Here is a 247,695-nt window from a genome sequence, read left to right on the forward strand (position 1 = left end):
AAAAAAGTCAAGTTGGCAGCCACAACCAACTTGTATTGTTTTTTTCTAGACCTCTTTGAAGAATAATTTTTGTACTACGTTACTGAATACAACTTCCATACACTGTTGAATTGTTTACTCATAGCAGATGGTAACACATCTAGAGTTTGATGGCAGATCAAACTTTTCTTCCATCTTCTACAGTTCCACTGTTATACATTGACACCAGACTACATAGCCAGTTTGGTGTAATGGTTAAGGCACCAGGCTAGTTCTAGTTCTGCCTTAGGCACAAAGTCAGCTGGGTGACTTTAGACCAGTCACTCTCTCTCAGCCCTAGGAAGAAGGCAGTGACAAACCACTTCCAAAATCTTCCCAAGAAAACTACAGGAACTAGTCCAGAAATCCCAGGAGTCAAGAGTGACTCGAAGGAGTGTGCACACACACACGTGAGCACACACATATAACAGAGAATATTTAGCAAGTAAATCTTGGGTAAAAGATTCTGTACTAGTAGTGTTTCCAATGAAAGGAAATGAAAAGAACTTCCAACACAGATTCCATCCAGGTTGGAGATGGCTGCCTGGTGCTTGGCAAAATCTTGGGTCTTGTTTCATACATCAATTTCATATCCTTACCTAAAAGAGCTTATTTTCTGTGCCACTACTAGCTCAACTGAGGGGAATCAGGTAAAGTATTTATAATTAGCCATTTCTGATCTCTTCTGATCAATGACATGGTATTAAAGGGACCTAACCTTACAAAGACTTTTCCTTTCAATGGTTCTGCTCCAGGACTCAATGTTCTGAGGAAAATTCATCCAAGCTCTTGGTTTCTGCTTTGCTGGCTGTTATAACCCCAGCCCTAACCATTTTATTTAAATTGCTTGCTTCAGCAATATCTTCCTGGTAGAATTTGGAAGTCCCTGAAATGCCTGGAAGTATAACTGTGGTATTTGGAAGTGGAGGCAAGAGGATAGGCCGTTTGTATTTTACATGGATGAACTTTCAAATGAAAGCAGACTGGGAATGCCAGAGAAAGGTATTACCCAGCAAACAGATCGCTGAACTAATGAAACCCAGCAACTCATCCATAAAGGAAATTACATCAGCATGTTGCTTTGTTACCAGTGACAGAATGTTCATCAGGATCAGCTGAAAGGGAAGCATCCTCTCAGACAATTATTATATTAGCTTCCCATGGCATGTAGACAGCTCTGGCAGGTTTAGAGCTGTACTTCATATTCTAGGGACATGGTCCATCTAGTCTCAGGTAGAATGCTAATAGATCCATTGTTTTAAAAAAAAAAATCCTTCAGGGAGCCTGAGAGATACACTTGAGGAAAAGCTATTATGACAACAATGCAAACAACTCAATGCAAATAATCTTAAGTAACATCATTTACTTCTTTAGCATTACGAAACACAAAAGAGAAAAAGAGAGACTTTATTCATCTTATTGCTCCCGCTCAATCTCCCATATTTTATCTTGCTAAAAAAGTAGCTTGAAAACTTTGCCTCTTTATTCTAATAGCAAGGGAGAGATAGGAAGCACAGCCATTAGCCATTACTCTGTGGTGCAGTTGTGGTCATCATTTTGATTTTTTTCACTCACTCACTCACTAACACACCTACATTGGGGATGATTGGAAGACTAGCACAGCATAGTAAATTGCTTTTTGATGATTAAAAGGTTTTTTTTTTAAAGTGCAAAAAGTGAAATAGTTTCAATAGTTCCACATCATGGCCATACAGTTTATAGGCTTATGGCTAAAAAACTCAGCCATAAATAAACCAATCTCACAAGAGATAAACAAAATCAAACTATATTTTGAAAAGAAAAGAAAAGAAAAGAAGGAAAACATAAACCCCCAAATATTTAGCTTTAAATATTATTTATTTTAAATATTAATATTAAATATTATTGTGAATAAATATTATTGTGTGCATGCTAATACAAGTATGTTGTATCTTCAAAGTGATTTGGTTGCTTTAGGTGAGCCATGTTTTGGCTACAATGATATTAAAATACAAATAGTCAGTGCTATTCAGATCATGATGATCACTTGGGAACAGAAAATTACAGAAGAAAATGTAATGCCCCAGGCACATAATAAGATTATGCTCTTTGCTATAAATAGAGCAATCCCAGCTAGACATGTGGAAGAGATTTGGTGAACAGGTTCCAAATTAAAACCAACACCAGAATATTATAGTAAAAATAAGACCTTCATGGCCATTTTTGAGATATGATTAAAAGACTGAAGTACACACAATCCCTGAACCAGCAAGAGAAATAAAACTAATAAGTGCATATTACCTCTTTCTATTCAAATAGAATCATCTTGAAACAAAGACTCTCTGCTGCCTTTTACCTGGATCTGCCTTTTTCCTGAAAATTCCAGACTTTAATCTGAGGCTGTTGGGGAATAAGTTTAGCTCTGTGTTTCTCCCAATCTTGTTTCTCCAGTGGACTGCCTTGATTAAAATGACTGATTTTTTTTCTCCCTTCAGAGAAGGGAGGGATTGGGGTATCTGACTCTCTGCGTAGACAAAGCATATCTTTCCAACGGAGGGAATATGCATTAGGAATCTCTGCAGTTTACATGAGAGGATGCGGATGCTTTTTGAGATTTGCTGGCTGGCAAAGGAACAGTATTGAAACAGACACATCCCAATTCCTTGTGCCTGATTATACTTCAGTTTTTCAAATGCTGACATGGTTGGGGCACAAGCACCATCTCTCATTTTTTACATTTGTTAGGACACTTGGGGTGCAAACATTCCACACTGATTATTTACATTTATCTTAGCAACACCATAAACTTCCGTCAACAATAAATTCCATCTTTTCCTCCATTACTAATAAACCTGGCTGTAGCTAAGAGTTATTTCATGATCCAAATCTGGTAGAAATTGGTGACAAACTTTCAAGCTACTGTGTATGAGACAAAGAAACACACCAAGTAGCAGCCATCTGAAAACTAGCATTTTATTTATTTATTTATTTATTTATATTTATTTATTTATTTATTTATACATACTTCAAATTTATTCACCTCCCATCTCACTCAAGGAGCAACTAAATGTTCCTATTGTTGAACATTGTCTGTTCTTTCATAATGAAACTTTCAGCATATGTAGTTATAGTACATATAGTACTATACATATTTATTTATTTATTTTATTATTCACATTTCTATCACTGCCCATCTCCCCCTAAAAGGGGGACTCTGGGCAGTTTACAATAAAATTCACCTTAAAACCTAACATGATAAAATCACCAATATTAAAATAATAAAAATATAAATATAAAATCCAAGTGGGAGATTTCCATTCCGCCGGGAGAACTCTACATCACCAGCCACCTCCAGGAAGAGCTATTGCCCTTCCCATCCCAGGCGAGGCAGCAAAACCAGGTCTTCAAGCCCCTCCAGAAGGTCGGGAGTGAAGGGGCCTGCCTCACCTCGGGTGGTAGAATGTTCCACAGGGCGGGCGCCACTGCAGAGAAGGCCCGCCTCCTGGACCCCGCCAGATGGAATTCCCTTACAGACGGGGTCCGCAACATGCTCTCTCTGCATGATCGGGTGGGACGGGTTGATGTTATAGGGATGAGACAGTCCTTCAGGTAGCCTGGCCCCATGTCATGTAGGGCTTTAAAGGTGATAACCAACACCTTGAATTGGACCCGAGAGCAAACTGGAACCCAATGCAGCTCACGCAGTAGAGGTGTTACATGTGCTGATCTTGGAGCACTCATCACTGTTCGTGCAGCCGCATTTTGGACCAACTGAAGCTTCCGGATATTCTTCAAGGGTAGCCCCATGTAGAGCGCATTGCAGTAGTCTATATGGGAGATGACCAGGGCATGAGTGACTGTCCGGAGGGCGTCTCGATCCAGGAAAGGGCGTAACTGGCACACAACCTGAAGTTGTGCAAAGGCCCTCCTAGCCACAACTGCCACCTGCTCTTCGAGCAGGAGTTGTGAGTCCAGGAGGACCCCCAAGTTACGCACGGGTTCTGAATGGGGCAGTGCCACCCCATCCAGAACTAAAGATGACAACTTCCTGGATACCAAGGAACCATCAATCCACAGCCACTCCGTCTTACCAGGGTTCAGCTGAAGCCTGTTGCTCCCCATCCAGGTACATATAGTACATATAGTACATACATACAGTATATGTAGTGCTGCTGACCATGGTATCTCTGTCAAAGGATTCAGCAGTCTTTAAAGAAGGAGAGGATGCATACATCCATGTTTCATTTCCTTCTTTGTGTTAAAATGTGGCTAGGAAAATAAACAGTCTTCCTTTCACTTAGTTGTTTCAAGCTCTGGTGATATGAAAGACTACTTAACATAAATGCAATATTTCCCTTTTACTACTTCCAAATTGATTTCATTTTCAGAGGGAGCGGAGAGAAGAAAGGAAAAGAGGGAGTCTTCCTGGATCTTAACCTGCTTGAATTCTGCTCAGCTATGGAATCATCAGTGCTGTTTATGCAATGTGTAGTGTTCACAAAATCTGAAATCCTGAAAAATCAATGTTCCTGATTGCACAGATATCTGTCTGTCTATTTCAACCCTCACATGAACATGCAGAAGATAAAAGCTGGGGCAGCAGGTATAATTCTCCCACCTTCTTTTCATTCATGGGGAAAAAATTATTAAAAGGACTCATATGAACAATAATCAAATGTAGAAGAAGTCAGAGTTGTGCATGTATATCTGTGAATCAGGCCTAATCAGATTTCAGGCTTCAGTTTATGAATGCATACTAAATGCTAAAACCTGGATATCCAGTAGTTGGTAGCAAAAGGTTTTCAGTATTTTTTGCTGCCATCATGTAGTTGCTGGGGGATTTGCAATCCAGATATGGTACATCCAATTTATGGTATTCTCTATACATTAGAATTTTGGAGGTTGGACTGAATGACAGGAAATGAAGTACATCGGTTCTTTTGCACTTCCTCTGAAACTTTCAGGGCTTCTACGGAGCCACCTGATCAGACAGCTAGAATGGACCACCATTCCAGGCGGCAATGACTCAAATATGAAAAAGCATCTATACGGCCCCAATTATGCAAGCAAAATCAATAGGAAACGTTTCATAAAGCAGCTTTGTGACATAAGAATTTGGCTTTTACTAGAATTCAATACGAAAAGCACCAGTGTGTAAAACAAACAGAATAGCAGAGGCACATTATAGTAAAGAAAAATGGATTAATATCGTGTCAGGTTAATAAAGGCTCTGAATCAGACACAATATGACCTGTATGGGAAGATGAAGGAATTAAGGTGATTAAATTGAAATTATGCTAGAATGCTTCATGGCTGCATTATTAAACTGGAATGAAGCAGCTGGACCTACAACATGCATGGCTACATAGCAAAAGATGGAAGCAAATTATACCCAGGCAAATGGAAGGAGGAGGGAAGGATTCACATGCTGCCATCAACTCCTGTTTCACCTGAGGAAAACAAGGATGATTAGTTAAAAGATGCTTGGGCACCAGGACAGCAAGATGTTGGGGTAGAATCCTGCACATTATGTAGCATCAGAGTCCTCACTTTCAGCAAAAGGCTTGCCACCTTTTGAAGCAAGAAAAATTACCCTCAGGTCAACCATCCACCTCCCAAGTAATAAATAGATAAATAAACAAGTGAACTCAGAGTGTGAAATTACCTATGATTATTTCCCCACTAGCAGTTTGTTGTTTTTTCTAGAGTCATCCAAGCATTGTTGTGTCAGGAATGGGGATGTCCTGACTTAGAGCAAAAAACCACGCTGAGACAGGGACTTGGTCTCTAGTGTTTATTATCTGCTCTAGTAGGTAGAAAATCCTGCCAAACTGAAGGATCGTGGGAAACCCACACAGATAAATCCAAAATCCAAGGTGGGTCCGCTCTGAGTTTCTTTGAAGGACGGTTCAAAGCCTCTAAACTGCACATGCGTCCCCCCCCCCGGATAGGGGCCCCCTCCTGCTCACCATCCATACTCACGACAGGGGACTAGATATTCATGGGCTGAAGTTTCTCCAACCCTACCACAGAAGACATTTCTTTCTATCTATAACTGTATCTATAATTGATCTGTTTTCTTAATTATAAATACATACTGCTACTTGCTGTTAAGAATATGATAAGTTGTTAGTGGAGCTTGGTGCTTTCTGCACTTTATAAGCAAGTGAAAAAAAATTATGTCTGGGTAATGAAAATTCCGTTCCACAAACAGCTATGTTCCGTAGTATGCACAACTTGAACTGACATTGCATGATTACCAGCTTTGCAGAATTCATTTTGTTAAACCCAAACACAGCTGCTTTTATGGAAAGAAAAATATATTGGGAGCTCTAAAAAGAAAGCTTCGATGTAATCTGAGAGCTCAAGGGAAAAATGTATTCTACCTTTAGTAACTGCTGGTCTGTTCCTTGGGGAACCTGACTACACTGTTATGGGTTTGCACTCGGCTGCCCTGCAAAGAAGAATGGAAAAATTCTCTTGCTTGAGCATGATGCAACTCACGAGCTGAGAGAGACAATGAAAACTAGTGAGTGGAAATAAGCTCTGGAAAGCAATGACTACAATCTGACACAATTTTGTCTTCAAGAAACAAATGGAACAGTTGCACACAGAGAGTAAAGAGTTTGCCTGGGTGTCTACCTGGATGCAGGGACAGTGAAGAGACATCCAGACACTATATAGCAGAGAGCAGGCTGATCACAAACATAATGGAGGATGCTACCAAATCTTGAAAGAAGACTCCTGTACATGAAGGGGATTCTTTGCTTCCCCATAATCAGAAAAATGTCTTGGGGTTTCATTCTTTGGCAAGGTGCTAATAAATTGTCACTGATTTCTGTCAATATGGTGGCATCTGGGGTAAGTTGTTCCTGGGAAGCTGATTTAGATGGGGTTGCACACCTCCTTATGGAGCAGATGAGCAGCTTGGGGGGACTCTTGAATCCAAGTTGTCATTTGAGGTTCAAGGTTACTAGTTGCAGATTTTCCTGAATTGAGTTAACCTGCTAAAGCGATCTCCTTTCTGGCACTTTCCAGATCAGATTACTGTCATGCCATAAACATGGAGCCAACCTTAAAAATGGTTCAGAAGTTCCAATTACTACAGAATTCTAGTGCTAAAATTCTGGTGGAACTGTATCATTATTAAAGGAGCTCCACTGGCTCAAAACCATTCACTACAGATTCTAATTTCAAGGCTTTGGTAGGGTGAAATGTGCCCTTGAGTTCAGCTTGATTACTGATGACTGCAAGGACACAACCATGTAGTTTTCTTGGCAACACTATAGAAATGGTTTGCCGTTGCCATTTTCCAGGATGTTTTTCAACTTCCTAGTCTAGTCTTCTTCTTACCTTTAAAATTCCCAATAGCTTGAGAGTTGAAGGAGCACTTTTTCCATTAACAACATAGCCATACATTAAGTTCACCAGGGGAGGCCATTTTTTCTATTATTTCAATATTATAAGGACATTTGATATGTACAAAAAACAAACAAAAGAAAACATTTTTGGTTGTGGTGGGGAATTACTTTTCAGTTCTCTTTATTACAGCCATTGACCAGAATTATATATAATTTTATAAAGCAATTAGAATAACATGAACTAAATTATTGTATAAATAAAATTAGTTATTAGAGGCTATTTAAAAGACACAAAAGTAATTTACCAATTTACTAGAACTATGAGGCAAGTGACTACAGAATTGCTAAAATATGAAGGTACTAAAATACTTACCTTTTAACTCAATAATTGCCAGGAAATACACTGTCAGAGAGCAATTGCAATCAAGTTCACATGGAGGTAATCCCTGATGTATCCACTAAAAGGAGAAGAAACAGGATCACCATCACTTTTTCTGTGCCTGATATTTAAAAAGAGATGTAATTAAATCTTTGGGCCAATTGGATTAAAATGGGCAACAAAGGAGAATGTATGCCATTGATCTGATTTCTCCTGGTGGACATGGACATAGAGATTCTTGTTTTGATGTGCTGTTAAATCTCTCCTTCAGAAGAGCTTAAGGCAACATATCAAGTCCGGCTTTCTTGTCTGGGCATAGGATATTAGTGAGGCTACTGAGAATGATTTCCCTAACATGTCTAAACTGAATAGAGTTTAGATCCTTCGGTAGGTCTAGATTGTGAATATGCTGTTTTGCCTCTGACAGAACTGTGATCCAGTATTGTGTGACAAATCTGCAGAACCTTGGTTTGGAGTTTATTTCAATTAGCCATTAAGCTATCCTGCAGTGTTTAGGCTCCCAAAAAGCTTTAAAGAAACTAGTATGAATCAGTATTTCAAGCAATAAAGATGCAATTAGGCTTCTCATGAAGTCAGGCCTGCTTCTAGGAATTAGAAATACATCTGGAAAAGAAGAGCAAGGTCCTTAGGAATTTTGATTGAACAACTACTATGAGGAATACATTGCAATAACCACAGATCTGCACACCATAAATCAGATAAGTTAATACATTAACTCTGAAGATTTTGAATGTAGTCAGGATGTGCCTATTACCACTGTGGGTACTGAAGCAGAGGGTGGAGGTCATCATCAAATGTAGTACTTGCAGGGAGACAGATCTCAATTGTTTGGACCAGGACATCAAGGCTTAGATAGAGATTCTGAGACATTTAAATGGCCTGGTACGTTTGATGCTGATGTCATCAATTTTCCAAGGGTGATGGAACCTCTTGAAAATGACTTTGTTTTTTTTTCCATAATTGATGGTAAGATTATCTTAACTACAGTACAATGTGTGTTCTCAGAGGATCACCTTGTCCCCATTTGAGAAATAGAAAGTATGGCAGGTTTCCAGTGGGGAATGGCAGACTGAGCAGCTGTGCTTGGAGGCTTGGCGGGCAGAGCTGACAACACAGTAACTTTTTTCAGGCTCAGGCAAGTTTTCCTGAAGCCCAGAAAATGTTTTCTGGATAAAGAAAAACACCTGAAATCACCCCATCTGTCTTCCGCATGGCTGCTTGCAGCTAGAAAATTGCAAACAGCGTTTTGCATTCAACTGGTAAGAGGTGAAAGTGAGATAGCAGACAGTTCCCTAGGGAAAGTAGAAACAGAAGACTGAAATTTCAAAACAGCCAATTCAATGTGTAGGAAAATGCTAATATCTTCAAATTTAGTACAAAAATAATAACAGGGAGAAAATTACTTACTCTCAATCCTCCTTAATATTTGGAGGGAAAACAAAGTCCAAAACTTAAAAAGAATTCTTTTAAAAAAAAATGAATCCCCCAAATAACGATAAGCACCAACAGAGCCCACCTCTCCTTGCTGTAGAAAGCCTTTCTTAGAGTACACGTACTTAAAAGAAATATAAATTGGGTGATTTAGAAATGGGATGGCTGGTCTTAGTGTCCCTTTAAGGCTACAGCGCGGCTTGGGAAATGGTGACATCCCAGCCTCCCAGCTAGCTCTTCCCAGTCAAGTACGAACACTGTTTGCGATCTTCTGGCTGCAAGCAGCCATCCAGATGACAGATGGGGTGATTCCAGGTGTTTTCCTTTTTCTGGAAAAACACTCCTGGGCATCAGGAAAAACCTGCTTGAGCCCAAAAACTGCCACGTGTCAGTTCTGCCTGTGGAGCCTGCAGGCACAGCTGTTCACTCTGCCATGTCCCCACCAGAAGTCCAGAACTTTTTCATATCCTCAACTTTTGCTGGTTAAGATCCTAGGGAGCACCATAATCTACTGTGTGAGACATGGAGGATTTTTTCTTACTTCACCAAGATTTTAAACAGATTTCTTCTGACTTTTACCAAGCTTTTATGCAAGATATTCAGGACATCATGGAAAATATGAGATTTAAAATGTGCCCTCAGGTTGGAGATGTGGTGGATGAAACTGAGGAATTCAACAGAGATAGAAATGTTTTTTCTAAGAGTGAGATTGGGATTTTTATTGAGATGCTGGATGAAGATTGGATAGTGGACTTGGAGAAATTTAAGGGGGAGAGAGATCTGCAAGCCACAAGTGAAATTGACTTTCTGGTGGAAAGCCATGAAAAGAAGTTGAAATTTTTGAGGGGGGCAGTCAGGCTGATTCTTTTAAGAGAAAAGCTCTGTGCACATTGTGGGCATATGTAAATGCTCTGGTTTATTCTGAAGTGGGATAAGGGTTAAAGAATGTCTATCTGGTTTGCTTTAAGGGTTTGATTGATGTCATTTGCTTTTAAAGATTTGGATTAAGAATATTAAGGTTAAAAATGTGTTTGGATAGTTTAAAGAGTTTGATTTAAGGTCACTGTTCTGAGTTGTCTTTGTTTTTGGGGTTTATTAAGATTAAGATTATTAAAACTGTTGTATTATCAGGTATAATAGCAGATAATCTATGTGCTTTTTAATTTGATTCTCATTTTAGTAGACAGAAATGTATAGCATAGTGGTAGGAAGGGAATAATTAAATACATTTTATCTTTTGGAGGGTAGAAAGATGTTTAGGAGGTTTATATGATTTTTTTTTTATTTTAATATAAGGGAGGTTGGAGTAACTGTATTTAGTGATTTTTATTTGCCAAAGTGGAATGATTTATAGAAATAATGTGATGTTTTGGTTTAATATGGAGTAAGAGATTGATCATGGAAATTTTTGTATATCCTTGCTGTTTAAAGTCGGAAGCCACATCTTTTTGTAAATTTGAAAAAAAATTCTCTTGTGTTTTTGCACCTTTTTAGTTCTTTTTTCCTTCTTTGTAGTTTTTTGTTTTTTTGTAGTTTTTACTCTTCTCTTGAAGTTTAATAAAATTTATTTTAAAAAGAGAGAGAAATAGAAAGTATGGCAGCACTGTCTGCATACAAAAAGATTGAATGGTCTGTTGGCCATCATAAATGGGTGTTGTTGTTGTTTTTTAATACCAAGGAATAAATATAGAAATTTGAATAAAGTTGGGGCCATGATGCACCTTGTTCTACCCCCTTTGGGCCTGGTATTGGGGCAGGGAGTACAGAGTGCCTTGAAAGGGTGAACTGGCCTAGTAAGGTGTTGTCCTCATGCTGTTTCATTATCAACATAAGAAGCTGGTCAACAGATGAGGCAGTCGATTTCTTCCATAGCCTACATCTGAGAATTTAGCTGAATGCTGCCTTCAGATCTATGAAGAACACATTATGGCAATGACTAAAATGTTGGGAGATGTAGACAGAGCAGAATGACCAAAATTTGACCCTAGAGAAGAATGCATAGATGTACAGGAGTAAGCAACCTGAAAAAGTATGGAAGTCAACTCTGAAACAGCAACCTGAGGTAAGAAAGTTAATTGCTGGTTAACAGGTCAATGAAAAGACAGCTGAAGGACACTGACAGAATGCAGCTGGAAAAGGATAAAAAGGAAGACTCAGTGGTGGACTGGCCAGAAGACCCCCAATCTGTGCATACAACTGTCATATAACAAAGCATTCCTGTCTTCCCCAGTCCCTTGGCCGGGGTGCAGCACAGCAAGTGAGTATGTGTGTGCATGCACAATGTTTACGCAACTGCAGTTTCATAGCTTAACAGACTCTCTGTGTGCTATGTGTCCCTCTGAGCATTTAATTACTACGTGAGATTCCAAAGTTCAGATCTGGAACAACATAAAATTTGCTCCATGGATATGCGGTATACTTCTCAGCCAACTGAAAACCATAGAGCTAATTGGGAAATAGTGCAACACATTCTATGTGCATAAATGGGTTTGCCAGAACTGGGGCCACCAGTCAGCCTCTAGTAATCCTGAAGAGATTAAGTTTAACTGAGAAGTTTCACAGCCTCAGTGTGAGTTCAGAATTAGTGTATTCTTCCATGAACAGTATGATTGGCTTCACACTTGTTTTGGTGGCAGACTAAAGTCTTTCTCTTTGTCCTGGGATTTAAAATTTGAATTGGGGGTTGGGATTGGCTGGTTGAAATAGTGTTATGTCTCACAGCTATTACAGAAAGATATTTGGGGGTTTTGCTCTTTTTATTGTATATAATAATAGACAGATGTTGTGGTGGGGGGAGTAACACAGGGAAAAAAATCATTTCCTTTCCCAGTTGATGAGATTATTGCCTTTAGGATTCACTGAAACAAATAAGCCTCCTTGTTTTTCCTTTTGCTTCCTAACTTCGTTAGCTGCAAAATAAAGGATGTGTGCCATTTTTAGATATAATCAAATGGGCTTGGCCCTAGCAGCTGTGGCAGGCAACATATCCTATTCAGAGCAGTGGCATCTCTCTTTCCCACCATCCTGAGCCTCCTGGTGATTTTTCATGGTTGAAGGACAGTGCTAGATAAGCCATAGAGCCTGTCCTGTAACCTCAAACTCATTTACTACCCACAAGTAGCATGGATGATATTATTCCATCACCAGGGTCAAAGTAAAACTCAACCACCAATTGCTTCTGTGCATGGAATATGCTGGAGTGCCGAGTTCTAGCCCCACCTTGGGCATGAAAGCCGGCTGGGTGACCTTGGGCCAGTCACACTCTCTCAGCCCAACTCACCTCACAGAGTTGCTGTTGTGGGGAAAATAGGAGGAAGGAGTATTAGGGATGTTCCCTGCCTTATTTATAAAAATAATGAAGGTGGGATAGAAAAATCTAAAAATAAAAAATTCTGCTTATTTCTCCCCTCTTTTCTCAGTATTTTTGTTTAAATTCACGGCATTAAGAACTTGGAAGAAATGTCTAACTTCTAAAAGATTTGTAAAGCAAAACAATATAGATTCAGCTGAGCTGGTCTGGCAAAACACAGTGCTCTCCTGCATAATGTGCACACTTTTCAATGAGTGAAAATATTTTGCAATTAAATATTTGTACTGTTTTTACTATTTATGCACTTCACATATTTTAGGACCACACCTTTTTGAAAGAATAGTGTTTTTCTCCTGTGTCTGGCCACAGAGGCACCAAGAATGGCTTCAGTTCAATAAATCAACTTTGTCCTCAAGCACTGAGTGTGAACAAGATATCTAAAGGGCATTGTTGTTTATTCAGTGGCTTCTGACTCTTTGTGACTTCATGGACCAGCCCACGCCAGAGCTTCCTGTCAGTCGTCAACACCCCCAGCTCCCCCAGGGACGAGTCCGTCACCTCTAGAATATCATCCATCCATCTTGCCCTTGGTCGGCCTCTCTTCCTTTTGCCCTCCACTCTCCCTAGCATCAGCATCTTCTCCAGGGTGTCCTGTCTTCTCATTATGTGGCCAAAGTATTTCAGTTTTGCCTTCAATATCATTCCCTCACGTGAGCAGTCTGGCTTTATTTCCTGGAGTATGGACTGGTTTGATCTTCTTGCAGTCCAAGGCACTCAGAATTTTCCTGCAACACCACAGTTCCAAAGCATCTATCTTCCTTCTCTCAGCCTTCCTTATGGTCCAGCTCTCGCAGCCATATGTTACTACTGGGAATACCGTTGCTTTAACTATGCAGACCGGAAAAGGACGTAGGACTGTGCCTGTAACAGAACCTTCTGTAAACTCTCCATGCATTTAAATTTGTGTTATTAAGGCCACATTTGCTCACAGAATTTCATTTGAGTGCAGTGCTAATGGTGACAGAACACACATACACACTTTTCAGACCTTGAGGATTGAGGGAATGGGATTGTTATACCACACCATTCCTCTTTAATAGGTTCAAATGCTTTCTTTGGGTTTAATGCAGAAGTCAGGTTTTTAAAGTCACTCTCCTATATTTGCCACCTGGCACAGGTTTAACTGTGTTTTTCCAATCCATCATTTGATTAATTGCAGTTAGCCAAATGAAAGTCAATATCAGTGAAATGATTCCCACTTAAGTCTAAAGCTCATTGTGAGATTTAAATATGAAAGTATTATTGGGGCCTTATATCTCCTGTCTCTCAAGCCAAGTAAAGACTTTTTGCCTGATGGAGAAACATCCGATGGAAAATAAAGCATGACACTAGATATATTTGCTCACACTGTGAAAATGGCAGTGTGAAATCCACTGTATGGGTTGACCAACTGAGCCATCATCAATAACCCATGGGGACCAGCATCTAGAGAAAGGCATGAAACTGTGTCATGGTTTTATGCCAAGGAAATAAGAGTGATGAGTTAGCTTCCATCTACAGGAATACACTTTAGTTTTATGAGCCGAATAAATCGTATTTGCTCCTTGATCACTGAAGAAGAAAAATGGCTGCTTTGCTTTCAGTGCCTAAGAACTATAGATGGAATAAAAGTAAATGCAAGGATGTAAAAATTTTCCCCAATATGGGTCCAGTCATGTTTCATGTTGAACATCATTACCTTCCAAGTGGCATTTACTGTTCAAACTACTCTTACAATTCTCTTCATTAAGAAAAGAAGATAATGCCTTTCAAACATCGTGGCCAAAGTGCAGAAGCTACTTTCCTACAAGTTCACTTCCTGAGATGGCAATTGCATTTAATGGCTTACAGCCGTATGAGCAAGGTCATATGCACAGATCTTTACCTTCAAATTGTCAGTGAGTTAAGGACATAAGTAATTAGCTCTACCCATTTTGTTGCTCCCATTAAAGAACCTTGACAAGAATTTTTATGTCTCTCTTAATAGCAATAGGAAACTCTTGGCTCCTGGACTCCTGACTCTGAGATAAAGCTAATGTAATGCCTTTGGTAAGTCAGAATCCTTCCAGGCTGATCTTTATTATACAGCCATCCATCCTTATGCATAAAATTGTACAAGTGGTCCAGAGAGTAATGTGCTCCATGCACAGTTCTCATGTCTTTTCACACCATTTCCTCCATAAGAAAAAGCAATTCAGAAAAATTTCGTTGAGAAGGAAAACTGCTTCAAAATGCCTTTTGATCGACTGAGCTAGAACCAAGAAGGGCTACCTCAAGGGCTGGATGCCAGAGGCCCGCAGGATTAATTCCCCAAGGTGATGGGATTCCCAGTATTGAAAGACTGCCCTGCAATCCTTCTCTCTGGATGCCCTCTGCTTCCTTGCTTCCTTTTCATTTGCAAAGGAATTTCCTTCCTTCCTCCTGACTCTCCTCTGGGAGTCCCCTCTGGGATTCAAGGTGTGTTTTTCCTTCTATGGCCTCATTATGTGGGGGCTGCATTTTCTTCTCTCTCTCTCTCTCACACACACACACAAACACACACATACATCCAGTAGTAAAATTGTAAAAATCTTTTTTGTTATGGGAAATGCCTTTTTTGAGAAGCACGTGTTCCAGGTTTCCTGGGAAATGCAGGTATCCCGATAACGATCTTTCAAGATGGTAAATGTGGCAGGCTGTCTGTCTTGTGAGCTGCTTTTATTGTTTTTAATTCTTTTAGCTTACACTTTTGTTTTTAGTTATCCCATTCCAGACTGTTTTTTAGAGCAGATCTGTTTTTTCACCCCTTTGGAAAGGCGACTTCTTGCAGAAGTTTTATCTCAAATGCTGCTGATAATTTGACAGTGTTTATAGGCATCATCTTGCAGCCTTGAAGTCTGCTAAGCTGAACGCTGCAGCACGAGAATGTTTCATGAAGGGAGAGAATAAAAAGAAAACTCTTCTAAGACTTTAAAAGGAAGTGGTCAAGATGTTAAAAACCGAATGTGTATCTTGAAGACCTTGCATTTTGGAACATTGTTTGATAGTTGCAGCATCAACTTTAACAGAGAACATCAAATCATCACAGCCCATGATTAGAGAGAGTAGCAATGGCAATAGCTCTTGTGATTTGTAACTTTTAAAAGTATTGTTGAGGATAGAGATTGAAAGAGAAGGACCCTGAACAACTGGGAACTTTTGTGGCAGTCATGCAGATAGTAGTAGTTATGGTAAGGTTGAAACAAGCTGCAGGAGGAAGTCTAGTGTGAGAGATTGGCTTAAACTGGGCTCTCACCCAAAGATATGGCTCTGCTTCTGGTCAGGTTCCCTGCCAGGGAGCAACTTCTTTGTGATTGTCTTAAGGCTGTTTGATAAAAAAAATTCTCACCCAATCCATGCCAACAACTGGAGAGGATCCAAACAATCATTTTATTTTCCAAAGCTAGCAGGTTACAGCAAATAACAGTTAACAGGAAACCCCAATAGAGAAAGAGCTACTTTACAAGTGATAAGAATACAAGATGATTCTAAAGGAGAAATGGATATTATTCATGGTGTAAAGACATTACAGATGCATTCTTTGAAGGCAACATAACAGCTTTAATATAAGAGAGGTGTCATGGCTCTGTTATTGTGACAAGCTGATCCTGGGAGGAGGCAAAAATAAGGAAGCACAGCAATGTACATCCTTGAATCTACTGCTTCTACTCCAGGTGTAAATTGTATAAGCATTTAATCACTTACAGGCAACCTTCCATACTTAAAGGAGCTACCAGAAAAATACATATATGCAGTACTATATCTGTATATTGGAAGAAAAGAGAAGAAGAGAACAACCAGCAGCAAGATGGATGGTTACAATTATAGCAGCAATGGGGACAGATCATCATAATTTTTTTTTACCTATGTGGTGGCTAAGAGTCAACACCAACTTGATGGCACATAATCAATCAATCAGCCACTGTTTATAAAGAAATTATTATAAAATAGTATAATTAACCCAAGATGAATTATTATTCCAGTTCTCCCCACCTGCAAGACCCTTGTGCTTTCAATCCATTGGTCTTGCAGCCATGCAGCCAGTATATCCACCCAACAAATTGTAACACTGCTGTACATTAAACCAGTGTTTCTCAACCTTGGCAACTTTAAGATGTGTGGACTTCAACTCCCAGAATTCTGGGAGTTGGTCCACACATCTTAAGGTTGCCAAGGTTGAGAAACACTGCATTAAATTAGGTAGCACAGTATGGGAAATAATACTTATTCCCATTTCATGCATTGATGGTATGATATGACCTACATATACCACTTCCTTATCTTTATATCTAAGGATTTTTTTTAAAGCCAAGTGTGAAATATGAAAATCTCCATCAAATTATCACAAGGAGAATTTTAAAACTCTTAATTTGGAATCTGTGTATGTTTGTGACAGTGTCTGATAGTTCAACATAATTCCAAGAAAGATTGAAACACAGTGGAAAATTTTAAATTAGCTTCAATGATCAAATATTCTATTCCATGCTGAAATGATGAGCTGATGCTCATTTTACAGGAGCTATAAATAAAACTGAAGCACTTTAAACACACTGTGTCACATGGTTGAATCCGAGGCTGGATATTATATGTGCAAAGAAAGACAGCTGATCTGAGCTAGAAAAACATGAAGAACCAAATGCTTTCTGATATAAATACGAACTATACCCAAGTGTTGGGCTAGGATGAACCTGGAGCTGGAGAAGAGTGTTGTGGGTTTGCATCGGGGAATTTGGTAATGCTGTCAGGTTTTTCTGTTTTGGGTTTTCCTGTTTTTACTTTTTGTATGATATTGTTTTATCTTATGGTTGTGAGCTGCCTAGAGTTCTGGTTTTAAGAGGGGCAGCCCTATAAGTATTTTAAATAAATAAATAAACTACATTCAGAGTGGAAAGTGATGGAGTTTTCCCATTTCCATAGAAATAAATCTGTGTTTTTAAAATCATTAGAGCAGTGTTTCTCAACCTCGGCAACTTTAAGATGGGTGGACTTCAACTCCCAGAATTCCCCAGCCAGCATGATTGGCTGGGGAATTCTGGGAGTTGAAGTCCACCCATCTTAAAGTTGCCAAGGTTGAGAAACACTGCATTAGAGGCTTGGATCCAGTCCCTAAACCTTTGTCCCCCTAAATATTCTTCTTGATCTTAATGTCTCATCATTTCTCTTTGTTGATTTCCCATCTTTAAAAAGAGAGCATTATGGACCTATATGACAAGGCTGAATCCTTCTGACATCTTTCTCTTGCCCAGTCATCAATTGTGCCCACATTCAGTATTGCATAATCTGTCACTGTATTCAACCAGATTTGTTTCTCATAAATTGTTCTGAGCACAACATTGGAAAGGCTTTTTAAAAGATACACTGCAACATTTAAAAATTTTTTTCTGTAATTAGGCATTAATATTTTGTGGTTAAGGTATCTAGTCCTTCAGTTCACATGAGGCAGCTTGATTACTCTTTTCTCCTTGAGTCAGTGATATTAATTTGATCCAAGGAGCCTTCTTCTTCCAATCTTTTTAAATGTAAAAATTGTCCTCCCCAAGCATCAGCTTTTCCTGAGCATCTGCTACATTTCCATATTGTGGAGTCCTTGGTGCTTTCTGAGCCTGGTTGTTTTCTTGCAGACATTTTGTTACCCGACTAGGTAACATCTTCAGTGCGAGAAGGGAGTGGGGTTTGCTCTTTGTTTCTATACAGTAGCTTGCCCTGCCAGTTTTGTCGGGGGTGTGGTTTTCTCCTTGGTAGTTCCTTGATTAGGTTGTTGTTTACTGTTTTATTATTTGTCTGGTGTTAATCCTGGTGTTACCCTAATCATTCCCTAATCAAGGAACTACCAACTCAGATAAACAAGCAGTAAACATAGGCTGACCATACATCCCATTTTGAATGGGACAGTCCCATTTTTTTTAACATTTCCAGACAGTCCCATCGTTTTAATATAAATGTCCATTTTGTCCTGTTTTGTTAAAAACCTTACTTAAAAATTTGAAAGTTCCCGCAAACCTGTCAGAATGCAGTCTGACTTTGAGTGGAAGGAGGGGGAGCTCAGCAGAAATGGCATGAAAAAAGCCACAGAGCTCAACCTGGTGGGAAACCTAAAAAGAAAAGAGCAGGATCAGCTGATAGGCGGTGAGCAAAGGGTGAGCCAATTGGCTCCTGCCTTGAAACAGCAGGAAGAAAAGAACATAGAAGTACAGCCAAAGGAGGAATGGCTTGTCAGGGACAACTGTTCACTAGACTCTCCAGCCCAGCCTTGCCTCTCGCAAACAAAGGAATCCAAAGATTCCCAGCCTGAGAAAACTGGAGAAGTTCCTGCCTGCCGATCCAGCCTGTCACCAAGCCCTGCCCCATTTTGCCATCCCAATGTCCTGTTTTTAACCCCGTCCTGTTTTGCCATCCCAATGTCCCATTTTTGTCTCAAGGAAATATGGTCAGCCTAAGTAAACGACAGCCTAATCAAGGAACTACCAAACTGGCAGGGCAAGCTACTGTATAGAAACAAAGAGCAAACCCCACTCCCTTCTCGCACTGAAGATGTTACCTAGTCGGGTAACAAAACGTCTGCAAGCAAATGACCAGGCTGAGAGAACACCAAGGACTCCAACGCTAAGCTACAGATATTCTCTTCTATTGGTACATTTCCATATTTTCCATGCCTTGAGAGTCTCTTGTTGCTCAAAGTATTATTTTTTCAAACTAAAGTGATTTATTCCCTTTTGAACAAGCAAGTGAAGAGTATATGGTAGATGTTTATATTTAACAGTTCCCTTTTTGCACTTTCCTTTCATTATTATACCATTTCCTTATGCCATGGTTGATGCAGTTGCTCAGAAACAAAGGAACTGTTTTACAAAAAACAAAACAAATCAGTGGATTATTTCAGTGAAACACAAAATAAAAAGTAACTTTTCTTCAATCCCCATGGGAATTCTAACAGCAATATTTCAGCATTTGGAGAGTACCCTGTTGTAGGGCAGAGAAAGTCTGTTTTTATATAGTAGCTTGTCTTTGGTGTGAAGATATTGACAAGATACTGCTGGGGAAGATAATAATTGAATCCCCTGAGAGATTTTAAAAAATAAATACAATTTAATTGCAAGAACTTTTCTCAACCACCTTATTAAAAATTAATGGATTGGTTTCATCAGTTATGCTTATGGCTTCCATCCACCAAACAGTCATCATATCTCACAGGAAAGAGACAGGCATCTATGAGCTCCCTGATACTTGTAAACTACTCTGAGTTGTTCTTGCTGTTGTTTTAAGAAACTAATGGGAATGCCAAGTGTGAAGAGTAATGGCAAGCATTTTGTCAACCAGAAGCTCTTTGGAAGAGAGATGCTGAGAAAGTCTTGATACTAAAGAGACAGGACTTCTACCCCCATCACCATCCTCTAGAGCAGTGTTTCTCAACCTGGGCAACCTGAAGATGTGTGGACTTCAACTCCCAGAATTCCCTAGCCAGGATGGCTGGCTGGGGAATTCTGGGAGTTGAAATCCACACGTCTTCAAGTTGCCCAGGTTGAGAAACACTGCTCTAGAGAAACAGGGAGACGGCTTCTCTGCATAAGCCTACGTGCCCATTTTTTGCACGTCGCTTGGAGAACATTATGGAAAATGAAGCATGTGATGAGATGTATCTTCTCTCAGTGTGAACAGAATTACATAAACTCTCTGGAACAGAAATCTGTCTAAATCAGTAGCATATCCTGAGGTTAGGCTCAGAGGGGAAGATAGATTAATTTATAATGATTGTGCCAAATGAATAAAAATGCTGCAAGTGAGTTTCTATCAAAAGCATGAGAAAACACCTTTGTGAGCTGAACAACTTCTCTTTGAGTGGTGTGATCCAGCTCTCCAAAGAAACAGAATTGCTTATATATTTTTCAAGTAGACGAACAAGTGGCTGGGAGAAAAGTTAATGTGAAAATTTAGGTTTGTTTTGCCCAGATGATTCCACCCACCAGTTACTACTCTTGACAGTCAGCCCAACTCCCAGAGTTAACTTTATGGCAGAATTTAAGGTAATCCTAAACTTATTTTCAGAAATGGTCAGGGATTCCTCTTGCTTACTATTCATTTAAGAAAAATTGTAAGATCTTTTAGGGCTCTTTCATGCTGTTCAGTTAGTGCTTTCCTCTTGACTGTAAACCAGCTGAAAACTGACCAGATTTTGCTTTCCTTAGAGCCAATCCCAGTTGCTTGCACCCAGAGGATGGTGTTGGTATTTCTCGTTCGGAGAAGGCTTTCCTCTCCCCATCTTCCCAAAGTGGGAAACCATTCTCCAATCATAGCACTGCTCCAATTGGCAAAGCTTTAGACATCCCTCAGAACTTACCTCCCGCTTCTGCCGTGGGCTGCCAGGCTCAGAGAAGTGGCAGGCAAAGGAGGAGACTTGCAGGCCTCCGAGCTGATCCCCTGCTTTGAGACTTGGGTCAGCCCAAATCGCTGATCCAAACAACTGCCCAAACAGGTGTCAAGGGGGAGTTAAGTGAGCTGTCTCTCTCTCTCTCTCTCTCTCCCTCTCCCTCTCTCTCTCTGCTTCACAGCATGACCCTATCACTCCTCCCAGCTGCTTCTCAGGCTGCTTTGGACCACTAGTTTAGTGCCCTCTGCCAGTTTGTCCCACTTGTCAGCTGTGGATGGGGCTTCTTTTGAATATAGGTTTACTGCTCTTAGCAGCCCAAGAGGAAAAGCAGGCCAAACCACAGCAGACAGGCATGTGGGGATTTGCCCCATGAAGCCATCTCTCTCATTCTCTCTTCATTGTGCGGGATACCTTTCCTCCACCACCAATGACCTGCTGCTCTTCAAGGTGATCCAGATCTCAGAGCTGGGGATTCAGGAAGAGAGTCCAGTTCAAAAGAATGGCACTAGGGGACAGTGGCCAAGGGGCCAACAGGAGGCAGGTGGATTCCACCCCACAGCGGTCCCCTGACCACATCATTGACCAAATGGACATTAAAATATGCCAGGTTGTATTAACAGTAAAACTACCAGGCTTGTTGGCTGCTTCTGAGGAAAAACGCTACTTTAATACTGGAACAGCCAAGGACAATTTAAGGCAGTCTGGAGTATGGGCCAGGGGCAAATTGAAGGAAAAGTCATGGGGACATGGCAGATCAAGTGGTTACCAATGCATGTTCCATGCTTAAAGCCAGTGAGAAAAGTTGTTTAGCTTCATCCAATAAGCTGTGTTTTCTGAATTGTTTTATTTTTATTGATAATCCTTTGGTTATAAACATGATTTTAGATTTTTTTTTTTTTTTGAGCTTCCTTGAACTTTTTTGTTTCCTTTCAGCTTTCCTTGAGCTGGTCTTAATGGAAAATATATGTTGTTGTTGTTTATTCGTTTAGTCGCTTCCGACTCTTCGTGACTTCATGGACCAGCCCACGCCAGAGCTTCCTGTCGGTCGTCAACACCCCCAGCTCCCTCAGGGACGATTCCGTCACCTCTAGAATATCATCCATCCATCTTGCCCTTGGTCGGCCCCTCTTCCTTTTGCCTTCCACTCTCCCTAGCATCAGCATCTTCTCCAGGGTGTCCTGTCTTCTCATTATGTGGCCAAAGTATTTCAGTTTGGCCTTTAATATCATTCCCTCAAGTGAGCAGTCTGGCTTTATTTCCTGGAGGATGGACTGGTTTGATCTTCTTGCAGTCCAAGGCACTCTCAGAATTTTCCTCCAACACCACAGTTCAAAAGCATCGATCTTCCTTCGCTCAGCCTTCCTTATGGTCCAGCTCTCGCAGCCATATGTTACTACGGGGAACACCATTGCTTTAACTATGCGGACCTTTGTTGTCAGTGTGATGTCTCTGCTCTTAACTATTTTATCGAGATTTGTCATTGCTCTTCTTCCAAGGATTAAGCGTCTTCTGATTTCCTGACTGGAGTCAGCATCTGCAGTAATCTTCGCACCTAGGAATACAAAGTCTTTCACTGCTTCTACATTTTCTCCCTCTATTTGCCAGTTATCAATCAAGCTGGTTGCCATAATCTTGGTTTTTTTGAGGTTTAGCTGCAAACCAGCTTTTGCACTTTCTTCTTTCACCTTCATCATAAGGCTCCTCAGTTCCTCTTCGCTTTCAGCCATCAAAGTGGTATCATCTGCATATCTGAGATTGTTAATGTTTCTTCCAGAGATTTTAACTCCAGCCTTGGATTCCTCAAGGCCAGCTTGTCGCATGATGTGTTCTGCGTACAAGTTGAATAGGTAGGGTGAGAGGATACAGCCCTGCCGTACTCCTTTCCCAATCTTAAACCAGTCTGTTGTTCCATGGTCTGTTCTTACTGTTGCTACTTGGTCGTTATACAGATTCTTCAGGAGGCATACAAGATGACTTGGTATCCCCATACCACTAAGAACTTGCCACAATTTGTTATGGTCCACACAGTCAAAGGCTTTAGAATAGTCAATAAAACAGAAATAGATGTTTTTCTGAAACTCCCTGGCTTTTTCCATTATCCAGCGGATATTGGCAATTTGGCCTCTAGTTCCTCTGCCTTTTCTAAACCCAGCTTGTACATCTGGCAATTCTCGCTCCATGAACTGCTGAAGTCTACCTTGCAGGATCTTGAGCATTACCTTACTGGCATGTGAAATGAGTGCCACTGTTCGATAGTTTGAACATTCTTTAGTGTTTCCCTTTTTTGGTATGGGGATATAAGTTGATTTTTTCCAGTCTGATGGCCATTCTTGTGTTTTCCAAATTTGCTGGCATATAGCATGCATTACCTTGACAGCATCATCTTGCAAGATTTTGAACAGTTCAGCTGGGATGCCGTCGTCTCCTGCTGCCTTGTTATTAGCAATGCTTCTTAAGGCCCATTCAACCTCACTCTTCAGGATGTCTGGCTCTAGCTCACTGACCACACCGTCAAAGCTATCCCCGATATTGTTATCCTTCCTATACAGGTCTTCTGTATATTCTTGCCACCTTTTCTTGAGCTCTTCTTCTTCTGTTAGGTCCTTGCCATCTTTGTTTTTGATCATACCCATTTTTGCCTGGAATTTACCTCCGATGTTTCTAATTTTCTGGAAGAGGTCTCTTGTCCTTCCTATTCTATTGTCTTCTTCCACTTCCGCGCATTGCTTGTTTAAAAATAATTCCTTATCTCTTCTGGCTAACCTCTGGAATTTTGCATTTAATTGGGCATATCTCCCCCTATCACTGTTGCCTTTTGCTTTCCTTCTTTCTTGGGCTACTTCTAGTGTCTCAGCAGACAGCCATTTTGCCTTCTTGGTTTTCTCTTTCTTTGGGATGTATTTTGTTGCTGCCTCCTGAACAATGCTGCCAACTTCTGTCCAGAGTTCTTCCGGGACCCTATCTACTAAGTCCAGTCCCTTAAATCTACTCTTCACCTCCACTGCATATTCCTTAGGAATATTAGTGAGCTCATATCTAGCTGATCTGTGGGTCTTCCCTAATCTCTTTAGTCTGATCCTAAATTGTGCAAGAAGAAGTTCGTGATCTGAACTACAGTCAGCTCCAGGCCTTGTTTTTACCGACTGTACAGATGTCCGCCACCTTTGGCTGCAAAGGATGTAATCAATCTGATTTCGGTGTTGTCCATCTGGTGAAGTCCATGTATAAAGCCGTCTCTTAGGTTGTTGGAAGAGAGTGTTTGTTATGCAGAGTGAATTGTCTTGGCAAAATTCTATCAGCCTATGTCCTGCTTCATTTTGTTCTCCCAGGCCATACTTACCTGTAATTCGAGGTGTCATTTGACTGCCCACCTTAGCATTCCAGTCTCCTGTGATGAAAATAACATCTCTTTTAGGCGTGTTGTCCAGTAGGTGCTGCAGATCCTCATAGAACTGCTCTACTTCAGCTTCTTCAGCATTTGTGGTTGGGGCGTATATTTGGATCACTGTGATGTTAGATGGCTTGCCCTGAATTCGAATTGAGATCATTCTGTCGTTTTTTGGGTTGTATCCAAGCACTGCTTTAGCCACTTTACTATTAATTATGAAGGCTACTCCATTTCTTCTGTGGTCCTCTTGTCCGCAGTAGTAGATCTGGTGGTCATTTGATGTGAAGTGGCCCATTCCAGTCCATTTCAGTTCACTGACGCCCAGAATGTCTATCTTTAATCTTGACATCTCACCAATAACCACATCCAATTTGCCCTGGCTCATAGATCTTACATTCCAGGTTCCAATGGTGTGTTGATCCTTAGAACATCGGATTCGCCGTTCACCACCAGCACCATCGGCCGCTAGCCGTCCTTTCAGCTTTGAGCTAGCTGCGTCATCACGTCTGGGGCTAGTTGAGCTCATCCTCTGTTCCTCCCCAGTAGCATTTTGACCATCTTCCGACCTGGGGGTCTCACCTTCCAATGGTATACCGACATATCTCTGGTTGTACTGATCCATTTAGTTTTCACGGCAAGAATACTGGGGTGGGTTGCCATTACCTTCCCCAGGGATCGCATTTAGTCTGACCTCTCTGTCATGACCTTCCCGTCTTGGGTGGCCCTTCACGGTTTAGCTCATGGCATCATTGAGGTGCTCAAGCTCCAGCACCACGACAAGGTAACGATCCTTTGCTGAAGGGAAAATATATAGAAACATTTTTATGAATAAATGTAGTTTTTAAAATTGAGCTAGGATCCTTGATAACAAGAAGCAAGTTCTTCCACTGGATAATCATGTTCTGATATGTGGGGGTTTTGTTCTCTGACTTTGTGTTTTTGATTCATGATGCCAAATAATCAGTCATGTGGAACATGAGAGGGGTTATATTCTATTGTATTCCATTGAGATTTTACTGTTGGCTGGGGAATTCTGGGAGTTGAAGTCCACACATCTTAAAGTTGCTAAGGTTGAGAAACACTGCTCTACAATAACCATGCTTTCGGAGAACATCTATAGAAGAAAGCTTCTTTTGCATATATAAACCTTCCTTGTGATATAGAAGAGGAACTTATGCATATCAGATGTTGGTCCTAAAGACTGACGTGTAATGTTCTGGTAATTGAACAAAGCCAAATGGTGTAATTCAAGACAACCTAAATATTAATGGCTAGTGTTCAATTAAACTGTGGAATGTGCTTGCACAAGATATAATGCTGGATATCTAAAACAGCTTTGAAAGGGTTTAGACCAGTATTTTTCAAACTTGGCAACTTTAAGATGTGTGGACTTCAACTGGAATTCTGGGAACTGAAGTCCACCCATCTTAAAGTTGCCAAGTTTGAAAAACGCTGCTTTAGAAGAATTCATAAAGGATAAAGAATGGAAACTGATAGATTACCTCCAGGATCAAGGCAGAGCGGCTCCAATATAGTCACTATAGAAACAGAGAAGGAGAACCAGTTTGGTGTAGTGGCTAAGGCACCAGGCTAGAAACTGGGAGACTGTGAGTTCTAGTTCTGCCTTAGGCACAAAGCCAGCTGGGTGACCTTGGGTTGGTCACACTCTCTCAGCCCTAGGAAGCAGGCAAGGGCAAACCACTTCTGAAATCTTGCCAAGAAAACTGCAGGGACTAGTCCCGGAAGTTGCCAGGAGTCAAAAACTAACTTGGAGCGGGGAGGGGGGGAGGGAGGGAAGACCGGATTAGATAGCCCTACGGTCTGAACCAGCATAGGTCTTATGTTAGATTAAGCTAGAGATGTTTTCTTTGCTCTCTCTGCTTCAATGTTAAATAGCACCATTCACTGAAAGAACAAATAGAGAAGCTGGAGAAAAACATTTACAATGAACAAATAATTCTGTTGGTTCCCTCTACAACAGTTCACCCACTTTAACAGCCTCAAACTACAATTTGAATTATAGTAGGTGGAAAATCAACTGTCATGAGTAAGGATGGCGAGCAGGGGGCTCTCACCCAGACTGTCAAGCGCATGCGTAGCACTGAGGAACTGTTCAGCCATTCAAAGAGACACAGATCGGGACCGCCTTAACCTTTGGGGTTTATATGGCTGGGTTTTCCCACGCTTTCTCAGTTTGTTAGGATTCTTGTTAAGTACTACTAATAAATATTAGAGACCAAGTCCTCGCCTCAGTGTGTTTCCTGGTAATCAGGACATCAACAGACATTTGCACTAGAATAATTTTGATTTGCTCCTGATCAGGAGTTCCTTTAAAAAGTTGGCTTGAAGCAGTTAGCAACACTTCACTGGGACAAAGAACATTTTGTCCCAAACTGCTTCTGAAATGTTAACTACATATATTTGGTTATAGTTCTGAAATCTCATTCACATGTAAAACAGAGTGAGTACAAAATGGTGAAGAAGGACCTCTCAGGGCTCATCCCCCTGCAGGGTTTGATGGGACAATAATGTGGAAAGGAGCTGCCATTCTCAGATCTTGGACCAACATGTATAAAATTGCTCATTAACTTTCTGTTGAGAGCACTAAACTTGCATGAACCAGATAAATGTTCTGCTAAGAGGGCATCAATTCACTCAGGCATTTCCTGTCAAAAAATCAAGGAACAGGTGCTCTATGAGACCCCAGAGAGCCATTTTTAGTCAAAAAAAAAAAAAAGCCAACTCTGGCCTAATGAACAAATCAAATCAAATCTTTATTACAGTCAAAAACCACCATAAGGAGGGTGGGGTACAATCAATTAAAAAGCCCAGAAAATACATCAGAATCTAAAAGATATAATAATATAAAAAGCTAAAAGATATAAAACAGAAAGCATACATAAAAACCAAAAGCCTAAAAGGAATCTAAAAGGAGGGGTAGGAGCATTAGATGGATGTAGGGGAGCATAAAGGTTAGTATATGGCAGACCACATCTATCAAATTACAGAGCACTCTACTATGATGAACTAGATGCTCATTAAGACTAGTTTATGGCACAGGTTATTGGCCTGATTTTAAGCACTGCTGTGCAGAACCTGGCAATGTTATATGTTGTAGCAGGGCTCATAACTGACAGCAGCAGGGAGGTGTAGAATTGTCCTGTGTGCCCTAGGTCTTTATGTAGTAACGGTGAGATGAGGCTAGTACAAATGTCTCTGTAATACAGGCACTGGAGAAGCACTTGCGCTGTTGTTTCTGTGTGTCCAGAGTCACAGGCGCATTGTCTCTCCGGGTGAGGAATCTTCCTGTTTCAGCCTTCAAGGACAGCTGAGGGGACGGCATGACATTGTGCCAGAGTAAAGGCCCTCCTGTGGTTAGGGACGTCAAGTTTAGTTAAGCATGTCAGAGTGGAGGCAGAATACCTGTTGGATTCACTGCCAATAAAGGTTGGAGTCCTGGCTAGATCCAATTGGAACTCTGTGTCTGCTGCACACTGTTTACTATTTATTTATTTATTTATTTATTGTATTATTTAAATTTATATCACCGCCCATCTCCCCCAATGGGGGACTCCGGGCGGTTTACAATAAAAGTAATATTGTAAGTTTAGTAAGTGTTTTGGCCTGATCATATCCCATGCTGAGTAGAAGACCTGGAGAGAAGCGCAGGGATGAGATTTTAGTTGCCGCTGCCTGTTTCCATGTGGACTGAAAGTCATTCCTCATAGTTAATGGAGCAAGGTCAAGGGGAAAAAAGGATAGTCTGAGCCAATAGTTGCGTATGGTCACCCACACTCTAGCCTCCACTTTCATGAGGCCTGTCTCTAGTTGCAGGGTGGCATTAGAGACACATTTTGAGACCTGAAGGGCCGATCTTAGAAATTTGGACTGTGCAAGTTCTAATGGTGCAAAATTAGAGAAGGGGCCCAACTGGGCACAATAAAGAAGTTGTGCTATTGGCTTGGCTTCAAATAATTTGAGTGCTGCAGGTATATAGTGGCCACCTCTTGTCCTGAGGAATTTAAGGATGGCAGATGAGCTCCTCTGTGCATTTTCAGCAACATAGTCCCTGTGGGCTTTCCTACTGCCAGCAGAATGGAGAACTACCCCCAAGTATTTGAAAGAGGAGATCTGCTCAGACTTGTGGCCATCTATGCTCCAGGAGTGGTTCTTAGGCCCTTTGGCAAATGGTTTTAGTTTTTTGATAATTGAGTTCTAGCTGGTCGTCCCTGCAGTACTGTGTTAGTGCTCTCAAATGAACAAATTATTTCTGCAGTATAAGTTAACTTCCTGGGCTTTATATGAGCATTATTCTTTATGGAACAATCTCTCAGGTTCCAAAAGATAGCAATTTTATTTTATTGTATTAAGATGATGATGATGATGATGATGATGATGATGATGATGATGAACCATCAAGTTGTGTTAGACTCCTGGCCACCACGAAGATAGATTTGCTCGATGATGATCTATCCCTAAACTGTTCTTTCATGTCTCCCAACAGTGCACTTATCACCACTGTAACTGAATCCATCCACCTTGCTGATGGTTGTCCTCTTCTTCAATTTCCTTCCACCTTTTCCAGCATTACAGCCTTTTCCAGAGAGCTGGGTAACTTCACATTATGTGTCCAAAATAGGATAATTTGAACCTGGTCATTTGTGCCTCAAGTGAGAATTCCCAGTTGATCTGTTTGATGATCCATCAGTTTGCTTTCTTGGCTGTCCACGGTATTCTCAGGAGTCTTCTCCAACACCAAAGTTCAAAGGCACCAATACTCTTCCTATCCTGCGTCTCCAAAGACCAACTTTCGCTTCCATAGAGTGTCACAAGGAATAGCATGGCTTAGACAGTTCTGATCTTTGTTAAGTATAGACACATCATGGCATCTGAATATCTTTTCCAAGGCCTTCATGGCTGCTCTACCAAGTGCTAGGCTGCGTTGCATTTCTTGACCGCTTGTTCCTTTACCGTTTTCAGGATAGTTGATCCTAAAAGGCAGAAGCTATCCAACACTTCAATATCTTCATTGCCAATTCTTAGGTTGGTTGTTCCACCTGTTGTCATTAGTTTGGCCTTTACATTTAATTTTTGTCCCATTTTTTTCACTGTGCTCTTTGACTTGCAGTAACAGGATAGTATTAATATGCACAGAGGTAATTAAGCAGGAAAATAAAAGAGCCTATCCAGAAATTCTGTTGCACTTTTTGAAGTTTTTATGGATTTCTGTGTCAAAATTTGTGTCATGTATTTAGACAATTTCTCACTCCTCCTTGTTATAATATAATTATATTATTGCTTGTGTGTATGGATGTATTCATTAATGGAGTTCTTAATGAATGAGTACATATGAAGAACCTGATTATTTTTTTTAAAAAGACTTAAACTTTAATTCAAGTATATCTTAATATGAGCAAAAAAAATTCTAGTTGGAGACTGGCATTCTTCAGCAATATTTACAGTATTTTCAGATTTTGCAAGAGTGCTATGTTAAGCCTGATACAGGAAACATAATTAATTAAATCTCAATCTGTTCCATTGTGAGATAGTGTTATATAAAGTAGAGCCCATGATAATGTAGACTGTAAGTTTATTCCACAGCAAATTTGTAAGGTGCCACAACACACACTGTGCTTTCTACTATACTTTCAGTGGCTATGGAAGATTCCCAATTTCATACACTGACAAAACACCAAACTCCTCAGAATGAGGCAGCAATATGGCTTTTGTCTATTACTGCTAAGGATCAATAAAATAATTCTCTATGTAATTCTTAGTATCTAATATTCCAGTTTCTAATCGATACCCACAGAACTCTTTAGCACAAATTCTGTGCAGACATAACAAACATTAAATTCATAGAAGGGAGAACAGCCACCTTTGTTATTAGAAGCTGAAACCAAATGCCTTCTAGATAAGATTGCCAGAATACAATTTCTTTAGGTTTTATTTTGTTACATTTTAAAAGACAACCTTTGTTCACATATGAAGACGTTTTTTTTTTCTTGTTCTGGAGCAAGAAGTATCCTATCTTTTTGTGCCTTTGCCTGACAAATACATGTTCCTCAATGCTCTTCTGAGCATAATGTCCTGCAAAAGAAGCAGGCCTGCTATTACACAATATGCTACCTTTCTGAAGAGACTGCTAATTGCTAAATCAATTGACAAAAATTCAGCCATTGTTAATAAATTGGAGGGGGGGCAGCCAGTGAGACTGAAAGTTAAGGGCATAGAAGAAAGAAATGGGGCAGCTCAACAGTCACAGAATTACAGGAGATAGAGGCCTCCTCAGGAAGGAAAATCAGGAATAAGTAATCAATTTAACCACAATCAATTGGAACATTACAATATTTTGACTGTACAAGATTCAGTTTCATTAGAAAACCACTGGAGGCTGAAGGTATTTCTATGATATAATGTTTAGTTACAATCACATATGTATCAGCTGAGCATAAGTTGAGGAGGCACAATATTTTCATTCCAACAAATGTGTGACCCAACTATTAGATTTCCAGAAGAACCCATATTACCACTGAATCCCCTGCGCTCTAATTTATCCCCAGTCCTTTGTATTATGCTGGAATACAACTGAAGCTTGTAAAAGACACAGCTTTAGTATGCTTATCTTGATGCGATAAAATCACTCTTATGGTTATCCACTGAGTCATTATTTTCTGAGGGCTTCTGATAATTAAGCCATTATCTTGGAACAGCTCACATTTCAAAAGGAATAAGTTAAATCCTAAAGTTTCTCTCACCATGCCATCCTTCTTAAAAAGCACACAGCAATTTCAGCACAAAAATATACCAGCATCAAACAAGCAAGGTAAGAGATATGATCATTACTAAAAGGAAGAGAAAGCTTGTACTGAGAAGCCAAAGGAGATAAAAGAAGCTTTAAAATATGAAACATGACAAATCCAGTCTTTTTGCGTGAAGACTCTTCACATGACAGGATGATCTGTGGGATAAGGAACTTTCAGGGACAGATGTGATGCTGCTGCCAGTTGCAAATGATTATCCACAGGGGCTGCTTGATTTCGTCTTTAAGTTGAAAGCAATGAGACCATATACACATAACAGATGAAAAGCTGGCATTTTGTAGTTCAAGCATGGGGAGGTTGTCAAACTCTTCAACATACGGGGTGTGGAGCTGTGACTGATGCCCCATCCTTTCTTATGTGCGTGTAATACAGCCACACATACAAAAGGAGCAGGCTTTGAGTGCCACACCGCACCTGTCCTTTGCTCCCCTGCTGACATCACTGGTCCCCGGAAGTTGAGTAAATTCTGTAAAGTAAAGTAAAATCCCCAGAAGTCGAGTAAAGTCTGCAGCTCATGCAGAATTAGACTGCTATTGGCAGCAGCCTATATATATATCAGGTAACAGTGATTCAGGTAACAATAAAACACTGTGCTAGCTGCTCAAAGACTTCAGTCTACATTCAAAGAACTACTGTATGCTGAAACTCCTAACTCCTTGGGACCTGGACATTTGAAATGGCAAATACTCAAGTATTTATCCTTAAGGTCTCTTTAAGGGAATTTTTCCTATGTCTGAATTCTGGGAGAGCCAAAACTTATAACCCCACAACTATAGAAAGGCCCACTTATTTATTGTTCCAATTTTTATCAGCCCAATTGTGGAACTAATTATAGAATGTCCCCCGTTGCCGAGTATTGGCTTTCTTTCGATGCCAGCAACAGTTGGTTACTTATACAAGCACACCCAGGCCTTCTTTGAAAAAAGGAAAATCAGAAATATATCAGGATAAAAAACAAATGTTAAGAATTAGCAAATGAATGAAGCAGAAGAATCTGTAAGCTCTGTTGGGCTTTGCCAGCTTGGGAGGAAAGTAGGGGATGGATAGTGTCTTGCCCAGAAGTAAGAATGGGATCACCAACAGGGGCAGAAAACCGTCCAGAGTCGCTGGGAGTCGCTGCGAGTCGGGTGGCATATAAATTGTATTATTATATCACATTATTATTATTATTATTATTATTATTATTATTATTATTATTATTTTATTACTATAATATTGTATTGTGGTGATGATGACGACCACGCGGGGGGAGGAACTTTTCGGCCAACTCAAGGAGGGGTGGGGGGCGCTTTCACGCAGCAGGGGGCTCCCAGATACAGATGCGTGGCCTCCACGCGTCATCCGAGCGGAAAGCGGCTCTCCTCTTTCTTTCCAAGCCCCTGCATGCCCAGAAGGGAAGCTTTCAAGTCGGCTTCCCTCTCCGCTCAGGCAGGAGGCGACTTGCCATCCGTCCCGCGGCTTCTCTTCTTCCGTGGCTGCAGCGGGCCTGGAAGCCTCCAGAGGCCGCCCTCGAGCGCCCGAGAAGGCCAGGCCGGATCCCGCCGTTGTTGTCTGGCGGAAGTGGCTCGCTTCTCCCCTGAGGAGGCTGGTTGCGGGGACGTGGCTGCTGCGGGTGGCTCCCGGTCGGGCGCGATGAATCTGCCGCGTGGACCCGACAACTTGTGCTTCGATAAGGATGAGTTTATGAAAGTGAGAGGGGCGCTACAAGAGGAGGGGTCGGCGGAGGGCTGGGCTGAAGCTCCGCGGGAGGGGCGGTGGTTCCAGGGCGAGGGAGAGGATTTGGCCCGCAGGGGCGGGGGGCTGCGGAGGAGGCTGGAGGGCAGCGCAGGCCGAGTCCCCCGCGGGGCGCCCGTGCGGGCGCCTCTCCTCCCGCGGACCCCCTAAAAAATCAAAGGCCGCGAGCAGCTGCTCTTTCTCCTTCAGGGCAGAGAAGCGGCGTTGATCGTTTATATTTTGTGGGTGTGTCGGGGGAGGCATGAGCTCTGTACTCGGTCAAGGGAACCCCTGCGCTCCCGTGGGTTGCGCCCTGCCCACGCATTCACGTTTTTGCCAGGGATCGGCTTGGTGTGGGAAGACCCATGGGGCCCAGCTAGGTGGCAGCACCTGGCCGACTTTGATCTGGAAAGATTAAGCAGGGCCAGGCTTGGTTAATGTTTGGGTGGGAGACATCCAAGAAATACCCAGGCTGTTGGCTTGTTTTTTTGTTTGTTTTTGTTTTTGTTTATTCGTTTAGTCACTTCCGACTCTTCGTGTCTTCATGGACCAGCCCACGCCAGAACTTCCTGTCGGTGGTCAACACCCCCAGCTCCCCCAGGGACGAGTCCGTCACCTCTAGAATATCATCCATCCACCTTGCCCTTGGTCGGCCCCTCTTCCTTTTGCCCTCCACTGTCCCTAGCATCAGCATCTTCTCCAGGGTGTCCTGTCTTCTCATGATGTGGCCAAAGTATTTCAGTTTTGCCTTTAATATCATTCCCTCATGTGAGCAGTCTGGCTTTATTTCCTGGAGGATGGACTGGTTTGATCTCCTGGCAGTCCAAGTCACTCTCAGAATTTTCCTCCAACACCACAGTTCAAAAGCATCTATCTTCTTTCACTCAGTCTTCCTTATGGTCCAGCTCTCGCAGCCATATGTTACTACGGGGAACACCATTGCTTTAACTATGCGGACCTTTGTTGTCAGTGTGATGTCTCTGCTCTTAACTATTTTATCGAGATTTGTCATTGCTCTCCTCCCAAGGATTAAGCGTCTTCTGATTTCCTGACTGCAGTCAGCATCTGCAGTAATCTTTGCACCTAGAAATACAAAGTCTTTCACTGCTTCTACATTTTCTCCCTCTATTTGCCAGTTATCAATCAAGCTGGTTGCCATAATCTTGGCTTTTTTGAGGTTTAGCTGCAAGCCAGCTTTTGCACTTTCTTCTTTCACCTTCATCATAAGGCTCCTCAGTTCCTCTTCGCTTTCAGCCATCAAAGTGGTATCATCCGCATATCTGAGATTGTTAATGTTAAAAGCGATTTTAACTCCAGCCTTGGATTCCTCAAGCCCAGCATGTCTCATGATGTGTTCTGCGTGCAAGTTGAATAGGTAGGGTGAGAGTATACACCCCTGCCGTACTCTTTTCCCAATCTTAAACCAGTCCGTTGTTCTGTGGTCTGTTCTTACTGTTGCTACTTGGTTGTTATACAGATTCTTCAGGAGGCAGACAAGATGACTTGGTATCCCCATACTACTAAGAACTTGCCACAATTTGTTCTGGTCCACACAGTCAAAGGCTTTAGAATAGTCAATAAAACAGAAATAGATGTTTTTCTGAAACTCCCTGGCTTTTTCCATTATCCAGCGGATATTGGCAATTTGGTCCCTAGTTCCTCTGCCTTTTCTAAACCCAGCTTGTACATCTGGCAATTCTCGCTCCATGAACTGCTGAAGTCTACCTTGCAGGATCTTGAGCATTACCTTACTGGCATGTGAAATGAGTGCCACTGTTCGATAGTTTGAACATTCTTTAGTGTTTCCCTTTTTTGGTATGGGGATATAAGTTGATTTTTTCCAGTCTGATGGCCATTCTTGTGTTTTCCAAATTTGCTGGCATATAGCATGCATTACCTTGACAGCATCATCTTGCAAGATTTTGAACAGTTCAGCTGGGATGCCATCGTCTCCTGCTGCTTTGTTATTAGCAATGCTTCTTATGGCCCATTCAACCTCACTCTTCAGGATGTCTGGCTCTAGCTCACTGACTACACCATCAGAGCTATCCCCGATATTGTTATCCTTCCTATACAGGTCTTCTGCATATTCTTGCCACCTTTTCTTGAGCTCTTCTTCTTCTGTTAGGTCCTTGCCATCTTTGTTTTTGATCATGCCCATTTTTGCCTGGAATTTACCTCCGATGTTTCTAATTTTCTGGAAGAGGTCTCTTGTCCTTCCTATTCTATTGTCTTCTTCCACTTCCACACATTGTTTGTTTAAAAATAATTCCTTATCTCTTCTGGCTAACCTCTGGAATTTTGCATTTAATTGGGCATATCTCCCCCTATCGCTGTTGCCTTTTGCTTTCCTTCTTTCTTGGGCTATTTCCACTGTCTCAGCAGGCAGCCATTTTTGCTTTCTTGGTTTTCTCTTTCTTTGGGATGTATTTTGTTGCCGCCTCCTGAACAATGTTGCAAACTTCTGTCCAGAGTTCATCCGGGACCCTATCTACTAATTCCAGTCCCTTAAATCTATTCTTCACCTCCACTGCATATTCCTTAGGAATATTAGTGAGCTCATATCTAGCTGATCTGTGGGTCTTCCCTAATCTCTTTAGTCTGATCCTAAATTGTGCAATAAGAAGTTCGTGATCTGAACTACAGTCAGCTCCAGGTCTTGTTTTTACCGACTGTATAGATGTCCGCCACCTTTGGCTGCAAAGGATGTAGTCAATCTGATTTCGGTGTTGTCCATCTGGTGAAGTCCATGTATAAAGCCGTCTCTTAGGTTGTTGGAAGAGAGTGTTTGTTATGCAGAGTGAGTTGTCTTGGCAGAATTCTATCAGCCTATGTCCTGCTTCGTTTTGTTCTCCCAGGCCATGCTTACCTGTAATTCCAGGTGTCATTTGACTGCCCACCTTAGCATTCCAGTCTCCTGTGATGAAAATAACATCTCTTTTAGGCGTGTTGTCCAGTAGGTGCTGCAGATCCTCATAGAACTGCTCTACTTCAGCTTCTTCAGCATCTGTGGTTGGGGCGTATATTTGGATCACTGCGATGTTAGATGGCTTGCCCTGAATTCGAATTGAGATCATTCTATCATTTTTTGGATTGTATCGAAGCACTGCTTTAGCCACTTTACTATTAATTATGAAGGCTACTCCATTTCTTCTGTGATCCTCTTGTCCACAGTAGTAGATCTGGTGGTCATTTGATGTGAAGTGGCCCATTCCAGTCCATTTCAGTTCACTGACGCCCAAAATGTCTATCTTTAATCTTGACATCTCACCAATAACCACATCCAATTTGCCCTGGCTCATAGATCTTACATTCCAGGTTCCAATGGTGTGTTGATCCTTAGAACATTGGATTCGCTGTTCACCACCAGCACCATCGGCCGCCAGCCGTCCTTTTGGCTTTGAGCTAGCTGCGTCATCACATCTGGGGCTAGTTGAACTCATCCTCTGTTCCTCCCCAGTAGCATTTTGACCATCTTCAGCAAAGGATCGTTACCTTGTCGTGGTGCTGGAGCTTGAGCACCTCAATGATGCCATGAGCTAAACCGTGAAGGGCCACCCAAGATGGGAAGGTCATGACAGAGAGGTCAGACTAAATGCGATCCCTGGGGAAGGTAATGGCAACCCACCCCAGTATTCTTGCCGTGAAAACTAAATGGATCAGTTGGCTAGGTTGGGAAATCAAAAGAGTCCAGAAGGCAGGAGTTAACCACTTGTGCACTGCCAGAAAACATCCAGGAAATGGCTAGGAACCTCAAAAGGGACTTTATCTTTTTATGAAACCAAATAAATCAGCTTGTTAATGTGCTATAGTCTTGCTAATGTGTGATTTGATGTGTCTGTATGCTTTGCACAGGCAAGGTTGGCATATTATTTATTTGATTTGTGTGGCTTCTCATCTTATCTAAGAGACTCTGGGCAGCATAAGTTGGGTGCTGTCACATGATTTTTCACTTTACAACCCTGTTGCTTAGCAATGGGGTTGCCAGTCCCAACTGCATTCAGTAAATGAGGACTACCTGTAAAAATAAATTTAAAAACCAATTTACAAATATATAAAACCTTAAGTCACTTTGAAACAAAAATAACCATGATCAGCAGCAGAATCCACCCTTACATCAGCTCAATACAGCCATTGTAAAAGCTCCCCACTATTGCTGGGCCATTGTAAAACTTCATAAAAGTTTTTATGTGTGAAATTCCTACAGAAATCTAATTAGTAATATTATTGATCATTGTTTTTATCTTGATTATTTCTTGTAAGCTTTCCAAAATTGCATTGTTTGAGTTGGGCAGCCATATAAGTTCTTTAAATAAATATTTTAAAATTAACTATTGTGATATAGAAGAGTAGATTAACAATTTATATTCTGCCTGCATTCCAGAAGGTCAAGATAGCATATGTATAAATTTCTGTGTCCCCCCCCCCCCCATTTTTTTTTAATCATCACAACTTCCCTATGAGGTAAATTAGGCTAAGAGATAGTAAACAGTCCAAAGTTACCCAGTGAGTTTTATTTAGATGTGGGATTCCTGATAATTAATCACCCTAACCATTACACCACAGTTACTTTAGAAGTGCGTAGGCTTTTGGTCTGAATCAACACAAGTTTTATATTCCTTAATTTAGATGCTGGCATCAAGATACTTTTTATATAGAATGGATGGTCCTATAGTAAATGTTGTATGTATTTGGATGGAATATCCCACACAACTATCCCTTGGCTCCAAGACTTTTTGACTCCTAGTTACTTAACAATAAGACCAATCAGATGATTCTTCCTTTCCATATAGCCACTGCTGAACTGAAAAAAGCTGGAGCTGGATTTTTACATAGAATAATGCAATCGCAGTTCAATTTCAGTGTTCAGATTGTTGAGCAAAAAAATTAAGAGTATGCCTTTTGCTCCAGGCTCTGGTAGATGGATGTCATAAGCTCCAGTTAAAAAAAAAATCTCACAAACATTTGGCCTAAGTAAAATAAACTCAGGAGTCAGAAGTGTTATCTAAAAACACAGAGTTCCATGAACATATTAGGATACCACAAATTGACTTAAAATATACTGAGTTAAAATCAATGATGTGATGCAAGAAGTTCTTGATTACAAAATTTCTCTTGCCCAAGTAAAATGTTGATTTGTTACGTGATTTATCACAGCCCAGCACACTGTATATTCAGTTTTGGGGAAAAAGTGCCTCAGGAGTGAGAAAATTTTTAAGCTAGCTATGGGAAGTTGTTCTAATGACAAAACTTACTAATGATTTAACAATAATGGAGGAACATGATTATATGAATTAATGTCATGTTCACCGTTCCAATGTTGCCGGTACGTCGTAACGTTTCGCGTGTCATTTGGCTGATGCGTGTTTCGTCTGGGTGGGGAGGAGGATTCCATCTCGTGGGATTGTTATGTTAGCAGCTGGATTGGAATGTGTTTGGGTTATCTCGTGTGTTCAAGGTTCCTTTCCCAGGACATCAGCAGAAACGGTTACCAGCACCTGGGGGGGGGGAGTTTGCAACGGCAGGGCGAGGGGAGGGATTACGTTTGAGCTGAGGGTTTTTAGTTTGTCTTTGGCGCGCTTTTGCTCATTCTCAGCTTTCTCTGTATTTGCATACTATTCTTTAATAAATCAGATATCGTTAAGTTCCTGCTTGTGAGTCTGAGTCTTTTAGAGTAGGCAATCATTACAATTAATCATTTGGTTCTATTTATGTAAATTTAGTTCTAAATAGTAAAGAAAAATTGGGGAAAGATACAATGCCAGATTTTAGATTATTCCAATTTCTTTACATGTCCTTTATGCTCATTTTACAGAGGATCTGTACAGAGGATTTTACAAAGATCTCTTATATCTCCAATACTTACGAGGTTGTCTAGTTGTACTTACCAATTTTACACATCAATTTACTTTCTCATTGCAATCCTATTGCAATATAAATTGATAATGGGTTTTGTGCAGTAGTGTCTTGTCAAGTTCACTAGGAATACAGTGCTAGTAAGAATTAAAAACACCCAACAAAACCCGCAATTATATAGTTGAATTGCTATCTGTTTAGTTTTCTGCTCACCCTATTGCCTTTCCTTATTCTAGCCTATTAGCATAAAACAGTATTTTACCACTTTCGTTTTTATTCTGTTTATAAATAGTATTGCATAATATTTTATCATATTTTATTACTTTTATGATAACATATGGTTAGCTTTAATATATCACTCTATATGGATAATATATTAATATTGATTATAACTTACTTAGTAGTTCCTTGTAGGTTTTAGTCCTATAAGAATTTTACAATTCTGTGCTACAAATTTAATCTTTTAGTTATCTTTCTTACAGTCTGTATACTTAAATTACGATGCTGGGGAAGGGGGAAACATTGCTTTGGGCTTTACACTCCACTTTGCTTGCATGCACACAGAAAGTGGGGGTGCTGTCAGAACTCATTCCAGACTTTGCCCCCCTCTCCCCATTTATGTTGCTTTTGATTCCTTTAAGAGAACCCCTGCCCTAAACTGTATTAACTTTGCTTGATGGAAATGGATTGCAATTTCTTTGAGCAAAAGGAAGAGAAGACACAGTTACATTACAGACTTGGTGGATTATCATTAATACATTTTAATTCTGTAACTGGATTGAATGGTATAATTCAGTCAACAATTTTCAGGAATCTTTGGGGGAAGCCATGATTTGTTGTTTATTCGTTTAGTCGCTTCCGACTCTTCGTGACTTCATGGACCAGCCCACGCCAGAGCTTCCTGTCGGTCGTCAACACCCCCAGCTCCCCCAGGGACGAGTCCGTCACCTCTAGAATATCATCCATCCATCTTGCCCTTGGTCGACCCCTCTTCCTTTTGCCTTCCACTCTCCCTAGCATCAGCATCTTCTCCAGGGTGTCCTGTCTTCTCATTATGTGGCCAAAGTATTTCAGTTTTGCCTTTAATATCATTCCCTCAAGTGAGCAGTCTGGCTTTATTTCCTGGAGGATGGACTGGTTGGATCTTCTTGCAGTCCAAGGCACTCTCAGAATTTTCCTCCAACACCACAGTTCAAAAGCATCGATCTTCCTTCGCTCAGCCTTCCTTATGGTCCAGCTCTCGCAGCCATATGTTACTACAGGGAACACCATTGCTTTAACTATGCAGGCCTTTGTTGTCAGTGTGATGTCTCTGCTCTTAACTATTTTATCGAGATTTGTCATTGCTCTTCTCCCAAGGATTAAGCGTCTTCTGATTTCCTGACTGCAGTCAGCATCTGCAGTAATCTTTGCACCTAGGAATACAAAGTCTTTCACTGCTTCTACATTTTCTCCCTCTATTTGCCAGTTATCAATCAAGCTGGTTGCCATAATCTTGGTTTTTTTGAGGTTTAGCTGCAAACCAGCTTTTGCACTTTCTTCTTTCACCTTCATCATAAGGCTCCTCAGTTCCTCTTCACTTTCAGCCATCAAAGTGGTATCATCTGCATATCTGAGATTGTTAATGTTTCTTCCAGAGATTTTAACTCCAGCCTTGGATTCCTCAAGGCCAGCTTGTCGCATGATGTGTTCTGCATACAAGTTGAATAGGTAGGGTGAGAGTATACAGCCCTGCCGTACTCCTTTCCCAATCTTAAACCAGTCTATTGTTCCATGGTCTGTTCTTACTGTTGCTACTTGGTCGTTATACAGATTCTTCAGGAGGCATACAAGATGACTTGGTATCCCCATACCACTAAGAACTTGCCACAATTTGTTATGGTCCACACAGTCAAAGGCTTTAGAATAGTCAATAAAACAGAAATAGATGTTTTTCTGAAACTCCCTGGCTTTTTCCATTATCCAGCGGATATTGGCAATTTGGTCTCTAGTTCCTCTGCCTTTTCTAAACCCAGCTTGTACATCTGGCAATTCTCGCTCCATGAACTGCTGAAGTCTACCTTGCAGGATCTTGAGCATTACCTTACTGGCATGTGAAATGAGTGCCACTGTTCGATAGTTTGAACATTCTTTAGTGTTCCCCTTTTTTGGTATGGGGATATAAGTTGATTTTTTCCAGTCTGATGGCCATTCTTGTGTTTTCCAAATTTGCTGGCATATAGCATGCATTACCTTGACAGCATCATCTTGCAAGATTTTGAACAGTTCAGCTGGGATGCCGTCGTCTCCTGTTGCCTTGTTATTAGCAATGCTTCTTAAGGCCCACTCAACCTCACTCTTCAGGATGTCTGGCTCTAGCTCACCGACCACACCGTCAAAGCTATCCCCGATATTGTTATCCTTCCTATACAGGTTTTCTGTATATTCTTGCCACCTTTTCTTGATCTCTTCTTCTTCTGTTAGGTCCTTGCCATCTTTGTTTTTGATCATACCCATTTTTGCCTGGAATTTACCTCCAATGTTTCTAATTTTCTGGAAGAGGTCTCTTGTCCTTCCTATTCTATTGTCTTCTTCCACTTCCACGCATTGCTTGTTTAAAAATAATTCCTTATCTCTTCTGGCTAACCTCTGGAATTTTGCATTTAATTGGGCATATCTCCCCCTATCACTGTTGCCTTTTGCTTTCCTTCTTTCTTGGGCTACTTCTAGTGTCTCAGCAGACAGCCATTTTGCCTTCTTGGTTTTCTCTTTCTTTGGGATGTATTTTGTTGCCGCCTCCTGAACAATGCTGCCAACTTCTGTCCAGAGTTCTTCCGGGACCCTATCTACTAAGTCCAGTCCCTTAAATCGATTCTTCACCTCCACTGCATATTCCTTAGGAATATTAGTGAGCTCATATCTAGCTGATCTGTGGGTCTTCCCTAATCTCTTTAGTCTGATCCTAAATTGTGCAAGAAGAAGTTCGTGATCTGAACTACAGTCAGCTCCAGGCCTTGTTTTTACCGACTGTACAGATGTCCGCCACCTTTGGCTGCAAAGGATGTAATCAATCTGATTTCGGTGTTGTCCATCTGGTGAAGTCCATGTATAAAGCCGTCTCTTAGGTTGTTGGAAGAGAGTGTTTGTTATGCAGAGTGAATTGTCTTGGCAAAATTCTATCAGCCTGTGTCCTGCTTCGTTTTGTTCTCCGAGGCCATACTTACCTGTAGTTCGAGGTGTCATTTGACTGCCCACCTTAGCATTCCAGTCTCCTGTGATGAAAATAACATCTCTTTTAGGCGTGTTGTCCAGTAGGTGCTGCAGATCCTCATAGAACTGCTCTACTTCAGCTTCTTCAGCATTTGTGGTTGGGGCGTATATTTGGATCACTGTGATGTTAGATGGCTTGCCCTGAATTCGAATTGAGATCATTCTGTCATTTTTTGGGTTGTATCCAAGCACTGCTTTAGCCACTTTACTATTAATTATGAAGGCTACTCCATTTCTTCTGTGGTCCTCTTGTCCGCAGTAGTAGATCTGGTGGTCATTTGATGTGAAGTGGCCCATTCCAGTCCATTTCAGTTCACTGACGCCCAGAATGTCTATCTTTAATCTTGACATCTCACCAATAACCACATCCAATTTGCCCTGGCTCATAGATCTTACATTCCAGGTTCCGATGGTGTGTTGATCCTTAGAACATCGGATTCGCCGTTCACCACCAGCACCGTCGGCCGCTAGCCGTCCTTTCGGCTTTGAGCTAGCTGCGTCATCACGTCTGGGGCTAGTTGAGCTCATCCTCTGTTCCTCCCCAGTAGCATTTTGACCATCTTCCGACCTGGGGGTCTCACCTTCCAATGGTATACCGACATATCTCTGGTTGTACTGATCCATTTAGTTTTCACGGCAAGAATACTGAGGTGGGTTGCCATTACCTTCCCCAGGGATCGCATTTAGTCTGACCTCTCTGTCATGACCTTCCCGTCTTGGGTGGCCCTTCACGGTTTAGCTCATGGCATCATTGAGGTGCTCAAGCTCCAGCACCACGACAAGGTAACGATCCTTTGCTGAAGGCCATGATAGTTAGTTTGAAATTAATATAAGATTATAGTATATACATACTCAGAAAATGGAAGACAAATTGAGCTTGAATTTTATTTCAGCACCTAGCTATTCATCCAAATGTTTGGTTTACTAATTATTACATATAATTATGTATCTTTTTCTGGATCATTGGTGCACTTGTTTGTTTTACATGAACCTAATTGACTATACCCGATCCTGGGAACTTGGAATATAGAGTACGTTAGAAATATTTAAATAACTGAATATATGCAGCCCAAGTAGGATGTTGCAGAATTTGGTTACAGATGAATTTGGTCTGAAAAGAACAGTATAAATATAAGTAGAGCAATGCTGTACTAGACCTAAATCCTATATGATATTCCCACAGTAGCTAAGCAGATGTGGGTGCGAAGGTCAAATGGAGGACATTCTTGATACCCAGAATCATACTGACTCTGGTACTGGAGGTGTAGTCATAGTGATTCATACCCATTGATAGCTTATCTTCCATGAACTTGGGTAATTTTCTTTGAAGACTGCCCAGATTGGTGGCCATCATTATACACCGAGTTCTCTAGTTTATGAAGAAGTACTGATACCTAAAATTTCCTACCATTTAGCTTCACTTGTTGACTCTAGATTCTATTTTTTCCAATCATGCCAGATTTTATATACCTCATTCATGTTCCCAGCCTAGACCAAAATCTTAATTGTTACACTGTATTGGTATACTCAGTGTTGAAGCCCTTTCTGTACTTGCAGAAAGGTCAAGGGCATACCTTGATCTCTGAATCCAAAGCCCCTCTGTTGCCCTGCTGAGCATGAGAATCAAGGCCTTCCCTACACTCTTCCCAAATTGTCATATGTAATTTTTTCTCCTGTTAAAATGAACATAAAATAACATAGAGTAAACTCAAAACAAAACATTATATATCACTGACCCCTGTTCTTCAGCAGTACAAATTTGAAGGGGCACTAGAATTAGGAGTTCATTTTAAAAATTGTCCTATCTGTTCATGTCAGGAAGTTACATAAGCATATCAGTTAAACAACAGTTTGTTTAATGTTCACTGTCACCTGGTAGGATTCGGAAAGCAGGCCTTCTCTTCCATGGTGCCTGCCCTCTGGAATACAATTTCCCCAAGATTCGTATGGCCCCCACCTTGGCCCTATACAGATGAGCCCTTAAAACCTGCTTCTGTCCCCACAATCTGAGTCAGAGTGAATGATGGACCCTTGTGTGTTGATTTGGTTTTTAAATGATGGTTGATTTTTTCCTGGTTGATTTTCCCATTGATGGTTGATTTTTTCTCTTTTGATGATTTTTTTTTACCGTATTTAGTAATGTTGTATAATGCAAGCCACCCAGAGTCAAAGCAGATTGGGGTGGCCTATACATTTCATAAATAAGTAAATCCTGCTTTTTTAATATAAAGAATTAGAGTTTCTATGATAAACAGTTTTTCAACAATTATGCTTTTTATACTTTTCCCTTTTGCAGCCAGACTTTGATGTTGATCACTTTGTGTCTGAGTGCAGAAAACGTGTTCAGCTGGAAGAACTTCGTGATGATCTTGAACTATACTACAAGCTTCTTAAAACTGCCATGATTGAATTAATAAACAAGGATTATGCAGACTTTGTTAATCTCTCTACCAACCTGGTAAATTGACAGATTGCCTTATGTGTGCTTAGTGCATATTATACCATTTACATTATATATTCCCGAAGCGTCTAAGATTAAATATGCCAGTAGAAAGAAATGCCAGTGCAAAGAAAATTATTTATAATTAAGTCCAATATAAGTCAACAGTAGTTAAGTTAGTTGTGTGACTAGTTATCCCATTAATTTCAATGTGACTTTAAGACTTTCTGGCCTAGATCCAGGCTATTAGGCAGGCTGTCTGCAGTTTGATAAGGCACCCTGTTGAGAAGAGAGCGTGCTGTACGTAGTAGAGATAGGATGCACATTTTTGCACGTAGGGTCTCCAGAACAGGCAGTTGCCTGTGACTTAAAAAAGAATTAAAAAATAGTTAAAGTGATTTGCTACCAAGATGTATATTGCCTGTTTTTTGTCTGTCAGTAAGTATTTCATTTCAGAAGTAAGCACTGAAAGATCTGTAGCATACAATAGTTAAATATGTGTAATACCAAAGGAAACATGTAAGTGCTAATAGAAAATGAGAGACATACAGTAAAGCCAGAATGTCTCAAAGGACTAAAAATAAGCAGTCAAGAGGTACAAGCTCCCCAAAGGTAGAAGCATTCTCAGCTAGCCACAGTGACACCAAAATGACCAAAAATACGTTGTGATATCACAATGCAAACTCTGCCCTTTTATATTTTATGTAAGGGCCAGAGTTTACATCATGATTTGGGAATACATGTTTTTTACCACTTGCCCCTCATCACCCTTCTGTGAAAACTGGTAGTTTAATAAAGCTAGTGCTGGTGTTATGACTATAATGGGCAATCCCTAATAAAATAGAGTATACAAGAAAAATATGGTGATTGTAGATACATTTTTAAACATTGGTTCTCAGTGGAAAGAAAATATATTACAGAATCTGTTTTACATACACTGTGTTTATGTTTAGTTTTAACATAAATTAAATTTAGAAAACAGTAAAACAGCAACAACAGAATATATCAGTAAAGAAGTGACAAAAAAATGAAAATAGAAATATCTAAAAGCATTCCTTTGATTTTTTTTAACTGCTCATTAATAAAAATATGTTTTGGGAATTTCTTTAGGTTGGCATGGACAAAGCCCTTAATCAGCTTTCAGTGCCTTTGGGACAGTTGCGAGAGGAAGTTATGGTATGTTCTGAAATATTTTCTCATGTAAAGGCCATAGCTGCCTCAGGGATATTTCTTAATCTTGTAAATAAAGCTTTATGCACAAATTTTATTTGGAGGTTAGAATTTGAGAATTACGTGGAGAAAAAAAATACTTCTATTTGGAGCAAAGTGTTAAATATCATTTTAAGAACATTTCTGTATGGTAAGAAAAAAACTGAAAAAAATCACCAATGGAACAGAGAGTTTAATTATACTTATTCAGTCATTCATAAACAGCTAAATTTTCCAGAGTTATGTACCTGGACAAATAATTTATTTATTTTTCTTCTAGAAGAATAGACAGTTGGATCTATAAACCAGACTACTTAATTCAAGACATTGTATTAAACATACACATTTACTTATAATACTTTTGTGTATGTCTGCATGGAATTACATTTCCTTAGCCTGTTAAAATTACCTGTTTCTGCTGAGCTGGAATTTAAAAGTGCCTAACCCAAAACTTTGGCTTATGTTGAATAGCAAAGAAAAGCAAATAATGAATCAATATTGTGGGATGTTATGATAGGCATATATGATAGGATTTTTTCCAAGTTAAAATAGCTTGGTTGAGAGCTCAGCAAATGATTTCTGATACTACCTGGGTCTTACTCTGTATCTTTTCAATTTAGCGATTTTAACTATAGTCCCACTCATTGTACTTTTGTTTAACACTTCTTTACTGCAGGAGAAAGGCTGAAAAATCAGCTGAATTGGACTAACAAATATAAAGAGACTTTAGAGAAGAAATAACTGTTGGATGGAAGTTAGGTAGTAGCAAAGACAGAATCGTAGAGTCACAGAGTTGGAAGGGACCTTGGACGTCTTCTAGTCCGACTCCCTTGTCCATAGGGAGTCCTCATACCATTCTGGACAAATGGCTGTCCAGTCTTCTTTTTTTGAAAACCTTCAGTGATGGAGCACCCACAACTTCAGGAGGCAGGTTGTTCCATTACTTAATAACACTCTCAGTCAGAAAATTCCTCCTTAGTTCAAGGTTGGATCTCTCACTGTTAAGCTTCCACCCACTGGTTCTTGTCTTACCCTCAGGATCTTCGTTGCTCTTTGCTGTGCTCTTCAGTTCCTCAGCATCCTTTTTGTATTGTGGCCAGAATTAGACACAGCATTCCAGGTGTGATCTAACTAGTGCAGTATAGGGCGGTACTGTCATTTCCCGTGATCTTGACACTATGCCTCCATTGATGCTGCCCAAAATTGCACTGGCTTTTTTGGCAGCTGCAGGACATTGCTGGCTCATCCTTAATCTGTGGTTTACCAAGATCCCCAGATCTTTCTTACAAGTATTTTGATAAGTCAGGTACCACCTATCTTGTGCCTATGCATTTGTTTTTTCCTGCCAAAGTGCAGAACCTTATATATCCCAATACAGAACATTTTGTTGAATAGGGTCCAGTGTTCAAATTTATCAAGATCCTTACGAGTCTTGAGCCTGAGTGTATTAGCAATCCCTCCAGCTTTGTGTCATCTGGATATTTTATGAGCATGCCTTCTATTCCCTCATCTTAAGCCATTTATGAAGATGTTGAACAGTACTGGGCTCAGGACAGAACCCTGAGGCACCCCACTGCATATCTCCTTCCATGTGAACATAGACCCATAGACCCTACTGTTGTTCAGCCAACTGAATCCATCTGGTAATGGGACCATCCAGCCCACATTTTTCCAGTTTTTCAAGGAGACTGTAGTGTCTGTCCGCCTGTCCTTCCTTCCTTCTTTCAATTTATAAGGCTACCCAACTCCCCAAAATAATCACAAGAGGACTTAAAATGCCTATCAAATGATGTTTCGCTTTAGTTTCCTTTAGAGTGAATCTGAGCAGGTAAGTCTACTAAGGGAGCCAATGTGGATAATTGTGTCGACTTAGTGTTCCCTTACAGATATTCATGATCTGTATCATTAGACCAGGTTTTAGAAAGTGAAATACTCAAGTTTATTTTCTTTTGATTTATTTTATTCTCAGATGTGTAAGTTAAGACTTTTCTGTTTTGAGAATTCATTTATGCAGATAAAGAATGCTAGCAAAGTTGGTTAAAAATAAGTCTAAGAAAGACTCTGCTGCTTAATTACTTTTTAGTTTTAGTTTGTATGAAACTAAAAATAGGAATAATTATTAAGACCCAGGAGGTCATGCAAGAATAATTGGATAAATTGAAATGATAGAAATGAAATGAAATTGTTGGAATGAATATGAACCACCCATGCACAAAGATAACTGATGTAACTTATTGAAACCTGGACAATTCTTATTTTACAAGGTCTCATGGGATTATACAATTGAAGTACTGCTTGGATACTTTCTTTGCTGAAATTTCTTGCCTTTTTCTTAAGATGCCTGTTGCTCTCCATTTGCAAAATGGTTAATAGGTGCATTTTTTGCTGTTTTGTAAAACAAATGTTGTGAAGCTTACACTTTTGTTGATGTTCCATAGAGTCTTAAGTCATGTGTTAGTGAAGAAATACGTGCAATTGATGACCGATTAGCTAAACAAGAAGATATCAGGAGAAAAAAGGTATTTGGTTGCATTTGTACATCAAAAGAGCAACATAGAGAGATGGACATAAAATGTATTTCTCTGTTGAAACCTAATCATTAGACTGATCCCCACCATGTTGGTTTTTTGGAAACCCAGTGAAAGTTAGCTATTCCAGAGGGTCTTGAAAGCAAAATCACTATAAATGGAGATCCATTTTGTGATGGGCATGTGTTTGGTGTTTGATTATTTCTCTGGAACAAAGTTTTTTGGTAAATGCTTACGATTTATGATTTACTGCTTTTGATCTTACTGTAGACTAGTAGGTAACTGCTCAGGGTCTTTTCTGCTTGGAGCACAGTATACATGCTAGTTAATAAAGAAATTTTGTGCTATCCCTCAACAAAGCAAAATGAAAAGTTAGCTAATTCTAGTTCCAGATTTACCTTATTAGAAAACCAAAAGATTGTTATTTATAATACAGTTTCTATTTCCTATTTGTACTGTATAATATGCATTCAAATATGCTCTTTGGGGATCTCATACAGTATGTTTTGCTATGTTCAGAAATGCTGGTGTTTAGTAGACATTAGATTCAGAGAAAATTGGTGTAGCAGAGCAAGACTATTTTAGTTTAAAGGCAGATCAAAATCAACATTAATAACAATTATTTACTTTTTTTTTTAAATTAGATGTGTGTCTTGAGACTTATTCAAGTCATTAAATCAGTTGAGAAAATAGAGAAAATTCTACACTCCCAAAACTCAAAAGAAACATCATTAGAAGGAAGCAGGTATGGCACTGGAATTTTATTTTCATTCACCAGTTTGTTTTTCTTTGGATGTGTTTCCCATTAAAATATATTTGGTCTTGTGTAATTATATGATAAAACAGCAAGTGCCATTAAACATTTAGAAGAACATTTACATTGCTGCCCATAAGCCTGTTATGAGATAATATACTTATTTTCCCAGGGCTGTTCTAGAATAAACTAATTGAATATTGACACTATGGATCTCTTAAAACTGTTTTCAGAAAATGCAGCCATAGTCATAATGTTTTCCCTGAATTGCTATTACTGCTGTATGCATATCATCCAATTTAATGACTACGGATATGTATTTTTATATTCTTATATACTATACATGAGTTACAGTTAGCCCAGTCTTTCTGAAATATATATGAGTTCTTCGTGCGTGATGGTGCTGTGCATGCTTTCAAACTGTGATATCCATGTAAGAAACATCTGAAGGCTTTCTCTGAGAGAAAAATAGTGTTTAAAAAGGCAGTTGTTCTAAAACTAATTTAGATGCATATGATCAGCCGCAGGCACACTGTGTAATTCACATGATCCCTGATTCTCGAGACTGGCCCAAGTTTCAGTTCTCAAGGAATTATTTCCCTATGTAAATGAAAGGCTGAAAGGTGTGGCTTGGGCCACTGTAATGGTGTGATCTAGATCTGTTCCCTACTCTAATAATTTCAGCCATTAAAATTCAGAGCTGTTCCTTCCTAACTGCTGAGCCTTATTATTGGATCTATTTCTTGGTCGTGCTAAATTGTGAATCAGTGCTGGTAGTTCAGAACAGATTGGCTTTGTACATACTTACATGCATACAGAAACACAGGGGAAGAGAGAAACAGAGAAAATAAATTATGTGCTTTTTCTCTATTGAAGTTATATCTTTCTTTGTGCCAATTCAGTCGTCTTCTGACCGGACAGATATTAGAGAGAATTGCTACAGAATTCAACCAGTTGCAATTTCATGCAGTACAGAGTAAAGGAATGCCCCTTTTAGATAAGCTGAAACCAGTAAGTATGTTGTCTTATTTGCGCTGCCCCCCACAAAACACCCTATCTCAGCAACATCTATCTATCTATCTATCTATCTATCTATCTATCTATCTATCAAATTTTATCACCGCCCATCGCCCTCCCAAGGAGGGACTCTGGGCGGTTTACAATAAAATAGAATTAAAAAACCAAAACAGTTATAAATACAATAAATACAGTAAAAGTAAGAATGTAATAGAATCAAGATGGGCAAGAGTTCTTTATCAGACCATAAATATAGTAGGTCCATCAGAAGTCACTCTAGGGTGCTAGCCATCCCCACATATGACTGTTCCCCCTCCCATTCCAAGCCTGCTGACAAAACCAGGTCTTTAATCTTTTTCGAGAGTCCAGGAGAGAGATGGCCTGTCTCACTTCTGGGGGAAGGATGTTCCAACATTGCTTTCTATTTTGTTGTGACTCTTACCACTAATCAACTTTAAATAGGTTTGATTTAGATGATGCCATCAAAATTAATGCGCAGTCTCTGGTCCATATTTGAGACCAAAACAAAACTGAAAAACATGAAATATGTTGGTTATTAAACTCCTGATCGCCTAGGGAAAGTCAAGAGAATGTATATATTTAATTCAATTTACATTTAAATTTAACTTTAAATCAGTTAAAAGCAATAAATTGTTGTTTTAGTTATTAAATACAATTTATTTCAATAAGTATATGTTTCAGATACTGAAGGAATGCTATTTAAAAAGCAATTGCTTGAATTTATGGTAACCTTTAGAGGAGAATATTAATTGGATGGAATCTTAGTTTATCAGTCGCTGTATTTTTCTCTTGCTTGCAACAGAAACAGCAAAAAGTCTCACGACTCCTTAAAGACTAACAAATGCTTTGTCCCTTAAACCTCAATGGACTGTTAGCCAGCAAAACATGACTGCTAATCCCTTTGTTTAATCTGATACTAATTATATTATTCTTGAGAATAATATGCACCTCTTAAATTAACCATATTAATGAATCTCATTCATTCTTCCAATGCAGCTAACAATTATCCTCATTCTGTTTTGAAAATCATAGCGTATAGTTGGAATAACAGCAACGTTGCAGCAGTCTCTAGAAGGGCTGCTGTTAGAAGGACTTCAGACCTCTAACATCGACATAGTACGACACTGCCTACGTACCTATGCAACAATAGACAAAACGCGGGATGCCGAGGCATTAGTTGGTGAAGTCCTTGTGAAACCGTATATAGATGACGTAAGTGAAGCTAGAGGGAACTGATGGAAGAAAGGGCACTATCCATACCTGTTTTGTTTTCAAAAGTTATTCAGAGGGAGGAAAAGGATGGGCTCCTTTTTTATTCAAGTGTTCAAGCAGAGACTGAATTGACAGAAGTTGGAGATAGATATATGTTGGGAATACTTTAATTTGGATTCCTGCACTGAGCAGGGGGTTGGACTCAATGGCCCTTCCAACTCTATTTTTCCAAAAGTTAGAGCAGAAAGCAGTCACCTGATAGCATTGAAGTTACCAGTGATAAAAGAAGGCTGTTAATTGTGTTATGTGTATTAAAAATTGCACATACATATATTTAAGACTGAATTAACCACTGTCGTCCTCCTCTGAAATTAATATACTGAGACTGCTGTATGAATGCAGTAATACTGATTGAGTGCTGTCAGTTTTTTTTAAAAAACTGAACTTTTGTTTGATATCGATGCTTTTTTATAGGTGATTATAGAACAGTATGTTCAGTCCCATCCAAATGGTCTCCAGACTATGTATTCAAAATTGCTGGAGTTTGTTCCTCTCCATTGCCGTCTCTTACGTGAGGTAACAGGAGGAGGTATTTCAAGGTAATTCAAATCTCTTTTATTTGTTAAATCCTGTTAACAGATAATCTTACTTTGAATTGTGTGAACAGAACCTCTGATGGCCATGGAGAGATCTTTAGTATTCATTATCTTCAGTAATAAATAGATATGCTGTAACCTGCTGACTACATTTTACTGCAATTTATCTAATTTTAACAACTAAGAAAAAAATAGTGTTGATATTCTTTTCTCATCCAGTTTACCATGTCTTTGTATTTGTGGTTTATCATTCAAAAATCACATTAGTTATATCTCGTCTTGAAAGGCTAATTTTATCCTTACTTTACTTGGCTTGATGATTTTTTTTCAGTCCTAGATCCAGGTTTTTCACAAAGGATTCATTTCTAACTTTTAAGAAGTATTCTACAACCAATTTTTTTTACCAAGTTCTGAATATATCCCCAAAAATAATATTGCTGAGAGCTGTAGGCTTTTATTTAATATAGTTTCATTGTGGTTTGGATAGTTACTGTTTGATTTATATTTTAATTCCAATGAAGTATATATGTGTGTGAATGTGGCAGGAAATGTTGGTATTTATCAATAATTAGTTATTTATGTACACTTGCAAACACAGAGTTTTCTTCAGCAATTTCTATGGAATAGAATGTAAGGCAAGAGATATAATTCCTGCCTCACCCAACCCACAGTTTACAACAGTCATCTATCTCACAGATTTGAACAGAGAGTTACAAGTCAGCTAGAAGGTTTTAGTTGGTTAGATATTTTAGTAGATGTTAGGAATTTTAACACCCACATTTGGAACAATAATGCAAAACATAAGTTTAGCCCAAAACAACATTATTGTGGACAGCAAAAGTTACGGCATTCCTACGCAGGAACGTGAAAAGCTATGTGCTTCACTTGTTTCATGTTTTCAAGTTTGTTTATGAGGGTCAAAATCACATCAAGACATATAGCCAAGATGGTCAATTTCATTTATCACCTACTTCAGAAAATAGGTGATTACTACATTAGAAAATATATAGGGTGGAAGATCATCTGTTTCTTTCTATGTTTTGTTTATAAAATGAACTTTGAGTTTTCAAGGCAGGTTCTAACAGTTTTAAAGTGTTTTTTCAAATTTGCCTATACAATAACACGAATGGTTCTGAAATACAGTAAATCTCTAATTCATCTGTAAGTTTGATTTACGTATAAACTTGTACTGCAGTCTGATAAAATACATTTTTAATTCATACTGGAGTAAAATGAATTCAAGCCTCATAAATTCATTTGTTAACAGACTGTTAACACAGCAGTCAGTTGTAGTCATTGATGTGTAAGATTTACCTAAAGAGACTGCAGAAACATATTTCAAATTCTTTGGTGTCGTGTTCTTCATATGATTTTATCTTTTGCTAACATTTAAATATCTTAATACTTCCAGCAGTTTAATTTGTTTGTGTTCATTTAAAAATTGTTAATATTTATTGTGTGATAAGCTAGAACTACAGTGGGTTTATTTTCCTCATATTGCCTAGAGGTTACCAGCAACTATATAACGTATTTAAATACATTATTTGATGCTACTCATCTTTGGAAATTAGAATTCTGGGAGGAAGAAAAAGTTGCTTGTATCATTCTGTCTTCTCTTCATTATCAAGACTACACTAAATGTAACTGGAGAAGCCATGAGTCTGTTGAGATGTGTCCTGCATTTACACATAAAGTGCTGGAGGACCTTTATAACATGAACATTTAACATAAAAAGGGGTGCTTTTTAGAAGGAAGTTGGATCCCTCTTCCACCACCTGCTCTCATCCCAGTCTCCGTGGCTCGATTGTACAGACTGAGATAAAAATATTATGGAGGACAGAGCATGCCAGAAAGCCTCTGGATATGAATAGGATATGAGCACAGTCACAAAGCACAATGCCACTGGCCCTGCAGTAACTCAACCGCAGTCCCACATTTCGCTTTCATTGGAAGAGAATGAAAGGATAACTTTAAAAGCTGCCTATCTGGAAGTATTCTTTGTCTTCAGTTTGGGGTGATGTTGCTCATTATAGCTTTTATTCAGGTTCTAGAAATGTATTGGCATGCTTTTTTCTTTATGCATCTGGAACGAATTTCAGAAAAATAACTTATTATGTTCATTTACAATAAGAACAGTGTGGGCTACAATATAGTCTAGTTGCCACTGTGCTATATATTACTATATGGCATAAAATACCTGCCTATAATACCCAGGTTGTTCCTATGGTGCCTTTGCTCAAACGCCATCTCTTTGCAGAGGTATAATTTGGTAAAAAGTCACAAATATTATGTTAGAATCCAATGTATCTTACAACTGCTAGGAATCTGCAGTGTTCACAAGCTAGGCTGTGAAATCTGTTTCTATAAAATGTCTTGCAACTTACGCTCTAATCTTTGTAAATTCTGATTTTTTAATTAGAGATATTTATAGCAGGAATATTGATTTAATCTTGCAGTGCAAGAGGAAATACAGTTCCTGGATATGATTTCTTAGTAAATTCTGTATGGCCAGAAATTGTTCGTGGTTTAGAAATTAAGTTGCCATCGCTGTTTAATCCTGGAAACCCAGATTTATTTCATGAGGTAATTTTAAATTTATATATTCACCACAGTTTGTCATGATGAACCAAGGAATACAGACTGCTAGGCTTAATAAATATATATTTAATATAGTTTGTTCTATTGCAACTAACATATGTTCTTCATATTCTATATAGATGAGTACTACTATGAAGGAAAGCGTGTATTTTGTAATATGCACTGAACCTGAGGGGTGGTGGACAAAACATGTTGAATTCAAACTGTTCTGAATTTGAAATACCTCACTCCAAGTTCAAAATACTTATTTCATGTTTTGTGCAGGCTGTTTACTGTTTGAAATGAATTGTCTCAATCGTTTCACACTTTTTCGAGTTTTGAAACAATTGGGTTTATGTTTGGAATGCTCAGGTATAAAACACTTGGGTCTTAAGCTCAAACTCTTGTGAAATGATCAAGGCAGCCTTTGTCAAGTATGAATCAGTCGCTTCAAACTTAAAAAACTATTTCAGGCTAAAAAGGGTAATTCAAATTCAACATCTTCCGCATCCTGAACAAATACCAAGTTGTGTCCAGTAGTGTCATTTCAGAGACAGATGCCACTCTGCCAGTGATATAGATTCTTAATATTTTCACACCTTGCATATTCCCCAGATCTGATCCAGAAAATTCAGAGCAAATTTGTGCCATATGTAGCAAGTGGAAATAGGCTCACATAATTGCTGAGATAGCTCATTATTTGGTTTGTCTTAATTTCAAGTTTCTGACCCTGGCTAATAACTAAAAGTTCTATCTTGGCAGCTTGGAAGATATTACATCACATTCTTCCAAATCCAAACTAAAACACTTTACAATATTTAGAAAAGTTGTTCAAGATGGATGGGACGGGAGAATAGCTACCAAGGGAAGTAAGAGAGAAACCTCTATAGATCTATTATTGCGTTCAAAAATGTTCTCCCTTCACTGTAAACATCTCCATTGCTAATAGGACATTGTTTCTAGTTTCATAGTTTTTAAAATGAGATAAAGTGGTTTAGATAGAGAAATAAATGATGCCACTTCTCTTGTAAAGAAATTTGATACACAGCTTAATGTATGTTTTTCATCTTCAGAAATACAATATAAGTATGGATTTTGTAAGGAAGTTTGAACGGCAATGTGGTTCACAAGCCAGCGTAAAAAGACTGAGGTTACATCCTTCCTACCAGAGCTTTAATGATAAGTGGAATTTGCCAGTTTATTTTCAAATAAGGTCAGTATTTTGGTTTTATTCTTAGAGGATATGAAGAGCATTTTAAAATATGCAGGTGATAAGCACCATTAACAATGGGCCTCTCCCTTTTTGTCCTCCCAAATATAAAGGAATATCTCTTCTAAAATGATGCCTTCTGCAACACTCATCTGAAAATAAGAAATGCTTCTTATTTTAGAACACCTCTTACCCATGTTTATGCAATCTTTATTAACTAGTTTGATTCATTAAAAATTACATGATAAGGATTTTTGTAGTCTCTGACAACTCAATTTAGAAGTAAAATGAAGCTATATCTAAGAAAAAAAGCCTTTAAATGGTTTAGTCTAAACTGCAACACTATAACTGTAATACCACCTCTTGCTTAATTTTATTCAAACTTTTGGCTTCTGTGTGATTTTAGTGGGCCCCTTTGCAGTCTGTGGCATTTCTCCAGAAAAATTGGTAGTAATTACCTTGAGTTCTGTTAAACAGAAATCAGATTTCACACACTGCCAGCATATTTTCTGAAACGAGTTTGATTGTAAAAGTCCTCTTAAAAGTTTATCTTCCTTTTTAAACAAAAGTGTTCAAGGTATCAGAACTATTGATTTCTATCCCCTAGAATTATTTGCAGAACTTTGTGCCAGTGTCCTTTAACAAATAAGTGGAAAACTGATGGTGCTTTGGTCAGAAGACCTAGCTGTAGGTCATCTGAAATAAATCTAAGAGTTTCTATGCTCTATTTTTTCCTGATGTAGCATGAAGAGGGTATCTTTCTGAAGAAGAACACAGGATTGTAGGCATAACTAAGAAGTGATTGTTCTCCTTTCTTCTAAGATTCCTAATTCTAATTTAGCTCCTCTTGAATAATACTGAATTTGGTCTCAGATTACAAAGCCTCAGTTGTTAAGGTAGACTGAAAGTTACAATGAGAGTAAGAGGCTAGGAAAATCACCTGTTCAAAGCTTGTCAGGAGGCCTCAGAGGTTCAGAAATCCCCACTTTTCTATTAATCCCTTTCCCCTGTTATCTGGGCCTAGTCTTTCCATCTGCCAGACTTTCTTTTTGACTAACAGTCAAAAATTGACTAGCAGTCCCGATGTAAAATCAAGAGCTATGTTGGCTGCAATAAGGTGCTGGGCTAGAAACCAGGAGTCTATGAGTTCTAGTCCTGTCTTAGTCCTGAAAGCTGCCTGGGTGACCTTGGGCCAGTCACTCACTCTCAGCCCGACTCACCTCACAGGGTTGCTGTTGTGGGGAAAAGAGGAGGAGGAAGGAGTATTAGGTATGTTCCTGCCTTGAGTTATTTATAAAAATAATAAAGGCGGGATAGAAAATAATAATAAAAAATTCCCTTCTCACCCCTATGGGTGGTATGTGTCTTCCTCAACCTCGGGTCCTCTACTAGAAGCTTGCGAGTTTGAGGGTTCTGCGCAGTATCTTAGCTGTTCCTAGCACTGCACTCTTCTGGACAGAGAGCTCTGATGTTGTTCCTGGGTTCTGTTGGAGCTGCTGTCCCAGCTTGGGGGTCACAGCCCCAAGTGCCCCTACCACCACTGGGACCACTTTGGCCTTCACTTTCCACATCCTCTCTAGTTCCTCCTTCAGGCCCTGGTACTTCTCCAGCTTCTCATACTCCTTCCTGATGTTGCTGTCACTTGGCAGCACTACATCTATCACCACCACTGTCTTTTGGTCCTTGTCTATTACCACGATGTCTGGTTGATTGGCCAGTATCTGCCTGTCTGTCTGGATCTGGAAGTCCCACAGGATCTTAGCCCTGTCATTTTCCACAACCTTCTGTAGAATCTCCCATCTGGACTTGGGAGGGTCTAGCCGATACACTGTGCAGATGTTCCTGTACACAATGCCAACTACTTGGTTGTGCCGTTCAGTGTATGCTGTTCCTGCCTGCATCTTACACCCTGCCACTATGTGTTGGACTGTCTCTGAGGCCTCTCTGCACAGTCTGCACCTTGGGTCCTGTCTAGTGTGGTAGACCCCAGCTTCTATGGATCTGGTGCTTAATGCCTGTTCTTGGGCTGCTACGATCAGTGCCTCAGTGCTGTCTTTTAGTCCAGCCCTTTCCAGCCACTGGTAGGATTTCCCAATGTCAGCCACCTCAGCTATCTGTCGATGGTACATCCCATGCAGGGTCCTGTCTTGCCATGGCACTTTCTCTGCTTGATCTTCCTTCCATGTCTGCTGCTGCTTCAGGCATTCTCTCAATAGCTCATCTTTAGGTGCCATCTTACTGATGTACTCCTGGATGCTCTGGGTCTCATCCAGGACAGTGGCTTGGACACTCACCAGACCTTGCCCTCCCTCTTTCCACCTGGTATACAGTCTCTGGGTGTTGGACTTGGGGTGGAAGCCTCTGTACATTGTGAGGAGCTTCCGGGTCTTCACATCAGCAGCCTCCATGTCCTCCTTTGGCCAGCTCACTATACCTGCAAGGTATCTGATGACTTGCAGGGCATACATGTTGATGGCATGGATCTTGTTCTTCCCATTGAGCTGGCTGTTTAGGACCTGTCTTATCCTTTGGTGGTACTTGGATGTTGCTGCCTTCCTTGCCTCCTCATCGTGGTTCCCATGTGTCTGTGGGATACCAAGGTACTTGTAGCTGGTCTGTATGTCTGCTCTATGGACTGCTGGTAGTTCCACCCCATCAGTCTTAACTACCTTCCCGCTCTTTACTACCATCTGGCCACACTTCTCCAGTCCGAATAACATCCCAATGTCCTCACTGTAGATCCATGTCAGGTGGATCAGTGAGTCGATGTCTTGTTCACTCTTAGCATACAGCTTGATGTCATCCATGTAGAGGAGGTGGCTGATGGTAGTTCCACTCTTGAACTTGTATCCATATCCAGTTCTTGTGATAATCTGGCTGAGTGGGTTCAAGCCCATGCAGAACAGCAGTGGGGACAGTGCATCACCTTGGTATATGCCGCACGATGGCCACTTGTGCAAGCTGCCTTGAGTTGACTTCCAGTGTTGTCTTCCACAGTCCCACTGAATTCTTGAGGAAGGTCCTGAGTGTCCTGTTAACTTTGTATAGTGCCAGGCATTCGCAGATCCATGTCTGTGGCATTGAGTCATGGGCTTTCCTGTAGTCAATCCAGGCTGTGCTCAGATTGGTCTGTCTAGACATTGAGTCTCAGGTAACTGCTCTATCTATGAGCAACTGGTGTTTGGAGCCTCTGGTGTTGTGCCATATGTGTGTGTGTGTGTGTGTGTACACGCACACACACACACATATATATATATATATATATATATATACACATACATACATATATATATACATACACACACACACACATATACATACACATATACACCTACCTACCTGGATATCTATCTATCTATCAGCATATAGGCAGTGATGAGGCAAAAACCTGACATGAACTTCATACATCTTCTAATCTTTCCTGGTCACAGGATTTAGCAACAGACATCATGAGTGCTTTTGGTTGGTAGGTTCTACGAGGAATCTATCAAAGGAATCTCTTGTGCAGTTCATTTATTTAGGTTAATAGTGATTTTAGCTTTTTATTGGATTTTAATTGTTTCATACTTTATTTTGAGTATGCGATGAGTAAAAAACCAGGGTAATAATGAAAAGAAAATAAATAAATATATCACTAACATGTTCATTAAGTACAACTACCACGAGCAGAACATTTATATGATAAAGGTACTAAGAGTTCTTCAGATTAAAACTTCTGGAAAAGTGAACCAGTCTTCGGCTAGTACCGGAAGACCACAACAGAGGAACCAAGTGAGGTTATGTAGAGTGGGGATTCCACAGCTGGGGTGAAGTCACCAAAAATATCCTCTTACAACTTTTGTATGATACTCAGATTTGAGATATGATTGGCAGGATTAAATTGATGGCTTGCATCATTAAGCTGCCAGATGTTAAATTTCTAACCTTACTTTCACTGGGATCTCACAAAATATAATATTTTGTGGTTATTTTAGATTTAGAGAAATCGCAGGGGCTTTAGAAGCAGCTCTTTCTGATGGCTTAGAAGAGGCTCCAGGTAAAGTTCTCTCTATATAGCATGCATATCTCTTGCCTTTATATTTTGATAGCACAAGACAAACACTTATTTTCCATTGCCACGATTAAAAGATTTAAAAAATCTTCATATAAAAAAGTGCACAGGCTTTTCCTAAATGAGAAAGCTAAGGACTGATTATTTCTCTTTCTCAGAGATGTTTGTGGCTTTTAGCCAATAACCATAGAAGAAATTTCGCCTGTTCTGCTGATCAGAAATTTTGCAATAGTGATAAGCTCACATGATCATGATCCATGTAACGTTTGCATGGAACAAAACCAAATGAATTGAATCGAAAAGGAGAAACATAAGTCTAAATTTTGAAATAGAGTTCTTTCTATTAGTAGACTGAAGGCAGAATTGACTAGCAAGATTTCGCACAGACAAACAAGAAATATTTTTGGGTAGCACTGATGAAACAAAAGAGAAAATGTGCCCCCAGCTTCTACTTAGTAGCTCGCTGTCTGCCTCCATAGCTTTGTAATGTTGGACAGTTTTCTTTTTACAGAATAAACTGGTTGTTAAGGAAGCAACAGTTTCCCCCTTTTTCCCTCTCCTCTGACACTTAATTTCTAAAGACTGTGCTTACCTTTTATTTGCAACTACAAAGTTGATCAAAAGATGGCTAGTTGCTAGAATTGAGACTTGCTCCATCTAAACCACTGGGAGGCTTGCCATGGGATTCTTAAGGGAATTTCCACACAAGTCCCAACCTCACCTCTTTTATTCTGCGTAGCCACTTCCTGGCATTGGGCAAGTGCTCCCATTGCAGAGTTCCGTCCTCCCAGCTAATCATCTGTTTAGGTGGCCAGTAAGTAGATGCAAGCAACAATAGTCAACAGTAAGCCTTCCCCCCTCCTTCCTTGCTGTAGTTTATTTTATACTGGAAAAAATCAAGAACAAAGAGTGGCGAAACCATCTCCCCTTGCCACCAGTTGGAGAGAGGAAATTCTGGGTCACAGAATGAGGCACAGATTTTCCACCAATAGGACATCCCATAAACAACTTCAGAGGAAATGCTGTAAAACTATACTTGCAATGTTTCCTCTGGAGTAGGAACTGAGCCATGAGTGAAACCTGGAATTAGAAAATAAGAGCAGAGGACAATTTTTTAAATGTAACATTGATCCTAATTTAACTGCCTGTATTCTTTCTTGACAGCTGGAAGTTCATATTGCCTTTTGGCAACACACATGACATGGGCTAGCTTACAGAAGTGCTGGTCAGCTCAGATTTTTTTGCCATTGCTAACTGATCGACTGTGGAAGCTTTCACTGCAGATTCTAGCCCGCTACTCAGTCTTCATTAATGAGGTGAGAAAAGCAATGGGTCTCTTCCACCAGTCCTTATACTGGGAACATTAAGAAATTAAATTGATTTAAGATTAGCATCTGTCTTTAACAACTATCACATTGTTTTGACAAACTAAGATGAATGTTCATGAGTTTGTCTCTAATACAGCTCTTTGTCACTTTTTTTGAAAATGGAATAGCTTCTGCTCAGGCCTGTCTCTAATGAAACTATGAAAGAGCATAAAAAAACATGGACAAACAAGGAATCTCCACTGAGCCCTGTTGAAGATCAAGGAAATGAGTCTTGTCCAGATACTCAGCCCTTACCTTCTATATCTACCACTCAGCTTGTGTTTGTTGCTGCAGATTTGGATCAACTTCAGGAATGGGTTGGTAGATATTACTGATTTACGTGGCCTCTCTCTGACACAAACAACAGATGAATATGATGTGTCCTGAAGAAAATTATTCTTTAACATTTGTGGCTGCTGCTTTGGTTTTCAACTTTTACTTTGGGTTCTTGTCTTATTATTGGGGTAGAAGCGGTATGAGTGATATGTTCACTGCTTAGTCTTATCAGTTCAAAGAATTAGCTGTTAACATGCAGATTAGAACCTTTCCAGGTGTTCTAATCAAATTGTTTTAACTGTTTTCAACTTCTATTCTTTTTCCAAAGTTGGTTAAACAGCTCAGAGAATAGATACATTGTTTCAGGTACACCTGTTTAATTCTAGAAACTGTGGAAGGCTGGCGTGGGGCATGCACAGATTCTGAATGCAAAATCCTTTATTGTGAGATATAGCTGATGCCTTCTTTTTGGGGGGGGGGGTTGGGCAAAGAGAATTGCAGAAACATTACAGACTTGTACTCAAGAACTTTTTTTCAGTGTGTCAGACATCTGAAGGTTATGTACCCATAATGGCTTGCATATTTTTCATTCAGCTTCCTGAACTTTTGGAAATGATCAAGCCAAAACTTGATATGATTGGCTTCAAGAATACAGCTTGCATCTCAGGTAAAAATGTGTGTGTCTGTGTGTGTGTTTAGAATGTATTCAACTTTTGGTAAATATATTTTACCAGACACTATTTTTGCCAAGAGTTAAGGCAGGCAAACTGTTAAACTGAATGAGGAAAATTGGAACTGAGGACATTTCACTAATGTTTGAGGGAATGGATCTGAAGGTTTTGTAAAAGGCACTGAATTTTATGTGATTCCCGGTAGGTTTGCTTAGTCTTCTCTTTCCTCTCTTGTTTCTTTTGGGGGTAAAAGCATTACTGGTTCTTAAGTATATTTTTCCAGTAGTGTTTGCAAATCTACTTTCAATTACAGTTGTAAACTACTTGATTCTAAAATGAAATGGAAGAGGGAGTGAATGGGTGTGAGAGAAGGAGGGTTGAAGTGTTATGACCCTGTTGGACACATCTACAGTTAAGAGAGCAGGCAGCGTTTTAATACCTGCTCTTTTATATCTCTGTGAAATATAATATTGTAGCAGTTATATACTGCTGCATAATACAAAGTGCTAAGTAGCACAATACATGGCATCTCTCTGTTTGTTTTTAACTGTACTTCAGAGGAGTTGGAAAACATTCATACTCCTAAGGCTGGCTTGGGATGTTTAGATTTTACTGTGTATAAATGTATATATTTCTTCAATAGGTGCACTAGAAGACTCAAAGAATTCTTTACTGGGTTGCTGGCCAACCTTAAACAGTAAGATTATTCAGGACTTAAATGATTCTTGCTTTAGCTGCTTGAAAAGTGCCCTGGAAATCCCAAGGCTATATAGAAGAACTAACAAGGTATTTTTTTTTCCCAATTGAAAATATATGTGTGTGTGTGTATGTATGGAAAATATAGATGGCCATTAAATAAATAATAATTACAACGTAGTCCTTTGAGCTGGGCCGTTTATACATATTTATAAAGAAATAAACTCTCAAGTCTGCAAAACTGCCTGTATCCTACTTAACTGGCAAGAGTTAGTCTCCCAAAGGCTATTAAAAGAGAAGCTGCATGTAGTCATGAGTATCATGTTCATATGTTCACATTATCCATTCCAGTAATATTTTTCTCACTTCATCTTACTGACTTCATGAGCACCTAGGAAAGATATGGTGATGTAAAAACTAAAGTACCCTTCTGGGTCCTCTCTGCTCTGTCTCACCTCAGATTTTCTGAAGCAGAATCTGGCAGTGCATCACTGCCATTGCTTCTGTCAGTATGCATCTCTTTTTCAGATAAATGGTTATTAGTCCTTGCAGCTGACAAGGATCTATTTCAGAAGTATTAAATAGACAGACCCAACATCAGAGATCTCCTACTTCCGACTACATCCACCTAGAGGGGAAGAAAGCTAGTATTGCCATTTATGTGATAGAATGGCTCGATCTCTGTCATACTTACTTAATTCCAATTAACTGCTACTGAAACCATTAAGGTTTTTGATGGTACCCCTGATCGTTCAATGTTATAAAATCATTTGAGCATTTTATGTCTTTGCCAGTTATTTCTGTTCAGCCTACAGTTGTAATCGAAATTATTCAACCCCCACTGCAACTCAGGTTGATTGTCAAAATGTACAGACTTTCAGCTGTTTGCAGTGAACAAATCAAACAAAAGCAATTGAAGTAGCTCAACACAATGAATGCTTCAAGTGGTGTCCCCAAATTCAACTGAAAATGCAACTTATAATGACTTTTCCAGTCTCAAAATTACTCAACCCCCTGAATAGAATCCATCATGACAGCACACATACAGTATACAAAACAGGTGTTGTCTCAAGCACTTCATTATCAAGGGCTTCATTAGTTGCACCAGGTGTGCTTGAGCTGGAACACATGAAGTACCTGAACTGGCTAGGGGTTTGTTGAGTGTCACGTTTGACTGCATGTTAGAAATACAGTATGGCTAAGTCAAAAGAATGGTCCAAAAAGGTAAGAGAAGGGATCATCACCCTTCACAAACAAGGAACAGGATACAAAAAGATAGCGAAGGCACTGAATTTTCCTAGAGACACTGTTGGAAGCATAGTTCACAAGTTCAAAGTTAAAGGAACAGTGGTGACACCACCTGGACGGGGCAGGAAAAGGAAGCTGTCAATGGCTGCAACCAGATTTCTGAGAAGGCAGGTGGAGAGAAACCCTTGAGTGACTGCAAAAGACCTTCAGCAAGACTTGGTGGCAACAGGCACTGAGGTTTCAGTGAGCACAGGAAGGTTTCCATGCCAGAACTCCAAGATGTACACCACCACTGACCCAAAAGCACAAGAAAAGTCAGCTCCAATATGCTCAAAATCATATAAATAAGCCACAGAAGTTTTGGGATTCTGTTCTGTGGAGCAATGAAACAAAACCGGAACTTTTCGGCCCAATGGATCAGCGGTATGTCTGGGGGAAGAAGAATGGAGTATACACTGAAAAGAACACTCTGCCTGCAGTTGAAGATGGTGGTAGCTCGGTGATGCTCTGGGGCTGCTTTGCATCCTCTGGCACTGTAAACCTGCAGCATGTGGACGGCAAAATGGATCCATTGAAGTATCAGGAAATCCTAGGAGAAAACGTCATGCCGTTTGTAAGGAAGCTGAAGCTTGGGCGTCATTGGACCTTCCAACAGGACAATGATCCCAAGCATACCTCAAATTCCACTAAGGCTTGGATGCAGAAGAAGTCCTGGAAGATTCTACAGTGGCCATCACAGTCACCTGACTTGAACCCCATAGAAAATCTCTGGTAGGATTTGAAGAAGGCGGTTGCAGCACGCAAACCCAAGAATGTTACGGAACTGGAGGCCATTGCTCATGAGGAATGGGCTAAGATTCCTCAGGAACACTGCCAGAAGCTGGTGTCTGGCTATGCATCTCATTTGCATCAGGTCATAACAGCAGAAGGGTGCTCTACTAAGTCCTGAAGATGCTTGCCATGAAGGGGTTGAATAATTTTCAGACTGGAGAAGTCATTATAAGTTGCATTTTCAGTTGAATTTGGGGACACTTGAAGCATTCGTTGTGTTCAGCTATTTCAATGGCTTTTGTTTGATTTGTTCACTGCAAACAGCTGAAAGTCTGTATATTTTGACAATCAACCTGATTGGGGGTTGAATAATTTCGATTAAAACTGTATATGTGTGTTAATTGGTGTTGGAGGAAAATTCTGAGAGTGCCTTGGACTGCAAGAAGATCAAACCAGTCCATCCTCCAGGAAATAAAGCCAGACTGCTCACTTGAGGGAATGGTATTAAAGGCAAAACTGAAATACTTTGGCCACATAATGAGAAGACAGGACACCCTGGAGAAGATGCTGATGCTAGGGAGAGTGGAAGGCAAAAGGAAGAGGGGCCGACCAAGGGCAAGGTGGACGGATGATATTCTAGAGGTGACGGACTCGTCCCTGGGGGAGCTGGGGGTGTTGATGACCGACAGGAAGCTCTGGCATGGGCTGGTCCATGAAGTCACGAAGAGTCGGAAGCAACTAAACAAATAAACAACAACAATGTGTGTTAATGCTGATACAAATTGTGATAATTATGATTGGAGAAATGTGTTTACTTTGGAGATCGTATAAGTGAGGCATGCTATGCCATTTTTCTCTAGAAGTCAGAATTGCTTTAAATCTTACCACAAAGTATTCATCAGAATATTTTTCTGCTACTGCTGAATAGTTCTAAGACTGTTGTGCATGAGCAATTAATTGTTCACATTTCTAAGCTGTCATGTTCTGCTCACATGTTAAGGTTGCTGTAGACACTTAATAAGGTTTTCTCTTGTTTTCCTTTCATCTCGTACATCAATAATCAGGAGGTGCCAACCAAGGCATTGCCCTATGTTGATAGCGCTCTTAAACCTTTCCATCAACTGAAGAATGATTACAAAGATACATTAAAGCCAGCTGTGATTGAGGAATGGCTTGAAGGAGCTCTCAATACAAGCACTCAGAAGTAAGTCACATTTTAAGTAGAACTTTGCAAGACTACTTCAGTAGGAAGTTGTTGAAAATTCAGAGATTGTTACACAGCTCATTACTATGTACCAAAAAGCATTCCTGAAAAGCTCCATTAAAATGACATAAGCTTCCTTGGAATCTCCATTCATACAATATAGGCACCTGCAAAGTCAAAATCTTAACACATTTTACTTGTTTGTTTGTTTATCAATATTTATCTATCATATTTTATCGTGATTGTGTATGTGCCGCCATTTCCACAAGCAAGCCTTTGGTAGCACCCAGGGTTTTTTTGTGTGTATGTGTGCAGAAACCAAAATATTTACAGTTATGTGTGTGAAAGATTTCTCCCTGGAGAGGTCCACGTTGTATGCATGGACAAGCTAAGGAGGTTGGCATAATTTGATTCACTTTGGTAGGAATGGACTTACTGTCTGTGCTCATGTGGGGAATACTCCTTATTTCTGAGAAAAAATGTGATGACAGTCTCTTAATCCCCTGTAGTGATGGAAGAAGTGAAAAGGCCTGTTGCTGAACAATAACTCCTAACTTTACCCATCATTGGTCATAACAGTGGGGCTGTTGTAAGTGGAGTCTTTGGTGCTCTCTGAGCTTTATTGTTGACTTGCAGACGTTTCATTACCTGACTAGGTAAGATCATCAGTGCTAGTGAGTGTGGAGTTTGCTCCCTGTTTATGTACAGTGGCTTGCCCTGCCAGTGTTGATGGTGGGGGTATGGTTTTGTCCTTGGTAGTTCCTTGATTAGGGCATTGTTTTCTGCTTGACTGTTTGCCTGGTGTTAATCCCTGCTTATCTGGGTGTTGGCTGCTGGAGGGAATGTGTTCTGGTCTTTTTGTTTCCTTCTTAGCTTTTTTTATTGTCTCTTGAATGGTGTGCAAATGTGGTTTTATCTCTATGGGTCTATTGATGGCTGATGGCTAAATGTCTGCTGATGGCTGATGGCTTTATGTGTCTATTCAGCCATCAGTAGACCCATAGAGATAAACCACATTATAGCAAACAATCAAGCAGAAAACAATACCCTAATCAAGGAACTACCAAGGAGAAAACCACACCCCGACCAACACTGGCTGGGCAAGCTACTGTATATAAACAGGGAGCAAACCCCACACTCACTCACACTCATGATATTACCTAGTCAGGTAATGAAAAGTCTGCAAGCAAACAACCAACTCAGAGAGCACCAAGGACTCCGCAGTTCAACCCTGAGCTACAGATACTCTCTTCTATTGGCTGTTAGAAGTTCTAACTCAGCAACATCTGAAGGTGCTCAGGCCCTTCAGCCTGAGAAATGGGGAATTTTGATTTGGGATTTCCATATCAATAATACAACACATACTCTGCATTAAAAAAAATATAGCTTCAAACCTTGGAATCTGGTGGTAGGCCTGTGAAAGAGTTATTTCTGAAATATCAAAAAACTATTGTCAGTCAGCATAGACAGTAATTACTATGATGGACTGGTGGACTGTCTTGCTGTAAGGAGCTTCCTATATCCCTCATTGTAGCTATTTCATATATTTTGGTTTGTTTCTGGGATTTAAGTCTGTGTGTCTTTTGAAGTTCTGTAACACTGAAGTACAGGAGGAGTATTTTGTTGCTATTGTTTCCTTTATATTATGTACAAAGAAACCAGAATTTGTGGTGATTTTCTAGGATCTAAAGTCAGGAGAATAGATGACTTTAAGAGACATCTTCACAGGCTGCAGCCCCAACCCATTCTAAAAGTAAAGGCTATTAATTTGCTTCAAGATGTGAATATGTGGTTCCAATTCATCTTATTATGTAGATATAAACTAAAGTAAAAAAAAGTAAAGTTGGTAAAGTATAATTAAAATAGGACATGATCCAGGCTAAAATCAGCAGTTTTTGTTGCTGTTGAATTAAATGGGAGAGAAAGAGCATGTTTTTATTTCTGTTGGTTTATATATTCTGCTTCATCCTTTAGGCACAATGTAATTATTGCAGGACTTTTTTCTCCCTCTAAATGAAGTTCTGTCCTCAAGAACGCATAATCTAATCCACTGATTCCTGCTTATGTAGGTACTTGGATACAATATCAGATATTCTGAGTTCTGTAAGGAAAATGGAAGAGAGTCTGAAAAGGCTGAAACAAGCCAGAAAAACTGTGACTGCCAATAACCCCTCTCCTTATGGAGGCATGAGTGATGACAACAAAATCCGCCTACAGTTAGCCCTGGATGTGGAACATTTTGGAACGCAGGTAACCTCGATGCCAGCCACAGCAGGTTTTGCTGCATAAATATAGCTGTTAACGTATTGGATGTTGACCTCAGAAACCTCAGTTCAAGCCCCTACTCAGTCTCAGTCTAGGTGTCTTTTGGCCAGTCAACTCCCTCTTGCTCAAGTTTACTTTACAGCATGATTGGGAAGGTTTTTTGGGGGTGGGGGGGAGAGCCACTTCTTAAAATTCATTGCCCGTATTGTAGAACTTCTGATTATATAATGTTTGAAATATTTCTGATACTGCTGACAAAACAATAATTAGTGAATCTGATATTTCGTTTTAGATGGAGAAGATGGGGATGCAGTTGAGCAACATTAAAAGTTTTTCCGCTCTTTCGGAGCTTGTTCAAGCTGCTAAAGATCAGGTGGCCACCGAACAAACATAGCATAATTTCCAGCTTTATAATGAAGAGACCTAACGTCCCCCACCCAAAAAAAAGAGAGTTTATTTTTTATTTTTACTGTTCCTTTGCCAAATACTGTGTAGCAACAAAGTGCTTCCTAATGCAGCTTCAGCAGCAAATCAAATGTGTCTCAAAACAGAAAAACTTATTTCACTAAAATAAAGAAACATCCAGGAGAGAACATTTATTTTGGTTTTCCGTTATATGGAAGGCAGTTTATATATTTCTACATATTCTGCCATAGGATTATGGAAATCTTTTTATTTTTGTTGTAAATTATTATCATGCAGGAAAATGGATTTAATATAATTAAAATAAAAGGATTTTGTCTTTTTGTAAATTTTGTTAGAAACAAAAAATGATGTTAAATATGTTCCTATGACTTGTGTGTTTTTTGTCACTATTTTGTCACAAAATAGTAACAAAAAATTGAATAGTAATTTTGTGGCACCTCAGTGTAATTTGTATTGTATTACTTTGAGTTTATAAAGAACTATTCTTAAATCTTTAAAAAGAAAACAGTTTTGAACCTTTTCTTCAAATGGGTGGCATCTTTTATTCCAAGTCAAAAAAGTTTCCCTTATTCTGTGAAGAAAATCAAATGTTTCCCTGGGTGTCTTTTCCGTGACATGTTTTTCATCTGTTTGTATGTGATGAGTGAATGACAGAGACAGAACTGTAGTATTTATTTGATAGAACTTTACTGTATCATCTCATAGTCTCTGAATTCAAGGCAACTTAAGTGGTGGTTTTTCCAGGTTTTGTAGGCATTTAAGAGTGAGTATGGAAACTGTCTACCTCCCAGAGTCCTGTTTATCCCTATTTCCATCAATGAAACTCTGAAAACAAAAAGATGGGAAAGGTTTGGTTCCTCCATGACATCACTATGACCCAGCATGATCCCTGGAAGGTTGGGGGACTGAGTTGGGGCTCCTGCTGTTCAATGTGGCCAATACCTAATTTGGAAGCACTGGTGAGTCCCAACAGGAAGAAGTTCTGTATTTGAAGAAATGCACAATACTATGACTTCAGGAGTTAAAGTTTTCTAGAGTCACAGTGGTTCTTAGACTATTAGTTGATATTAAAATCTTCCAATCAGAGCACTGGACAATTAAGGGGGTGGCCTTGCCTTAAATTAGTTTCATCTCTGCTTACTACTGGCATGCAAATCAAACAAACTCTCTTTGAAGTCATGTGATCCCCAGCAGAAAAAAAAGATTTTCCATCTCTATATCTATTACTAGGATAATGCACAGAGATAGAGACAGGATTTACATATTTAATATCTAGTTTGGGTCCTGATTTGAAGGAATGCACATGGACCTACAAATTACAGTGCCAAGGGGAAAAAAATGAAAAAAAGTATGAGCAAACACATGGATTTTGGTGTGGAAGGTCTGGCATTCAGAATAAATGTATAGACAAGTGTATGACGTGTATAAACACTTTAATTGTAAATGCTTGCATTTGGCATGCTGCTCTAGATAGTGAATCCAGCAATTCTGAAATCTTTCCCACCATTGATTCAAAGCAGGAGTTGGAATCTTACTATGGCCAGGAAGTGCACCCAACCACCACTTTTTCCCCAGCCAATGTGTGTCACAGAGGATATGACCAGATATTCAGGAATTTCACTGGAATATATGGATCAAACAACTCCACTTGGGGTCTGCATTTTTTTTAATGATGGGAGTTTTTTCTGTGCTTGGTGAGTGGGAGTTATGATTTTTAGACATGGAATATGTGTATTAAACCACTTTGCAGATTAAGCCACTTAAGTTTTCTTTTTTCAATTGCATCACCAAAATGGCCACATGTTGCTCTGGACCTGGAGAGCTATGCAACCTTGTCCCTTCTGACAGAGCAAAGTTCTGACTCTGGCCCTCTTCATACCAAACTGGGTCATGGGTGGGTAGTGTGTCATGCAAATTGCTAAGTCCAGTCCCATGTCCCAAGTCTGGGAAGACCTAGAAAATGGCAAGCAGCAGGATTACTAACCAAGACAGGTCATAAACTGTTAGCCCAAAGAGTTGAGTTAGTTTGCTGGGGAGTGAGATTTTTCAGTCATATCGTGCAAACGTGGCCAGTGCATGCAACCTTTGTGAAGTAAGTCCCAGGGACATGAATAGGGTTTAGTCATAACAGTGTCCCAATTTAGCTAGTTAGTTGTGTGACAACTGAACATAGACATGACTGTCTTTAAACTGAATATAGAAAAGGGTTACTTGGTCCTCTATTCTGGGTATATTATTCCCCATATTGTTGACTGACTGACAGTTCTTTCACAGGGAATATTAGACTCGCATGTATTGTTGAATAAGCCAAAATAGTTGGGTTTGCTAAACTATAAACCATGGTTTAAAAACTAATATATTTGGCTTAGTGTGATGTGTAAACCCAGCACATACTGGAATCTCTCAGTAAATGGAAAACGATCTACTTTACCTTATAATAGACTTATGAGACCTGACAACTTTATTAATCATGGTGTAAACAGGAGTAATTTTTTTAGAAAGTTTTATTGATCAATTTGTCAATTCCATATTTGAAAGATGCATTAGTTTTCTTTTCAAAATAGACAAAAACCACAGCTTAGTAACATAAAAACCAAGTAGGAAAAAGATTAAAGGATTAAAGAAAACTATTTCCCCCCATCCAGAATTTATGTTTCTTTTAGGGGATTTGTTATTTGGCCAAAATAAATCAACGCAGCTGATTCTTGTTCATACACTGCAAACAGGAACGGCTTGTCCAATGTCATTTTGAGCGTCCCGCTGGCATTTTCTTCTGTGTGAGCTTCTACTTGCTCTGCTTCACTGGGGCTGAGCTCAAAATGTTGCTGAGTTATGATCTGCAAGCAGAAACAAAGATAGTGAATCTGAGTCAGTAGGACATGATGGTAAGATTACAAATGAAAAACCCCAATAAATGAAAAGATATTTTAAAAGTGCTAATAAAGGGATTTAGAAACCTGGATAAAAAAATTATATAATGTTTGTAGAAGGCTTATGTAGTTTGTGCCAATACTGCCAAAAATCCATCATCATCATCTCTATCTATCATCATCCATCCTTGGATCCTGAGTACATAGTCTAGCCCAGTGTTTCTCAACCTTGGCAACTTTGAGATGTATGGACTTCATCTCCCAGAATTGCCCAGCCATTACCTTTCCAATGGTCACGTTACTGCTGCTGAGCAATCTGAGATTGGCTTCTTTTCCAAGCAGGTTAGGCATCCCGTGTTTTGCAAGGAGGTCCTGAAGATCGTACATGCTTGTGAAGGACACCTTTGGGAAAGTCAAGTGAATTTGTCTGCAGAAGGAAGAAAGGGAGGGGAAGGGAGAAAGCACAAATGATTATGAAAGAGTTGTCTTTAAATAAATTCTAAGAAGTGTTGGTTGCAGAGTTCTGGAGGATTTGGGGCTGGATTTGGCAGTGAGATTATCCATAAAGTGGAAGGCAGAGGGTCTGGTTGCATTGGTTGCTTCTCTGTCTTGACAAGGGGGGAGGAGTGGTTCTCTCTCAGCCTGGGGTGTGTGAGAGAGAGAGGGTAGTTGTATTCTAAATACACACTATAATAACAGCACCCATGCCATTGTCCAAGGAAGCTATCCTCTACCGTGTGTGTGTGTGTGTGTGTGTGTGTGCATAGCTGTGCTTGCTCCTTTCTGCTCAAATGCTTGATCAGATCTTTTCAAACGCTTGATCAGATCTTTTCATAGTGTCCACTGAAAGTGTTCTTTTTCACCCAGATGTCCAGAACAAAAAGAACAATTTCCCTAACAATAGTTTGGGGAACATCTGCTTTAATTGGGTCTTGTGTCTATTTAGAATTCTGCACCGAAATGCTTCCCAGCTCCCTTTCTCTGCGGTGCACAAATAGTTTGTTGTGTATTAACAGTCCCTTCACTTTTGTAGCTGTACCAGCTTAAGCTACCACCACCTGACAAGATGGACTTTTTATTCCTTCTGGTGCCATTGAGCTTTTCCTTGTAGATAGGTTCCCAAAGCAGAACAGGACAGAGATTACAGTGCCAGATTTGGGTGGATACTCTTAATACAAGGGCTTGAAGTAGGATATGGTTTGTATTTTTTTTCTGGAAGAATAAAGATAAATACGGTGAGGATATTTGAATACTGAGATGAATTCTGAGATGCGAGAGGCAAATACTGAATGCAGAAAATATAATATACAGCAGGTGGTAGGCAACATCTGGACCATAATTCTTAGTTTTAATTACCACCTAGCCCAATCAATGATGAGGGATACTTGAGTGCCACAAATTGCCCATCCGTGGTATATACTGTACTTGAATATTTCTGTATGAATAGTGAGATGAATACCAAAGTTTAACTTGGAGATCTCCCATCTGTTGGAGCACCTAATAACTCTACCACATCTGGACTCTCACTGATTCTAGGAAGATCTTACATAGAATCATAGAATTGGAAGGGACCATTTCAGTCATCAAGTCCCACCTTCTGCGCTGTGCAGGCATACAAATTAAAGTATTCCAGAGACACATGACTATCTAGCCTCTGCTTGAAGGGGAACTAATTACCCACCACCTCTTTGGGTAATGAGTGTGATATTCCATAAATACAACGCACTTTGACTCCAAACCTTGAAGCCATTCCAAAGAAGGTGTCAAAGGATATTGATCTTCATCACTAGCCAGCTCACTGCTGTTACTGGGCTGTAAAAGCAGCAGAAATACGCTCTTGCTGACAGGAATTTTGACAATAGAAAGGCCTGGATGATATTTATGCTTCAAGATTCTAGTTATTGTCATCATAGGAACATAGATCTTAGTGTGGGAATCCACCCAGAATTCTTGAGGTTCTTTCAGTGAGGATGCTCCATTTATTACAGCTGAAATACAAATGAAATGTGATTAAAGGAAATGAATTGTTTCCCCCTTTGGCTTAAAAAGAATCCAGCTGGGTACTATATGCAATGTACATTTATCCATTTATCCACTACACTTCTTGGACAGAATTCAAGGTTGCCACTACATATATTTGAAGGAACATTTGAAGAAAACAGTAAGTCAAAGACTGGCAGAATACAGGAGTAGGGAAACTAAATTCATAATTGTATAAAATGTATTCTGTTAAAATTGTTAACACCTATCAGATGAAAAAGCAAGTTTTGGGTGAAGTACTATTTTCATTAAATTGTGTTTATTGCTTTTAATTATGAGCTAAGGAACCTTAAGAGGCTCAAAAACATGCACTGTATTTCTCCAGCAATTGAAAGCTAAGGGCCTGCTTAGAAAACTGATCCTCAACAAGTATCCTTTGAAACCACATTCTAGATGCTCCAAGAATTTCCAAAAGGTACTAATGTTACAGGAGTAGAACAATCATACTTTTCTCCTGTAATGGTTTCCCACACTACAGTGGTAACATTTAAAGATAGCATGACTGTTTTCTACATTAGTATCCTGTAAGCAGACATGGAGAACCAGTTTGGTGTAATGGTTAAAGGCACCAGGCTAGAAACCAGGAGATCATTAGTTCTAGTCCTGCCTTGGGCACAAAGCCAGCTGGGCGACCTTGGGCCAGTCACTCTGTCTCAGCCCTAGGAAGGAGGCAAGGGCAAGCCACTTCCAAAAAAAATTGCCAAGAAAACTGCAGGAACTAATCAGGGCAGTCATCAGGAGTCAACACTGACTCGAAGGCACAAAAACAAAAAACAGACATGACTGACTCTGGCATGAGAGATCATCAGATCAAATGGGTTCACAAATTACGCATAACCAGATTTCTTTCATACTATGTTACAACTTGTCAAACATGCAAACACAGTCATTATCTATACAGTACTCAAAGAATCAAATGAATCTTATCAAAGTGGTGGGATGAAGAAGGGAAGCAAGCAGTTTATTCCTATACTGTAATTTTAAGAAGAGGTCTTTAATCTCTATGCAATGGTCCTGTCCCAGCCATAACTGGTGCATACCTTTCTCTACTGATCTTAAATTGCTACCATCAGCCTCACAGGGGCTGTTGTATTTTCATCTGTTAATTAGTCATTGCAAGCTGCAACTGTGAAAAGGAGATCATGTCCCCATAGCTGCAGAACTATATAGTCAACTTTCTTCCCCACCCTGGGATTCCTCAGTGAAGAATGGGAATATATTCTAGTTTTTAAAAGATAGGCATGTAACACACTTTACCTGAATGCCCATCCAATTTGCCAGAAATTAATTTTGGTTAGAGGGAATGAATAATACGGGTTATTCAAGTTATATTCTGTGTTTCAGACCTGATGAATGTCTGGAGATTCAACTCCACATACTCATTACAATCCCCATTTTAACATGTGAACAATGTAGTTATTGCATTACTTTACAAGTTTCAAATTACTATTTTTCTCTGTGATCTGCTCCTCTCTAGTATTGCCATTGATCCTAACATGGGGCAATTCCCTTTTTCCTGTCAGATACCTTTGAAATGAGTGTAAGTTGCCAACAGTAGAGTGGTTTCCTGATCAATGTCAGCCAGCAACCCCTTGCTTCTGTATGTACTCTTTCTTTCAACAAAAGCATTTATTTGTTTTGCTGCCTCTGTGGGGTTGGTGAAATCCACAGCTCGTACGTAGAAACTGACATCTGGAAAGGCCAATTCATGGACAAAAGACTCAGATAAATGGGTACCAGGAGCAGAGAAAAGACACAAAAGCTTGGAGAAAGTCAGTCCCTCGGTGTCCCTGGAGCGTAATGGGGCATTTAGGATGATCTTCAAAGCAAAGAGAACTTTATGTCCATCTATTTTGAAGTTACAGCTTGAGACTCTGGATGGCGGGTCAAACCCTAATAAAATCTGCAAATCAATTGCTGTTTGTCCAGAGGCCCCTAAATAAATGGAAAACAAAGTCTCATATATGAATATAGGAGAGATGATAATGTTGCTGCTTTTGTGTATTCGCTTCAGCTCTTTGTAAAAACGGGCCCCAGTTACATAAATGGGGTCTTTCAAGAAGTTCACACCCAAGCGTTTCTCTTCCTCCTCACTCTTGTTCCTCAGAGTCTCTTCATATGTTGAAGTGAAATGAGACTCAATTGAGAGGGGAACGAACATCTTCACCAGCTGTTCTCTTTCTCTTTCTTCCAGCTCTTTGCAGCTGTTGGCATCAGTATTATTAAGGGAGACCAGATAAAAGGGGTGAACATATACCCGATCACAGCCTCCAGTGGTAAGGTACAGAAGGACACACAGCAAAGTGGCTTCAAGTTTCATGTTGACGTGGATCTTCACCAATGTCTATATCAGAAAGAAATTACAATTGTCACCAATGGATGTTTTAAGAAGTCATTACAATTGTCACCAATGGATGTTTTAAGGGTTTGCTGGGGGCTTTACTTTCATTAAATAGCATAACTATCCAAGCCACAGAAAGTTAATGTGTGGTACTTAAGTAGCATCAGTTAGCCTACATAGGAAACTTGTCAAGCTCCAGCTGTTTGTACAACACACGGACGCACAAACTAGCTGAGCTCATTTCACTGTAGTGTGTTGCGTTGGGTTATAAAATTGGGTTTAATCATGGATAAGCATGTTCAGGAAATACATCCCATGGTTCAGTGGCTACATTGGCTCATCCTGAAGGCATTTCAGAGATGGACAATTGCAAGACCTTATTCCTTTCTCCCTTTGGAATATAATTTCATTTTAAACCAGTCTTGGAGTGTTTTAAAAATAGACTGTTTAATAGGGGCATCTTTAAAATGAACATTTTTTCCCACTTGCTGCTGTTTGAAAATATGAAGCTGCCATATACAGTACTTGGGTTCATAAATCCAAAAACAACTACCTGGATGCAACCATCTTACTAAACAACAATAGGCTGTATTTAAGTTTTGCTTAGCATGCTGTATAAACCCTGCCGATTATGGCTTATTTTTTAATTGAATGTATATATCCTTCCTTTCGACTTATATAAGTGCTTACCTAAGAGGGCTTGCAAATCATGGTTGTGAGTCTTAAATGTGGCTCAAACAATATGTAAGACAATCCTTCTTAAAATACCCTTCTAATGTCATGCTCTTGCATCATCTAGTTATAAAAAAGGAAGATAAGGGCTTGGTGGGGACCAGCTAGAGCTAAAGTATAGCTTACTAGAGCTCTTCCTGCACACAACCTTTAGCCAGGTGCGCTCAGTTTGCATAAGATTCAGTTATACATTAGCCTCTCAGGTGAACGGCATAGAAGACCCACTAAACATTGAAGAGCTGAACATTTGCCTTTCCTCTCAACAGCCACATATTCAGTGTGGGTATCTGTCAAGGTAGCCTAATATGTTGTTGTTTATTCGTTTAGTCGCTTCCGACTCTTCGTGACTTCATGGACCAGCCCACGCCAGAGCTTCCTGTCGGTCGTCAACACCCCCAGCTCCCCCAGGGACGAGTCCGTCACCTCTAGAATATCATCCATCCATCTTGCCCTTGGTCGGCCCCTCTTCCTTTTGCCCTCCACTCTCCCCAGCATCAGCATCTTCTCCAGGGTGTCCTGTCTTCTCATGATGTGGCCAAAGTATTTCAGTTTTGCCTTTAATATCATTCCCTCCAGTGAGCAGTCTGGCTTTATTTCCTGGAGGATGGACTGGTTTGATCTTCTTGCAGTCCAAGTCACTCTCAGAATTTTCCTCCAACACCACAGTTCAAAAGCATCTATCTTCCTTCGCTCAGCCTTCCTTATGGTCCAGCTCTCGCAGCCATATGTTACTACAGGGAACACCATTGCTTTAACTATGCGGGCCTTTGTTGTCAGTGTGATGTCTCTGCTCTTAACTATTTTATCGAGATTTGTCATTGCTCTTCTTCCAAGGATTAAGCGTCTTCTGATTTCCTGACTGCAGTCAGCATCTGCAGTAATCTTTGCACCTAGGAATACAAAGTCTTTCACTGCTTCTACATTTTCTCCCTCTATTTGCCAGTTAGCCTAATATAGACTAGCCTAATTAAGATTACAATTCTCTACATGCTTATCTGGAATTATGTCCCACCAAACTCCACCTTTCTAGGGCTGTGCATGCTTTGAAAATGATTGGGAAGAAGTGAGTTAGACTTTGTGCACCCCACTTTCAGTTCATAAAAGGCTAGAATACCTGGGCTGCAGAAAAGTCTGGATGGCACTAAATAGCAGCAAAGAGTTGGCCATCCAGAGCTTTGCAGCCCAGGTATAGTATATCTAATGAAGCACTTCAATACCAAAAGAATGCTGTATAAAATCTTATTTTATATAAAATTCATTGGCTTAGTCATTGAAGCATTGAATCCTGAAGTGGCCTCTTCTCTGAGGAAGCTAGAAGAATAAAAAATAAAACTCTAAAACAGATTGACTATATATGATTCTTCTGTAGGACAAGCCTCTCTTTGTAGGGCTGGGGTGATGGTGGTGAAAATGGTGTCCATCCGAAGTTAGCACTTGGACAATGGACTGAAGGAGCACATGGTAACCATCCTATCTACTGTGGCAAGAAGTTATAGTAATCTTTCTCAGTCTGCACCTCTACAAAAATATGAGTATCAATATATAGCCCCTTCATTCAAATCTCTGTCAAAAGAAGTCATTTTTTCCAGATTATATTCTTCCAATGTTATACTGTGGTGACTAATATTTTTATTGCTTCCTATGATCCAACACAATTCATTGCTTCCAATGAAGAAAAAGGTCTTAAGCTGCTTCTACTTCCTGGAGTGGTGTTTATCAGGAAAGAAAGCAACAGCCCAGATCAAGAGTGCTGATTAAAATTAATGTGAGTTTTTAAGCAGCTGCACCCTTTTTCCAGGCTCATATAAAGAGTTGATGTGAGGTTCAAAGCATTTCTTTGGAAAGATTTTTAAGGAGCACTCAGCCCTATTTTCTTCTGAGCACAGCTGCCTAATGAATGAGTCTAACACCTTCTCTATCCTTTTAAAAATTAATCCAACTAGAGATGGAGACCAGCAGCATCCACAGAGGAGGGTAAGGTATACAAGAAGGGAAAGTGACAAATGTCATGATGTCATAGCACAGATTGTGCCAATTAACACACAACGTCATTGTGACTTGTTACCAGATACCTATGACTGGGACTTTTCATCTTGCAGACAAACATCCTTTTCTTTCTTTCTTTCTACACTATTTCTTGACTATTCCATATGAGATGCTTCTCTATAGGCTTTATTCTGAAATCACACTGCCTTGTTCACAGAATTTCCCAAAGGTTCTGAGAAGAGGCTTTCATCCATATCTTCCCATGTTTTCTCCACTAATTTTCTTATTCTTTTTCTTTCCACACGGAGAAAATAAATCAATAAAGAGGAAAAGACAGCTAACTGTTTTGTTACCCAGTATTCTAGCAAGAGGACTGAGCCTTTATCTTAATTGTCATAATTTCTTCATAGAAAACTCAGGCCTGCTTTTTGTTCAGTTAATAGCTCTGGGAATTATCTCTCCAGAAGCCACTTCTATTGCAAATGTTTGAAAAACCAGCATTTGCTCTCTGTTGACTTTTTTATCTGGTCCTCATAAAATTATATAATTACATGAAACCCTCAGTTTTATGGACCCCCATTTAGTGGACTTTGAATACAACAGGCCAAATCTGCTCTATGTTGTTTGCTTTGGCACACCACATTTGCCATTTTATGTGTGCATAAAATCCTATTTGGATGTAATAGATATTCTGCTGTGACAGGTACCCTTTCTTCCGTTATCTGTTAAATTTTAGGGCTACCAGATTATCTAGATTTCTTCAGCCCAAGTCTGGTAATCCTAATTATATATTTCCTCCTCCTGCCTCTCTACTTGCTCTCTTTATACTTATTTGCAATCTAGGCAATTTGAAATGATCGTAGGGACTGTCCTTGATCTGTAAAATGCACCCTGTATGCTCTAGTTACAGAGGTAACCCACCCTAGTGATTACATATTGTTCCACCAGCACTGTGGTGGTCCATCAAATGCCAACAGGCTTTATATTGCCATTGATACTGCCATATAGGGTTAGTGACCCTATAAATTGTTTGTGTGAAATCTCATTGTTTACTTGTATCATAAATTTAGTTTCTTTTCAAAGATTAAGTTTAGATGATAAACCTGCATATGAACTGAGTTTCACATATAACACTAAACTACAGTTAGTTTCAACAGCTTCTTGAGTATGCCACAGTGGTGAAGGTTGCACATAATATTGTTATACACAATTGATTAGAGCTACTTCAACTGTGTTGCAAAAAACTGGGCTACCCAAGGAAGGCAGCCAAGGTTTAGGGTTTTCTGTACCTCTTTGCTGTCATATTGTGGTCGTCTGAATTTTTGCAGCCTGGATCAGGTGGTCCTATTGTTTATGAGCCAGAATGTTTATAACCAGAATATACTGTGCCACAAACAAATAGAGAAACCATTTCATGCAATATGGGAATCCAATTGTTACTGTATTTTACCTTTGGGGGAAATAAGGAAAAGCAAGCAAACTGTACCACAGCAACAATGATTTTGAGAAAAAGAGAGCAAATTACCACTTTGCAACAGGATTTTTAAAAAAGTATTATTTCCCCTCACCATCAATAACAGCAGAAAAGCGGTACTCACATCTCTGTCCCTTGGGCAAGGACCTCACGCTATTTTCTGTGCTCAGGATCTAATCCTCCGTGAACATTTGGGTTCCTATTTTATCCCCCTGATTGCCTAACCTCAGTTACACATTAGCTGTCCCCCCTGCTCTCTGACTGTAGTGGACAATGTTCTGGGAAACGTGTTTTTCCATGTATTGGTACTTACAGCTCTTTTTTTCTTGCCCAAGGAGAAGAACAAACATTGGCCCAGGACGCTATTTCATCAGAGTTCTGTCTGCTCTCTAGTCCTAATCCTGCTCCCTCCGCTGTTCTGCCTCCACTGAAGTAAAGGTGGCCTGAGAGCTCATTCTCCAATACAGACAATTGTCCTGGAGATCATAGGAAGTTCCATAAATAGCAGTCCCTGCAGGACAATTTTTGCACATTATACACAGGAAAGGAAACAGAAAAAGACATAGGTATGAATGATAGGTTTATACATTGACAGTAATATATTTGTATTAAATGAAATTGAGAAAATGGTACTATACGTTTGAGATGTTATAGTGGAGAAAACTGAGACCACAGACTCTTTGGTTCTTTTGACCAGGTGCCAACTTTGGATGGAAAACATCGATACACATACCTTTCTTCAGCAATTTAAAGAGAGGATTGTTCTATGTGAACTCTTCAAAGTAGCTTTTGAGCAAATCTTTTTCTTCCTTCAGCCTCTTTTTATAATGTAGTTCCATCCCCTTCCTCTTTAGAACTAGGCTTTGTGCCTCTAATTGCAGTACGATGTCTGCCAAAGGAAAGGACACTGCGCTGACCTACAGCAACACAGACATAGCCATATTAGCCTGTTGTAGAAAAAGCTACAGAGTCATGTAGGATTTTGAAAGCTAATAGGTTAACTTAAGCTTACTCAGAATAACTCATCAGGAATGGTGGAATACATAGAGCTCTGCCCTGATTCATCAAGGCTACTTTATGTTCTTAAATAAGCATGACCCAGAATGGAAACGGTGGCTAAAGGAATATGCCACAGAAAAAAACTGCTCATGTTGTAATGTTGCCTGCCGAGCTCATATACTCATCTAATTTTATTGTAAACCACCCAGAGTCCCCCTTGTGGGGGGAGATGGGTGGTAATAGAAATGTGAAAAATAAATAAATAAATAACCATCAAATGGGTTTCACCAGATCATTCTGTTCTACCCCAGCATTGCATTACACGCAGGCCAATTGTGACAGGACCTTGCAGTTCTTTGAGTCATACATTGAATCTCCTTTGTCAATTTGGGTTACTCAGCCACTTACAAAAGAGAACGGGATTTTAATTAAAAAAATAAATTACATCAGAAATAAATGTTATTTATCTATTTAAATAATCCCCCAAATATGGCAAAATGTCACAAAATATGGCACTTTACTTAACAAAAATATCATGTGAATGAAGTTAAACCCGGCATCTGAATTTACGAAGAATTAATTTGCATGCAGGTTCATACATCTACCACCACTCCCCCACTTTGTGCAAACACAAAGTCGAGTCAGAGATGAAAAGTATTTTTTTCCTTTGTTCCAAAGGGAGTGGGAGGGCTTGAGTCCTTCTTCTTAGATGTTACTGCCCCCTTGTGATCGTGAATGGTAAATATTATAAGCATAATTATATACGGTACCAGTCTTCAAAAATTGGCAGGTGTGGCTAACTTTCACTGCTATTCAAGATCAGTTCTGAAAAATATCAAGTGGGTATGAAATTATTACTCTTTTATATGCCGTGTGATACCTAGGTAAAGGTAAAGGTTTCCCTTGACGTAAAGTCCAGTCGAATCCGACTCTAGGGGGTGGTGCTCATCTCCGTTTCTAAGCCTTGGAGCCGGCGTTGTCATAGACACTTCCGGGTCATGTGGCCAGCATGACGACTCGGAAGCCGTTACCTTCCCGCCGAAGCGGTACCTATTGATCTACTCACATTGGCATGTTTTCGAACTGCTAGGTGAGCAGGAGCTGGGACGAGCAACGGGAGCTCACCCCGCCGCGCGGTTTCGAACCGCCGACCTTCCGATCGACAGCTCAGCGGTTTAACCCGCAGTGCCACCGCGTGATACCTAGCATATCATAATAATCATATTATTTCTTTAACAATGCTTCAAAGTATTGTGTGGTGTTCAATGTTTTACAAATAGGACTGTCTTATTCTAGCATGTTAAGTACTGTATTATACAGAAATCAAAGCCAATTCTCTGTGTAGGAAAACTACTCACTATCAGTTAACAGCATACTACTGATATTTTTTCTGCCCTAGCATATGTTAATCCCCTATCCCACAAAAACTAGTCTGATATCTTTCTAAATACTCAAAGCAAATGAGAAATTCCTAAACCATAATTCCATTAGAAATCATTTCATTTCTGGTGCAGTAATAATTTGCAGGTATTAGCAATTTAAGTAATTTTAGGCCCACAGATTCATTTAGTTATATAAAATTCTCATGAAAAAATGCCTATGAATTAGAAGCAACAAGGCAATTATATAATAATTTGAAAATGAACACACTACACACAAAAAGCCCTATTGAAGGAAGGACATGAGGAGAATTTTGAAATACAGTTGTATTCATGTTCTGAGTTTCTGAATATAAGGTTTAAACAAACCTGTCTACAAATAAAATTTAGGTGTATGAGCTAAATGTGACTCACATCCACTATTATCTTCAGTAATTAACTAATATTGGAACTTCAACATGTAAATACCACTATTCAAACATATATCAAAAATGAAAGGAAACTATAAGGATTATTCTGATGGCTTAAAGTCATTGACTAAATTCTTACTATGGAGAATTTAGTCAGTGACTTTGAACAACATTTTCCAGAAGAATTGTCATTCGTCTGTCTCTAATTTCTATGTCCACGTGTCATGAAAATGTGTGAGACAGGTCATGTTGCATTCACTTTTCACTTCAGGAATGAAGATACCCAGGATGGATTGGTCTGACTGTTACAAGCGTGACAGTCAATGTTTCAGGAGAATCTTGCCATTTTTACAAGAGCTTGCTTGCTTGCTTGCTTGCTTGCTTCCATTTTCTCTGGGAATTAGATTTCTGTAATTCTGATGATATACCCCTGTCAGGGATGTTATTTCCATGGCAAAGCAGTCTGGGAAATGTAAGAATGCGAGGCAGAGAAAAAGTGCTGTCTAATGGTCTGATGCAATGTCCAGCCATGTCTGATGCAATGTCCAGCACAAGACAGTCACAAGGTGACATTTGATTGGCTAGCAGCCACATAAATATGGAAGCAAAGCATGGGCATTCTCTCTCTCATTTGTGAAAAGTCTTCCTGTTACTCTGCCGGTTTGTTTGACAATTTAACTGCTGTATTTGGATATTGGACACTGGACTATGTTTATGGGATTATGGACATTGGTTTCTCTATGGAATTTGTATCCTTTATATACCAACAACTTCTAGAGTGCTATGCGTAAGTGTTATTGTTCTTTGCACATTTTTCTGTAAATAAATGGGTAAATTGTCATGAGTAAGGATGGCAAGCAGGGGGCTCCCATCCAGACTGTTAAGCGCATGCGTAGCACTGAGGAATTAGGTAGCCATTCAAAGAGACACAGATCGGGACCGCCTTAACCTTTGGGGTTTATATGGCTGGGCTTTTCCCACGCTTCTTCAGTTTGTTAGGATTCCTGTTATGTACAAGCAATAAAACATTAGAGACCAGTTCCTTGTCTCAGCGTGTTTCCTGGCAGTTAGGACATAAATAGTGCACCACAAGGACTGATATTTTTTAACCCCAGGGACACAACGCTTAGTGGAATTCTCTCTCCACCAACCCCAAAAGCAATTAGTTAGTTAATTATTAGGTTTATATGCCACTCCAACCTAACTGACTCTGTGTGGTCCAGAGACCTACAATTGATAGTAAGATTAAACAATGTAAAAAATCTCCATCACACCAATAACAATAAAATCCTCAACAGCATGGACTGCCATACAGATAAACATCTTAACAGCTTTATGAAAGGAAAGGAGAGCCTGCAACCTTTCATCACATGCATTTGCATATAGAAAAAGGCCATAACTGCCACACAAGACCAAACTCTGCAGAGGCCCTCCTTGCCATAACTACCACCTGTTCTTTGAGCAGGAACTGTGAGTCCAGGAAAATCCTCAGATTAAGGACATTTTTCAGATTCAGCCATGCAGCAAAGCAAGGCCCCCATGCTCCCCTTTAGCATTCAGCCTCTGGGAATGCCCCTTCCCCTTCTTGCGTGGCAGCAGACTCCTTACCACCTGGTCAGTCCCAAGCTATTTTCTCAGCCATTCTCTGTAGGCATTAACATCTCAGAGGGCAGGCAACTAGAGGACATGAGGAAGCTGGAGGAGGACATGAGGAAGCCAAACAAGTTTCTTTACTGTTTGTTCTCTGGGTGTTGCTTTTTAAACATTGTTCTTGGTGTGTGAGGCAGTTAGCCTGTCATTTGGACAAGAGGAAAGGTAGTTTTCCCCCCTCTAAACCCTTTCCTGAAGGTGAAGATAATTTTTGTTTCTTGCAAGGGCAATTTGACTGGGTCGCTTTTTTGTTTTTATTTTCTGGGTTGCCCTTTGTAGAATTTCTCCTTTGGTCCTTCACTCCGCCTGCCTCTTCTCAGCTATTGCTGCAAGTGAAGCAGAGCAATGCCTTATACCTACCAGGATCCCAGCCCACAGGCTCCTTCTGTGCCCCAAAGTGCCTGTGCCACGCATTCCAGTGGCCACACATACAAGGAGCTGAAGCTTGAATGCCAACAGAAGGGGACCCTCTTTGAGGACTGTGATTTCCCAGCCAACGACTCTTCCCTATTCTACAGTGAGAAACCACCAGTCCCCTTTGTGTGGAAAAGACCAGGGGTAAGTTTGAAACAAGAACTTGTTTTCCGTGAGCAGAAATTTGTACAAAATCAGACAACCTGGACAAGCTTCTCTCCCTCAAGATGATTGATAAATATGTAATATTCCACAGGTTTCACAAGAAGAAGAGGCTGATGTTTCTTGAGTGGCTCACAACTTCCTTCCTTCCAGGGCCCCTGGGTTTCCTCAGTCTCTTCTCCTCTAACCCTCTATTCCAGCTAAATGTATGCCTGTGTCTTATTGAAGATGGCCTGCTACTTTGTTTTCGGATAAGGTTGACCCACATACGCTAAAGTGCAGAATTGGAGCTTCCCTGGCACGGGTTATGAATTTTGGATGAAAATGGCATTGACTATATCTGCCAGTGCTCAAGAAAGAATCAAGAGGAGGAAAAAAAATGGATGCATGAATAAAAGTCAGCCTAATGCATTGGTCACATTTCATTTATTTCTGCTTCATAATTCCTTGTCTCTCATTTGTCTTCTTTAGCTATTACCTGATTTTCATTTATCTGGGGTGCGAAATAATCCAATGAAGGATAATGGAGGAACAAGGTTGTCATGCTGCCAATGAGCAAATCTTTTCTCAAGTAGTAATGCCCAGCAGCCACTTCAAATGTCTGCTGGTTCACTTAATGAACACAAGTACTTCTACACTAGAATTCTAGTTTTATTGAGTACATGTTTGTTTGCAGTTAGCCTACCAGCCTACTGTTTCAAGTATCATGGTTTTTGTGGCAGATGTTCCTCCCAAGAACTGCAAAGCATACTGTGAAGAACTTCAAAAGTGAACTGCCCTGATTCCTAATGCTCATAAACCTGATCTTGGAACAGTCCCCAAAACTCATTGTAATCCATATCACAGGAATATTGTTAGAATAAAATGGTGATAGAGTCATTCACTCTGAATTCCTTGTATGGATGAATAAAATAAATATTTCTCCAAGTGGCCATTGCAAGTTGAGCAGAATATGTGTGAAAAGGTGTTTCATTTTCTCCTTCCCACCATGTATAATTTGGATTCAGAATGCTGTCTTATCCTCCCTGGGATTTATAATAAGGGAATGTCTTACCTAAAGTGTAACTTTTGAGAATATACACATTTACACCTAATTAAACCAAAGTGATTTCTTACCCTACACATTCCATGAGTAAATCTAAGCTCTGTTCAATAAATAAATTACTTGTTACCCATGGCTTGTGATTCTTCTAGGTAGAAAAATGAAAAACCTTTGAATCACACTTTTAACAACTGTAACCAAAAAAACCCAAGAACATTGTTAGTGATGGTTTATTTTAATTGAGCATATTGTTTAAAATTGTATTTATAGAATATTTTTACTTCCTTATGAATCACTCTGTAAGTGATTGGGGAAACAAAAATTTTCACTCAAATTTCTTCCATACACTTTACTTACTTACTTACTTACTTTATTACTTATTACTGGACTTATATGACTGCCCAGCTGATATAATGACTCTAGGCAGCTCACAACAATCCATAAAACATCGCTAAAAACAAAAGTACCCTCCCCCACCAGGCACCAGCCAAACAGCCTCCCAGCTCAACCCCCATCCTAGCCCAGTGCTTGGGGGAAAAGCCAGGTCTTCATGGCCCTCCGGAAGGCTGAAGGGGTAGGGATCCCACCTTGAATTGTACCCAGAAAGCATCTGGGAGCCAGTGCGGCTCATGCAGCAGTGGTGTTAATTGGGTGAATTACAGGGCACCCAAAACTGCGCCTGCTGCTGCATTCCAAACCAGTTGCAGCTTCCAGCTGGTCTTCAAAGGCAGCCCCACATAGAGCACACTGCAGTAATCCAAACAGGAGGTGATTAAGGCATGAGTGACCATGGGCAAGGTGTCCCAGTCCAGGAACGGGTACAATTGGCACATAAAAAGGATTTATGCAAAGGCCCCGCTGGCCATGGCTGCTACCTGCTCTTCCAGCAGGAGTCATGAGTCAAGAGGACCCCCAAATTGCACACCAGATCTGTCCAGGGGAGTGTTACCCCATCCAGAGCCAGAGATGTCATCTCTCCTGACCCCGAGGGGCTTAAAACCCACAACCACTCCATCTTGCTGGGGTTGAGTCGCAGCCAGTTTGTCCCCGTCCAGGCCCTAACACCCTCCAGGCCCTGAACCAGCACCTGAACAGCATCGCTTGCCAGCATGGGGTTTATATCTCAGCTTATGCATGTCATGCCTTATCCTATCATATAATATTTAAGCATTTAAAGCATTTAAAATTTATTTAAGTGGTTTTAAGTTGTCACATTTCATTCAGAGTATTCATTACAGATAACTGAAAAGAGAGAAACTGTTTCCTCTGCTCTTCCTTCCATAGAAAAGCAAGCAATACTTTTAAAGAAATACCCTCTAAGCATGATAATATTTCCCTTGGTTAAATTTAAGTACATTATCATGACAAATTTTACTTGGTGCTAACATGGCAAAGTAAGGTTGCTGCTAAGCCTAGAATACAGGAAAGTTGATAGGTTGAAGTCCAGAAGGTTAAGAAAGATATGTATTGACTTTCTGATTGCTTCCAGATACAGCTATCAGCACACAGTTTCTAGGAATGGGTGTAGCTTTCTTCTTTGTCTATTTATTTTACGTTGCGTGTAAGCCAGCCACTTCATATGCCTCAGGGCAGTTCACAACAGTAAGATTCTGTTGCTAATTCTTTTCTAGCTTTGGAAACCTTGTCCTTCCAAGGGTGACTTGTGAACTCACAGGAGCAATGGGCTAGTTTAATTGTCTCTATATTTCCCTGACTTGCTTTCTTCCCCCCTTTGGGTGTGCCTGGTTTTGTATGACTTTTTTCCCACCATATTTTTGTAAATTGCCTTGAGGCAAAGCAATATAGGCAAATATGCAACAAATCTGAAATTTCATAAAACTAATATATTCAAATACATCATTAGAAGCGTATAGTATTATGACCTATTTCATATCCATTGTTTATCAAAATCCACTTGTCCCTGTTGAACTTTAAGCTAAAAATGCTTGGTTAACACAGTTCAAATCATTAAAAGAAAACTGTAGATAGTAAATAATGCATTAAATCAACACTATAAACTATGTCAAGTTAAGATATGAACCCCAAATTTTGGGTGTGGCACTCCATATATAAGATTGTAGTCCAAGAATAGTTTCCAATTAAAACCAAACTCTATGCCTAATACCATTTTTAAATACAAAGTTATCCTAGACCTCAAGGCATAATCCCACAGGTTAGTTAGCTGTTCATCCATAAAGGTAATCAAAATTATTTTCAAATGCATATAACATCCTTGCAGCCATTAACATATATCTAGAATCACTTAAGCTGCCAAATTGCACTTTAAGCTGCAATTTGGCAGCTTAAAATCATCATCAACATCATCCTCATCCTCATCCCCATCATCATGGCAGATCTCTGGGTCAAAACCTGACAAGTTTCCTGGCCTATTTCTTTCTGAGCTCCTGTCCCCATATGAATTGATCTGCTTTGTCACAGATCTACATATTGTTACATGGGTGTAAATGAAAAGTAGGGACTTTTTTGGTCTTCAGTCAGCACTCCCCAAACTGATTCCCTCCAAATGTGTTTAATTAACATTTCTATAAAACTAGATAGTGTGCCAGGTTGGCTAGGGGTTATGAAAAGGGTAGTCCAAAACATCTAGTATAGTTGAGGTGGGAAAGATCGACCTAGATTGTAAGATTCCATCCCAGGAATACTGGGCTTTGAATATTTTTATTTCAGCTGTTTTTAAAAGGATCTGATCTGCTGAATTTCCTGATTTCTTCTGTCTCATATTCCTAAATATTGCAAGTATTTTTTTCAAAAAGCTCATGCTGGTTTTTTGTTTGTTTGTTTTATGTTTTACTTTAATGTACTGGTATATTTATTATTGATGTTGTCTCCTACTTTTCATGTGTTATGTAAACCACTCTGGTAGTGTTTTTTTTAAAGATAAACAGCATTAGATAAGCTAGAAACTGAGAGCTGCCCATCAACCACTGTTCTTGTCCAATAAATATGCCTACTCAGCCCATCTATATTTTACCTCTTTGGCTTCAATCAGAGTTTTCTGTGCATGCAATTATTCTGCTCTGTACTGTAGTGATATGAAACTGGTTCCAGAACACAGAATTCAAATAATTTGAGGACCTAAAGTCAAGTGTCACTTTCTAGCATAGTAAAATGCAGAAAGAGTGTACACTTTTGGGGAGTGGAGCTTCAGTCCTCTATATAACTTTCTATCTTCCTCCCTGATTAGTAGAAACAAACTATCACAGGCACATAAGCAAGTTAAGTCTGCATTTTGCACTGGTTGGATGGATGGATGGATGGATGGCACAATGTTGTTAAAGCAGAGTTATTCTTTCCCTCACTTGGTTCTTTTAGCACAGTGGACTTGTTTTCATGCCCCTGTTAATGGAGACTACTTAATAGTCTGTCTATTGCTTCCCTACAAATGCTTACATTAGACACTATAAAAATACAAAACACCTACCCCCAAAGAATTCCTTCTTTATCCTGAGCCTTTTGCTTTTGATGCTGTAATTTGAATTCCTGGACTGAGCAGCAGCTGAACTCAGTGGCCTAAATCATTCCACCAGGCTGCCCCTGTTTCCTGTGCTACAATATTCTATGGGCCAATCAATGCTTTTGTGTGGCTGAGTTCCTTCACAGGAACTGCATGACTAGAGGGTTGAAAAAGCAGGTGGTGCTGATGATGACCTGTCTTTTGTTCTCTGTAATCAGGACACACTGGAAAGGCAGTGAGCAGCTGGAATGTTGCTGACCAAGTCACCGGCTCTCCAATATTTTGTCTGAAACATGTGAAATATTTGTGATGTGAGGGGTGCAGGAGCGCAGTCCGGTTATTGCCCGATACTAAATTTTTAAACTATCCATAGTTACTGCAAACCTTGCAATTGCAATAATTGCCTTGATGCCAGTCATCATTTCTCAATCTCACCTGCTTTGTAGACATAATAAGTGACTTCCAGGTCATCTGTGAGGAGGGAAGCTTTGCTGTACAAGCATGTTCCTCTGTTAGATTCTGTCTGCAGAATCATCTCTTGGCATTTTCAGTCTTGCTTTCCCTGCCCTCTGCTGGTGATGTGGCTTTTTGTTGGGTGTGTGTGTGTGTGTTTTAACCATGGCATTTCTGGTTATATGTTGTTGGGATGGTTTTAATCTTTGTACACCACCCAGAGCCACTGCAATGAGATGGGTGGCTTTATAAATCATTTACATACATGCATAAATAAGCAAATCCTGTACTGATTGCTAAAATTGCTTTCTTTCCTTTCCCCTGGAAAGGACTTTCCCTCCATCTACTCTTCTGTGGGTTACTATTTTTGCATACCAAACTGTTCTCTGCATATGCCTGCGTTCCTGGAATATCTGCTGGTGTAATGCCTGCTTGTTAGGTGTACATTTAAACTTTCTCTATTTAAATATTTTAGTAAAACGAATATTACGTTATTAATTAAGGGAACAACCATTCGAAAGGACTGCATCCAAAGACTTGCTCTTCAACCTCTTATTTTTAGAAGTTCTCTTGTCTGGGACACGAAACAGAATCCTTTTACTATATTCCCTTGTTGGAATAGAGAACTAATGTTACTTAGCTTCCAGTAAGAACAGATGTACTGCCTTATGAATTGAGTTGAACCATTTACTTAGGTATGAAATGTAGCCTAGAGCCTCTATCTATCAGCAGCACGTTCATAGCAGCACCGCAAAAACAGGTGTTCTGCCTAGACTGCCTTAGGTGAGCAGATGGCCCCTTTTTACAGATCTTAACTATTTCTGCACCACAGTCCTGTTGCATCCCTTTACCAAAGAACAAGTGGTGATTACCAGTAGAAAATCTGGTAATTTGGGAAGAAAGGAGAGGGTTTTTAAAAATTTCTTGGGCAAAGGAGGAACACATATCTGTGTATTTCGGTTACTTTGTAATATTATAATAAGGTCAGATGAATAAACTGTACATTCCAGCATGTAATAAAGTTTGACAGAGAGTTCACATTTGTTAATTGTCAAACTGCCTCTGGAGAGAAGAGATTCAAAATTATGAGAAGGTCATCTTCTAATCCAGTGTTTCTCAGCCTCAGCAACTTTAAGATGTGTGGACTTCAACTCCCAGAATTCTGGGAGTTGAAGTCCACACATCTTAAAGTTGCCAAGGTTGAGTAACACTGTTCTAATCAGATCATGGTTCTTGTTTTCCTATCTTCTTCAAGGAAATTGTTAAAGACCCACAGTTTATCCTTGGAGGAGCCACAAGAACTGACATTTGCCAAGGAGAACTTGGTGAGTATTTTTCCACTCGGATCATTTTTGCTCTGTTTGGCACCAGGCAAATCAGGTAGCCCTATTTAGACATTCTGTTAAAGTGTGGAGGCTCCCAAGTAGATAGAGCCTGGAACCTCCCTCTACCTGCTCTCCCTGTGTTCAACTGGAGACCTGAAGGCTAGGTGGACTCAGGTTGACCACAAGATCAACACTCCTGTTCTTGTATTCCAAAACCCTAGTGAAGTTTGCATTGAAGGTGTCCTTCAGATATCTAGTAGAACCAATGGAGGCTTGGGGAGAGACAAGAGGGCCAATATGCATCTCTCTTCTTGTCAAACCATGTGTTCAACTGATTGGCTGAAGCAGGAACTGACTATGAAGAAAAGATTATTAGTCCAGTACAAGCTAAAGCCATATGTAGCACCACATGCACCCAAATCTGATAGAAATTTAGAACTGAAAGGGATCTTGGAGGTCATCTAATCTCATCATCTGCTAAATACAGGATTCCATCAAAAAAGGCCCAAGGCAATGTTTGCATTTCAACAGCCACATCCAGCAATAAGCATTCTGCAGACAGTGAGCAGAGTTCATAATCTGCACTTTTCACCTAATGAGGTACATTTTCTGTCTGTGTGTGCAGCAGTTGCTTTAGAGCATAATTCCTCTACTATGCAACAAATATGATTGGCAGAATCAGGAGTGAGTAAAAAAAGGAGACCTCTCAAAGAACAAAAAAGCAGATTAGTAATTCGGTCCAATGTATCGTCATGAACAAGCTTTATTGAGTTCATTCCTGGATAGGAAAGCTGAAAACTGAAGTCAAAATACCATACTAACTATACCTTACAAGTTCTCCATTTTGAAAATCAACCAAAACAATTAAGATGCCCTTTGAAATGTGCAACTACCAAAGTAGAACCAGGAGTTCCAGGCAAAACATGTAGGCATTATTTAATGGGAAATATTTTTTTCTTATTTATAATTAGATCAAACATATAACCTGTACATTGTTCTATATAATTTTTCAGGTGATTGTTGGCTGTTAGCAGCTCTAGCATCTCTTACTCTTAATGAAAAAGTATTAGCCAGAGTTGTGCCACAGAATCAAGATTTTGGGCCAGGTTATGCCGGAATATTTCATTTCCAGGTAACCCTTCCACACACTCTTGCATGAAAGAATGAATGTTGAATATCCTGGGAACTGGAAAATCCAGATGTTATTGAATTACAACTGTCAGCATCCTTTATATTTAGTTCTGCTACTTGACATGGCTAGGAACTGTGATTCAAGCACATCTGGGAAACAGAGGAACCTACTGCCATTTTATTATCTTTGACAGGTCAGAACTTTAATACTCTTATCTCTGAGATTTATACTGCAGTAGTTTCACTATCGGACAATATGTGTTGCCTGCCTAGACCATAAATCAAGTCTGGAATGAAATTTCTTTCTTCCTTTATTAGATTTATATCCCGTCTTTCCTTCAAGAGCTCAAGGTGGTATACATGGTGTTCCCTCCTCCCATTTTCCTGTGAGATTGGTTGGGCTAAGAGAAAGTGAATGGCCCACAGTTACCCAGTGAGATTCCATGGCTGAGGTGGGGCTATAACAATTTCCCTAGAGCCAATCCATAGCCACCACCTTCACTTTTTTCATGGTTTCACACAATTACAAGGGCATGGCTGATACAACGAAGAATCTTGCAGCATGTTTTTAGGTCATAAGCTTTTCTATCTATCAAATGCATGGATTTCGTTTTTCTTTTAGTGGAGCATGATTCAGTTCACATCATTCTCATGTTCAGACCAGCAGCTGAGAGATACTTTTATGTTGCTGCCCTTTCTGTGTGCTGTTCCACCACATCCATAAAAGTAAAAGCTTCTCCTAACCTTCATCCCCAATGCCTAAAGCTGTATTGGCACTTCCCGGTTCTACTTCAATTATCCCTGGCTTATTACCATTATTTAATGATTCTCTATTTGTCTTTCCCGAGATAGTTTTGGCAGCACAATGAATGGCTGGATATTGTTATTGATGACCGCTTGCCCACTTTCAAAGACCGTTTGGTTTTTCTGCACTCAGCTGATCTCAATGAATTCTGGAGTGCATTGTTGGAAAAAGCCTATGCCAAGTATGTAGATAATTTGATCTTGATCTTGTCCTTTCTTTCCCCAGCTGTCATGATTTATAATCCTGAAATTGCAGTCCCAATCTTATAAATATTGTACCATATGTGTTTTAATTGTAGATGGACTTAATCAAGGTTTATTTGTTTGTTCGTTCATTTGTTCGTCCATTATTACATTTGTATGCTGCCCAACTCCCAACAACTCTGGGCAGTGCTCACAAGTAAAAACATTACAAAAAAGATACAATCAGAAGCTAAAATAGCAATAGGACAAAAGATAGAAAGAGGACAGAAACCAGACTGGAATGGAAAAAAGAATCCAAGGGGATTTCACTCACCCTTGCCAAAGGTCTGGGTGAAAAGTCAGGCCTTCAAGCCCCTTCAAAACACCAGTAGGGTTGGGGGCCATCTGGATCTTTTGGGGGGAACTTCATTCCAGAGGGCAGGTGCTGCTACAGAGAAGGTACACTTCCAGGGTCCCAGTAAATGACATTGTTTAATCAGAGGAAGGTTGGTGTTTCAGAAAGCGCAACTTCTGCTGTTAAATGCTGCTCATTGTCAGTGCACCAGATTCTGATTAGTGCAAGGGAGGGATACAGACCCAGCATCAAAAGTTTATGGAAAAGATTGACACAAAAGGATAGAAACATCAAGACTAAGAAAGGTCAGGCACTAAAGCAACAGAATGGTTAGGCTAATATGGTTAGGCTAGAGTAGCTTAGCTCAAAGAAGGCTTAAAGTACCCAGAGGTTCACAGGAATTCTGGTTGATTAAATAAAATGGGGATATGCAATTAATTTCTCCTTATTTCATCTGGATTATCATTATTTTCATTATCTTCAAAACATTTGAGAGATTTCAAGGGAAGCCAAACAAGTCTTTGCAACAGCTGCACAAAATGTCAGAGTTCCACTAATCCTGAATTTGCTTTACAACACTTTACTCCTAGTAGTTTCAGTGGAGGATATTTTGACTTTTTATGTCACTTAAGCCCCATAGGTGTTCCTGCATGTTGTGGGCAAGCCATGATACACTAGCATCTCTGTACAATGAGTTAAGTATATATATATTTAAAAATGCCAACAGGAGATTCTCACGGCACCTGAACATGTTTGAAGTCAGAGGGATGGGACCTCACTGTCTCTATGCATGTGTATTTCGTTGTCAATCTCAGGCTGAACGGCAGTTATGAAGCTCTAAAAGGTGGAAGTTCAATTGAAGCCATGGAAGACTTCACTGGTGGAGTTGGAGAAACATTTGAAGTTAAAAAGGCTCCAAAAAATTTCTATGAATTCTTACAGAGAGCTCTTCAGAGAGGCTCAATGGTGGGCTGTTCTATTGATGTAAGTAGAAGTATAAATACGAGTCTGAGTTTTCTGACAGGATATTTCCTCAAGTTAGTAGGCCCCAAAGCAGCTTTGAAAATATGGTATGGAATAGGGCACAGAAAAGGAATATGGTGTCCTCATGTTGCTTTGGACAATTCTAATCAATTCCAGCCATCATAGCTAATAGCAAGTTGCAATCCAAAGCATGTAGTAGGCTTCAGATGGCTGCTTCTGGAGAATATTATCAGGGAATGCTCCTAATATGTAGTAATATGTTTTGGAATACTGTTACAGGACTTTCACTTGTCTTTGGTTAACTGAGGGCCAGTTCATAAAAAGCCAGCAGCCTCCACACAATTTTTTTCTCTACATGATTCTTCCAAATTGTCAGCCAGCAATCTTCTTGGGCTCCCCATAAAGCTCCTAAACTGGCATCTTCTGGAAAGTACTAGCTTAGGAAGTCTGCCCTAATATTAAACGAAGAACCATGGGGATAATGATGATGCAAGTTTCAGCTCCTTTTCCCTAGCCTGCTGGGGATTCTTGCTAAGGTTTCTCTTAGCAAAACCTGGAACTGGGGCTTGTACTCAGTTAATCCCTCCTGCCAATAGTGTTGAGATTCTGAGCTGAACTGATAAGCCATGACTTAATTTAACCTGGAGGCCATATTGTTTGTGCTTCAGATATTTAAGAAACCAGCCACAGGAACCCTTGATTCATTTCTTACAGGCTTTGCTTGGGAAGAGGGCTGAAAACTCCATTTCTCAAGATTCCATATAATTCTAAGCAGAAAATGTTTTTATGACTATCAATTTAGAATTGTGACAAAATGTGAGCCAGACCACTGGCTGCTTTGTTCATTCCATATTAACTGGATCTAAATGTGACCATGTCAATAAATTAAATAATACACACTGTGCCCTACCATGTTGTGATATGAAAGGTCCCCTGTGCAAGCACCAAGTCATGTCTTTGGGGTGATGCCGCTTTTGTGACGTTTTCTTGGCAGACTATAGGGGGGTGTTTGCCATTGCCTTCCCCAGCTGTCACCTTCCCCAGCAAGCCGGGTACTCCTTTTACCAACCTCGGAAGGATGGAAGGCTGAGTCGACCTGAGCCGGCTACCTGAGAATCCAGCTTCCACTGGGATCAAACTTGGGTCGTGGGGAGAATTTTGGTTGCAATGCTGCTGCCTACCACTCTGCGCCACACAAGGCTCTGCCCTACCATGTTAATATGTAGGAAATCCTAGTTATTTCAGTGGGACTTACTGTATGAGCATTTATAACAGCAGTATACCACACGCCTTCAGCCAAGAGCCACATCTGGTCTTTGAGTTGCACACCAGGGAGCATGATCCCCAAAGTAGTGAGCAGGGGCAATCATTTTCATTCTTTTTGCCCTTACACTGAATTAAAAATAACTACATTTACCCTATTTTCCTGAGATAACCATAAGCTATGCCCCAAATAATGTACTTTCAGTGTGGAAATGTCATCTTGGATTCACTAAAAATATATTAAAGGAGACAGCTGAGGGTTTTTTCTGTCTAATCTTCCTGGGAGGACAGGTAATCTTACATTCAGAGTTGTCTTTCTTGCAAATAAATATGATCATATGACTGCTCTGTGGTCAAGAATTTAATCATTTCTCCCTTTCTATCACATGATTCAGTATAACTACATTTGGCAGTCCCTGGGAACTGCAGCCATGGCTTTGAGAGACAATTTCTTGACTCCTTCATCAACTTCCTCCTTATTATTGAACTACAACCATTTCTGATTTCTCCTTCTCAATCCCATCCACATATAAATCAATTTGCAGCACTCACAGTTTATATCTTGTTCATCCTACAAGTTGCTCAGAATCATATCCCAAAACTATGAGACCTACACAGATTCTGTGTGGTAAGTGAGGTTGAGAGAGAGCAATGGGTTGTAGATGGATTCCGACTGGAACAGGGATTTTCATTTCTCACAGCCAAGCCTTGGAAATTTTGTAGTAAGTCCCTTCCATTAGTAGTCTCTTCTGCAGCTTCCTCTGTAGCCTTAAAACCTGCTCCAAGGATTGGGAGTCTTGCAAAACAAACTTGGGAATGGGAATGATGCAGGGAAGATGAGGAAAGGGATAAGTGGAAGTCTGCACATGCAATGCTGGGCTTCAGCTTGGGCACAACATGGCACTGGAAATAATTTGTAAGTGTTCTTTTAATGGCATTAGATGGCAATGCTAACCTTTTGTTCATTTTGTATTTCATAGGCGTGTCTTATTTTTAAGAGGTGCTACACCTTCCTGCATATACTTATGAAAACAAGCATGATTTCAATAAAGCAAAAAGGGTTATTTTTTTAAAAAAATGTTTCCATTTTTTAGATCAGCAGTGCAGCTGAGTCAGAAGCTCGAACCCCATATGGTCTCCTAAAAGGTCATGCATATTCAGTAACTGGTCTTGATGAGGTAAGAGCCTTCTTATTATAATACTCCTCACCAGAAAGAGGATGGCTAGAAAATAATCTAATCCCAATTAGATTTGGGCCACCATATCTGAGCTGCAGAAATCCACACCACCACTAGATGGCAGCAAAGAAGTACAGAAAACACTGCTGCTCTCTAGTGGTGCCTGGATTTTTGCAGCCTAGCTATGGCAGCCCTAAATTCAATGGAAAGAAAATCAATGTTTGGAAATAGAGCTCGCTTGCTCATTCCATTCTCAGGATCAGGTATGATATAATGGAAGATACTTTGTTGCACCAGTAAGATGTGGCAACATGCTTATTAGAAAACACATGGGGACAAGCTTCTAGTCCAGGCTAAGCCATAGTGCAGTTTGTAAAAGCAAATGGCGTATACAGTAGTTTAATACAGTGTTTCTCAACCTCAGCAACTTTAAGAAGAGCGGACTTCAACTTCTAGCATTCCCCGTGCTGGCTGGGGAATTCTGGGAGTTGAAGTCCACACATTTTGAAGTTGTGGAGGTTGAGAAACCCTGGTTTAATGCATCAGTCACACCTGAGGCCTTCTGAGCAGTCAGAAACACCCTCTTATATTCTCATGTTCTCCCAATGGCAAGTCCTCAATCCAGCTCAACCTCCTGTCTCTCTGTCTTATCCTGTTACCTCTTCAGTTCATGAATTATTCTGTGTGTGTGCTTATAAATCCATGTCTGTCTGCAGTGAGTTGGGTTGGTTGCTTTTTTCACTCACACACTTCTTAATTTATTTTAAAGTGGGAATCAATTAATAGGAGAAGAGATGCTTAATACCATAAACTTTCTGTGTTTGTCCATTGCTCATTTAACAATGTCCATCCAAATGGTCAATCAGTTGAATTAAAAGCGACAATACTAATGATACATTAATTTGTTATCCCCCATCAAATTATATTTAAAAATGTGCATAGCCCAACTTTTTGATATGCCGTTCAGAGGCTGAGGTGACCATAAGAACTACAGCTGACTTTCAGTACAGGCTATATAATTATGGCATTGTATTTAGTAGATCTTATTTAGATTAAGCAGTCAAAGTGCAGTCTTCCTGAAATGGAAAGTCATTCTATTTTTTTTTCCTTGCTTGCTTTGGTTCTGCATAGGTCAACTACCAAGGGCGGACAGTGAAGCTCATTCGAGTTAGGAATCCATGGGGCAAAGTGGAATGGAATGGTGCCTGGAGTGACAAGTTAGTATTCTCTGGTCTAGGAACTTACAATATGCCCATGGTAAAAGGAATCCCAAATTATTAACAATGTAATCATCATGCTTAAAAAAAGGTTAAATAGAGAAGTAAGGCATGAAATATATTTCCAGTCCCAACATTTCTAGAGGTAGCTAGTTTGGAAGCCCCTGCTCTGGATCGTACATGGATGCTATTGTTGTCCTGACAAGCAAGAACCATGCCGAGATGAGGAATAAGTCTCTAGTGTTTTATTACTGCTACAGTAGACAGAAAATCCTACCAAACTGAAGAAGCGTGAGAAAACCCATACAGATAAACCCCAAAAGTCAAGGCAGATCTGTTCTGTGTCTCTTTGAATGACAGCTCAAATTCTCTCTACTACGCATGCATTTTCCCTCCTGGATAGGGCCCCCCTCCTGCTCACCATCAGTGGTCATGACAATTGTTCCTTGTAGTCTTCTGCTCTTGATTTTTCTATTATAGTTCTGCTGTTTTGTTACTTGTTTTATTATTTAAATCTTCTTATAGCAAGAAAGGAAAGTATGTCACTCAGAGTCCTACTGTATTGAATTCTGGCAAATCATTAAATCAATCAATCAATCAATAGCAATGGGGGAAAAGACTACATTTACGAGCACATTTTCAACTGCAAGTAAAAGAAGTTCCATATGACTCCATTTTCACATATTCCAAGCAATTTCGAAGTTGCCTGGAAAATTGCACAGAACAAGCAGGGAACTATATGGGAAAATCAATGTGCGCCTTTCAGCAGACCAATAGGACACAAAAGGAATCATTCAGTTGTGCTCCACTCCAAGCTACTGCAGATCCTAGAGCAACAAAAGTCCTCTCATTCTTCACTCCAGGCAAAAAAAGGGAACAAAATAAATTATAACCCACCTTTTATCCATTTTTCTGAAACGTCTGTGTATATTTCTGGCTGTTGGCAAATAATAATAATAATAATAATAATAATAATAATAATAATAACGCTTGCTTCTTTCTCTTGAAGCTCCTCTGAGTGGCATTCCATCAGCGCATCAGAGAAACAACAGTTGCATCATGCAGCGTTAGATGATGGAGAGTTCTGGTAAATGAAGTTGCTAATCATAATCCTAAGTATATTAAAGCAAGCACTAATGTCCTTGCATTGACTAGTTCTTGTTTTAATTGAAAAGTCCTTAAAATAATGTGTGCTTTTTTTGTCATTATGAAACCTTAAACATTCAGTTAATTCAAAATAACAGATACTCTATTGCAGAGATATTCCCGTGAACGTTGTTTATACCCTTTTAACACACCTTAACCACACATACTGTATGTTGAGTCCAAAGATTGGCAAATTGAGTAAAATATGGGTTATCATTTAATCAATGCTGAGGAAATCCTATACAAATGTGGATTAGTGGTTCTAATTTAGTTGTAATGAATGCAAATAATCATTTTTTCTCCTTCAGATCAGTTATTCCTACAGAAGAAAAACAATTTTGTTTCACTGAGGGATGTTATCCTTATTACATTTAGATAGTATTGCAATATCTGGGCTGAAAAAATCTGGATGACCAGTAGATGGCAACAAAGTAATATTTTATTCATGATAGATAGATAGATAGATAGATAGATAGATAGATAGATAGATAGATAGATAGATAGATAGATAGCCAACAACTTACCAAGGGTGGCTACCAAGGGTTAAAAACATCCAGTACAAGAAAAATGACAAAAATAATAAAACATAATAAAATAGAACCTGCTATGCCAAAGACCAGATATACAACTTACATTGTACAGCAGACTAATCTAAATTAGGTCATCTGGGCATGCTTCCTGGACTACCTTGCAAGGCTGACAGACTTGAACCAGCCCCAGAGGAAAGAGGAGACGCACCACATCTTGTTCCTCATTCCCAACCCCTGAGCTAGTCAGAATAATATAATGTTCAATGGTATCCAAAGCTGTTGAGAGATCAAGAAATGCCAGAATGGATACACCACCTCCGTTCCTGGCCTGCTAGAGGTCACCCACAAGTGTGACCAATGCTGTCTCATTGCTATACCCAGGCCTGAATCTCAGCTGAAACAGGTCCACATAATCCGATTCCTTCAGGGCCCTTTGAAGCTGCAGCTGAACCATCTTTCACCCTTCCAAAAGAGAAGGTTGGAGACTGGCCAGAAATTATCCAACACCATTGGGTCCAGCAATCTTGTTTGAGTGAGGGAATGGATTACCACCTCTTTAAGAGCTGGCAAAACCACCCTCTCTCTCAAGAATGAATTCACTACTACATGTCACTTCCTGGGAGGCCTTGCTTCATCAGTGGGGGGAGGGATCTAATAAACATGTGGTCCTACTCATAAGCCCTGTCCACTTCCTTGAAATTTGCAGGCTCAAATTCTCCTAGATACTCCATCCAGCCCAGGCCTCAGTCATTTTAACTGGACCTTCACAGCCAGAGCCCAGCTCAGATCAGAGATAGAGACATCCATAAGTCTTTGCTGCCATCTAGTGGTTACAGGCCAGATTTTTTTTTCTTCCTAGCGTTTTTCCCCCAGGTGCAGGGTCTGCTTTTTCGAATCCACCAAATGTTGATCCATTGATTGCGACAGGAATTGACTGACCAGCTTGTCACTGGAGCCTGACATTGTAGGCTTAGAGAGAGTGACTGGCCCAAAGTCACCCAGCTGGTTTTCATGCTTAGGACTGGAACTCACAGTCTCCTGGTTTCTAGCCTGGAGCCTTAATTACTAGACCAAACCAGCTCTCTGCTTGCAGCCCAGATATGCATCCATAATTGCAGGGGCCAAATCAGTTCTCATCATTTTGCCCTGAAATACTTCAAACCGCTGTAAAGAGCTGCAGCTAAATCAGGGAATACAAAATTAGCTTGAATATGAATCTTGGCTGGAGTTCAAATAATCCACAGAATGATTTCTCTTCTTGTCATGCATAGGATGAACTTTGAAGATCTCCTGTCTCATTTTGACAAAGTTGAAATCTGTAACCTCACACCTGATGCCCTTGAAGATAATGCTATTCATAAATGGGAGGTGTCAGTTCACCAAGGCAGCTGGGTCAGAGGTTCCACTGCTGGAGGGTGCCGGAATTTCATAGGTCTGCACGTTTACTTTATCCCACTTGCACAGTGTACAGACAAAGGCTGTAGCAGCCTCTACAAGCCCTTGTTAATATCCCACAATTGCTCCAAGCCATTTGTTTGGAAATGGTGGATGTAACAGCCTTTTTGTTGTGAGCCATCTAGAATTCTTTGAAGAATAGGGAAATATGAATGTTTCAAAAGAAAAAAAAACCCACCGAAACCAGAGCAATATAAAAAGCAACTTAAGCCATGCAGAGCCAACCTTGGACTTAAGTCCAGTTATTGGGGTATCCTGCAACCTAGTTCTAACTGAAACTGCTTATGTAATCATTTCTAGATTTCCCTTGGTGCAAATTTAAAGAAAATTTATAGCTATGCCAGCAAACATTTCCTTGGTCATAGCAGTTTTAAAATGTATACTGTCTGGCCTCCAGCAGAATGGACACTTGGGTGCAATGGATTCTCTCTGCTTTTTACCCTCCCCCCCCCATGCATTCCCCAAATTTATTTTCATAATCAAGGAATGTATTCGCCCAGCCTGCGCAGAAACTAAAAATGTGCCTATTGGAAGATGTAAGGGTTGAATGAAGCATGAGCTTCTAGGGTTGAGCATAGTTCATTCACTTAATAAACCATTATTGGATCAACTGCAAGATTAGGGGGGGGGGGGAAATACAACTGCCAACAAGCCAAAAACCCTGGCCCCTAGCAGCCCAGGGATGCTGGAGGGGAGGAGCCATGCTTGGCACTGCAGCCAATCAGAGGTGGGGCTGCTACTAGAATGAAATGAAGTGCTGAAGACCATCCACTCAGAAGGGCTTAAGACCTCCCCTTGTCATAAAATAGCAACTTTGAATTGAAGCTGAACAAGGTGGGCACAGGGTGCATTTGTTATTATTATTATTAGTAGTAGTAGCAGTAGTAGTAGTAATGTACAATTATATTCACAGTCAAATACTGGTGGAAACTTAATAATTCAAGTCCTAACCAAGGAACTAGGTATTATTAAGGTAGCATCTGAGGATATGGGCAGTTCCAAGCAAGGTATGTTTTTGTAAAATTAGGGTGTTCAGGTCCAAAAAATTCAAAATTTCCAGATATTGTGGGAGTCCTTTAGGTATTGCTGTAAGGCCTCCAGTCATGACTGGCATCACAACAGATTTCTTTTTCCATAAGCATTCAACTTCAATCTGCAAGTCAAAACACTTAAAAAACAAGAAAGCAACAAAAAACAAAAAAGAATAAAGATGGCAGAAATAACAAAACTGGATGGGAATGAATAAAAAATGGGCTGGGAGTGGGAGGAGGATGACATCATCTATCCCTGCACTTAGGATGTGGTGAGTAGCCTGCACTGGTGTTAGGCCAGTATCCTATTGTTGCAAAATAAACAACCAACAATCTCCTTTTTGTGGTCTGATTTCAGAAACGTTTTGGACCAATCCCCAGTTCAAGCTCCAGTTAACAGAAAAAGATGAGGGTCAGGACGAGTGCACATTTATAGCAGCCCTAATGCAGAAAGATCGCCGTAAACTCAAGAAACTTGGAGCTGAAATGCTAACAATAGGATATGCTATCTATGAGGTATTTCTATGGAGAACTCCCTTCTCCATCTTGGTCCCTTCCAGATATGCAGGAATTCCAAGTACTAGAATTTTCCTGAGATATGCTGGCTGGAGAAAGCTGGTCTACAATGTTTAGCACTGTTTGAGCCCTCCCAGGCAGACCCCTGATGTGATGATGGCCCCAAAGTCTTTCCTTCCCCTTTAGGTATAGCTTGGAATCAAGCCACTTTATCTGTGGTTTAATTCTTTGCATTTTATACTTGTAAATGCTGGCTTTGTCTCAACATTATTGAACTGCGTTCATACTTAAGACAGGGGGCCCCTCTGGCTAACTGCTTTATCTCACTTAGTTGTGACCAGTAAAATAAAAAATGCTTGGTTCTACCAGTTGAGGTTAAAATGGCATTACATTCAAATTAATACATGATCTGAGAGTAAAATGCATATGTCTTTGAGTTAAGATTCAATGGGATGCTGGTCTAAAGCCCCTTTTGGTTGTCTTATTTCTTAAAAATATAAAAATAATAAATATCAGCAAACAAAAAATTCCAGGAAACAATTAGGCAGTACAGATATTGGATTTCCATATACAGCAGCCCCCTGTATTTAGTAGCTGTAATGCTGCACGTGTAGTCAGAGTATAGCATGATATATAAAGTGTGGACAGAATGGTGGGACAATAAATCAGTACTGGAATTTGGAAGCTGAACTCCAAAGTGCATGAATATATTCTCCAACCAACAGAAGAAGAAAAGAACACCTGACATGTCAGTCAACCTAACGATCTGAACATTTAATTTCAGAGTCCCAATAAAGATGAACACTTGACAAAGGAGTTTTTTCGCTATCATGCATCCAAAGCCAAGAGCAAAACCTATATCAACTTAAGGGAAGTTTCTGACAGATTTGCGCTACCACCTGGGGACTACATTATTGTTCCAACCACATATGAGCCACATCAGGAGGCTGATTTCTGTCTAAGGGTTTTTTCTGAAAAGAAAGCAGTTACAGAGTAAGTATCTCACCTAACCAGAGTACAAAAGTCCATTAGCAACCGATCCCCACTGAAAAGCTATAGAGCAGTGTTTCTCAACCTTGGCAACTTTAAGATATGTGGACTTCAACTCCCAGAATTCTGGGAGTTGAAGTCCACATATCTTAAAGTTGCCAAGGTTGAGAAACACTGCTATGGAGGTTTACAGCTGAAGGCTCTGGGAATAATTTGGCCACTCCAGCTTCTAAGAGAAGTTGGCTTGTCCAAGTGGCTACTAAATTCTACCAGCTGTTAAGACCTTGTTCCACTGTTCCAGAAAGCAGGATATGAGATAATGGAGGATGAGCCCATAGGTGCATTTTCTGAGGTAAAAATACACAATTTGTGAGATCATTGGAGAACAACCTTGTTGATATCAGATAACTACCTGGCATCTGCTGTTAACATTTCTTTTAATGTAGCCCATAATGGCTTCCTGATGTTAAATGGCACCCTAGAAACTTAAAACTGCTTTTCTATTGTAAGTAACCTTGATGATCTGATTTCTCTTATGACATTCCAGTGGAAGGTCAGATTTTTAAAAACTGGATTCATGTTTTATAGGGAGATGGATGGAAATGTCAACATTGATTTGCCAGAGGTATGTCACCAAAATGTAATAAAGGACCAAATCAATCACATCATTAAATAATTGTTCTACTGCCTCTTCAGTTGTACAAATATTATAGAATACCAATTAAATTAAAGAATGACAGATTCTATCAAACAATATATTAATGCATGCTTTTTCTAAAGTGGATCTAATTTGAAAGGTGGTAAATAGAAATAGTGAGGATTTTTGTTTGTTTGTTTCTCCATTAATAATCTTTGGGTAATTTCAGATTCCTGAACCAACACAACCCCAAGAAGAAACAGAAGAAGAAAAGCAGTTCCGGGACTTGTTTAAGCAGATTTCAGGACCGGCAAGTCAACTAATAAAAATAACAGATCCTATTAGAATTTTGAATGATTTACTGGCAGAATTTGTTTTTCATGTAAAAAGACCCAGATTTATGCTTTTCAGATTAATCCTGGTCTCTTTTTTTAATCCATTCTCGGTTTTATCTGATTTTGCAAGTCCCTGCAGTTTTCTTGGCAAGGTTTTTCAGAAATGGTTTGCCCTTGCCTCCTCCCTAGGGCTGAGAGAGAGTGACTGGCCCAAGGTCACCCAGCTGGCTTTCATGCCTAACATGGGACTAGAACTCCCGGTCTCCCAGTTTGTAGCCAGTGCCTTAACCACTACGCTAAACTGGCTCTCAATCCTGGGCTAAGGAAAACAAAATCAAAATACCTCTCTAAGCTTATCCACATGCCCTGCTCACCAGAGCACAAATATACCCCACTAACCATCCCTTGAGAACATGTCTTTGCAACTTGGCCTCTATCTCATCAGTAACCTACTGTTGAGGCAAACTGAAGCTGATTTAAGATGTTTTAGCGTGAAAGTAGTGTTTCACCTTCCATTGCAGCAGATCACCTTTTTTGCAGACATTCTTGGGTACATGGAGGAGGAAACCTCAGAGTCAGCAATGCTCTGGGCTCCAGTTGACCCGTGAGACTGTTGCCTATCCATCTATTGTGGTCTGTTCTTCCACAGTGATTTGTTCCATGGCTGCTAGGGAGGCTGGACACCTTAAATGTCCTAATCCAGAGCAGACGGGGATCCAGTCTACTTGAGCAAAAGCACCAATGGGGAATGCTATCTCTGAATCCAGACAGTTCCATCCCATTAGGAAGATAGTGACAGTGGCAACCATTTGCTCATTAGATGGAGACACGTGCAGCAATAGTGGGATGCATGCAGGCCAGTGCTGCGTGTGAGATTCTGAATACCTAATCACGTATGCTTTGGTTTTGTAGGTTCAGACTAAAAACTCGAAGTGTTGCTATCCAATTAATGTAGCAGAAGTTTGTTTGCAATATATTATTCAAACTCTAGATGCATGGTATTGCTATTGATATAATTAAGTACAATTGTTCCTAGCCAATAAAACAGATCAACCTGGCCCTAAGGTCTGGTTCTACAGCTGCGCAGCTAGCTTCCGAATGGCCTGTTCCATCAAGCAATCCTTGATCTTTGTGAGCCTTTTAATGAGATTAGCCTACAACAGATGCCTTGCCAATCATTGATGCCAGGCACTTCCATGGAGAGAGAATGGCACTCAAGAAAACCTCTAAGTTTGTGTTTTATTATTCAGGGCTACAATTCCAGGCATTTTGGCTCAGGAGTTACATTATCATCAGGGATAGATCAAGAGATTAGCTGCAGGAGGCAGAATGACAAAAATCCTTTGAATATCATGCATGATATTCCAGGCAGCTGGAATACGTTGCCTCCAGAGGCAGAACATCCCATTACACCTCTCACCCACCCTGCCAATAAAAATGCAAAAATTATTCAAAAATAGTTCAAAAATTCTAGACACAAGGGTGTCTGCAAATATTGGAATGTGCATCACAACACAAACCCTACCTCTTGTGTACTTGCATTGTTGTATCACAAGCTAATAGGTAAGGGGTGGAGTTTGCATCCTGACATCACAATACACGTTTCATCATTTTGACAAAATCTCAGCTTGCTACAAATATCCCCGCTTGACAATGATTGAAGAAAGGTACCAAATCCAGAAAGGTACCAGGACAAATGTTATTAATGCCAAAAGTAATCAAGCCCTTCCTGCCTTATATATTTTTTTCTTACTGCTGGCTCCTGGCCAACTCTCACTGGTTAGTTCCAGATTTTGGACACTTTAAAACCTGGCTAGGATTAGGGAAAGGATTACAACAGAATACTGCACAGACATAGTTAGATCAAAATGTATGCTGATAGTGGACATTAGTATGAGTCCCAATTAGCTTGCCTGCCTGATAAGATCATAAGGGGCTTTACTGTAAGTCAGTGGTGAACAATATTTCATCCATCAAGTATTGCATTCCTTGAGGAGTAATAGTTAGGGGGCCACATCTAACTGAAACAGGATAAATCCACCCATTACCTCTTTCTGCATCTTCTCTCCTCTCCTCTCCTCCCTCCACCAGCGCTTCCCCAGCAGACTAAACAGATAGCTTTCCACTGTGGTGTGAATTGTTTGCTTGCAAGTGGATTTTAAAATTAGGCCAAGGGTTGCAACAATAAGGGTGCAGATTGCCCATCACTGTTTATAGATTCACACTGTTTGAGAGATGAGATTCACTGGGGTACAGAACTAAGATTTGGGGCTGACTGGTCTAGTTCTATGGATCTGTCTTTCTCAGGAGGCTTGCCTAGTCTCCATTTTTTTAGTCTAAGAAACTGTCTAAAAGTAATTTAAGTTATTGGCTAGTGCAAAGAAGCATCACAGAGTTAACCAAAGATAATGAAGTTGATTCCCTGCAGTGATTTAGTTCTCTCTTGGTGTTGTTCTTGTTGCTTTAGGGGGTATTTTATCTTTCAAATGGTGAACTCTTCCAAACAAAGGAACTATTTTTAAGTAAATTGCATTTTAAACCCACAAAAGCTGTTTTCCTTTATTCAACTGCAGGACATGGAGATCAATGCAGAGGAACTTGAATATATTCTGAATGCTGTGTTGAAAAAAAGTAAGTGTCCACGCGACCATGGCACCTTTACCCCAACTGGCAAATGGGCTCATGTCCCATATGATTATGAAATGGGCAAATCTGCAGACAGATTAAGCAAATACTTGGATTTACAGTCCAATCCCATGCACTGTTTCTTAGAAGTAAGGCTGGTTGAGATCTGTCAGTTCAGTCTTTCATGCCAGGATAAAGACTGATGTGATATCCAAGGAAAAAGTCATGTATGGTTCTTCTTGCTAAATATTTGCAATAGACATCTAGCAAATGGAACATTTTTCTTCTTGCTAAATATTTCAATAGACATATTATCTAGCAAATGGAACATTTTATCAGTCTGGCCCCAATCCTCTTGGCTACTTACAGACTGCCAATCTCTCTCTCTACAGCCATATAAGGCTTTCCCATTCTGGTGCTTGTATTTTACCTTTCTTTCTCCCTTTTTAAAATAACTCTTTTAAAAATACAATAACAAAATTGCTTAGGGAATCTGGGGGATTCCCTCTGAGTTCATGATGAGGGCAATTAGCATTAATCCATAATTTTTACGGCAAACTTGACCATAGTGAAAAAAAGGCTTTGAGACCAAAGGCTATGACAGCAGAACCAGAGTATCCGCAGTGGCCTAATGACAATTTATCCATTTTTACCCCAGCAACACTACATTAAGCAGAAATCCTAAACAGATGTGTAATTGCTATTAGGGATTTGTATTATCAACATAGCAACATAGTGGCAGGATGGGGACGACAAGAACAAAAGTGTTCCAATAAAATCAGAAATATGCATCCTGGTTCAGATATTTAGTAGAGCTTAATTCTAGTGGGGAGTTGTACAGAGATTAATGTCCAAAAGAATAGTTCAGTAGAGTTGACATGATGATGAATACTTGATCATTTTCTGTGTTGTTTTCCCACACATTACCTTGTGGAGGAAAACTAACACATTCACAGATTAATATATGTGCTGCTGAACTTCAGTATATGAAGCCCCTAAATGTTTGTTTAGGTTTTAGTTTTGAGATGAAATTGATGGCGATAAAGAGTCTGTTTTTATATGCTATGCTGCTGATTTTTCTTCCAGCAGGCAACATCAAATTCAAGAAAATAAGCCTTCTGTCATGTAGAAATATCATTTCCTTAATGGATGTATCCTTTTAAATAGAGCGTGAAGACTTCTTTGAGTGAATGTGATGAAAATGCTAGTCACTTCTATGAGACTTTGCCATCTCAGACATAAAAGATGTGTCAAGTATTGAAGGGAGACAAAAGGGTATTTTAGCACTTTCAGTTTTCATTATTAAAAATATTGACATGAATCACAACCAGTCACAATCTACAGATCATCTGTGAAATTATGTTTCAAGGAAGGTGGAAGCAATAGTTTTCATCCAAAGTCTTGCAGGAGGCATTTTATTCAACTGCATAATGTCTCTTTGCCCTTTCACTTTTCCCAAAGGCAATCTTCCATTGCCCCTCCCAATCTTCTTTGGAAGTTTCCTGAATTTGGAAGATGATGGGGCCACAGAAGAGGAGGAATCAATTCCACCAGTGCTATTTGTTGAATGGACATAACTAGATATAAGCTCGTTTTCTGAACATAGATCTAGCCTTGTTGTTATTGTTACTGTTACTAAGTAGTACAAACTATCACGGTCAGGACATACTAATTTACAGTAAAATTCATACTATACACAGATACATATTCATCATTCTATTTTGTTTTCTTTCATAGTCAACCATATACAGTATATAGTATAGAAAAAGGGGAAGAAGTAGTGAGCAAAAGAAATTAAAGGCAGAAGATAAGGGAAAGCAAAGGAAATCTGATTAAACATCTACATCAGCACCATTCACTATACTTCTTGCTAGATAGATATACATGGAGATGGAGATGGAGATAGATGAGATTTGCTTTGTTTCAACAGATTCTGAGGGCCTTGAGACAAATAATAGACTGGGTGGTATACTCATAATAGCAGACATTATGAGGGTGGGGGGAGGAAGAGAAGATGCTGGGTGGATGTTTTGGGTCAGTTAAACAAGCTCCCAAACTTTTAGGATCTCTGAGCTCCTGAGCCATGGCATGAGGGTCTCAGCACTCTCTTCTGCCCAACTTGGCCTAGTCTAGTCATAGTCTATTGCACTCAGTTGGGTAGGGCATTTCTTGAACCAGGAGGTGGGAGCAGTGCTTCGATTTTAATCCAAAGTTTCTCTATAGTAGAGCACTGGCTTTGGCAAAGGGGGCCTAGAAAGATGATTCTATCAATAGAGTCTTTGCTACAAAAGAACAGTTTAAGGCTAATCTATGGGAACAGCCTATTAATTAAACAGGTTTAATTTGTATAAATTATTCATAGACTAGGACACTGAGATTATATATGATATTTAATCTGCCATTACGGTTTTCCTTAATGGTAACTGCATCAGTCCAGTGGGAATGGAAAACTGGAATTCAACGAATTCAAAATTTTCTGGGACAAACTGAAGAAGTGGATTGTAAGTTGATACCCAGTCACTTTATTTTATCTGCTGTTTTACTGGGCATTTTGGAAGGTATTTTAGGGCAGAAATTATTAAGGACCATTACATCTATAATTTAACAAGAATGTTCTAAAATAAAAAATAATCATTATATGAAATAATGTTTCTTTTCTGTTATTCATATCACTGTTGTAGAAACATTAAATAGTATTTTTGACTAAATAAAAAAATCTATTTTTAATAATGAATGCCAAAAATGTTCCTCTGGATGAGGCCAAGTGAAATAACCCTTGCTGTTGACACATTGCTGATTCATAAGCAGAAGAAAAAAAAAATCTTGCTTAATGTCTCAATTTCCACTGGTGATCTTAATGCCTGTCTCCTCCAATTATCAACAAATGTAATTTGAAATGGCCTATTAGATCCACAGGAACATTAGCCCTAAAATCTAAAGGAGCAACTCCTAAAATAATTAAATTACCCCTGATAGATTATTATTTTTCTCTTTCGACTCCAGGCATGTTTTTAGCAAATTACAGTAATTGGGTTCCTGTTACACCCCTATTGACTGAGTATGTGCTGCCTGCTAACCACCATCCTTTACTCCAGATTCAATCAAAACCATGGTGTTAAGGGCTAAGTACCCTACATGCAGTTGGCTTGCGGTACCATATTATTCCAATCTAAGTTAGTATACTTAGCTGGATGCATAAGCAGGATGAGAAACAAGGTCTGGTGCTCTTCTCAGGGATGTTTGCAGGGTGTTGTGCTTGTAGCAAAACAGTCACAATGGTAGCCATGACCACACAAAGTTCTAGCACTTTTTTGTATGTATCGCATGGGTGGTCGCAGTTGTCATCTTGAGTTTTTTTACCACTCTGCACAGGCCTCTGTCTCTTCCCCAAGTTCTTTGCTCTTTCTCTGTTCTTTCCTTAAGCTAAACTAGTGAAATTTTCCATTTCCTGGCATTATTCATTGTACTCATCCCTTTTGTTAGCAAACGTGTGTGTGTGTGCAGGTGTGTGTGCTTTCAAGTGTATCTTGACTCCTGGCAACCACATGGACAAGTCCATGCAGCTTTCTTGCAACATTTTTAGAAACGGTTTGCCCTTGACTTCTTCCTAGGGTTGAGGGAGAGAGTGACTGGGCCAAAGTCACCCATCAGGCTTTTGTGCCTAAAGCTGGACTAGAACTCACTGCCTCCTGGTTTCTAGCCTGGTTCCTTGACCACTACACCAAACTGGATCTTATAAGCAAGCATATTAGGTTCCAAATATTAACGAATTACAACTGCTTTTGAATGTTACCCATTTCTTTAAAACTAGCACAGTATCCACTGATGTAATCAAATAATGCAGGATATAAGAATATCAATTAAGAAAATAAAGGTACAAGAATGCATAGTACCCTGAGTACTTGTAAGCTAGTTCATGCTGAAGTTTATGTATTGAAAAGGGGCACTTATGGAAAAACAAATAGATAGTGATTGGTTATATGAACCTAGAGACTAGAAGCATTGCATCTAAATATATTTCTGCTTTTAGAAATCAGATTCCATACTTCTGCTTATTATTTCTCAAAGTGGATTCACCAATTTTGGGGTTTTAAAAATCTTTCATGTGTAATTGAAAATTTAAAATAGTAAAAAAAAAAAAACTTTACAGATGTATGCCCATAATGTAAGTATTGGTTATTGTCTACAGTTAAGTATAATGCTGAATAGAAACCTAATGCAATATACTTATCCAACAGTTCACATATTCATATATTCTTATACAGAACAGTTCAAACGAACTTGCAAGAACTGGTAAAAACATCACTTCAAAAGAAATTATAGGCAGGGAGCCGTGTTAGTCTGTGTAGTCAAAAATCAGAAGGAATCCGGTAGTACGTTTTCAGATTAACTGCTCTTATTAAAAGACTAAGCTTTTGCTGTAGTTCACGATTTTTTAATTCAAAAGAAAATCTCCTTGGCTCAATGATGAATTCAATTTACTACATCCATGCTTATTATTTGCTGTCTATTTTATTCTCTTTGGTTTAGAGCCTCTACCTTCATTTTGATTCTGATCAGTCCGGCACAATGTCTTCCTACGAACTTCGCCTTGCTTTAAAAGCAGCAGGTACCAATTTCCTCAATGGTTTTTGCAATAAGCGACAACTTAGTATATGGCACAAGGCAAAGAGGATTGTTGGAGAGGATCCTGGGCCCAGGGAGTATACCTACCCCAGTCTTTCAAGATTGTTCTCCTTAAGACAAATTCTGCACCAAGTCCCCTTTCTTTGTTGAGACACAGCTATGCCAGTATTTTGTTCAAGGGTAATCAGTGCTCAAGACATATGGTGCAGAATACAGTCAGAATCTACTGTTCTATACCCATGCATGCTGCTGCAACTGCAGGAGAAGTAGGTGGAGGTTTAAAAAGTCATCTGTATTTTATTTATCATATACAGTACATTTATATTACAAGCAAATGTCCCAGCTATAGTATTATAGGAGAAGTGCAAGGTCCCCGTGCTGTTTCAGATTGCTTGATGAAAATGAACAAAAGTTTAGTAAAATTGGTTCTAAAATACAGACTGTGTGTGCAGTCTGCAGCGTAAGACCCACTCCAGTGCTGCAACTTTGGGACATCAAGCTGTTAATTCAAAATGAAGGAGAAGCTACACCAGGAGAATACGCCAATGAATAAATCATATGATGTGCAAGTGAATCAAATATCAAAGTATCAGAATAAAATGCTAGCGCAGGTGGCACGCATACATTAATTAAGTCTAAAATCATTTACTAAACTTTCAGCATTTTTTAAATATATAAAGTTATGTGCACTGACATTAAGTTGGGACAGCGGCTTTTGAGGAAAGGTATTAACTTTAGCCTCCTGCTGAGGGAATGCCCCCACCTTCATGAACAACTGTTAGCAATAAATAGGGGGAAGCAAAGACAATTTAGCTGGACTATAATTCCCATAAAAGTTATGGCATAGGAGCAAGCATTTTTATTCTCTACCTTCCTCCCCACTTCCTTTCCATCGTGAATCTCCCCTCCTTCAGCTTCATTGGCAAACCCCAATGAAGTCACAGATGGAGTCATCCAATGAAGTTGTCCTACTGACAAATGGATTTCAGTGGAATAGGCAGGGCAATTTCCCCACCAGGCCGCAGTCATCCTGCACATCCTCCTCTGGAATGTGAAGGTGGAAGACTAAGTCAGTTACTATTGAATTATAACATACATACATATGCTGATGTAGTAAAGGGTTCTGCATTTGCCATTTTAATGTTCATTCTCACAACTTGGAAATCATCACTTTGGAGCTTATTACAGCCAACCAATGGAACCTACCTCAAGTGCACTTAAATGGGGTGCAGCCATCCTGAATGCTATTTCAGCCATTGTTATGGCTAATAACACCCACAATTTGTTTTGATTTAATTTGTGACATCTTGGGGGGAAAAAAGTTTAATCCATAGTGGCCTGATTAAGTTTGGAGGGGCAGGATGGGGACTCTTCTACATCCCCTTACTATCCCCATTTCACAAATACAACTGCCCCTGTAAGTTGTACAAAGAAAAACAAAAAGACTGCGTAGCTGAAAGCAGCCCCAGTTCAAGCAGCCACTCTAGCCTCCCATCTCTGTGGTAGAGATTAGAAGGGAGGGAGTACCTTCAGTTCAACCAGTGTTTCTCAACCTTGGGAACTTGAAGGTGTGTAGACTTCAACTCCCAGAATTCCCCAGCCAGCATGGAATTGAAGTCCACACATCTTCAAGCTGCCAAGGTTGAGAAACACTGAATTCAATTATCCCTTTCAGACTTGGGCTTTAAGAAGTCCTGAGTAAGGTAAATTAGTCTGGACATATTTCTGATCCAACAATGAACAGGTTGCACAACAGGGGAGAATGGTGAAAGGATAGAGGAATCTCCTTCCCTTCTCTCTCTCCTCTCAAAATAATATATCTGTGTATATGTATAATTCTCCTCAGGACCATGCTCTATGCATTAGATGAGATAAAAATATGTGTGTAACCTGACTGCCTTGCTGGAAACTGATCTGTACCACTCACTGATAAGAGCAGAAGTTTGTTTTTCAGACAAAAACTATTTTTCTCAGATTGCCAAATTTTGCACTGATAATGACAATATCATTTAAAAGAATGTTTTTAAATTTCTGGCTCAAAGACTAGCAAACTTAAACTTTAAAGAAATTCATCCTTACCTTTCTTTAAGGATTTCAGCTCAATAACTATCTGCTGCAGCTGATTGTATTAAGATACTCTGATGACCAGCATCAGATTGAATTTGATGACTTCTTAAACTGCCTAATTCGCTTGGAAAATGCAAGCAGTGAGTATCTTCTCATGGTGCCATTTGTTTCCCTATTGAGTGCTTTTTTATCTCCAGTAGTTCGTGAGATGAACAATAATTTGGTTTTGAATCAGTTAAATTTAACAATAGTTTAATCTTGTACATGTCTTCTCAGAAATAAGCCCTCCTGCATCTTTGGGAGTTAATTAAATTTTTAAGATTATTATAAAACAAGAAAAATAGGGACATTACTTCTGTAAATTTAGAACGAATATATTTAAGTAAATGTCTATAGGATTACAGCTTTGATGGTCTACAGCAGTGTTTCTCAACCTTGGCAACTTTAAGATGTGTGGACTACAACTTCCAGAATTCTCCAGCACACATCTTAAAGTTGCCACGGTTAAAAAACACTGGTCTACAGATATGGAATACAAGTTAGAAACCATGCATACATGTCACGTGACTCTTTTTCCATATGGGATCATTTCATGAAAGGCAGAGTTCTACAGCTGTGCTAATTACCTTCTATAGAATCTTTGCAATAAGTGATAGAAACCTGATGAATGGTAATATGACCTGTCATTCTTAAGATCCGAAGAGTCCCAGTGGTAAATGTTTGAAAATTCTGACATTAATCAATGCATCTCAAAGCCATGCTAGGTTATTCCAAAAATGTCCAAATGTCACCTTCATTCCTGTCACTAACCAGTAAAGATAATTTATCCTGGCATAAAGAAACATCAGAAACAATATTCAGTTTTGCAGACATCATTAATATTTCCCACTGGGACTTCTGGAATCTTACCTGTAAATATCAACATTTGCTTTATGTTTGACATTTTATTGAGAAAGGGGTTTCGAATATTTCAGTAGCTGAAAATAACATTAAAATTCTTCTTGCAGGAGTATTTGAGGCATTGCATGTGCAAAACGAAGATTTCATTAACCTTCATATAAATGAGGTAAACACTTAACGGCACAAAAGCCAAACATTGTTTTTTTAATAGTAATTATTTGAGAGTGGGATTTTTCGGTTTTCTTTTGTCTCTTCTACTTTCCTCAATTCACTTTTTACTGGACATATTATACTGGGGACATAATGAAGCTAAGTAAAGAGATTGGCTTCCTGAATCTCTTTCAGGTGGTTACTTAAGGCTGTTCTTTACGGTCTGCCATGTCATCATGCATCCTTTCAGTCCCTGAGGTTGTGTGAAATAGCATAAAATGCAAGACTGCCTCCAAGGCTGAGTTATAACCTGCCTCCACAATGGGGCCATGAAGTGCTACTGTCTGTACAACTCTACTGTGGGGAGATTTAAGGATAGCGATTAGTGGAATTTCCAACTTATTTTCCCTGTTTCACTCTGCCTCACCTCTCCCCCATATTTGCTTTTTGTGTATGGGTTCAAACTAGGTTCTCATATTTGCCTTGGGAACCTCTGTAATGCTGTGTGAGTTGTCTCACAACACTTAACATATACACAGCAAGGTGGGAAGGATAGGAGCATGCAGGGTACTGGAGCACCGTTCTGCTGATCCTCCTTCACTAGGACTGTGGTCATAAAACATTCCTGGATAGCCTTCAGGAAGCAGAATCTGTTTTGCTTAGGGGCAAGCAACATGATGCCCGCAGGCACCAACACGCCCATAGCTGTCTCCCTTGGTGCTCACCAGCTAGTTGCTCCACCTGACATTTTTTAAAGATTCTTTTACTTCAAAAAGAATTTCACTGTATCTAGTTTACAGGTTTGATTGTTTAAATAGCTCAAAGCCAGTTTTATGATAAAATGCAGAACGTTCACGTTCCTCAGACTAAAAAAATGAAACAAGTGTTTTGCAATAGCCAAGGAATCAAAATCTACTTTAGAGTAAATCAACATTAATACATTTATTTTTCAAAACACAAAACTAGAATTCCATGATGCCTTAAAAAATAAAGGAAGCTCATGAAAGCTTATATGATAATAAAGGAAGAACCACATAGCTCTTAGATGTTTTCTTGTAACAAACTAAGATCATGCCCTTCTGGAATATAAGGTTGACCAAGAGCGTGAAACCATTTTGAGATTGGGACATGTTGGACATTTAGCTGTGGGAGATCTGTCTATTCAAAGAATGGCTGATGTAATAGGCATGCACAATAACAACAACAACAATAATAATAATAAACACCCATTAAACAGAAAACAAACTAGCTTGCTGCTTTCTCAGTGGGACCCTGGTGGGCCCAAGGCTATGCTAGAGACTGGTGCATTGCTACCCACCAGCTTTTAATTTAATTAATTAAGAATTAAATTAATTATTTTTGAAGTAAAAGAATCTTTAAAAAATGTCAGGTGGAGCAACTAGCTGGTGAGCACCAAGGGAGACAGCTATGGGCGTGTTGGTGCCTGTGGGCATCATGTTGCTTGCCCCTAAGCAAAACAGATTCTGCTTCCTGAAGGTTATCCAGAGTTATACAACCAGATAAGTCTTGGAACTTAAGCCACCCAAGAGGCTTGCCATCTAGCCTGTACCCAAACCCTCATCTCAGTAATTAAATAATGAACCACTCCCTTCCATTCAGACCAAAACATAGAGAACTTCAGCAATAGTGGTTTATAGCATAATCCAGCTGTTGCTATGGCAGTGTAAACTGCCAATGAGAATGTACAAAGGATGAACAGTATCCAATTATCCATCACAGATCATGCCTTACTTGCCTCAAGAACACAAAGCTAAAGTTAGCTGAATGGCTGGTAGAAAAGTCAAGTCTCCCTCAAGTCACGCTCAACTTCTGATAACTTCATGGACCTCAAGCTTCTTGGCAACCATAACCAAGTCTTTTGCCATTGCCTTATTTCAGGATGTATTTAACTTCCCAGTCTAGCCAACAACCCTGGCATTCCCTGGCCATTTCCTACCCAAATACTAACCAGGTCCAACCCTGCTTTGTTTCCAAACCTACACAAAGTCTGCAAAAACCGATAGAAGGGCTGAATTATTTAACACTGGAAAAGCCCTATCAAAGCTGTTCTCCTTGCAAGTCTCACTTGATTTAGTACATACAGGAGTGTGTCAGTGGCCAGGGGTGACTGCAGGGTGTGATTGAAAAAAAATCAAGATGGCAGCTGCAACTACATCATCAAAGCCCCACCCCTTTTAATGGGCATAAATTCTTGATTTTTTTAAAAATTTAACCCTGTGGATGCCACTGTTAGCAGCTTTTCAATATTTAATGAAATCAAAATGGGTCTGTCCATGTAACATTTATTGTTATCATTGTTCTCAAAATAGCCACACTGATATATTAAAAATAAAAACTGGTATCATAGCTGCACGGACACAGTTGATGGCAGACAGACTGTGAATGATCAGTGAAATTTGCCCCACATAATACCAGGCAAAACCATCACCATATTACCTCAGTTTCTTAGCCGAGTCAATTACAAAGGACATGAAGTTGCAAATTAAAACTAATTTTGATGAATAGGCACCTAAACTAATTCAAATATTTCCTTGCATAGATGAAGAGAGACACTTCGCCATTTTCTTTTCTTTTTCCTGTCAGTCTAACAAATGATATGCTTTTTTCAGACTTCAGTCCCCCATTTTAAAATATTTCCCTTTATTCCGGAACAATGCTAGTCTATTAGTTAATGCATGTCTATTAGCCATCCACACACCCACAAACATGTGCTAAGGACAGAGTTTGAGGCAGCAGGCTCGCTCTCAAACATGCCAGCTATTCAGAAGATTACTTGTTTAATATCACAGTTCATTCAGGAAGGGTTTTTTTTTTCCTTATACAGTATATTGTCATAACAAATGATTTCATGGGTGATGTATTAATAGCCTCAGGACTGTACTAGGACAGGGGAGTCTCAATTTCAGATATCTACTTGGCTATGATATTTATTAGCTAACCTTAGGCCAGTTGCTACCTCTTAGTTTGACTACCTTACAAGCTTGATGTGAAGACAAAATGGGGAGGAATATATGCAGTCTTGTGCTTCTCTGGAAAAAAAAAGTGTCATATAAGTTTTTTTAAAAATCCATTTGTGATCAGCTGCTAGAAATGTTGCTGTAACTGGGAAGGAGAGAGATAACTTTTGGGACAGGGCAGTAACTTATTTTCCTATTCGACCAAAGAATACTTTGCATAATAATGATGTTTCCCATGAGTAGACATTCACAGATGGGTACCCATTCAAAATATGTAAAGGCAAAAAGCCCCCAGTTCCTGATAAATTGGAAGGTATCTATTGTAACATTTGCGCTCTCTCTCTCTCTCATTAGTTTATCAATTTGACTATGAACATCTGAAGGCCTCAAATATGGATTTCAGCCAGTCTCCAACAGTTTATGTATATTACAAGGAAGCTTCTGAATTGAGTGCAGACTTCTCCCCAAATCACTGAAAATTGCAGGGAATTTTCCTATACTCACCTATCATGAATATGCGGTTTTAGAACTGAAATACAAATAGGTATTTTCTAGACTTGAAGTCCTATTATTTCAGCCAGCACAGGATAATGGAACAATAATGGGATCTGAAGACCTAAACTTCTGGAGGGCAGTAAGCTGAGGAAGTTGGGATTAACTTCTATTTGTATATGAATGGATTGCATAATACATATGAATACATAATGAATTACTGTTTAGTGAATAGCCCCAAGCAATCACTGCCTTTTGATTTAACATAATTATATTGGTTCCCAATAAACATTTTGTCTCTATTTATTTGTCTCCAGCTAGTCTTTAAAATCTTCTAAATTGGGCCAATTTCCTATATGATGGCTTTGCCAGACAATTCCAGTTTATGTATATTACAAAGAAGCACATCTTTTCATTGGTTTTGCATCTTGCTTCATTTAACTTCAGTAGATGACCCCTGAGTTCTGAGAGAGGGCCGTAATTCCAGAAATATTAAATATCTCATTTTGTACATCTGGGAGCTCCTCAGCTCATCTGCTTTTACTCATCATTTCAGCCCCAGAGGCTTTGCTATTCCTTTTTCTAAACAGATCTAAACAGATCAGGAATGCTGAGTATTAAGAATCTCCATCTGGCTTTGCTAGATGCTTTGTGTTTCTTTATGGAGAACATAAACCAAACTTGTCTGACTCCACATCTATGTAATAAGTGCATTAGACGTTTAGTGCAATCATTCAGGTCTCCCTGGATTCCATCCAGATGCAAGTGCATTTGTACATTAAAGCTGAGGAGAGAAGAACATCTTCCCTCAATGCTTAGGTTCCAGCCCTTTCTCCTTTCTAGCCTTCTGTTGTTATCCTCATAGCTTAGCAATAAAAGGTTCTATAATAGTCTATTACATATAGCCCAACCCACTCCTTTTCCAAGATCAAAAAGAACAAATACAATGTGGTGGATGATTCTGTATATTACTTGCTTGCAGAGTAGCAAAAAGCCATATGCTTTTAATACCCATTTACAAGGTTATTGAGAGCTGTGTTTGTATTTTGAGCTCACAATGCAGTGATATTGGTGCCTATGACTTACTAATATTATCTACATTGCTCTAATGGGGCTCCAGGAGATGAAAATGAAATACTTCATTTCTTCTTTACTCTTTGATTAACTGACCTTGAAACACAGATTCATGACTGTCCCTGCAAAGTCCATTTAAACTTGAAAATACATTGCCTGGCACTGAATAGAATTGTATTTGCAATACTGATCTGATTCACTTCCTAAATGATTAGCATGGCTGTAGGTTTGGTACTGCACCATTAAAGAAGTTGGCTTTTACTTGTCTCCTACTTTGTATAAAACTGGAACAAATACAAAGGAGTCCAGATTAAGAGGTCCAGAATTACAGACCCCGTTGATTTTTCTGGGCAACAGGATTGTTACTGTTGGGGAAGAAATGACATTGGCAGGTCTCTCTCTGGTTCTCACACATCCATGTACAAACGGGCCCCCAAAGGCAGCCTTATATAGAATATATCACCATAATTTAACCTGGACATACCAATGTATGAAAAACTAAAATACATTTAGCCCTCTCCATCTCTTAGTATGGCTGCCTTGCCACCTTACCCTGGTGGAAAAGTTATTCTGACTTTCTCCATTTAACACGAAGTCCATCTGGACACTTGCTCTTTCAGAGTGTGCATGGTCTCATCTAAGTATAGTTGTAAATCTCTTCTAGAATATTTGGTTTACCAAATCATATGATTCAATGACCCTCCATTTTTTTATATCGCCAACAACGAAAATCTGATGTCCATCCTTTTAAATACATCCTTGGGGATGGCCAGTAGACTCAAAATAGAATCTTTTGATGAATCAATTTAAATCTTAAATCTGATTAAACTGATTTGACATCTTTTAAGATCTGCAACCATCTATTTTCCATTATCGGATGTTTCAGTTCTTTAGTCCATACATTGTAAGTGTCATTAATAACAATTTTGCAAACATTCTTTAGTTTTTGATACAAATATGATGTGGGTTTAGTTCTGGATATCAACTCCATCAGAGAGGAAAGCATCTCAGGTTACTCTGAAATAGTCTAAACAACTGGTCCATATTGAGCCATCAAGATGTGCTTGACATGATTACATTGACACTGTTGTGACTTAGGGAGGCAAAATTCTGTTTGAAGTTGAGAAAAATCCTTAAAATAATCAGGTATTAGCAAAATCTTGACAGATTTGAATCAATACAAGCCAAGTACACTTAAGGAGGAATAAAAGGAAAATGCTTTATATTGGCTTGGATTTAGGACAGCATTACTTAATATGATGGACATTAGATCTTCAAGATCTCAGTGGAGGTCTTTTCTATCCTCAGTCTATTGTTTTGGCTGCCCAGACATACCAGTGATCAAATATAGAGCCTTCTACATGCTAGGCAGGCTCTGCTCTCCCAGTGAGCTATAGAAAGTCCCATTCTAATTCTGGGCACAAGCCTCTTAAGGAAAAGATGTAATAAGGATACTCTAAGGGAGCTGGAGATTCTGTTTCTACTGTTGTGAGGCTAAAAAATTGCCAAGAAATTTAATCTGACAGATAAAACCCCACCTTGCCTTCTCATAATGTAAGCAGAGCCCTGTCTGTGTTTTCTCTATTTGAGTTTAATCAGTTTGACCATTAATGTTATTTTCATGATTGGTAATGTGATGAACTCATAGATTTATGATTCTACAGAAACTCAGAACAAAAGGATCCAAATTATTTATAGGTAGTAGAGGAGAACACTGCCTACTTTTGTGTTAGGCTTGCTGACTGCATATGTGGGTCTGTGTTCTTATTAACACAAAGGCTGGCCCCAGCTGTTGAAAGGAGAGGATTTTTGTCATTAATCAGAACCTTAAACCCAGGACACATATTTTAAGAAAGTTTGGTCAGGCACTAACTTCAGCATTTGTTCTGGCTCCCAATTTGTCTTCTTGGCACACCGTTTTTTGTTTTTACTTGTAAGCCTTTTAATAGTTTAGTCATTAATTTTTGTAGAGATTACCTCTTCCTCTACCTTGTTTTCCTCATAATTCTGATTTACCTTAAAGCTCCTTCTGGACTTCACTGTCCATGCATTAAAATAGCCAGGAGTCCATATGGATTGTAATGGAATGTAAATGCATGCTATCTGAAGGTTGGTGATGCACTTCCATTTTAAAAACTAGTAACAGTTGGCTATTACTAGGTAGACATAAGAACATAACATAAGCAGTGTCCTGCTAGATCAGACCCTTGGCCTATCTAGTCCAGCTGTCTGTTCTCACAGTGGCCAACCAAATGCACAAGGAAGCCCACTAGTCTCTCAGCAGATGGCCTTAGAGGCAGTCCCACTGCCATCCAGGCTAATAGCCATTGATCCCCATGACTTCCATGAATCAGTCCAACCCTGTAAGAGATAGGACATGAAGGCTCACCTGGATATGATTATGAGCGTCTGGGTGGACAGCCAGGATACAAATACAGCGTGGGTCTATGAGAGGCAGACAGACAAAAGCATTGCTCTTCAAACTGTTGATTTTCTGCATAGCCAGTATCTGCTGTCCCATGAAGCAAAGAGAAATACACATAACAGCACACAGTTGAACAATACACCTCTGCTTGTTTTTTTCTTTTCTACATTCTACTTGTAGCACAAATAAGGAGTTATCAAGGATTCATGCACATACCATTCTCTGCTTGGAACAGCTGGTTTCACAGTCCATGCATGAACTGAAACATTCACAATATGAACCAAAATATGCACAGTTGTTGTTAGAAGTCATAGTGATTTCATGTATTATGACATCATTGCACAAATGAGGCAGATTTGCATAATTTGGGTAATGGTATTATGACATACCTGAGATCACTCATACACATGCCCCTAGGAACTGTGGTTTCTGGCCTGGCTTGATGATCTATAGCACAATACTGTGCTTGTTATTTCCTCTCCCTTGTATTTTTAGCCAAATGCTATTGGGTGCTCATGCTCAAATTCCTGGATCCCAATATACATGTGTCCTCGCTCCCTCCCTCCCTCCCTCCCCAATGTTTTTCCCTTCAATCCTTTGATTCTATTTGTGAGTTTCATCTCCCCAAGTTTCAGTAATGTCTGCTACATCATTCCTACCTTCCTGTTTTGTTCCACGTACTCTCGGCATTGTATACATCCTGTAACCCTTGAATCATGCAACTTGATCTATGTTCCTTGATTTGCATGTTAATTATTGGGTGCCTCTCCATGCTGTTCACCACTCCCAATCCCAATCTCAATACTTGGCACTGTGCTATTTTCTGGATTCTTTTCTCTCCCTCCTCCCTCCAGTATTCTATTTAAACACCTCAGTACTGAGTTTACCAGGTGCCTTCCAAACGTATTTATTTGATCTATCCTGCCTTTATTTTTTATCAGCTCAGGGCAGCATACATACCTAATGCTCCCACCTCCCATTTTCCCTGCAACAACCCTATGAAGTGGGTGGGGCTGAGAGTGACTGGCCCAAAGTCACCCAGCCGGCTTTCATGCCAAAGGGAGGACTAGAGCTCAGAGTCTCCTGGTCTCTAGCCCAGCACCCTGGGTGCTACACCAAACTGGCTCTCTATTCTTGCCAGGTCTTATAGGGTGCAGTCCATTTTTCACTAAGAGTCCCTCATCTCAGAAACATGTCCAATAATCCAAGACATATCCACAGATCCCATCTGGGTAGCCAACTATTCACATTTAGTACTCTAAATGGATAGTAAATCCTTCAAAAAAGAGACTGAAGGGCCACATCCTTCAAAAATGAGTGAAGAAACCAATACCTATAACCCTACTTCTTCACTCTCCTGTCCAGTGTTTAATAGTCCCTTGCAGTGTCTTGTTTGACTTGTCATTTTTTCTCACATGGATCAGTAGGGATAGTTGTCATGGCTTAAGTCTGTTGAGGCTTTCGAATAAGATTGGTGTAGACAGCCCTTAGTTGTAACCATACCACATGCAGCATACCCTGATGGCACAGATAATACGAAGTCAGGCACATTTTGGGATATATGCCACAGGGTCAATCAAAGCCAGGTTTCACTTGAAGCATGCTCATGTTCTTCTATGCAAGCTAGGGTCTCTAACTAGAGACTACCTTGGAAGTCGGTATATTATAGTCTGCATCCCACCAACTGGGAGATATATGCAGTGTACTGACGCACACTCCAGATATATTTTACTTATTGAGATACTGGAGAGATGCTAAATATTTTGAAATGCAAAGCTACATTTGCTCATACTATTACTTTTTTGATAATTGAGTGTTTTGGTATGTATATGTGTATGTGTCTATGTTTGTGCGAAGTTGTAAAGCACACTGGTGGCATGAGAATAATTCTAGTTGTACCCTCCATGTAGAAGCAACACAAAGGTCTCTGACAGTGTTTCTCAACCTTGGCAACTTTCAGATGTGTGGACTTCAACCCCCAGAATTCCCCAGCCAGCCATTCTGGGAGTTGAAGTCTACACTTCTGAAAGTTGCCAAGGTTGAGAAACACTGGTCTATGAAAAGGGAATGTATGCTGACATTTCACCACTGAAAAATTACTGCATGTCTTCCATGTACAATATTTCATATTTTATTGTGTCCAATAATCAGATTATCATTTTCTATAAGAAATATAGTAAGATAGTGTCTCTTATATACTATAAGAAATATAGTAAAAGAGTTTTAACTCAATCTTACCCACCATTAACATGATAATATAAAAAAGCTTCTATAGTTAATGGTGTCCACTGGGGAAAGAGCAAAGGGGATAAGACAGATGAAAGCAGAGTTGCAGTGCTGTGATATAAGCCCCACTCTTTTTAATGTGTATCACAACATTGCAGGCATGCCCCCCAGAGGGGTGGTTTCATTGGTTTGACAAATATGAGAAGGTCCTGTAGACACTGCTGTCTACAGTGTTGGCAAATGTTCACCTACAAACTAATTCTCAACTCAGAAGTGCTAATGCATCCAAAGATTTACAAGGGTCTGTAGCCTTAGAGACGGACTCACACGGTGCTGATCACATCTCAAATTCAACATGACTATAAAGAATGAGAAGAGACATTAAAAGAAGGGAAAAAGCAAAGTGGTCCATGTCAGGTGATTTTAATTAAGAATCAGATATGAACTGCAGCCAAATACAATTGTGAATAAAACCTCAATAAAAACATTTAAGAAAGGGAGAAACATCAGGTTTATACATGAAACTATATTAAAGAGAAAGGCGATAAACATTGTTAGCATGTTCCAATGAATAAATCCACCCAAAAACTTCATCAATGATAAACAGGACTGGATATAGATACATTAGTAGGAGGATTAGGCCCAGTTTACCCAATTTCAGTGCTGAAGAGCAGCAATCTAAAAAAAAAGATGCTTCAGTGACCTCAGGATGTTATCCCACATTAGCTGACAAATAGCAGAAAGCAATAGTTAATCCAAACTGAACTTACTTAATTCTTGAACTGGTCAACCTGAACAAGAGACCCTGAGCTGGAAAAGCACTTCACAGTGTTCAGCTCTGACACGACTGGAAAAGGCTCCCTTTTACAATCCAGAGATACAGCATACCTCGGAAATATCTTTGACTTGAAGGACTTTATGCCGATTCCTTTTTGAAGGCTTGTTTCTCTTTAAAGTATCAAACAGGGTTTCTCTTTTCTTTAAATAAAAACTATCTGAAAGTCTTTTATAAATACTTTTATAAATACAGTGTCTTTAAAAACACTGCAAACAGGGCAACAAATATGCCACCAAACTTCAGGCACTTCTCTGCCATCAATGAAAATCTTCCCTCTCTTGCTCAGCAGCAAAAGTTAAGCAATTCCAGAAATGCCAGTTATCTGCATTTGCTATCCCAACTCAATGCACACTTATGACACTAATAGTTGTGCTGCCATGCAGGTGTGCACCAGGAAACCCAGTGCAACATCCCCACAATATGAAATGTGGTGCTAGTTACTAGGAACAACCAATCAATCAGAATGTCTTAAGACAAAGCAAGCATTTGAAGATAGACAGTCTTCTGCTGTTTCCCATTTCCATCTTCAGCACAAATATCTGAGTGTGTGTGATGGCACATAAAACCTCCCTCAAAAAGAGCATTTTCCTTAGTGTTCTTCACGATTAATTCCACGTTATTATTTTCTAGGGCTGTGCAGTGCTCTGGATCGGATTCCAAAATGGTGCTCCAGACTGTAAGTGAGGGCTGTGTATCAGTGCTATATATTCCTGCCTCCACACATTGCAAAGCATGAATTTTGGAACTGAATTCAAAGCACTACCCAGTCATAATTTCCATCATACCTTTCAGGGCAGGACTCGGAACTTCCCTCTTAATTTCAGTCATAGATATTGTCAATGGGGTATATAAAGACAGCAGCAGAGGAACAGGAAGTACTGTAGTCTGAAGTAAAACACACAATTTGTAGACATGTGACTTTTGAGTTCACACCACTCACAGGTGTGGATAATGGACAACTCTGAGGTTTATCTGGTGATTAGTATGGAAGGAGGATACAAGTAGCTGGCCTGACAACAGATAGAGAGCCCCAAATAGTCTTTGTGAGAATTCCACATGGCATCAGAGGTATCTATGTACAGTGTGTCTCTGTTATTAGGTCATCTCTCAGGAAATCCAGTTTTCAAGGTCAAAAGCAGAAATTCAATAACCTTTGGTATTTGGTTGGAGAAATCACAATTTGTGCAGAGAGGGGAATTAAGGCTTGAGGGTGATGGGGAGATAAATGCACAATACCTTTTAAAATTACAGAAATGCGATGTCAGTTGCATAGCTATTTTTGGATATTGTAGATGCTGGACAAGGCTGGTCTATGTGTGTGTAGCCAAAGAAGATGATACCCTGGACCATTTCAAGGTGCAGGTGAAGGATGTCATCTTTAAAGTATGCCTCCATGTAAAAGACTTTCTGTGTAGTATTTATACAACAGAAAATCTAATACATCAGGATGTATGTGATACACTCAAGTTCTATTCCCACTACAGGAAGTAGCACCAGAAATCAGTCATATCATAAAACTTTTTTTAAAGATACAGTGCTTTGTTTTTAAAGAAAGCATTGTTACAATGCCTTGCAATAAACATGTTGGAGTAATTTAACACTGGGGGCAGAGTGGGGGGAATGAAGAGCTATATTCCTAAATGTGGTTCACTGCTGTTATGCCAAAAGGGATCAAACAAATCAGTTCTTTTTCATGTTATATTTCTTCCAAAGATCCCTTTACTAGATGGTTTTAATCGGCAAAAGGCAGCTCCATCCATGTATTTGACATTTCTCCAAGCTATTTTCTCCTTTCTTCTCCTTTTATGTTTTGTAAAAAAAAATATTATTAAATACATTTTATTAAATACGTTAATTTTTAACAAATGATCTTAATCATTTTGAGTACCCATTAGGTCTCATTTCACAAAAACAAAACAAAAGCAACTATATACACCCTCCCAGCACACACCTCATTATTAGCTAATGCGGCTCTTTTTTTTTTCCCTGCAACCAGGTCAAGTGACATAGGCCAGTATAAAAATAAACATGTAAAATGTCTGCAGATTTATATCCTGTATGACATATTTGAAAGAGATGTACTGAATTTTGGTTTTTGCACTCTGTGCTTCCATCTTCCCTCTATTAGGAAAAGACCATATGGTGCCCACAAAAGGTTTTGGACTACTAATTCCAGAATCTCCAACCACTGGCCCTACTGGCTAAGGTTCAGACAGATCATATTAAAAACGTCTGGATGGCCTCAAGTTGCCTTATCCCTGCTTGGCATAAACGGTTGTCTTCTTGGCAATAATACAGATGGTAGCCCATTAGCTGTTGGCATTAATGTGTAAAATAAATATGGGTATTCTGTCAGATGGCTTCATTTTCTCTCTAATTAGATTGCACATCTTGTCTTTAGCATACAAATATTAAGCAATGTATCCTGTTCATCACCAAACATGACTATTCACCCTGCGGAATAGTAATTAGTAAAAGACAGAAAAAAAACCCACCCTTCTAACACTGGACTATTTCAAAGTACAAATACCCATCAGGTTTCTACAAAAAGTATTAGTACGAAGGGTAACATTAAAAAAGAATTGGGAAAAAAGTTAAAAGGGCACAGAAAAACCAGTAACAGAAACCAAACACAAAACAGAGAGAGATGTTCTTTTTCTTTCTCCAAAAACCCAGTGAAGGATTATTTTGTCTACCAGTTGTCCAGAAAATCAAATCCCGTCTTCAAGATAACATTACTTGTATTACTCTGTAGAACGAAGGAAAGAAAGAAAATTTGTTTTAGAAAAGAAAACAAATAGTTAAAATTAAAAAAGGGGTAAAATGAATACTAGCCAAGGCAAGAGTTACAACAATATTGTATAGTGGCTTGGGTCTAGACCTCGCCTTCTGCAAATGCTGCATTGGGAAGGCTTTTGATCCAACAAAGAGCTTCCACCTGGGAAGAGATGGGTTTCACTGGTTCTCCCTTCCTTCTGGAGATCTTATGGTTTCCCAAAAACTTACTCCAGAGAGCTGGTAGGAATTGGGAAAGGAAGGATATGAAGTAATTGCCTCTCCCCTACTACCAGCTAGAAAGGAATTCCACATACCCTGTTTGGCAGAAATGGCTATCAAAAGTTTCACAGGTCAGCTGCACAAAGTGGTCCACAGCCACAGACGGCTGCGCTCAAATATTCTGTGTTTCAGATATTCTGAATATAAGCAGATTATGATTGGCTCTTCACTGGACTTTCTCTCAGAAGGCCCCAGCTACCAGAAATGGCTCCTATCCAAGCAACATTTAAAATTAATGGGAGATGTGTAGGAATATCAGCATGAACAGAGAGGCTGGGCTATCCAGAATCAAGGGTTGGGTACCAATTTTGCTTGCACAAAAACAAACATCACACATTATTCCCCTCCGCCCCCATGGCAACTATTCCCTTAAGTAACTATTTCCATAAAATGATTGGGAGGGGGCCACTCATCTCTTTGTCCCTTCAACCACTAAACAGATTTTATACATGAGATATAAAAGGTAAAAGATGTTATAAAATGAGATATATTCATGTGGACCAGAAATAACAAATTTCTAAGATATAGAAGCCTTTTTGTCCAATTGCCCTCAGATTGGATAATCAAATTCAATATGGACTAAATCTACAAAATAATCTATTATACAAGCTCAGTTAGTTGTTAACTGGACATGCACGTTTTAAAAGCATAATAATAGCCCTACTAGAGCATGCCAAGGCCTATCTTAGGCCAGCATTTTGTTTCTCATGGCGGTCAACAAGCAAGAGATAGAGACCTACATTTAAAGATTTATTTTTATTTATTTAAAGAATGTATATGGCTACCCAACTTGAACAATGGAACTCTGGGCAGCTTACAAAAAACATGCCCCCCTACACCTGCAGTTCCCTGCAAGCAGCATTTGGATGACTATTGCTCCGAACCCAGCAGTCATGCTGAGTCTCAAGACTAACAACCTTTGAAAGACTTGTCCATGATTTCATCCAGCCCTTTCAAATCCACTAGCCATGACCACATCTTCAAGTCATGACAGCTACTAGTTCTCACGCAAAGTGTGAAAAAGTGCTTCCTTTTTTCTGTACTAATATCTTTCTAATCAACTTCACTGGATTATCCATGATTCTAATATTTTGAAAGACAAAGAAAAACTCCTGTCTACTTTCTCCTTGCTTTTATATTTTAATGATTTTTGTAATTTTTAATGATTTCATGCACCTCAATCATGTCCCCTGCCAATCACCTTTTCTCCAAAGGAAAAAGTCCCATCATTTTCTCACAGGCAGGTGCCCAAGTCCCCTTTGCATGTTGGTTGCCCTCTTCTGCACCCTTCCAAACTCTATTATATCCTTTTTCAAATGCAGCAATTAGAACTATATTCCAGATGTGAATGCATGACATTGGCAAAGAAGGCGTTACAATGTCAGCAGTTTTACTTTCAATCCCTTTCACAATGATCCTGATCAAGAAATGTGTCTTCTTCATAGCTAGCACGTACCAAGCGGATGTCTTCACCGAGCTATCGATCCTGACCCCCACTCCCAATCTCCTTTTCCTGTTTAGTTACAGAAAGCTCAGATCTTGTGTATGTGCCCCAAAGTGCATCATTTTACATGTAAATAAACTGAACACATGCTTGTTTGGTTGCACACTCACTCACTTTTAGGGGAGCTCTTCATAATCAGTTCTGGGTTCTACCCTCATGAATGGAGAGAAACCACCTTCCCTTCTCCACTGCCACGTGTTAGACACTCTCTGCACGCTGGAGCTGCTGCTACAATTCTCACATGTACAGGCAGTATCTACAGAAGTTAATCGACTTTATGTTTATGCAACAGCATGCAGGACTTCAGGCAATCTCATTACCAGCATAGGTAAAGATAAAGGTTTCCCTTGACATTAAGTCCAGTCGTGTCCGACTCTAGGGGGCGGTGCTCATCTCCGTTTCAAAGCCGAAGAGCCGGCCTTTGTCAGTAGACACTTCCGTGGTCATGTGGCCAGCATGACTAAATGGAACGCCGTTACCTGCCCGATGAAGCGGTACCTATTAATCTACTCACATTTGCATGTTTTCGAACTGCTAGGTTGGCAGGAGCTGGGACTAGCAACAGGAGCTCACCCCATCACGCGGATTCGAACCGCCGACCTTCCGATCAGCCAGCTCAGCAGCTCAGCGGTTTAACCCGCAGTGCCACCACGTCCCTAGTCATTACCAGCATATGCTGCACATTTTAAAGATATGGAATAGTAATGTTCATCTTAGATTTTTAACCTCTGATCTCCAGGAGACAAAGAAAGGATTTCAGTTGTTAGGTTTTAGTACTCTATAAAACTCATTCTCTTGGGCAGTGTTTGGGGAAAAAAGCTGTATTTTTTATTCATCCACTTTTGTTTGGGTTCTTTCTACCTATCATACTCTTAATACGGTGTTTCTCAACCTTGGCAACTTGAAGATGCGTGGACTTCAACTCCCAGAATTCTCCTTGCTGGCTCGGGAATTCTGAGAGTTGAAGTCCACACATCTTCAAATTGCCAAGGTTGAGAAACACTGCTACAACAGGAAAGATAAGAAATTAAGAAATCACCCCTTACCTGGCCAAATCCTTGTAAATCTGGAACAAAACTGCTTTGGGCACCTTCATGTTGGGTTGCAGCAGATGACAATTTCTCTGCAGGTTCAGAGAGAGCATCAAAGGCACTAACTGCAGGTTGGCTGGACTGAGGCTTTTCCAATTCTATGGATGTTGTGGGAAGAACCGGGGTGACCACTTTTTCAGCCTTAGGAGCATTAAGCCTCTCTGCTTTAGTTGCCTCTTTTAGACCAGATTCTTGCCTATAATAAGGCTGGAGGGTTTTCTCTCCTTTTTCCATGGATTTGATTTGGCTTGGGGTTAGTGAATAGAACTCAGACTGTTCCCCTTCACACTTGGAGCGCTCAGCATTGATCTTCCAAAACGAGGACTCCTCCTCCTTTTTGGCTGGTATCAGCCCATCTGAGTTTTGTGGTTTACCCCCCTGGGAAGGTTTGGGGGCTGGGGGCCCAGGCACGGTTTTGCTGGGCGGTTTCTGTTCGTGCTGAGGCACTGCAGCCCCCGGTTCTTGGATCAACAGAGAAGCAATGCTGAATTCCATTTGACTCTGTTGGGGGATTAAAAGTAAACAATGAGCATTAGTTCTTTTCCATGGACGAATGGTATTTAAAATAAGACAAGGGAGTAGTTCATTTCAACTGTAAACAGTATTTGGCATCTCATCCAGAGTTCTGATGTTTGTAGGGTAGGACAGCTTACATTTGGTGCCAAAAATGGCAATCCTGCAGTAGTGCAAATAAGCCAGGACAATTCTTTATTCTAGGCTAGGTTAGGCTGGAGGGAAGAGACATAAGCAAAGCTTTGACAGAGAAGAGACTGAACATTTTAAGAATCTGCTTACTTTGAAGAATGACCTAAATCAGAGGTCAGCGAGGTACTGTCTTCCAGATGTTGCTGGATTGTGTCATCTTTCGCCACTGGCTATAATGACTAAGGCTACTGGGAAATGGAGTTGGCCACCCCAGTCCAAGTGATTTTTTTTTAAAAAAGTACAAAGTACACATTCCCTAAGAGTTATTATAGGATGCCATGATACAAAAATGCAGAAAATGTTCAAACAGAAACAATCATTTAGTGGCTTTGGACAATGGAAAAAACCCAAACACCCTAACAGTAAGGTTAAAAAAGGCAACACAGCTCTCAGTTGACTCTGCCTACCAAAAGGTACAACTAAAGATGTTCTCTCTGCTCCATATATACTCCCCAGAAGAGTAATTTTGGTCCAAGATATATGCAAGTCATTTCCTCTCACACAAACCACATTTTCAGTTTACTGCTATGTATTCAAGGATGTAATGTACACCTTGCCATATGAAACTTCTGGCCAGGCCAAAGTTTTTTGTTTTTGTTTTAAAATAACTGGTTGTTGGGACTATGCCATGGAATGGCAGTCTGTGTTTAGATAGGACAAGGAGAGGGGGTAAATGTTGGTAGAGTCAAACTAGGACAAGCTGCTTAGCCTGGATGTATAATTTTTAAATTTAAAATTCCCAACCTAAACATTTATTTCCCTAAGAATTTAATCCCTTCCTTTCAAATTTTAGGAGATGCCTTTTATGTAAACATATTCAGTCATGTCAAAAGCCATCTTGAATACTTCACATATTTCCTCACTCCAAAAGACAACACAGAGCACATTTCCTTTTCAACTCTGCCCAATTAAATATCCATTCATAATCAAGATTAAACCCTAATACCTTACGGATATATAAAAAAAAGAACCCAAACCTAATGCAGAAAGCTCCTAACATCACACCCTTTCGTCACTGCTGCATTAATCAGAGAATGGTCACCTTGAATAGGTGAGTAACTACATGTTTCCAATAATTCATAATGTAATGTGCCCTATCTATTGCAGCTTTCACTCTGTTCACAAATGCTAAGTGCAGCTTTGCCCATTAAGATAAGTTCTTCCCTTGTCCCAGACCTGCCTTCATCAAACTGGGGACCCTTCCAACATGTGGACATCATTTCCCAGAATTCTCAGCAATTATTACAACAGCTGGAGAATCCTGGGAGCCTAAGTCCATATAATTCTAAGCATCCAGGTAGGGAAAAGGTGCTGTAGTCCAAAAACGCCTTTTCCACCCTTAAATCTTTTAATCACCCCACCAGTCACATTTGTTTGTACGCTGGCTTGATCATCAGGGATGGAAGTATATGTGAAGTTCCTTCTTCTCCCACTTCTACCAGGAAATTTAATTAAATTCATTTCAAGGTAGCTTACAGCTGAAAAATTCTCATCAGCTGTATCATCACAGACTTCAACACCTCCAGATCTGCAGATTTCTCACAATTCCCAATACTGGCCAGACTTATCAGGAGGATGTCCAAGTTGGGAAAGGTGCTCCATCGACCAGAAGAAAGACTGTGGAAGCTGCACTCCCGCTCTCCCAGAAGTTCCCTTTGCAGGCTCCATACCCAACCACTACCACCCCTCCCAGCATACATGGGTTACATTATAAGGCTGACTCCCATCATGCTGAATCAAGCTGGATCTGAACTGACACATACTCAACTCTGAACTAAAACCAGAGAATACCACAAGAATCCAAAGAGCTATTTTTATATCTTATGCAGTTGTGGGGAATGTGGAGTATTTCATGAAGTAGATAGCACGCAGAGCCAAAACAAGCTGTTTGGCTTGGCAACTGCAAAACAGAAGAGAAAATAGTGGGGGTGGAGGAGTAAGTCAAACAAAACCTGTAGGACAGGAGCTTACAAAAATGTTCAAAAACCCTAACGTTAAACAGAACCTAGGCTTTCACAAAGCAAGATTCTACTCAAGAGGTATTAAGTAAGAACCTACAGCAAGCTGAACTTATACTCTTGGAGCACACATCACTAGGGAAAGCTGTTCTCTGGCTGTATTTGCTCAGTGCTTTAAACTGGGCTAAAACAGGATTGAATAGTCTGTGGTTCAGTGGCCTGCGACTATTGTCTTATGTGTTTGAAGTACACCATCCTATTAAACCATAATATGATTTGTTTCAGCACCGCATATTACGTGAACATAGCAATTATGTTTAGCTTATCCAAGTTTAGAGCTAAGCAACTTAAATGAACCTAGACTACTTGCTCCAGCAATTAAGAATTTCCTTCTATGCCAAAGATAAGACCCTTGAGGAGTTCAATCAACCGTGTTCCTGGTGATGGTGAAACTCTTCAAACTATTTTTATTTAGAGCCAGAAACTGAAGTGGGTCCAAGAGTTATCCCTTCCACTGCCAATGGAAGACAGGAAGACAGAGAAGAAGACAGGGCTGGAATCCATCACTATGGATTTCCATACTTACGGGAATCTAAATACTGCTTCTAATGATACAACTATCATGTGGAGACCAGTATAAACAATCCTCTTATTCTAGTTCCTCTTGAGAAGGAAACAAACAGTGTAACTTGTCTCCATATTGCTCCCAGCCACTGCTAGAGGTGATGGGTATTGGCAAATTGACAAATCATAAAGTGAAACACCATCCATATGGCTGGTGTGTCGGTCTCTGTTACAAGCATGGGCAAGTCATGACTCAGAGATCAAAGAGAGACCTCTGAAAACTACCATGGGCTTCACACTTTCCAATATCACGATCTGACTGATGGGCTCCAAAGAACAGTACAGCTTGTCTTGCCCTCCAGGCCAAAAAGGTTTGGGCTTACTGTACTCTTGCTGTCAATAGAAGGGAGAATGCATTGGTCTTGCTCTCCCTTGCTAGGGCAAGAGCCACAAATCACTTCCTTTAGCCCCTAAACCAGGGTTTCTCAACCAGGGTTCCGTGGATCCCTAGGATTCCGCAAGAGGTCCTTAGGGGTTCCCTGGGAGATCACAATTTATTTTTAAAAAGTATTTCAAATTCAGGCAACTTCACATTAAAGAGGTAAGTTTCATTCTTTACTTTTGGTTTAAGAACACTGTTAATGCATATATACAGGCCTACACATGAAACGAATGTAATAATTTTGTAACTTCTGGCCTATATTTGAGCCTGAATGTGCAGGGGTTCCCCAAGGCCTGGAAAGTATTTCAAGGGTTCCTCCAGGGTCAAAAAGTTAAGAAAGACAGCTCTAAAGCTAAGAGCTGGTGGACTTCCAAATGTTGAACTATAATGTTCACCAAGGATAGGGATAATGAACCTTGGAAGTTGTAAGTTTAGGAATATCTGGACATCCACAGATACTGAAAACCCTCCTCACAAATTTGTCAGACAGCAGAAGTAGGAGGGGGTAACCTATTCAACACAGACCTTCCAGCGCTAAGTAGCAACGCCTGAAATTAATTAATTCGGCTGAATGCTGTGATCCCAAGGAAATTTTTACCAATGTTCAGCTGAAGATGAATCAAAACCCCCTTCAGGTCCTGCCTTTCAACATGGCAAAATCTGAAAGTGAGCGGGTGGGGGAGGCATGCACAGAACACACTGGGGGCGGGGCGGGGGTCGCAACAGCATAGGCAGCTCCATCTCTCTCCCACTTTAGCCTTCATACGCTATAAGCAACATGTAAAAAGGGTTTTAAAAACTATATGCATCTTGTGTTTAGTCACTCTGCATACAGTACGTTTTGGCTAAGGGAATCAGAAAAAAAGTTTGAATTCCACAGAAAAATGTGTACGTGGAAAGAGGGAGAAGGTTTATATATGGATACGCTGTGGTGCTTAAAAGTCTGTGAACCCTTTTGAACATCCCTGGGTGAAGCTGTTCTGTAAGGAGGAGTGGGGTGAAATTCCTCCAAGCCGATGCGCAGGACTGATTAGCAGTTAATGAAACATTTAGTTGCAGTTATTTCTCAGAACATTCTAGGAAACAAATCTTCAGCAGAAAGAAGCATGTGACTGCTTATACAGTTTAGTTCTAGAACTCGAAATGTGTTATGCCCTTTCCCTCAAGCAAAATTAATGCAGGTCAAGCAGAGGAAAGAAAATGGAACAGCATTAGCCGTAGAGCTCACGCGCACACACTACTACTTATCAAAGATGCAGGGGGAGAATAGAACAGATGCAAGAGATATCTAGGGCTCCAGAGGCCAATTCTAAGAGGGCCATGCATTCCATGGGACAGTCTTTCAGAGAAAATTTCACCTAGGAAAATTAGAAAGGCAGTGTCAAATCTTTCATCGCAGCTCTGTACTAATTCTTAAACATCATTTGACTTTTCTTTCAGACACTGTAGCCTTAAGAACTACTAATTTGAAATGGCTAACAATTTACTAATATTCTTGCAAAGGTCAGGTGAACAGCTTATTAGATGCGTCTGTCAAAAGTCTAGGTTTGTTTGTAACATAAACAAGTAAATGCCTACAAACCCAATACTGAGAGCCAATATTCAGAGTGCTGGACCTCAGAAACACAGAAAGCCACTTTATTCAAAATCAGGTCATTGACCTGTCTGGCCCAGTATGCTGCTGAATGACAACTCCCAGCAGTCTCAGCCAGCATGGCTAATGGTGAAAGATGCTGGGTATTAGAGTTCAGCAGCATCTGGAAAATCATTAGCTTCCCATACTTGTACTGGTAGACCAGCTGAACCATGAACTTCACTAGTGACTTTGGTCCAGTTATCAGTTTCTCTACAAAACTTATTTTGTGAGTGTGAAATAAGGGGTTGTTGTACTTTCATTTGTTCCTTGGAAGATAAAAGGGTAAAACATATTATTTTTATCATTATCATTGTTTGAAATTTATTTTGAGAAATCACAATTTTTCTGCTGTTGAAACATATATTCCACAAGTTCATACATAATCGCCCCTGGGGCCTAAAGGAGCATTCTATTCTGAAACTAAACAAACCTGACAATTATCAGAGGCAAATATAATGATTGCACAAAGTTACCTTTGTTTCCCAAGAAAAAGGAGCAGAGTGTTCATCTTGCCAGGTGATATCCTGAAATAAAAGCAAAACACACAAATAAGCATGCACTTTCCTCAAGGCAAAAGAAACAGAACCATCCAGTATACCTTAAAACTGAAGTCAAGGGAAGGTTTACTGGGATCAGCCAAAATGCCACAATAAAATTATGGACTCTCTGGAATTCTTCACCAAGTAAGGCAGCATAAACAAAAGGGTATGAAGGCAGAAGCAAATGTTCCCAAAAAGTAAGTCAATGGGAGGACTAAATCTCCAGCTAAATCATGAATACGATTGAACATTTGTGTTAGAAAATAAATCCACAGCAAAAATGTGATTAATGGCAAAGCAACTACACATTTTCTGAACTCCAGAACTGTGGGACTTTTTTTTAATTACATAAGGACATTTAAAACATTTAAATGTTTTAAATGTCCTTATGTAATTAAATCCCACATTTACAGATTCAGATGCTTCATTCAAAATCTAATCTTAACTGAGAAAATTCTCCCCCCTTGCCTGCCCCCAAAATGTTTAACCTCTTCAAAGTGGAGTCCACCTGGGTTATTTCAGGTTCACTTATTCACTTGAATGAGAATTATGAAGGTGGTCATGACTTTGGCCACCTTACACAAAGCAGGACTGAATCTTATCCTTCTCTAACTTTGTCATGCTCATGGAAAAAAGATCATTTCAGATTTATACTGCAGAACCATGGCAATGCTACACTGTAGATGCAAGATACCTGCTCTTCTTCTTCAGCATACTGAAGTCTTTCTATCTGTCACAGAACTCCAGTGTAAGCCTGGGAAAAAAGTGCTGAAGAATGCTTTTGTAGTTTGGCTATGCCCACCAAGCCTCTGCTTTAATGGACACTTCAAAGGGCCATTATTGCGTGATACTCTTTGCTTGCTATGTCCCAAATTGTTTTCTCTCCTGATGTGCTGGAACTGCAAATCTCAAATTTCTTACTCAGGACTGTCTGGGAATTCTGAAAGTTACAGTCCCAATGCATCTAAATCTAGCAGGTACTTGTTGGAGGAAAGTTGCCTTAGCTCACAAGTTGCTGTTGCCTTGTTTATTATTTATTTATTAACTGGGCAACTGGGCTTTAAGACACTCCAAGAATAAGATATTCTGGGCAACATATATATGATAGACAGACAGACAGACAGACAATCTCCAAAATATCCCAAACATTTTTAATTGTTTAAATTTAAATTTTACATAATGCTGGTATTAACTTGGTCATAATTTCTTACATAAGCTGATACAAGGATGCTTATTTCTTGTATAAACAATAAAATTTCACCATTCCTTGGAGAATAGTGATTTGCTACTTTGCATTGTCAAACAATGGATTTTATCAGAAACTCTTTTAAGTAATGCTAGAGACCAGATCTTTATGATATGATTATCAACTTTCCACTGAGATATTTTCTAGCTATTTCCATTTTAGCAATACAGTAATTAATTTGGCTCCTAAAGAGGTTTTTTGAGTTTGGGTTTTTTTTTTTTTAACTTTTCAATTTCTTGATCTGACCATCAAATATAGATAGAAAACTTAACTTCGGAGAAAACTCAATCTTCTATTTAGTTATATATGTCCTCTCATTAAAAATTTTCTTCCGAAAATCTGAAACTTTACTACATTTCCAGCAAACATGAAAGAATGTTTCCTTCAGTTTACAGTCTTGCCTACAATTCATTAAACATTTACAAGATATATAGCAGATTCAGATTCTGGTGTCTCCTCTGTTGATAAATTTATTTGAGTCATGATTGGTTCTTACTTGTGCTATTGTAGGCTGATGAATGTTGCCTGTCATATTTTAGAATTTAGAGCCAAATTACTTTTTTTGGAAACACCGTAGTCCTTCCATGCAACTGAAGACTTTTCATATATCTAGAGAACATGTGATTAAAGGAGCTGAATTTCTTTTGCAAAAATGAGGTATAATAACCTTCTGCAGAGCTAGACATACTCCCTTATGGAACAAATTGAGACTGATCTGGATGTATAATTCTACTTATAATTGATCTGATAGGATTCACCAATAATTCTGAATATAATTTATAAACAATGTTTAACAATGAAATAGACCTATATGAAACAACCTTCTGTGGATTTTTCTCTGGCTTTAAAACGTGTAATTTTAGATTTTCACCAAGTGCAAGCACATTCTCAACTTGCTGTAATAAATTATAGTAGTTCTAAAAACTCGAACTCAGATATTCAAATATCCTTATTAACTTTCTGCTTCCTTCTTTTTAAATAATTATCCAATTAATACTGTACTAGATCTTTATTCAGTCTAACAAATTCATTTTATTATTGTTTCCCCTTTTGCTCTTGTTTCTGTTGGAATCCTCTTTCATCTGTGATTTTCATTCTGTAGCTATCTGGTTGGCCTAATTTCCAAGGCTGTTCCGCATTCTAGCATCAGGGTGTCTTCTTCAAGTCATCAAAGTTTTATTCATATCCTGGATAGCATAAATTAATTCTCTTCCATGTAGTTTGAATATTCTAAGAGTAAATGAAAAACCTAATTTATATCAAATACCCACCTTTATCAACACTTCTTTAAGAGGCTTTTTTGTAAAATAATCTGATTAATCACTTGATAAATCACAACTCTGTTTCCACCTTAATTTATTTGCTTCAACTCATGAGCTTCCTGAATAATTTTCTCTCTAGTGTGTTCAGTAAGAAACTTAATTATAATTGCACTTAGTTTATTCAACTTTGCAAGCCTGGAATTTTGAACTTTGTCCTTTTCAGACAAATGTAATTCAGAGAAAAGATCATTAAGTCTCATCAGTAGGTAATCCATCATGTTGCCATTCCCAGCTTTTTTGCTAACACCTCTGATACACAGATTGCTTCATCTGTCAAGATCTTTAACATCTGCCAGAGATGTTTAACATCCATGAGATCCTTCTCAATCATTTTTATACAAGATGTGTTTTTAGTATGTAAGGCGTAAGCTTGACTAGCTGAGAAATGTCTAATATTTGCCTTAAATTATTTGTTAATTCATGGGACACAGTGGCGCTGCGGGTTAAACCACTGAGCTGTCGATCAGAAGGTCGGCGGTTCGAAACCGCGCAGCGGGGTGAGCTCCCGTTGCTAGTCCCAGCTCCTGCTCACCTAGCAGTTTGAAAACATGCAAATGTGAGTAGATCAATAGGTACCGCTTCGGCGGGAAGGTAACGGCGTTCCGTGTCGTCATGCTGGCCACATGACCCGAAAGTGTCTATGACAACGCCAGCTCTAAGGCTTAGAAACGGAGATTCTAAGAAACGGAGATGAGCACCGCCCCCTAGAGTCGGACACGACTGGACTTTACGTCAAGGGAAACTTTTACCTTTACCTTTTATTTGTTAATTCTTTCAGACATACTTGATAAATCTTCTTTATCAAAGTAAAAGACTTCTCCCATTCTAGTTTCAGTTCATGTCTGAGTCCTTTAAACAGACATTTGATTGGGTTGGAATCCTTTTCTCAATAACAGCCTGATTCAAAAGCTGTGGTTTGCAATTTGGTTTCTTCAGTAAAGGAGCACTGTTCCTTACTTGGTTTGGGCACTTTCAATGTAATGTTCTAATCCCTTTATTTTTTTTTATGAAGCATGTCTCCTGAATATTTTGCATTTCTCGATTATTTTGGAGAGGAATTTAGTTCAATTAAACAGCTGATAATGGCTAAGAATGTTGAGTTTGGGAAAGAGCAAGGATTTCAGGGGACAATCCTGTCTGGATATGGGCATGCCAGCTTTTCTCTAACTGTTCTGAAAATCTCTACAAATCTCAGATAACAAGAGCTAAGGGTTACTCGTTCAGCAACAACTTTGCAGTGAGTAACATTCTTTCCCCAGAAAAACTTTTTCTTTTTTGCTCCCTGTACAGATCTGAGCTACACACACACATTTGTGTACCATGCATGCTGATTTGTATTTATGTGCTTTACCAGTCTTAAGTTCCCTCACTACAATTTCTAAAGTTTAAAAATAAAAAAAGGTGATATAGCATTTAAGTTCATTACACAGAGCTAACTTTGCAGGCTGAATTCAAATGTTGTTTTCATAGAACAACCAAGAGACTTTTTAAAAAGCCGCCCAGAACAGATCTATCACGGTATTTTCCCTAATGGCTTGGGGAGTTTAATCATAAAGCCCTTTTTCCCAAGCCCTCATCTTACACGATTCTTGGATGTGAAAAAATGAATTGCATCAATTCCTGAACACACTCAGGCATTGGCATGCCACTGAGGAATGTCAAAGTCCCCAATCCATCATTGGTGGCTTGCTTAGCACATGCATGATAACCTTAAGAAGGATCCCGTGATTACGATGTGTCTGGCTGTCATGCAGAAGTGGTCTCTCTGCTTTTATTTACTAGGAAATTGCTGAGACTTAACAAGGCAGGTAGCTAAACTAGGAAGAGGGAAACAGCTAATGTCTTTGATTCACATTCAAAGACAACTTAGAATAAATCTATCAGGGAATTAACATGACATAGAAAGATATGGAGTGTTCCCCTAAAGCAGATGCTGTGGAATTAGGTTTTTGTTTGTGCAGGAACTTGAACATCTCTCTGCTGGCTTCTGCACATCCATGATAAAAATGCCATCCCTTAAGCCAAATGACGGTCACATGCTGGTTTCAGCAGCAGCAGTAAAGCATCAAGCACAGAAAAGTCTGCATCTAATCAAGTCACCCAGGCAGGGTGTTACAATAAGGGCATTAGAACAGGGAGACAGGAGAGACACTGGTATCTTTCTTTTTGGATAGTAAATGACATATACCAAGAGCAGACTATCCATCACAGGGTAGAAAGCCAAAATAACTTCTCTGTTAGCCAAAGCACAAAAGATTCTTCTGTGATAACTATGAAAGCCTTTCAGCAGCAGCACTTAGTTTTCTATGAGAGGCATTTTAATAACACTGGTAAAATATGAAGAGAAAAGAGGGAGAGAAAGAAAAGAGATTGGCTTCTTTTTAAAAATTGCTGAAATTTAATCCATCTCTTCTTGCTAACTAAGAGCTATCTTATACACAATTATCTTATAATTGTGGCTGGGGAAAAAATATAACCCCCCAAGCAATTATCCAGATTGAAAGGAGCATGCTCGTTAGTCTCATATGGCCTTTTCCCACCTCTTTGCTGCTCTTTTGCAGCTACCCCTCCATGCCTTGGAAGGCAACCTTTGAAGCACTGAGTTTGCTGGACTGCTGTAGCCTCCCTGCACAAATCTGTCAGCCCTCACTAGGTAGACCAGACCAGGAAATCAACTCCACTGGAAAGCTAAAACAATTTCTATTGAGATTGGCTATAACAGAATCTTACAAGTCTGATTGTGCTATATCTCCTCCTCCTCCTTATATTCCAGTACAAGGTTTCTCAACCTGGGCCACTTTAAGATGTGTAGACTGCAACTCCCAGAATTCCCCAGCCAGCGTTGCTGGCTGGGGAATTCTGGGAGCTGAAGTCCACAGATCTTAAAGCGACCCATGTTGAGAAACTCTGCTCCAGTGGATTAAGCAGGTGTCTGTCTGAGCTGTTTCCAAATTTTATCTTGTTGTTCTGAATTTTAATGTTTCAGCCCCTTTTGCATAGATAACAGGTCCTGTGTACTTCCGTTAAGGTCATCTTCCTTACTTCCTACAAAATCAGAACTCTAACTGGGCAGGATTCCCCAATGCATGAGGAATCTAAAGAAGTACAACAGCTGTCCTCTGCAAATGTCCTGCCCCCGCTGGACAACAGGAGTGCCATTGGAAACTAGCACCTCTCTGTGTTCTCTGAGTAATCCAACTGTATGAGAAAATAATTGTCTATATAACATTCCAGAAAATCATCACCTGTGCTGAGTTCCTGTAATTTCCCAAACTGCACACACACAGCCTTCAATTGTGATACTGCTTATCCCTCTTTTATCCAGCTTTACTGCCTTCTGGCTGATTGGAGCTAGACCAATGGCTAGGAATTTTGGCGGTGAGGATGCAAAATATCTAAAGAAGATTGGAGAACGCTGGTGCACGCACTGTTAACCATACCAACAGGGATTTAGGAATGACTTATATGCTAGGCGAAAGATCCACAACAAGCCTAGAAGAGTCAACAGACTATGGAAAGCTGCCACGCTGCATGCAAATCACCAGCTTCTGCCATCACCTGTATTTCCACAAATACATCTGAGCCTCAAATAGATACCAAAAGCTTTATTTGAAAATAAAAAAGACAGGTAGTTGCCGCCCACTGCTTTGTTTAGACAAATGTCCACCTTGCAACAAAAGGATTATGGTAAACAAAGACAGTAAAAAGCATCTGGAAAGTGTACCGGGGGGTGGGGGTGGGCGGGCAGGAGAAACATTAAATCAGTGGTGTGTAACTATTCCCTCATGGAAGTCCCAAATTTTTTGAGAGTACCCACCACATGTTCTCAGAATGCCAGATGTGCTCACCAGCCCCAAAATATCAGAACACCCTCTCCTGGGTGGTATAATTGATACTGTATCCTAGAAATGTGAAAATTCTCATTGTCTTTAACTAATACCTATAACCAGAGATCCAACTGATCTGACAGAAGAGGCGTATTACGGGTCCCATCACTTAAAGAATGTCATGTGGTGGGACTCAGGAAGACAGCCTTTTCTGTTGTGGCTCCTGCCCCTTGGAACATTGTCCCCCTGGAGATTAGATTGTCCCCAACCCTGTTGGCTTTTTGTAAGGCCCTGAAGACATGGCTCTGTTCCTGAGCATGGGAATCGGAGTGTCAGTTAGTGCCCATGAAGAGTTTATGTTGATGGCTGGTTGTTGTTTATCTCAGCTGCTGGTTATGTATTTATTTTTCTTGCTATTTTGTGCTGTTAATTGTTAACCACCCAGTGTCACTATGGTGAGATGGACAGCCATATAAATTGAATTAAACGAACAAACAACACTCCGTATATGCATATATAGCATGATATACGGTATAAGACAATACAGACTCTACGTGGCTGAATTTGATACCATTCCCTGACCACATTTTCACTGAGCCACCTAACTAAAACTCCTACTTCCAAACCTAGATGAGAAGTCTTAAAACTAGTATAGATCTTAAACATAGGAAACGTCTCAGCCCGGGCTGCTGGATCTTTCAGAACTCATTGCATAAGTTAAAGCTATCACATAATCAAGTTTCCTCCATGCACAATGTTTTCAAAAAAATTCACTTCAACCCAGTTTTTCCATAATTTCTCTTACTTAGTTCAACTAAACACAAACTCAAAAGCACCAAACAATCTATTAGCCAGCCACAATATAAAGAAAATCAAACCTAAAAGTTCTTAGCGTCTAGATTCTTCCCTGAGTATACATTATTTGCTTCTTTAGTTCTTTCCAACTGAGCAACCCAAAGATTTCGCAGAACTTTTAAAAGAACCACAAATGGTATAAAGCATTTAGATCCTTCAGGCATTCAGTGTTTTTTTTTAATCCACTTCCCTCCATTTCTCTTTTAACAACCCCAACCTTAATCAACAGAGTGATGCAGCATGCATGCATGCAGACGCTCACATCACACCGGCTGGGAGCTCCTTAAAGAAGCTGGGTCTTTCCTTGGCTGATTGGGAAAGACTGCTGTAGAGTAGTAAGACATAGCAAAAAAATCTATTCCATTCTGGACATAGATTAGGACATAGATTAAAATGAGGGTGGGGATGGGAGTGGTGGTGGTGGTGGTGATGATTGCAGTAGCAAAATTAGCAATCAAGATGTCGAAACTGCTCTGAAGAAACAAAACTCTCATGGGGGATCCAAGGGATAGGTAGTGCTTCCTGGTAAAATGTAAGCAGAGAGCCTCTCCTGCTATTCTAAGAACTCCCCCAGCACCTGATCCATGGGGGCAGCCAAACAGATGGAACCTCTTCTGCTTTACCGGGAATTCCCCCTACTTCACCTTCTGAGAGATCTTTAAACCCATCACTCTAGCCATTTGTGAGAACTTACTTCCTCCCCCAGCCCAAGTCCCCGTTAGGGAGAGTGAATGGTGGGAGTTTTCCGCTACAGGCTAGGAAATCCTTGAACCGCTGCACTTTAACTTAGCGTGAACTGTTGCAACAGCATTATTCAGCAGCCTCAATAATAAGCATATTTGAGTTTGACTATGAGAGAGTGTAGTGGTTAAGGTGCTGGACTAGGAGCAGGTAGAACCAGACTGTAGTTCTTTCTTAGGCACCAAAGCTGGCTATGTGACCGTGGGCCAGTCACTTTCATCGCACGACAGGGTAAGCCTCTACAACAAGCTGGTTGAAAAACAATCTCCTTGTCAGATCATGCACTGATGTCTTTGCAAGGCAGGTACAGTTGAAACAAGACGTCCTTGCAGCCAAGGAGGACAAATACCAATGAGGTTGCAAGAAGATGAGATGCCATCATATGGACTGGAGGGCAGCTTGTTAAACAGGGCAGCTTGCTAAACTAGTTGTCTAGATATGCCCAAATATCAATACAATTTAAAGTTGTGAATCATATACCAAAAATACGAAACTTATCATTAATCAAGAATTACAGATTTATTGAGCTGCTGAGGGTACAACAGAAAAGATTACTTTTCAATGTTGATAAGATAGGGCATGATTTATAATTCCCTAGGTTATACAAACACGTTTGCTTTCTGTATTTGAAGTGGCTCTTTATCAACATAATGGGAAAGATTTTGTCTGGTGAAGGTATGATTTGTTGAAAAAGCAGACTAAATTATTTCTTCTATGCAACACAGAAAAAAAAGTTTCTTTATTCTTTTACTCCTGGGAAAGATAATCTAAGAGTGTGCCAAATATGAAGTATGGAAGTAAGACACTGCAATTATCTCATACTCTCCAAGATTATTTATTACACAAATACAACCCCAAAAACTAAGACAATATCCACAGGGAACTTGTAAATGTGGCCACTCTAATGCAACGCTGTCTGCAGGACTAAGTAATGAAACCAAACTTCTGGCCAGATTTGAAGCCAGGAAACGGACAAATTCTTCGACCACTTCCAAAGTTTTAAAATTGAAAGGAAGTTCAACACATCTACCAAAGGATGGATGCAAACTTATTACTGCAAGTTAAATAGCAGATTTCTTGTGAAGACTGGAGGAGGTCAAACTCTCTCTCTTTTTTGGCAGATAACAAAAGGTTTCTATTTGGAGAGGTTAGCTGATGTTTCTGATTTTAATCTTGAATCTCCAGCCACATGGTATTTGAAAGTGGTTTTAATTTGGCTGCAGAATCTTTGTTGTTAGATATTAAAATTTAAACAAATCGTTAAAAAAAATGAAGACAAGGAAATGCCAACCTGATGCAAGCAAATTCAAAGTTCTACTTCCTGTTACAAATATTCAAAACTTTGTAGAATCAGAGTTCTGAGAAATTATAAGGAATGTGATTCAAAATTTTTGGTAGTGAAGTGGGAAAAAAGCTCAACACTATTGACTTGGTTCAGAAATATACAAGATTAATACCTATACACTACATTTCTAAACAGATTCTTCAAACAAGAGATTAAAAGTACAGGAATTTCATTTTCACCTAAATGTTTCAATCATTTAAAACATTAAAACAATCTAAGCACTTATGGCAACTGCAGTTAAATCAGATTCTACTTGATCCCATTATACAGGTAGTCCTCGTTTAGTGACTGCCTAATTTAGTGACCATTTGCAGTTATGACAGTGATGACAAAGTAACTTTACGACCAATCCTTGCATTTACGACCTTCGCAGGTCTGTAAAGCAAAAGAAAGCTGAGGTAAGATCATAAGCAAAGTTGTGACCACTTCGCTTAATGACTGAGTTGCCAGTCCCAATTGTGGCACTAAATGAGGACTACTGTATAATCAAACATTCTGAAGATTAGTTTTTTACATGAATAGAGAAACTAAGTTTAGACAATGGTTGCCTCTCAGAATTATGAATACTGAAAACCAGTATTGTGCAATATGCACATAAATATACACTCCCATCCTGAGACAATTCAAAAGTCTGGTGCTGATGTATTTTATGGCCCCTAGGGTGTTCCTCTGGACACCACAGGGTTATCCTAAACAATCAAAGTAAACACTGACATACTGGTTCTATTATATCTCAGAGGCTATGCTCATGTATTTTAGGTAAGCATATTGAGACCATTCTATTTTATTAAGAGGCAATTATTCCCTTTTCCAAAGGCTTTGGCACAAGTATCAAATATCACAAACTGGGAATAGTTAAAAAATCCTTCCACTTCAGAGCACTGCAAGTTATTTTCCATACTCTTGGTTTTCCTACTTCAACAGGAGCAGTGGAAACCAACTAACATTTTTAGAAGGTGTTTTAAAAATAACCAAATCTGGAATCTTCACAATTACTCCAAGATTTTTTGGGGGAGACGCACAAAAAGGATTGCCAGTTTCCTGTAGTTAAATGAAAACAATTCCTCAATACTAATTTTAGCAGTAACTTCCTACTGCCTGCTGTTGACAAGTTAGCTGTTTGCAGACTCTTTTTACAATTTTTATTCTTGTGGATGAATTTGCAGGCTAAGTACTACCTTTCTTTCTTTAGCATTCTTTCCTATTATTTTTAACTGTACCATTCTTGGCTTTTCACCCCTTAAAGATGATATGTAAATCTTCAATGATGTAACAAAAATATCTATTTTTGTTATCTAAGGGCTCTTACTTATCATTGTACGCTTTAGACAGGCATTTGGGGAAGCATAAAGTTCACTAGAAGAACCTTCCCCAACCTGGTGTCCTCCAAATGTTTGTGATTCTCAGAATTCTCAGCCAGCATGACCAGATTGGGAAGGCTGTTTTCAAATGCAAAGTAGGTTCTTCTCTAAGTTATCTTGAATCAAATGTGAACTACCTAATGACTTGCAATATAGTTATTCTGGACAATCCCACTGGCCTATTACTGCAAAAAATATGACCCCTGAAGCACTTTCATGCTTACAAAAGACTCTGCAATATATGAATTCCACAGCTATTTGAATCAATGGGCAGATTTAGAATTTTCAGAGTATACCATGGCTGGTCTCCTGGGGAAAATTTACTGTTCAGAAAATAGTTGGAAAATTAGATATAGCCAGTCACAAAACACCCATTTACCAGAAAACAAACTGGTAAAATTGCCCTCTTCCATTCCCTCTATCCTTCAGGTTCAGGATACTCCTTACCACCTGTAATGAATGCCTATTCTAAAACACTCTCGGACTCATGAGCAGGAATGCAAAGATATCTGATTTATTAAAGAATAGTATGCAGGATCACAAAGAAAGCTGAGAATGATAAAAGCGCACCAAATGCAAACTAAAAACCCTCGGTGCAAATGAAATACCTCCCCCCATAGAATCTTCCCAAGCTCACAATCCCAGGTGCTCCTAACGGCTTCTGATGGTCTGCAGGAAAAGTCCTTGAACAGAGCACATAACCCAAACACATTCCATTGAAATGAACATAGATACAGAGTTTCACAGCAGCTCCCTCCCAAACAGAAACGTGCGTCAGCACCATGGCATGTGAAACGTTACGATGTACAGTGCACATTGAAACAGTGAACATGACACCACCTCATGCTTCCATCTTTTTCTGGAGCAGTGGGCAAATAGTTGATTGCAACTAGCCACCATTTTTATTTTCTAAGATTACTTACAGAACCTATGTGGAACCTAGAGGCATTCTTATGAATGATACTTGAGAGTGGTGCCAGCTTCCTATTTTTTTTAAACTAAAAGAATCTTTTAAAAGTCAGATGGAGAAATGAGCATGCTGAATGCAAAAAAAAGGAGCCGAAAGGCACAGACTGGTACCTGGAGGCATCATATTGTCTACCTCACTATTAAATTTAAAAAAAAAACCCTACAGATTTCTAAATGCATACAAATGGAGAGACAGAGAAGCAATTGTGTAAAATGAAAGGTAAGAAACATTAAGTCTGTTAGCAGAAAATAACACAACTGTAAAATATTTTACTAAGCAATGACTATTTATACTTGCTCTTTGTGTGTGTGTGTATATATATTTTTTTAAATTCAACTGTGTCTGATTCTCAGAGACTGCCTGGACTAGTCCCTGCAGTTTTCTTGGCAAGGTTTTTCAGAAGTGGTTTGCCCTTGCCTGCTTCCTAGGGCCAAGAGAGTGTGACTGGCCCAAAGTCACCCAGCTGGCTTTGTGCCTAAGGCAGGACAGAACTCATGGTCTCCTGGCTTCTAGCCTTATTATTTATATATATATATATATATATATATATATATATATATATATATATATATATATATATATCCATCCCACTTTTTCTGTAGAGTTCCATATCCATCCCACTTTTTCTGTAGAGTTCAAGACAGTTTCCAAGAGATTCTCCTTTAATTTTATTTTGACAAAAACAACCTTTAGGATAAAATGGGCTGAGAGAGAGTGACTTGCACCCAGTGAAAGCTTACCAAATCCCTAATTTCCACACCACAGGAACGTAGGGCATGAACCATATGCCAGCTTTCCCTAATCAGGCTGAGGAAGACTACATTATACCTAGCTTTCCATCACATTATTCTCTTCTGGGGTAAACAACATTGTGCAAACCCCAACAAAGTAAACCTGATACATAGAATGACATCAATATAATGCATGCAAGTATGCATCTACATTAAGATGGACAGGGAAAAGATTCAAAAACACTTTGACAGCCATAGCAATAGCATCATGCAGGGATTTCTGTTGTATCTGTGCCTGGAATGTAATCCAGTCAGATGCACAGAGATAGCCCTCAACTGTGTGCAGTGGAGTCAGTGTGAATGGAATCTGCTGAACTGTCTCACCTTTTGACAGCTTGGCTTTTGAGAGCCAGGAGACTGGCAGTCAACATTTTGCTTCTCCTCCACTCCATTAAAATAAGAAGCACACAAACTCTAAGGGTATCAAATATCTACCCCAGTTCATCATCCCTAAATTAGGCTTGTATTCAGACATGCAAACTAGCCTAACTGTTTTTCAGGAAGAAGTGGCAGCTCTAAATACATACCTACTTTGGAAAGATAGTGGGTAGCCTTAACAAATTATGCTGGGCATCCTGACTGTTGCCAAAGTTTTCGTTATGATTTCATACACCCCTTTTCACAGTAAAATAATAGGGTATTTTACAAGTACTCATTAGTTGGTGACAACTATCACTGGGCTGCTCAAGAAAGTAAGACTGTGATAAATAGTAAGGTTCATCACTAACAACAAAAGCAATAGAAGGCTGTTACTCCTATATTTATTAATTCTTGGAAATCCTTAATAATTTTACTTCCTGCAGAGGCAAAAAGTAAACAATTGTATTCTATAGACTCCAGAAGTTTTTAACAGCACAGTACCCATGGGTGAGCTCTTCCATCTGAATAAATCCCAGTGAACATAGAGGGACTGGCATCCAAGTATGCACACACAATTGATTTTGGAAGAAAACCATCTTCACCGTGTTTGGACCTGGTCAGGGGAAGACGGCAAATCTCCAGGCTAAGGCGAAATCATGCATGTTGTCTACATAACACCGACGTCGGCCCAATTAACTTTACTGTAGGAGCCGGGTATGTCTACAGGTAAAAAGAAAACGGCACTCTGCACACGCATCAAAGAAAGGCCTCCCTGCCAGACGCGTTTAGCCGTTTAAAATCTTGCCTTGCGTCCTCAAAGGCTATTCTCTATCTCTTGTCGGCCTTTCCTTGATGCCACCCTCTCCCACCTTAACGCAAAGGTGACTTACGATCGCCTCAAAAGGGAACCGTCCAAACCGGGCCCCAAAATAAAATGCAATGCCCTGTTCGCCTCTGTACATGTGCAGAGAGCTTACCTCGTCCCCGAAGTGCACTACCTTCTGGCCGGTATTGAGGCGCAGATTCGGGTAGCAGACCGGGGGCGGGCTGCCTCGGGCGGTTCCTCGGTGTGCCGCGTACCGGGCCTGGATGTGGGGCTGCACCAGGCTTTTGTCAATAATCTCGTCTTGCTGGCGGGGCGGCAGCCGCTCCCAGTCCGGCCCGTACCGCTCGCGGATGCACTCTTTCTCCGCCATGATTTTGCGAGCCATGGGGCTCAGCGACGAGAAGTAGCTGAAGCGCTTGCGCTCCCGCTCGTCCAGCGGCCGGTTCCCATTCAGGACCGCCGTGCGAGAGGCAGCGATCGCCGCCGCCATGGACGCCATCGCCGACCTGCCCTCGCTTCACGCGCCCCGGATCTCCGGGACTCGGCGCGGCGACAGCGCCAAGCAAGTCCCCCGCCGCGCCCTCCGCTCGGCGCTTTTGCTCTGCACTCCGCCTTCCCTAGCCTTTGGCTCCTCCTCCCGCACTTAGGTTTTTGCGCCTCGCTCCTCCTTTTCGCCAGCCATCGCCGCGCTTACTCCTGGTTGGGAATGGATTGCGAAGTTTGAGGCGCAGCCATCAAAAGGCGCGCTTGCCTTTATTTCTTGGTTGTCGAAAGACTTGAATTAATGATTTCTGTAGGACCGAACCCGTGATGGCAACCTTTCCAGGCATATTTCATCAGCCATCAACATAGCCGTCGTCGTCGCAGCATAATCATTTTAAAACCTTTTATCTGGCTAAGAAGCGTCCTAAACGTGCTTAGTCAAATCTGAATCCCAGTGAACTCCCAGTAAATACTTTAGTCGTCGGATATGTTTCCAGATGGACTGGTTCGCGAACAGACTGTAGAGTGAGAGAAAACCTGTCCTCTCGTGAGGCTGCTGAGGAAACGCTGCCTAATTGTGCAGTGGAGCAGAGAATATCCTGGGTTTGTTACACGGATAATTCCCCCCATCCCGCCCCCCCCCCGATGGAGTAGCATCACTTGGAAGAATGGGCACGGCCCTGGAGTCACCGGAGCTCAGCTGAGCTTCAAGACCACCACCTCCGGAGCAGGTGAGGCATATTACAGGTCTATGAAAGTATCATCTGGCAGGACCCAGAGAGCGAGCTTTTTCTGCCTTGGTGCCTGCCCTGTGGAACATCATCCACCCAGCCTAGATTGGCCCTGACAATGGTGGGGACCTCTTACAATGGCTGTGCTGAGCTGATATAAAATGAATTCTGCTGCTGAGCGTGATTTTCTGTTTGTTTGCTTTTTCAATTGATTATGGACAGTTTTTATATGTTTGTGTATTGGTTTTAAACTTACTTACCTGTTGTGAGCAGTCCAGAATAACTTAAATGAGTTGGGCAGCCATACAAATCAAAGTCATAATAATGGTTCTGTGAATTACAATGAGAATTTCCCTTGATCTCTGTCTGTATAATACCCCACCCTTCTCCAAATGCAGAGCGGAAAACTGTCATCAAAAAACAGTAGTACAATCTTGAGGGGCAATCAAGGATACAATCATTATCAGGGATGATTTTATAGAAATACTGACTGCAGTTCTGATGTTCTGATTAACTGTTATCACCCCACAAGAAAAATGTCCTTTCATTACTTTGAATTATGGGGTGGGGTGAAAATTCAGAGAAAGACAAATGAATACTAATTTGTCCTGAAAACCAGGCCGATTTTACCTGACTTATCATGCTCTGTTGGCCATTTTATTTCGTGTAAGTGATGTGTACTTAAGGTGCTCCTCCAACATGAATCATGGTCTAAATCTACACAGTAAACAGATTATATATTGGGAAGATTATGAGTAGGAAAATAGAAGGGGGGTAAGAAAAAACCAAGGTATTTCTGTAGGCAATTTCTTCTGTTTCTGCTCCCATTTTCACCCTTCACAAAGCAGAGAGATTGGAGAGGAAGGGAGTACAAGGGAGTAAGCAGGCACACAATGGGGAATACATGGGCTGTTTGCATAGCGTGCTCATGGCTGCCAGCGTCCATGTGCATTGCCCATTGTATGCCTGCGTACTCTCCTTTAATCCCTTCCTCTCCAATGAATGTAAATACAAACATTAATCCTCTTCTTGCTAATTATCCCAGCACCAGGGTGAGCATTCCAAAGATGGGGGAGTGGTTAGGAGGCAAACAAAAGCTGAAGGTGTGAAACTGATTAGTCTTGTAAGTTTTGAGCCCGAAAGCACAGTCATGGTCACTTGATTTCCCACTTAGTGACCGCTTTGCTTAGTGACAGAGTTGCTGGTCCAACTGTGGTCTATATATACTTCACATATTTTCATAGCTATCTTTTATCAGCTTGATGCATAACTGAAACAATGGATATTATATTTTTAGAAAGGTACATTTTCTGAAGTGGATGGACTCAATTAGAATAGCGATAATCATAATCCAATCAATCAACATTTTCTGAAAGCAAGTATCTGCAACTATTTCAAAGTTCCTATTTTCAATTATTTGTATCCTACATCCATCAATATTCAGAAGCCCTAATGGAACTGAGCATGATCTTATACAGTACAATATTGATTTTAATGGGCTTAAGAACACCTAATTCTGCAGAGTATCTTTTAAGTACCTCACTGATTAAAAAAATAGAGGCACAGAACTATATATAGAATAAATCAAATCATCATCCTCTCTCCAATAGTTTCAGTTACTGAAAAGCCTTCTATTTTCTGCTGCATTTATAAAGGAGATAGGTCTTTGGTTTCCACAAAAATAGTATCAGAAGTAAGATTTTATAAGCGTGTCAGGAAAAAAAAAACATATAAAAGAGTAAGTCAGTGTTCTTTACTGAGATAAGTTACATAGCAACTAAAGCCTTTTAAGGCAATGTGATGAATCTGCACTTAATGCTTCCATCATAGTTCGTAAAGTCGGAAATGATTCTGATACCAGTGGTAGACTCTTGTAAGAAGGTGAAATGCTGAAAATGCAAAGTTGCAAGGTTAATAGAAGCATAGTTCATATGTCTATTTGAAAAAAAATTAACAGCTTGCATTGTATTAACATGTTAAAAATACTTATTTAATATTTAGATATAAGCCTAGACTTCAATGCCTGTTCTGTTCGAGAGACTATTTAAACTTAAGGTATTAACATTCACAGGAGCAACAGAGAAATCTAGTTAAAATGGTTCTAATCTGGAAAAACATAAATTTAACTAGTTACATTTTTTCTATTAATAATATTTTCATATACACAGAATTCTAATGTATACCTCAATTCAACTTAAGTCAGTCCATAGTTTGATTTATATTTAGTTCTGAACTACCTTAATTATAGTAAGAACTACCATTATTAGATGCTGATTATTTTAAAAATGACTACATTGTCTCTAACATATACATGTAGAAAGTTAAGCAGGACAATTGTTTGTCTGATATGGGCAAAGCAAAGTAATGGTTGATAATCCTTAGAAAAATCAAACCACAAAGTGAGTGAGGATTACATATTTGGTAGGAGATGCAGAGGTTCTTTTCTTTCTCTTTTTTCCCCTTAGGACCCACTCGTGTATAATATATATCAACATTAGTATTTTTACCTTTTCAAATTCAACCAGCCTTTTGCTACTTTACTAAAGGCTTCTGAACTAGATGCAATCAGGGCTTCAAAATCCACCAACTGGAAAACATTAAGAAATGAATTTAAAGAGAGGGATCTTTTAAAATAACTTCCAGTTATGCCAGGACATACCCACACATTCAGAATCATCCAAAAGGCACAGCTATATGATTTGGAAGACCAGCAGAGTAGCGCTGGACATTTCTGACCTCTTTATCTCACAGTTGCCATTTTAGCAACTGCAATACAACACTGAAAATCTCAAGCTGCCCACACAGTTCAGAGGAAAATGGACTTTACATTTAAAACCACCACAATTATAAACAGAAATGAAGTGTATTTAAACAAATACACTTAAAATTTACATTTTAAGTTGGCCTACTTACATGACTTCTGTTACAAGGCCCAGAGGAAAGATTATTGACCATATAAATCCTGTCTATTAGAAATACCAAATTATGGACAATACCCCAGGTAACAAAAAGAAAATACAACTGCATTATCTTCATGTGAGCTTCAAAAGTGCTCTTTTGAAGAAAGAAATGAGGAGGTAGGACAAGTTTACACTTGTTACTTCTTCTAAGCACTGAACGAGAACAGGAGTACTCCACAGAAACAGGGCACGAGACTGAAAAGTTGCAAATATTACTGTATCAGGATCAACCTCCAAAGAGTCCTCTCCTGAGAAACATGCTTCCTTAGAAGTAAGGCCCATTTACTACCCAGCATGTATTAAACTGTGGTTTCATTCACTGATTTTACTACGACTCCTTCCATTTTTCTTAGGACTTTCTAATACGGTACTGTTACGGTAATAGCGTGCTTCTGCTTCAGCGAAACAAGTCAGCCTTTTCAACGTTGAAGGTACCTTCAAGCAGGGTTCAGGATCCTTTGAGGAGCATTTTGGACCCAGGAGTAAGATGCGGAAACATTTGGGTATCGTACATAAATGATCAGAAGTTGTTTTTATCTAAATCTAACATGTCTTATGCATAGCGTACCTTTCCTTTAGGAATTTTTCCTGACACTTCCTTTCCACTTGCCATCAGTGCTCCCATGATGATCGAATAAGCCACTATACTAAAACAACAACAACAACAACAACGTTCGTAGTGCATAGCGCGGAAACCCAGCAAGCTGGCAATGGAGAAACCTCTTTTCTGGCATCACAAGTTTATCCTGCACCTTCCCACTAACAAGGAAGGGACCAGAAACAAGAATGGAGAGAAAGCAATGAACTAAGAGAGAGCTGCTTTCTCTCTGCAAGATGCAACAGATAGAACAAGAGGAGATGGAGCCGTTCAGTTGCTCATACAACTCATTTTCTAGCAGACAGACTCTCACTAACAAATCTCATTAACTGCAGATTGCCAGAATTTGACAGGATAACCATCACTGCTTCGAGTCTCAAGGACTAGGCAGCATACAAATGTGGGCAAATGCATTAATTCTTTCTTTCTTGTACATTACTGTTTTCTTCAAACTATTGCATGTTCACCAGGCTCCTAAACAGTTATGTACACGTAAACATATATCCAGTATACAAGATGGCAGCCTACATCAAATTTTAGTCTTTCAAAACATTAGAAACCTATTCTTTTGTATTATTGATTTTTACAACCTAGGGTAGAGAATGAGAAATGAAATAAATAAATAAAACACCAACATCTATGCATAAATATTTAAAAATTGAGTAGGGAGAACAGGGAATCACATAAATAACACCACAGGTATTTATGTTATTGATAAGATAAACTTGCCTTAAATATAAGTACTATGTAAGAAGACAGGCACCTACCTGGAACCTCTGGACAGAGGCATTAAGTTACAGAAGTAGTATAAAACAGACAAGATTAGATTGCATATGACATCTGTCTCCTAAATAAAATAAAATAATGTACATGACATTAAAAAAAAATTCATACAAAATGACAAGCCTTGACTAATGGCATGTAGGTAGTCCTCACTTACCAACCACAATTGGGGCCAGCAACTCCATCGCTAAGCAGTGCGGTTGTTAAGTGAAATATCACATGACCATGCCGACTTATGTCAATTCCAGCTGCAGTCATTAAGCGAATCAATTAAGTGCAACATCATGTGACCATGACTTGCGAATTCCTGCCAGCTTCCCCATTAGTCAATGCTTGTAGGAAACTGGCTGTGAAGGTTGCAAATGGCGATCATGTGACCACAGGACGCTGTGACTGTCATAAACACAATGGTTGCCAAGCGCCCGAACTGAAGTCACGTGACAACAGCTGCAACTGAGAGAACCAGTCATTAGTCTTGTTTTTGAGCGCCATTGTATGTTCAAATGGTCGCTGAATGAGTGATTGATAAGCAAGGACTACCTGTATTTGGAAATATTTGTGGCATTTTCTTAAGGTAAATAAAGGTATGTTCCTTTATTGGAAAAAAGTACTTGCAACATAGCATGAAATAACATTATGAGGGTTGAATGAAAAGTACTTATCAATGTTATAAGACACCAACAGATAGTGGTACTGACATGCCAGAAGCTCTGACGTGTTCTTTAGTATCTGTTCTTGCACTTCAGTTGACAGAAAATAGCTGTGAGAAAAGTTGTGTTGCTGTTGTTCACGAAATGGAAGCTTGCAGTGAGTATTTGTCCGTGTGCTTTAACCAAGTTGCCATGACTGAATTTTTGCCAGCTAAAAGAGTTCCTCCAGCTGAAATTCAGAATTGAATGTAGATTGTTTATGATGATGACTGTGCTGATGTTAGTACTGTGTGTCACTGGGCCAAAAAGAAAAAATAAATGTAGTGAACTAGGAAGAGCTGATTTGTGTGATCAAGAATGAAGCGGACAATTTGTGACAGCATTCAACAAGTTTAATATGAGAAAGGTTGATGAATTGATAAAGGCCAATCAGCAGATCATTCAAAGGGAACCTGCTGTCAAGCTTGGTTTTTCAAAGGAACGTGTGGGTCACATTATTAATATTCTTCAATATCAGACGTTTTGTGCAAGGAGGATTTCTCCCATGCTGATGGCAGAGATAAAAGCTTCAAGAGTTGAAATCTGTCGGCTATTGTCACACTATAAAAATGAAGGTGGGGAATTTTTTCTCAAAATCATGGCAGCCAACAAAACATAGGCTCATCATTTATTGCCATGAAATGAAGTGTCAATCCATGCAATATCATTCCAAAATTTCACCTGCGAAAAAAAATTCAAAACCCAAGCTTCTGTAGGAAAACTCACGATTACAGTTTTTGGGGACACAGATGGTATTCTTCACATGGATATCCTTGAATATGGCACCACTATCAACTTAGAATGCTACGTTGCGACACTCAAAACTTTAAAACAACAATTAAGTAGAGTTCAGAAGCAAATTTTGCAGTGACATGACAACACTAGGTCTCATACCTCACAAGCCACCACAAAGGCAATTGCATAGCTGGATGTTGCTATCTCATCCTATCCACCGTATGGTTCAGGTTTGGCATCATGTGACTGTCACCTTTTCCCACAACTAAAGAAATACCTTTGTGGGTATCTGATTAACTCAAATGAAGAGGTAGAAAGGACTGTCAGGACTTGGTTGAAGAGGAAAGTGTGAAGTTCTTTCATGTGCCTTTAAAAAGTTTGTCCATTGTTGGCAGAAGTGTATAGTGAAGGGTGGTGATTATGTGGAAAAGTAAATACAGGTAACAAAAATGCTTATTTCAAGGATTTCCTGTATCATTTATTAAAATATTTAAGGTAAAAGTATGGCAGTAGAGGCATTACTTTTCATTCAACCCTTACACAAAAATCGTATGTAATATTATAGTGATGGAATAGAGATGGAATGCATTTTGACATAATGAATTTGGTTCATGAATATGCAAATCAGAATCTAGAGCGTAAAGATCTTTCAGGGTCTAAGCTCCTTGCTACATCATGAAGTGCTTACAAACATAGTTTAACATGCAGAATAATGAGTAATTTTGGGGGAAAACAGTTTTCTTTGGTTCTTTAAACTAATTTAGGCAAGATAAGCAACAGCCTATGAGCCACACAGAGTCCTCCAGCCCCCTGAGATCAAACCACAAAATGATGGTAGTTAAAAATATCAGCAGTACAATCTTTTTTTTTCCTTCCCAAAATTAATTGTGGGGGTGAGAACAGGCTTAGAGCCACAAATCACAATATGGGTGATTGTGGTCCATTTGGGGGCCATTTTAAGGAGGTTTAAGAATGGGAATTGGAAGTAGGATGTTTCTGCCCATCTTTACCTATTATTCTATTCCAATCCCCTTAAAAACAGCCACAAAACGTTCCTCCAAAGGACAGTTTTGACCTCTTTATGAGAGGTTGGGTAGATTTTAAGGATGGTAATGAGAAACTTTGGTTCCTAGAAGCCTTTCACTTTCATTTTTATTCTGGAATTCTGGGGAAAAAGCAGAAAAATGGGCTTCCTCTCTTTCCTGTGACTTTTTTACATGATAAGATGGTTTCCCTATACCCTCTGAAAGTATGGGAAACTGAGCTGTAGCCCCCAACCCCTCAAGGCTGTCCACCCCAATCTATTAGTTTTTAAAATAATTAATTTTATTTTAACATTTCCCCCCCACTAGTTTTTAAAATAATTAATTAATGAAAGACCTTACCCTAGGTTCTGCAGATGAAAGGTATGTTTTTCCTTTCATAGTTAAATCTTTATAAAGAGCATCTATTTCTGTATGATAAAGTTGTGTTCTTGCTTCTGTTGACTGGGTTTCAACTGAAAACAAAAGGTTCCCAATCCTGCAAGTAATGTGAGACAAAAAGAGAGTGCTTCAAAAGACAAAAGTAATTTCAAACATGTTCAAATACACATAGAAATGTCAAGATTACTAAAGCAACAACATGTAACTTTTGCAGAATTCCTTTTACTGTCCAAAAATATGTTTAAATAACTATCCCAAAACCTTGCAACATACAGACCAAAGAAAAAGGATAGAAGCAAAGTTTAAGGGATCGCCATAGCCATGACTTTTCGTAGGTGTAACCCAGAAGGGAAAACATGTTAAGAATATCAGAACATATGCATGTCAGGCTATCCTATGATTTATCATCATGTTCATGAGCTTATACAAAGCTCAAGCTCCTGTGCTCCTTCATTCTCCACTTGTGCACTAGCAAGGAAGATAAAATCAAAGAACAGTTCCAGATTTCAGAAACAAGTTTTAAAAGCAGCTGCTGTAAATTACTATATAAGGCTGCAAAAACAAAGTCTGCATCATTCATTTAATTTTTTTAAATTAATTTTTATTTTTTAAAAATTTGCAAAGTAAAACCAATACACATTTATAGGGAAGGGAAAGGAAAGGAAAGGAAAGGAAAATAAGTGAAAAGTAGTGAGTAAATAGTAAAGAAATAAATCCAGCATTTATTTTAAACACAACTATTTGTTAATAAGTAACAAAGCAGAAATGTGACAGAACAAAACTAAATTCTAGCTTATTCCCCTTTCTGGTCATGTCAGAAAAGGAAAGAAACGAAAACAGTGGGAATGCATCAACCACACACTTCGTACAGGATTGTGCACAGATCACCAAAGAAGGGCTTCGTGTCTTACGTAAATGCTAACTGATAACCTTTTTATATTAGGAATCTACACTACTATATACTGATGAACATAACTAGATAATACAAAAAGACTCTGTAAGTGCCTTTATTGAATAGGAATGTTAAAAACAACTGTAGATAATATCCAGTCTACACAATTCTCCTGCATAAATGGATAGTGACCTCCTGACAATGCCAGATTTGGATAAAATGCTAAAAGATATATGGTTGTAAAGTAATTACAGTTCAGAAAATCCAGATTTGCAGACAAACAACAAAATATTTTAGTATCTTTGAAACCTCTCTAGCCTCTGAAACCCAGGCTTCAATTTATTGACATGCAAATTATAATAAAGATTGGTATGTTATAACCTAACAGAAAGACATAACTTACCTGTCTCCTGTTATAGTAATAGTAAATCCATCATATTCCTTCCCGGGATTTTTGAGGCTTGGGACTTTGGTGTGGATGGTAAAACCATCTCTTGTTTTACTATTAAGCTGCTTTCAAAAAAAATGCCAAAAGAAATGTTCAAAAGAGGCTGGAATGTCCTTATGCTACGTAATGTAAATTACAACAATCCCAAAAGACCAGATTTGTTTCCTTTTAAGAGGCTGGAATCAGGGTTATAACTAGTTGGGGCATCCTCTCAGTGCTGGAAGATGTTCACTTCCTATTCCCAGAGCTCTTTAAAAGAGCAGGGAGTTTGCCATGTTAGAACTAGAATCATCCTAGACAAGAAGTGGTTATGGCTATAAACCTCATTTAAAGGCACCCTGCAAGTAAACTGACTTCTAGCAAGAGAAACTGAAGTCTACCTAAATTTGCAGAGCAAGACGAGAACAAGAAGGAGTAGAGAGAAAAGAAATGATCCCACCCAGTTTGGGCTTCAACCCCACCTTCTGGCCCTTCCATCACATTTGCAGATAGCCCCTTCCCATCTGACTGCTCCCCTGGAATGTACTGTAGCTTTTAGAAGGGGAAAAGAAGTGGTTTCTTTCTTCCAAGAATATAACTGTCTTACGTTTTGAGAAAATTATGATGTATTTGTGTAAATTAAACAGCTTTATCTGTAATATAGTTATTACATTTGTTATTTAGTATAAAGCCAACAGATAGCACTCCAACCAGCTAACGTTAATGATATACAAGTTAAAAACAGATTACAAATATTAAGTCACATGGTACTAAGAACTATGTCATCCAATTTAAATGAATTCTAGGGGACTCAGGAAAAGAATGGCTTCACAATAATATCTATGCGCTTCTCATTTTTATGTCCAATATAATCCCAGAAATATATGGCAACACAACTCTCCGTAACGTGATTTGCAAGACCTTGCCTCAAAATCTGGCACCTTTACATTACTTCATAGGAAGATCAGGTACTTGCATCTTCTTCCCCTCTGCTGTTACAAAATAAAACAAGTTCAAAACACAGCCAATATGGGATATCATAATGTCATTTAATTATAACATTATGGATGAGTTTTTATTTTTCATTTCTACCCTATTAGGCTTGAATGATCTTATCTCTAATATTAACAAAAACAGGTTAAAGGGAAAAATACCTTCATAATTGGAAGAAGATCTTCTACTTTATGTACCTGCTCCAATGCTTCGTGAACTTCTAATAGTTCTTTGTGGTTATTACCACTAAAGTAGTTAGACAATAAATTTTAACACAATTTCAGTTAAATATTTAATCATCAAGTTCTATTTATAATTTATATAGCAGGGAAATTGGATATTCATAGCATATTCATAACATATATGTCAGATTACCTAAATGTTATTACTAAGCCTGTTTTTCACACTTTTAATCCATAGTTTTTAAAAATCATACTATATAATTATACAGTAATCCAGTATTATATGTACACAATAATCCCCCTATTTAACAGACCTTGGATTAGTAGACTGGAATTAACAGACAAAGGCTGTTGAAAAGGAAAATTCCTGCTGAGACATTAGCAGAGGAAGACCCAGCTAAGGAGAGGGAGGAAAGGCAGTGGAAGATTAGGGAGTGGGCAAATTGGTGGGATTATGCCATATTGAAGGGGGCAGCGGAGGGGAAGGAAAGAAGGCAAGGCAGCGGGAAGATCAGAGGTAGGTGCCCTACTTGTTAAAATGGTTAGGATCAACTCTCAAAAAGTCATATGGTTTTAACAGACACCCTTTCTTCCATTATTAAATTGTAATTACAATAAACCCTTTATTTATAGCGATTTTGTTTACACATAATGCTAAACTATAAACTATTAACAAGCCTCTATAGCTGTGGTTTTTATATCAGACTAAGCCAAAAATGCCCATATTATAGCCTAATGAGATAGTGAAACCCAGCAATTTCTGTGTTCAAATGCAAAGCTAAATCGTATTTCAGTGCTAAGAAAATAAACTTCAACAAGCTTTGGGCTTGCACAGTATCTGCATCCAGTGAGAAACAAGCATTTGTTTCTATTTACAGCTAACCATGTCATTATGTTTGTACTGGAATAAACTATGGTTAGTAGTTGGTTTGTTTAGATAAACCATAATTTAAATGATCATGAACAAAGCATTAAAATGAAACCAAATGGGGCTTCCAATCTCTTCCTCATTACTCTGCCAGTGAGGAAGAGTGTACAACTTAAGGCTTACCCAGGCTCATTCACTATGTCTGAAGGGAGCTAATGAAGTTTTCTGAAACATTAAAATGCAGTACACTACTACGTTCTCTTCCTAAACAACTCATTTATTTAGACTTAAATTTAGGATAGGGTTTTTTTATTGATTATTATGATACTTATTGGCCAGTTGTTTCCCTTTCCAAGGTGGAAGCAAAGAGTAGGTTTTGGTAAACTGAAATAAGTTCAGCTCAATGGAATATGAAGCAGAAATTCTGTAGCCCCACTCAAAATCTGTCCTGGAGAATGCATTAAGTCCATTGTAGAAATGACATTTGCTCTGGAAAACTTGAATTCCACCCTCTGTCTCATTTGGAAACTATTCTAATTTTTTAAATCCCATCTTTCATTAAAGAAGATTAGAACCATCTGGGTGTACTCCCCTCCTCCCCCCATAACTGAGTGATGTCTTTTAGGCTCAAACAGCACGACTTGTCTGTGGCTATTCTGTCAGCATCATAGCTAAATAAGGATTTGAACCCTCATTTCCTAGCTTCAACCTGTCACTGCCTGAACTGCAACATCATCTCAAGTTATCTTTCCTTTATTTTCCTCAATCTTGTTCTCAGAATCTTTAGTACAATGGCATAACTCCTGCACTATTTTTTAAAATCATCTTCATTTTATAGTTTCTACTCTTTCTATTTTCTGCATGTAATCACTTACTTGTCAACACTACTCCATCATTTTTATTCATTTATCATTGTTATTTCTGAGTGTTTACTTCAACTTTACATCATTCCAACTTTTTAGGACTGTTACACTTTCTTGTCTCTTTTTATTGGAAGATACTGGTTTATTCTCTTATTTTTCCAGTTCAACTACTGTCATTCTTCTTTTTGAGTTATCTTTTGCAATCATCTTCTTTTCTCTTCCTCTGCTGCTCAGCTAATTTTTTTCCCTAGATCTCCCCCTTTAGCTATCACCTTTTCTTATTAGAACCAATTTGTTGATTCTTGCATCCCTTAATTTTCCCACCTATCTTCCCATATACTTTCTTTAGTTGGTATTTTCCTTTTGGCCAACCTTAGAACCAAAGAATATTTTTTTCTCATTTTCTGCCTCTGTTCTTTTTTTCTCTCTCTCTCCCCCTCTCTTTCTATCCCCATTGTCTAAAATTCACTGAGTCCTGAAATTTGCAAATATACTCTTGCAACTAAGTCTCTGAACTCTAACCATTTGCTTTTTTCCATCACAGTGATCTCATTTTGTTCATATTACAAAGCTGCAGCCAGAGTATGTATGTGTATACCCACACACATACACGGTACCTAGTCTTGAAATGCTTTATAAATAACAAGAATTACTATAGTATTAAAATAAAAGATAACAAATTGTGTACCTATGATAAACAAGGATCCTGTCTTTGATAAAATGAAGTAGCTTGTCAAAATACTCCATGTATCTCATGTTAATAACCTGGCCGCTGTAGATACAAACATTTAAAAAAATGGATATTAGATAGTTAGCATTCATACATGACTAATTAAAGGACATGCACAATTTTTATACATGGCACTGGATTGTGAACTGTGCTCTCAAGAGTTTTTTTTTTTAATATTTACTTGCTATGAAACCTGGAGTACATGAACCATAGAGAATTCCGAGCACATTACAGATCTCACTTTTAGGTTATTCTTAATCATTACCACATACAAAATGAACGTGGTAATGAATCAGGAGTGTACAGTAATATGGCAAGAGGAGAACGTATGAGCAATTATATTATAAATTAAAAAGAGGGCCACTTTGGTCTAGTGGTTAAGGCTCCGGGCTAGAAACCAGGAGACTGTGAGTTCTAGTCCTGCCTTAGGCACGAAAGCTGGCTGGGTGACCTTGGGCCGGTCACTCTTTCTCAGCCCAACTCACCTCACAGGGTTGTTGTTGTGGGGAGAATAGGAGGAGGAAGGAGTATTAGGTATGTTCACCGCCGTGAGTTATTTATAAAAATAATAAAGACAGGATAAAAAAATCTTTTAAAAATGATCAAATTCATAATATGAATGAATGTAAATTTATTCTTCATGTATATTAAATTTGTCATATAAATGCAAGTTATGACATAATCATTAACAGCATTTAATTTATAAGAGAAGTCTCTTTTTGAGATGAGCTTGACTCCTGAGTAACACATTTTAATAACATAGTGTTTGAGTTCCAAATAGTGTGAACAACATTAAGTTATTTGATCTCTGAACAGTTTTCAAGTTACAGTTAGATAGACTGGCTAAACCAATCCAGTTCACCTAATAAAATCCCTTTGGTTGGCAAGCCACTAATTGGAGTTTGCCAGCTGACTGAAAGATTAAATTGCCCTGCCCCCCAAAAATCCCAAACCTCACAAGGCATTCATTCAGTCATTCAGTTATTCAGTCATTCACTGAATGGTTAGGCTACCCCATTTCAGGTAACTCTGGACAGCTTTACAAATTAAAACAAAATATTGTACAAAACAATCACAGCAATAAAAAGAGCAACCATTTAGGGAGTAAAATCCTTCCGCCCATATTCTTTATAACTTAAAGGCCAAGCCATGAGTTCTACTTCAAGCCAGGTTTTTAAAGAATGCTTAAAGATGGGCATGGTAGGAGCCATGAGGATCTCTGGGGGCATATTATTCAAGAGCAGTTGCCATGACTGAGAAAGAGAAGGTCCGCCTCTGGGTCCCACTGGAGATATTGCTTAATCAAGGGAACTCAAAACAAGCCTGTCAGAACACACAGGATGGGCAGACACTGCGGGAGAAAGATGGTCCTTCAGACAGCTAGGTCCTATGCCACATAGAGTTTTCTAGATAGTAACTAGCACCTTGAGCTGCATCTGGAAACAAATGGGCAACCTGCACAGCTCATGTACTAGGGTGTTACATTTTTGAGGCTTGCCCATCACTGCTCATGCGGTCACACTCTGGACCAGCTGTAGCTTCTGAGTTATCTTCAACGGCAGCCCCACATAGTGCCCATTGCAATAGTCCAACTGCAAAGTAACCAAGGCATGAGTGACCATGAGAAAGGTCTCTTGATCTAGGAACGAGCGCAACTAGCATAGAAGCTACACATGTGCAAAGGCCTTTTGGGCTACAGCTTCTATCTGCTCCATGAGCAGCAACTGAAATTCCAGGAAGACCCCCAGATTGCATACCAGTCCTAAGGGGGATTTCAGCCCTTTGAGGTTGTCCAAATAAGGAAACAGGCTCCACAAGAACTATACTTTATTGAGTTAGGTTATAGTAACAGATTCTTGCATGTCTGATTGCATTTTTCCCTTCCCTCCGTCTTATACCCCAGGGAGTCAGGGAGGACCCAGGGAGTCAGGAAGGAACCAGTCTATGTCTCTTCCCAATATTTTCTATTTTCCCAGGGCTCAAGGCAGGCTTCTGCACATTTTGTTTTAACTTTCTAAATAACTTCACCGAGGTCATCTCCAAGGTAAACCTCCCTACAGAGACAGTGCCACTCCACTCAGGACCAAAGATGAAAGGTGCCCAGCATCAGGAGGGCTGAACAACCACAGCCACTCAGTTGCTACAGTGCAGGCAATTGAAAAGGTGTATTTCTGGAGCATCATAAAACCAGATTAAAATTGTAGACTATCAAGATAGAAACATTTTATGTTACTCTATAAACAAAATTAGTCTGGACCATCCATAAGCAATACTCCCACCCAGATAGGGAATGCCAGATAGTTTTTGCACTAGATGGATGGCACTTACAGAACCCATATGTCGTCTGTCATCCTTCAAACTCCTCTCCAAACTAGGCAAAGCTAGTGAAAGCAAATACTTGTCGTTCTAGGAGAAACAAAGAGTTTGCCAGCCTATGCACAGACACCTCAGCTCAAACTCCGGTAACTGACAATAGTGTTGCCATGTACTTTCCTGCACTTTTTTGGGGATGCTGCAACATGGAATCCCGTTTTGTTCTGGAGGAGAAGTGGGGATAGATAACAATGACTGAAACTATTCTTAGATAGTGAGAACTGTGTTGAAGCATCGTTTTGTAGAGGCACTATTAATATTTTAGGAGCTACCCCAGGTTTCTGAATAGGAAAATCAACCACCTCAGTTGGGAGCAGAGGGCACTTTTGAATGATATGAGGATTATTTATTTGACTCCAGAGTAACACAGTTCTGTACCTCTTGATCCTCTGGAGAAAGGAAGGGACTATATTTTCTTTTATAATATGTTAAAATATAAAATACAGTGGAAGAAAAATGTGTAAGGCAGGTTAAAAAGTCCCAATGTTTATTCATTTCATAATATAGAATATATGATTCTGTCACAACCTCTGAAGCAAACAAGATTTCACCCAATTCTTGTTTCTCTCATCATACCTGATTAGATTGATGTGATTATTAAAACCTCTGCTGAGGCTTTGAGCTGGTATTTGGTCTAACCATAGCACTGGTTGGTCTGGATCAGCTATCCTGCGAAGAGACACTGTATTAATCCCATTAAAGATTAATATCGATTCAAATCCAGTTTGATAGTTTTATTGCTTCTTTCCAACTACAATATTAAGCTAACTGCTAGAATGGTCTGGATGAGATTAAATTGGAGATCAAAAGTACTGAGAGTTTTTGGTGCTCTTATAGATCAGACCATTACAGAATTAATCAACAGTTCATTATGACTATCTTTGGACAATGCAACAACCTAACTATAAATCATGAATGAAACCCAAATGTCTCAGCTAGCTCCTCTCCTTTGTCCCTCAGTGCTTTTAAGTTTTTTTATGAGGTTTTACCTTGACCTCCTCCTACCACTAACAAAAGTGGTTAAATAACTAAACCAAGCTGTGGGTGCAAGTAGAGCTGGCAACTGAACAAGCCCTGAAAATGTCAACATAGTCAGGAAAGAAAAGCACCAGCTGAGGGAGAAATCAGTTGATCCAACTGAGTGCATTTATAACCATAACCTTGTGGTACTGCTCAAATAGTATTATCCTATAATAGCCTTGTTGGAGCCAACCAGAATCTATTTTAGTACAAATCCAGTTTTCCATAGTGGCAACCAGCTAACTCTGGGAAGCCCACAATTATGAGGCTATTACTTCTCTACCTCTGTTCCCCAGACACTGATTCTCAAAAATCCGCTGCTTCTATTCCTAGAATAATTTGATAAACCTCTGCAATGGCCATTTAGCTTAAAGCTAAAAAGCTCTAAACTATGCAATCTTCCCCCAAGAATCTTGAAAGTCTCATTGTCCTTTAATGTGTCTCTTCTTTCCTGAATCTTTTCCAATTATTTTCAAGGTGCACCAACCAGAACTAATGAAGTAGAAACCACACAGAGATCAGATACTGCAATTTTCTCAGCCTACTGTGTCTTTGCTTTTATGAAACCTAGGACTGCTTAGCTAGAATTCTTGATGATGATAATGAGCAAAATCCATGAGTATTAATTTAATATATTTTAGAACTGTAGAAACTGTATGGAGGAGTGCTTTGCAAAACATCTCTACATCTCTCAAAAGTTTAGTGAGGCCCATTTCTGGCCTTCTAAGAATAATGTGTGCATGCACAGAAGATGCTTCCATGTTTTGTTTCACCACAGCACCTCTCCAAATAGTTTGCACAGTCCTAATAGATGTTCTCCTTTATTACCGTCTCCATTTCACAGCAATGTCGAACATATCTCTCCATTGCATCAGCTTGGTTTTTCCATTCATCCGCACCTTTGAGTTTACCCAAGTTCGCTGTACAGCTTGCATTACTTCTAGCACCGCTAGCCCCATTGCTGAAGAACAAACAAAGTAGGCATAAGTTCAGCCCACTCACATTTATTCTCTTCATATACTGAATTGCACCATTTCTTGAATCTCAGGCCTGCTGTGTTCAATGAGGTTTACCTCCAGCTCAGGTTGTAGTTTAAGAGAAACAATGAAATAAATGCTAGCTGGTGTTGGATATCACTGGACATAGCTGCCTCAGTAAATTTGATACATTAGAAATGACAGCTTGTAAATACTTGAGCATTTTTGCATAATCTCTGAATGAACTGCACTACAAATTGGGGGAAATTATGTTTTATAGTTCTATACTTTGAAATAGACAATTGTAACCATAGCAAGAGAAATTATATTCAGATTATGTTTTCCTATCTTACCTCTATGCATTCTCTTGTTTGGAAGAAATCCAACAGTCTCATACTGCATTAATGAACCCAAATGATTAGCTACACATATCATATCTTGCACTGAGGACTTATAGTTTTCAAATTTTTGAAGCTGCACGTCTCTAAAATTATAACAAAGTTTGTATTAAATATCAAGAGGATTTCTATGAAGTCATACACAGATAGCAAATGTTAGGTATTAACCACATTAGAAATAAGGTGTGAGACCACTGATTGTCAGCAAAGTAAAAGGTTTTATGGCAATTTTCTTATTTATGAATATAAGTGGTCCTCACTTAACGACCACTAATTCAGTGACCATTTGAACTTACAACGGTGCTGAACGAGTGGTACTTACGACTAGTCCTTGTACTTACAACGGTCGCAGCGTCCCCATGGTCACGTGACCGCAATCTGGGTGCTCGGCAACTGACTCACAATTACAATGTTGCAGCATCCCGCAGTCACGTGATTGTCATTTGTGACCTTCGCTTCTGGCTTCTGACAAGAAAAATCAATGGGGAAGCCAGCAGGAGGCAGCAAACGGAGACCACATGACATCGTGCTTAATGACGTTGCAGGATTCACTTAAAGACAGCAACTGCTGGAACTGCTGTTGCTACACGGTGCAGTCATGTGATGTCATGCTTTACGACGTTGCTTAACGACGGAAATTCCGGTCCCAATTACCATCATTAAGTAAGGACTACCTGTACATTAATAATAAATTGTCTAGCTAGATGTCATGAGTAAGGATGGCGAGCAGGGGGCTCCCATCCAGACTGTCAAGCGCATGCGTAGCACTGAGGAATTGGTCAGCCATTCAAAGAGACACAGATCGGGACCGCCTTAACCTTTGGGGTTTATATGTCTGGGTTTTTCCCACGCTTCTTCAGTTTGTTAGGATTCCTGTTATGTACAAGCAATAAAGCATTAGAGACCAGTTCCTTGTCTCAGCGTGTTTCCTGGCTGTCAGGACATCAATCCTAACAAACTCCTACTCCCATCGAAAGAGGGAGGAACAAGAAATTAAGGAGAGACTTTTAGAAATGTCTTCAGAAAACCAAGAAATGCGGCTCGCCATCCTTACTCATGACACTAGATAATTCAGTACTATTTTCTGGGGCTGTTTCTTTACTGAAAAGGTCTTGCCTAGTCCTGCATACTAAAAGAGTTTCAACAGCCACACATTCTCCATCCACCAAGCATGTAAAGCTCTCAATTTCTGATTGAAAGAACACCAGCTTGTTTTCCAAGACAGTTTCATCAGCAGGATATAGATGGCTAAAGATGCAGATGTTGACACAGACATAGATATACAATACAGATACATGGAGTCATGTGAAAAAGTAAATAAGCCTCATTGAATTTTTGACTATTGTTGAACATATTCCAACATACAGATATTTGATCTTCATTTCAACAATACTGATAAAGGATCAAACAAATATCATGTACCATTTACATTTTGCAGACTAATTAAAATAAACATTTAAACATTGAATGTCTAAAGTTATTGGCATAAAGGCCCATATTTTATTTTGGAAACAAAATACCACAGCTACTATTGCTTTTGTAAAATTGTATTAAATTGAGCAAGACTGAAAAAAAAATACATTTCAAATTCTTCCTACATTTTATGTGAAACACAAAACCATGGATTTCTACAAGTTCAAAAAAAAATACATAAAGACATATGCCAGTTGCTCTAGATTAAACGTATGCTAAGAAAGTAGCATTTTAGTCACTCACTTTATATTTGGCTGTAGGCCTGGCTGTTCTTCATAGTCTTCTATCAGGAAGGGAAGATTCTTGGCCCAGTGATCTTTAAACTTTCCAGGAAGATCCATATCTATATTGTATTCTGTAACTGGGGTATCAAGATGTGCATGGAGATAGCGAGAATATTCTGTGGAGGAAATGAGATATTATTTTCCCTGCTAAATCCCCCCAAAGATCTCCATATGAAATTCAGCTGTATTCCCCGCCCACAAGCAAAGCAATATAGTTCATACTCATTCTATTAATGTTTTTGTGCCATATCTGGATATTTTTCCCCAAACAATAGGACTGTTCTTTTTCAAAGTGGCAGATGGTTTTGTACAGTTGGTAAGCTTCTTATGCACGTCATCTGGGGAGATCAATCAGCTGCTGCTGCTGATTCTCCCCTTAAAAGGGACATCAAAATGTACTACTATAACCAGGCTTTTTAACTGATGTCTTAGTTTCTTTCCATCTATGTTAATCATTTCAATTGTCTTAAATTGTTTTCTCCGCTTTCCAGGTTTTGTCAATCGCTCACTGCTGTTGGATTTATGTCAGTCTCTCGTTCTGAAGAAAAGAGATAGACAGCACTTACAGCTATATGCTAGATCAGTGTTTCTCAACCTTGGAAACTTGAAGATGTGTGAACTTCAACTCCCAGAATTCCCCAGCTAGCAAGGCTGTCTGGGGAATTCTAGGAGTTGAAGTCCAAACATCTTCAAGCTGCCAAGGTTGCGAAACACTGTGCTAAAAATTTGGAAAGCCAATTGGATCTGTTCTATCCAAGTAGGTGTTTCTGAGTAGTCAAGCCCCTTTTTTTTCAGGCCAGCAACATTTAAATCCTATAACTTCCCAAACTCTGAAAAGCACTAACATTAGCACATTTTAATGCTTTCCAAAAAGCTGTTCTCAAGGCAAATATAAGATAGTTCTTTACAAGCTAAGATTGGCTTTTATAGTGAAGATATTCTGTCATGTTGTGTCTTCCATAAGGACACAAGGGTCCATTTTATAACTCTTTATTTGGTGAAGTCCCAGACAATTATTACCTATTTTATGTTCAGCTACCATATATAAAATAGATAACACTCCTGTCAGACCAGAACTATTCTTTTTCCATGCATGTGGCAAAGATTTATAATACTCCATGTTCCTTGACTGCCTCGATGATCTAGTTACAATTTTATGTATTTTATTTTACTTGAAACATAAATGGTTTAATTTAATGGTCATCTTACAGATTTCTGATCAATGGCTGTAATAAAGAACTAAACTAGCATAGAAATGAAATCATCTGCCTGACCATTCTTCTAATATTTCCTCCATTTGTGGGGCCTTTTTACTTAGAAATTTGTACTATTGCTACTATTACTCTTTTTTACTTCAAAGACTTATCGCAAAATCTTTCCCTCAACAAAGTAGATACTCTCCTGTTGCTAAACTGTATTAAATTTATCTATGTGCATATAGAAAATTGCACAAATCCAGCCTCTGTTAAAAAAATATGCTACATCTGTAACTACAAGAAGCATGTATTTATAGAAAATGGAAGCAGATTATTATTACAAGGGATACATTTGAAATGAAACATGCAGAGAATTCTTTTTGGCTATATTCTTTGTCCACTGTCGTAAAGAATACAATTTGTCAAGGCAAAGTTATTCTTAAAAATAAATAAAACAACTAAGAAATACATACAGGTTTAAACAACTATGTATAAGGGGATTTATAATAATCATACACGAGCCTTGAGTTATCTTTCTGATTTGTTCTTCAACAGCTAAGATGTTGGTAAAGAGAGTACACAGTGTGATGCAGTGAGAAATGAACACATTTATTTTCAAAAAGTGTCCACAAAATGCAATGCTTTAGTATATAGAGATTTGTATAAAAACATTAATTATATTGTTATCAGCAACTTACCCCTGAGATATTTCACTTTCAGATATTCTGTACTGGCTGTTTGACCAGGCAAAGGATCATTTAGCATAACTTTAGTCTGAGCTTTGATTCCTTCATAAAATTGGCCCATGGCCACGTGACTGAGACCTTTCATATACTGACACACTTCATTATACGGCTCTATTTGCAGACACCTCTAGAACATTGAAAAGGGATAATAAATCCAAGACATGTGTAACAGTTCAAATCAGTCAACTACAATTTACTCTCAGATTTTTTTTTTAAAAAGCTTTTTTTTTTCCAGAGACCTATTTCAACCAGGCTGTTTTTCTATTTATCTTCATTGATTAAGTTTTCTATACATACCATAGATGGCTTGGCTCTAGGGTACCTTAAGGACCATCTTCTACAGGTAGAATTTGTGTGGTCTATGCATGAAGGGAGGGAATGATGAGAGTCCCACCCCCACACACAGTGAAAGGGAATATGGATATAGAGGCACACCTTCTGTGTTAAGGCCCCCACGCTCTGGAGCACTTGCCCCTGGAGGTGCATCTGACACACTCCTCATTAGCCTTCTGCAAAGAGGTCAAGTTGGGTTGTCTGAGTGGGCAGTTGAGAGTTGGGTTATACTCCCCCACTCCAGGCTGAGCCATATATGGTATAGAAATGCTGACTCACTGCCTGGAGGCTGTCAGGGTCTGGATGAAATAAAACAAGCTTAGATTAAATCCTGCCCAGACAGATTTGTTACCTGTCCATAAACATCTGGGCAATTTGGTGATACTGGCCCCAGGTGTTACTTGATGGGGTTATATTCCCCTTGAAAGAGGTGGTTTGTGGCTTTGCGGTTCCCTTGGAATCACAGCTCCAGCTTAAATAGCAGACTGAAGCCATGGCTAGAAAAGCCCTTGCCCAGTTCCACCTTGTACTGTACACTACTTACAGCTCCAACTGGACTAGGATGCCTGGTGACAGTAATTCACACCTTGATCACTACTTGCTGGACTGCTCTGATACATTCCATTTGGAGATGTCTTTGGAGATGCACCAATAGCTGCAGCTAGTGCACAGTATAGCAGCCAGATTGTTTATGAGTCAAACCCAATATTGGAGATGACACCAATGTTGTTCCTTATAATCCTTTGCAGTTTCTCTAGAGACAGATGTTATAACCATACATGCAGAACTTTTATAACATACTCCAATTTTGCCAGTAATTACCTTAAAGTTCTTCAAGGCTTCATCCAAGCTTCCATGATGATAAAACGTATTTCCCTTAAGTTGTATCGTCTGAACATGATTCTGATTAAGCATCAATGCCTTCTGAAAATTTTCCGTTGCAGCTTCAAAGTTACCAAGTTCTCTTATGTTTTTTTTATCGAGTAATAAGATAAAAAAGCAACAGTAAATTAGTACTTTCATTTAGTAAAATTTTTAAATGAGATTTATTAACATAGGGTTTAAAATAATCAGTATATTAGATAATTCAATCAGGCTGCAAATCTACATAGTTACCTAAGAGTAATTCCCATTTAATTCAATAGTGTTTACTTTGAGTGGAGTAACATACTATACTGTCAATTAAATATAAGTATACTAAAAACAAAAAAATCCAATAGGAAAATTTAAAAATATAAACCACATGGATTATATTATGTTGTAATCTTAATAAACCCCCACTTTCCCTTTAAATTATTAAAGGTAAGTTACAGCCTCGTGACATAAGGTTTGAACAACTAATTTTTGAGACATCTAGAAAGCCAGTACAATACACTCCTGCTCAAAAACTTTCCTTTCCACAAATCCAATTTCTGAATGCTTTATTATGTTTTATTTGCAGTATTCATATTTGATGGAGAAACATTGAAGTTAAGGGGATTTTGAAGCTGCTTACCGATAAGCCTGGCCCAAACTTTTGTAGGCATCTATGAAATCTGATTTCTGCTTCAGGGCTTCTTTAAATATTTCAATAGCTTCCTGTGAAAAGCATAACACTGAACTATTTCTATTTATTAAACTTACTTCTATTTACCTTTCAGAATACGTACATACATATTTGATGAAAGACTGGATAATGGCTTGCCCACAGGAATTATTAGGAAGGTTATAAGCCCTGTTATACACTACATATGAATTAGTGTTAATATAAAGCAAGAAGTTTCAAAAAGTTTGGTCTATTAGAACCTGTGTGCAAACCATATCATGCAAGTACTGTATTACAAGACTAGTATCTATCATGTAGTCTAGCAACCTCATAGTAAGCTTAACAAAGAACTAAAATTAGACAGGAGAAAACAGCCTAAGTGATAATAAAATCCCCCCCTCTTTTTTTTTGCCAAGATCTCCCTACAGACTTCTAAATTTATCTGTCAGAAATACTTTAATGATGTACCTCAGACACAAAAATAGGGATGAGAACATAACCTTTTTTTAAAAAAAATGGTACAACAAATCTCAAGGACAAGTTAAAATAATTATTGAACTTTCAGATGCCTTCCATCTTCATTCCCAACCATGCTGCAACTAATATAGTTAAATATAAAGCAGGACAGCATGGACTAATGAAGGCCTTTTGAAGCTCACTGAGTACAATGAAAAAAGTAAAATAGCATGCCGTTAATCAGCCTGTTCAATAACAGAAATTTCAGTGGTCTGTAAAAAGGAAAGATACTGATGACATTTCAATAAATCAGTCAAGAGAGAATCAAAATAGAAATAAAAGTCTATAGACCAACTTAAGTGGCAAATGAAAAGAACAATATTAAAATATTCCTATAAATGCTAACAACCATTCCTTTAACCTCAGATGAATTTACAAAGATGTATATAGATAGTAGTTTGGTATTAAACACTAGACAAGAGACATAGTTCAAGATCAGAATATATACGTGCAAACATGAGGTTCCAGGTTCAACCCTAGGATTTCCAAGACAAATGAACTCAAGGGACATTAGGAAAATACTTAGAAGAAACAAGAGTTGAGTTGATACATACACTAAGTCATTGTTTGTGTTAACCATGACTTGTTGAAAAAGTTGTTGTAATCTGGTTCATATGTAATACTAAGGCAAAGCCAAATAAGCCAAGTTAGCAATGATATGAAAACCCAGCCAATGACTTTTAGGGAAAAAAAAACAATGGACTGAATTAAGCACTGGTACAACTACATATAAAAACAGACCTCTGTCTGTCTGTCTGTCATATTTCTACCCCAACCATTCCCAGTCAAACCCACTGAAGTGATATAATTGTAACTTTATGCTTTTGTGCAAACTTAGGATAGGAATTCCATACCTTTAGAACCCCTCTGTGAAAAAAGGATAAACCTTTGTAAAGCATAACAATGGGCTGGTTTTTGTTTAGCTTGAGAGAGTCCTGAAAATCTTCATGGGCTGTTGCATAGTCCTATTGGAGAAAAATAGCTTTCATTGGACCAAGAAAAATGTTAGAACCAATCCAAAATAGACTGTGTAATACTCATATTATGACTTGCACAATATTATTAATTCTTAAAACAAAAGCGCAACTACCAACTGCACACCAACTAAGTGAAATTAAACTACATTTTCTTAATCGTTAAGACCACTGAATTCAGTAAGGCTTACTTCCAAGTACAAACCAGTGGAATGTAGTAGGAACTGCTTGTGAAAAAACATGCATAAGAATAGATTGTCCAACTTAATCCAATAAATGGGCTCAGGACAAAAAATAACAATCTGCACTTATAGCAATTACACTACAGTAATAACTAAGACAATTTGTGGGAATGACCTCACCTCAACTCCTACAGGTTCCAGCTATATTCCTTAAACTTTTGAAATAATAATACTGAGACCTAATTCATCAAGGTTTTTTTTAATCCAGAAACTGATATATCTCTGTCCTCCTTGTGTATAAATATGTAAGTAGACTTGAACATTTTAATAAAGAGGCAGAATATAAATGCCTTAAATAACCAAATAACTAAAATAGCAGTTTTTTAAAAGATGTCATAGCATTAAGCATTTTTTCTATACATTTTCTGCAGAAAGAGGGATTGGGTCGATTCTCCTAGCCTTCCTAACCCCATTTTTACAAGCAGGCTCCTCTGGAGCCTCCATGAGCTAGTGTAAGGAATGCCTAAGACCAAATAAAAGACTCAGACTCTAAATCAAGTTTAAGCTCTGGCTTTTATTTAGAATAGAATGCACACCAGTAAAAAGCTGAGAGTGAGAGAAGCGCGCCAAAAGTTGAATTAAATAGTCTTGCGCCAAACAGCGCTCCACCCCCACACTCCCTGGGTGTGCCCCACGAGTTCCATGGAGTGACAGGCCATCAAGACTTTATAGGTGAGAGGTCGTCCAGCCCCATTCGCCCCGGGCATCGCCCTGTTTATCTTCCTGCGAGGTAATGGTCCATTACCGGGCGATTAGACCTCGATATTCCTCGAAAGCCCAGACGCGCCCTTCCGAACCTCGCCCTGATCATTTCTTTGACAATGGTGTCAATGGTCGATTACCGGGCAATGAGACCTTGTTGTTCAATAGATCTCCCAAACCCGTTACCTTCTTTGTCCGGTTTATCGCCCGCACCTTTCCAGTCATTGACACGCATCCGCGCTTTGTCATGCGAGCCGTTACGATGTCGCAAACATCGCAATGGTGATCATGACAGCTAGTCTCATTGGAAGAGGTGGGTCATGGAAGGCAGGAGTAGAAATGCTGTCCTACTTCTTGAACAATGTCTAATATTATGTATGTCATAATATTGTTAATGTCTGGTTGTAGCAATAACTTTATACCAGGATGAGAATGATGATTCAAGCAGGGGCATCTCAAGGAAGGGGTTCAAATAAATAAAGAAGGTAGCTGCAGTTGCAGACCCCATGAAGGCCCCTGCGTTCAAGAGAGTCCCTGGAGGAGGATTCATTCCAAAAACAGACTGAGCCTAAAGTAAACTTTTCTTACATGTCTAGATGTTGTCTTCTTTCTTTCTTTTTGAGACTTAATGCTCCATATTGAAGTCGCTAGAAGGGACTGAAATCTTACCTCAGATATGAAGTAAAGAATACCTCTGTGTTGATAAAGTTGGGCTGAGGGTTTCAGTTGAATAGCTTTAGTGATATCAGCCAGTGCTTCACTAATTCGACCCAGAGATGACAGTATCTATAAATCCAAAATAACATTTTAGCCTAGCAAGGAATGGTAGTTGGACTTAATCATGAAGTACCTTTCTGGACACTGAAAAATGGAGCCAACAAGAAATAGTTAATGCCACCTCTTCTAGCTAGAAGGTAGGGCTTAAGACTTCCTTCTGACCCAGGGAGGAACCTCCTCCCTTCAGTCTTCAACCTTACCAGGAAAAACTAGTAGATTATCTCTAGGTTCCATCTTAAGGGTGAAACAAACATCCAAAAAAGGGAAGAAAAAATAAATGAGATTTGAAAGAGCCAGCATTACAAATATCAGGTGATCAAATGAAGCAACTCTGGCAAACACCATCTCATTGATCAGCTTGCCAGAAACAGGTCTCAGCCATGAGGCCATGTGGTATTGGAAGATCACTCATCTGGGGACAGAGAGCGGCCAAATACCTGAACAAAACTGGGAGCAACCAAGGAGCGACAGACTCCAGAAGCACCTGAATAAAGTAGAGGAGGTCGTCATCATCATCATCATCGAGCGCTTCCACATAATGGCCAAATGGGACATTTTCCTCCTCCATTAGAGGTCACTAGTCCAATCCTCTGCTCAGTGCAGGATCCACTAGAACATCTCTGATAGATGACCATCCAGACTCTGTTTGAAGACCTCTAGTGAGGGGGAACTCTCTACTTAAAGTGACAGCCAGTTCCACTGGCTGACAGTTTATACAGTCAGGAAGTTCCTCCTGATGTGTAGCCAGAGCTTCCTTCCTTGTAGTTTTAACCCAGTGGTTCTGGTCCATTCCCTTTTCTGTGTGACAACCTTTCATGGTTATGAAGACTGCTATCATATCTCTCCTCAGTCATTTTTTCTGCAGGCTGGATATATCCACATTCTTTAACTGCTCCTCACAGGGTTTGGCTTCCAGACACTTCACCATCTTGGTAACCCTTCTCTGAAGTTGCTCCAAAAACCCAAGAGACAGGTTTCTGTCTTTTTGGAAATTGGTGTGATATACCCATATAAGAGGCATTCTCTTGTGTGTTTTCCCTTCTTTTGGTAGTGCCAAACAAAAATAGGACCTGAAGAACTATCCTAAATCTCAGATTTCTGAACAAGTATATCAGGCACTGAGTCTTGAGAATGGAGACATGTAAGTCTACTTTCTCACCTCAGTTAGACCTCTCAGAGGCCTACCTGCACATTGCAATCAGGCCTTCTTATTGAAGATACCTTAGATACACATCTGTGAGCAATCAGTTCCAGGATCAAATAATTAAATACTGTGTTTGCTAATATTGTTCTTCCATACCCCATATGTTCTTGCCAGTGGCAAGTTTTTGTTTTTGTTTTTGCCATGTAGTGAATCTATATACTACTAAAACTCTCATTGTGTTTATCTGTTTATACCCACAGGTTAGCCCAAACGGTGCATTATACTGCAACAATTTTTCAATCAAGGTACCTAAAATCCTCTAACTTAAAGAATGCATTAAAAAAATCTGAGACTCATTACTCCAGTGGAATTGAAATTTCCAGGATGTTCAGACCAGTTTTATTCGCAAAGTTGTGGCTGCTGCAGTGTCCCTGCAGTCACATGATCATGATTTCCGACAGTCCCTGCCAGCTTCTCACAAGCAAAGTCAACGGGGAAGCCAGCAAGAAGTAAGAAGTCGCTCCCGCTCCCAGTGCTTTTTTGCCCACCTGTGGTCATTCTGTTTGTTTAGGTAAGTAAATATTGACTTACCGTTGAAATTCGTTTGCCACTACTATTATTTTTCTATTTATGATATATACTCTTCTTAGATGATCATGGGACCATCCAGCATTGAGGTAAAAAAAAAATACGGTTGGCCTAAAATTTAATGTTCATCCTGGTCACAACAGACTGCACTACCTCCCTCTCAAAGAATGACCCAATGGGTCACAGGGTTATCTAGTTATTCAATAAACAAGATGTTGAACTACACTTAGTTAATCCATGTGACTGAAGGGAAAGAGTTTTCTTCATGGACTTAAGATCTGCCTGCTAGTTGGAAGAGGTGATGTTAACCCTTTGCTGTCAGTTCCATCTTTGGTCGCCAAGAAAACAGAAGTAATGTTCAAATAATACTGTGCAGTGAAGAGATAGATATTATTTTCCTTTCTAAAACAAGGCTGTTTACTTATTTCCCCTTCTAAAAGAAGGCTATTTACTGTTAGACAGTTAGTGATTTGGGAAGAAAAAGGATCTTGGGGCTATATTGAAATGGTGCATTTATTTAAAATATTCCAAGCCCATGTGTACAAATATTATAAAAAATGCTGCATTTGTCACACACAACTTCATATACACAGACACATAAAAAGAATAAATTATATTTACATGCTCTTTGAAGGCTGGTTTGTTTACACAATAATTCTAATTAAACTGTTTCCAGAACACAGTTTTGATATAATCAAAGTATTAGATAGATGAAAGTATTTCTATTTACTCAGATTTCTTAATAAGGGCAGTGGGCAGGCCACTCCTGCCTGCTAGAGCCCAAGTACATTCTCACCCCTGACAATCACCCCCTCCCCACCAACAAATTGTCAGTACTGCACAATTTCAGAGTTTCTACTCCAAATCAATTAGTCTTTCAGGCTTTCTTTCACAGCAACAGCACTGCTTATCAAATGCTCTTTCTCCTCTCTATGATTTATCATGCCATCTTGGTTCTACCTTATTACACATGCAGCATTCTTCATAGACTAAGCCAAGCAGAATGTCCAGGAAGGACTCTCTGCCTTATTCGTCCAGCTCCATTTAGAATTGCTCCTTTGAGCTACTTAAAGATGCATCTATTTGTTAGTCAGATTTTATGTTGTATTTTACAATATTGAGCAAACAAAGGTTCTTGATGACAAACCTAAAGAGTTTCCTTCTTTACAGGATAGCATCATGATTCCTGTTTCATATTTTAACAAGAAAGACCAAGAAGTCTACTCTGGTGCTCCAGCAGTCTGGAAGTCCCTTATTTATTTTTTTATATATTAATCAAATTTGTAAGGCCAACCATCTATCCAACAATACTCTGGGCGGCGAACATACCATATAAAAGATCAACAACAATGGGTTGTTGAGGCCCACTCATTAAAAACACAAAATACCTACACAGTACATCCATGTCAAAGCTCCCAAACTAACAGCCTGGCAACAGTGCCTAGGGAAAAAGTCAGGTCTTCACAGCCTTCCAAAAGGCCAACAAGCTGGGGTTCTCAACAAGAAAGGGCCTGTTTTCTAGGACCCACCAGGTGACACTACCTCACCAAGACGACCCAGAGCATGCCCACTCTGCCAGATCTGGTGGATGGGCAGAAACTATTGAGGAGAGGCAAAGTCCCACAAGTAACCTAGCTCCATCTTTAATAACAGTACCACACCTCCACCAACACTGGCAGGGCAAGCTACTGTATATAAACAGGGAGCAAACCCCACACTCATTAGCACTGATCATGTTACCTAGTCAGCTAATGAAACGTCTGCAAGCAAACAACCAAGCTCAGAGAGCACCAAGGACTCCACAGCATTGATAATTGTATAAAGTACTCTATAACAAAGTTTAATAAACACTATGTGTTACCCTTAGAATTATATAGATGGCATAAAATGCATATAGTAGTTACATTGCATTTAAGACAATAATTTTCAACAATAAAGAACTTTCAATAATTTAAAAACGAGGAAAAATATAGACATCAAAGAGTATTTTAAAAGGGGAAAAGTACCTCTGCTCGCTGTTCAAACACTTCAGGATGATCTGGTGCCAGACTAATTACTTTATTTAGTTCAAACAAAGCAAGCTCTGCATTTTTAATACCCTGGGAAATAATGGATGTAAGCTTTAGTATATTTAGTTTAATTAAAGTGAAGTTAGGTTCACAGGGTTTAGAATGAACAATACCAAAGGCATCAAACCAACCACTTTCATATGGACTGTTTTATACGTGCTAAGAGAAGGGAACTTTTGATACGACAAATACAGCTCTATGACTTGTTGAAATACTTCTTTTTCATGTTCATCCTCAACAATATTTTGAAGATGAAAGTAGTGTGGCTTCCATCTAAGTCTTTGGTTACAGGACTAGAGTTTCTTAGCTCACTGGGTGATTTCCAGCAGAACTTCCATGTACACCTTGAAATCAGAAGCTGAGGTGAAGAATGATTTTGGTTTTGCTAAAAGCACAGAATAATCCATTTTGAGCTTGAAACATTCTGAATTCACAAGGGTTTGCACACTTCCAAGATAAAAATATGACAAATAAATAAATAAATAAAGCACTGTAATTATTGTCCGCTGCTTCAAATACGTTAAGTACTCACATGTTGCCTTTTCTTTCCATATGCTATCCCTTGCCCATAAATTGCACTGATGAGCTCTGGTTGTTCCTATGCAGAGCAAAGTCAAGTGATCTTTAGAATACTGTAATGCATATGTTTTAACAGCAAATTCCACAACTAAGAAGGCCATAATGTTTAACACAAACTGGAAAAAAAAAGAACACCCATGATATCTGCACTTAGGGGTTGATGCATGTGGCTTTTGCAACTTTTGCTCACATCGTTACATTTAGCTTTGATTTTAAAGGCCTTCATAACAGCTTTTTATTTGCATAACTTTCCTGTCTATTAATATAATAATAAATAATAAGACAATAATAAACTATTATATTTACAGCTTTTAATGATTTAAGTAACCTTGTAAATTCTAGGAAACTCTGGTTACTGGACAGATTGCAGGTAGTCCTCACTTAACGACTGTCCTGATTAGCAACAGTTCAAAGTTACAACAGCACTGAAAAAGTAACTTTGCAATTGATCCTTGCACTTACAACTGTTGCAGCATCCCCGTGGTCACATAATTGAGATTTGGGCACTTCGCAACCAGAGGGTGTTTACAACCATCGCAGCATCCCACGGTCACGTGATCACTATTTGCGAGCTTCACAGCCGGCTTCTGACAAGCAAAGACAATGGAGAAGCCAGCAGTAAAATCACAAATTGCAGTCACGTGATGTCTCACTTAATGACTGCAGGTGATCTGCTTGATAACCACAGTGGCAGTGAGGTTATAGGTCCATCGCAATTACATAGTTCTCACTTAACGACCACATTGCTTAGAGACAGAGTTGTGGGTTCCGATTGTGGTTATTAAGCGAGGACTACCTGTAGTCCATCTCAAGTCTCTTGCAATCAACTAATCAAAGCTGCTTCACAGCTGGGGGGGACTGTGATTTTCATTCCAGCAGAGACATTATATGCATGGATGTGCATATACCAAACCACCATCTACCACTGCATGCAACCCTTGATACCCCAACTGGCTGTATACTCCTAGTGTAAAAAAAAAATGTATTTTCATATATGGCAGTTTCCAAGACATCTACTTATACAAAAGGACTTTGCTTCACTTTTTCCTAAATTTGAAATGCCCTGTAATTCCAAATAAATCTTCAAAACCTACTCCAGAGGATACGTGGAGACTTCAATTCCACAAGTGAAAACTGCTTTCACCTACAGAAAGATGTCACTGGATTTCACCCATAGAAATTATTTCCTATAATTTTCTTTGAGCCATATTTTCTCTGACTGAATACAAGCAGCTCCACAATGTCTTCTGCCCAAATATGGGAATACATTATATTTTAAGTGCTAATTCAATCCTAAAAGCCTGTTTTCTATATTAAGTTTATATTACCCTCTGTCACTCTTCCCCAACGAAGAAGGTGCCTTTTTGGGGAAACTCTTTTACTAAAGTTTAATAAAAATGTAAAAAAGATGTTACCTGAAGCATTGTTGAAAAGTGTTGTATTGCTTCCTCATATTGGCCATTGCCAATCAATACATAAGCAATAGCTGCCAAAATAATGTTTTAGGTTATTAAATTTCTGTAAATTACACATTTGGCATATATATAAGGATTGCTGAAAATCACACAAGGAACTGTACTGTAAATCCTGAAAACCAGATATTTGGGATGACCCAATTTCCTGATCAAATACTATTATACAACACTCAGTAAATATACTAATCCCAGTTACCTAAATAGAATGCCATCTTGCAAGTAAAATATCAATGCATTGCTTGCATAAGACTTACTACCAATCAATGAAGATATTAATGAACTACACGGGGCAGTATTTTAGCTCATGCCACGCTTGAATATATCATACACGGGAACCCACCTCCTTCAGCTGCGGTGATCTACAGGGTTTGTTCATCATTCCTTGTGGCTCAGTTCACTTACAAATGAAACCAACTTAGAAAATACTGATATTGCATCTTACCTAATTCTTCATTTGTATAGTCATCATCTGTAGCAAATGGAATTTTTTTCCCTTTGGCAAGTGTTTTTGCTTGGCTCTGCAAAAAATGTTTTAATGCATTAAATTAACAACTCTAAAGCAAACATTATAGAACAATTAAACTGAAGTTATACTGCAAGTTGTTTTCAGCATTCTTCTTCCTGAACACAAATAATAAACCTACCAAAAGTTTTTCTGTAGTGCAAGAAAGCAGAGGTTCACAAGATGAAGACCCTTGTAGTTCACAGTCTGAATCATGAAAGTGCAAAAATGATGAGTCTAAAATGGAAATATTGTTACTGTTAATTGGTACATTCACCTCAGAAAGTTAAGGGGAATTTAAATAAAGAGAGTGGTGATGTTTAGACATGGAAAGAGCATTTCTAGATCAATTGTTCCAATACTGGATAATGTCCTAATTATAAGTTTATCACAGTAGATTGGCTCTAGGGAAGAACTAACTAACTTACTATCATCCCCACACAAATCTTTAAAATATTCATTTCAACATTCACTCACTTCACTTCCGAATCATTTCCCCTTTTTATTTTTAATTTCATTCACTCCTTGCTTAGTCCCCTTAACATACTTCAAAATACTCTTTTTTTTTATTTCCATCAAAATTGCTCTGTATTTTCTCAGCCTCTTTTAACCTTAACTATTCCTTGTTCTCTGACCACATTCTTTGCAACTAACTCTTTCTCTATATATATATGTATATTATCCAACATATTTCTCTCACCCTCATTTTTGCAGCAATCTATTATTATATGACTGTTTTCCTTTCACAGCCCTCTCCACTTCATACTTCCAATTATTGTTTTTCATACATCCAATTACATTAACTCCACACACTTCTGCAGCTCTCCATAACCAAAATTCTTTTTGCTGCTCCAACTTCCAAATCCTCTTTCCTTAAGCCCATTTCATTCTGTTGGAAAGAGTAATTAGTAATACTTTTTCATAAAGGCCCCATTTTCTGTTCCTGCAATTGCCTGGCTTTTATTCATGTTTCTTTCATTTCTTTTCTTCCAAAGATTTACTCTTGGAAAAAAAATTAAAAAATAAAGTTCTGTCCCACATTCAGACCCTCCTCACCACTGTGTCCCTCATAAATTATCTCTATCTTTCATCATAAACAATCAATAATGCTTTTAGTTTTATATTCAGTCTTTTGCCATGTATATGTATGAATAAGCAAATCACATACAGTATTCAGAACAGTTTTTCTAAGGAGATTATCATTTTCATTCATTCTTGGGTCGCTGAATGGACCGATCACTTTTTCTGTTCTCTCTCATCCTGGTCTCCGTCATCCATTCATGACTCCTAACAGAATACCTTTGTCCTCTGATCACATTCATTCAGAATGGTGTACAATTTTTAAAAAAAACTCATCTCTGGTCCTTCCATTATCATCATTCATTAAAGAATAACATGGAACTATCAGCATCCTAGCCCCATCCTAAAGGGGACAATCAAGGAGCAAGAATCACATAGACTTCAACCTCCAGCCCTCTTCTATTAATGAATTCATTGGGGTGTAGTTTCTTTTAAAAATTTGCATCTCTTCTTTTTCTTTCTTTTGCAACCTGGACTGAGCTGCCATTTATGAAATAAGTTACTAACAAACTCCTCTCCCATCTGTTGAATGTTATGTCTAGAGTTCCTCCCATTTCTTTCTCAACCTCTTCACAATCTCTCATACCTCACTGGACTACAGTAGCTAGAGAAAGGCCTAGGGAAGGATCTTAGGAGCCTGGTAAATCAACACAGAAAGCAATTCTCCTTTAGATTACCTGGTCAAAGCCATTTCAGCAGCTTTTAACTTAATCATAGCATTTTGAATTGATCCAGAAGGGTATCACTGATATGAAAAAACATTGAGGGACCCCAAACAATCAACAGAACTGCACTCCCAACCTCAATTTCTCAAGAGAAGACATTTAAGGTGTTATCTGCCAAGCCAGGCATGAAACTGGATAGAAATAAAGAAAGAAAACCAGTCTTCTCCAAGTGTGCCTGAAAAGGATCATCAAGATCAGTTCAAGTATCATGCTATGAAAAGAGGTGTTAGCAGACAACCTACAATTGTTTTTATCTTCCTGTTTCAGGTAAGGTTTCTTCACAGCAGCCTAATCATCTCCTTTGAAGAGGTTACTACCACCACCTCCCTCAAAAAGGTATCTCCAACCTGTTAGACCCAACGACCCATCATCTTTCTGTAAGGCGAACAAAGCCAGGAAGGATTAAGGTTGAGCCAAACATAACCAACTGCCGTCCTCATCAAGCCTAACAACTGAAACTCATCCCATACAACTGGCCCAGATAGCAAATTCCATTAATTCTCTTGCCTAATGCTGTTGTCCTGGATGCAAGCCCATTTATCTTCAAACGGCCTGTAACTGACTGCCTCGTCCTTGCAAGGATGCAATCCCCTCGCAAGATTACCTCTGCATTTTAGCTCCTAGAAAAATGCAGCTGGGAAGAACTGTTGAGCCTTCCCCAAGCTCCTGTTGGATTCCAGCCCTTGCAACTCTTCAGGCATCATGTAGCCCAGTGTTTTCCAACTTGGCAACTCTAAGATGCGTGGACTTCAACTCCTAGAATTCCCCAGCCAGCATGCTGGGGAAAACGTTTCAGCAAAACGTTTAGGAACCCGTGCTCGAAGGCATTCAAATATCTCCAGGCTGCAAAGGACTGAATGGGAGGAAGGAATTCTGGGAGTTGAAGTCCACACATCTTAAAGTTGCCAAGCTAGAAAAACACTGATGTAGCCCATTCCCTGACTGCAGGACCTTTGGGTGAAAGGATGCAACAACACCATGGACTCGCCCTTCTGCAGTCGAAACCGGCCCAGGCCATCCTACGTCTCTCCCAACAGAAACTGGCCAGATCCTCCTTTCTGCCCATTACTCACCACCGTCTCCGGCAGCTGCCGCGTATTGCTCCCCATCCCAATCAGGCACCCACAACCTCGGGCAGCAACTGCTCCCTTGCTGATGGCGCAGGGACAACGACGGGTACTGCTCAGCCGGAACCAGCAACGGCCGGCTAACCGCCAGCAGCGTACAAAGCAGCCTCAGCGCCGCGACGATCCGCCAGGATCTCCGAGCACCACATGCAGGTGCCATCTTCCTAACACGCCTGCGCAGATTAATCTACCTTTTCCGCATTTCCCTCCCAGAGTCCCGGCAGCTAGTGGGCGAGCGAGTTCTTTTCTGGGAATGGTAGTTCTGCGCCCAGACTTTTGCTGCGCTCTGTATCGAGCGCAAAACTACGAATACCGAGATGCCCCGCAGGTTCTCAGCTCTGCTAGCGGAATCCGGAAGCGAATGAAGTAAAACACCCTCGGAAGGAGCTTTTGTGGTTTGTTCTCTCTGGGAAGATGGAGGAGTCTGGCTGTTACCGGTGCATTGAGTGCAGTACAAAAGCGACTGAGCTGTACAAGGATTATCAACGTGGTGTGTTGCGGATCTCTATCTGCGTGAGTTATGTGAAGAAACAGGAATTTCGAATTGATGTGTCCACCTTGCAGTGATATTATGTAGTTACCCAGCATTAGTACCGGGTCCAAGAGGATCCTCAAATTGCCAGCCTGATGCTTAAGGAGAAGTGCATTGCCATTCCTCCTGAACTTTGAAATCTTACCTTCAGATTTAGTACTAATTCCATCTTATTCACAGTGAGTTTTTATTGCTCTTCAACATTCAGTCCTTTACAGCCTAGAGATATTTGAAGGCCTTCAAGCACGGATTCCTAAACGTTTTGCTGAAACGTTTTCCCCAGCATGCTGGCTGGATAATTCTGGGAGTTGAAGTACACCCATCTTAAAGTTGCCGAGGTTGAGAAACACTGCTTTAGTGTAATCTTAATATACACACCTCCCCCAAAAATCCAAACACCAGAATGAACACAAATGAACAATGAAACTAGGAAAGCTGGGTTTATTGTAACAATGTAACTAAAAGGTTCTTCCTACCTCCCCTGGACTCTGTCTGCACCACCCCAAGGGAGGTACACCTCACAGCTTGGGAAACCCTGGCTTAGAGCTTGCAGGACATTTGCTCAGATGATTCCTCATCCTAAAGTAAGACTAGTGTTTATATCTCTGAGAACATGTACGGGATACTCAACATAATCTTGATTAACCTAGATGTCCTGTTATGTGTTGGTAAGATTTATTAGGGGATGTAAAACTGTAATGGTAGAAAGTTCATTGAGCCTAACATGGATGTCAGAATGTGCTTTGTGGGTGCCTTGTTTTGAAAACTGTGAACATCATTTAACATATTGTTAAAACAATCTGTTCCTTAATGGATTTCACACAATATTTGATTAAACATTACCATGATTCATCTCTCTGATATTACTCTCATGCTTATCAAACTCCTGGCTATCTGGTTTTTCCATGTAATTAATTCTTTTCTAGTCCAATCTATGCCAGTATTATTCTAGTGAGGCTTAATTCAGCTGGCTTTTTATGATCTCACTTGACTACAGATATTTTTATAAACTTTTTTTAAATAAATATATTTAGTGTTTCATTGAAATCAAATGCACAGATGAGATGGAGGACACCTGCTTGGTAATAATACAGTGGTGCTCAAAAGTTTGTGTACCCTTTTGAATTTTCAATATTTCTGCATAAATATAACCTAAAACATGATCTGTTTTCCACATAAGTCCTAAAACTAGATAAAGAGAACCCAATTAAACAAATGAGTCAAAAACATACTTGTTCATTTATTTATTGAGGAAAATATCCAAAGCTACATATTTGTATGTGGCAAAAGTATGTGAACCTCTAGGATTATCCGTTTATTTGAAGGGGAAATTAGAGTCAGGTGTTTCAGTATATGGGATAATAATCAGGTATGAGTGTGGGAGGTCCTGCCTTATTTAAAGAACAGAATTTTGGGTATTCACTATCAAAGTTTGATCTTTTCAACACAGGTATGTGGAAGTGTGTCATGACTCAAACAAAGGAGATTTCTAAGGATCTTTGAAAAGCAGTTGTTGATGCTCACCAGGCTGGAAAAGATTACAAAATTATTTCCAAAGACTTTAGATTCCACCAATCCATTGCCTGCCCTTTAAAAAGCCAAGGAACAATCAAAGGTGAGGAGAATTACAGTCCGTAGCACAATATTTGGCAACATGATGTTTGATTTAAAAGTCCCATCATTGGCTTTATCATCTTCTTTCACATGCTCTCAAAATGGTCTGGCAGATTGTGTACAAATGGAGGCAATTCAACACCATTGTTACCCTCCCCAGGAGCGGTTGACTAACCAAGAGCAAGGCACGTAATACTCCAGGAGGTCTCGAAGAAGCCCAGGGTAATGTCTGAGGAACTAAAGGCCTCTCTTGCATTGGCTGTTGTCAGTGTCCATGAGACCACCATCTGGAGAACACTGAACAACAGTGATGTTCATGGCAGAGTTGCAAGAAGAGGGGCACTGGTCTCCAAAAAGAATATTGCTGCCCATCTACAGTTTGTGAAAGACCACATGGATAAGCTAGAAGCTGTTGGAAGAATGTTCTGTGGACGGATGAGACCAAAACAGAATTTTTTGGCTTGAATGAAAAGCATTGTGTTTGGCAAAAGGCAAACACTGCATTCCAGCATAAGAACTTTATCCTGTCTGTGAAACACGGGGGTGGCAGTATCATGGTTTGGGCCTGCTTTGCTGCCTCTGGAGCAGGATGGCTTGCGATCGTTGATGGAACTATGAATTCTGAATTGTACCAGCAAATTCTACAGGAAAATGTCAGGGTATCTGTCCATGAACTGAAGCTCAAAAGAAACTGAGTCATGCAATAAGACAACGACCCAAAACACACAAGTTGTATGACCAAAGATTGGTTAAAGCAGAAGAAAGTTAATGTTTTGGAATGGCCAAGTCCAAGTCCTGACCTTAATCCTATAGAAATGTTGTGGAAGGACCTGAAATGGGCAGTTCATGTGAGGAAGCCCACCAACACCCCTTGTAGCTGTTCTGTAAGGAGGAATGGGCTAAAATGCAGGACTGATCAACAGTTATTGGAAATGTTTAGTTGCAGTCCCCCCCCAAGGGGGGGACACCAGTTACCGAAAGCAAAGGTTCACATACTTTTGCCACACACACACACGAAACTTTGGATCATTTACTTCAATAAATAAATGAACAAGTATAATGTTTTTGACCCATTTGTTTAATTCGGTTCTCTTTATCTAGTTGCAGGACTTGTATGTGGAAAACAGATCTCGTCTGAGGTCATATTTATTCAGAAATATTGAAAATTCAAAAGGCTTCACAAACTGAAACAGTCATGATTGCCAAAAATGGATGAGACAATTTCCTGCCATTTTGAAGTACAAAGCATACTAATGTTAGTTTAAGAACTAAAATAGGCTTAGTGCGGGCACGGGGGACTAGCCTCCAAACCAAGAGGGAAAGAAATCTCATTCCTGTCCATGTCTATAACATAGCTATGCCCATTTTGCATAATCACTCAACCTCAACACCCCTTAAAATGTCCCCAAATATTAAAATGAGGCCCTCAGCCATCAAAAGGTGGTTTATCCTTTCTTAATCCTTATCTTTTTCAGCTCTGTATTATTTTTAAGATAAATATCAGGAACCGTACAACAATATGTGATTGTGCAATAGACATATAGTGGCAAGATCAGATTTGCTGTCCATTTCCTAATAACCCCAGTATTAAAACTGCTTTTTCCACCGCTGCAGCGTACGACCCCCTCATGATCTATGACTGGTGTATGTCTGGAATGCATCTGTACTTCCTGTGCTGAAAGACCAAATCACGTTTTTATGATCCTCATAGATTATCTTATAAGCAAACCATAAGCTTCTCTTCATCTGGGGTTAAGATGCATATATTTTGATGGTATATAATGAAGTACTAAAACAAGTTAAAGTTCTTCACAAGAATGCATGTTTTCAATCTTAGCAATGTAACTCCAGAAACTTCTAGAGCACTCCTTTATTTCTTGCAGTTTAATGTACCGTTTGCATTTGTTGCGTCCCTGAAGTATTTAAATCTGTACCCTGGCTAATTTTTTAAATATATTTTTTGTTTTCATTAATTATATAAAAAGCAACAGGTAAAACAAAACAAAGGGAAAAGTGGGGAAGAATAGAATGCATACATATATGTTATTTATCTTTTTAAAAATTATTATCATTACTACTGTTGCATAAGCTGTACACTGAAGCGATGGTTGAGGTGAGAATTCAGAAACAGATTTAATATAGTGATTAATTTTTTTTAAAAAAAATTAGAAAAGCAAAAGAAAAAAATATGCCTATAAGAAAAAAAAACATGCAAGTCGACTCACCTTTTTTATTTTTTTCCTTTCCTTTCCTATTCTTTCTTCCCCAACCACTGTCACTGTCAATATTTTTATACTGTGCAATAAACTTCTGTGACTATTCCTTATTTCTGTTTAAATTGTTTAAATTATTTCTTGAAATCATTTCTCTTTACCTTCAAAAAGCATACTCTAGGTGTCTTAACTTGCCTTGATGGGTAAAACATTGCATATCAGGGAGCCATTCCTGCTTGATTTTTACCCTTGCTAAACTTAATACTGGGTAAAAAATAATAAAGTATCAATTATTTACTTTTGCTGTTGTGGCCGAAATGTTACTTTGTGAAAACTACAATATAAATCTTAAGATTACCCCTTTATTCATAACAGACCTTTAAAAATTCTTAAGAACTTTTAGTAAGTGTTTCATCTCTGTAATATTACTGGCTTTTTAAACTTTGCTTTTGCTTTGTTACTTTCAGAAATCCTGCCAGAAGCCAGTGGACAAATATATAGAATATGATCCTGTCATCATCTTAATTAATGCTATCTTATGCAAAGCACAAGCTTACAGACATATCTTATTCAATACAAAGATAAACGTACGTTCCTGTTGTGTCTGCTTCTTGTCTTAATTTGCAATAGGATCTGTCAATCTTGCTCCAAGCTAATGAAAGAGCTAACTTGTTCTGGACCTGGCAATATTAACTTTAATTGGCTTCCTATTCCAAAAGCTGTGTATTGGTTTTGATTTCAGTTTTGTAGTTCTGTGCTGGTCAAGGAACTGGTCAAAATGAAGCACACTTAGTGCCCTTTAGAGCTGCACTGGAGAAGTATCGCCACTTTAAAACAGCATGGCTCTTGATAGCTACATTGTATGTAGAGAGACTGTCATGAGTAAGGATGGCGAGCCGCATTTCTTGGTTTTCTGAAGACATTCCAAACGTATCTCCTTAATTTCTTGTTCCTCCCTCTTTCGATGGGAGTAGGAGTTTGTTAGGATTGATGTCCTAACAGCCAGGAAACACGCTGAGACAAGGAACTGGTTTCTAATATTTATTGCTAGTACTTAACAAGAATCCTAACAAACTGAAGAAGCGTGGGAAAACCCAGACATATAAACCCCAAAGGTTAAGGCGGTCCCGATCTGTGTCTCTTTGAATGGCTGACCAATTCCTCAGTGCTACGCATGCGCTTGACAGTCTGGATGGGAGCCCCCTGCTCGCCATCCTTACTCATGACAGAGACCTTCATAAAATCTACCTTTTTTGCAGGTCTGTCTAGACCAGCCTTTCTCAACCTTTTGACCCTGGAGGAACCCTTGACATATTTTTCAGCCCTTGGGGAACCCCTGGACAGTCAGGCTCAATTAGAGGCCAGAAGTTACAAAATTACTATATTCGTTTCATGGGTAGGCCTGTCTATATGCATTAACAGTGTTCTTAAACTGAAAATAAAAAATGAAACTTCCTTAATGTGAAGTTGCCCAAATCTGAAATACTTTTTTAAATAAATCTTGATCTCTCAGGGAACTCCTAGCGATCTCTTGTGGAACCCTAGAGTTCCACAGAACCCTGGTTGAGAAACCCTGCTCTGTACATTGCAGTTTGATGCTGTTGCTCGGTAGGCTAATTGTTTTGACTGGAATTTCCTGACTCCTGGCTTGAATGTTCCTTTGACCTACTACTATCAGCACTCCTCTGACATCTCTTACTGTTGCTCCTACTCTTTCCATTCTTTCTATACGCCTGGGCTGCCTGGTTTATTATGCCATAGTCGGTCAGTTGGAAGTCAATTTAGTGCTTGTTTCCGTTTAGTGTTTGATAGCTAACATGTATTTATACTTCACAATATTATGCTTAACACCATCATATTTATGCCCATCTCCGAACTGGTGATTATAGTCACTTGGCTTCTAGATAGCTGATCACACTCTGGCCACGTTTATCACAGTAAGCCTAGGGGAGAACCCCTTGGTGGAAGTCTGTCAAAAAGAGAAGCGTGGTAAGGGATGGCAGGGGCTCAGGGGACAAAGTATTCACTGCAGTGGGCCCTGCTGGAGTATTGAACTCTGGAATTTGCCCACCTGTGCTGGGGGGTAAAGCTGGATTTTGTTATAGTTGTCCAGTACATCATTAGCTATAAAGAACTGAATGTATTGTATTGCTTTAAAAGACCAAAAATCACTATTAAGCTATGAACAAATATCAAGAAACATGGTCAACACAACATACAGTAAACCTAATAGAATTATAGCCATAATAAATTCAACCCATATCACTAAGAATCTGTTCTGATTTAGGTATCTTGTAAAGTTAAAATATAGGCTCTATATGTAGAGAAACCCAAAGTCTGGATGTGGTACAAATCCATGAATTAAGTTGTAGTCTAGAACTGGTTTCTAGTCTGAGCTGAATTCTCTGTCAGATTCACTTTTAATGTATGACATCAAAGTATGTCCCACAGCTTGGTTAGCTGTTCTTCAATGACCTATACAGGCCTTTGTGCTCGTACTAGTAAGAAGCCATAAGACTACCATGCTTATAGTTCTGTGGTTGATAAATTATTTTGAATGCATTTGCATCTGACATTAATATTCTTTCCTACTGCAGTTTCATGGAAAACTTTGCATATTCTGTTTACTTTGTGAAGCTTATCTCAGGTGGCTGCAGTTACAGGATTCAAGTCAAAGTACCGATCCTGATGATTTAATTAGATATGCCAAAGAATGGGATTTTTATCGAATGTTTGGAATAGCATCTTTCGGTAAGATCAAATATTTGCTGTGGCCAAATATTGTTTCTAGTATTTTTAAAAAAGCAGCATTTCAACATTTACAGTTGCTTCAAGTGCACTAAAATTGTTATATGTCTTCTGATATATATTCATGTAGCCAGTATTTCTCTTGCTTTCATCAAATTTGGCTGGAAGATATCTGACCGTCAAAAGATTGCAACACACCATCAGTTTGAATGAATAAGCATGTCTAAAGATAGTAGGGCACAATGTTTATGAATGTAGACATTTTCCAGGAGACAGTGTTTGGAAAGGACCTAGGAGACACAAGGGCAAATCCCAGCTCAATCCTAAATCCCATGGCTTTTCAGAAAATATTTTTTCCTCAGATTCTCCAAAACTGGAAATGCTTGTCTAAACTACAATTGTTTGAATTAGTAAAAATCAAGGATTCTGATATCTTTCTTTTGTATGCTGCTTGGAGATGTTTTGGATAGAAATACCAATAACAAAACAAATTAATAAATATAATAACTGCTACAACAGCAAGACAGCCTGTTTTTCTTTGTGCTAATATATCTGGGCTGCAAAAATCTGATGACCTTTAGATGGCAGGAAAGAGGTATAGAAAACTATTACTCGTTGTTGAAATCTAGTAGCTGTCAGATTTTTGCAGCCCAGATATGGTAGCCCTAACTTTTCAGCTAGCTTATGTCAATCCAAAATTGGTCGGTGAAGCTTTCTAGGTAGTAGGAGGCCTTTTGTGTTAGACAGCTAGCATGTTAAATGGCTTGGAACTACAATATCTAACTTACTAGTTTTTAATGCCTAATCCAAACCAAAATGCATGCCTTCCAAAAGAAAATTAAAAAGCATGTGAGTAGATGTAGTAGAATGCTGTATAACTATTTAACAAGCATTTTATGAACTCAGCTCTTTCTCTAAATAATTTTTTTTCTACTTTTACCCATCTCACACTCAGAACAAACTGCATTTTTGATTGGCATCTTCGCTGCTCTGTGGTTAGTAAGATCTGTTGCCCTGAAAACCAAGGCAGATTGCATATTTCTTCTGAAAGCATTGCTGTTATCCAGCTATGGAAAACTTCTACTGATTCCAGCAGTTATTTGGGAGCATGACTACACTCATCTGTGTCTCAAGCTCATTAAAGTGTTTGTCTTGACATCAAACTTTCAAGCAATTAGAGGTATTTTTCTAATTTAACTTCACTATTACAGTAATGCTGTTCAGATTTTCCAGCTGAGTTTCCACTGCTTGAAACAGACAGAGACATACAGCGATAAGATTTAAAACATTAGGGAAGGAAACTGTATTTAGAGAATAGAAACTCTTGCTATTTAATTTCTTTACTATAGACCTGAATACATAGACATTTATATAGTATGTAAAAGACAGCAAAAGCTGCAAACATAAACTTTGATTCTAGTAAAAACCATAATTAAAACAGTGGCTTAAATATATAACAAATGTTTTAGTTTCTGTATCTGAGATTTTGTTGTTAATTTTATCTTGGAACAAATAGATAAGAGTGACTTTATTCATATACAGTATCCTTTACTGTCCTGGGATTTATTTTTCTAGCTCTTTGCCAGTGAAATATGAGTAAATTCCAGATATGGACTTAAGTTCTATATTCTCTATGTTGTCTGAGTTTTTAAGAAACTCAAACAATACCACTGCTGGGCCAGTAATTTTGAATAATTTCCCCCCCTATTTTGTCTTTGTCAGATGCTTGAGAAGGAGTAAGATTCCTTTCCAAATGTCAAGTTTTTAAAATAAAATTTAATAACTATTTTACATATGCCAATATAATACTGATGTGGGTGTAAGTGGATCTTGAATATCACTATTAATATTAAATAGCTATATTTGAAAAGAATATCAGAACTGAATATTACTAGATTACTCATTTTCCTAATGTACAAAGGATACTAACAAGCAGTTGCGCTCAGCAAGGAAAGGCTTATTACATATACAACACTCCAATGATTTTACATATGGATTTTACATATGATTTCACAATTAAATATGTCAACCGGTTACAGAATTCAGATTTGATTTCCTTTGCCTTTTTATGTATGTGGTAATTACATATTCCAAATTTTACATTGAAAAAACTTAATATAATGCCTTTCTGGGTAAAGAAGAAAGGTTAATAAGCAATCCTGTAGTAGTAATACGTTCCAAGGCATTCAGCTTTCTCATCTAATGTCTTGTTGAGTCACTAACTGGCTTCTCACAACAGGCTAAGCCATATTGTACAGTCTTCAGTGACAGTTGTGTTGCCTTGCCTGCTGGCCTTTATCAGTACAGTTTCCTCTGCATCTGTAAGCCCCACTATCACCTCCTAAGGCCATGGAATTGTTCCCTTTGTTAAGCTGTTTTTTTTTTAATTATTACAGGTGATTAGAAGGAAAGGCTAATTTAAATTAAGAGGGGCTGGTAAAATAAACCTGAAGCCTGCTACTTATACTTTCAGACAACCTAGACTTAGACTTAAACTAGGCTAAAACTCCACCAATTCATCAGAGCTTTTATGACTTAAATTACTGGTTTAAGTTTGCAACCTGGTCTAGCATCACATATTGTTTCTAGCCCTGTAGACTTCATTCATTGCAAAAGTAAAATCTCCTTCAAGTTGAGCTTGACTCCTGGTGACTTCATGAATAGATCTATGAAGATTTCTTGGCAGCAGTACAGAAGTGGTTTGCCGTTGCCCTCTTCTAAGATGTTTTTTAACATCCCTGTCAGGTTTATAGCCTCGGTGATCTTGCATCCAAGTACGAAGCAGGCCCATCCCTGCTTAGCTTCTGAGCCCAAACAAGGTCAGCCAAGTCAAAACCATCTCATTAATCAGAAATAACATTTGTCCATGCTAATTTGTTTCTTATCCTTATGGAAACCTATTTTCCATAACCGCGTTCTATTTTTATTTTCTTTTGCAGTTACTTTGAATATTAGCCGCAAACTGTGTCTGATGGTCATTTTGAATGGATTAATTTTCGAAAATGGCATCATCTGCTTGTTCCAGAATGTAGGATGGACTGTCTGAGACAATCTTGTTTCCTTATGATGGTAGTGGAAATATTTGAAGATGTAGAAAATTTTCCCTTTGAAATCATTCACTTCATCATAGTTCTAAACAAAGTAGTAAAGAAATGTTGAATGTAAATTTATTTATTTATTTATATTTCAAAGTTCATCACCGCCCATCTCGCACGAAATGATTCTTTCTATACCAGATCAGCCAATCAGCCCATACTAATTTAGGAATGATGCACTGATATTTAATTTTTATAACTTAATTTTGCTATTTTTAATGTGATCGAGTTGTATTAAAGTAAGAATATTGCTGTTTTATATAGTTTCAGATTACGTAGCTGTGTTCTGTTTTCCTCCTGGGTTACTTTGTATTTAAAAGAAAAAGGTGTGTGATTGTTTCATTAAAAAAGAACAAAAAAGAAAATGATCATACTAAAAAGAGACAAAACAACTTTAAAACAACAGGGGAAAAAAACCAGTCTGACCCAAAGGTGTGTTCAGACAGCCACACCACAGACAAAGTAATATTAAGCTGGCTTTGCAAAGATATCACTTCGACATTTCTGGCAATTATGCTACTGGAAACACCGGAAACATTTTTTTTTTTGTGGAACAATCATACCTTTAAGTTGATGTTCATAGATCCTCCAAATAATAAATATAATTTTGTAGACTTGTTTATAAATCTTTAGTTTTCTTATGCTTAAAGGCAACCCCCCCTTTTTTTTTTAAGAAATGGAGTTAGGATTGTACCCACTTATTTAGGAGTAAGTCAAGTTAACAGGAGTTGAGCTAATACTGTTGAATTTTGATATTGCTTCATTAAAAGTAAGTTTGGCAATATCATCCAATGCATGCTTTCTCAGAAAAAGTCACCCTGAATTGTATTTACTCCCAGATAAGTAAACATAAGCCTATGTGATTTATTCTGAGCTTATCTGCCCCGAGCATGAATTGAATCTGCGCTAAAACTGATTTGAAAATTAGTTTTAAATTAGCCCTGTTTGAAATGGCTCCAGTGGAAATAACTTGTGGGACTGTCACTGAGAAGAAAAGTTCTAGTTTATATGAATGTTTAATTCCAGTTCCAAACTGGAATCAGTTTAGGCCAATACAGGATAATAAGAGCCAATATTGTCTGATTTAAATTATTTTAAAGCCAAGCAAGTTTTTGAGATGCAAAATTATTGGTAGATTGTTCTCTCTCTTTAGCAGTGAATGTTTAATCAATACCATACTTACTGGGAGGAAAGTAATCAGAGGCACCTGGAACAGAGTTTATTAGGAATTATAGGACGCTATTAACTGTAAAAGTAATTTCCTGTTCATCTCTTCTTTCCAAAGCATGCAGTTTGGGTAAGCTGTCACTCAATGTAGAATAGAAAGCATATCTGGCTTTGCAACTGTATTACACTAAATTATGTGCATAGATATTAGAGAACTTTACATTTTTAAATTATATTCATATAACCATGCAAATTCAAGGACTTTATCCTTTGTCAGAAGTAGGTGTGGTTTTTCTTCAGGAGTAATAAAAGCAACTGACCAAATTTTATTTATTTATTTATTTATTTTCTATCCCACCTTTATTATTTTTATAAATAACTCAATGTGGCGAACATACCTGATACTCCTTCCTCCTCCTATTTTTCCCACAACAGCAACCCTGTGAGGTGGGTGCGGCTGAGAGAGAGTGACTGGCCCAAGGTCACCCAGCCGGCTTCCATGCCTAAGGCGGGACTAGAACTCTCCGTCTCCTGGTTCCTAGCCCAGCAGCTTAACCGCTAGACCCAACTGGCTCCTGATTTCTTTGATTACAATATAATTGCACTTGATGATTGATTTGACAGTGTTATTGATATGGCATCTGAGATTATGTCTAATTTTTATATTTGCTTATTTTCTATGTTACGTTTCAATTAAAATAGATAAGAGCAGATGCAGAGCACTGACTTTTTAAAACTCACAGTCTAACAAAATAACAGGAATGCTGTGTGAAGTAAACAATAGAAAGCAAATGGAGTATTCCTCAATATTTAACTTTAGAAGCTTAGGCTAGGATCTAAAAACTGTTTAATTTTCCCTGAAGATGGGTTGTGATGGTCCAGTACGAGATTTGGAGGTTTCCAGTTTAAGTTTCTATATGCAGTAAATACTGTACTTTTTGTGTGGAATTGGTAGTGCATAAAGTAGGTCTGAAGCTATCTGTTTAATAAATTCTAAATCATCTAGACCAAGGATTCCCAAAGGTCTGCGGACTATTGGTAGCCATGAAGTTACTGCATGTTCCCCCGATGGAAGCACCAAAAGAAAAATGTAAAAAACATTTTTTAATAACTAATCACAGACACTTGCCAAATTTTGCAAGAATGTGATCTTACATCTTTTATGTTGACAGGGTGATGATCTTGCAAGATATTATTGGAGAGGGGTTACTGTTGTTCTGCTCAGAACTAGAAGGGGATGATCTATAAGTAAGAATGGCACAAATTCCATTGTTTTCATGGACAGATCATTTCCTGAACTAGCTGGACTATCAAATTATTGTAATTTCCTGGTTTTAGTGGCTGATTAATTCAGAAAGCTATACTGAACTTTGGAATATTATCCTGTAGTATTCACCAATATATTTATCAAGTCACTGATATCTGCCTTGAATAGGAAGATTATTCTTGCCATCATGATTGATTGATTGATTATGTGCCATCAAGTCAGTTCTTAGCAACCATATAGAGATTTTCTCCAGGATGATCTATCCCCAGCCAGGTCCTTCAGGGCTTCCAATGGTGCACCCAGTATTTCTCAACCTTGGCAGCTTTAAGATATGTGGACTTCAGCCTGTTCATTTGTGCCTCAAGCAAGAATTCTGGGTTAATTTGTTTAATGATCTATTTGTTTGTTTTCTTTTTCCAATTTTAAAACCATGCTCATCTTCTTCCAGTCCAACTTCTCTTAATATATATTCAGCTTATAGGTTGAATTAATAAGGGGAGGAGTGAGCCTTGTCGCATTCCTTTGTCAACCTGGAGCCAGTCTGTTTCCCCATATTCTCTCCGTGCTGTGGCTTCCTGACCTGAATATAAATTTCTTATGAGGACAAAGAGATGTTCTGGGATTCCCATTTTTCTACACTTGACATCATCAGCATAATCAAAGGCCATTCTATAATCAATGAAGCACATATCAACTTCTTTTTGATATTTGTAGGCTTTCTCAATTATCCACCATGCACCAGCGATAATAATGTTCCTCAGCCTTTTCTAAAGCCAGCTTGAACATCTGGCATTTCCTTATATAGGGTTCTCATCTGCTGTGGATGATCTTCAGCATTATTCTGCTAGTACATTGTGCCATCATTATATTCATTCCCAAATATCCTTCTGATAGGAGTTGTCTTACTGGCCTTATAACTAAGGATGGCAAAAAGATTGAAAATGTCAAGAGTTCAGATAGCAGATAACGTCATACAAGTACAGCTAAGCAGTTAAAAATTATTCCGGATAATAACTTTTCAACAAATATAAAATCCGGAACAGACTGAAAAGTATCTAAATGCAATACAGTTCACAAAATTTAGGAAGCCCTTATTAGGAAAATAGGAAGCCCTTATTAAACAAGATGAAACAAAAGCAGCAATACAGATATTGAAATGATTGATTCCCAAAGGTTGAGGCAGGGGAGAGAAGATTGCTGTTGCACCCTGTGATCTTGCAGTGGATTTGGATGGACTATATATGGATGGATAACTAGTACCTTTGTTTTCCACCTATAAAATCAAGGCCCATTCTTTATGCCTTAAATAAATTGAAAGATTACCCAGATAGTAGAGAGGTTCCAGTGAACCTACCCATCTTGATGGAGGTATTGACCAATCTTATATAGCAGGCAGAGATTGTGGCCAACACACTTCTATTCATTCTGTGAGGAGCAATTGAACTGGTTCATTTATTCAAGCACTGTTTTTACCATATGACACTGTATGGGTTTCCCTTTGAAAAAGGGAAACCTTTGTTTTAAAGTTTCACAAAACCAAGTTAAGTCTAAATACTAGATAAATAAAGTATTGAACTTTCCTTCTTCCTAGACAGCTAATAAGCTACTATGCAGAAGGCAGGAGCTATTTTGAGAATTGGCTTTTGGTCTTACCAAGTCATGTTTAAAGAATCAGAGTATATAACCTGTGAAGGAATGAAATGCCATAACCCTTTCTGCCTCAACCTTTTACACCTGTCTACTGACAATCTCATTGCCTTGAGCTTAACATAATGTAAGGGATTGTACTTCCTCCTGTTACTTCCTCAGTGCTCTGCAGAAATGGAGGAATGAAGAGGCAGATTCTTGTCTCTAAGCCAGGCCCTTAGAAAAGTTAGAGTAGTCAGAGATAGAGAGGCAAAGCTTCTGCATTTTCTAGAATTAAAATAGTGAAATGGCCATGGTGCTTTATCCACAGGCCATCAGGCCCTAAATATCCCTGCTCTTTGGTATGGCCCGTACCTGTTTCCTATGGTTTGCTATACAATATTGCTGTTAATGTAACAATACAAACCTATGTATTGTTCAAAAAGTAACCAACCGTGTTTAATGGTTGTTGGCTTTTTTTTGTATGTGTGTGTGTGCCTTCAAGTAATTGTTGACTCCTGGCAACTACCTGGACAAGTCCCTGCAGTTTTCTTGGCAAGATTTCAGAAGTGGCTTGCTATTGCCTTCTTCCTAGAGCTGAGAGCGAGTGACTCGCCCGAGGTCACCCAGCGGGCTTTGTGCCTCAGGCAGGACTAGAACTCACAGTCTCCTGGTTTCTAGCCTGGTGCCTTCACCACTACACCATACTGGCTCTCTTAATGGGTTTATCCTAAGGAACATATACAAGATTTCAGACTAAGGCATTATTTGCAAGGAGGAGGGGGAATGGTGCAAACTCTCAGCCAATCCTGAAATGTTAATTGGAATGGAATGATACCTTTCTCTGCACTGTTTTTACTTTTATGTTAGAAATTTTAAAAAAATCATGCATTAGATTTAAATCATATTTGTACTCCTTCATACTATTTAAATATGGTATAGAGAACAAAAAGGAATTAAACATAGCTCATCCCAAAGAAATTTTAAAATACTAACATAAGAGTTACGGAGATTTTTGGACAACAGAGGGAAATCCATAGCAGGGAGCCATTTCCTTGACTTCCCTGAGATTGTTTTTTTTTTTTTTTTTTGAATTGGAAAAGAATGCCAGATGACTAGAAATAACACCAGACAAGTTGAGCAATCTGAACTTTGAGTAGCTTCATAGGAATGTGTTCCTAGCAGCAGAATTTACATTTTATAGATAAGCTGATATGTCATTAAAGGAGAAAAATACTCTTTCTCTGGCAATACATAAGCCACTAGCTGGTCCAAGATTCTGCTGAGTAAATAAATATGTAGCATAGCCTAAAATTGGGTTATATAAAGATTGGGTTAGAGGTTTCAATCTGTAGATTTGTTGAACTCATGCATTGAAAATTGGATAAATAACAGTTTATTATGTTAATCAATTCTGGCAAGAGTGACACAGACACAATGTCAGAGTTGGAGAATGGGATATATATTCCTTAAAAAAATATGAATATAAAATAATTCCCAAGATGTGCTTTGGACATCCAGAAAGTTTAGTCAGACTAGATCCAAACTCTCCCATGTAGAAAAAAAAATCTGGGTAATTTAAAACAAAAAGGTAGCAACCATCTCATTCATATATAAGAAGTGTATATGTGTTTATAGGCATGAAAAATGCATGTTGCAAAGAAGAAAAATTGACTTAATTTATTGGGCTTACCACATATTCAAAACTATTTATAGAACAGAAATTAGGACAAAGTAAGACAATATAGTAGAAAAATTATTTATTTTTTTAAACATTAAAATTTATTTAAGTGCCCTTTATTTTTAAGCATGCCAGAATGGTTTATAGGTAGAACTTTAAAATTACACAGCATTCAAGTTACATCTTGAAAAAACCTGAGGGGTGTGTGTGAATCAAATAAAACAGAGCAGACAAAATCGATCAATTAAAATATCTTAGTAGCCAAATGTTCCTGAATGCTATTTGCAATATTCTGTCAGAAGTAACAAATAACATTTTATATTGTTCTTAATTCAGCCTTGTATTGATTGTTGTGTAAAGCAGTTTGCCGTAATTTGGTACTTTCCAGATGAGTTAGAGTTTATAAAGCATGCTGGCTGGGAATTCTGAGTTAGCTGCAGGACACCAAGCTGGGGAAGATGTGCAGATGCTCCATATTTAAGATCATAAAAATGATTATCACTGGAAGTACCTTGATGCTCTTCTCCTGTTTGTAATGATTCTATAGGTAGTTAATTGAAGTAGTATCAAATTATTTGAGATTACTGTTGGTATGGTTTGGAATGCTCTCTGTTATTGTATTAATACCTGCATTCATTGCATACCCTGGAGTCCAAGTTATATAAATTTCTAGGATCAAAGTTTGCTTAATGATAGGCTTGATTGTGTTTAGCTTAGCAGTAGTGTGTTGTTGTTGTTGTTACTATTATTATTTTAATTTGGTATGCTTCTCACAGCCCAGATAACTGAGTATTTCATCCCAGATGGAGGCAGATCTGAGATGAACTGGCCTTCATAGTTTCAGATCATCAGCAACATGTTCTAGTCCGCTGAATTTCTCCAGCTTGACTATCTGATCTTCATCCAACATTTCAATAGAAATCCTGGTCTCACTTTAGAGGAGACATTTCTGTCACTATTAAATTCCTCAGTTTCATTCATGACATTCCTAACCAGATGACATATTTTAGACCTCATATTTTCTACAATATCCTGAATGTCTTGCATAAAAACTTGGTAGGAGTCAGAACGAATCTGTTTAAAATCTTGGTGGAAGTCAGAGAAAATCTATTTAAAATCTTCCATGTCACACACAGTAGATTATGGCGCCCCTAGGAGCTTAACCAGCAAAAGTTGAAGATATGAAAGAGTTCTGGAATGTGTTTACACAAGTGAAAGTGAAATATTTAGACAGTTCCCAAGGGAAAGGAGAAGCAGAAAGCTGAAGGTTCAAATCAGCCGATTCAACGTGTAGGAAAATATTAATATCTTCAAATTTAGTACAAAAATAATAGCAAGGAGAAAATTATTTACTCTCACTCCTCCTTAATATTTGGAGAGAAAACGAGGTCCAAAACTTAAAAAGAATTTTAAAAAAAACTAATCCCAAAAGTAACAATAAGCACCAAGAGAACCCACTTTTCCTTGCTGTAGAAAGCCTCTCTTAGGGTATGTGTACTTAAAAGAAATATAAATTGGATGATTTAGAAATGGGGTGGCTGGTCTTACTGTCCCTTTAAGGCTACAGCGCAGCTTGGAAAATGGTGATGTCCCCGCCTCCCGGCTAGCTCTTACCAGTCAAGCACAAACACTGCAATCTTCTGGCTGCAAGCAGCCATCCAGAGGGCAGATGGGGTGATTCCAGCTGTTTTCCTTTTTTCTGGAGAACACTCCTGGGATTCAGGAAAACCTGCCTGAGCCCAAAAAAACTGCCACGTCGTCAGCTCCGCCTGCTCAGCCTGCAGGCACAGCTGTTCAGTCCGCCATGTCCCCACCAGAAGTCCTGTTTGATTATAATTATCAAGGTTCCTGTTGAGGCCTCTACTGGTCATCTATTCACTTGGATTCTGTGTTATCTGAATATCTATATATAACTAAATATTTGTGTTTTGATATCTTTATTAGTTACTTTATAAACGACAATTTTATCCAAGGCACAACATCAAATTAAAATATAATTAGAAAAATAAAAATATCAATTTATTCCTTATTTTGATATTGCATTTGTGCTGAAGCTAATCATAGTGATACAGTGTGCAACAAATTCATTACAACTATAGAAACAATAAGAAAATCATATTAAAGGTTTGAAACCATAAAAAGCGCCAAGCATGCAGTGCTTGCCCATAGCATCCAAGATACCATAGGATTGATTAGAATAGGGATTCCCTCTCTTCCTTCCTATCCAGGGCCCTCAGTTTCTGAGAATAGGAATCTCCAAATCTGGAAATGCCCCAAAGAGGATGTGATAGCTTCGGGAAGCAGACGTGTGGATTTGCTGGCTCTGCTACACTGCCAAATTGGTTTAGATGTATTTCCTCCCATTGTATGAAGTAGGATTTTTAGTTTCACTGTTGGTGGCAAAATGGGAAGGAACAATGAGAATTTGCTGCCAGCAGCACTTTAGGACATGACAGAGCACCTGATAGCATTTGATTGCTCTGTTAAGAGTAATGTAAAAGGCCAAATTAAACAGATGATTCTGGATGCTTTTTCCAAATATGTCCACCATCAAAAGATAAAACAAACGCCTTTACAAGTAAAGGTCTCTCACCTAAATGAGTTTAAAGCAGGGGGAAAATCCTCATTATAAGCAACAGAAACTAATACAGCCGGTCTTCATTTAGTGACTACCTCTGTAATAGTAGTAAAAAAATAATTTTCTGACCACCCCAACAATACTCCCAACGCTCCGAGCTGACAGCAATGCATGCCAGAGTGACAGAAACGCTGGCATTGCTGCACAAGATAACTTTATCTAAAGGAGGCAGCAGTTACCAGCGATCTTTGCAGCGTCTCTCTCGGTCGCGTGGTTTGCTTAGCGACCATGTCACTTACCATTTCACTGGAATGAATTGCAGTTGCTAAACTAGGACAGAGTGTAATAAAAGTGTTGGCCTTTTGAAAGGCCTTGAAGACCTAGTTATGTGCCCAAGCCTGGGGTTCCAAGTGTGTGAAGGGCCCAATTTCCTGGTTACACTAACTTCTATGGATAATATTTCTCAGCTGCTATATGTATTTAATTTTTCTTTTTGTATTGTTATTGTAAATTAGTTTTTAATTGATTTTATGATCATTTGGTGCCCAGAGTCACTTGTTTGAGATGGGCAGCCATACAAATTGAATGAATGAACGAATGGTGCCTTAAATCCTGGAGGAAGGATATTACACTGGATGGCAGATGAGATGACCCACTTTTGAGAGGGACCTTTTCTGTGGGTCATCACTGAATTTCAGGCCAAGGGGCCTTCCAGAAAAGACCTTCATTGAAGATTTATGGCAAGGGTATGTATAGAAAGAAAAAGGTGTTCTTTTGAGTACCTGGAATCAAGCCATTGATTATAAGAGCCATTGTATGTGAGATGGGCAGTAGAGAAATATGACAGATAAATAAGACATTTTGCATAATAGGCTGCGTCATTTTCTAACACCCTCTGTGTTTGAGGAAGTTACTTTTATTGCTTGCTTCTAACCATTTTTTTTAAAACAGCTTTGTGAAAGAGAAAAAAAATCTTACAAAAGATACTAGATACTTTGGGTCTCATCTTTTTTGAAGAATATTGGCTACAGTATTTAGGCTGTAATAATTTAATTTCAGTAAAGGCAATATGAGAGCCAGTTTGGTGTAGTGGTTAAGGCACCAGGCTAGAAATGGGGAGACTATGAGTTCTAGTCCCACCTTAAGCATGAAGCCAGCTGAGTGACCTTGGGCCAGTCACACACACTCAGCCCTAGGAGGAAGGCAAGGGCAAACCACTTCTGAAAATCTTGCCAAGAATACTGTAGGGACTTGTCTAGATAGTCACCAGGAGTCACCACTGACTGGAAGGCACCAAAAAGAGGGGCGGGAAGAAGAGAATATATTGGTTAGCAAATATCCTGGACAAAAATTGGGGACAAAAATTGGGGCAGGAACTTGGGAAACCAGGACTCTCCAGGTCTTCAGAATGGTGTCTCTTCTACAGCAGTCTGAAGAATTGAACAGCAAATCTTTTGCATACAAAATATGTCCTTTGCCACTGAGCTCCAGTCCTGAAGGTCATTATTATCTTACTATGTAAGAAATCATATTATATCTCATATATATTACTATTCTTACAATAGTAAGATGATAACAGCCCAACTCATCTCACAGGGTTGTTGTGGGAAAAATAGGAGGAGGAAGGTATGTTCGCCACCTTGAGTTATTTATAAAAAATTACAGCGGGATACAAATTAATTAATTCATTCATTCATTCATTCAGCATTACATAAATACTAAGCATTTTAACAGATTGTTACTAATGGACTATTTGTTAGATTTATATCACACATTTCCTCCAAGATCTGAAGGCCAATCACATGGGATCTCCCTTCATTTTATCCACCAAACAGCAGCCCTGAGTGGTAGGTTTGGCTGAGAGGGAACAACTGGCCAAGGTCACCCAACAAGCTCCCATGACTGAAGGAAGACTTGAATTTATGTCCTCCTGGTCCTAGACCAACATTTTAACCACAGCACCATACGGGCTGGACCTTGCGATCAGTTAAATATTTGCTATATTCAACCACTGAAATCTGTGTACTTCTGTTAATAACTGTCATTGTATTTGCTAGTTTTGAGTCCAGAGGGTTGAGAATTGTCTACAGAATATCCACTACATCCTTTATCCAGAAAGAAAAAGATGCATGACTCTGAAAATTCCTGAACAGCTGATTGATCCCAACCAGTCAGAAATTGTGGCAGCAATGCTCACACACCTCCAAACGAAGGAAGTAATGGACTCAGATTGAAAAGAGCACTTCCCCTGCATTCATCCTTCCACAAGACACATTCAAACCAAGGCGAGAAGAGATCAGACCACCACCACCACCACACTTGATTTAGGCTGCAATTTTCTTCCTGTTGTCAGTTCCAAAGCATAGAGAAGGGATTCAAGTCTTACTATACTGCTGGTCATAACACATAAAGGAGAACAACTACCCATTCAACAGAGCCCTGGCATAATCCCCTGCTGGGTGGCCTACAAAAACAGCCGCAGCCCTTCCCTTCAAGTATGAGTATAGAGAGCTCATCTAAGTTTGATCTGACTCGGTTTTGTGAATAGTTGAATTAGAAGTCCATTGTTTCAGATATGTGCATAGCACTGTCATTTCTTTAAAAGTTGGAAGAACAGGAAATAAGTAATCCCATAACACACAAAAATTTGAAATAGTGCATGCAGCCAATTGGACCGTGAATTGTGATTTTCAATCTGTTTCTTGTGCTCTGCATTTGGGTATTTTAAATCAGGTGTTCTGAATACCAAGACCAAGCTATAGATCATTTCCTTTTCGGATATCATACAGAAAGTTGTAGCTGCTTTTGTGTTAGAGAAGTGGACACAGGAAGGGCTAATAAAATTTTTCAAGGCTTCTTTCAGATGCACAATGAACTTTCCACAAAGTTCAAAGAATAGGATATGGATTTGAACTCCCTCATCTTAATTTCCTACAATAATACTGTTATTGTAGGAAATTATATTAACAACAAAAGGAATATGTTCAGCAATTGTATTTTTCACTTTTAGACTTCAAGACTATTGCAGTCTGTAATCTTAAAATCCTTATGCAAATTAGGTTCCGATGTTACCATTTCTTGGAACGACACTTCAGATTTTAAAGAGCCTATTGGAGTATAACTACATAGTACAGTCAAATATCAGCTTCTTGATCAAAAGCAATAAACAAGGTTCAACATTTGAAACTGTATTAGGATCTGCATCAGTGATTTTTAAGGTATCTTCTACTGGGTTCACATCCGCCAGTAGACATTCTGTAATAGTTGCAGCTTGGTGTAATTTGAAGGTTTTGGCTTGGTTGTGAAAGAAAGAACAAGTAGTTACTGCAGAATTGCTATATTGCCACAACCTTCCATTCTTCTCTTAAGCTTCAGTTGTGCATACCTTTTAGGCATATGGTTGACCAACTCCTAAAATAACCAGATGGGTTCTGTGTTGTTCTGACACAATCTTCCCACCCTGACTTCACCAGGTATTTGCTGAAACATAAGCTCCCAGAATTCCCGGGAAAAGTGGCCTTTGTCTGTGCTGACTAACCATTCTAGAATATGCATCTGGAGAGTGGCCAGGCTGGGGAAAATCATTCTAACAAATGAAGACGTCATCAGCCTTCCTTAACCCAAGTCAGTGTAACTGGCATAGCTGCTGCTTGTAAACAGCTTTATGTCAGGCTATTGGTATCTGCCAAAATCAAAAGTGATTCTTTTCTACATGCAATTCTCAAACAATTTCTTTAACAAGAATTACTGGATTAATTGGGACAGAGTTGCAATTGGGACAGGCCTTGTTTCTACCCTGGCAACAACTATTTTCTCTTAAACCAATATATCCCAAAACACATTGGTGTGGAAACTTCTTTATTTTCTAAGAGCCTTCTCTTGGACCAAGAACCATTCCACCAGTAACAAAGGGGTTTGCAACTTACTGTTTACACAGTGAGGTGTCCCTGAACTCTTTATTAGTCTGGAAGTCATTACGTGCCATGAATCAAGGCCAGCAGTATGGAACATGGTATTTGCCAGGGTAGAAACAAGGCCTGTTGTAAGTTGCAGAACTATACTTGCCAGCATACTTGGCCAACAAGCTCAATACTGAGCATGCTAAGAGTTACAGTTCAGCAATCTCTGGAGGATGACAGATTTTTTTTTATCCCTGTTACCTGGGTTGGTTTCAGCCAAATTAGCTACGTTTGGTCCCACTGATTTTAATGGAAGCCAACCCATAACTAGCTTAGAGAGCAGCTCTAACCATTGATTTACAGCAACAGGGGAGCCCTCTCCAATTTCCCCAGTTTTATTGATGAGATCAGTCAGCACAAAAAATAACGCTAGTAAAATTGTCTTTGCTTCAAAAAAGATCTTGATGGAGCCATCCAAGCCAGAGGAATCTTGAGAGGGTAGGGCTGCTTGCTAGGCTGTTATTCTTTCTTGGTTTTCAGTTGGGTTCCCTAGATTATGGAGGCAGAGATCTCTTTAAATGTACAGAGGAACAGAAGTGTTGGGTGACAGACCTGGCAGGATATTACGTAGTAGGGATGGGCATATTGTACAACAACACAACAGCTGATGGCAGCTGCTATTATCAGTGTGTGAATATGTTTGTCCTTTTTACACATTCTGGTTCTTCCCTTTGGGCAGATCTAAAGTAAACATTGCTTGAGAATTTCATTTATTATTTACTGTTATATTCTCACTTCTCCCCTTTGAGGTTGAAAATACATTTCCAGATCCTAAAACAGGTCTTCCACATGAAAACAAATCAGTTACTTACATGGTACCATGCAGCTGCATGGCAATACACATTCCTGCTGCATATATTATTTATGGAAATATTCCAGGAAGCTGAAATCAATGAGGTTCTCACCACTTCTACACAAAGCAAGATCAGTTCAGAGGTTTCCGTCTTCTGCTCAGGGTTCCTATAAACTTCTTCATGTGAGGTAGGCTGTGGGTTTCAGAATTCACTTTAGTCCACAAAGGCAGCCATGCAACCTTCCTTGGATTCCTCCGCTAATTTACACATCCATTAAAAAGCGTAACAAATTTCAGTTCCAGTTGTTACAATACAAAAAGCAAAACTGCATATAATAACCTACACATGAAGGTCCTTTTGGATTGTAAGAAACAAGTTCACCATTTGTAGTACTAAAGCATGTTAGTACTACAAATGTTGCTGTTAATCCATGTATGTAAAACTTTAAAAGTTACTAACTGAACAATAAGCAACTAAATAACAGTTGTGTAAGCTAATGGAGCTGCAAGCCGTACGATGAGCTAGTCTGGTTTGCTCTTACTGCATTTGAGTAAAAATAGAGGAAGTGTTACACAATTTTTATTACATTGGTTTAAATAAAAGTCATTCTGACATTAGAAAGAAAGGGAATTGAATCACCAACACAAGTAAAAAACTTTGGAACAGGTTTAGAAAATTGAGATGTTACAGAATTCATCCTATGTGGTATAGAACAGGTAAAACTCCAATCCCACAGATCAGAGGCTTTAAAAAGGTGTTGTTGTTTAAGGTAATGAGGTCTATTCAATGGTTACAAACACAGAAACTATATAACTACCACTTTACATGTCAGAATATTTGAGATGACGTTGCTTTCAGGTATGATGGCACGCCACTGCTTATAAAAGGATACTTGTCAGCATCTGCCATCTAGAAACACCCTGTGCACAAATTATACTGACATGACCTGTCACGCACGCTTCAGGCGGCTTCAAAATCCATTGCACTTTGCTTTCCTAAAGCAGGTTAAATGTGTAACCTGGGTTAAACAGCACGCCAGAAATAAATGGAACAATTCTTCAGCAGAAGCAGGGATGCACTTTGAGTTCCAATTAAACAGTGCTCATCTCTTAACTGCCAACTCCATCTGCGCTCAAAGAAATGGCTCTGCTAAGAAATACTCGTTTTAAAAAAATTCCTCTTCCTCATCAAAAAAGCCGTTTTCCAGTGCATATGCACAGTCTGCACTTGATACTGCTTGGCAGGCACCTTTATATTCCTGAATTGACTCATAAAGAGAGTAGAGTTGACACAGTAATGACATGTCTAGCTGCCGGAGGCCAACCTAGTAGGAAAGAAAACACGTGTTAATGCTTATGGCTGGATTTTATCTATAAGATGCTAGCCCATGCATATTTTTCCTCCCACAATGACTTTACCCCCCCCCACCACAAAAAATAACCATATTAATAAAAATAATATGCCTGACAATTATACAGGAAGATTATATTACTTGGAAAATTCCATCCTACTGAATCAACCAGAAGAAGCATCTCTTGGGAATGGTGCAGCACACTGAATGCATTGTGGGAAAGCCTTCCTGATGTTTAAGTCACAGCAGCGTGCCCTCTTTACGGGAGACAAATCTATGTAATTCTAGACCAATATGCTGTGTTATGGGGATACTGGATGGGACAGATCTGTGTTAAAACTGGGTCACTCTGACGAACAGATGGCAGGACTAGATCTCCTTCATCAATTGTTTTAAAATTCTCCAGCTATTTTATTCCTGGTGGGATCTCAGTCAAAATATTTTCCTGTGAGGAAAGGAGTCAGGAAGAAGCAGACTGATGGGAAAATGGAAAGGAAAACAAGCAGGGGAAGCACTTAGTGTTGGATTTCCTCCATGCTGCACTTTAAATCCAATTCCTTTTTTCATAAAATCAGCACCACCTTATTCTGACAAACTAGCAAACCCAATCCAGTTTAGCTTGCCCCTTAAAGAGCTCTCAGATTGATACAGGGGCTTTCTGTTATGCTGGCGGAAGCCAGATTGATACTACAATGTTTATGTTCTCATTACTACACTATTTCTCACATGTAGGTGTTTTCCTGGGCCACTTTGAGACTAGCTAGTTTTTTCTTAAGGGAGGTAGGAAGAACATGGTCTGGATCTTTTGAACACTTCCATACTGTCATTTAATAATTGAACAGAGCCCAAGGTATAACTGAAGCCTTATGGTATTTTCTAGACTTTATTCTCAAGTCTGCTTTGTATGTTATACTACCCTTTACTTTCTGGAGAGAAATTACCTCCGTGGAGGACTGTATGCATGTGAAAGGAAAAAGTAGACCTTATCTACAGTATGGAGAGCCAGTTTGGTGTAGTGGTTAAGGCATCAGGGTAGAAACCGGGAGACCGTGAGTTCTAGTCCTGCCTTGGGCACAAAGCCAGCTGGGTGACCTTGGGCCGGTCACTCTCTCTCAGCCCTTGGAAGGAGGCAATGGCAAACCACTTCTGAAAAACCTTGCCAAGAAAACTGCAGGGACTTGTCCAGACAGTCTCTAAGAATTGGACACGATTGAACAGATTAAAAAAAAAATCTACAGTACAGCATGAATATTCCTTTTGCCACACGTACATCAGACCACAACAGATTCCAGAGCTGCCAGAGCTAAGCAGATATACATTTTTCTTAGCTGTATATTGCCACCTGTATCCCATGTGGTCTCTTTTATCTAATGATATTCTAAACATCAGGATATGACATGAACTGTAATGTGTGGGAAGAGGAGGATGCTCAATATATCCCATTCTCTCCTGCCTTTTAGGCAACTGCTCATCTTTGCAAACTTCTGAAGCAAAGAGGGAGAAAAAAACAGAACATATCTCTTCTGCATTTAAATTTCCACACTGCAGGTTCCAAGATTATTTTACTTGCAAAAAAACCCAAATCAGTGATACACTGCTTCCAGATATTACCATGGTTTTTCCTGCTTTTAGGTGGAGCAAGATATGACTTCATTTGCCAATCAGAATAAGTCATTACAAGGCAATGTTAAAATTAACTTGAACGCCTGGCCTTGGTATAATAAAACTCGTTATAGTATAGATAGGTAGACGTTTAGGCAAAGCAGAGAGAAAATGCTGTATCCCAGTAAACAAGTTTTTGAAATGGCTGCAGGATATATATAGGCTAAAAGTAATTTAAATAATAAAGGGCCTTTTGGTGACAAGATATCCAAAAGATACAAGTAAAATTTATGACGATAGTGCTTCCATCTAATTAGTTTCTTACCCTAAGATACAATCTCATCATCAAACCTAAATCACACTGCTAAGCTCCAGATCCCTATTAATATATCTTTGCTACCTTTATTATTGTAATACATTTCAAGTAATGTATTACTGTTTATATAAATTTCCTCATTCTGTATACACACTAAAATCAGAGTAAAGGATTCTAATGAAAGTCAATTTGCATGCTGTTATATGCCCACATTTTAAAACAATAGCCATAATACCACAAACGTCCCTTCCCCAGCCCTCCGCTAAAATCAGGACAATGCTATGAGGAAAAAAAAGCTCAACTTTTTCTACCCAACACTGCAGTCCCATTGTTTTTCCACTGCTTGTTAAAAATGACTATTTGTCTTAGGAGGAATCTGCATCTAAACAAATAGTTTCAGTACTGCATCAAAGGGGAGGAATAGAAAACACAAATATGTGTTTTTGGCTTTAATTGCTGCCAGTAAAGACAGTATCTCCAGTACAATGTAAAATCCTGTTGAGTAACATATCCTGGATGAGGGATAGGCAGCCAAGTTTATTCCAGTTTTGGACTGCAATTTCCAGAGTCCCTGATTATTGGTTACGGTATTTGTAGCCTAAAACATCTGGCTGATACCAGTTGCCTTTTGTCATTGTGTAACTTCAGCTCTTCAACCTGATTTTTAGGGATCTTGTAAGGTCTTGCATGTGTCATCAGTGATAGTATCTAGCCACCTTATCTGCTGTCAGCCTCTTCAAAGGCTCTGATTTTTCCAAGCATCTCGGTCTTCTCCAATTACTCTTGCATTCACATTGTTGTTTATTCATTTAGTCGCTTCCGACTCTTCGTGACTTCATGGACCAGCCCACGCCAGAGCTTCCTGTCGGTCATCAACACCCCCAGCATCCCCAGGGACGAGTCCGTCACCTCTAGAATATCATCCATCCATCTTGCCCTTGGTCAGCTCCTCTTCCTTTTGCCCTCCACTCTCCCTAGCATCAGCATCTTCTCCAGGGTGTCCTGTCTTCTCATTATGTGGCCAAAGTACTTCAGTTTTGCCTTTAATATCATTCCCTCAAGTGAGCAGTCTGGCTTTATTTCCTGGAGCATGGACTGGTTGGATCTTCCTGCAGTCCAAGGGACTCTCATAATTTTCCTCCAACACCACAGTTCCAAAGCATCGATCTTCCTTCTCTCAGCCTTCCTTATGGTCCAGCTCTCGCAGCCATATGTCACTACGGGGAACACCATTGCTTTAACTATGCGGACCTTTGTTGTCAGTGTGATGTCTCTGCTCTTAACTATTTTATCGAGATTTGTCATTGCTCTTCTCCCAAGGATTAAGCGTCTTCTGATTTCCTGGCTGCAGTCAGCATCTGCAGTAATCTTCGCAACCAGAAATACAAAGTCTTTCACTGCTTCTACATTTCCTCCCTCTATTTGCCAGTTATCAATCAAGCTGGTTGCCATAATCTTGGTTTTTTTGAGGTTTAGCTGCAAGCCAGCTTTTGCACTTTCTTCTGTCACCTTCATCATAAGGCTCCTCAGTTCCTCTTCGCTTTCAGCCATCAAAGTGGTATCATTTGCATATCTGAGACTGTTAATGTTTCTTCCAGCAATTTTAACTCCAGCCTTGGATTCCTCAAGCCCAGCATGTTGCATGATGTGTTCTGCGTACAAGTTGAATAGGTAGGGTGAGAGGATACAGCCCTGCCATACTCCTTTCCCAATCTTAAACCAGTCCGTTGTTCCGTGGTCTGTTCTTACTGTTGCTACTTGGTCGTTATACAGATTCTTCAGGAGGCAGACAAGATGACTTGGTATCCCCATACCACTAAGAACTTGCCACAATTTGTTATGGTCCACAGAGTCAAAGGCTTTAGAATAGTCAATAAAACAGAAATAGACGTTTTTCTGAAACTCCCTGGCTTTTTCCATTATCCAGCGGATATTGGCAATTTGGTCCCTAGTTCCTCTGCCTTTTCTAAACCCAGCTTGTACATCTGGCAATTCTCGCTCCATGAATTGCTGAAGTCTACCTTGCAGGATCTTGAGCATTACCTTACTGGCATGTGAAATGAGTGCCACTGTTCGATAGTTTGAACATTCTTTAGTGTTTCCCTTTTTTGGTATGGGGATAGAAGTTGATTTTTCCAGTCTGATGGCCATTCTTGTGTTTTCCAAATTTGCTGGCATATAGCATGCATTACCTTGACAGCATCATCTTGCAAGATTTTGAACAGTTCAGCTGGGATGCTGTCATCTCCTGCTGCCTTGTTATTAGCAATGCTTCTTAAGGCCCATTCAACCTCACTCTTCAGGATGTCTGGCTCTAGCTCACTGACCATACCGTCAAAGCTATCCCCGATATTGTTATCCTTCCTATACAGGTCTTCTGTGTATTCTTGCCACCTTTTCTTGATCTCTTCTTCTTCTGTTAGGTCCTTGCCATCTTTGTTTTTGATCATACCCATTTTTGCCTGGAATTTACCTCCAATGTTTCTAATTTTCTGGAAGAGGTCTCTTGTCCTTCCTATTCTATTGTCTTCTTCCACTTCCGCACATTGCTTGTTTAAAAATAATTCCTTATCTCTTCTGGCTAACCTCTGGAATTTTGCATTTAATTGGGCATGTCTCCCCCTATCACTGTTGCCTTTTGCTTTCCTTCTTTCTTGGGCTACTTCTAGTGTCTCAGCAGACAGCCATTTGCCTTCTTGGTTTTCTCTTTCTTTGGGATGTATTTTGTTGCCGCCTCCTGAACAATGTTGCGAATTTCTGTCCATAGTTCTTCAAGGACCCTATCTACTAAGTCCAGTCCCTGAAATTGATTCTTCACCTCCACTACATATTCCTTAGGAATATTAGTGAGCTCATATCTAGCTGATCTGTGGGTCTTCCCTAATCTCTTGAGTCTGATCCTAAATTGTGCAAGAAGAAGTTCGTGATCAGAACTACAATCAGCTCCAGGTCTTGTTTTTACCGACTGTATAGATGTCCGCCACCTTTGGCTGCAAAGGATGTAGTCAATCTGATTTCGGTGTTGTCCATCTGGTGAAGTCCATGCATAAAGCCATCTCTTAGGTTGTTGGAAGAGAGTGTTTGTTATGCAGAGTGAGTTGTCTTGGCAGAATTCTATCAGCCTATGTCCTGCTTCATTTTGTTCTCCCAGGCCATGCTTACCTGTAATTCCAGGTGTCATTTGACTGCCCACCTTAGCATTCCAGTCTCCCGTGATGAAAATAACATCTCTTTTAGGCGTGTTGTCCAGTAGGTGCTGCAGATCCTCATAGAACTGCTCTACTTCAGCTTCTTCAGCATCTGTGGTTGGGGCGTATATTTGGATCACTGTGATGTTAGATGGCTTGCCCTGAATTCGAACTGAGATCATTCCATCGTTTTTTGGATTGTATCCAAGCACTGCTTTAGCCACTTTACTATTAATTATGAAGGCTACTCCATTTCTTCTGTGGTCCTCTTGTCCACAGTAGTAGATCTGGTGGTCATCTGATGTGAAGTGGCCCATTCCAGTCCATTTCAGTTCACTGATGCCCAAAATGTCTATCTTTAATCTTGACATCTCACCAATAACCACATCCAATTTGCCCTGGCTCATAGATCTTACATTCCAGGTTCCAATGGTCTGTTGATCCTTAGAACATCGGATTCGCCGTTCACCACCAGCACCGTCGGCCGCTAACCGTCCTTTCGGCTTTGAGCTAGCTGCGTCATCACGTCTGGGGCTAGTTGAACTCATCCTCTGTTCCTCCCCAGTAGCATTTTGACCATCTTCCGACCTGGGGGTCTCATCTTCCGATGGTATACCGACATATCTCTGGTTGTACTGATCCATTTAGTTTTCACGGCAAGAATACTGGGGTGGGTTGCCATTACCTTCCCCAGGGATCGCATTTAGTCTGACCTCTCTGTCATGATCTTCCCATCCTGGGTGGCCCTTCACGGTTTAGCTCATGGCATCATGGAGGTACTCAAGCTCCAGCACCACGACAAGGTAACGATCCTTTGCTGAAGTGCATTCACATTACGTATCCAAAATATATAAGCTTTAGCTTCATAATTAGTGCTTTTGGTATGCAGTCTAATTTAACTTCATCTAGCACCGAATGATTTTTTCTTCTTGCAATCCAGGTATTCTCAACTATCTTCTCCAGTAGCACAATTCAAAGTCATCAGTTTGCCTTTGTTCAGGCTTGCTGATGATCCCACTTTCACAACCGTATGTTACAATTGGGAGAACCATAACCTGACAATACATATGTTGGTTGTCAGGATGATGTCTTTGCACTTTAATATTTTTCTAGATTTATCATAGTCTTTATCCCTAATATCAAACATCCCTTTATTTCATGGCTATGGTCATATTCCTGTGAATGTTTAACCTTAAGATGATAAAGCCTGTTACTACATCAGCTCCTCCAAATTATTTGCATTGGATTGGGTTTGACGGTAGACATGATCTTGGTTTTGTTACTATTGAACAGATTTGCCCTATTTTCTTTCAAGCTGTCACAAATCTTCCTTGCCATCATTACCATATCGGAGGTTGTTGATGTTTCTCCTGGCAATTTTAATTCCAATTTCTATTTCTCCTAGTCCAGCATTTCTTATGATATACTCTGCATATATTAAATAAGTAAGATGACAGTATACACCCTTGGTGCATTAATTTCCCAGATTTCAACCATTTAGTTATTCCATACAGGTAGTTCTTGCCCACCATCTGTACAAAGTTACAACAGCGCTCAATAAGGGGGACTTACACCCGGTCCTCAAAGTTGCGGCCGTCACAGCGTCCCTCCAGTCACGTGATCACAATTCAGCTGCTTGCCAACTGGCTTGCAATTACAATAGTTGCAGTGTCCCACAGTCACATGATCGCCATTTGTGATCTTCCCTGTCAGTTTCCCACAAGCAAAGTCAATGGGGAAGCTGGCAGGAGGTCGCAAATCACTCGCACTCCCACTGCTTTTTTTCCCCAAGGAGCCCCCAGGTGGCATGGGGATTTTATACTCTGCAGCACCCACCCACAGCAAGCACCCACCCACCCGTATTCTGTAGAGCCCATCATGGTTCTTACCTGCCCACCATAGCTCTTGTCTGCCAGCCTGCTTGTCTAGAACACAGTTTCAGCACCCATGTGACGTGCTCACGTAATGACCCACGATCCTCACTTAACAATGGCATTAATACAATTTTAATACAATGTTCCCTTGATTTCTGTAATTTTTTTATCCTGTCCATTGGAAGTTATTTTCAGTTTCTTTGTGTTGCATACTGAGCTAGAGCATCTTCTCTCTTTTTGTTCTTCTCTGGAACTCAGTGCTTTTGTTGTTTATTTATTTAGTCGCTTCTGACTCTTCGTGACTTCATGGACCAGCCCACGCCAGAGCTTCCTGTCGGTCGTCAACACCCCCAGCTCCCCCAGGGACGAGTCCGTCACCTCTAGAATATCATCCATCCACCTTGCCCTTGGTCGGCCCCTCTTCCTTTTGCCCTCCACTCTCCCCAGCATCAGCATCTTCTCCAGGGTGTCCTGTCTTCTCATTATGTGGCCAAAGTATTTCAGTTTTGCCTTTAATATCATTCCGTCAAGTGAGCAGTCTGGCTTTATTTCCTGGAGTATGGACTGGTTTGATCTTCTTGCAGTCCAAGGCCCTCAGTGCTTAGTTGGGTAAATTCCCCACTCTTTGTGTTACCTTTTGCTTTCCACTTTTCTTAGATATTTTCAATGTATATTTTTGTTTGTTTCTTCTATAATATCATGAATTTCAGTCTAGAATTATTCAGGCACTCTGTCAAGTCTAATCCATTCACATTATTCTTCATCTTCATTGCATAATCATAGGGAATATTGCTGAGGGTGTATTCTTGGTCAAAGGATTTTATTTGTTTTTGTGTAATTTTGCAAGAAGCACTTCATGATCTTAAGCCATAGTCAACACCAGGTCTTTTTTTCCCTGACTGAACAGAGCTTCTCCACCTTTGCCTGCACATATATAAATCAATTTGATTTTGCTGTTGTCCATCCAGTGATGCCTGTGTGTGGAGTTGTCTTTTCAGTTTTTGAAAGAAGATGTTTGCTTTAAACTTTGAATTTTTATTGAATTTTCTTGGCAGCACTCTTGTCTGTGTCTCTGCTTCATTTTGTACACCAAGTCAAATTTACCCATTATGCCACATGCTATTTTACATACAACTTTCTAGTCTCCTGCAAAAAATCTGTCTTAAATAATACAGCATATTACATTCAGAAATGTTCACATACCCAAGAGGATACTCTTGTGAAAGGGCACTTGCTACATAGAAGAGGCATACTTCACAAATAACAGACCTGCTGGAAGTACCCATTGCCCATAATTGACCACACAGATTTCTATGTCTCTGTCTGGAGCCTTTATCTGTACAAATCATTCTTGCCATGGGACTCCAGAAACAAACTTCCAAGAGGAATTTAAACTTAATTCTTGTAAGTGGGAAAAGGGGAAGGTTGGCACTTATATGAGAAAGTAAGAGTAGAGGATTCTGTGAATAGATTTCTATCACATCAAGCCTTGGTTTGCCAACTTTTGGTTTACTCAATAAACTGCAGTTGGCTGGACTTGCACAACTGAAGAAGCTATAAACCACAGTTTACAAACCATAATGGCTCACATTAAACCAAGGACAAAGAAACATTATGGATTAGCACTATAAATGAACCCAGCCTATACCCCAAACTAAGTTTGTTTGTTTTTTCCCATCCTACCTCCCATGGTGTAGCTAAGTCAACCTTCCCCAATCTGATTCACTGTCGATTTGCTGGACTATATATCCAGCATCCCAGGAATCATGCTGAATAGAGTTGATGGAGGTTGAAACTTGGCCCACATGGTGAGTACCAGGTGGGGGAAAGCTGGTCTAAACAGTATCTCCAGAATGGGAATCCTGTGCACACCAGCAACTTGATGATGTCTTTTTTACAACACAGACTACAGTATCTACTCTATAGAAAGGGATGCTGATGCATCCCCATTTGTAAAAGAACTCTCATTCCTCTAGGATGATAACGAGAAACAGATACCCCTCATGTGGGGAATATGAAGTATTTCACTGGCAACTCCTGGACCTGCTCATAGAGCAGGAACACAGACTTCTCAAGAAAAAGGTAAATGTTCCCTTAAATCATGCTAATTCCTGGCCACAATACAAAAGTGATTTGACACTGCCACTTTCTTTATTTCCCACATTAATCTTATGCTCTAGAATTTCCTGGTGGCCTCTCATCCAAGTACACACCATGCCTGGCCTTGCTTACCCTTTTTAGAGCTCAATTTAGATCTTCTAGGTGCTCCCATCCCCTCAATAGGTGGGACGTACTGAGTAGTATCCCAGTAAGTACACCAAGAGAAAAACTGCATTCCCTCCAATTCTGATTTTCAGAATAACACTTTTTTTTTTTTAAAAAGGCCTAAGCTTTTGTGAACTGTAGTTCACTTCAGCAGATGCATGGAGTAGTTAAACTGATGTAAGATCACTAACATGGCTCTCCTCCTTCAATGTATTCGCTCACGGGTACTTATAACTCTGATATATGGGACTCTTGGTAGCATCCAGTTGCTGGATAAGATCTGAACTTGAGCTGTCACATGTGTTTAAACCCACACTATGCCACATAATTACAGCTTCTACAATCCTGTATAAAAGTGATCGTTTAGTTATTAGCTATCTCATACAAAGTATCCATCATCTCTCTATCATGAAGTCTCTGCTCTGGGTCAGAGTTCTAGGCTGTCTTCTCCCACTTTCTTCCTGCACCCCCATATCACTGCCATAATTCTGAATTTCCTCATAATGGGACTCGATTCTCCCAACTCGTGTTTTTTCTTCCACCTCAATGCCCTTTCCCACTGAGCTATTGGGAAATCAGAGAGGTTTTTTTTTTTTACAAACTACAGTTGGAACTTCACTGTGTTCCATGTCCCCTCCCATGTAAAAGAGATCTTTTCTTCTCAAAAAGCACTGGATGTTAACTTTTACCCAAGGAAGGTCATGGGGTCTTCATGCACACCAACTCTCAAGTGAGACTGAATTATCTCCTGGGAATGCCCATCCTTCCTGACCTGTACAGTTTTCCTGTCTCAAAACGTAAGGGAGATGACCCCCCACCCGCACTTGTAGAGACCCCGGGGTAGCATCTGCTTCTGCTGGACATAAAGCTGGGCTGTGTCTTTTATTTGGGTATACAAGCAGTGTGATGTCTGAGGCGTATTTCTCCAATTATGCTGAAACTGAAGTCATCAGCATGCTGACAGTGACTGGTAAGTTTTGACAGACTTGTCATGAGGGTGGGTTTTGGTGGGGAGGAAGTATGTATTAGCTCTGTCACATCTTTCATTCCACCACATCATGATGCACTCAAATTATGTTTCTAAAACCTTATATCTGTGGACTGACAGCACCACACCACAAATATCACAAAGAGAAAATGCCTTTTAGTCATACTTTGAGTTAGCCAGATTTAAAATGATCATGAATGGTGCATATTTATACAGGGACGTGTATCAGTCGTTACAACTTACTTCCTCCCATAGACTAAGAAAAAAGACTGCTCAAGAGTGCTTAATCAGAGGTGTGCCAGGCAGGAATAAATCACTGTTGCCTTTAGGAGTTCCATGTCATAGATCCAAGACAAAGGCATTAAGTACAAGTACCTAATAATTAAATCCTGTTTCACTGTACTGTAAGTGAAAACTTGTTTCCCTTGGAACTTCCCTTTTGTTAAAGCCACACATTTAAAACACATAAAATGTTTTAGACTAGAATTTTGAAAAGTTTTTCCATGACAGTAAAACAATTCATTGTTACTGAGGCACCTTTTCAGCCAAATGGAAAGCCAGGGTTGAGAGTCAAAGTTAAGTCAGTTAGCCCTGACTTCCATCGTGTATTTGCTCTGAAATTAGGCATACTCCTAATACTTTAGTTTGTAAACCGACTACTAGTTTGAAGAATGATGTAAATTTACAGCTGTCAGGAGCCGGCATTCAGCCCAAGGACCATTCCTGCATAAAGCAGAAGCATATTAAGCCAATACACCACTTTTCAAAAGGTAGAACCAAAGATGTCCATGAAGTCACATTCCACTTTCCAAAGCAGAATATAATGATTCTAATTCAAAGCTGAAGACCGAGGACAGATTGTGTATGCACAATAAGCAACCAACACCATTAAGGAAGAAGACAGCATGAAACATGAGTTCTAACTGGAGCAGAATTTCTAGAGGAACTGATAGATAAAACTACATTCCTTTGTTTTAGGAGGAAATTGAGCTTTCAAGTTTCCTATTTAGTTTCCCATTTCCTATTTAGAAAAAAGGGAGAAGGTTGGAGAATGGGGGGGGGGGAGAGCACGCTAGTCAAGATGAAAGGATGCCTTTTCAAAACATCCTTTAGATGACATCAGAAACCTAAGATTTTCCTTCCTGCTGAGATTCTTGCATTAGGATTTTACTTTCTTTGAACTCCAGGCAGAACATTACAATCACTGTCCCTAGTTTGTTTTTAGAGCTGATAATAACTACCTGAGTAACTACCACAGGCCAGAGGATAGTACAACCAGTTCTACAGACACAAGGAGACTTTGGGTTGTGTTTTTCCAACAACAGCTTCTGTCCTCCTGCCAAGTCTCTTGTATATCTGAACGGTGATTTTTTAAAATAGTTCTGATGGGACATTCAAGTTAATTTAGTGTGTTCTTTTTTAACTTCACAGACAGATTAAACTCAAGTTCTTCAGTACAACCAGGTAATTTTCCAAGTCTGGCCATCATTATTAATTTTGTTTAAGCAAGTTTTCCTTAAACTTTTTAAAAAGTTTAGACCAGTTTTGTGGGGCTGCCACTGTTAGTGTGGTGAAATTGCCCTGCCCAATAACTCCTGAAAACCTATATAGCATTTATATACTGTAATGCATTTAAAGAATTAAAGCACTTCACCTACTTTCTGAGTAATCTCTAAAGTAGCCTGTCCTGTAATATAGGTACCTCCCTTCCACACTCCTGTGCCAATGTAAACTGGAAGAAACGTGACTGGAGCTTGCAACTTCCCAGCTGAAAGCTCTTCTGTGCCACCACCATGCTGCCCAGGATGCAGTACTGGCACAACGGCAGCATTATAACTGGGCAAGGGCCCTCTTTTTCATAGCGTGACTTAAAGTTCACTAAGCATCTCACATTCAAGGAGTCTGCGCCCTGCAACTGCCACAAAAGTTTCCAGGCAACCCACCATCTGGCTTAGAAATCAAAAACTGCAAGCCAGAAATATATCATCAGACACCTCACGGCTGGATAATATTCCCTAGCGTGTTAGAGACCCACTTGAGGTGTAGTTGTTATTTTTTAAAGGTTGGGAAACACGTTACACCAAACTTGTTTATTCAGCCATGCGTCTCGTGCCGGCAACACGTCCTACGGAGCAGAAATCGGCACGAGGTGCCCGCCGCGAATACACACGGCTGCCCTCCGGGGAGCCGTCAGACGCAAGAGGGTTAATTGCCCTCATTTTCTCTCCTCGCTTCTGCCTCGCTAAAGCCAAGACTGGACTTGCCCTCAGGGTCTAAATTCGGCCCTAGCTCAGCTGAAGGAGTTTCGGTACACAGCATTTTGTGAAAGTACACATAAAGGAAAAAGAAGCCAAAAATGTTCGAAGCACACAAATGTTTTCCCGGCCCAGGATCTCGCCGCTTCTTCGCGGCAGCGCGCCGAGCAGCTCCCGGGCGGTCTTGGCAGCCACCGCCGCCTACTCACCATCTCTTTACGGAGCAGGGCCAAGGCGGCGTCTAGGTTGGGAGGCTTCGGCGGGCGAGGAGATCCTCGCCCCCCTCCGCCGCCGCCGCCGCCGCCGCCACTACCTCTCCGGCTCAGCTCGTCCTGAATCCGAGACTTCTGCGCGTAGAGCCGCTCGAGGTCCCTCCAGCGCCCCCCGGCTCCGCCCGGGGCGCCTCCGCTGGAAGAAGAATTCAGTAACCCGCTCAGGCTCTTGGGCAGCGGAGGCAGCCCCGACCCGCCGCCGCTGTCGATGCTCCCGGGCAGCCCTGACGCGCTCATGGTGCTCGGAGGGGCGTCCGCTCGAACGCCGCTGAGTGAATTCGAGGCGACAAAACAACGCCGCGCCGCCTCTCCGCCCGCCTGCATTGAGAAAAGCCTCTTTCTGTCCGGCTCGGGCCCGCCCCCTTTGGCCGGCCTCGCCTCTCCCCGCCCCGCCCTCTCCGGGCCTTCGCTTTCAGGACGGCCCTGAAAGGAAACGAAGAGCGAGCAAGAGAGGGAGAGGGGGTCCCCGAGAGAGGAGTGGCCGAAATATCACCCGCGGTAAATGGTGCCCCTCAGCTGTCCGCCGGCGAGTTCCACCGAGCAAAATCAGCGAGGTAGCGCGTGGTTGAAAAGGACTGAGAACGGGGAGTGATGGATTATGTGACCTCCAGGCGGTGTCGACTCTTAGCGACCACATAGCTAGATTTTCCGAGGACGACCTATCCCTCATCTGGTCTTTCAGGTCGTCGGATGGAACCTAGTTATACAGGTGTACCAGGACAATAACTGGAGCTCTGGGTTCTTTCCTAAAACAACTCTCCATTTTTCCAATAAAACACTTAGAGAAATGAGAAACTATTGCAATAGTTATAGGAGGGAGCCAGCCTGGGGTAGTGGTTCAGGCTGCAAAGCCAGCTGGGTGACCCTGGGCCAGTCACTCTCTCTCAGCCCTAGGAAGGAGGCAAGGGCTAGCCACTTCTGAAAAACCTTGCCAAGAAAACCACAGGGGCTTGTCCAGAAGGTTGCCAGGAATCTAGACTGACCGAAAGATGGACACAGAAATATAGTTGATTCTTGTTATTTGTGGTAATTATGTTCTATAAGTCGCCACAAACTCTGAATTAGTGACTGCTGAACTGTTGCTCCTTGGGGAAATACAGGGCACTTGTTTACAGTGTGAGAGCTGAAAGAAGAAGTCAGAGCATCTCCTTGTTTGACCTCAGCTGGGAATATGCGTACTAGTTGACTGATTTTTTGCTGTTCTGCAGATGCCCATGAATGACCGTGAAAGTGTCGAGAGTATTGATTTGGAGGTTACAAATAAATTTTAGTGAGTAGGCAAATGCGCAAATACAGAATCTGTGAATTAAGAGCATCTAGTCCTCACTTAATGACCATTCGTTTAGTGACAGTTCAGACTTACAACAGTGCTGAAAAAACCAACTTACAACTGGTGCTCATACTTACAACCGTTGCAGCATCCCCAGGGTCACGTGATCACGATTTGGGCGTGTGGCAACCAGTTCACATTTATGACATCCCATGGTCACATGATAGCCATTTTCAGTCTTCCCGGCCAGCTTCTGGCAAGCAAAATCAATGGGGAACCTCATGATTCACTTAATGACCATGTGGTTCACTTAATGACCACCACAAAGGTCATAAAATTGGGTTGGATTCACTTAATGACTGCTTTGCTTAGCAACTGAAATGTGGTCGTTAAGCGAGGACTATCTGTATATATATTTTAATGGCTTTTACTACAGAAATATTGATCATAGGGAAGGGTAACATAGTGCCAGTGGCAATGAATGACAAGCATTGCAATCCAGCTGCTTTTGGAGAGCCATATAAGCCCAATCCTGATCTTACTAGAGATAATTATTGGCTGTAGACCATCATGGTGACGAAATTGCTGGGGGGAAAAGGATGCATTTAATACAGTTCTCTGCACAGAAGGACCTTCCTGAGTTTTAGGAGCTCCCTCTGGCAGGAGAAATCAAATGGCAACCTTATACCAACTTGCTTGGGTCCAGGAAAAGGACTGAAGGTGGCTTGTGTATATTGACCTGAGAGTCAACCCCAGTGACTCTAGTGGTGCTTATTTCCAAGTAGAAAAAGATTCCCTCAGGTGGACTATATGGACGCATCTTGTTCTTTTCATGGCAACACTACGAAAGTGGTCTGCCACTGCCTTCATCCAGGATGCTTTCTTGACTTTCCATTCTAGCCTACAGACTGGTATTCCCTAGTGATCTCTCACCCCAATACTAACCAGACCCCACCCTGCTTAGCAGCTGAAACCAGAAGGTCAGCTAGATGCTCCCACCCAGGAGACACAGACAGGTTTAAAACTGCACTTGGGGGGATTTATACTTTTGAAGCTACAATCGTTATTTGCACTAACTGGAGGTAAGGCCTATTAAATATATTAGGTCTTTCCTTGGAGTAAGCATGAACAGGACTGTATTAATTTCACAAATGTGTCAAATAGTACAATTTATTAAAAATACTTTTATGTTGCTGAAGTGGGGGCTTTAGAAAGCTGTCAAGACCCATCTGTCCTGTTTAGCACAGGAGGAGGGGATGCTTTGATTGGAAATGGGGTTCGCAAGCACACAATTTCTGTAGTTCCCAGTTTTACCTTTCGATTTCTCTTTTTACGTATATTCAAGTTATTTTCCTTTTTTTTTCCCCTTATGGAGCCCTTTAGGGACGCGGTGGCGCTGCGGGTTAAACCGCTGAGCTGCCGATCAGAAGGTTGGCAGTTCGAAACCGCGCGGCGGGGTGAGCTCCCGTTGCTCGTCCCAGCTCCTGCTCACCTAGCAGTTTGAAAACATGCAAATGTGAGTAGATCAATAGGTAGCGCTTCGGCGTTCCGAGTCGTCATGCTGGCCACATGACCCAGAAGTGTCTATGACAACGCCGGCTCCAAGGCTTAGAAACGGAGATGAGCACCGCCCCCTAGAGTTGGACATGACTGGACTTTACGTCAAGGGAAACCTTTACCTTTACTATGGAGCCCTTTATCTTATGATGAGATTTTTAGCAGCCTAGAGCCTTTAGGATGGGACATCATGTAGAGGAAGTAAATAAACAAATAAATTTGCATTTGATGAGCAAAGAGATATTACATATAAAGACAGGTCAAGATAACACCCATCTGTCTATACAGTCAAGAAGAGTCAGGCCTGTCTTGGTGGCACCAACTACCAAATGTTGCATATATGTTCATTTCCACCCGAAGTTCCATTCTTAAAAAGGAGAGGAGGGGGAATCTAAATTCCACTTGTGACAGTTCACAAAAAAATGTATTTTACTAAAATGGAACAATCAGACACACAGGCAGTGGGAGATGGGCGGTGATAAAAAATATGATAAATAAAAATAAATAAATAAAAATGTTCAGTACAAGCATAGAACTCTTCAAGACACTGCACTTCAAAGAGGATGCTGAAGAATGTTGCAGAAAAAGAAAGAAAATTAACCAAGAGTGGAGCAGCTTTTCAGCTTGGTCAGTGGTGTTACACAACAGGACACCCTTTTCTCCCTCTTACGTAGTTCCAGAATCCAAGGTCCTCCAATGTAGCTGAATGGTGGGAGATTCTTGACAGAAAGAAGGAAACACTTCTTCAAGCAACCCACTTAACTCCTGCAATTTGCTAGTACAAATAGTGGCATGTAGGCCATTCATCAATGGGATGAGAAGAGAAATTGGTTTTGACATTTCTTTCAAAGGAGGGAAGAATTTAATGAAAATCATCATGAGTGGGGAGTGCTGCTCTTCCACTTATTTGGTAAAGATGTGAGGGCCTCTGTGTGTGTGAGGTAGGTGTGAATGCCTTGTCTTTTATTATACAATCTCTCCAGTAGCCTGCAGCCTACCCTGACATCCTCCATTAATACCATGGGAAGACATCCTGAAGAAACTCCTCCCATTGGGCTTTTTTTCCAGACTGGGAAATGTGGGCAGTGATGCATAAAAGCCAACACCAGCAGGATCATCCCCTATCATCTCCAAAATAAGCTCCAAACAGCATAAAAAAAAAATCAGTACAAATTCTCAAGTGCCCTGAAATAGAAAAACGAGCATCTTGCACAGGAAAGAACATTTTTAAGAATTTGCAGGACAGATTTCAGTACAGCGTTGATTTTAAGTGGTAGTAACCACTATCAGCTTGGACAGCTTTAATAGGAAATTGGACAAATTCATGGCCAATAAGACTATGCATGATAATGGCTACTAGTCTTGAGGACTAAAAATAGACTGGGTTCGCACTTTCCACTAAGCTATGATGTGGGCTTGCTTCTGAGTCATGTGACCCCAGTCAGTTGTAGTGTAGTCAGCAAAACAAGGATCAGCAAACCATGGCTTAACATGATGTGTGAGCCCATTCACTACCTCCTGTGTCAGAGGCAACGTGGCTCTCAATGATAGTGGGGCACAGGAAGAAGAAAGCACCCTCTTGTGGGCTTTTGTTGCCCCTGGGAGAACAGAATGGTCAGCTAGATGGGTCATGGGTTCCATCCATCAAGGTTCTTATACTAAAAGAGAAATTTAAGTGGGACATCTGGGGGAAACAACAGTGAGGTCTGTGACCACAAGTATTGGTACCACAAGTAGTGGTAGAAAATAAAGTTGCATGAGATGCTTCAAGAGAGCTGAAATGAAAGGTTTATTTATTATATACTGCCAAGCTAAATCAGCTCACAAAACTGAGGGGACAGCAATAGTGAAAAGGTCACAGCTGAGCATATTTTTGAATCTCCCAGAGTACTTCATCACAGAGAAGGTTAATTCATTGTTTTGAGCAAGACCAGAAATAAAGTAGTATAAAGATGCAGTATTTTCCTGGAAACAAAAGTAGATGGGGAAAGTAGGTTGGTGACTTGAAATTTAATATAAATTTAATTAATTGTTTTAATTGTGACTCAAGTTTGGCACCCATATATGGTATTGTTTCACTGCTTATGGTGCTGGTTTATAGATGTTACAGTTCTTACAGCTTTATAGGTTTTATGGTATTTTAATAGCTACGAAAGCTTGTAATCTGGTTCAGTGCTTGGAGATGCATGGCATGACAGTCAATACATATTTTTACTAAATTAAAAAATAGTAAATGTTGTTTTTAAAGAGCAGATCATGACATACACAAGTGCAACAGATTACTGGGAATTCAAATTAGCAGAAATAAAAATGTCTTTAAATAAATGCTTAAAACAAAAACAAAGGGAGATCGGTAAGCATCTGCAACTCTTTCTCTCAACTTGGGGAAAAAATTGTTTACAAACTACCTAAAATTGTTTTCATCTGCTTCTTTGCTTTTAAACTTACTGGGTTTAACTATGAATTGCTTATGTTTATTGATAATAATATTCGTACTTACAGGCAGGACACTCCTTTTTAATAAAGTTGCCTGGATAGTTTTACGGTACAGAAGCCAAGTCTGATTTAATTCAGAAACCTACCGTGCAAGAAATGATGATGGATGAAGTCATTGAAAGGAAGCAGTATCAGAGTTCATCAAAGGAAGCAGAGGAAACAGCATTTTGATGACACATAATGAACTTAGGTATCTTATAATAGGAAACAGATACAAATCCAGAAAACTTATTTTCTAGTCTCAAAAAAAAAAAACAATGGGTGAGGGTTTTTTTTATTTTTACCTGCCAGGAGTTTCTGCTTGCAGAAGTAGTTCCCTTTCTCCATCCCCCCACCCCCCTTCACCCCCCCGCCCAAAAACAGAGCTGCAGAAGATATAAGTTTCTTTGTCACACATGCTGTTTTTCCATATGATGTAGCCATTATGAAATGGACAATCACCAGTTTTTCAATTATTCAGACTTTGTGATGGGAGAATAAATAACAGATGAAAACTCTCTTGCATCCGTCTGCTTCTCATTTCTTCATTCATTGCATTTACATCCCATCTTTTCTCTGGGAGCTCAAAGCAGTGTATAAGAGGATTCCCCTTAATTTCATTCTCCAGAACAACAAGCCTGTGAAATAGGTTGAGAGCGATTGAGAGAAGAGAGGTTGGCCCATAGTAACCTAATGAGCTCCATGGTTAACTGGGGACTTCAGCAAGTTCAAATTCAATACCTTACCACTACACTGTACTTCCATGTTACCTCCATACTAGGAAATCTAATAAACTCAAGCTAATAGGGATGTGCGTTTCACGTCCACAAATGGAACACCACCATAGAACCCCCACTGTCAAAAATTGGTTTGCTTCTTTGTGCCTTGATGGATCCAGTCATAATTTATTTGGTAAACCACGGTTAGGCAAACCTTGCCTTAGCATGTTTGAAAACAGTCATACACTGGTCATTCCTATTAGAATCTCATCCAGAGGCCAAAAACAAGCAAGAGAATCAGTATGTGGGGAGAGAAAGATAGCTATTATCAGTCTCTTAAAAATGAAGAAAGAACAATAGATAAACACAACCTGGCTTGAATAGCATCTTGGATGGAATGGATCTTGGAAGGAAAAAAAGGCACATGGACTTGTCAACATCAGATTAATAGAATTCCTAAATTTTGGACTGTTGCTCAACAAACAGCAGGCTAGCAAATGCAGGGTGCCTTTAGGTATCAACTCCATATTAGGAACATCTCCTTTTCTTGCCTGTTGTGTTGCTTACAAGGATACAGGACTGATCTAGAGCAAGTACTTGGTATCAAGGTTGATAGGGCTACCAGATCTAGACTGCAAAAGTCTGAATAGCCACCAGATGGCCGGAAAGAGCTACAGAAAACCCTAACTCATTTTGCTGCTATTCAGTGGCCATCTAGGTTTCTGCAGTCCAAATCTGAAAGGCCTAAAAATGGAAAAATAATTAGGAGCATCCTGGTTACTGGCACTGATGATGTGAACTTGTGGTCTGCATAGAATAAGATATCAGATGGAGCTTATACTCAGTGATGGATGCTTAGAGAAAGAACAGGGAAAAGCAACAGTCACATGCAGTCTTAAAACCTGAAGGTATAGGAGATGTTTCTGAGCAAGAAAAAATTAATGATTTCATTGAATACACAACTAATGTCATGCCTCTACCTTCCTCTTTAATGTGGGTAGGGGTAGGGAGGGAGACTGCTTAACTCTTACCCTTCCCCTTTCAGGCCCCCAATGGGACTCTATGTACAGACATTTTGTGCAATATGCACCTGAACAGTAGTGATGCAGGGTAGCAGTTTTGGCTAGCTATGGCCAAAATGATTGACCTTTACCAACAGAGAGCTTAACCGCCTCTTTGGCGGGGGGGGGGGATGTGTGTATCATTCTGTTAGATTTGGATGATCCAACTGGATCTAATGTAAAGTTGTGCTGTCAGCCCAAGTCCCCATGAAATAAGTTGTAAATGAACTCTTTCTGTGTCCTACCCACAGATATGGTATACAAATTGTTGTAAATATATACATGTCATAAATAAATATATACTTTATTTGATTTTAGCATTTCTACTACCACAGCTTTGCTGGTCCAGCAGTTGGCTTGGAAGATTTCCACTGATGTGTATGGGGTATTATGCAGCCATATTATACCGATGGTAATCTATCTAGTGGCATAGGGGCATACCTTATTGAAGCCAGTGTTTTGATATAGAGGATGAAACTGTCAAGGTAAATGGTAGTCATGTGATTTGGCTTGTAGGAGTCATTGTTACTACTCAAAGTCAAATCAGTGATATTTATAGCAGTTAACTTTTTTGGCACATAAACCTCAAATCTAATGCCAAGATGATGTTCCTAACACACATCTCATATGCATACATTCCTTTGGGTTCTCCTTTGTTCCTGTCAGACATAGTGGTGATTGAGGCAAAAATACTACAGCTCTACTTGCAGAGTAGCTGAATACAATTTACCGTATGTATGGGTAATATTATATTTTCCCACTCCCACACCAAGTAGTCATAACAGAGATAGAGAAGTGCTCAGTTAATGCTGTTGAGAGATGGGATTTTTTTTTTTTTACAAAGTGGGAGGATTGAAAGGAGAATGGTTATTTTTAAACCCAGCCCTTTGTTCACTTATTGTTGTAGTTTTTCTCTGAAAACATTCATGAGAGCTTTGCAAAGCACCACCATTTTTGTGGATTTAGCCTGGCCGTTTCATCTATAATTATTCCTTGATTATAAGAAGAAGGGAGGAAAGACGTTTCACCACAAATGGCTCTTGACAGTCCAAAGGACGGTGAGGTTGGGGTATATTGTGTTCCAAACAGCGCAGCATGTGCCTGACTTGGCTCCGGCATTTCTTCTAATTCAGTGCAGGCTCTACAAGAGCAATGCAGATTGGGCTGCTTTTTTGTGAATCATGATGTATTTGGCATGCAACTGGAACCCTAAACTGGGGAGGGAGGCAAGATCTGGAGACAATCTCATGTGAAACTAATACAGGAGGATTGTATTGAGTTCCAAATAAAGTGCATTCAGATATGGGTTCTTTTTCTCCAGTGGCTGATTTCTTTCTCAAAATGCCGTTACCTTCTAGCTTTCCCTAACCTTATGCCTTCCATATGAGTTACAAAATCCACTCGTGTTGGCTGCAGATGCCAGCAAGATGAATGTCAACAAGGACAAATAAAAGTCCTTCATTTGGGTAGGAAAAATGAAAGACATGAGTGCCAGGAGCAACATGCTGGGCAGTAATCTGGGTTCTTGGTGGATCATGAGCCAACAGTAAGATGCAGCTAGAAAAAAGCAAATACAATCTGCTAGGCTGCCTAAGTTATTTTTCCTCTCTACTCTGCATTTAGAATAATGCATCCAAATTGGAGCATGTTCAGAGAAGAACAGCCAAGTTGGTAAGAGCATGGAAGGGGGAAGAAAACATATAAAGAACAGTTGGAGGCACTGGGTATATTTAGCCTGGAGAAGGGAAAAAGACTGGGGTGGGGGTGGAGGGAATGTGATAGTTGTCTTCAAGTATTTGAAGAGCTGGCATGTCAAAACAGGACAGACTTGTGCAGTGTTCCAGAAGACAAGCCAGAAAAAGAATGGCTTGAAATAACAATGGAACAGATCTTGATTGGACATCAGGAAGAATTTCCTAACAGCAAAAGCTGTTTCTCAGCAGGTGGTAGGTTTTTCTTCACTGGAAGTACATAAACAGAAGTTGGCCATCTGTCCAGAATGGTCTAGGAGCAGGTTTCTGCACTAGGAAGGAGTTGTCTCGAAGGCACCTTCCAAAACTTATTTTCTATGGTTCTGTGAAAGTTGTTACAGAGCACAACCAGGCATTCATGTTAAAATGCATTCAGCAGGAAAGTGTGCCATCATAAATGGTGCCAACATGACAGCCAAGATCCAATCTGCCTCAGTAACAAGAGCAGAGAGTGGCTGCCCTTGTAGTTTTGATATGGAATGAGTCAAGGAAAGTAGTTTTGTTACCCCCACCCCCACCCCACCCGTCTTATGAAAACAGCAAAAATATGAAACACATTTTGGCAGAAGCAGTTAAAAAAACTGCAATGCATTTCTTTTGGATAGAACCAGCAACACCCAACAGGCAGAACTTGGCTTTGTTTCTCAGATTAAATTGACCTCCTGTGCAACACGGGACTAGTGTTCTCTCAAGAGGAAAGCTACTCATGCTTTTTACACACTCTTTCAGATAAGTGCTACCCTCATCTATATAAAGATAATGCTCAGCCAACACTTTCTGAAATGCCAGGCAGACATTAAATAATTATATAACTTTGTGGAAGTCAGGTGACAAGTCTGCCCTGCAGTCCTAGCCAAAATGGACATGGAGGGCAGTGACAGAAGGGTAGAGGTGTGCCTCAGCAGCCTAAAGTGGCCAATAAAAGTTGAGCAGAACCCAATCCCTGACTGCATCATCACTGACATCATCATCATTGTCAGTAAGCGTCATAGATCTACTCTACAGCAAGACTTGGTTGGGAGAATTAAAATGCTACTTTAAAACTGGAACAGCTAAAGGCAGATTTAAGCTTCATTGCATGACATTACCTTCTTCTCATCTCCAGTCCACAATGAAGCTTTAATTTGCCTTTAGCTGTTCCAGGTAAGTAGTGTTTTCCAAGTCCATCTAGAATTAAAATGGCCTGGAGATATCACAGAGGGATATCTGTGGACGTCAGAAGAATTTACAGCTGCAACCTACTTCCTGCCAAATCTCCCCTAGTAACTGTCCATTAAATTCAAGCTATCCAGGAAAAGTGCGGAAACACAGATTTGTTGAAAAAATCACACAGTTCTACCATAAGGCAAAGAAAAGGAATGCTGTTCTGCACTGTGCTATGTATCGTGTAAGGCAAAGCTTTCTCCCTGTCTGACGTTCTGGTAACAGTAAGTGTGATGAGGTGAACCCTTTGCAGGCAAGAGTTACATCAGCTTTCTCCACTGAGTGCAAGAGGGGGCCAGCAATTACTGCATCGTATTGATTTCCACAGAGCTTTGAGAAATGGTTTAGAAAAGCCCAAGCATGTTGTTATGTCTTCTGCACCATGCAGAGCTCTGACTTAAGCCTGATGCATAGTAGTGGAGATGGGAGTTGTAGCCAACACATTTGGATGGCAGTAGGCAGTGGGAAATTGCCTTATATTATTATGTGACCTAAATATAACTGGTTTCATCCCTTACATGACTATTATTGGGAAAAAGGATGTTTCTAACGCCTCTTTCTTGATACACTGATATTAAACCCCTTTTTCATTTTACTACATGAAGAGAAGCAGACCTTTAATTCAGTACTAAGAGTAACCAGGCATCTCTCTCTAATGCAGAATGAATTAATTGTATTTTCCCATTTCCCAGCATGTAACGTAACTTGCGTTCTTTACCATTAGATCATAAGAAAGGGGTTATTGAATTGGGTCAAACTTTTCCGCACTTAGTCTCTGATGCCCCTGGAATGCATGAAGACAAGCATTACAAAGACAATCAATGCCTGTTGCTTTTCTCCAGCATTTGGTGACCAGAAAGGCCCTCTGATCAGGGCCGCAACTAGGGTCTGTGTCACCTGGGGCAAACATGGATTCCACGCCCATTTTGGTGGCCCCCAGCACTCATTTTGGCACCACCACCCCAGCGCGGTGCCCAGGGCACATGCCCCGGTTGCCCCCCTCTAGTTGCTGCCCTGCCTCTGATTGTAGCTTGCATCAAGCTATCAAGCATGGTCACATAGCATGGTCTATTTTAAAATTATCCTCCCTGCATTCAAGGATCACAGACCGCTCTGACTATAATAGGTCCAAGGTAAATCCCTTTCTGTTGTAAAACTAGAACTGCCAATGTTCTTTCTGCAAGGGCCTGTCAAGCTCTAATGCAAGTTTAGATGCCATCTTTTTACTACTAATTATTTTTACTGCATTCACTCCTACAAAATGTGGAAGATCTTTAGAGCCAACTGGAGCAACTTGTGGTTTGTTAACTGGAGCTGAGAGTCAGAAACAAATGAACTATAAAGGACCTAATTTCAAATGAATTTGTCAGAACGGACAGAAAAGACCCCCAGGGAAAATCAGCAATCCATTTTTTTCCTTTCTTTTCCCTCACTCTCCATCTTAGCAATTCCTTCTCTCCTTATATGAGACTTTCCATACCTGGTGTCCAGATGTGTTGAGCTATAACTGCCAACGTCTCTAGCCATAAGGTTTTTACTACAAGGAATTTTAAAAGCTGATTTCAGCTTGGTTTCTATTAATGTTTTAGTGTGTTTAAGAATATTCTGATACAGGGCTTGCTATTGTGTGTGCGCTGATCTGGGATTTTTAAAGGAAAGAAAAAAGCCACATAGAAAAGAGAACATTGCACAGGATAGTACAATAGATTTTAATTATGTCTAAACAAAACACTAGGAAGAAGCTAAGACAACCTTGTGTCAAACTGTTTGGTTATTTGACAATTTTCACAAAAACTCCTGAAGTGCTGCTTTGGAAATGCAGAATTGAGATGTTATATTTGTTTCCTCGTTCCATAAGTTCCGGACCAGCCTTCTCAATGTGGTATCCACCTCGGGTTACCAGGCATCTGGCAAAAGGAGGACATGTCCTCCTTTTTATCCTCATGTCTTCCATCTGGCAGGCATAGCCTTAAAATCAAATATTGTCCAGATTTTTGAGTGTTTTGAGGTTGTTGTTTTTTTACTGTTTTGCAACAGTAGTCATTGAAACTTCTGTGCATTGTGACCTTGTAAATTGTCTCCTTTCTTTCCCACGTCCATCAACAGACTTGACAGCCTAGATTTACATTGTTTAATTTATGTCCTAATTCCAGCAACCAGCTTCAATCCAGCCCCTTCAAATCTATGATCAGTGTACTCTGTGTATCATATGACACATCCTATGTTTCTATGGCAAAGTTTGAAAAATGTGTCGTCGATTCTATATTATTGCTAGCATATGTTCCTGAAAATAAATATTTGTTGGAAAAATACAGTGATTGAAAAATCACTCTTTCTGATGCTAGAAAAAGTAATTTCATATACATGTAGGCCTACATTTTTTTTCTGTAATTTTTGTTGCAGATGCCAAGGAAGTTAAACAGCGAGCATGTCCTCCTTTCCCCTGCATTTGTCCTCTTTTCCAATTGTCCGTGTCCTCCTTTGCCTGTTCAGATAACTGGTAACCCTATACCAGTGTTTCTCAACCCTGGCAACTTTAAGATAGGTGGACTTCAACTCCCAGAATTCCCCAGCCATACTGGACATGATGCCAGTTGGGAATTGTGAATGCTGGGTGCCAGCATATCTGCAGGGTGCCAGCTTAGGCAATCTGCTTTGGATGAAACCCAGCTATTTCAGAGGTGGCTGGATGGTGTGGTCAAAAAGGCTGACACACATAAAAACCAGGCAAAGCTTCAATTGCACCCTCAAGGCCACCCTCTTGACTTTTTTTAGCCATATCCTGCAGACACCCCTGAACCAATGGCTTTTTCAGACTGACACCAGGAGGCAATCTTCACCGAGGTTGCAGTGAATCATCTTGCAGCAGCAAGCAGGTTTTCCAGTCAGCACTGTAGACTGACTTACAGTAGCAGCCCTTGGGTAGGAATCTAATTACTGTACTGAAAGCAGATAATGAAGGAAATAAGAGCTGCAAGATTTACAGTGGTACTTGTCTCATTATCCCAGGGAACTTAGCAGGCCTTTCTCTTCACAAAGGTCTGCAGGGAAGGCCAGGCCTCGTCTGTACTGTAAAGGGCTTGATCCTAAAATAATATAAGGCACTTGATGTTTCCATTCATTCGGAGAGCACAAAATATCAATGATTTGAAATGGTAAAAAACACATTTGTCTTTGCAGAGGAGTTTTAGAAATCATAAGCTGAAGGTGTTGTAAGTGGAAGGTGACTCAAGGCAGGCTTTTTCAGACTGTATTCTGCAGAACCCTAGATCTCCATGAGAATTTGATGGGGTTCCATCCGAGATTAAGGGCAAAAAGTTCACTCAAATGCAGCCGATGCAGCCTATCTCTAGAGGTGGGTTTCTCAACCTTGGCAGCCTAAAGATGTGTGGACTTCAACTTCCAGAACTCCCCAGTCAGCATGGGGAGAATTCTAGGAGTTGAAGTCCACACATCTTCAAGTTGCCAGGGTTGAGAAACACTGCTCTAGGACTTTAGAGAGGTCCAGACGTTTAGGGCACATATTGGGGCACCCTTAGCTTTTGTAGGCAAGGCCAGGCCTCGTCTGTAATGGGCTTGATCCTAAAATCATATACAGCACTTGATGTTCCCATTCATTCAGAAAGCACAAACTATTGATTATTGAAATGGTAAAAAACACATTTGTCCTTGTGAAGGAATTTTAGAAATCAAAAGCGGAGCAAACAGGAAGCACAGTTGATTTGTGTTTCCTTTTCTGGGCTTGTCTCCAAAAATGATCTCATCTTTTTCTCCAATTTTTGTGCCCAGGGCGTTACAATGACAAACCTATGCACACATGCAGATGGAATTGCTGAACCCACAGGAATAGGGTTGGACGACATGTCAGATCTATTTCGGTGGAGCGGGACTATATTGAAGGAAAATTCCACTATGCAGCTTTAGCAGCAATCTTGGGATTTTTAATGGTAGAAGAAGCAAGCACTGACAGCAATGTTTCCTTCTGATGCAGCTTCTAGCCAGTATTTTTGTAAAAGCAGTCACTAAAAGCCCTTCAGTGTAAGTGCAATTCTCCTTGGGCAATCTCAGCAAAATATCATTTTAACAGCTCTGCAGTCCACTGGTGTCATAACCTGTTTGTTTTATCTCTAGTCAGTTTTCAATGTCAAGGAGAAACACTTCCCTGGTATGGTAATCAGTGATAAAGTTTGACCACTCTTTTGAAGGAGGAGAACACTGATGGATACATTCCGATAGAAATCAATGAGTCGCTTCCCTAACTGCTGTTGAAGGTGACTCAAGGCAGGGTTTCTCAGACTGTGTTCTGCAGAACCCTAGTTCTTCATGAGAATTTGATGGGGTTCCATCAGAGACTGAGTTCACTCAAATGAGGCCAATTTTCTATCTCTAAAGCTTTGCCCCTTGATCAGGGGTTCCAGGATTTGAAAGCCTGTGACATAGCGCAATTGTTGTTTAATTCATTAACTGTTAAGGAGGTGCAGATGCTTAGGATGCATACTGGGGCACACTTAGCTCTCTAGGCAATTCCCTAAACCAAACACAGCTTTTCCTAGGATCACACTGCAACTACAGGTACAGAATCCCAAGAAAAACTCAGTTACTTGAAGGAGTCGCCAACAGGGGCTATGTCAGTGGCCCTCCATGCTACAAAGCACCTTTTTCCTTTTGAATCTGAAGCATTGCACAACTTAATGGAAGAATTAGCAAAATCAGAGCTGTAAAATCATTGCACAATAAATTAGGATTACCATATTTTGGCTACAAATATCCAGACAACCACGGGATGGCCGCAATGACTTAAAGTGTTTTGTATCCCTTTGCTGCCATTTAACAGCCTTCTGGGTTTTTGCAGCCCAGATGTAGCCCTAGCTTAATTATAATCCATCTGCTACCACAGCCTTCTCCGGGGGGTGGGGGTGGGCTTCAGAAGTGTTAACAGGACAATGCCCAGAATTCTGAGAACTGTAGCCCTGATGGGTCTTCAGAATACCAAATAGGAAATGGCTGTGCTATGCTAATTCTATTATTATTGGGGGGCTGCTCTTTCAAGGGTTGTTGTCATTGGGGCTGTGCTCACTTCAGAAACTGTTTGGAAAAAGTCCTTGGTAAGTGCTTAAGAACTAGATTCTTTAATGCAGCAGCATCTTTTATTGTAGGCTGATACAGAAGCTTGAAAAAAGTCAGGCTTCTTTACTGTGCTTCCACAGGGTCCAAAGTTCTTCTTTCTAATCTTTTTCAACATGTGCACAGCACAGTAATCATATGCAATGGGCCACTCATTGTTTTTCCTTTGGCAGGGAAAAAAAAAACCATAAGCAACACACTGAGTTCACACATTGCATTACTGTTTAATTATCTATGAATTTTGAATTAGCTACAATTGGCTGGATTCACACCACTTGACATGATGTTGAGATGGATAGCCATATAAATCGAAATAAATTGATCAATAAATTCCCACCACAGGATGAAACATAAACCATATGGACACAACTTAGTTTAGCATGGTGTATGAACTTATCCATAGCATGCTGGCTGGGGAATTCTGGGAGTTGAAGTCCACACATCTTCAAGCTGGTAAGGTTGAGAAACACTGGTCTGCAGTATGAGAGGACCACTTGCTGAGTAATGTGAGGGAAAGGTGTCACTGTCTGCATAATTACGGACTCCTAAAAGCATCTGATGACCATGGCTAGAACTGATTCTGGACTAGGTGAGTGGAGCAAAGCTGTTCAGCTTTTCTTATATTCTTCAATGAATAAATAAGACCACCTCTGCACAATGAAACAGAGAAAAAGAAGTACCAGTAGAATGGGATCTCTTAATAATGGTCTCCTTCCAAATGAATCAATCTCCTCAGATAATCAGGGCTCTATTTGAGGCTTTGTTTGGTGCAGATGGTTCATCTGTGATTGTGACTTCCAAATCCTAGACAGTTGTTCCCTGGGGTTCTCTTTGGCTCCCCCACTTTTCCTGGTATGTGCCAAAATAAGTTTCTCTGTGGGTATTTGGTGCCGATGTATAACTAAACAAGCTCTCTTTTGAGGGTGGTTGTTAGGTACTGTCACTGAAATAAGATCACAATAACTTGTTTTCTTTGCCTGCTTGTCCTTTTTTCTTATTTGCTTTAATTTCAGCCATTTGTCACAGATCAAAAAGTGATCTTCTTACTGTTCTATTTAGAACCCAAGAAAGCCTCTTTGAAATCTTATCCAACAGAGCTGCCAGAAGCTCTCTTGGCACCAATTCCTGAGGACAATTGGAGAATGATTGTACATAAGCAAAATGCTTTCCCATGTCATTTTTTCTTTTTGTCCAAAGTTCGTCTCTCCACCCATCTGTTACATAGCAGTAATCACTAGGCCAATAAGTCAACACTGAACAGCCTAAAGATATATCTGTACATTAATATAGAGCCACCCCATTTTCCTTTCCAAATAAAACAGCCAGTATCTATGATCAATGTACAAAATCGATTCCCAGCTTCTAAATCCATCAGCCTCCTGGGTCTATATCTGCCAGGCCTTTCTTCCTCCTCTGCAGCATGCAGGGATTGTTTCTCAAACAGCCCTTGCTCTTTCAAAGCTCAGGGATACCCAGAAGGCTGCCTTTGGCTGGGTCAGGCCCTGAAGGAGTTTGCTGCCCTTGCTCCACAGCTCTCAGATTCACCAGGATGAGGATTTATCGCTAAGGAGCAGATGTCCATCTGCAAGCTTGAAATGGCTTTCTTTGTTTCTTCCCCCCACCCCCACCCACCCACCCACTCACACATGCCCCCACCTTTCTTCTGCCCCTGGTAAGAACAGATCCCAGCTACAGATGGAAAGGGAAAATAAACAGGCAGGCAGCAAAAAAGGCAAGAGTAAGAGCCGCACAGAGAACTGGCAAAAGACAAGAGCAGGAAGCATAAGGGGACAAAAATCGGTGGTTGCAGTTGCAAGGGCAATGGAAGAGATGATAGTTGAACATTCATAAGCACCACCAGCCATCTGCAAATGGGAAAAAGTCCAGTGAGAACAATAGGTGGAGATATGAGGAAGAATGTCTTTCCTTTGTTTAAAGGAGAGCCTCCTTGAGTTCAGTGGGAGATTCTTCCAAATAAAGTTGCATAGGATTTCAGCCTTAGTCCTTGTATTGAATGAATAGCTGTTGACACTCACTATTCATTTGTTTGTTAGGGAGTGCTAGAAAGATTAAGCCCTGGGTAAAACTTGGCTGATCTTGAAAAACTAAGCAGGATTGGACCTGCTTCTATAGGCTCTGGTAAGCTCCTTCCATATTACTGCCAAGGAAGCTATATAGACCTCATCATGACACACCAGGAATGAATGAATCTTGACTCCAAGGAGACTTTGTTTATCAAGCTGAAGCATTCTACTCAGCAATCTTTGTGAGAAGCTTCCAGCTAGAGGCTCAGGACATATTCTTCAACTTCATGCTTGTTCTCAGATGTATGAAGCCACAATTACCTAACAAAAGCTGTACATTTTATACTAAAAAAACTCCTCATTGCCCCCCCCCCTTTTTGGTAGACAGTTCTAAACTTTATTTTTCTGGTTAGTTCTACAACTCAGCTACAATTCATGTCCACTTGCTTTTCTTTCTACTAAAGTTGAAATGCTCTTGCTTTTCTAATTAACCTCGCAAGTAGCAAATTATCTTCTCAGTTCCTCCTTTCTTTACATTAAAGGGACTTCCCTTATTCAATGATTTCAAAGGAACAGAGGCATTGACAAGTTCCTTGCCAGTTTCTTATCCCTGCCATTTTTTTTAATGAAAGAGACCATTTTTTTCTGCAGTTTGGGAATTTTTGCATTCCAGCACAATGAAATTTTGCATTAAAAACATTTTTTTTGAAAATAATCAGCAAAAGGACTGAAGCCTTGTACCCAAAATTTACACATGCTTATTCAGAATTAATTGCTGATATGTTAGTGGGATAGCTCCCATTCGTAAGTTTGGAGAAGACTCAGAACAGAGAGATGAACTTCCTTTGCAGAATATGATATAAACCCTAATGGAAATGCATGGCAAGAGATAAAAGGGTAATATCTGCCCCGCCCCCAAAACATGATCTGCCTTCCCACCTATGTTCTTCCTTTTCTTCTTGAACAATGTTTTGGAGTTAGGGCAAAAATGGAAATGTAATGGGAAAACATGAGCTGATTACGAATAGATCATGCTGTCATCTGGGCCTCTAAAATTCCATGAGGCATTGCAATAGTACAATAAAAGCCTCATCTGGAAACATTTTTGGTTAGAATAAGCAACATTCCTGAAATGCAACATTATAAGAATGCAGAGTATTTGGCATGGAACAATACATAACATTACTTTAAATCCACATCATATAATAATTCATGCCGTTTATTCTAAGGCAGTATATCATCCAGCAAAGTTGGTGTGATTGTTAAATTATGGAGTAATTTAGATGCATGATGAAGCATAGAAGAACTAAAACCACATTTGTCCCTTAACAGCTATTTAATCTGAGCCAACCCTGTTCAGATTTCATGCTTTACCCCATGTAAAAACAGCTGACATTACTCAAAAACTGAATAAAAAACAAAATAAGGGAGATGTTCTGGTGTTACTTAAGAAAAAAGCAAAGTGAATAGTTAATCCTTGTAACAATGTATGTAATCAGTCAACATGTATTTCCCTATCACTGGCATGGATGTATGCCATAGATTATATAATGGGCACGTCTCCGGTAGTGATCTTGTTCATCTGTCACCCTTTTTAATGAAAAATCCAGTAGATTATAATTTTGAAATCATAACTGCGTTGCCATATGAATGGCTGATTTTTGATGTCCTCTTTGCAAAATCACAAATGCTTAAGTAGCAACATATGACGCAAAGCAACTTCTATAAACAGCTTTCCCGACCTGATTGGGATACATTGGTGTCAACTCCCATAATTCCCACTTGGACTGTGAATGAAGGGAGTTGATCATCAGATGCGGAATGCCAGTTATATAGTATAAAGATCTTAAGACATTCCGTCACATGTAATGAAAATTTTGATAGTTTTACTCACAACATCTGTATAGATAAAAATCTACTGGATGCTTGTTACAATCACAAATGGAACAATGTGGTGACACTGTATGTACGCTGCAGAGTATCATAGTCAGTACAGCGAGTTCAGACCAGCAAAAAAAGCGGTATCAAAAATGGGCAAAGAAAGTAAACAAGGGCAATAAAGGAGATACAGTAGATTGATGAAAGTCAATAAAAACATTAAATTCTGTTTTGGTAATGTCTCTTCTCATTGTTGATGCATGCTAGATAATTGAGAAAGCCAAAGAATACCAAAAAGAAGTCCGTACAGAGGCAATATGGTGGAACGGACTGGCTCCAGGTTGGCAAAGGCGTGTGACGTGGCTGCATACGCTCCCCTTATTTATTCAACCTATATGTGGAATATATTTTAAGGGAATTGGATTGGAAGAGGATCAGCATAGTTTTAAAATTGGAGAAAGAAACATCAATAACCTGAGCTATGCTGATGACACGGCTGTGATAGCCAAAAATGCAAAGGCTCTGCAAGCCCAGGTACTAAAAGTCAAAAAGCACAGTGAAAAATGGGACTAAAATTAAATTTAAAGAAGACCAAACTAATGAAAACAGATAGAACAACCAGCCTTAGAACTGACAATGAAGATGTTGAAGTGGTGGACAGCTTCTGCCTTTAGGATCAACCATCAACAGTAATGGAACAAGCAGTCAAGAAATACACCACAGACCAGCACTTGGTAGAACAGCCATGAAGGCCTTGGAAAAGATATTCTGATGCCATGATGTGTCTATACTTAACAAAGATCAGAACTGTCTAAGCCATGCTATTCCTTGTGACACTCTATGGAAGCGAAAGTTGGACTTTGAAGAAGCAGGATAGGAAGAGTATTGGTGCCTTTGAACTTTGGTGTTGGAGAAGACTCCTGAGAATACCGTGGACTGTTCCCAATGAATAGTTGTCTGGCACCAGATTTATTGTTGTCGGTTTTTTTTGGGGGGGGGTGGCACAAAGCTAACACATGTTTATTCTCTATCATCTTAACAAACTAATGAGTTAATTTTAAATGTATCTCCTGCTTAGATTTTTTTTTGGGGGGGCTGCTGCTTTTATTGTTTAATGTTACAGATTTGAATTATTATCCTTTATTGTGTTTGGAATTTTATTTGGTGTTTTTAATATTTTGTAAGCCACCCTGCAGAAACCTGTGTTGATGAGTGACATACAAATATTAAACAGAAAGGGAGAGAGGCAGAGGGAGAGGGAGATTCAACAAATTTACCTGTTATATGCTTCCTTGGACCCACTTGGGGTACATCCCAACTTTAAACGTAATATTAAGGGATGAAAGCAAAGCAAACAGTTGAGAACATAAACAAACTGACTTAGCTAGAATTGACACAGAGATTTTTACATATAGATAACTTGAAAAGATATGTCATGTTTTTAAAACTGTTAGAACCAGCTTTCAAATCCTCTCATTCCAACCTAGTTTTGACAAAATATTGGCATTTGACAAAACCCTATTCTGGCATATCAAAGCTAATTTTTCTCCTTTTGTTTCAGTCCAGTGCTTTCCTTGATCTGTGATAATGATCTCTCATAAATGATAAAATCATTGCTGATCAAGCAGAAACCTGCTAAAGCCTTTTTGTTATGTGAATTGCCTTAAAAATGCTGTCTTAACAGCTCCTAAATGAATTTGCACTAAATGTAACTAGCAAAGAAGCATGCATATTTAACTGGTATTTGAGATTTTGTCAAAAACTGCAATAATGGAGGAAAAAAATCACTTAAAATTCTTGTAAGGGAAAAAAGAATGCAAAATAAGGAGAAATCAGTTGGGGTTTAAAAAGTTAAGGATCTTTTAAAAAAATAAACTTAGAAAGTAGTTTTGTCCTTCATGTTCTTTCTTTGTATGTATCTAATCTATGATGTGTTTGGCCTTTTGTCCAAAGGGCAATTGTTCCTCTCCCTGGATCAATGCTTTGATCACCAGAAAAAAGTCTCTAGGCAAGAGATCAGATCAAAGTTTCTGAAACAGAAAAGATAGTTCTCCAAAGGAGAGCTACACACTATAGCATTATTTTTAGTTACTTTAGAACTTATGTAGTGGGGAAAAAAAACCCTAACAAACAAAATGGAGACTGCACCCTCCCCTCCCAGTCTTTTAGATATGACCAGGGTCAAAACCCAGTTCCTCTCTCTGCCTAATCCCATCAGACCCAAACTGATCCTCCCTGCCCCAGACAAAGCCCCCCTGCAGTCCCATCTAAACCAAGGAAGAGAGGCCTCCTCACCAGCTCACAGCCCAGCCCAAGGATAGCCTTATAAGAAACCCCCACCTTCCATCCTCTATCAGCTGATGACCTCAACATTCCACCTCCTTCACAGTGAACTTCCCCAGCTCTGCTGCCCTCCTGAAAGGCCCATTTTGCCTTACCAACCCCAGGGACACTGACAACGACCTGCCTAGCTTCCCCAAACTGGCCAGCCAATCAGATCCCTAGGATTTCCTGCCTTGTAGCCCTCAATTTCTATAAAAATCTTTGCTTTTCCTTTGTTCTTGTACAGCAGGCACCCAATGATCATTGCAATAAACATGGTTCTTCTTCTCAGTATTGTGCTCCTTTTGTTGTTTATTCGTTCAGTCGCTTCCGACTCTTTGTGACTTCATGGACCAGCCCACGCCAGAGCTTCCTGTTGGTCGTCAACACCCCCAGCTCCCTCAGGGATGAGTCCGTCACCTCTAGAATATCATCCGTCCACCTTGCCCTTGGTCGGCCCCTCTTCCTTTTGCCCTCCACTCTCCCTAGCATCAGCATCTTCTCCAGGGTGTCCTGTCTTCTCATTATGTGGCCAAAGTATTTCAGTTTTCCCTTTCATATCATTCCCTCAAGTGAGCAGTCTGGCTTTATTTCCTGGAGGATGGACTGGTTTGATCTTCTGGCAGTCCAAGGCACTCTCAGAATTTTCCTCCAACACCACAGTTCAAAAGCATCGATCTTCGTTCTCTCAGCCTTCCTTAAGGTCCAGCTCTCACAGCCATATGTTACTACTGGGAATACCATTGCTTTAACTATGCGGACCTTTGTTGTCAGTGTGATGTCTCTGCTCTTAACTATTTTATCGAGATTTGTCATTGCTCTTCTCCCAAGGATTAAGGATCTTCTGATTTCCTGGCTGCAGTCAGCATCTGCAGTAATCTTTGCACCTAGGAATACAAAGTCTTTCACCGCTTCTACATTTTCTCCCTCTATTTGCCAGTTATCAATCAAGCTGGTTGCCATAATCTTGGTTTTTTTGTGGTTTAGCTGCAAGCCAGCTTTTGCACTTTCTTCTGTCACCTTCATCATAAGGCTCCTCAGTTCCTCTTTGCTTTCAGCCATCAGAGTGGTATCATCTGCATATCTGAGATTGTTAATGTTTCTTCCAGCGATTTTAACTCCAGCCTTGGATTCCTCAAGCCCAGCATGTTGCATGATGTGTTCTGCGTACAAGTTGAATAGGTAGGGTGAGAGGATACAGCCCTGCCATACTCCTTTCCCAATCTTAAACCAGTCCGTTGTTCCGTGGTCTGTTCTTACTGTTGCTACTTGGTCGTTATACAGATTCTTCAGGAGGCAGACAAGATGACTTGGTATCCCCATACCACTAAGAACTTGCCACAATTTGTTATGGTCCACACAGTCAAAGGCTATAGAATAGTCAATAAAACAGAAATAGACGTTTTTATGAAACTCGCTGGCTTTCTCCATTATCCAGTAGATATTGGCAATTTGGTCCTTAGTTCCTCTGCCTTTTCTAAACTCAGCTTGTACATCTGGCAATTGTGCTCCTTACTCTGGCAAAATTCCATGACACTTACATGCTTTATGTTTTATAAGATAATGTCATATGATCCAGGGAGAGAAGAACTGGAGAAAGCTAAGAAATGAATCTTTTACAAATTCTCATTAGCAAATCAGGGTGTTCAAGATCATGATAGGATATTATATGGGAATAGTGGATTGTGCTATTGGAAAAAGATGTTGTTAAATGAAACATTCTTTCTGAAAGACCATCTAAAACATTTCTAGATTTAGAAAATATATGAAAGAAACAGATGTTACACAAAGAAATCATAGGCATTTTAACTGTATTAACATACATAATGCAAGCCTGCCAGATCCCATACTGGAACAGCACATTCTCACTTACTCTGCCTCAATCCTGCAATGTGTAGTTGTTTCCCTGTGTGAAAGAGTTCCATCTGGGGCAAGTAGCGAAGTTGCCACCACCTGCTCTTGAATGGGGAGATACCTCCATTCACCCTAAATCTGGTTGGGGCAGAACAGAAGATCCTCCTTCCCCAAGACTAAAGTTTCAAATTAATGACTCTAGTTTTTCCCTTTTAGCCATGGAGACCAGTTCTAAGCAGTTTTGGAATGCCTGATGCTAATATAAAGTCAACACTCTTCTAAGATATCAAATTTTTATTTGAATAACAGAGAAAAAAATTAATAATAAGGGAATATGATTGTTGTACCAGG

General features: G+C 39.6%; 7 protein-coding genes and 1 long non-coding RNA gene across 12 annotated transcripts; 4 read left to right on the top strand and 4 right to left on the bottom strand.

The window, feature by feature from the left end:
• Positions 1–32,669: 32,669 nt before the first annotated feature.
• Positions 32,670–68,496, top strand: COG2 (component of oligomeric golgi complex 2). Its single transcript, XM_063307210.1, has 18 exons — positions 32,670–32,822; positions 44,248–44,409; positions 45,502–45,567; positions 48,039–48,119; positions 48,773–48,873; positions 49,785–49,893; positions 50,953–51,132; positions 51,607–51,731; positions 54,185–54,311; positions 55,379–55,518; positions 59,490–59,551; positions 60,731–60,882; positions 61,062–61,250; positions 61,804–61,876; positions 62,524–62,666; positions 65,660–65,799; positions 67,869–68,049; positions 68,357–68,496. The coding sequence occupies exons 1-18, from the start codon at positions 32,766–32,768 to the stop codon at positions 68,456–68,458; spliced, it is 2,190 nt and encodes a 729-aa protein (XP_063163280.1). The 5' UTR covers positions 32,670–32,765; the 3' UTR covers positions 68,459–68,496.
• A 2,480-nt stretch (positions 68,497–70,976) lies between these two features.
• On the bottom strand, positions 70,977–80,164 carry AGT (angiotensinogen). Of its 2 annotated transcripts, none has more exons than XM_063307105.1 (5): positions 80,058–80,164; positions 74,928–75,744; positions 73,087–73,348; positions 71,643–71,787; positions 70,977–71,327 (listed from the first exon to the last, which is right to left on the bottom strand). In XM_063307105.1, exons 2-5 carry the CDS (start codon positions 75,718–75,720, stop codon positions 71,139–71,141), a joined length of 1,389 nt encoding a protein of 462 aa, XP_063163175.1. In that variant the 5' UTR covers positions 75,721–75,744; positions 80,058–80,164; the 3' UTR covers positions 70,977–71,138. The 2 variants fall into 2 exon arrangements, with proteins under 2 accessions (XP_063163175.1, XP_063163166.1); XM_063307096.1 differs by having other exon boundaries at positions 80,028–80,127.
• Positions 80,165–84,450: 4,286 nt separating this feature from the next.
• CAPN9 (calpain 9) lies at positions 84,451–118,759 on the top strand. Its single transcript, XM_063307194.1, has 20 exons — positions 84,451–84,929; positions 91,173–91,242; positions 92,256–92,374; positions 93,226–93,359; positions 94,531–94,699; positions 97,057–97,140; positions 98,272–98,357; positions 99,367–99,444; positions 101,305–101,465; positions 102,878–103,035; positions 103,820–104,028; positions 104,614–104,650; positions 104,892–104,972; positions 107,571–107,628; positions 108,709–108,773; positions 110,055–110,123; positions 112,153–112,231; positions 114,339–114,455; positions 115,323–115,381; positions 118,698–118,759. Exons 1-20 carry the CDS (start codon positions 84,717–84,719, stop codon positions 118,722–118,724), a joined length of 2,073 nt encoding a protein of 690 aa, XP_063163264.1. The 5' UTR covers positions 84,451–84,716; the 3' UTR covers positions 118,725–118,759.
• A 6,208-nt stretch (positions 118,760–124,967) lies between these two features.
• Positions 124,968–151,133, bottom strand: C1H1orf198 (chromosome 1 C1orf198 homolog). Its single transcript, XM_063307116.1, has 4 exons — positions 150,690–151,133; positions 136,829–136,879; positions 131,006–131,551; positions 124,968–128,147 (listed from the first exon to the last, which is right to left on the bottom strand). Exons 1-4 carry the CDS (start codon positions 151,035–151,037, stop codon positions 128,091–128,093), a joined length of 1,002 nt encoding a protein of 333 aa, XP_063163186.1. The 5' UTR covers positions 151,038–151,133; the 3' UTR covers positions 124,968–128,090.
• A 2,355-nt stretch (positions 151,134–153,488) lies between these two features.
• On the bottom strand, positions 153,489–186,887 carry TTC13 (tetratricopeptide repeat domain 13). 4 transcript variants are annotated; one of them, XM_063307138.1, is made up of 23 exons: positions 186,668–186,887; positions 183,932–184,026; positions 183,730–183,805; positions 183,228–183,298; positions 181,766–181,831; positions 181,171–181,263; positions 177,325–177,441; positions 175,592–175,702; positions 174,192–174,274; positions 173,519–173,660; positions 172,316–172,490; positions 170,381–170,537; positions 168,620–168,750; positions 168,118–168,250; positions 166,846–166,938; positions 163,855–163,938; positions 161,415–161,499; positions 160,237–160,343; positions 158,903–159,038; positions 156,078–156,157; positions 155,281–155,359; positions 154,260–154,339; positions 153,489–153,641 (listed from the first exon to the last, which is right to left on the bottom strand). In XM_063307138.1, the coding sequence occupies exons 1-23, from the start codon at positions 186,879–186,881 to the stop codon at positions 153,530–153,532; spliced, it is 2,520 nt and encodes an 839-aa protein (XP_063163208.1). In that variant the 5' UTR covers positions 186,882–186,887; the 3' UTR covers positions 153,489–153,529. The 4 variants fall into 4 exon arrangements, 3 of the variants coding, with proteins under 3 accessions (XP_063163208.1, XP_063163199.1, XP_063163220.1); XM_063307129.1 differs by having other exon boundaries at positions 160,237–160,346; XR_010068211.1 differs by having other exon boundaries at positions 153,590–153,641; positions 155,281–155,354; positions 160,237–160,346.
• Positions 186,888–187,053: 166 nt separating this feature from the next.
• On the top strand, positions 187,054–197,182 carry ARV1 (ARV1 homolog, fatty acid homeostasis modulator). The gene is made up of 5 exons (XM_063307163.1): positions 187,054–187,234; positions 191,548–191,667; positions 193,678–193,831; positions 194,784–195,008; positions 196,768–197,182. Exons 1-5 carry the CDS (start codon positions 187,136–187,138, stop codon positions 196,872–196,874), a joined length of 705 nt encoding a protein of 234 aa, XP_063163233.1. The 5' UTR covers positions 187,054–187,135; the 3' UTR covers positions 196,875–197,182.
• A 12,723-nt stretch (positions 197,183–209,905) lies between these two features.
• On the bottom strand, positions 209,906–224,434 carry FAM89A (family with sequence similarity 89 member A). The gene is made up of 2 exons (XM_063307179.1): positions 224,044–224,434; positions 209,906–211,319 (listed from the first exon to the last, which is right to left on the bottom strand). The coding sequence occupies exons 1-2, from the start codon at positions 224,428–224,430 to the stop codon at positions 211,161–211,163; spliced, it is 546 nt and encodes a 181-aa protein (XP_063163249.1). The 5' UTR covers positions 224,431–224,434; the 3' UTR covers positions 209,906–211,160.
• Positions 218,422–219,383, top strand: LOC134500116 (uncharacterized). Its single transcript, XR_010068216.1, has 2 exons — positions 218,422–218,591; positions 218,932–219,383. It is a non-coding gene; the product is annotated as an uncharacterized LOC134500116 (long non-coding RNA).
• Positions 224,435–247,695: the final 23,261 nt, after the last annotated feature.

The sequence above is a fragment of the Candoia aspera genome, chromosome 1, assembly GCF_035149785.1.
Source record: "Candoia aspera isolate rCanAsp1 chromosome 1, rCanAsp1.hap2, whole genome shotgun sequence".
Classification (NCBI taxonomy): Eukaryota; Metazoa; Chordata; class Lepidosauria; order Squamata; family Boidae; genus Candoia; species Candoia aspera.

Bases quoted from the DNA above. Each gene is read 5' to 3' on its own strand.
- COG2 (XM_063307210.1), top strand. From the start codon at position 32,766: ATGAATCTGCCGCGTGGACCCGACAACTTGTGCTTCGATAAGGATGAG. The intron at 32,823-44,247 runs GTGAGAGGGGCG...TCCCTTTTGCAG, and splicing joins ATAAGGATGAGTTTATGAAA to CCAGACTTTGATGTTGATCA. The intron at 68,050-68,356 runs GTAACCTCGATG...ATTTCGTTTTAG, and splicing joins TGGAACATTTTGGAACGCAG to ATGGAGAAGATGGGGATGCA.
- AGT (XM_063307096.1), bottom strand. The intron at 73,349-74,927 runs GTATCTGACAGG...TTTGTATTTCAG, and splicing joins AACTTACACTCATTTCAAAG to CTGTAATAAATGGAGCATCC. The intron at 71,788-73,086 runs GTGCGTTGTATT...TTCCTTCTGCAG, and splicing joins CTTCAAGGTTTGGAGTCAAA to ACAAATTCACTTGACTTTCC.
- CAPN9 (XM_063307194.1), top strand. From the start codon at position 84,717: ATGCCTTATACCTACCAGGATCCCAGCCCACAGGCTCCTTCTGTGCCC. The intron at 98,358-99,366 runs GTTAGTATTCTC...TTTCTCTTGAAG, and splicing joins AATGGTGCCTGGAGTGACAA to CTCCTCTGAGTGGCATTCCA. The intron at 101,466-102,877 runs GTCTGCACGTTT...GTCTGATTTCAG, and splicing joins AGGGTGCCGGAATTTCATAG to AAACGTTTTGGACCAATCCC.
- C1H1orf198 (XM_063307116.1), bottom strand. From the start codon at position 151,037: ATGGCGTCCATGGCGGCGGCGATCGCTGCCTCTCGCACGGCGGTCCTG. The intron at 136,880-150,689 runs GTAAGCTCTCTG...CTTTTATTTCAG, and splicing joins TAGTGCACTTCGGGGACGAG to GATATCACCTGGCAAGATGA. The intron at 131,552-136,828 runs GTAACTTTGTGC...ATCCCCCAACAG, and splicing joins CTTTTTCTTGGGAAACAAAG to AGTCAAATGGAATTCAGCAT.
- TTC13 (XM_063307129.1), bottom strand. From the start codon at position 186,881: ATGGCACCTGCATGTGGTGCTCGGAGATCCTGGCGGATCGTCGCGGCG. The intron at 184,027-186,667 runs GTGAGTAATGGG...TTTCCATTTTAG, and splicing joins GGCAGCTGCCGGAGACGGTG to ACTCATCATTTTTGCACTTT. The intron at 161,500-163,854 runs GTACACAATTTG...TAACTACTTTAG, and splicing joins AGGATCCTTGTTTATCATAG to TGGTAATAACCACAAAGAAC.
- ARV1 (XM_063307163.1), top strand. From the start codon at position 187,136: ATGGAGGAGTCTGGCTGTTACCGGTGCATTGAGTGCAGTACAAAAGCG. The intron at 191,668-193,677 runs GTACGTTCCTGT...TTCCTACTGCAG, and splicing joins TATTCAATACAAAGATAAAC to TTTCATGGAAAACTTTGCAT. The intron at 193,832-194,783 runs GTAAGATCAAAT...TCTCACACTCAG, and splicing joins GTTTGGAATAGCATCTTTCG to AACAAACTGCATTTTTGATT.
- FAM89A (XM_063307179.1), bottom strand. From the start codon at position 224,430: ATGCAGGCGGGCGGAGAGGCGGCGCGGCGTTGTTTTGTCGCCTCGAAT. The intron at 211,320-224,043 runs GTGAGTAGGCGG...CTTTCCTACTAG, and splicing joins CCCTGCTCCGTAAAGAGATG to GTTGGCCTCCGGCAGCTAGA.